This window comes from Mercenaria mercenaria, chromosome 6, assembly GCF_021730395.1.
Source record: "Mercenaria mercenaria strain notata chromosome 6, MADL_Memer_1, whole genome shotgun sequence".
Taxonomy (NCBI): Eukaryota; Metazoa; Mollusca; class Bivalvia; order Venerida; family Veneridae; genus Mercenaria; species Mercenaria mercenaria.
In genome coordinates, this window is record NC_069366.1 from 71,856,939 (window position 1) to 72,132,512 (window position 275,574).

Below are 275,574 nucleotides of genomic sequence, written 5' to 3' on the forward strand. Positions count from 1 at the left end.
AACATCACTTAAATACGCGGAAACACCACTTAAATACGATAAAATATTACCTAAATAAGCCATAACACTATCTAATTGCGTTGTACCAACACCTAGATACGCCCTTACTCCTCCTAAATAGGCATCAGCAAACCAAATACTAGTACGCCGTAATATTACCAAAAACGCCGTAACGTCACATGAATACGTCATAACATTACTTAACAATACTTAAATACGTCGTAACCTTTCTTGATTACGCCTTAAAATCACCAAATACGCCGTCACTATACGAAGATACGCATTATCATTAATTAAATACGCCATAACATCACCTGAATACGCTTTATAAGAAGTTTAAAGATACGCCGTAACATTACCTAAATACGAAGTAATATCACAAAAATGTGCCGCAAAATTACCTATCTACGTAGAGACTTACCCTAAGTTTTCTTAACGCAAGGAAAACAATCTAATTATATAGCGAAATTGTTGAGTGAACACCGTTTCTTTAATCCTAATCCTGCCCATGTTATATCAGTGCAAAGGAAAAGTAACCTATCTATGAAAAATGCCATGTATGATTACACAGTTATGCATCTAACAGTTTTGAAATTGATTTCTTCGATTTTCTCATATTTCTAGATATTTTTCCCATATTTTGACGCATATATATGGGTAGTTGAGATTGTTCTCTTTCCAGCAGTAGCCTTTTCAACATATTTCACCTTGTGAAATTCTGTGAGTTTTGATTTTTTTTTTAAAAAAATCGTCTGTTTGTTGACAAATTTCACCACAAAAATGTCCTACTTTCCCCAGGGCAATCAATTATTTGATCTCTACATAGTTTTGTATCCAGGTTGCTAATCCATGTGACAAGTATGCATGCTTTTTTCATGATAACAGGTAAAAAGTGGGTAGTTTGCATGAGGTACTAGGTCAATTGTCACCTAAGCCTATCATAAAGTCTTTGCGGAGTTGTCTCCATTTTTTCCAAATATTTCATCCGGGATCATTTTTTTCAGCTCAAATAACTCTTTTTCAGGAAATGATATTTTAATATTTTTTTCAGTCCTTGTATTCTGATGCAGTTAACTTCACATACATATAATATAGATAGCTCCTACTTGTTGTTTTTTTTTCAGTTACACTGCCTAATCTACGCCGTAATATCGCGCCAAAAGACATAACAATAGGGTTTTTGAAATAGCTACCTAGGTTACCTCTTTCTTTGGGATAGCCCTTATTAGAGATTGAACGTAAGGTGGTCGGCCTAATACTCCAGGGCACTCACCAACCTTCTACAATGAAATCACTTTATAATTTCAAGTTCCAGATACATAATTTGATTCCAAGTGAAAACATTGCAAAGTTAAGGTGTTTCGAAAGTTTCACAGTCGATAACGAAAGTTAGACAATCTAGTGCTTTTGTCATATAACTAAATCTAAAAAGGATGCAAAGACCGTTTTCAGGGATAAGTTTAATAAGTAAGGATAACACAATGAACGGGTTAACTAGTCAACATCTGCATTAAACTGACTGACCAATGATGCAAGTATACCTGATAACAAAAGTTTCGGCAATTTTTAGGGAAACTTGGCAGGAACAACCATAGCGGGCTAAAAGCATTGTAATCTCTAATGTTGAGAGGAAATATTGTAAACGTCTACTTGATTTTGCTTTTACTTGGGTAAATTATCATTTTTCTCTAGCAGTGGAATAAAACTGAAACCTCATGACTAAAACATATTTTATGATTATGCATTGTCATTGCTATTGCTCAGAAAAATATTTGTCATCTTATTATCTGATTTCCGTTTTCATGAATAACAATTTCAGTGAGTAAATCATCGTGTATTCGACTTTATTATTTACTTAAGGTGCAGCAACATAATCTTGTGGTCAAAGGTGTAACATATCAAGATGGAAGCTTGGAAATTCTTTAGATTGCTTATCTGCATTACGTTTTATTTTCACCGTCTGCAAGGCAAGTATATTTTTACAAATTGTTACGTTGAGATCATGCTTCGTTTTGTGATAAGTACTGAAGCAGCTGACAATGAACCGTGGTAAATTAGATGATAAATCACAAGAAGGCATTGATTGTTTTCATTCTGACATACTCATTGAATTTGTGATAGAAATGCATATAATGGTATATAAGCATTGATAAAGTTCGTCAAGTGACTAAATGAATAAATGAATGTAATAAGATATAGTTGAGCAATGTGCACTCAGCTTCTGTGCACGATGTTTCCATGAATTCCAGGTTTACCCTTTTTTATTTCAAAATTTAACATTTGAGAGATTTGAAAATTTGAAAACTTTTATGTATTTCACCTTATTGTTAAATCTATTGTTTTGTCAATTATAATGCAGGACATAGAATGCAGGATTCTGGTGTCGGACAAAAAGTAGTCGGGACGCCATTTGCTTCCTGGGGAAAAATAATGCCATTATTTATGAATTTAATACTGAAACATTTATCTTAGTACTCTAGCTATTCATTGAGCAGCATTTTTACCACTGAGTAAAATGTATTTATTTTACGCTTAATTGTCTTTGTCAGTAGATCTAGTGAACTTAATGCTGGAATGGATTAGTCATGTGTTTTCATAAGGAGCCTATAATTAATAAAAGGTATATCATATTAGGCCAAAAATCTATTACAAGTAATTATGAAAACACTTGGACATTGAAAACACATATCAGTTGTAAAATTTATTCCTTTATATGGAGAAAAACGATCATACTAACCTGGGACAATTGTACAGGTCAAAGCTTTTCATATATTTATTTTTGTTTATTTAAATAATTGAATATCCGTTAACAAAGACAATTTATGCGACATTTCTTTTTTTATCGTTATATTACGATTAAATAGCAATATTCTTACTTTTCGATCCACGGCACTGTACATCCGTCTCCAGTTACTTTTGCGTCTCTAATTAGGTTATAGAGCACTAATTATTTATCATCTGGATTTGTAATCAAATATTATGAGTGTAAAGAAAACTTCAAAATAAAGATATCAAAATTGCGAAATATTCCTACATTGACCCAATTGAAGTAATCTTCATTATCATGTTTCTTTGGCAATTAGCGTAGTTCTGTCGCAAATGTTATTTAGTTAATTAATAATAGATATAATTGCTTTCAGTTTTTCGCTTCTCTTTATGCAGCACTAGAGTCATCTTATTACATGGGCTGTTTTAAAGACGACATTTTCCGAAAAGCCATTTGGCCTCCGATAACAAATTTCAACAACGGCGATCGGTGTATTCGCACTTGCAGAGCTTCAGGACACACATTCGCCGCTACACAGGTATAATCATATAATAATACATTCTTCTATAAATATAAAATGCAGCTTTACTCACATCTTTACATTGCATTTCATTTTTGCATCAATATCAAATAAAGGGTTATGTTAAAACTTTACTTCAGTAGACTGTTCATCTGATTTGTTTCAGTTTTGCAGCGATATTAATAAACCCAGCTTAATTGCATAAAAAGCTAATACAATCATATGTTTTAAAATATGTGAAATACGTTCTTATATTCAAAAAATGTAAAAAAGATACAGTTTTATGCTCGAATTGTATCAAATGTAAAGAAATCTTATCATCTAATACAGTCAAACCTGTGTTAAATACCACCTATGAACAGAGACCACCTGGCTCTTAAGACCATATGTTTTGTTTCCCATTTTAATGTTTACAATGTATTTTAACTTGTGAATAAAGACCACTACCAAATAAAGACCACATTTTGGCTCTCCCGAGGGTGGTCTTTATAGACAGGTTAGACTGTACACGTATTTTTGCAGTAACAGTATAATGATAAAGAGATTAAAGCGTGCTACTTTTGCATTCTTTAGTCCCATTACTGTAAATGTGCCATGAGTATTGGTGGGAATCCTCAACAAGTCAGATGTCAATATAAATGTCCAGGATACCAAAATGAAATCTGCGGAGGCTCAAACAGTATGTCAGTGTATTACATAAGGTGTAAGTATTAAACTTTCTAATAAGTTACAGGAAGACAAAATATCACTTAAGTAACGCTATTTATGTTTAAATGAAATATGACATTGGAGTCTGACCAGACAGACATTGGCCAATCACAATAGCTTCGTGTTCAGGTGAGCTAAAAGGTTACAACATTTACTACTTCTTATTTTTAAATTTAACATAAGAAATCACCGAACAAAACATTCTTCTTCCTCCTCCGCCCAAATCTGGAAACTCCCACATCAATTCCTGAAATAAAGGGTATTTTATTATTTTTTTCAGGTTTCATATTCGACTTTAATAGTTTCATTTAAATTGTACCAAAAAGTACCCTTTTACATGTCCACAAGCTTTTTATAAGACTTGACCTTGTGACTTAGTTTTTGACTTAAACCAATTTCGATTAATGAGAATGGGCAAAAAAATGTGGCTTCTCATATGTGAACATCTTTTTTCTAAGATTTTACCAAACCACCAAGTGTCTGACCCAGTTTTGAACTTGGCTGAGATTTCAGACATACATTCTGACCAAGTTTCATTAAACTTGAACTAAAATGGAGCCTCTAGTAGGCTAAAATTTGAAAATGTACCGCCTACAATCATAGCTCATCATGAACACAAAGCTATAAAAAGAACTGAAAAAAAATCCCTTAAGCTGGGTAGCATGGTGTACTCACAACCTGGTGCACTCTCCTCAATGATAGGAGATTTAGCCTGGATAGGAGCTTGTTTAGCCTGGATAGCCTGGATATGAGCTTGTTTAGCCTGGATAGGAGCTTGAGCCTGGATAGCCTGGATAGGAGCTTGAACCTGGATTGTTTAATAGAAAAAAAGACTGTTAGGTGGCTCAACTTAACAAAGATTTCCAACATATATGTCATTTGATAGATAAACCAATAGGTTGTTTTTACTTCTATTTAAACAAAAAAAAAGTACTGAATGATATTTTGCCGAAAAACTGCTAGAAATCTATAAAACTAATCCTGGTTGGGAATCACGTGACATAGAGACCACATAACATGGTATCGCAACTATTGAATATCTGTCAGATACAAGTGTTGACATGATTATTTTGTCATTATCTTTTATTTTACAGAAAGTATTTTCTTGATGGTATGATAAACTGACAAAACTTCCAGTAGACACAACTGACATAATAAGCAACATTTTTAGGAGAATCCTCCATCAACATGAAGTAAAATACCATGTCTCATGTTTCCTTACCATGTCAATGATAGAATACACATTAAGCCTACAGAAATGTGATACTCTTTATATTTTGTATGGCTTTCACAAAATAAAGTTAGTTTTGTCTCAGACTCGTTTAAAGTTGATTCAATTCTTTTTAATTTCACTCAAAATAAGCCCAGATACCTTACTGGAAGACCGTGTCTTGGCTGCCTTTGCCTTGCCCCTTTCTCGGTTGACAGCTACACTTTTAAGGTGATCCAACCAAATATTGACCTGTTTAAATATAAATCAACATTTTAATTTATCAGGTAAGAACATGTATAAACATAGTTTCCTCAGTTGCTTAGATTCATTTTACTTAGAGCATGTCAAGATTATAAAGCAAGTGATGAAGATGAGAATGATAGCCGAGATTCACAACAGCCTTGTTATGACAAGCAGTTGAAACAGTAAACGACAAGAAACAAAATTGGTAATACATGTCTTTAGAATCAAGTGAAGCTAGTTTGAGAACAACAAGAGTGCTCTGTATCTCTCATCTGAGATCCGGTTTACAATCTAATATCTTCCTAGAAACAAACAGATTAAATGCTAACAATTTATGGGCTAAAGTGGTAGATGCAAACCTCTTCAATTAAAGTACACTCAGTACTAACTCAGTACTAAGTAATATGGCATCTGTAATTCCATCTGCATGTCTTTTCTGCAATACGTCAGAGTGGGGGGGGGGGGGGGGGAGGTCAGTTCAATTCCCTGTAATCAAAATAAATAACAAATTGATAGGACAACTTAATTGAGCTATGTCAAGAGGAAATCATATTGTGATGTCTAACATCAATGTACACAAATGTGTCAAAACCAGCAATTTTGCCAACTGAGGAGGTAAAATCATTTTTTGACATTTTATCATTTTCAGAAAATTTCAAAGCAATCGGCTAAAATTTGATTATGTTAATATAAGCATTTGACACTGATAAATTTCCTCTAAAACTATATAAAATAATTTGACGAAACGTCATTTACCTCCTCAGAAGGCAAAATAGCTGGTTTTAACACAAAAATGCAAGCATAAATATATTATTATACATTGTAGTATACTAGTATACAAGTATAAATTATCACAAGGTAGATTCTCTTTCGAGAAAGATCAGATGAGACACAATCATTCTTTCTTATATTAAACCACACATAGCATATGCCAAAACATCTGTTGCATTTGCATTGCTGGTCTAACGCCTACAATATGAAATTATTGAAGTGTTTGCACAATGAAGCAGGAGACAATGCTATTTAAGGTATCTGATAATACATCCTGTTTCTTAACCAGCCCAGCTAATAAAAACATGTGAAAAAATGTACATCATACTTTAAACAGTCTTTCAATGACTTGACTCGGTGGAAGGTAGTGACCGCCACAGTCCTCGTGGTTAGGGCAGCTTCCTGGTCTTCTTTCCTCATCAGGCAAGGGGAATGGCAGGTAGGTGAGTGGTGGCCCACCAGGAAACCACAGCATACACTGAAAAGCAGGCACCTTTCTAATAAAGTGAACTATAATGCAAATATACATGCAGTTAGCATAAACAGATTCCTCATAATTCTGTGTAATTTAATTTGAAAATGTTTGCACCACAGTACTATGCAACATACAGCCAGTTTTTCATGAAAACTTGCCAAGAGTGGCAAATGTTGGTTTCCAGTTTTTTTGATATATAAGATTTCAAAGTTTATTTTGCCAGTTAAAATAGTTAAATCGGATTACCTCTTCATTGTCATCTGGACGGCCTCGTCTACACAGTAGGTGGGTGCAGCCATCTTGATAGCAGCAAACTAGATGAAAGACATACTTTCTTGGACCATGACTCTGTAGATGTCTACTTTTCAAATTCCATAACAGGACAACCTCTTCTAGCAGCTCCCTATTTTCAACCTTTAGCCTCTCTTTTTCAGCTATTGTTCCTTTTTTCCATGTTTTAAAGACATGTCGGATTCTTTGATAGATGGAACTATCTGGTCCCTTGAAAAGCTGTGAAGTAGTTTTAGCACAAGGAGCATTTTTCACATAATTAATGTAGACATTAAGGGTTTTTGTCAACATTTCATTGTCTATCTCTCCAGTTGCTGGATTAATATTAAAACCATTAAGTGTAGATGGAATGAACAACCCACTTCTTGCACGTCCTTCCATTCCATTCTGTAGTTCCACACGACTCAAATTACTATTTCCACTGTCCCGACTAGTAACCAACTGCACACTTGTTGGTTTTTCAAGATGTCTTTTTGTCCAGAATAGTTGCGCTTCTTCGTGTCTAGGCCCTTCGTCCACACCTCAATCAACTCGAACACATTCTACCGATCCTTTCAAAGCATGAGAAACCGATACCCAGTCCACTGTCTCCAGGAAGCACAAGTCTGCATAATGATGTGCAGGATGTTTGGAATGTACAGGTTGTGCTTTAACTATTCCAGAACATACTTCATTGGTAGTTTCTGACCCTGTAAAGTTGTACGAAGTTGTCTGAAGGTTTGAGGGGCAATTGTTAGTGTAGTCCGTTTTTGTTGTCAATGGAGCTGATCCACTTACAACTGGTAATGGATGCTGACTCGAGGTCATAGCATCTAATCTGAACACAGAGCAGTCATCTCTATTAAGATTTGTTATCCTTCGTCCATCAGTGTACTGTAATATGTCAAGACCACGGTAAAAACTACAAGAGCAGTGGTGATCTGGATTATGTTTCACTTCAAACCACTTCTAGCTCTACGAGTTGTAATTGCTGCTGCACCTTTATAACGTTTGGCAGACATATGTCTTTGATTGCGCGCCACACAGCTGAACAACTGTTCCGTAGCTGAACTTTCTGTTGTAACTTTGCTCAAGGTGTTCTTGTATGCGTTCATATGTTACTTTTGGTTTTACTTTTTTCTGATTACCATCAAAAGTTAAAACCCCAGTTCTTCTCCACGCATCAGCTCCTACACTACAGTCTTTAACAAATGCTTCCATTCTATGTCCAATATCTGGGAAATCTCTTAGAATTTTGCTGCACTTTTTCCCTATTTTCCTCTTCTTCAACAGGTACTTTTCAGTGATACGTTTGTTTGCTATAGCTCTTGCTTTACGACGAAGTGATAGAGCTTTCTTCTCAATTACTCTTTTCCCAGTTACATCAAGTAGTAGATGAATATTTGCCATTTCGTTAGGTGTAACTTCATTCTCGCTGTCGGAGTAAATGATTTCAGTATTAATTGTTTCAGTTTCGTTTTGTTTCAATCTGTGGGCCAGAAGAAATGCTTGACGGCTCTGCTCAATCAGTTTTTCTTCACACTCATTCAGTCCAAGCGAAGGCAACATACCAGCAAAGTCAAGAAGAAGTTGATTTAATTGTTCACTGTCAAGAACAAGGTTGCACTCTAATGCTCTGGCAAAAGCAAACCAGTTTAATTCTAACTCTTGCAAAAGATTAATTAATTGATGTGGATTCATATAAGGTGCTTCTGAGCATACTTCTTTAAATAAATCATACTGGTGACTTGTGTTCATTTCATTACTTTCACCAACATTGGCAACACTTTCATCTGAGCACTCAATGTGTGGCTTTACTTCACAGCAATATGTAGGTGCATGTTCTTTTTCACAAAAAGGAAGGTCTATTTCTTCATCTGTGCTATCAATTTCAGACTTGAAAATATTCACTTGAAGGTTTGCTAACAGTTCAACCCCTGTCCGTATTTCTTTTGTTTCACGAAATGCTTTATCCATTCTCTGTTGCCTACTATTTAAATTACTCACACCATATATCATCTTCATCTTCTTTGACTCAAGGCTTCACTTTATAAACAAGTTAGTCTCTCCCTCTCATCATCTGACCTAGCCAACTTAATTAACTTTTCTTTACTTATTTTTGAAATTTGTACACCACCTCCTTCGAATTTTGCTGCTAACAATGCCTTGCATAATGTAACATTTGCACTATTACTGAACACAAAATTTGTTTCATTTTCTCCGAAACTCAACTTAATGTTTACAAGAGGCAACTGTAATACCAAACGTTTTGCCTTTGGAATTCTGTAATTTTTCATATCTGAATCCGGACTTAAAAGTCTAAATGCACTTTTAAGATCAACGAAGTAATCATATAACTGTATCTTGCATTTACACTTCATGCATGTTTTTATGTTTTTCTAAACAAATATCTTCTAATACTTTTACATAATCAAACAGATTCATATTTACTAAAACAGAAAATGAAACACCATTATTTTCGGTGATGTTGACAAGCCTTTTCTGCTCAATAAGTATTTTTAAGTCCCTGCATGTCATTACAAGAGTAGAGGGGCTTTAATGAAAATGCGTGCTAGCCAGAGTGCTGCCTGTTTCTGTTTCATCAGTGATGCAATTGGTAGACATTGGTTCTGTTTCAACCGTGATGTTCTTGGTGGACATGGTCTCTGTTTCGTCTGCGATGTTCTTGGTTGACATGAGCTCTGTTTCATCTGCGATGATCTTGGTTGACATGGGCTCTGTTTCATTTGCGATGCTTTTGGTTGACAAGGGCTCTGTTTTATCTGCGATGCTCTTGGTTGACATGGGCTCTGTTTCATCTGCGATGATCTTGGTTGACAAGGGCTCTGTTTCATCTGCGATGCTCTTGGTGGACATGGGATCTGTTTCTGTTTCTTCCGTGATGCTCTTGGTTGGCATGGGATCTGTTTCTGTTTCAACCGTGATACTCTTGGTAGAAATGGGCTCTGTTTCATCTGCGATGTTCTTGGTTGACTTGGGATTTGTTTCTGTTTCAACCATGATGCTCTTGGTAGAAATGTGTTCTGTTTCATTTGCGATGCTCTTGGGTGACATGGGGTCTGTTTCTGTTTCATCCATGATGCTCTTGGTTGACATGGGATCTGTTTCTGTTTCAACCGTGATGCTCTTGGTTGACATGGGATCTGTTTCTTTTTATCTATGATGCTCTTGGTTGACATGGGATCTGTTTCTGTTTCATCCATGATGCTCTTGGTTGGCATGGGATCTGTTTCTGTTTCAACCTTGATGCTCTTGGTAGAAATAGGTTCTGTTTCATCTGCAATGCTCTTGGTTGACATGGGATCTGTTTCTGTTTCATCCATGATGCTCTTGGTTGACATGGGATCTGTTTCTGTTTCAACCGTGATGCTCTTGGTAGAAATGGGCTCTGTTTCATCTGCGATGCTCTTGGTTGACATGGGATCTGTTTCTGTTTCAACCGTGGTGCTCTTGGTTGACATGGGATCTATTTCTGTTTCAAATTTGATGCTCCTGGTTGACATGGGATCTGTTTCTGTTTCATCCATGATGCTCTTGGTTGACATGGGATCTGTTTCTGTTTCATCCATGATGCTCTTGGTTGACATGGGATCTGTTTCTGTTTCATCCATGATGCTCTTTGTTGACATTGGATCTGTTTCTTTTTTATCTGCGATGCTGTTGGTGCACATGGGATCTGTTTCATCCATGATGCTGTTGGTGCACATTGGTTCTTTTGCTGTTTCATCTGTGAAGCTCTTGGTGGACCTGAGTTCTGTTTCATCCGTGATGCTCTTGTTGAAGAAAGAAGGTATTTTCTGTTTGTTCTTTTCACAACTATTTTGTTGTTTCTTTGTCTTTTTAATGCTTTTACTACAAGTAGTACTTTTCCCTGCTCTATTCTTAAAATACCACTGGCTTTTATAGTTGCTTCTCTCAAGCTCGTGAAGCTTTAACTGCTTTAAGTGTTTCTCTGAGTTAATTCTCTACACTTCCTTTCTTATTGTCAAACAGCTTTCATGATCTAAGACAGCTTCACATCTTGTTAAGTTCTTCTTTAATTTAATTGTTTCATGGTCTTGGAATTCAATTTCTTCTTTAATTGTTTAATTCTCATTTTTCTTAAGTCACTGTTTGTATGTGGAGCGTGAGTCTGAGATTTATTAGATTTGGTATTATTCTGTTCCGGAGATGTTTTTGCTATTTGAACACTTTTTGATTTTCCTTTCTTAAATTTATAGGTCAATGAGGCTTCTTCTCTTGCCCTTGAAAACTAATTGTGCCGGTCTTGTAATAATGACGGGTCCTTCCCTACCAGCTGACTTGCTACTTCATTCACGGCCAACTGCCATGGTGTGATACCCGGTTTTGGTTTAAATATCTGAGTCTTGTTAACGTCTGGTATCTGAAATAATAGGAACATAACCTCAATTTTAATGGCTGTATTACTCGTTGTTTGCATGTTACTATACATTACTAATGCTAAGTAGATATTATTGTAGTACACAAGTGCTAATAATGTATACTCTGCGTCAAAAGAAGTCCCCACCTGTTTGAGGTTACATAAAATTTTACATTATGTGTCTCCTTTGAAGAAACATGCATTTTTGTAAGTTGAATTTATTGTTTGTTCAATGTTATGTTGCCATTTAGAGCAATTTAACTCGGGAAAATGACGTTTTAAAATTTGATATTTTATGGCATTTACTCGGAAATCAAAATTTGCTGACATCAATCCCATGCATATGCTTCAGACAAATTACCAGGTATAGATTACTAATAAATCAGAGAAATTTCCAAATTATCAAACATATCACTATTTGTTATAGTACAGAAAGTTTTGTTTTCAATTTTGTCGCTCGATAACATATGTTACGTGGTTTGTAAAATCATGTTAATGTGAATTGAATAAAGACACGTTTCATGGAGAGAATTCATTAAACACATCAAGAATCGATCATTTTATTTAAAAATGTTTTTCACAATTATTTCTAGCGGACAGAATTTTCTATAACTTTGCATATTTATAGATTGATGTATGACAAGTTAAAATAAACAATAAAAAGAATAGGTGCCCGTGCTTCTTTTTTCAATATTCAAAGTTTAGTAAGGACACCAAATTGGTATTTTTTGTCTGAAGAAATAATACATACATGTCATAATAAAACTAGTACAAACAACTATTTACTTAAAAATACACTCTGATGTTACTGTTTTTGCATCACAATTAATGAATTCACTATTACTATGCATAAAATGTCAACATATAGATATATTAACTCAGAAAAATTACTCTTGACTGTTGTCTGAAACTGAGAAAAACACAAAGTATTTCCTAATGATATGAAAAATCTAGCGGACATAATTTTACCAAATTGTATATTATGTAAGCTAGAACTAGGACAAAAAATTCTAAACCAAAAAATATCAATCCGTGCTTGTTTTCAAGAAAAATTAAAAAATATTCAAAAATTAATATTTTTTCATTACCCCATCCACCTTAATATTATGAACATTTTTTACACGACGAATTGCACAATGTTATAAACAGTTTCATAACTAATTTTCTGACTTACATGCGGAATAAAGCTCCTTTAAGGTTTCATGCCTCTAGGTCAAATATTTTTTGAGAAACGTGCTACACAAGCTTTCACATGCCATTTACGTTTTATATTTGACTACGTCAAGGGTCATAAATCTGTTTTTACTGAGTGCAACCTCAAATAAAAGCGCTGGTGCACAACTTCGCATGCTGAATTTAATTCTTGCATGGTTTCATGACTTTTGGCGCATATACTTTTGAGGTACATGGGACACTAATGTTTAGACGCTTTATGTACATTTTGACTGTCAAGGGCTATAACTGTGGTCTTACTGCGTGAAATCCGGGATGGGGCACAAAAAGTATAACAACATTTTTAGCAAGTCACATCTGAGCTTGAAGGGGATAGATCTACGTTAAAATTTTCTGGAATTTTATGTGACTTGGAGTCGGCTGAATCATTACTGGACGAAATAATTTTACTTGGCTGTCCAGAATGTATTCGATTTGAGCACTTCCTATGACTACTCCTCCAATAAAACTCCATCACTTTTAAAAGTAAAATATACACTACCTATCTTGTCAGTATATATGATTTTTTTGCGCAAGTGCGCTGCATATCCGGCAATTAAGCACTTTCGGTGGCGAATCCTGAACTTTGTTTACAGTGGTTATCGCTTGCTGCGCGATTGAGATGCGCACAAAATATAGTGATGAACTCCTTTAAATATTACAAAAATGCTTTTATTCCAGAAGATCTACTTTTACGCTTATTTAATTGACCTATTTAGGGTGGGAACTTATAACAAACCAAAAAAATTTAGACATTTAACATTAACACTGTAACTTTACATTATGGACAAAGTGACTAAGACTATCAAAACCCGATCTAGACGTAGTGACCTAGATTTTGACCTTATTAGACACAGTTTTAAAACTGACATAGATTATCATCGAGAAAATTGTTCTGGCCAAGTTTGATCAGTCAGACTAAAACTATGACTACTAGAGTGTTCACACGATTTTTCTACGATTTGAAGTAATGACCTAGTTTTTCTTATCTCAAATCACCCAGTTTAAATGTTGATCTAGATATCATCGAGATAATGTCATTCTGACAAAGTTTGATTAAAATCGGATTAAAAATATGACTTCTAAAGTGTTCAAAATGTTTATTGATGACTTGACATAGTGACCTAGTTTTTACTTCTCATGTGACCCAGTTTCAAACTTGACCTAGATATTATCGAGATTAACATTCTCACCAAGTTTGATTAAGATCCGACCAAAAAGGTGACTTCAAGCGTGTTCGCAAGGTAGACTATAATTGAGCATTACGGACACACACACAAGTCAATTACTAGATGCCAGTGGCATAAAAAATAATCACTTCAAATTCTTCACGACCAATGCCCACATAAGTTATGTGGCTTGGCTTGGGCTCAAACTCACAAACAGGCATTGTCAGTTTAACACTGTACCGAAAGAGCTAACTCGGACTAGCTTTCGACTACAATGTAAACAAATAAAAGCTGTCAAAGGACATAAAGCTCGGTTTTTCTCAAATTCTCCCCCTTGATCTGAAACTCAGTTTAGTGTTATTAATTCTGATACACGCGATTTATTGTGATTAAGTAATTTTCTTTAATGTGTAAAGTATCATTTCGTGGCCCCGAGTATGTCGGGAATTGGCGCGCTTTAACGTAACGTAAACGTCAAAGTCACATCCTTGCAATGTTTAGTATGTAACGTCATTATTAAAAAGGTATCGAACCTGGAACAGCGTCGTTATTGCTATATGCCACTATATCTAAGATATTGGTGCCGTGACCAAAGAAAATCAACAGAAATGAAGCAGAAACTACTCCAGATACGAGAGGCACAGAAAGCCGTCATTACTGCCCAGCTGAAGAAGATTGAAGATGTAAAAAGTAGCGACGACGACATGGTGGAATTCGACACGATTCTTGAGGCAGTAGAGGCCAAGTTCAAGTCACTGGAGGGTACTAATGAAAAGATACTAGCGCAAACTGATGGCGAAGATTTACTAACTGAGATGACGGAGACCGATGATTACATGCTGAGCGTAAAAATTCATATCAGAAGTCTTCAAGCTTTTAAGAACAACCGCAAATCTTCCACACCATCTATCCAAGCCGCAACTACTGCCAGTATTGATGTCCAGCCTACCAGGTCCAGTATCCAACCTACAGGGTCCAGTTTCCATCCTTCAGAGTTCCGTGTTCAGTCTGCGGAGGGTATCCGGTCTACAGAGTTGTATCCCACTGACGTCTGCCCTGGAGAACTATTCAGCAACGCAAGCGCCCCGTCACAGAGTATAGCCACAGACAGAGTACAGAATACATGCCAACCTGTAAGTAATGCTTCTATTAATTCTACAAACTCGTCCATTTTCCATAGACTGCCGAAACTTACGCTCCCTACATTCAACGGGGATATTTTACGTTGGCAAACGTTCTGGGACTCATTCGAATCCACCGTACATCTGAATTATAACCTAACTGATGTGCAAAAGTTCAGCTACTGGCAATCTCAGCTTGAATCTGAAGCAGCCAATACTATTGAAGGTTTTACGCTGACCAATGCCAATTATGCTCGAGCGATAGATACACTGAAAGAAAGGTATGGTCGCCGACAAAAAAGTACCCACGCCACAATGCAAGCCCTTCTTCAGCTTCCAGCCCCGACAAATAGTATTCATAGCTTGCGCAGTTTCTACGATAAGATGGAATCGTATATTCGTAGTCTAGAGTCCAATGGTCAGTATCAGGACACGTACGGCAACTTACTAGTTCCCATAATATCAGATAAATTACCAGGAGAAGTACGACGTAACCTAGTCCGAGAGCACGGCGACGGTGACTGGCAGTTACTAGATCTACACAAGGCAATATCCAGGGAAATAAACATATTAGATGCAAGCGGTCCTATATTTCATCAGCCGGAAGTAGACATGTTTGGGTCAACAGCTTTGTTTTATACTGGTACAAAGACGAAACGAACTGCGCTAGATTCTTCCAACCCAATGATTCCCTCTAAAAGATCGCACAGAAACCCAGTAAAGTGTTCCTTCTGTCAGGAATCACACAGCTCCATAGATTGTACCAAGTACCCTGACGTCGCATCCAGACTAGCCGTCGTAAAAAAGAATCGACTATGCTTCAACTGCCTTGGTTCACACATGATGTCCAGAGGCAAGTCACGTCGTACATGTCAGAAGTGCCACAAGAAGCATCACACAAGTATTTGCCAGCCAGAAAATGTCCCGCAACCTAGTAGACCTACACAGACTCACAGTGATCCAAAGGCACCAGCTCAAGCGTCCTATCCCCATCCGGAAGTTACGATGCACGCATCATCAACCCAAAAATCCCTATCCGGAGTTTTACTGAAGACAGCCATCGCCCCTATATGTTTCAGAGAAAACCATTCTGTAGACGCTATTATCCTATTTGATGAAGGATCACATCGATCGTACATAATACAGTCGTTAACGCAAGAATTACAACTGCAAAGGTAGACAATTTGTTTGTCGGCATTTGGAGGGAGGTTTGACGGAGTTCAGCACCTTGATACCACTACGGTCTACCTGATAACTGATTCTAAGCGAAAGATCCCTATCAAAACTATTATTATCCCGACCATAGCAAATCCCATTACTAATCACCTGAAAGAGTCCAAGGTTAATTTACCATACTTACGTGGTCTTAAGTTAGCCCATCCAGTGACCAGTGATAGTTGTTTTAACATATCCCTACTCATCGGCGCTGATTTCTACTGTGATATTGTTGAAGATGAGGTACGACGTGGAGATGGTCCCACGGCAGTAAAGTCCAAGACTGGCTACCTATTATCCGGACGCTTACCTGATTCGACCTCCAGAGATTCTACCCAGCATACACTGAACGTTATCTCTTCCTGTGCAGATGAAGTCCACAGCCTAGAGAAATTCTGGAAGCTAGAGAGCATGGGGATCGCCGATAGTACCGATGACGAGAAGATCACAGACTACCTTCAGAAGTATCAGCAGAATGCCATTGAGTATAGTAATGGGAGATACACTGCCCAGTTACCATGGAAACAAGACCATCCTCCACTTCCCACAAACTACCAGATTACCAATCGCAGAACCGAGAACACTATCTGGCGACTAAGTGCAGAGCCAGCGATACTGCAGAAGTATGGCGAGATCATCGCAGAACAGGAAAGGAGAGGCTTTATGGAGAAAGTTGACGAAGATTCCCAGACAACAAGAGTGCACTACATACCCCATCACCCAGTGAAAAAGGATTCCTCTACCACCCCCATCAGAATTGTGTACGATTGCAGCTGCCGAAAATCCCGTGATGAGCCGTCCCTGAATGATTGCCTAGAATCAACTCCACCCATCCTGAACGATTTGACTTCCCTTCTAACCAGATTCCGATACAACAGATACGCATTTACCACAGACATTGAAAATGCATTTCTTCACGTGGGCCTGCACGAGAGTGACAGAGATGTTACGAGATTCCTATGGCTCCAGAACACTAACTATCCCTGCAGTCCCTTGATTACCTATCGCTTTAAAGTTGTGCTATTCGGCGCTACATTTTCGCCATTCATGCTGAATGTGACCCTCCTCAAGCATCTTCGTTTGAACCCCAACCTCAAAGCAGCTACCATAATAGAGCGAGACCTCTACGTAGACAACGTAGTATCCAGCTTTACAAATGAATTAGACCTCTTGAACTACCTCAGGGAATCCAGAACACTGATATACAACGCCGGCCTGAATCTACGTTCCTGGACCTCTAACAGCGACAATTTACGTCATACCGCAAGTACCGTCGGCGTACCCGATAGTGATGAGTTTACCAAGGTCCTAGGCTTACGTTGGAATCCCACTAGTGACATGCTGTCATTTCCTCCAAGAGTTATTTCCCAACTTGACAAAGTGATAAAGAGAGCAGTCTTGAAGAATACATCCAGAATTTATGATCCACTAGGCCTGCTTAGCCCTGTAACCATCAGAACCAAGATTCTACTACAAGATCTATGGAAGAAGAGTTATGACTGGGATGTCCCGTTACAAGAAGATATACAGCACATATGGCATACCCTTAGCCTCGATTTGAATTCCGCACAGACCATGACCTTCCCCAGATTACTACTGTCTACCGGAGTTGACAAGACCTCAGGGCAGTTACACGTGTTTGTAGACGCCAGTATGGCATCATATGCAGCCGCAGCGTACATTTGCAATAGCACCGACGCACGACTTGTCATGGCGAAGAATCGAGTGGCACCCCTCAAGAAACTCACACTACCACAACTAGAATTGATGGCTGCCTTGATTGGTGCAAGACTAGGTTCCCATCTACAGAAGTTGCAACATTACATATTGGTCCGACAGCCAGATCGTCCTACACTGGTTGAAGTCATCGAAACATAACAAGAGATTTATTACCAACCCAGTATACGAGATATCTAACTTAACCCCAGGGTCGTCATGGAGATATTGCCCAACAGATAGTAACCCAGCGGATCTACTTACCCGAGGCATCACTGCGGATAAGTTCCTGCGCAAGCAGTCTATGGAATACCGGTCCCTCCTGGTTATGTGACACTAGTACGTGGCCTATTTGGGGTTCTACACAGGCATTGATGCAAACGACCAGTAAAGAGCAGACGACATTAGTTGATAATTCTAACATACCCGCCAACCAGCAGACTACGTCTAGCCGCCACGACATTAGCATACCCCAGTTGATTGAAATGACCAGATTTAGAAAATACAGCAAGCTCCTTCGTGTTACGACCTACGTACGACGATTCGTACACAATTGTCGAACTACTCAACATAGAATGTTAGGTGTTCTGACTACACAAGAACTACAAGATGATGAGCAAATGTTATTGCGAGATTACCAGGAAACCGCTTATCCAGATGAAGTTACCTACCTGAAGTCCCCTACGTCCCGCATACCTCGTCCAACGCTTGTGAATCAACTACAGTTGTTTCAAGACGGTAATGGCCTACTTCGATGTGGCGGGAGGATCCAGAATGCCCCTGTTGCTGAATCAACGAATTGTCTTTACTTATTGCCTAAGAAACACCTACTTACCCGCCTAATTGTATTGCACGCCCATGAGAAATACCTGCATGCCAGAACGAACGCTAGAGTAACGAACATTCGTCAGAAGTATTGGATACCGGCCATTAGACAGTGTGTGAACGCCATAACCCGTAAGTGCTTGACATGCAGACGAGTCACCGGGAGACCCTACAGTGCCCCTGATCCACCGCCGTTGCCAAAGATACGAGTTGAAAATGCACCTCCATTCACAGTCACATGTGTTGACTTTACCGGAGCCATCCAAACTAAGAACAATACAGGAACTACATCAAAGGCATACATATGTCTCTTCACATGCGCAGCTACACGAGCCATTACTTTAGAAGTTGTCACCGACCTATCAGAATCTACATTTATGCAAGCGTTTAGAAGGTTTGTCAGCAGAAAGTCTCTTCCTAAAGTCATGATATCAGACAACGCTGCGCCATACCAGTCTGCTGCTACCAGTCTCAGAAAACTGTTCCAGTCTGCATCTGTTAGAACATCACTGAGTGAAATGGGTACAGAATGGCGATTTATACCTAAGAGAGCTCCCTGGTACAGAGGATTCTGGGAAAGACTTATTGGCCTGACGAAGGTGACCCTTAAGAAGATTATTGGACGAGCGTACGTTACCCTGGAAACCCTTCAAACAAATCACTACAGAGGCAAAGTGTATGATTAACAATCGACCGCTGACGCTCGTTCCATCCAGTCCAGATGATCCTAGACCACTGACCCCAGCACACCTCTTGTATGGCCGCCAGACGACATCATTACCATATTCCAACGACATTGATGCCAGTAACTGTGATGTAACGTCAGATCACACATCACTTACCAAGCGAGCCCGGATGCAGCAGACTCTAATAGACCACTTTCGGCGCAGACGGATGTGCGAGTACCTGACGGCTCTTCGTGAACACCACCTGAAGACAGGTTGTAACGCCCAAACGATAAATGTGGGTGACGTTGTACTAATCCATGACGACTCTCCGAGAATACGATAGAAACTTGGCCTGGTAGACGAGTTACTCACTGGTATGGACGGGTAACACGAGCAGTCAAACTTAGAACTACTACAGGTGTGACGTCACGACCAATCGTGAAGCTATACCCACTAGAAGTAGGAAGTGTACCCACCACAGACGACATCACTGACGATGTGTGAACTATAAAGTAATGAACTTTTATATGTGATAGCAATATTCATGAACTTTTAAGTATTAATTCTAATACACGCGATTTATTGTGATTAAGTAATTTTCTTTAATGTGTAAAGTATCATTTCGTGGCCCCGAGTATGTCGGAATTGGCGCGCTTTAACGTAACGTAAACGTCAACGTCACATCCTTGCAATGTTTTGTATGTAACGTCATTGTTAAAAAGGTATCAAACCTGGAACAGCGTCGTTATTGCTATATTCCACTATATCTAAGATAAGTGTATAACAAGCGTTGTCACCCTAGCCTCAGAAGTATGCCCAACTAGATGTGTGTCCATAGGACACAGGTGTCCCACTCCTGCCCCACTCCTGCCACTGTAACATAGTTTTATGACTCAGGTTAAATAGTTTTTAAGATGTTTGCAACACAAACTTAAGAATCTTATATGTATTTTTCACTTAGTTAGCCCTAACTCTGGCCTAGCTGAGTAAAATCCTAACGAAAACACTTCACAGGCTATAAAACAATCCTATAATGTTTTATGATTCTAAGTCAAGTAAATTTTATAATTCATGTTTCACAACCTTTCTTTAGTAAGTCTGGACAAGATGTCTGGTTTTGTGTAATGAAAAAACTTTTAAAAACAAAATAAGTCAGAGGTCATAAATCCGGACGCGAAACCCCAGGTGCACAAATGTACATGCTGACCAAAATCCCTGTAAACTTTGGTGACTCTAGGTCGAATACTTTTAGAACTAAGCAAAACACAACATTAAAATGACCAATTTTTACTAAGTCATAGGCCATAACTCCTACATTACTGAATAAATCCGGACGCGAAATCCCAGGTGCACAACTACACATGCTGACCAACATTCCGGTAAAGTTTTGTGACTTTAGGTCAAATAATTTTGGAGCTAGGCGCGACACAGCATTAAACTGAATGAATCCGGACGAAAAACCACAGGTGCACAACTACACATGTTGACCAACATTCCTGTAAAGTTTTGTGACTCTACGTCAAATACTTTCAGAGCTTGGCGCGACACAACACTAAAATGACCAATTTTTACAAAGTCAGGGGCCATAACTCCTACATGACTGAATGAATCCGGACGCGAAATCCAGGTGCACAACTACATATGCTGACTAACATTCCTGTAAAGTTTTGTGACTCTTGGTCAAATACTTTTGGAGCTAGACGCGACACAATATTTTCGGATGAACGGACGGACGGACGGATGGAAGGATGGACGGACGGACAAGAGCAAATCTATATGCCTCCACCACTCATGGGGGTGGGGGGGGGGGCACAAAAATGTTACAGGTTCCTGTAATTATTTTATCTTTTATACATACTAGTATTCTTAATTTCATTAATGGGCAATCATAAAGCAATTTTATAATTACATGTACTTACCGAACTCTTAACAGCTTCAACCTTTTCATTTTTGGTACATCAAAACAAACAAATATCCTCTATGATTTATTCAAAATGAGTTGTGTCATAATTAAATAAATTACAAATTAATGATTTTCAATGATTGTACAATAGTTTAAAAAGGGATTTCAAATCTAATACTTGGTTTCAATTTTGGCTCAAAATGTTACACTTTTGCCTCATTTAAATATTTTTGACTTCACCCATATGTGGAAGTTTTGATAGTTATTTCATAATGTTTTTACCATTGTTGCTAAAAGAACAGAATTTTAACATTAAATAGTTTGTGAAAAGTTGCACTTTCCATTTACCTGGATTAGGATTCTTGTGGACGTTATATAAACAGTTAATTACAGGTTTTAAAGTGACTTTTTATAATTTTTGAAAAATGGAAATACATTTTATCCACCTGATAATGTAGGTTCTTCACAATATTCCATTAGTTTCTATCCTTGGGTAAAATGACCTTGACCTTTGATCTTATGACCTTAAACTTCATTGACATGTATAGTGGTTGCAAACCAGGGAGTTTCTATTTTGCTCTTTGTCGCAAATTTATCATAGCTGCGTTCTACCTGACTTGATCAAAGGTCAAAAGTAAGTCTTAATATACTGTTTAGTCACTACAAATATACCTTTGAAGAGTAAAAATGCCTATTTGTTGGTAATTCAAGGGCCGTAACTCCAAAGAACCTGGACCGACTTGGCTAATTATCAAACTTGGCTGAGGTCATATGGTCAAACACATTTTGTTTAAGTTTAGTGAAGATTGGACAAGAAATGTTCGACTTAAGAGTACGGAGAAGAGAAAACAGACCGATTTTTTGGTAATTCAAGGGGCATAACTCCGAAGTGCCTTAACCGATTTGGCTACGTATCATACTTGACCAAGGTCTTATAGTCAAACACATTTTGTTCAAGTTTGGTAAAGATCTGACGAGAAATGTACGACAAGTGCGAACAAGATTTGTGACAGACAGACACACACACAGACAGGAGTAAATCAATATGTCTCCTACACCACTATGTATTGGTAGACATAATAATTTTGAGCGAAATGCAAATGCAGACTAAAGTTAACAAGTGTTGCAAGTTTCAAAGCAATAGCTTTGACAGTTTAGGAGAAATGCTGACCTAAACATAAGCAAATTCGATTAATAATCAGAATTGGTATCCCCTCCCGAAAGGGTTTGTGGTGAGGAATGGCAAAAAATATATCTGGCAAAAAGTTAAGGATGTTTATAAGAAGCAAATAATTCATTAGTCAAAATCAAATTAACAGAAATCAAATGTTGAATTAAAGAGTACAGAATAAATGTATAATACTTTGATCCTGACTAAAGAATTTATTTTGAATGGGATATGCTTACTGTAATAAGCTTAGCTTTTAAAATTAAATGCAGTTAATTGAAATGCGAGATGGGGAAATGGTACAACTTGCATGTTGATAAATATTCATGGAGGTTTGAAAAAAATTCTAAGATAAGGCATGAAAAAAATAGGGTGTGGGTGGGGGCTGTGACCAAGGCAAGTGGATGACCAGGTGTGGTTGAACAACTTCACATGTTAATAATAAATGTTCAGGGAAAAGAAATGAAAGAAATTTAATGAAATTCTGCCAAATGGTAAGTTTGTTATGTAAAAATATGTGGATTTTTAGACAATTAAAGGGCAATAACCCTGAAGTTACAAAAGAAATCTGTACGAAGTTGTGTGTGCACAGCCACATTATAGTGCTCTAAATTCTGTTTAAGTTTCATAGTTCTAGGTCAAATATATCAATGTTATGATGCAGAAATTGCCATATTTAAAGTACCCTATATAGTTATAACACTAGAAACTTCTAAGGACCATAACTCTAGTGTTACTTGGGCAATCTGACATTGATGGGCCCCATAGCCTCATGTATATGACATTTGTTTGAAAAAAATCTATAAAATAAGGATTTTTCTTCTTCTTTATTTTTAGAGGGGGAGGGGGGGGGGGGTGTGAAGGGGGTGTGATCAAGGTAAGGGGGTGACCAGGTGTGAAATGGAAAAGAATGAAGTAAAGTGCAAAATACAAATAGATCTGAATGAAATTGTTTGTACACAACCACATCTAAAATTTGTTTCAGTTTCATAGTTCTAGGTCAAATACATATGTATATCAAAAGTTATGATGTAGATATTGCTTAATTTATAGTACCCTATATGCAGTTAACACTAGAAACTTCTAAGGGCCATAACTCTGGTGTTACTAAGGCAATTTGACTGAAACTTGGCGGGCCGCAAAAACTCATATTGGCGAACATGAAAATGAAGTTTTATATAAATATTCCCAACCATTTCCTAGATATGGCTCCGGACGGACGGAGGGACGGACGGAAAGACGGACGGACGTACAACGACAAAACTATATCCCTCCAACTTTACTCGGGGGATGAAAAACCGTGATAAATTTTTCTTGCATACCAGACGGGGATTTCTGGTATTTTTACCACTGCTGGAAAAATCCATCTAACACCCGGGGTGTAAGATGACTCTCGTGTTGTAAATGTAGAAGATTTATGTAGTAATTTTTATTCTATTTAAAAAAACGGAATAAAAATTCAATACTTGACAGTTCCTATTGGTTCCTGATAGTAATATTTCTCGATTCAAATCATGTTATTATTTTGTCAAAAATTCAAAACGTTCCGCTGCAACTGATATTAACAAAACCGGAAGTAAACGTTGTTTTCTGTTTTGAAACGTCATGACGTCTTTCCTGTTTACGGACATTGGTTTCACGTGCTTTGTTTAAATACATTGCTATAAGAAATAATTCTTAAAAGAAAGCCGTTCGATTGCTTTTATTTTATTATAATTTCTTGAAATCGGTATACAAGAGAAAGATATGGAAATATCCGGCTCTCGGATAACTGTTTAGGCGGTAACACAGCAAAGAGTCTCGTTACTTCCTAAACAGTTACCCTCGAGGCCGGATATTCCCATCCGCACCTACAACCAGTGAAAGAACTTATAGTGCCCGATATAAATCTAGACAATATGACAATAAAATGAACATGCTAAATATCAGTGTTGTACATGCAGATTGCAGTCAATAGTTTTGAGACATTTAATTTGGCGTTCCATTTACCCAATTTATAAATAAGACTATTAAGAGTCCAAACTTTTGGAGGGCACTGTATTTATGAACAGTTAGGTAATGTTAGAAGATAGGTCAGTGTTAGGCTGAGGTAGTTTATCAGCCCCTTTCCAGGCAGGTATTTTATAAAACCCCTTCCAAGAATTTATACAACCTCGGCCCCCTCCCCCCTTGTTCTAGACAAACTCTTTGCTAGCACTGATCAGGTATAATCAACAATAGCTCTATTGTTAAGGTGAAAAAAGAATATTTTGTTGAATGTTTCAATTTGTGGGTTAGTTCAAAATTAATTACCTTTATTGGAATATGTCAATGTTGCATAAAATCTGAAAAAAAATATATCATTTTCCAGATCTATTTTGATATTAAATCTTAAATGAATTCTCTTACTTAAATATCATATACTTCACAAATCTTCCTCTTTGATTGTGTCTGACGGAAGAGGGGGAGGACTCTATGATAAGCAGTTTTTAAATTCTACAAGGACTGAACTGTTTTGATATCTGTCTTCTGGCCTGTTTCGTCGGGCCCTTAAGGGTGTTTCTCTTATTTCTCTGTCTTCTGAAAAAGGCATTGAATACATACGTGTTTGGTTCTAAAGGTTTGCTTTTTATATATTTATACACGAGCATTTTTGTGTTTTACATGCCATGCCTTTTTGTTTCCATTACGTATGTTAGAGATTCACCTGGGGGGATTACTTTTATTTACACTGTCCCGTGTCTTTGGAACATGGTGGGGGTTAAGAGTGAGGTTGGGGGCGCACCATAAACCGGTTTAAGCTCCCCAGTGGTGCCACTGACCGTTCCAAGTTCCTCTGTTTGTTCGTTTTGTCCTAATGTGTTGGCTTTGTATGTGCGCTTGTATTTGTGTGTGTGTGTGTGTTTGTGGTGTATTGGCTTTCTGTGTGTGCGCTTGTATGTGTGTGTGCGGGTGGTGTCTGCGTGCTGTAGGTTTCGATTTGGGGAGGCTGCGTTTTTGGTGCGTGGCATTCCCTGTTTGATATTTGTCTTTGTTTTTGTTTTTTTTTGTTGTTTTTTCAAACTGACTGAAACGTCTAGAAGTTGACGTCAAAATTACACAAAACGCTTGGCTTTGAAGAAGTCATTCACACAAAGTGGGGCTTTACTGGTTAATAATTAATGTTTGGACTGCCATCGCATGAAGATCATTTTCCGAATTTGACAACTTATGCCGGATTTCCACACTTGCCTCTGCCTGCCAGTCCAAGACCGACAGTTTTGCTACTGGACTGGCTTCCTTTGAGAGCCAGCTGCTCATTGAAACAAGTAGAAATTCCTGTAACCCCATTGACGATTTTATATTTAAAATAGTAATAAATAAATGTATGACTGACATAAAGTTTGCAGAACCAGCAGAGTTTCAAAGGAACTGGTCCTGTGGACCAGCTTAAATTTTAGGTGACTGTTGACCCTGTATAAAGAACCAAACAAACATACTAGTCATTGTAAACTTCCATGTCCTGGTTGTCTAACTTCCCAAAATATTTTGCCAACTTCCAGATGTCAAATGAAAAGTTTGATCATGTAAAGATGTGTATAAATAGTTTTTTACTTGGCAAAATGATAACATATCGTCAAAAAAGGTGAAAAATATGTTTTATGGCATTTTACCAGTGATTGAAATTTAGTGCGAACCGTCTCTATAATGACTCATAAAAAATACATTTGGCTCGTAAGTTTACCCAGATCACGAGCCGAAATTCTTTATAAAAGTTACGTTCGGCTCAAGCGTTTTACAAGATTACGAGCCAGGACGGCTGGTGATTAAAAATCCTAATTTCAATGGCTGTTTATATTCAACTGTAATAGAATATAAAATTAAGGTGACTGACTTATCATCTGTCTGGATTTATCATCAGTACCAGTATATGATATAAATAGATAATAGATTATTATTATTACTACAGTATTATTATTTTTATACATGCAGTCTTCGAGTATCCGATAGAAGTAGAAGAAGCAAGAGCTGTCAGTGGACAGCGTGCTCGACTATTCTCAGTACTTGCTTGATAGTATATATATATAATATAAGCTATTACTAAAACTTCAACATTACAATAAGGCCATACCAAATTGATATATCGTTCGTCGAACTACCGCATCAATAATTTCATTCCCGAGAAAAAAGTAATAAAAATCACCCGCCCGCACGTACATAAAAATCTCCAAAATTATTTTTTTCCGATTACGCGGCCCGGAATAATAACTGCAAAACAGGTTTTATCGCTGTTTTAATGCGTCAAAGTGATATTGATCGGATTTCATGCGTCCGTAATATATGTAGCTGATGACCCAAACTCAAAAAGTTAGGAATTATGGTGTCGTTCATCATTTCTTGTAAATCTGGAGTGTCTGTGCTAGTGCCACACATGGCCTTCGATGTGCCTGTAGGTATGTACTTTTGTTCAATACAGTGAAAAGAACGAAGCCCGACTTGTAAGACGTGCACGGGGATGCAGTTAAAAATATTTGGAAATATTGTTGAGATATAAAGTTTTCAAATCATTTGTTATCAGCTGTTTAGTTCAGCATCTAACATCAAGAGCCGAAAGCTGAGGCCGACTACTATCTTTAAAAAATATTTTTTCACAGATTCTGACCGACCTATCACATTGTCTCGGCTAAATCTTTTTGAACGTAACTTCTTAGAACAGCAGTCAGATATTCTATCAAAACGCATTTAGTCAATTTAAAATTGGTTTAGCTTATCAAATAAGTAGTGTGGATATGAAAATAATTTCTAACAGAATCTGTCCTTTTGTAACCCCAAATCTGCCTGTTTTTATAATAATTGGCTGTGAATTGATTGAACGAGAGAAACTAAAAAAAAAAAACAGACCTCCCCAACTCTAAATTTCTAGTTCAGTCAAAGCACAACAAACAGCACTTATAAGAGTGGCCATATTGGGATCATTCTTTGTCCGTCTGTTATCATTTTTGCCTGAAATGGATCTCTACCACAAAAACTTAAGCTAGCCTGATCTGTTAAGAAATTATTCCAAAGGGATTCAAACAATGTCGAAGCATCTGTTTGGTCTCACTGGTCAAGTGGTTTATTACTTCCCCTAACCTCTATGGGTTGGAGTTCCACTAGGGGCACACAGTTGTCATGTGTCAAAGCCATCTAACTGTGTTTCAGAAGAAATGATATTCCACACATGTGCCTGTTTTGTCCCAAATATTCCTCATCCTGTGCCGTTAAATAGGCACGCCTTAAGATTAATGTAGAAAAAAATCAAAATTAACAATAAGACACTGATCCCTTAGTAATTATAATTACAAAAGAAATGTGATTCAGTGAGTTTTGGCAAGAATTTATTTGCAAAATCATTCATGTAGTCTTTAAAACATATAGAAAAGCTGTATACGAGGGGCGTTCAATATGTAATGTTACTCTGTATGTAGTTCCGTAACCGCTTATCATTTTAGATGCGGTTTTCGGCATATTATAGAGCAATTTATTGGCAACACAATGCTTTATAAATTATAAAATTCGGTTGATTCAAAGTGAAAATATAATCATTTGAGTGAGGTATACTCGGGTATACTAGGAAATTTTATGTCCAAAATACTGAGACTGTAATATGCAATTCATTGATTCTACTATTCAACAACTAGAACTCTAAATCATTTTTCAGTATAAACTGGTAAAACAAATCATGATCTTCACAAAAACATATGAAAACTAAAATAAAAAAGTTTATATCAGTTTTAATTTGAGTGTGTATATTTTTACTCGAAAAATGATAAGGTGAGTACAATAAGCCTCTGCAATTTTGTCAGCGTTTAAAAAATTCTTGTATTTTAAGTTGATACTAGCATCTTAATTCTCGAATGCGAAACTAGTTCTTACAACTTTGATTAATCGCTCTCAACACCCATTCTAGATGGAATCAACCTCGAGTTTAGATTTTTTAGTTGTGTTGTAAAATTAGAAATGCAATAAATAGTTTAAAACAAAAGCAAACTCATCACAAATTGCTGTACCTCGTAGAAAAATGATAGAATTTTGTGATTTTACAAGTCATTCTATTTTCCTGATACTCTGGATGCCCAGTACAAACCTAAATTATAATTATGGTCCAGTATACCTGAGCACACCTCAATAAAATGATTATATTTTTACTTTGAACATGCCGATTTTTATAATTAATATAGCATTTTGTTTCCAATAAATTGCTTTATAATGTGCCGAAAACCGCATGTAAAAATGATAAGCGGTTACGGAACTACATACGGAGTAACATTACATATTGAACGCCCCTCGTACTGTGTTACCCACACTGTAAATGTTTGATTTCTGTGTTATTTCTTAAGAAATGTTAACTTCATCTATAATCATAACCAACTCCTCAAGGGTCTAAGCTGGGAAAAAAAATAAAAAACCCGCTCGCTCCATGTAAAATCATCCCGCCTCTGAAAAATATCAAAATTTAGAAAAAAAAATAAAATAAAAATTTCGGTCGCTCCTATTTTTTTTTTTTTTTTTTTTTTTTTTTTAAAATTTTCCGAAGAACTATTAATCAATTTGGTATGGTCTAAGCATATTCTAAGTCGAAAGGAGCCACAATTTAGTCGAAATGCTTGATAGAGTTGCCTCCTCCTATTACAGACTGTGTTCATGACGGTAAACAAGTATGCAAAATAAGAAAGCAATATCTCAATGGGCTTTGAAAATTTCGCAGTTTTTCCGTTTTCTCCGTCGATCTCCGCTATTTTAAAGCAATTCTGGACCATTTGAGAATCGTTTTTACCATTTTAAGGTAAAGACACAGACGACTGAACATTGTTGTTGCGTCTGCTTCATTGAGTTATGATTTGCAGTTGTTATTCGCCCTAACTAAGCAACTGTTTGATCATCCATATTAGTCGATGACGACATTATATGCATTATAAACAGTAATACTCTCTTACTTCAAACGTTGTTTTCTTCCGTCTCCCACGTCGGAATGACGCCATACTCTAAATACATGTCGCCCTGACGTGTTGCTGCATTTTTCGTATATATGGACAAAAAGTGTACTTCTGGCTGCGAACGTTAGCGATCGAATTCAAATCGCGACAGATCAAAAAGCGACTGCGCCGGTTATGCGTAGCTATGGTAATAAAAACGTTCGACGCGCTTCGCCTATCAGCAAAAATTTTACAAAATACATATGACCAAATTACAGAGAGATTCCGAATTACAACGATATATTTCACATTATTATTTACACAATAAGCAACATTTGACAGCAAAAGTCTATGTTATTTTTAACAGACCTCGTATCAGTGCAATAACAATAGTTTTATAGAGTAATATTCATTATTTATATGCTGTTCAATTTTCAAGTGACAAAATCCTTTCTTTCTATGATTTGGTGTCGTTTGATTTTTTTTTCTCTCAAAATTCAATGTTAAAACCTTTTTCTCCTCTCCTTACACAAATTTAATGTTGATCTTTTATTTTCGAGAACTTGATTCGCAGTCTCCTAAATCCGGTACAAATTTATTTATGGCATTTGAAACATTATTTCTTTTTTTCTGGTATATCTATCCCATCTGTGTTATGCGGCTTGTGTATAGGACGCATGTTAATTCACATTGCTTGTATGAATATACTCAATAATCCAAATGTGCCAGGGAATATACCAACACCTAATCCAAGTACGGGATGATTTTTACAGCCGCAATGTTCATAAAATCTATGATAAGTGAATTATCAAATATAAAAATAGAAGTAGGAATTGTGCACCAGAAAATACACTGCAGTCTGTTTCGTATAAAGCTAGAAGCATGCTTACAAATACACTGCAGTATACATGTACATTTAAACTTTTGTTTGACATTATTAATTTTAACTATTGACTTTTTTTTTTATCATGCTTGAAATAAATGTCCGCTTGTATTGATTTCTGATACATTCATATTACAAAAAATTAGGCCAATATTAAATATTTTGACACAAATCCATTAACTTTACGTCTGAAAATGAATGATAACAGACAAGATCCAGATAGAGTTTCTCACGAGAGTTAATAAAACGTTCAAGATACAGCCCGTTCCCGTGTACCGCCTGATAAAATCTCTTATAAAATTACCATTGAAGCCGGGACTCGATGGTCCTAATGGATCAGACACAATACAAGTACTGAGTGGACGTTCACGACAAAAAATGTAAGTATAGGACTCAGTCAAGCAATACCACCAAACACAGTTTTATCGACATGTTCCTTAAAACGGCACTGACTTCATGACGAACGTTATTGTTAATGCATAAGAACATGTTATGCCCTAGTATGTATTTTATGTAAAAAAGTGGAGGCAACAGTGATGCTCAATTTTAATGGCGCATGTAAGGAACCCAAACGTTACGCCGACATGACGTCATCGTATCCGTATTTCAACAATAAATACACTGGAGGTAACACGTCTCGTGGAATAATTACGGAGTGCATAAACGTTAAATGAAATATTTTTCTTGTCTTCTATTCTATCATTGCGTATGAAAGTAGGTGTTGAAATATTGTGCTATATCGTGTTGGGTCTGAAAAGACTTTAATTTAATGTAAAGCAACAGATCAACTAAAGTGACATTTTTTCTCTGTGCCGCTATGGCGCCAAATAATCGACATGGCGTCAATGTCTACAATATTCTCTTTAATACTTATGTTAATACATATAGTAACAAAAATGAATGTGATTTCCACAGGTTATTGTTTTCACGCACTGGTTATTGCTTTCACGCACTGGTTATTACCTATCGGCTCTGGCCGCAAAACTCGTAATCATTATCCGCTTAATGAACACGTGTGCGTGAAACTATAATGGCTACATAAAACGTCATCATATTCAGTGCGTTTTCAACATGGCGGTCGAGCGGACGTTGGAGGTGTTATTATGACATAATGGTCTGTCATTGGTCTTCATGTTAAACTGTTGTTTATCGCCGAATTACAGTGCTTGTTTCTGCACATATTAACATTGGAGCTAAAATTCCAAGTCGAAAAGGTGTTCGGGTATGTGTTGTAAGACAACATGGGACGCACCACACAATTTCAAAATTTCGATGAAGTTGCGGGTTTCCTCCCAGTGAAAATGTCATCACTGCTTTTCACAAATATAGTTCTACTGCTAAGAAATTGCACTTTTTCATGAAATGGCTCAGATTAGGCTAACTTTATGTGTTGTTCTTCATTTTAAGAATTGCGAACCATTTGACGAGTTTGATAGGAAAAAATTTTTTTTTTTACTGCTCTCGCTCCTTACGGTCAAGAAAGTCTGTATTTTTTTCTAAATGTGCAAGAATAAGTTTAGCGCTCTAACTCATATTTTTACCATATATTGTCGTATGTTGCGCAATTTTGAGACAAAAGTTCCCCCTAAACTATTTATTAAGTATTGCAACCAAACATATGTATTAAAAACATTCACACACGCTAGAGCCGGACCGGGAGGTAATATTCGGCCTGGAAAATGAATAATGGCCCGAGGGCTGTCGTGTTTTAACCTCTAAATAATATTATAGCCGCATGTTAATGAAACGCAATGCTTCTTCATATAAGAATGTAATTTACTTTATTTAAAAGAGATCTGAACAATAGATCTGACCACTGTCATTTTTTTATTTTTTCATCGTTAAGTTGTGGATGAAAAAAAAACAAACATGTTGTGCTTTTTATATGAGGAAACAAAAGACACAAGAACAAATAAGTAACAAACAATCATCAATAATTACCCAGGAAAAGAAGTTACTCACAGATAAACAATAGGTTTGATAAGTCATATCTACATGTATCAATCACAAACTATTGCAGAGAGTAGGACGCAGTACGGAGTTTTGGAACACTTTCAGGTTGATAATCTGTATAACACTTTATTCAAAGTGTGTACAATGTAAGTATCACTTTGTTTACAGTAAGTACATCCGTATCATATCTCGCAATGTTATAATATATCAATATAAATAAATAGTTAAAGAGAAATGTTGCTACTAATATCATATTTCTTTCCGCATTCGACAAAGTAACAAGGTTTTTTTTTTTCAAGGTAGGATCTGTTAAACGCTTAAACATGTAAGAAATAATTTATAACAAAAGAGTGCTTTAACATTATTTATGTACGATGGGCGCAGCCCAAGTGAAATTATTTGTACGACGTACTACCGCCCGAGTGTATAATTAGTGTTAAAACACGGTTTTGCTATGAACTATTTCAATCCTAATATTCCTTTCATCTAATTTAGAAGCACTCTTTCTTAGGTCGCAACAAAAACTTTTACGTCAGTCTAGCGTAAGCATGTTTTAACAGAGACAAACGTTTTATTTTGAAATACTACATTTCTGACATTTTATGCCCCCACTTTGGGGGGGGGGGGGGCGCATATACATTTGCTCTTGTCCGTCCTTCCGTCCGTCCGTCCGTGCGTCCTTCCGAGAATGTTGTGTCGCGCCTAGCTCCAAAAGTATTTGACATAGAGTCACAAAACTTTACAGGAATGTTGGTCAGCATGTGTAGTTGTGCACCTGGGGTTTTGCGTCCGGATTCATTCAGTCATGTAGAAGTTATGGCTCCTGACTTTGTAAAAATTGGTCATTTTAGTGTTGTGTCGCGTGTAGCTCCAAAAGTATTTGACCTAGAGTCACCAAAGTTTACAGGAATGTTGGTCAGCATGTGCAGTTGTGCACCTGGGGGTTCGCGTCCGGATTCATTCAGTATTGTAGGAGTTATAGCCCCTGACTTAGTTAAAAATTGGTCATTTTTATGTTGTGTCGTGCGTAGCTCCAAAAGTATTTGACCTAGAGTCACCAAAGTTTACAGGAATGTTGGTCAGCATGTGCAGTTGTGCACCTGGGGTTTCGTGTCCGGATTCATTCAGTATTGTAGGAGTTATGGTCCCTGACCTGGGAAAAAATGTCATTTTAATGTCATGTAGTGGGGGCATCTGTGTCCCATGGACAAATTTCTAGTTTAGTTTTTAATGTACTTGCTGTTGGATAATTGAAGTAACCCGTCTGCTACATTTTTTTTTCAGTCATTAATTCTTTTTGCCATGGGCCTACGTTGTAACGCCCGGCTGTAAGACTGTGTTCTGGGTCATCTGTGTATCTGGGAAATCTACCCTTAAGTTTTTATCTTTAGGTCATCAGAATATATAAAATATTACACTTCGGTCTTTACCTTATTTTTATTTGTTTTAGAAAATCTAGCTCGACTGCGATGAAAGCCTTAAGCTTATATGAACCACTTTCGATTCCGCTTTCTGGAAAAACCAGTACTTGTGTTATAAGCGAAGTCGTGGTCGTGACCCCAGTTGAGCTCGAACCCACAAACCCACAACCACTTGATTGAGTGGCCGACCTTAACCACTAGACTAACGCTCCCATTTAATTACACTTTAAAATAATTGAATAAATGTTATACTAGGCTAAAATATAAATATTTCATTCTGATATTTACAACGCACGGACCGCCTTACATAATAGTATTCACACGCATGCAAAGATATCAAGCATTATCTAGGGCCACACCAGGAACCGTCAATGACAAATATTAGAATCAATTTTAATAAAAACTTGCTATTTTTTTACTCCTTTCTTAAATACTACATTTTACAGACGTTTTTCACGTATATGCCGACGGATCGTATTTTCGTTTTAGCCTCTCTTATGGCAATTTATTTATCGAAACCCACGTTGAAAATCATTTGAAGCTCTATGGCTATACAAAATTTCAAATAGGCAGAGACTATAAGTATTAAAAGTAGTCAAAACTATAAAAACTTTTTAAAACAAGTCACTTTATTTTTAACCATCGTTTCGGCTACATTAGCCTTCTTCAGGGTTCAAAATAAACATAACAAAGGAAGTGACGTCAACGTCAAACGACGTCGATGACGACAACGTCAATATTAAACAAAGAGTTTGGCGTAAAAATCATAAACAGGATCATAGTGTGATACATAAAAACTGGTGAAAAAATGCAGTATAAGTGCAATGGTTAAGGAAAGGTACCAGTAAAAACTGATTATGGAATACATACACAGCAATAATATATACGTATATAACAAGTATTTCAGAAAAGCATTAATACAGAATTTTGAATTCATTCCTTGTGGAGACACAGTGCCCAAACGATACATCCAGGAAGTCTCATTTAAAAGACTTTTCCAAGGATTAGTTACTTTATCAATGGGCATAAAAGAGAAATCCTGGATGGTATGTCCTTGAGAATTAAAATGTTCAGAAACATTAGTAGTAGTTTCTGGATAATGATTGATATCAAATCTATGACTATTCATTCTTTGTGAACATTGCTGGTGTGTTTGTCCAACATACTGTTTAAAACATTTATTACATGTTATTGAGTAAATAACATCAGATGAACTGCATGACAGATCATGTCTAACATTATAACAAGATGAATTGGTGGAACTAGAAAATGAATTATCTTCATTAATATTTAAACAGTGTGTACAGCGACGTCTAAAACATTTACTTACACTACAATTTATGTCTTTCTTACTCAGCCTAGAATGAACTAAAACATCTTTGATATCCTTGGGTCTTTTGTAAGCAACAATAGGTCTATAGTCATATAATTATCTAACACTCTCTTAGAAGATTCCAATATTGGTTTATTATTTTACCAATATTAGGCAAAGATGGATTGTAGGTACATACAAAAGGAATGACTTTATCCGCATTTTTGTTACTGCACGAATTAAGAGCATCTTGCATTGATAGAGAGGAAAAAGCTGCAGATGCGGTCACATTATTCGAAGTCATTTCTCAGCCCTGGCAGAGACGGCATTTAGCAGAATATTCTTCTTATCTCTATACAGCACAACAGCCATTTGGTTACGTAGGATGTTACGAAAAGAGCACATTTGGAAAAAACATCATGACGACGGTGACGCGAGAAAACCATGGCACGTACTGTATTAACGTTTGCAAGACGTTAATGTACAGATATGCTGGTACACAGGTAAAATAGTGTTGATACTTAATTCAACTTAAAATATATAATTACAATATGAGTGGAAGTATTCTAAATATGATAAGATTAATGTGTATACTAGTAGGAAATACCAACCAAGTAAAAATTACATCATCTTCGAGTCAAAAAAAGCTGCAGATGCGGTCACATTATTCGAAGTCATTTCTGTGCCCTGGGCACACAAATATAGATTCAATATTTTCATTTGGAATGACTTCGGATAATGTGATCGCATTTACAAAACAGACCCTGAAACGTTGACAATATCTCGAAATAAGTTCGTCTCCAAATTGGTAAATGTATAGCTAAATGTAAATAAACTTCATTTGGAGAAGTCTCAAAGACTGCGTCTAAGGATGCAATTACAGGACAGTTTCTACTTTTTTCAGGGTACATTTTGTAAATGTGGTCACTCTATTCGAAGTCATTCTAAACGAACAGATTGTACGTTTGTATGCGCAGGACCGAGGAATGAATACTGTGGGGGCTTAAAAAGCATGTCAGTATATGATATACGGTGTAAGTACCAAGTATGAGATAAAATAATATGTTTAAATTACATAGACATTTGGACATCTGCAAAACGGTTTGGCTTTTGACCTACAGTGTGTTTTTAGTATATGGTATTATACGATTCAATATAATGTAGGTTAAAATTATGTGGATACTAGAAACACTTGTAATATGTTAATTAAGAAAAAAAATAAGTTCCCAAAGTGGTTTATCGTAGAATAACCCGAGTTCTGAGTTCTTATGTGTAAGAATATAGTCTATCACGAAGGCCCTAAGCCTGAGTGATATATTGTTTCGCATAAGAACGAAAAATTCGAGTTATTCTACGATAAATCACACTTGGGTTACTGCTACCTGATGATAGGAATAAACTAAACATTTTATCATTTTGTATCAACTTGACAAGTAAATCATATATGAAATGAAATCTATTAGAACTTTACTGTATGCAATATTTCATTACCTTATATATGCCAAATTGGCATTGCTAAACAAATTCGATTAGGTCAAACAATTAAATGTTCTCATTTTTTTAAAGTGTTCATCTGAGAAATTTTGCTGTCACGATATAGATTATATGCTGTTTAAATCAAATTCAACACTTTTTATCACTAAGATGAAAAATGGATTCCGACGATTCTAACTCACATGTACTATGTATTCTGACAATTATAACCAAATTCTGCAATTTATTTCAATAACTCAAACTCAGATGAACAATGTATTCTGACAAATCTAACTCTGGTCTATGATATATTCTGACAATTCCGTCTTAGGTGTACAATAGATTCTGACGATTCTAAACCAGGTGTAAAATGTCTTCTGACAATTCTGACTTAGTTCTATAATGTATTCTGACAATTCTAACTCAGTTTCATTATGTATTCTGACAATTCTGTCTCAGGTGTAGAATGTATTCTGGCAAATCCAACTCAGTTCTATAATGTATCCTGACAATTATGTCTCGGTTTACAATGTATTTTGTTAATTCTAACTCAGTTCTACAATGTAATCTGAAAATTCTATCTCAGGTGTACAATATAATCTATAAAATGTATGTTAACAATGGTTCTAACTCAGATGTCCAATGTATTTTAACAATTCGTACTCAGTTCTACAACGTATTCTGACAGTCTAATGAGTACATTGCATTCTGACGAATTTAACTCGGGTGTTAAATGCATTCTGATTTTTTTTTAACTCAGGTGTAAAATATATTTTGACAATATTTCTAACTCAAATGCACAATGTGGCCTGGCAATACTAGCCATGATGGACATCCATTTGGTGAACCTGAATGAACCTTTTCGCAGCTAGGAAAGTGCGTTGTTTCTCTCAAATTTGTTACATTGTCAAGTTAAACCATCCTCTGCTTCCTGTTTTTATATTAAAGTAGTAACGAAGGCTGTTACACCAAAGACAACTGAAACTCATAGTGTGGTTCCAAACACTACCTTGATAATATCGACTGACACGATAGAAGAGTTAACTGAACCAACCACTCGGAATGAAAGTAAGAAGAACTCCATCTATTTCTACTTGTATATAGAAAATTGTATTTGCTACAACTCAATAAATACTGTTATTACATACTCGTTTCTATTCCCCGTAAAGTTATACTGGTACCGGAAACGTCAATATTTTTCCATACACTGACGCCTGATTTTCATATCGGGTGCGTGACGTAATTCAGTGTGCTGTTGCACTATTTTTTTTCTATTTAGTTCAGTATTGTCAGTCCTATTCAGGCTATTGAACAAATTTATGATATTTGCATTATATTTATACGTGTAGATGTGTATGTAATAAAAAGGTTATTATCTTTGCATCGGGAAATATGCACTCGTTCTTCAGTGGAAGAAAATTGCGCTCCTAAAGTCGCGCAATATTTCCACTGAAGAACTCGTGCAAAGTTCCCGATACAAAGCTAATAACCTATAAATATCAGCATGTTCTTTAGCACACGATTGATTCTGCATTTGCGTCCAATGTAAAACATGAACAGCATACACATCTGTGCAGTCTGATCAAGATCTGTACTGTATGCTATTCGTCCAGTATTGTTCTGGTAAGCGCCAATTGAAGAGTAAATCGTGCTGTTCAAATTGAAAGATGGACAAGTTCATTATAAAAATTTAGCAGGTAAACTATAACTGTTACCTACACCTGTGTGTTAAAAACGTTTGATAATTTGATTAGTTTATCTGTAAGTGCATTTCCTTTTCTTGGATGCATTGTGCATAGTGATTCTATTTGTCCAGTCTTAAGAATGTACTGCATGTGAGAAATTGTGCCTGAGTATTCAAAGATGTCTGGATTAAACTTTGTGGCAGTTATAATACAATTAAAAAAAACCTCAGTTGTATGATGTATTCTGTCAATTCTGTTCAAGTGTACAATGGATTCTGACGATTTAGAATCAGGTGTAAAATGTATTCTGACAATTCTAACATAGTTCCATGATGTATTCTGACAATTCTAACTCATTTTATAATGTACTGGTATTCTAACAATTCTGTCTCAGGTGTAGAATGTATTCTGGCAATTCTAACTCAGATGCACAGTATGCAGACAAATATAATTATGTTCTATAATGTATTCTGTCCATTTTGTCTCAGGTGTATAATAAATTCTGACAATTCTGACTAAGGTGTACAGTGCATTCTGACAATTTCAACTCAGTTCTAAAATGTATTCAGACAATTCTGTCTCAGGTGTACAATATAATTTGACGATTCTAACTCAGGTGTAAATTGTATTCTTAAATAACTCTAACTCAGGTGTAAAATGTATTCTGACAATGGTTCTACCTCAGATGTTCAATGTATTTTGACAATTCTTACTCAGTTCTACAATGTATTCTGACAATTCCATGGCAGGTGTACAATGTATTCAATTCCGTCCAAGGAATACATTGTATTCTGACGATTTTAACGCAGGTGTTAAATGTATTATGATAAAAATTCTAACTCAGATGCACAATATATTCTAGCAATTCTAGCTTAGATGGACATCCATTTGGTGAACCTGAATGAACCTTTTCGCAGTTAGGAAAGTGCGTTTTTTCCCTCAGATTTGTTACATTGTCAAGTTAAACCATCCTCTGCTTCCTGTTTTTATATTAAAGTAGTAACGAAGGCTGTTACACCAAAGACAACTGAAACTCATAGTGTGGTTCAAAACACTACCTTGATAATATCGACTGACACGATAGAAGAGTTAACTGAACCAACCACTCGGAATGAAAGTAAGAAGAACTCCATCTATTTCTACTTGTATATAGAAAATTGTATTTGCTACAACTCAATAAATACTAATATCAGCATGTTCTTTAGCCCTACTCATGCGTGACGCGATTGATTCTGCAATTGTGACCAGTGTAAATATGAACAGCATACACATCTGTGCACTCTGATCAAGACCTGCACTGTATGCCATTCGTCCAGTGTTGTTCTGGTAAGCACCAATTGAAGAGTAAATCGTACTGTTCAAATTGGAAGATAGACAAGTTCATTATAAAAATTTAGCAGGTAAACTATAACTGGTACCTACATCTGCGTGTTGAATAAGTTTGATAATTTGATCAATTTATCTGTGAGTTAATTTCCTTTTCTTGGAAGAATTGTACATAGTGATTCTATTTGTCCCGTTTTAAGAATGTTCTGCATGTGAGAAATTGTGCCTGAGTATTCACAGATGTCTGGATTAAACTTTGTGGCAGTTATTATACAATTGAAAAAGAAACTCATTTCTACGATGTATTCTTGGCGATTCTGTGTCAGGTATACAATGGATTCTGACGATTCTAAATCAGGCGTTAAAAAAGTATTCTTACAATTCTAACTTAGTTCTATTATGTATTCTGACAATTCTAACTCAGTTTTATAATGTATTCTGACAATTCTGTCTCATGTGTAGAATGTATTCTGGCAATTCTGTCTCAGGTGCACAATGTATCCAGACAATTCTAATTATGTTCTATAATGTATTTTGACCATTTTGTCTCAGGTGTACAATGAATTCTGACAATTCTGACTCAGGTGTACAGTGTATTCTGACAATTCCAACTCAGATTTGTATTGTATTCTGAAATTTTGTTTCAGTGTACAATATATTCTGACAATTCTTACTCAGTTCTACAATGTATTCTGACAATTCTGTCTCGGGTGTACAATATAATCTGACGATTCTAACTCAGGTGTAAAATGTATTCTTAAATAACTCTAACTCAGGTGTAAAATGTATTTTAACAATGGTTCTAACTCAGATGTTCAATGTATTTTGACAATTCTTACTCAGTTATACAATGTATTCTGACAATTCCGTGTCAGGTGTACAATGTATTCAATTCCGTCCAAGGAATACATTGTATTCTGACGATTTTAACTAAGGTGTTAAATGTATTCTGATAAAAATTCTAACTCAGATGCACAATATATTCTAGCAATTCTAGCTTAGATGGACATCCATTTGGTGAACCTGAATGAACCTTTTCGCAGTTAGGAAAGTGCGTTTTTTCCTTCAAATTTGTTACATTGTCAAGTTAATCCATGCTCTGCTTCCTGTTTTTATATTAAAGTAGTAACGAAGGCTGTTACACCAAAGACAACTGAAACTCATACTGTGGTTCAAAACACTACCTTGATAATATCGACTGACTCGATAGAAGAGTTAACTGAACCAACCACTCGGAATGAAAGTAAGAAGAACTCCATCTATTTCTACTTGTATATAGAAAATTGTATTTGCTACAACTCAATAAATACTAATATCAGCATGTTCTTTAGCCCTACTCATGCTTGACGCGATTGATTCTGCAATTGCGTCCAGTGTAAATATGAACAGCATACACATCTGTGCACTCTGATCAAGATCTGCACTGTATGCCATTCGTCCAGTATTGTTCTGGTAAGCACCAATTGAAGAGTAAATCGTACTGTTCAAATTGAAAGATGGACAAGTTCATTATAAAAAATTAGCAGGTAAACTATAACTGGTACCTACATCTGCGTGTTGAATAAGTTTGATCAGTTTATCTGTGAGTTAATTTCCTTTTTTTTGGAAGCATTGTACATAGTGATTCTATTTGTCCCGTTTTAAGTATGTACTGCATGTGAGAAATTGTGCCTGAGTATTCACAGATGTCTTGATTAAACTTTGTTGCAGTTATTATACAATTGAAAAAGAAACTCATTTCTACGATGTATTCTTGGCGATTCTGTGTCAGGTATACAATGGATTCTGACGATTCTAAATCAGGCGTTAAAAAAAGTATTCTTACAATTCTAACTTAGTTCTATAATGTATTCTGACAATTCTAACTCAGTTTTATAATGTATTCTGACAATTCTGTCTCAGAGGTTAAACGTATCCAGACAATTCTAATTATATTCTATAATGTATTCTGACCATTTTGTCTCAGGTGTACAATGAATTCTGACAATTCTGACTCAGGTGTACAGTGTATTCTGACAATTCCAACTCATTTTTGTATTGTATTCTGAAATTTTGTTTCAGTGTACAATATATTCTGACAATTCTTACTCAATTCTACAATGTATTTTGACAATTCTGTCTCAGGTGTACAATATAATATGACGATTCTAACTCAAGTGTAAAATGTATTCTTAAATAACTCTAACTCAGGTGTAAAATGTATTTTAACAATGGTTCTAACTCAGATGTTCAATGTATTTTGACAGTTCTTACTCAGTTCTACAATGTATTCTAACAATTCCGTGTCAGGTGTACAATGTATTCAATTCTGTCTAAGAAATACAATGTATTCTGACGATTTTAACTCAGGTGTTAAATGTATTCTGAAAGAAAAATCTAACTCAGGTGTAAAATATATTTTGACATGACAATATTTCTAACTCAGATGCACAATATATTCTGGCAATTCTAGCCCGGATGGACATCCATTTGGTGAACCTGAATGAACCTTTTCGCAGTTAGGAAAGTGCGTTTTTGCCCTCAGATTTGTTACATAGTCAAGTTTATCCATGCTCTGCTTCTTGTTTTTATATTAAAGTAGTAACGAAGGCTGTTAAACAAAAGACAACTGAAACTCATACTGCGGTTCCAAACACTACCTTGATAATATCGACTGACACGAGAGAAGAGTTAACTGAACCAACCACTCGGAATGAAAGTAAGAAGAACTCCCTTTTCTTGGATGCATTGCAGTGCAGTGACTCTATTTGGCCCATTTTAAGAATGTACTGCATGTGAGAAGTATTGCCTGAGTATTCACAGATGCCTGAATTAAACTTTGTGGCAGTTATTATACAATTGAAAAAAGACACTTTTTCATTTTTTTGTCTCCATCCGTTATTAAAATTATTTCATACATTTAAAAGGCCTGCATTTGTTCTTACCAGATGCATTATTATATACCAGGACTTTAATAACACATTATCTAAAGTGCTGTAATTGAACAATTCTAATATGCATTTCTCTGTTAAAACACTCTTATGCCAGAATTGCGTCACGTTAACGTGCAGTGACGTCAAAGTTTTTTGCTGCGACTAAGAAAGAGAGCGCGTCTATATTTCATCTGCTATTTTAGATTAAGGGCATATTCGAATCGAAATAATTTACAGCAAAAGAGTGTTTTAACATTATTTATACACTCGGGCGGTAATACGTCGTACAAATAGTTTCACTCTGGCTGCGCCCTCGTGCAAATATTACGCCCGACGTATAACCGCCCATCGTGCATAAATAGTGATAAAGCACTTTTTTGCCATAGATGATTTGTAAAATAAAGAGATTGCTTTGATTCGAATCTTGAGCTCAAAATGATTAACAATAAGAACGAGGTAATTGTCATCGGACATCATACTCCTAAATTCCAATTTCTTTCCCGAGTATTCATCTTGAACCTCATCATTACAATTTAAACAAATACTTTAGAGCTTTTGCCACCACGTTACTTATCAAATCACAAATTTGAATTTTAATAAAATGATCCCCAGTACTCGTATACTAAGTTTGATTTAAACGTGCAGACTTTACTGAATACTTTGGCTTTCACAGTAACCTCTGCACTAGAGACTACTGATGTAATGTCAACAACTGAAACTAGAGTTGTCACTGGAATGACGAATTATGCCCCCACAATATGGCCTTTTCACAGAACTAAGCCAATATCAAAGCCGAATTTGCTTGACCTTTGACCTACTGATCACAAAATCAATAGAGGTCATCTGCTAGTCATGATCAACCTCCCTATGAAGTTTCATGATCCTCTGCCTAAGCGTTCTCAAGTTATTGTCCGTAAAAGGTTTTAATAACCTTTGACCTTTGGAACTCAAAATCAGTATGGGTCATCTGCTTGACATGACCAACCTCCAGATTAAGTTTCCTGATCCTAGTCCCAAGCATTCTCAAGTCATTGTCCGAAAACTGTTTAAATGTTCCGGGTCACTGTGACCTTGACCTGTAATCTACTGACCTCAGAGTCATAAAGGGGTGATCTGCTATTCATAGCCAACCTCCCTATCAATTTTCATCATCGTAGACCCAAGCGTTCTCAAGTTATCATCCTTAAACCGTTTAACTGTTCCAAGTCACTGTGACCTTGACGTTTGACCTACTGACCTCAAAATAGAACTTGACCTGTATTTTATGATGTTACACCTGTGTACAAAAAATTATGATCCTAGGCCCAAGCGTTCTAAAGTTATCATCCGGAAGCCATTTAATTGTTCCGAGTCCCTGTGACCTTGACCTTTGACCTACAGACCTCAAAGTCGAACTTGACCTGCATTTCAGGATGTTACATCTGTGTACCAAAATTTATAATCCTAGACCCAAGCGTTCTTAAGTTATCATCCGGAAACCATTTAACTGTTCCGAGACCTGTGACCTTGACCTTTGATTTACAGACCTCAAAGTCGAACTTGACCTGCATTTCATGATGTTACACCTGTGTACCAAAATTTATGATCCTAGGCACAAGCGTTCTCAAGTTATCGGCCGGAAATCGTTTAACTGTTCAGGGTCACTGTGACCTTGACCTTTGACCTACTGACCCCAAATTCAAACTTGGCCTGTATTTTCTGATGTTACACCTGTGTACCAAAAATTATTTAAATTGGTCAAGCCGTTCTTGAGTAATCATCCGGAAACCATGCAAAACCAACGGACCGACCGACCAACCGACCGACCGACCGACTGATCAACCAACCGACCGACCGCCAGGCTCACTGCTATAACCCCCCCACCCACCCCCAAACTTCGTTTTGTGGGGGTATAAAGAACAATGTTGTCACGGAACTGCTCTATCAATGTATATTTAAAGTTAGTCCTGTTTGAAAGTATCAGTATTTACACAAAACAGTTTGATAATGAAAACGGTCTGACGATATTGTTATCTGTGTCAAGGGGCCTTCGGCCAGTGGCCGAGTGGTTAAGGTCGAATCACTTGCCCCTCATCGATGTGGGTTTGAGCCTCACTCGGGGCGTTGAATTCTTCATGTGAGGAAGCCATCCAGCTGGCTTACGGAAGGTCGGTGGTTCTACCCAGGTGCCCGCTCATGATGAAATAATGCACGGAGGGGCACCTGAGGTCTTCCTCCACCATTTAAGCTGGAAAGTCGCCATATGATCTATCATGTGTCGGTGCGACGTTAAAACCAAAAACAAATCTGTGTCAAACCCCTGAGATCATGTTGAAAAGTATATTTTCTGGATAAGTTAGAGTAAAGCCAGTATCAGGAATACAGAAATGTAAACCAAACCTTAGATAAGTAATAGCCCTTGAATGAATTTGATTAAACTCACTAACAACGTAAGTACCTGCCATGATTCTGAATAAAAATATCACAATCGACCTCAGATCAACATGTATGTACACACCAACCTACTTTCAATTTGAAAATAAATTGCCTTTTCAAATGACTTTATAACTAAATGTTTAATCCTACTGATAAGTCTTCAGTAACATGTATTTAAGTTATATTAGAGTTGATGTTTCATTTCAGACAGGACACTTTGGATTCCAGCAGAAATTTACACGTCGATTCAAGCGGGTGTCATTCTTATTGTAGCTATTGTTGCAGGAGTCATCGTATTGATCCGGAGGTTTTGTTTTTCAGACATAATTATTTAATTTCCTTACTTTACATAGTCTACCGATAGATCACAGTATTGGTATTTTAACATATACAATATTTCATACATAGACATCTTAATCAGAATTAAGATATTAATTTACAGTCACTGTACCAAAGTGGGTTTTAGTTGAATAGATATAAACGCCAACATTAAATCGATCGCTCCTACTGGATGTGTAGGCATAGGAAATAGAGATCATATAATTGCACTTACTAATCCTACAGTGTTCGTATTCAAAGTGGATCTGTTTGACATTTGATACAAGCAAACTGTATTATCTGCACTATTATTACTCTGGTACTTCATTTTATTATTGGTTTTAAAGTATTTTTACATATGTAAGTGACAGATATAGGAACCATGTCTTGAGGGTAAATCAACAATGAATAAATCCTTAATGATTTGTTGGCAAAAAAGATTTATTGGTCTGAAACATTTCATTTCACTATTGTGTATTGCATAGGGAGTTAACATAATCTCTACTTAAAGTACTAGCCAAGGCAAGTTGTCATTCTTGTGGATCCACTTATTACAAGTAAACTTCTGTATTGATATAACAACTATCACAAATTACATTAGTGAAATCATTTGGGTTATTTCAGACTTGGAAATTATTCTATACTTATTTATGTATATATCATGAAATTTAGGGTCTATTCTAGATGTGTATGGACGCCAAGATTGCTTAGCATGATAATCATTAGTTTGTCATGTGCTTTTTTCAATATTGTCGTACAATCTAATTTATCATGTAGATAAAGCAGTTTGTTATGTATTTGCTAGTTTGTCCTGTAATTCGTTAGTTTGTGTACATTTATAGTTCGTTATGTGCTTTTTCCAATATCCAATATATTCAGTACAAATCCTAAGTGATGTAGACAAATAAATTTGTTATGTAAATTTACTAGTTTGTCTAGTAAATTCGCTAGTCTGTGATTTATATTTGATAATTCGTTATGTGTTTTTCCCCAATATATTCTATACAAATCATAATTTGTTATGTAGATGAAGCAGTTTGTTGTATACGTTTACTAGTTTGTGCTGTCCAGTTAATAGTTCGTCATGTTTTTTTCCAATATTTTCGGTACAAATCATAATTTTACTTGTACATAAAGCAGTTTGCTATGTACATTTACCAGTTTGTCCTGTACAAATCATAATTTGTTATGTAGATTTACCAGTTTGTTATATACATTTACTGGTTTGTGCAGTACATTCGGTAGTTTGTGCTGTACAATTACTAGTTCGTCATGTGCATTGTCCAATATATTCGATACAAATCATAATAATGTTATGTAGGTAAACGATTTTTATGTACATTTACTCGTTTTTGCAGTACATTCGCTAGTTTGTGGCGTGCAAATAACAGTTCACCATGTGCATTTTCCAAATATTCAGTACAGATCATAATTGTTATGCAGATAAACCAGTTTGTTTTGTACATTTACTAGTTTGCGCAGTACATTCGCTATTGCGTTCAATTGTACAGAACAAACTAGTAAATGCACAGCACAAACTATGAAACGTACTGCACAAACTACTAAATGTACATAATAAACTGATTTTTCTACACAACAAATTTTGATTTGTACTGAATATATTGGAAACTGCACATAGCAAACTATTAATTTTACACAACAAACTAGAAAATGCACAGCACAAACTAGCGAATGTACTGCAAACTAGTAAATGTACATAACAAAATGCTTTATCCACATAACAAATTATGATTTACATCGAATATATTGGAAAAAGCACATAACGAACTATTAATTGTACAGAACAAGCTAGCGAATATACTCGACAAACTAGTAAATTTACAAAACAAACTGCTTTATCTGCATAACAAATTTTGATTTGAACCGAATATTTAAGAAAAAGCACATAACGAACTATTAATTGTACAGCACAAACTAGCGAACGTACTGCACAAACTAGTAAATGTACATAACAAACAGCTCTTAAACGGTCTACATAACAAATTACGGTTTGCACAGACTATACTGGAAATTGCACAAAACTATTAACTGTACAGAACAAACTTGAAAATGCACAACACAAACTAAGAAATGTACTACACAAACTTATAGATGTGCTTAACAAACTTCTTTTATTATCTACATAACAAATTATGATTTGCACCGAATATATTCGAAAAAGCACATAACGATCCATTAATTGTACAGCACAAACTCGCGGATGTGCTAGACAAACTAGTAAATGTACATAACAAACAGCTTTATCTACGTAGCAAATTATGATTTGCACCGAAAATATTGGAAAATGCATATGACAAACTAATAATTATCATGTCAAGGCAGTATAGACGTTCCATAGATGTGAATGTACAATATACTGAGTAAGGTTAGATGGGGGTTAACAAACTTTAAATAATGTACATACATGTAACTATGATTATATTATATAGTTTTTCAAAGTCGAAAAATGTCACACAAGAAATTAAATAAATGAAATATTAGCAATATGGAAGATATGACTAAACTAATAATGAGGGGGTAACGGGTTTAGAGAAGGAATGCACCTTTTATTTTAAACGGCATAATCCACAATACCGTTTAAATTCCTCATTCTTACCTTTTAACGAAATATTCCAACATAACGGGAAATCTTCTCAAACGATAACTGGCATCGCAAATGTAAAAGACTCAGCTATTGAGTTATTATACTGAAACTTCAGGCACGTAGGAAGCATTTTTAGAGTGGAGGGGGGCACACATTTCGAAAATCAGTCAACCAGATCTAGAGACTGACCCAGATCAAAGAAACAATACTTTTATCTTGGTTCTTGTTTTGTTTTCTTAGATGGGCTAAAGCTGCATATTTGGCACGGTGTGTGGTAGGCCCATCAAAGACAGTTACAAAACTGCAGGTCACACCTAAAATTGGCTCGCAGTCAAACAAACTGATAAGATGATTACCAAAAGGTAATAACCCTCTCCCCCCCCCCCCCCCCCCCACCCACCCCACGCACACACAAACACACCTGTTCCTACGGCCATGAACTTCTTTATTTTGGACAAATGGATCAATAAATCTTAGTTTGCTTAGAGTGATTCGTGAAAACACATTTTGGTTACACATTAGCTGTATTTTGGATCATATTTTTAACATTATTATACTTTGTAAAGGTTATCATTTTCTAGAGACAATGTATTGTTACTTATTATTCTATTAATAAATTATAGAAAGAAGCGGTTACAACATGAGATTAGTCTCAAGAATAGCCTTTACAAAAGTTCAAAGAGTGACGGTCCTAACCGCACAGTGGGAAAAGATGATGACAACTTAAATACATCATTAGAGAGTGAACTCCCAAGTCGTGTTACAGCAAAGGCTAACAACGACAATATATTATTAAGTGAGCTGTTACAGAGTCAAATCCCAAGAAGTACCGCGGCACACGCTGACGAAAATTTAAGCGGAATTTTACAGAGTAACGTTTATGGTTTGAACGTGGGTAACGCTGACATCGATTACGTAACCGAACCGAGTGTTCACACTAACTCTGTAGCGGTTCATGATTTCGTAAACGAACCGGGTGTTCGCACTGTCTCGGTTACGGTTCATAATTACGTAGACACCAATTACGACGAACTAGTAAGTCAGCGTGTAGATGAACATAGCTACGTTCCACTGACAACGTAACCTACATCAAACGATGGCTTTCTTATGCTTACAGTTTATAAACTTCATTATCCAGATTGTTATCTAAGTTGTCATGACTACCACAGCACAGGCAAAGACTGGAGCTGCATTTAAGACACACAGGCCTATTTTCAAAATATGAAAATCAAGTTTTGAATCTTTTTAAAATACACGCAAATCTAAATACATTTAAAACAAATCTATGTATACTTTATTGTAAATAAACGTGACTATTAGTTATTAGCATCTGAAGTGTTGTTATCAAAAAGATATAGTGATAAGAAATATACATCACTCCATATGTAGCATAAATATAAAAGAGATATAATTCAACTGATTCTTTTACTATTTTCTTTCACTTTACATTAATTAAAAAGTTTATGGATTACTAAACAGAAGCCTAATGAAGATGAAAATAAAAAATAATAACAGTGTAGTACCTTGCCTTATAACAGAGATTTTCAACTTACACCGACGTGGACTGTTTAAAACGGACAGCGGAAAATTTACGCAGTGAGGAGTTTCTCAAAACACTTAAAAATATAATAGATAAGGGTAGATTTCTTGGAAGCACAGACCACCACAAATACCGCCTCAGAGTCAGGCAGTTGCAATGTAGGCCCACAACAAAAAGAAGCTGTAATGGGAAAATATTACAGGCTTCTAAAATCCAACAAGTAGATCTACATTTTAAACTTATGCAAAATATAGATAGAGTAGAAGGAATGGGTAAGAGGCAGAAAGTGGGTTGGGGAGGGGTTGACGGGAAAAGTAGAACAAGGATAAATATGCAAAGGGAAGCTTCCTTCCTTAAACACAGTTATACTACAACTTAAACCACTGTAGCGCAGACATTCATGTACCAAAGACAAACACACATAACCACAGAAACTCACTAATATAGATAAATAGACAAGTAAGATATAAAACCACTGTAGCGCACCGCCCAAGACACACAGACGCACAAGCACACATATAGCTCTACGCAGGAAAGAAAACAGAAATCGGGCACCGGCTTAGGATTCTGGATGCCACAATTAAGGTTGGCACGAAAACATACTCATAGTTAAGGAGTAGGGGCTGCAAAAACAAGGGAGCGCAATTGCAAGGGAAAAGGTTGGGGCGATAGGGGGGAGTGAGGAGAAAGAGGAAAGAAACGATAACAAAAAACAAGACAACATACGCAACACAAAATACAAGACAGCCAGGTCGACAAGTTGAAAATAGCGGCAAGTATAGTGAGTAGAGAAACTAACCTATATAAAGGAAACTGGGGGTAATACGCGTTTAGAGCATGCTAACAAGGTTCACAAGAAGGAAAGCACACGTGCGGTGTATATGTCTCTTACGTCTTAAGCAATTCATGCTTTCACTGTAAAAATCAAAGTCTATTATGAAATCCTATGCTTCTGAACAGTTTCTAAACTAATACAGACCCTACCGCAACTTATAATCACAATTTTCAATTATCAATTTTTGTTATTAGACCCGGTATACTGGCTTAACTTTTGTATGACGTCACATCGTCATGATGGGGATGTACCTCAGGCTGCATCTTACGGGGTATATATTTCTCAATTCATTCGGTTTGCTAGAGCGTGTAGTCATGTAAAGGATTTCAATGAACGCAATCAATACAAATAAACTTGTTCGACAAGGCTGCCGTAATTACAAATTACGTAAATAGTTTGCTTAATTTTACTATCGTAATTCTGATTTAGTTTTAAAATACAATAGCAATCTAAAGATACTTCTGCGAGAAGGTATTTCTAAACCCGTTTCTTATGGGGATGTGGTTTACAAACTTCGTAAGATCTTTGGTTATGGTAGTTTTCCTATTCCATTTAGTAAAATCTTTAATGTTTCATAAGAAGAGGTTACGACCAAACTGTTTTGAGACAAACCGAATGTTTAGTGTTCAACCCGTTTACAGTTGGACAATACGCTTCCCTCTTTGATTGTGTCTGACGGAAGAGGGGGAGGACTCTATGATAAGCAGTTTTTAAATTTTTTTCTTAGTTTATATTAATTTGTTTTAGCTCGATTGTGATGAAAGCTTTAAGCTTATTGTAACCAATCTCTAGTCCGCTACCGGGAAAAACCAGTACGGGTGCGCACCAAAAACCAGTTTAAGCTCCCCAGTGGTGTTTCTGACACTGACCGCTCCAAGGCGGTGTTCCACTGTGTTTCTTTATTTATTCGTTCTCTCTCTCTCTCTCTCCCCCCTCTCTCTCTCTCTCTCTCTCTCTCTCTCTCTCTCTCTCTCTCTCTCTCTCTCTCTCTCTCTCTCTCTCTCTCTGTGTGTGTGTTCTGAGTGCTTTGTCTCACTATTTCCCTCTGGTCAGATTGCTCTGTGTCTGTTCAAGTAGAGGATGAATTTGGCGCCTTTGAACGTGTTTATCTTGAAAAGGGCGCCATATAAATCTGGTACAATAATAATAATAATAATAACAATAATAATAATAATAATAATAATAATAACAATAATAATAATTACACGTGTATACATACATACATACAATATACAAGTGTGATTCATCACCAGCTTTCAAAAAAGTAAGCTAACGGAATGTTTTTCCTTTATGAGCAAGTATCTACGTCATGGTATTTGTTGATTCAGACGAATGTCGGATTCAACAAAACGATAATATGTTATACTATTACTTATGCATGACGAATTGTTTTAATCATTGAACTTTGGTGATACTCATGTGAAATTAATTTCCGTGTAAGTCTAAGTCATACTTTCTGAATTATTCGAGTTACAGTACAGAGGCCAAATGAAAAAGTATCAACACAGATTTATCATGACACGAGACGCATGCTTCAAGCCCTCTAGAATCGACTGACGGAAAAAACGCAGCTATTTAACATTTCAATTGAATGGACTCCATTATCTTGAAAGCAACACTGAGCCAGAGACCAGGCCTTACGAGTGCCACTGATGAATACTCTGAAAGCAACACTGAGCCGGAGACCAGGCCTTACGAGTGCCACTTATGAATACTCTGAAAGCAACACTGAGCCGGAGACCAAGCCTTACCATTAAGCCGGAGTCTATGCTTTACGAGTGCCACTGATGAATACTCTGCTTAATGGAAGGATTCAACCACTTAATAAAATTTACAGCAACATCCTTTTGAAGCTTAAAAAGCAGTATAGCATATATGGTCAACTCAATTTCATGGAATCAGTCCACAAGAGTTTTCCAAATTATGAAACTGAAACATACAAGGCCGGAAAAAATAACACTCAATTTAAGTTTGCCTTATTTTGTCATTAACAGTTACTTAGGAAATATAGTTTTTTGATTGATTACAAATCGAAGGAAATATGACTGTTTTTTTTTTCACTTGCATATCGAAAATTATTCAAACAATAGAAATCATGGTGAAGTTTTGGAATAATCTGAGTTTGGTATTATGTTTGATGTTTTATGAGGTGGTGCAATGTAAGTAATTCATTTTTAAAAATGCAATCGATTAAAACAATCTATATTAAAGTTTAACAGTGAGTATCTTTCAAACTATTTTATATTTAGACATTCACTTCAATGTGGAACATCATCATCAAATATCTCTAATTTTATTAAAAACATATATGAATTAATTGTGTAAGTTGAGACACATTCATATTTAAATGTCCTTTGGTAATATTCTATTGTGTGTATATATATATATAAACTTCCAATTGTTAAGTTGTACGGCAAACTCATACTGTATTAAGCTATTCAATGGGTTCTGTCCCCTAGAAATTTTTGAAAACAGGCATGAAATGGTGGCCTCTGGTTCATTTTAAGGTCTAAATTTGATAGGGGGCTAAGGTTCCCTGAAAATTTTTGAAATACAAATAAGAAATGGTGGCATCTGTTAAAAGTAGGCATGCAGAATGTGGTTTGTAAATCGTTGGCTTTCTTAAAATATTATTTTCAATACAGCTAAACAGCCATTTGGTTACGTAGGATGTTACGTAATGAGCACATTTGGAAAAAACATCACGACAGAGATGACGCGAGAAAACCATGGCACGTACTGTATTAACGTTTGCAAGACGTTAATGTACAGATATGCTGGTACACATGTGAATTAGTGCTGATAATTTAATGAAGAAATAGCTGTGTTATTGTATTTTAGTATAAATCAAGAGAGTTTACTAGATACCAATCTGAAAAGCATTGCAGAAGGCAGTGATTTTGAAAAATTACAAGTTAAAATTACATTCATCTTTGTATTTATATCATGGCTGCATCTGCTTTTCTCTGCAAAGGTTTTATACGTAATTAGAAAATTAAAAGTAGTTATAACTAAAACAGAATAATAAAATAAACAAAAAATATACTGAACTGTCCAACACTCGCTACCAATGTCTGTGAAGATGTGCAATGAAAAATACATAATGTTGTATTGTAATTATATATTTCATGCTTTTCGGAATAGAAATATGTTTAAACTAGAATACATAATAGTATAGTTGTTTGAATAAATTGAATCATAAAGCGGAAGTTCGACTCATAATTTTGTAAGCGTAACGCTTCAGTTAACAACTGTAATCAAGCTTGGTGGGGTATCAAAGATCAGTCTTGGGTAACAATAATTACAAGACAGCTAGGCCTACTTTTTTCAGGGTATATATTGTAAATGTGGCCATACTATCCGAAGTCATTCCAAACGAACAGATTGTACATTTGTATGCGCAGGACTGAGGAATGAATTCTGTGGGGGCTTAAAAAGCATGTCAGTATATGATATAAGTAGTAAGTATGCATTGTAACATAAAAGTAATAATATTTAATTTAACAGAGATATTTTGACTTCTACAAATAGTTTTGGCTACTGAACGACAGTGTGTTTAATTAGGAAATAATATATCTCATTCAATGATGAATAAAATAATTGTTTCGAATTCAAATAAGAAGGAATTATATCACGAGGGCGGAGCCCGAGAGATATAATAATACGAATCTGAACGAAAAACTCAATTCTACAATGTATTCTGACAATTCTGTCTCAGGTGTACAATATAATCTGACGATTCTAACTCAGGTGTAAAATGTATTCTTAAATAACTCTAACTCAGGTGTAAAATGTATTTTAACAATGGTTCTAACTCAGATGTTCAATGTATTTTAACAATTCTTACTCAGTTCTACAATGTATTCTGACAATTCCGTGTCAGGTGTACAATGTATTCAATTCTGTCTAAGGAATACAATGTGTTCTGACGATTTTAACTCAGGTGTTAAATGTATTCTGAAAAAAATTCTAACTCCGGTGTAAAATATATTTTGACAATATTTCTAACTCAGATACACAATGTATTCTGGCAATTCTAGCCCGGGTGGACATCCATTTGGTGAACCTGAATGAACCTTTTCGCAGCTAGGAAAGTGCGTTGTTTTCCCTCAAATTTGTTACATTGTCAACTTAAACCATGCTCTGCTTCCTGTTTTTATATTACAGTAGAAACGACAACTGTTACACCAAAGACAACTGCAACTCATATTGCGGTTCCAAACATTACCTTGATAATATCGACTGACACGATAGAAGAGTTAACTGAACCAACCACTCGGAATGAAAGTAAAAAGAACTCCATCTATTTCTACTTGTATAAAGAAAATTGTATTTGCTACAACTCAATAAATACTAATATCAGCATGTTCTTTAGCCCTACTCATGATTGACACGATTGATTCTGCATTTGCGACCAGTGTAAAACATAATCAGCCTACACAGATGGACAAGTTCATTATATTATATTATATTATATTATATTATATTATATTATATTATATTATATTATATTATATTATATTATAAAAATGTAGCTGGTAAGCTATACCTGGTACATACATCTGAGTGTTGAAAAAGTTTGATAATTTGGTCAGATTTTCGGTACGTGCATTTCCTTTTCTTGGATGCATTGCAGTGACTCTATTTGTCCCATTTTAAGAATGTACTGCATGTGAGAAGTATTGCCTGAGTATTCACAGATGCCTGAATTAAACTTTGTGGCAGTTATTATACAATTGAAAAAAAAGACACTTTTTCATTTTTTTTGTCTCCATCCATTATTAAAATGATTTCATGCATTTAAAAGGCCTGCATTTGTTCTTACCAGATGCATTATTACATACCAGGACTTTAATAACACATTATCTAAAGTGCTGTAATTGACCAATTCTAATGTGCATTTCTCTGTTAAAACACTCTTATGCTAGAATGGCGTCAGGTTAACGTGCAGTGACGTCAAAGTTTTTTGCTGCGACTAAGAAAGAGAGCGCGTCTATATTTCATCTGCTATTTAAGATTAAGGGCATAGTCGAATCGAAATAATTTACAGCAAAAGAGTGTTTTAACACTATTTATACACTCGGGCGGTAATACGTCGTACAAAGAGTTTCACTCGGGCTGCGCCCTCGTGCAATTATAACGCCCGACGTATAACCGCCCATCGTGCATAAATAGTGATAAAGCACTCTTTTGCTATAGATTATTTCTAAAATAAAGATTGCTTTGATTCGAATCTTGAGCTCAAAATGATTAACAATAAGAACGAGGTACTTGTCATCGGACATCATACGCCTATATTCCAATTTCTTTCCCGAGTATTCATCTTGAACCTCATCATTACAATTTAAACAAGTATTTTAGAGCTTTTGCCACCACGTTACTAATCAAATCACAAATTTGAATTTTAATAAAATGCTCCCCAGTACTCGTATACTAAGTTTGATTTAAACGTGCAGACTTTACTGAATACTTTGGTTTTCACAGTAACCTCCACACTAGAGACTACTGATGTAATGTCAACAACTGAAAAGAACAATGTTGTCACGGAACTGCTCTATCAATGTATATTTAAAGTTAGTCCTGTTTGAAAGTATCAGTATTTACACAAAACAGTTTGATAATGAAAACGGTCTGACGATATTGTTATCTGTGTCAAACCCCTAAGATCATGTTGAAGAGTATCTTTTCTGGATAAGTTAGAATAAAGCCAGTATCAGGAATACAGAAATGTAAACCAAACCTTAGATAAGTAATAGCCCTTGAATGAATTTGATTAAACTCACTAACAACGTAAGTACCTGCCATGATTCTGAATAAAAAATATAAGCTTGAAATTTGTAGAATTTTTCTGTCATGTTAAGATATTTCATAAATAAAAACACGTGACACTGCATTATGTTTACACTGTAATAGTAAATAAATATAAGTATAAAAGCCGTGAAAAATCGAACCAGTAGCTCTGTTGAGTGACACTCAGTATTTAAAGGGAAACTAGTTATTCTTCTCACATACCTTGTGTAACACCTGAAATGATCCATTCTGTTGGGTTTAAGGTATTAGGTCACTAATAGAGAACCTCCTTTTTGAAGAGTATTCAATTCCTACAATAAACCTACTTTTACTGCAATTCTTAGGGGGGCGTAGGTTCAAGCCCTACTGGGACCAAATTTTTTTTCCTTATTTTCCTTTTTTTCGAGTAAGTTTTTACTTCTTTCAAGACTTATTATTGATTTCTTGTACAAAAATGGAAAAAGATTAATCTTATAAGCGATTTCTTGGTGTTCAAAGTTAATTTACTACTAAAACAGAAGGGGTAGGGTTACACATCTTTAAAAATATTGAGTTAAACGCGGTGAAAGTTCTCTATTTTGCTTTCACTCTTAGTTTATTTATTGTGGAAGAAATTTAGGTAGGTTTTACGTCTGCACTAAGGTTATTTTCAAATGGAGTAAGCAAAATTCAAAACTGAAACACGGCATTCGACCTTATTTTTTCAATGTTGAAGTGTGAATTCTGTCCCATTAAATCTGTTTACTTGAGGCACCATAGAAAAAATGATATTGACATTTTTATTTTGTGTTTTATAATTGTTTACCAATAGTTTGATGTTTCTTTTATTAAAATTAATGATAAAATGAGTTCTCTGCAAACGTTTTGGATAGTGGCTATCACTTTGAAACTTGTCTCTACTTCAGCTTGAGGAGATTCCATAAGTTATACAAAATTTATAAAAAACGGCACGGTAAAAGTTGTTTAAAAATTGCAAAATAGTGCAAAACACGGTTACCTTTCAGAATATACCAAGCAAAGGCCATTTTGTAAACATTACTATTAGTGATCTAATACCTTAATGTCCTACCGACACAATTATTGATCATACGCCGATTCTCTAGGATTTATTGTTGAGAAAGACCTCAGGTGGCCCTCTGTGTATTATTTCATCACGAGCGGGCACCTGCATAGGTAGAACCATCGACCTTTCGTAAGCCAGCTGGATGGCATCCTCACATAAAGCATTCTACGACCCAAGTGAGGCTCAAACCCATACCGATGAGGGGCAAGTGATTTGAAGTCAGCAACCTTAACCACTCGGCCACGGGGGCTCCAACACCTGAAATGAAGTGATGAGAGTAATAAGTATAAGTTATAGGACTTGCTTCACAATCGACCTCAGATAAACACGTATGTACACACCAACCTACTTTCAAATTTTGAAAATAAATTGCCTTTTCAAATGACTTGATAACTAAATGTTTAATCCTACTGATAAGCCTTCACTAACATGTATTTAAGTTATATTAGTGTTGATGTTTCTTTTCAGACAGGACACTTTGTTTTCCAGCAGAAATTTACACGTCGATTCAAGCGGGTGTCATTGTTATTGTAGCTATTGTTGCAGGAGTCATCGTATTGATCCGGAGGTTTTGTTTTTCAGACATAATTATTTCATTTCCTTACTTTACATAGTCTACCGATAGATCACAATATTGGTATTTTAACTTATACAATTTTTCATACATAGACATCTTAATCAGAATTAAGATATTAATTTACAGTCACTGTACCAAAGTGGATTTTAGTTGAACAGATATAAACGCCAACATTAAATCGCTCCTACTGGATGTGTATGGAACGCCAAGATTGCCTTAGCATGATAATCATTAGTTTGTCATGTGCTTTTTTCCAATATTGTCGGTACAATTCATAATTTATTATGTAGATAAAGCAGTTTGTTATGTATATTTACTAGTTTGTCCAGTACATTCGTTAGTTTGTGCTGTACAATTTATAGTTCGTTATGTGCTTTTTCCAATATATTCAGTACAAATCCTAAGTGATGTAGAGAAATCAATTTGTTATGTAAAATTACTAGTTTGTCTAGTAAATTCGCTAGTCTGTGCTTTATATTTGATAATTCGTTATGTGTTTTTTTCCCAATATATTCTGTACAAATCATAATTTGTTATGTAGATGAAGCAGTTTGTTGTATACGTTTACTAGTTTGTGCTGTCCAATTAATAGTTCGTCATGTTTTTTTCCCAATATATTCGGTACAAATCATAATTTGACTTGTAGATAAAGCAGTTTGCTATGTACATTTACCAGTTTGTCCTGTACAAATCATAATTTGTTATGTAGATTTACCAGTTTGTTATATACATTTACTGGTTTGTGCAGTACATTCGGTAGTTTGTGCTGTACAATTACTAGTTCGTCATGTGCATTGTCCAATATATTCGATACAAATCATAATAATGTTATGTAGGTAAAAAAATTTTATGTACATTTACTCGTTTTTGAAGTACATTCGCTAGTTTGTGCCGTGCAAATAACAGTTCGCCATGTGCATTTTCCAAATATTCAGTACAGATCATAATTTGTTATGCAGATAAACCAGTTTGTTTTGTACATTTACTAGTTTGCGCAGTAAATTCGCTATTTCGTTCAATTGTACAGAACAAACTAGTAAATGCACAGCACAAACTATGAAACGTACTGCACAAACTAGTAAATGTACATAATAAACTGATTTTTCTACACAACAAATTTTGATTTGTACTGAATATATTGGAAACTGCACATAGCAAACTATTAATTTTACACAACAAACTAGAAAATGCACAGCACAAACTGCTTTATCCACATAACAAATTATGATTTACACCGAATATATTGGAAAAGCACAGAACAAACTAGCGAATATACTCGACAAACTAGTAAATATACAAAACAAACTGCTTTATCTGCATAACAAATTTTAATTTGAACCGAATATTTAAGAAAAAACACATAACGAACTATTAATTGTACAGCACAAACTAGCGAACGTACTGCACAAACTAGTAAATGTACATAACAAACTGCTCTTAAACGATCTACATAACAAATTATGGTTTGCACAGACTATATTGGAAATTGCACAAAACTATTAATTGTACAGAACAAACTTGAAAATGCACAACACAAACTAAGAAATGTACTACACAAACTAATAGATGTGCTTAACAAACTGCTTTTATTATCTACATAACAAATTATGATTTGCACCGAATATATTCGAAAAAGCACATAACGATCTATTAATTGTACAGCACAAACTCGCGAATGTGCTAGACAAACTAGTAAATGTACATAACAAACAGCTTTATCTACGTAGCAAATTATGTTTTGCACCGAAAATATTGGAAAATGCACATGACAAACTAATAATTATCATGTCAAGGCAGTATAGACGTTCCATAGATGTGAATGTACAATATACTGAGTAAGGTTAGAATAAGGGTTAACAAACTTTAAGTAATGTACATACATGTAACTATGATTATATTATATAGTTTTTCAACGTAGAAAAATGTCACACAAGAAATTAAATAAATGAAATATCAGCAATATGGAAGATATGACTAAACTAATAATGAGGGGGTAACGGGTTTAGGGAAGGAATGCACCTTTTAAACGGCATAATCCACAATACCGTTTAAATTCCTCATTCTTACCTTTTAACGAAATATTCCAACATAACGGGAAATCTTCTCAAACGATAACTGACATCGCAAATGTAAAAGACTCAGCTTATGAGTTATTATACTGAAACTTCAGGCACGTAGGAAGCATTTTTAGAGTGGAGGGGGCACACATTTCGAAAGTCAGTCAAACAGATCTAGAGACTGACCCAGATCAAAGAAACAATGCTTTTATTTTGGTTCTTGTTTTGTTTTCTTAGATGGGCTAAAGCTGCATATTTGGCACGGTGTGTGGTAGGCCCATTTCAGACAGTTACAAAACTGCAGGTCACACCTAAAATTGACTCGCAGTCAAAAAAATTGCTGAGATGATTACCAAAAGGTAATTACCCCCTCCTCCTCCCTCCCCCACGCACACACAAACACACCTGTTCCTACGGCCATGAACTTCTTTATTTTGGACAAATGGATCAATAAATCTTAGTTTGCTTATAGTGATTCGTGAAAACCCATTTTGGTTACACATTAGCTGTATTTTGAATCATATTTTTAACATTATTATACTTTGTAAAGGTTATCATTTTCTAGAGACAATGTATTGTTACTTATTATCCTTTTAATAAATTATAGAAAGAAGCGGTTACAACATGAGATTAGTCTCAAGAATAGCCTTTACAAAAGTTCAAAGAGTGACGGTCCTAACCACACAGTGCGAAACGATGATGACAACTTAAATACATCATTAGAGAGTGAACTCCCAAGTCGTGTTGCAGCAAAGGCTAACAAAGACAATATCTTATTATGTGAGCTGTTACAGAGTCAAATCCCAAGAAGTACCGCGGCACACGCTGACGAAAATTTAAGCGGAATTTTACAGAGTAACGTTCATGGTTTGAACGTGGGTAACGCTGACATCGATTACGTAACCGAACCGAGTGTTCACACTAACTCTGTAGCGGATCATCATTTCGTAAACGAACCGAGTGTTCGCACTGTCTCGGTTACGGTTCATGATTACGTAGACACCAATTACGACGAACTAGTAAGTCAGCGTGTAGACGAACATAGCTACGTTCCACTGACAACGTAACCTACATCAAACGATGGCTTTCTTATGCTTACAGTTTATAAACTTCATTATCCAGATTGTTATCTAAGTTGTCATGACTACCAGAGCACAGGCAAAGACTGGAGCTGCATTTAAGGCACACAGGCCTATTTTCAAAATATGAAAATCAAATTTTGAATCTTTTTAAAATACGCGCAAATTTAAATACATTTAAAACAAATCTATGTATACTTTATTGTAAATAAACGTGACTATTAGTTATTAGCATCTGAAGTGTTGTTATTAAAAAGATATAGTGATAAGAAATATACATCACTCCATATGTAGCATAGATATAAAAGGGATATAATTCAACTGATTTTTTTATTTTTTATCTTTTACTATACATTAATTAAAATGTTTATGGATTACTAAACAGAAGCCCAATGAAGACGAAAATAGAAAATAATAACATTGTAGTACCTTGCCCTATAACAAAGATTTTCAACTTACATCGACCATGGACTGTTTAAAACGGACAGCGGAAAATGTACGCAGTGAGGAGTTTCTCAAAACACTTAAAAATATAATAGATAAGGGTAGACTTCTCGGAAGCACAGAACACCACAAATACAGCCTTAGAGTCAGGCAGTTGCAATGTAGGCCCATAACAAAAAGAACCTGTAATGGGAAAATATTACAGACGGGTTGCTTCTAAAATCCAACAAGTAGATCTATATTTTAAACTTATGCAAAATATAGATAGAGTAGAAGGAATGGGTAGAGAGGCAGAAAGTGGGTTGGGGAGGGGTTGACGGGAAAAGTAGAACAAGGATAAATATGCAAAGGGAAGCTTCGTTCCTTAAACACAGTTATACTACAACTTAAACCACTGTAGCGCAGACATTCATGTACCAAAGACAAACACACATAACCACAGAAACTAACTAATATAGATAAATAGACAGGTAAGATATAACACCACTGTAGCGCACCGCCCAAGACACACAGACGCACAAGCGCACATATAGCTCTATGCAGGAAAGAAAACATAAATCGGGCACCGGCTTAGGATTCTGGCAGTCACAATTAAGGTTGGAACGAAAACATACTCATAGTTAAGCAGTAGGGGCTGCAAAAACAAGGGAGCGCAATTGCAAGGGAAAAGGTTGGGGGCGATAGTGGGGAGTGAGGAGAAAGAGGAAAGAAAGATAACAACAAACAAGGCAACATACGCAACACAAAATACAAGACAGCCAGGTCGACAAGTTGAAAATAGCGGCAAGTATAGTGAGTAGAGAAACTAACCTATATAAAGGAAACTGGGGGTAATACGCGTTTAGAGCATGCTAACAAGGTTCACAAGAAGGAAAGCACACGTGCGGTGTATATGTCTCTTACGTCTTAAGCAATTCATGTCTTCACTGTAAAAACCAAAGCCTATTATGAAATCCTATGCTTCTGAACAGTTTCTAAACTAATACAGACCCTACCGCAACTTATAATCACAATTTTCAACTAGAAAATGCTTTTGTAAAAAAGCGCATGTCTCCCCAAATGCAAAGTCCTATAGGCAAGAAGTCAATAGGGGTCAGGAGCGAAAGTCAAAGAGACACTGATGGTTGGCTGCAATAGGGATCATCTACTTGGCATGTTCAGTCATCCCGCTAAATTTCAACACTCTTGGCCTAGTGTTTCTCAAGTCACTGTTCAGGCTCCTGTGACCTTGACCTTTGATCAAGTGACCTCAAAATAAATAGGGGTCATCTACTCTGCATGTCCAATCATCCTATTAAGTTTCAGCATTGTAGGTCAAGTGGTTCTCAAGTTATTTCCAAAAAATGATTTTACAAGAACAGGCCGCTGTGACCTTGACCTTTAATTGACTGACTCCAAAATCAATAGGGATCATCTACTCTGCATGTTCAATCATCCTATGAAGTTTCAACATTCTGGGTCAAGTGGTTCTCAAGTTATTGATCGGAACTGGTTTTCCATGTTCAGGCCCCTGTGACCTTGACCTTTGACGGAGTGACCCCAAAAACAATAGGGGTCATTTACTCTGTATGAACAATCATCCTATGAAGTTTCAACATTCTGGATCGAGAGGTTCTCAAGTTATTGATTGGAAATGGTTTTCCATGTTCAGGCCCCTGTGGCCTTGACCTTTAACAGAGTGACCCCAAAATCGTTAGGGGTCATCTACTCTGCATGACCAATCATCCTATGAAGTTTCATCATTCTGGATCAAGTGGTTCTCATTTTACTGACCGGAAATGGTTTTCAATGTTCAGGCCCCTGTGGCCTTGACCTTTCACAGAGTGACCCCAAAATCGTTAGAGGTCATCTACTCTGCATGACCAATCATCCTGTAAAGTTTCAACATTCTAGGTCAAGTGGTTCTCAAGTTACTGACCGGAAATGGTTTTCAATGTTCAGGCCCCTGTGACCTTGTCCTTTGATGGAGTGACCCCAAAAACAATAGGGGTCATCTACTTTGCATGTACAATCATCCTATGGTGTTTCAACATTCTGGGTGAAGCAGTTCTCCAGTTATTGATCGGAAATGGTTTTCCATGTTCAGGCCCCTGTGACCTTGACCTTTGACGGAGTGACCCCAAAATCAATAGGAGTCATCTACTCTTCATGATCAATCATCCTGTGAAGTTTCGACATTCTGGGTCAAGTGGTTCCCTAGTTATTGATCGGAAATTGTTTTCAATGTTCAGGCCCCTGTGACCTTGACCTTTGACGGAGTGACCCAAAAATCAATAGGGGTCATCTACTCTTCATGATCAATCATCCTATGAAGTTTCAACATTCTGGGTCAAGTGGTTCTCTAGTTATTGATCGGAAATGGTTTTCAATTTTCAGGCTCCTGTGACCTTGACCTTTGACAGAGTGACCCCAAAATCAATAGGGGTCATCTACTCTTCATGACCAATCATCCTTTGAAGTTTCAACATTCTGGGTCAAGTGGTTCTCTAGTTATTGATCGGAAATGGTTTTCAATGTTCAGGCCCCTGTGACCTTGACCTTTGACAGAGTGACCCCAAAAACAATAGGGGTCGTCTACTCCAGCAGCCCTACAACCCTATAAAGTTTGAAGGTTCTAAGTCAAATGGATCTCCAGTTATAGCTCGGAAATGAAGTGTGACGTACGGACGGACGGACGGACGGACAGGGCAAAAACAATATGTCTCCTGGGGGAGACATAATTATCAATTTTTGTTAATAGACCCGGTATACTGGCTTAACTTTTGTATGACGTCACATCGTCATGATTGCATTTAGTAAAATTTTTAATGTTTCATAAGAAGAGGTTACGACCCAACTGTTCTGAGACAAACCGAATGTTTAGTGTTCTACCCGTTTACAGTTGGACAATACGCTTCCCTCTTTGATTGTGTCTGACGGAAGAGGGGGAGGACTCTATGATAAGCAGTTTTTAATTTTTTTTTTCTTAGTTTATATTAATTTGTTTTAGCTCGATTGTGATGAAAGCTTTAAGCTTATTGTAACCAATCTCTAGTCCGCTTCCAGGAAAAACCAGTACGGGTGCGCACCAAAAACCAGTTTAAGCTCCCCAGTGGTGTTTCTGACACTGACCGCTCCAAGGCGGTGTCCCACTGTGTTTCTTTGTTTATTCGTTCTCTCTCTCTAACTCTCCCCCCTCTCTCTCTGTCTCTCTGTCTCTCTCTCTCTCTCTCTCTCTCTCTCTCTCTCTCTGTGCGTGTGTTCTGAGTGCTTTGTCTCACTATTTCCCTCTGGTCAGATTGCTCTGTGTCTGTACTAGTAGAGGATGAATTTGGCGCCTTTGAACGTGTTTATCTTGAAAAGGGCGCCATATAAATCTGGTACAATAATAATAATAATAATAATAATAATAATAATTGTAATAATAATAATAACAGTAATAATAGTTACACGTGTATACATACATACAATATACAAGTGTGATTCAACACCAGCTTTAAAAAAAGTAAGCTAACGGAATGTTTTTCCTTTATGAGCAAGTATCTACGTCATGGTATTTGTTGATTCAGACGAATGTCGGATTCAACAAAGCGATAATATGTTATACTATTACTTATGCATGACGAATTGTTTTAATCATTGAACTTTGGTGATATTCATGTGAAATTAATTTCCGTGTAAGTCCAAGTCATACTTTCTGAATTATTCGAGTTACAGTACAGAGGCCAAATGAAAAAGTATCAACACAGATTTATCATGACACGAGACACATGCTTCAAGCCCTCTAGAATCGACTGACGGAAAAAAACGCAACTATTTAACATTTAAATTGAATGGACTCCATTATCTTGAAAGCAACACTGAGCCGGAGACCAGGCCTTACGAGTGCCACTGATGAATACTCTGAAAGCAACACTGAGCCGGAGACCAGGCCTTACGAGTGCCACTGATGAATACTCTGAAAGCAACACTGAGCCGGAGACCAGGCCTTACGAGTGCCACTTATGAATACTCTGAAAGCAACACTGAGCCGGAGACCAGGCCTTACGAGTGCCACTTATGAATACTCTGAAAGCAACATTGAGCCGGAGACCAAGCCTTACCACTGAGCCGGAGTCCATGCTTTACGAGTGCCACTGATGAATACTCTGCTTAATGGAAGGATTCAACCACTTAATAAAATCTACAGCAACATCCTTTTGAAAGCTTAAAAAGCAGTAAAGCATATATGGTCAACTCAATTTCATGGAATCAGTCCACAAGAGTTTTCCAAATTATGAAACTAAAACATACAAGTCCGGAAAAAATAAAGTTCTCAATTTAAGTTTGCCTTATTTTGTCATTAAAAGTTACTTAGGGAATATAGTTTTTTTATTGATTACAAATCGAAGGAAATATGACTGTGTTTGTTTTCACTTGCATATCGAAAATTATTCAAACAATAGAAATCATGGTGAAGTTTGGAATAATCTGAGTTTGGCATTATGTTTGATGTTTTATGAGGTGGTGCAATGTAAGTAATTCATTTTTAAAAATGCAATCGATTAAAACAATCTATATTAAAGTTAAACAGTGAGTATCTTTCAAAAATATTTTATATTTAGACATTCACTTCAATGTGGAACATCATCATCAAATATCTCTAATTTTATTAAATATATGAATTAATTGTGTAAGTTGAGACACATTCATATTTAAATGTCCTTTAGTAATATTCTATTGTGTGTATATTTATATATATATATAAACTTCCAGTTGTTAAGTTGTACGGCAAACTCATACTGTATTAAGCTATTCAATTGTTTCTGCCCCCTAGAAATTTTTGAAAACAGGCATGAAATGGTGGCCTCTGGTGCATTTTTAGGTCTAAATTTGAGGAAATAGAGAGGTAACTCCCATTTTGATAGGGGGCTAAGGGTCTCTCTCCCTGAAAATTTTTGAAATACAAGTAAGAAATGGTGGCATCTGTTAAAAGTAGGCATGCAGAATGTGGTTTGTAAATCGTTGGCTGTCTTAAAATATTATTTTCAATACAGCACAACAGCCATTTGGTTACGCAGAATGTTACGAAAAGAGCACATTTGGAAAAAACATCACGACAAAGATGACGCGAGAAAACCATGGCACGTACTGTATTAACGTTTGCAAGACGTTAATGTACAGATATGCTGGTACACATGTGAAATAGTGCTGATAATTTAATGAAGAAATAGCTGTGTTATTGTATTTTAGTATAAATCCAGAGAATTTACTAGATACCAATCTGAAAAGCATTGCAGAAAGCAGTGATTTTGAAAAATAACAAGTTAAAATTACATTCATCTTTGTATTTATATCATGGCTGCGTCTGCTTTTCTCTGCAAAGGCTTTATACGTAATTAGAAAATTAAAAGTAGTTATAACTAAAACAGAATAATAAAATAAACAAAAAATATACTGAACTGTCCAACACTCGCTACCAATGTCTGTGAAGATGTGCAATGAAAGATACATAATGTTGTATTGTAATTATATATTTCATGCTTTTCGGAATAGAAATATGTTTAAACTAAGAATACATAATATTATAGTTGTTTGAATAAATTGAATCATGAAGCGGAAGTTCGACTCATAATTTTGTAAGCGTAACGCTTCAGTTAACAACTGTAATCAAGCTTGGTGAGGTATCAAAGATCAGTCTTGGATAACAATAATTACAAGACAGCTAGGCCTACTTTTTTCAGGGTATACATTGTAAATGTGGCCATACTATCCGAAGTCATTCCAAACGAACAGATTGTACATTTGTATGCGCATGGCTGAGGAATGAATTCTGTGGGGGCTTAAAAAGCATGTCAGTATATGATATAAGTATGCATTGTAGCATAAAAGTAATAATATTTAATTTAACAGAGATATTTTGACTTCTACAAATAGTTTTGGCTACTGAATGACAGTGTGTTTAATTAAGAAATAATATATCTCATTCAGTGATTTGTTGCTGAATAAAATAATTGTTTCGAATTCAAATAAGAAGGAATTATATCACGAGGGCGGAGCCCGAGAGATATAATAATACGCATCTGAACGAAAAACAATGATTTTATTCAAGAGCAAATCATTAAATGAAATATACTTCTTCGATTTTAACATGTTAAAGTACATCCTTGACGACGTCTATTAGATATTTGCCTGTTTCCTTTGGTTTCTTTTCCAGCGCGCCGCTATGCCGTTTAATGCTATGACGTAATGACTGTGGCGTAAGAACAGTGAATTGTTGTAAAATAAATTGTTTTCAACTATCTCTGTTTGATAGGAAAAGGGAAATGGACGTGTTAGAATATATGATATTTATTTAAAAGTAGCTGAGTTACAGTTACATGCACATTAGAAACACACTCGTTATATGTTAATTCTGGAAACATGTGAATTGTATCATGTCTTTTTTGTCGTTGTAAAGAATAAATTAACGTGTTACAGCTGTATTATTTCACAGTTTAAGGTCTAGATCCACTACTATATAACTACCGCCATTAATTCAACTTATCTGCTGCTAAACAGAAATAATGTTATACTAATAAATCAGAAAGCAATAGGCACTGTAGTTTTGGTTGCGTTCTGTGCTTCCAAAAGATTTTCATATATATTTCAAAATTTATTACAGTAGAAACCCTACCGGAGGCAACTTCCACACCACCAACAACAACAACTGCCAGGAAAATATTGACTGTCACGATTAAAGAATTTACCGAACCGACTAGTCTTGATCTAAGTAAGATCAATTTACGTTGATCGTCAAGTAAAAAATCGAGATTTTGAACGTTCTGGAATAAATATGCATTTTAAATACAAAATTTTATCGACGATTTAATTATATTTTGGCAATATGTGGAAATTAGCGAAATTTTGATATTGCATGTTTTCTTAGAAACATCCTTGCAGCTTACAATTTAACAGACTAATATCGGTTGATAATGCAATATTTCTGAATCAACATAATGCACCTACAAATATAGAATTATGTCTAAGATCCCGTACACAAATTGTCGAAAACCAAACAATACGCCTTCAAAAAGTAGTTGAAATGTTATGTGGCAAGGAAAGAGTTTTTCCAAAATGATTCCAAGTGAAATTTTTATCAGGTTCTTTTAAGTCTGCTTCAATTACAGTAACGACGCTACCTGATACAACTGTTACACCGTCATCTACTCCAACAACTGTCACTATAATACCGACTGACACGATTAAAGATTTTACAGAACAGACTACTGGGGATCAAAGTAAGACAATGTCTCTTTGTCAAGATTCAAGATTCAAGATTCAAGATTTTTATTGGCTCAAACATTTTACAATGTCTATGGCCATACTACAATCGATGGCGGTTATATATACAAATTATGAGAAAAGTATGTTAGTACAAATGTGTGAGAGACATATATAAAATTGACATACAGTAATAGTTAATTCCATTCACACTGAGACTAAGAAACACATATTTTAACAGACAAACAAACACACTAGTATACTGCCTACTGTAATCATTTACAACGTTATTTACAATATTTTATACATAGTATCTATACTAATTAATTAATGATTCACGTTTGATAGTCGCTAAGTAGATAAACTTAGCTGTTTTGTTCACTAGCTGAACACGCGTTGTATTCATAAGACTTTTGAATTTATTAATATTAGGCCATGCACAATAATAATTAGGTAAACATTCGTATCTGAGTTCTCTTTACTTAGGACACACTAAAAGAAAGTGATATTCTGTTTCTATTTGATTCATATTACAATTACTGCATATTCTATTATTTCTTTCAATATTTCTATATCTTCCTTCTTCAATAAATAATTTATGTGCTGAACATCTTAACCTAGTAAAAGCTATTCTATGTTTCTCATTCAATATCGGACTAAGATACCTTTCTACACTAAAATCACATTTAAACATACAATACGTTTCTAATTTTGGAGAATTCCTAATTTCGCTAAACCACTGTTGTAAGTATTGATCATGAACTCTTTGAATAACTGCATTTAACTGTATATTTGTAATATCTTGACTATTCCATAAAAATGCAAAACCTAAACTTTCAAGAGGAGCTTTTACTTGAACTGACCACTTGTTTATATGATTTCCATGAGCATCCTTTATATCGAACAACCTGTACATCAATGAATATGGGTTTTTCAAAATTCTGTACCAAAACTTAAGTATGCTTATTTTTCTCAAAACAATCATGGGAACTCTTCCAAGTTCGCCATAGACTGCTAAGTTGGAAGTCTGTTGCCGAACACCTAAAACAGATTTCATAAACTTCAAATGAACTCGTTCAATGTCAGGAGCTTTATGAAAACCCCATACTTCTGAACCGTAATTTAAAATAGGTATAATCATTGAATCAAACAGTTTAATTTTTTCTGATATATCCATGTGCAAATTACCGAACAGTGCATTTAATGAAAATACCGCTTTCATAGCTTGTTTAGACAAACATTTCTGCGACAGAAAAAATTAACCATTTGCTGACAAAGTGACACCCAAGTATGTGAACTTGGTAACAATATTTAACTTATGTTGACAGTAGAACAAATCAACATTTTCTGGTCTATTGCCCTTTTTACATACCATGGCAACAGTTTTGTTTATATTGACATTTATACCCCATGTTGTACAATAATGATTCAAGTTATTTAGCATATTTTGCAAACCTTCCTTTGAATATGAAAATAAAACAGTGTCATCTGCAAAGAGCAGTAAAAATAATTGTATATTATCTAAGCTAAAAGCATCTATTGCATCATTCATCAAAAATGCATACATGTCATTTATAAAGAAAATGAAGAGAAGGTGAGACAATGGCTCTCCTTGTTTTACCCCTGAATTACTTTCAAAGAAATCTGATAGACTTCCTTTAATTCTTACACATGATTTAACAGTTTCGTATATAGATCGTAACATTTTTACAATTCTAAAAGATGTTCCATATCTAATCAATTTAAGCCAAATACCATTTCTATACACAACATCAAAGGCTTTACGAAAATCTACAAAAGCACAGTAGAGTTTCTTATTTTCATCATTTAAAACTTTATTTATAATTGAATTTAAAACAAAAACACAGTCTATCGTGCTTTTTCCTTTGCAAAAACCAAATTGAAATTCTGTCAATAGCTCATTTTCCTCTGCCCATTTTCTTAAGCGTGTATCTAATAATGTTGAAAATATCTTTGAAAATATACTAGTTAATGTTATGCCTCTGTAATTATTAACATCGCTCAAATCACCTTTTTTTGGAACAGGAACTATTATAACTTTAGTCCAACTTTTTGGGTAGATACCATTTATAAACATATGGTTAAACAACTTACATAAAATAGGTGATAAAATCGTATTACATTCTGTAAATATTTCTGCAATAAGCTTATCAATACCACCGTTTTTTCCACACACACTTTAATGAAGAAATAGCTTTTTCAACCTCCTTGTATCGAACTCTTTATCTAGATCTTCAACATTATTAGCAGTTAGATAATCATCATGTAAAAGCTCACTTTCTACATCATTATTCACGAATACATTTTCCTCTGCAAACAAGTTTTTGAAATAATTATGAAATTCTTCTTTAGTCAATGTACTTTGTGCAGTTTTTTTTGTTTTTAAATCTTCTTATTTCACTCCAGAATTTTTGCGGATTACTCCTCGCTAAATTATGCAAGTCACCTTTCTGTTTCACTTTAAATTTTGCTTTTGCTTTTCTTTTTACCAGTTTATACCTTTTCCGGGCTATTTTTAAAATCTCATAATTTTCTGCATTCTTACAGTGTCTATACCGTTTACTTGTCGCTTTAAACACAACTCTGGCGTTTTCACATTCAATCGTATACCATGGGCTTTTAAATCTACGATCAGACTTCTTACATTGACCATGTGTTTTTTTACCAAAAACACTATATGCTTTATTATAAAGACTATCAGCAATTTTGTTTATGCCAATATCAAACTCTGTCTCGGAGCCAATTACACTGTTTACTATATCATCAAACTCTGAAATCGTATTGCTAATAATGTCTTTAAATAATGGTACCTTTTCAGCCTTCCAAACAAGTTTCTCGTTTGTACTAATATTACTATCGTTCTCTTTACCTAAAAGACAGTTGATAGAAAAATTAACCTGAATTGTAGCATGAGTGGAACATGATTGAAAGTCATGTACAACAAAATCTGCAACAGACTTAAATAGATCATAACTACACAATGCATAATCAATCAAACTATTACCTCTGACGGTCATATTTGTAAAACTTCCAATACCAGCATCATCCCCTATTCGGCCATTAACAATTTTCAAACTACTACTCAAACATAAATCTATTAATTTTAGACCAGACGAGTTCATACAGTTATCCATGGTAAATCTATGCGGTAAATCAAAAGCCATATCTATACAATCATTTTGATCTAGTACATGTATATATCTATTAAAGTCCTCACTTGATTGTATAATATCAGAACGCTCACCACATCTTGCGTTTAAATCCCCGATTACTGAGACTTCGCCTAGTTCTGTATATTTACATAAACCTTGTTCAATTTTTTCAAAGTATCCAACTTCATGCATAGCATAATATACTGAGTTGCTAGGAGGGATATACAAAAAGCACACACAGATATCTTTTTCCATATTGAAAAAATCTTTACATAATTTGATCCATATAATACCATTTTCATCTATTTCAGTAGTACTAATACCAGGTTTAAGGTAACTTTTGTAAAAGAAACAAATTCCACCATGACCCCGTTTACAGTTAGGTGACATGCTTTCTTTTCTAGGAATTTCTATAGATTCGTACCCATCTAATGAAAAAGTATCCGTATTTCTCTGCCATGTCTCACAGAAAAACAAAATGTCAAAATTTACTACAAAGTTCACAAAATCTTCATCACATAAACAGTTCTTAAGGCCTTCAACATTCCAGGAGATTACACTCAGTTCATACTTTTCTCCTGCCCCCTAACTGTTACTGACACTTGTAGGAACTCCTTGGGTGCCCTCCGTTCCGGTGGCTGGTCTGAACGCATGATTGTCTACAAACAATTTATCCCTCACAAGTACTGCTCGCTTTCCTTCTGCTCGCGCCTTAATCAAATGCGGTATAAGTGCATTTCGCTTTTCAACGACCTCTTGCGGATACTGGTCTGAGACATTGTAAGGTGTGTGTTTTAGATTAATCGATTTCAAGCTATGTTTTATGAGAGTTTTAGAATCCGATTCGAACTTGACCACAATTGGGCGAACCTTACCCGGCACTGCTTGACCAATTCGATGAGCTCTTACAATCGAAAGTTTGTTTTTCGAATCTGAAATATTCAGCACATGCTCACAAAAGTCTATAATTTTGGCTCTACAATCATCTAATAATACACCTGAATAAGAGGGCGGAGCTGGAGTGGGGAGTGTAGTGGGACCAGACTCTGAACTTTCCGCTGTGGGACCAGATTCTGTATTCCTTGCAGAAGCATTCTCATCTTCCGTCGAACTCGTATGTGTAGAAGGGTTTATTGTTGTAGTAAAAGAAACCCGACCTTCTGGAATACCGAAAAAGAGAAAATTATCTCTCATTGACCTGCATTTTAGGTCGAGGACACTTTCCTGTAACGAGTCATTTGAACGAGATAATTCATAGTTCTGCATTTTCACTTCAGATAAATCTCTGTTTATTTTTTCAATGCTTAATTTGTTTTCATTCGTAAATGCTGATACAGTGTCATATTGGTCACCGATAAATCTCTGGCTAGATTCAATGTCACTGATCTTTTGACCCAGGCTATTTAACCGTGCCGTTATAGAATCAATACTAATCTGAATTGTTGTCAGTTGGCCTAATTTCGTGTCAACATTATCTAATCGCTGCAAAATTGATTGCAAAATCTCACTATTACCGTTATTCAACTGTTGTGTTTGTTGTGAAAATGTCGGGGGGCTTTGTGTAGCGTTTAAATATGGTGAACTGTAAGGATAAGCAACCTGTGCCCCGTATTGATTAATACCATTATAATTAAGGTTTGGATTCGTGAATGTTTGCTGCATCCCGACATTAGAATTTTGTATTGGTGTCTGTGGTACATTTGGTTGGTTTTGGTTGGGCGGTAGCCATCTTGCTCGGCTTTGTGTCCTTCCTTTTCACCTCTTTGTTATCGCTACCAGGAGATATCACATCTGTTTTACGTTTTCTCCCCATGAAACTAGTCACAAAAGCTAAGAAATGCTATAACACAACATTTGGTGCAAACCTGAATAAATACTTCCGTCTATATTACTCCAAATTTAACATTTTAGTTTATTTTTTCATCAGTTCAAAAATTTCAAACCACCATATTGACGCATGCGCAGACAGAGTGTAGAAATTTTATTTTTCTCAGTAACAATAAATCGTCTAGTATCTATCTCTTAGCGGTCTGTTTAACAAGGTATCTTTCAGCTGATGCATTTGATATACTTTAGTGTACTAGTATTCACATTTATACAATATAAAGAAACTGAAAACGATCACTCAATTTATTTTCTTCTTTAAAAAAGAAAAAAAAAAAAGAATTTAATGTTAAAACCAGTATTTTAAATTTTAGTAGTCGCCAAGAATAAAACTACTGCGACTGGCTAGGTCTTGTCATTGACTCCATTTCAATATCAAGTACAAAATTCAACTTATTTAAAATAAATTGAAATAAAGACTATTTGATAGTCCAAAACGTACGGTTCCCTTTCCCACGCAGTATTTCTATATTGAAACCTTTAACCTCGTTTTCAGTCATTAGTGCATTTAACGGAATATCATGCACTTCTCAAGTTTAGAATATAACCACAAGCATTAGGACTGACACTTTAAAAACATCATAATATACTAGGTAACGTTTGGACATTTTTAAAACACCAGCTTTAATCTCTGTTACAGCCAATAAGGAGACAGAAAAAGTTGATATACAGTCAGCAACTAGTTTACAAATTAGCGCGAAAGCAACAGTTGAAATCATCTATGTGTTTACCAATCATATCAGACAACAAACAAGTATATGTAAGATACATTTTAGCATTATCATCCTCCCGCGTTTACTCTTGTTCTCAAATTATACTATAAAAATGCACACGTGCTACATCGTTCTCTTTCTTACTAACAATTATTTACAAAATAATTATGAAATGAAGTGATCGTCGCGTTCATACATAACTACCAAACTGCCGAGATCATAGACTAAAGAAATAACAACATTTTTGTGTATAATCATTCAGTTAAACCGACTCTGCTATGTTTTGCTTGGTTGCATTATTTGCCAGCCCTAATTAAGTAACTAAATTATATTTATATTTGTTTCTTTTTTGTTACAGCAATAAGGGAACCAGAATCAACAAATACAGTTTTGTCAACAGCCATGAATACTATCACGTTAACAACAAAAACCACAAGTATTTCCACCTATTTTCAATATTTCTTATTTTCTTACTACTGCCATGCTGAATCAAAGAATAGGTCAGATAAAATGAATTTTGCTGTCAATAGATTTATCCGACATTATCTAAAATCTATATAAATCTGTTAATGAGACTCGAACTTTTCTGGTCCTTTGGAGTCACGCAGTTCATTCACCAGCGTTTGGCGTAAAACAATTGTTTGTTTCCTGTATCCCGACCTGCTCTAAAATTTTGGTCCGACCCTAAATGTTTCTATGGCCTTGGAGAATTTTTTTTTTAACAAAAAGTTGCAAAAATGCACTTTCTACGCTTTAAACATGGCCATTGATGTTAGAAATCAACTTACTGATACTCTAAAGGCATAAGCCCTTTATTTGTATTCATCTGGTTTTGACACAAAAATAATTTCCGAAAAGTCTCACTTAACTGAAAAAATGGGGCGAAAAATCCGACCTACCTACCCTTACTTTTAAGCATGTAACCGGAAACAAGAATGTTTTAGGCCTTAGGGTGTTTCATATTTTATTACCACTCAAGAATAGACTGAATCAAAACAGTCTGTAATTATTAAGTTTATTGACTGGTTGCGTTCTGTCCAAAAGGATATTCTTGATACACACGTCTTTTCTATAGACATACTTATCTTTTTAAGTGTGTCTATCTATACACATAAGTTATTTTCTAGACTTGCCTTTCTATAGGAAAGATAAGAATCATACGTTTGTGAAAGTGTTAAACGCATACACAGAAAAGATGAATGTTTTTAAATACATTGTATGTAGTATTGCAAATATAAAGATTTAGAAATATTGCTTTAAACATACCTTCTTGTTATAACGAAATTATGAAAAGTTATATACTTTTATATATATTTAATTTCAAGAATTGGCAAACAGCGGCTCTATTGCAATATACATCTCTGTTTCGGTTATCTCTATAGTGTTGATTGACGTCACCGCAATCGTCATCGTCTGTAGATGGAGGTGAGAAATTCAAAGAAAAAATATTTCAAACTCATTTTATTTGTCAGGCTTAAAGCAAAATTGTGTCAACAAAAGGTTGTTAGTTCCCCTACCGGTAGAACAATCTGGATCTTGCAACTACTCAAAAATTACTCCAAAAGCTAGGTTCATAAAAATTTGGTATGTAAATAGAGGACAGTATGTAGATGATCACGCACGTACACGACTTATGTTTGTGGGGCATAGGTCAATGTCACTATTGAAGGTCAAGTAAAAAGTTTCCGCTCCATAACATTTATATGCATTGATTGATTATATGGATTTGTGCTACACACAAATGTTTCCCATGATGAGACAATGTGTCAAAATATGATGTATGCTTGTCAGTTAAAGGTCAAGGTTACTGTAAAGGGTCAAGTAAAAATGTGCTTTCACTCCATAACTTTAAATTGCATTTAAGGATGTTTTGTTACAAAAAAAAATGAAACAATTATCTTGTCATGATCGCAAAGCATACCCTGTATTAATGTTTTGTGTTCAAATTATAATGCTTTTTAATAAGAATTTCCATTCTAGCTACCTCTTTGTAATAAAGTGACTGAAGAAATATTTAAAGCATAATAATCATTGCCTGTTATTAAAATAGTATTATGTCACGGTAGTACAATCTGCATATTTAGAGTATTCAACACAGAAAACAGGGATTTTCGGTATTAACAGCCATATTGGACGCTATTTTGAACTTTTCAAATGATTTTCGTCTTTGAATTTTCCATTTAATGTTTATTAGTTTATCACAAACAACAAAAACAATATATTCATGAAAATCCTTAGTATATATGTGAATGGCATGTTTTGTTTCCTTGGATAGACGAAAGTAGGGACCCATCGTGCACCATTTCAAAGCGTGCTAAATGAATTCCATTGAAACTGATTGAGAAATATGAGGACACCCATACACTCATTTCTCTCAAGTTTATGGTGACAATAGTTACTATTTCCACTGTTTTTATGGAGTTAACAAAGGTTAGGGCAGCCATTAACAAAGCATGTCTTCTTTCCTGTGCCCAAGCGATTCTCCAGGGAATTAATCATAGTTAGTGATAGGTCTAGTTTTCATTGTCCGTTTTATGAGCAGTAGACAGTGGCATGTCTATTGGCAAATGTAGTTCAGATATACAGATAGAAAGTGATGATGTGTCAATATTTGAATTTAAGGACTTTGTAATATGGTCATCTTTCAAAAGGTCACAATTAAGCCACTGACAACAATAATTAAAATACAGTTTGATATCTTGTGCGCCCAAGTCCTCGTCCGTTTTTACCAGCGGCCTGGAGGCCGCATGTATATTGAAGTGCAACAAGTAGTGTAGCACATGGGGACTGAGTGAATTCACGTGGCATTTTACCGATATGCGACTGGCTTATCGCATTAACGGAAACCCGTTTTTGCAATATACATTTAGCTGACATCACATATGATATATATAAAATGTTTGTGACCTGAATTCCTCATTCATTATTGCATATAATTTATTCAAACTTTCAGAAATGATCAGTATTGATATCTAGTTGTGCACAAGGGATTTTTAAAATGCTTTTGTAATTTCCTAGATTATGGTCCTGTGGTGGTTTGCTCTATATGTCAACGAAGTCAAGGTGAAGGCATGAATTACATTTGTGATAGCTCTAGTGAAATATTCCAATAGTCCAGGAATGTGACCAGTTGAACTAAAAGTTATGGGGAAATATAGTTATTTTTGCTCAAAACAATGACTTTTAGAATTAAGAAATACCAAAGAGCTATAAGAATAAATTTAGGTTAGATCAAAAATAGATTATCTCCTGTTGCAATTCTGTGTATTTTATACTTCTTTGAAAATACATATTTCATAGATCTACTTGTAAACCATGTAGAATGGAGTAATATTTCCTACATTAAAGCGTAATGCTATGATAAAAACAAGCACACTATTTGCCCATAAGTTACATTTTCGACTGAGTGGTCACACAAACATCCATAACAATTTCTGGTCTGTATAGCTTCTAGCCAAAGGAAATCTTTCTACTTGTCAAGTAGACTGTTATAAAAGTTAGAACTGATGGAAGATTGTTATGCATAAACCAATTTCCCCTAATAATAACATTTACATTATATCAATCTATAAACGTATTTAAATCATCCAGATACGTTTGTGTCCGTCAAGTATTTAATGAGAATATATCAGTTCAACTGATGGTCTAGTTTCTGCCAGTGGTTTAGAAACCGGATAAAGTTCTTTATGTATATAGATCTAGTACAATCAATGATCCTAAATCTTCAGTGACATACATGTATAACATACAGAAATTTTCTTTCTCTCCTTTTTCAGAAAAAGGCGATTACCTAAAGACAAATATGTTCATAGCGAAACCGTATCTAATCAGTGTGCTCTATACAGCATAGTAAGTTTAAAAGAGGACATAGATTTCGGTAATGTACAACGGGAAGAAACATCTGCAAATGGATACAGCAAAGTAAATATAAGGTCGACCAAGCGTGTTGAATCAAACGACAGTGTTGAGTTGCATCAAGAATCCAGCTTTTCAACTCTTCCAGGCTATTCGAATGTAAACCACGTATTCCAAAATACAGAATATGCTTCGCCAGATTACGCGAACACGTATATTGCAGATGATCTAGCTTACGGAGGATATTTGACAGGTACAAGTGACACTTGTGGAATGTATGACACAATACGAAGTAACACAAAGACAAAAAAATATTGTCAAAATGACAAATTGTTGTAAACCAGCGTATGACCATATACTATTTGGTAATCAGGACGAGAAAGATTAAGTACACACGCGAAACTATATTCCTTATTATTAAATACACGTTTCTATTCCCGTTAAGTTACACTAGTACCGGAAACGTCAATATTTTTCCATACACTGACGCCTGAATTTCATATCGGGTGCGTGACGTAATTCAGTGTTTGTTCTTGCACTATTTTTTTCTATTTAGTCCAGTATTGTCAATGCTATTCAGACTATTGAACAAATTTATAATATTTACGTTATATTTATACGTGTAGATGTGTATGTAATAAAAAGGTTATTATCTTTGCATCGGGAAATATGCACTCGTTCTTCAGCGGAAGAATATTGCGCTCCTAAAGTCGCGCAATATTTCCGCTGAGAACTCGTGCATATTTCCCGATACAAAGCTAATAACCTATAAATATTGTAAAACTCAACTAAGCACAACAAAACATTTGTATTAACTTACGAACAACTATCACAAAAGTGAAGCTGATAAATCAGACAGAATTCTTATTACTTCAGTTGATCAGGACGACTTATCTTTCATGACAGAGACAGAGACAGAGACAATAAATTAAAGGTCCATTACTAAGGGAAAGTGAGTTGGCAATTTTTTTCATAGCCAGTGCATAGACTTCTGCGAGACACTAAATAATGAAGATTGGCAGGTCAAAATTTACAGAAGGTCTTTGGAACTCAAAGAAATGTATGTGTATTATGTTGAAATTTCAATGAATCGACAGAATGACCCCCCAGGTCTTTTTAACTTTCTTCATACTTCATAGAAAAATAATTGTACATATACTGCGATTTATTTCGAATTTCTACATACCAACTTTCATTTTCCAATAAAATGAAATAGTTTCTGTGCTTTTTAAAAGAAATTAAAATGTTCACTTTCCTTAGTATTGGACCTTTAATAAAGTAAGAGTGGTATAGGACAATCGGATATAGAAATGTGAACGTATAGGCTACGAAAATGAATTTAATCTGATGGGCTTCAAAGACGAAAAAAATTTGTTCAAACATACAAACAGCTAAATTTCCGATAAACTGGAAGTTATGGCGTAATGCCATTTATCCGGATACCGAGCTCGGCATACAAAAATGAAAACTGTTTTAAGAATTAATGACAACCTGAGTGGGAGTAAATCTACATGTACATAACGATTACGCTAATATCTTTCTAAGATGAAATATCATACTTCAAATATGGAGACGGTATGACAGCTTACGACTGTGATAAGTTAAATTCTGCATTGTAGAAAAATTTTTACGAAAATGTCATCAAAATTGTGATTTTCCTATGAACTCCTATTACGAAAATGATGTGAGATCAAAATTCCTAAATAAAGTCTAAAACAATATCAAGCACACAACCCTATCTTTTTTCCTTGTCTAATTTTCGAAACATGTCTAAAAGTTTTGAAAAATCAGGGTTTCATTAAATTCTATACTTTGTAGATTAAACAAAAATATTCCGATGTGCTTTATAACATTCAAAATCTTCTGACATGAAGAAAAGAGCTTTAAAAGATACAAATCTATGTGGATATTATTTATATTTTCAGACATTTTGCATATAATAGATTTATAGAAAATAAATTTATTGCGTCTCAGTGATTTTCTCGTCATTAATGTAGCTGGATTCCCCTAGCAAAGTAGTTGATTTATTGTATTTCAGAGACTTTCTCGCCAGTCGTGGAGCTGGATTCCCCATGCAATGTAGTTTATTTATTGTGTCTCAGAGACTTTCTCGCCAATCATGGAGCTAGATTCCCCGTGCAATTTAGTTTCTTCATTGTGTCTCATAAATATTCCCGACAATCATGGAGATGCATTCTCCATGCAATTTAGTTTATTTATTGTGTCTCAGAGACCTTCTTGCAAATCATGGAGATGCATTCTCCATGCAGTTTGGTTTATTTATTGTGTCTCGGAGACTTTCCCGCCAATCATTGAGATGCATTCCCGTGCAATTTACTTTTCATTGTGTCTCACACTTTCTCGCCAATCATGGAGATTCATTTCCCATGCAATTTAGTTTATTTATTGTGTCTCAGAGACTTTCTCGCCAATCATGAGAGGCATTCTTTATGCAATTTAGTTTATTTATTGTGTCTCAGAGACATTCTCGCCAATCATGGAGATGCATTCCCCATGCAATTTAGTTTATTGTGTCTCAGAGACTTTCTCGCAAATCATGAGAGGCATTCTTTATGTAATTTAGTTTATTTATTGTGTCTCAGAGACATTCTCGCCAATCATGGAGATGCATTCCCCATGCAATTTAGTTTATTGTGTCTCAGAGACTTTCTCGCCAATCATTGTGCTAGATTCCCCATGCAATTTATTTTCTTTATTGTGTCTCAGAGACATTCTCGTCAATCATGAAGCTAGATTCCCTATGCAATTGAGTTTGTTTATTGTGTTTCAGAAACTTTCTCGCAAATCATGGAGATGGGTTCCCTATGACAAAGCTAGTAATTAAAGCATAAATCTGCTGTTCCAGTCACTTCTTGGGGATGTTTTAACAGAAGAGTATGTTAAGAGAGATATTCTCGTGCTCACGTACTGATAAAACTTTTTTTTTGCATGTGCGCGTTCCGTGGCAAAGTGTAAAAGTATTACGGCTCGAAAACGGATAATTCATAAGGTCCTGGAAATAACAGTCCACATGTTCCCGTACATTTTATGGAAATTCAATGGCGTTGAGAGACAGCAAAATCATTTATAAGTTTTTACATGTTTTATGTTAGAATAAATGTAGAGCAACTTCATTTTGTGTTACAACGTCCTTAGAATCTCTAGGGATACGTTGGTTCTCTCGCCGAACTGATCTTGAGTACCAATCCCTACATTGTAACAATCTAACGGTTTAAGTCCGATCCAAAACTCTAAGAATAATTGTTGCTTCGCCGTTTGGCTGATGCTAATATAAAAGTGCTTGTATTAATTGTAATTTACTGGCGATCAGGTGGTAATCTTAAATTGTAAGGTACGTGAAATCTAGAATTAAGAGCAATTGAGCAAAACACTAAATTGTTAGAGTAACAAAAATTGTTTATATTAAGTTTTCGCGTGGACAAGGGACTGCGCACTTACAATTGGGGTTTTCTCGAACTGCATATTTCGTTTAAATAACTGATGCATTGTTGTACCTCAAAATGGTAGCAACGCATTTTGGTAGTCACTACCAACATGCGTTACACTTAACGCAATTTGAGCCGCGCCATGAGAAAACCAACATAGTGGCTTTGCGACCAGCATGGATCCTGACCAGACTGCGCGGATGCGCAGGCTGGTCTGGATCCATGCTGGTCGCACACCCGCTATGTTGGTTTTCCCATGGCGTGGCTCATTTGGTAATTTACAAAAACGAAGGACCAAAATGCGTTGGATATGTACACATCCAACGCAAAACGGTATTAACACAAATGAAGAAAAAAAGCCTAAATCTGCAATAAATATTAAGAGAAAATCATTCGCATTTATATATTTTTATAAATAATAAGATACATGACATTGTACATGTATACCTTAATGCGGAGGAAACTTCATTTCTGAGTAAATAATCATCAGCGATATATGTTTTTACCCATCCAAACACATAGAACCCTCCATTTCCATGCGTTGTCTGCGGAGGACCCCAAAATACCACTCGCATGTATAAGCGTAAAAAAAAATGAATATAACGCCAGAGAATATAACTTTGGAAACTCCTTCAAATAAGCCAATGCTCACTTTTTTACCATTATTTTACGTTGTGTTTCAAAGATATCTGTGGTGGATTCTCGAAACACTTCACCTTTACAGAAGAAAAATGTTTTTGCCGGAAATATTCATCTAAGACCCCTCAAACACACACAAAATTCATTGTTGCATGTATTTTTAATCTAAAATTTGGTAAACATCCAATTCTAGTATGCGGGGATTATAACAATCTAATTCTAGACTTCTTTTAAGGCATGGTTACTGTTGTACTTGTTATTTTTGTATATTATGCATTTTAAAGATTTCTGTAATTTGAGACGTGTTTGTCGATGAGACATTGAAGCAATTCTAATATGTTTCATTATAAATTGAATGTATGAAATTTGATTGAAGGCTGTTGTATGATATTTATATTTGTATGCTTAGTAACCTTCAGAAAATAAAGTTGTTATCTTATCTTATCTTATCTTTTATGTATATGTGGGATTGTAGGGATAATGCATGTTTTTTCGTGTTATAACATCTGCAGAATCCTGAGGGATTGGTTGGTACCCAAGCCCGGTAGGGCGAGGGTACCAACGTATCCCGAGGGATTCTGCAGATGTTATAACATGAAACGAACATGCGTTAACGCTATTCTAGCATAAAACGCGTAAAAACTGATAAATGAATAGAATCTCACTCAACGTCATTAAATTTCCACGAAATGCGCGGGAATGTCTAAGTTGTTGTTTTACGTTGACGTCATTTTGTTTTGAATTATCCGTTTTGGGGCCGAATGACGTTTAGCTTTGCCACAGATCGCGCATATATAAAAAGGTGTTATAACAGCATAAAACTGCTGTTCTTGTCACTTTTCGGGGGTGTTTCAACAGGAGAGAAAACGTGTTTTAACAGAGCGATTCTCGCGCTCGCGTGCTGTTATAACACCTTTTTATATATGCGCGTTCCGTGGCAAAGCGTAAACGTCATTCGGCCCCAAAACGGATAACTCAAAACGAAATGACGTCAACGTAAAAAACAACTCAGACATTCCCGCGCATTTCGTGGAAAATTAATGACGTTGAGAGACATTCTAGCATAAAACTGCTGTTCTTGTCACTTTTCGGGGGTGTTTTAACAGGAGAGAAAACGTGTGTTAACAGAGATTCTCGCGCTCGCGTGCTGTTATAACACCTTTTTATATATGCGCGTTCCGTGACAAAGCGTAAACGTCATTCGGCCCCAAAACGGATAATTCAAAACGAAATGACGTCAACGTAAAAAACAACTCAGACATTCCCGCGCATTTCGTGGAAAATTAATGACGTTGAGAGACATTGTGTCCATTTATCAGTTTTTACGCGTTTTATGCTAGAATAGCGTTAGCGCATGTTCATTTCGTGTGATAACATTTGCATAATTCCTCGGGATACGTTGGTAACCGAGCTCGTTAGCCTAACGGGCTCGGGTACCAACCAATCCCTCGGGATTCTGCAGATGTTATAACACGGAAAAACATGCGTTATCCCTACGAAACAATTCAATGGTATTGCAAAGGAGGCGTCGTCTGAGGCCCCTTTCGCACAGACACCTATATTTTGGTTGTTTTATAAGAGAACTATATCTCGGGAAAGGGAACTTTTAACCCTCTCCCCGCCATTTTTCTAGGAGACTTTCCCTCCTTTTATCTCTCTTTAGTGCGTAATGTAAAAAGTAACACAGCCCTTGATGTAGAAAAAAACTGTATTCCATTCCGGCCATGATCTTTAACATATCGTATGTACCTTTACAACGCACTTTGTCGCTACAAAAACTCGGTCGAATTTTAGTAGTGACTACCAATACTGTTCGCTTATAGTTTCTCTAATTGCAATACGGTTTACAAGCGAACAGTATGGATTCTGACCAGACTGCACCGATGCGCAGGCTGGTCTGCATCCATGCTGGTCGCAAATGCCCTATATTGGTTTTCTTATTGCGCGGCTCATTTATTATAAAAAGAATCTCATTCGTTGAAATTATTCATTATCAGCATTCTGAACAGCTCTAGGTTTTCTCCATTTATACTATATTTTTTATATAGTAATCTGTATGATTTTGTGAATTTATCAATCAAAATACTAGATCTCTTAGAATGAATATACTGGTACTGATGATAAACCCGGACAGATGATAAAGTCGACCATCTTGGAAATATTTGATTGCAATCGGTTATTTATAAAATTGAATACACCATCTAATAGTTTCCATTTATAACATCAACTGGTGTAAATAAAAACAAAATTGGTAAATATTCTGTATAAATAAATGACTTACATTTATCTGTATAAAATATTTATCCAAAATTACTGGGGAAGAAGGTGGGTTTTTTTTGCGCATGCTCACTGCCGCCACATGAAGGCTTGACATTGGGTCACTTTCCATTACTTGATCAGGAATGACTGTTGCAGCTTTTTGGGGGGAAAGTTTCAATATAATTCTACGAAGAAAATTTTATAAATGACAAAGTGGTCGAATTTATCATCAGTCAACCTGCTTACAGTCCCCATTTTACTAACCCCTTTCAGGACCTCACTTCGTGTCAGTTTGCTAACTAAATATAAATTTGAATTATGTAAAGTTTTCAGCAAGTGTTTTGCTTTATTTTGATACCAACCATTGATTACAAATTGCAGAAATCATGAAAAAAGTTACAGGTAAAAAACCTCATTTTCTGTTCAGGTTTATCATCAGTACCAGTATAGATCTAAATGTCATGTAGGAAACCCAGACGGTCTTTATCGCACACTTGGTCCTTCCGTATTGTATCCGCTGTAAGCTTTTGCTGTAAAATTTAGAAAATTGAAGTAGAATAGTGATAGAAGTGGATAATACAAACCAAATTTGGTAAAAAGATAATTCTAACACGACTCATATTAAATAAAATAATAATTGCTATATAGTCTTTATAGATCATATAGCAAACTGTTTCTGCATCTTTGATAAAATATTACATTTTACCCCCTACGAGTGTTACATTTATAAGAGACTGTGCTCTACTTCTGTTCAATTACATACGAATTATGCAAGGGTCAAACAGTTGTAAATAAAATATGTAAAAAGATCCTTTGGAAGCAAAGAATGCAACCAAGAAGAATAATAGCAGAGTCAGTTTGATTGAGTCTGTTCGTGAGAGGTAATGAAATGAGCAACTCCTCTCACGCCCCCAGCATTTCTAAAACAATATTTAAATTATGATAAAATGTCGTAAGCTCAGTATTCATAAGTGACGTTATAAGAAACAAGAAAAAAAAAAGAAGAATATGTAAAAGGGAATGCCACGTACCAAAAACGCAGCCTCCACAAAACGAAACCCATTGCACGTAGAAATGCACACACACACACGCACACACGCACGCACGCACATACACAGAGAAAGAGAGAGAGAGAGAGAGAGAGAGAGAGAGAGAGAGAGGGAGAGAGAGAGAGAGAGAGAAAGAAGGTGGCCAATGTGTACATGCATGGGAGGAATGGGCTTGGGGGGTAATGCGGATTGTAGCACTCCTTAAATCACCTCATCACCACCCTCCTATATTCCAGCATTGTATAGTTTTGAAGTTGCACTCTGGGCACAAAGTAAAATGACAGATTTGAACCAAATCTGTGACCATGACCTTTGACCTTCTGACCAAGTTCATGCGCTGTGTATTTCATCTCATCGCCACCAACCCATATGCCAAGTTCGAAGTCAATGAATGTTTATCAAGTTGTGCCCTGGACACAAAATATGACGGAGAGATTTGACCTTGCTTTGAACTTGACCTTTGAGCTACAGACCTGGTTCATACACTTCGCACATCGTCTCATTGCCACCTACCTATATACTAAGATTGAAGTCAATATCTTGAATGGTTATTAAGTTATGCTCCTGACACAAAACATAAAGGACGTTTGAGCTCCATTCCATTTGTGTCCTTGACCTTTGACCTACCGACCTAGTTCATGTGATCCGCCCGTCGTCTCATCGCATCAACCTATATGCCAAGTTTAAAGTCAATACCTTGAATGGTTACTCAGCTATTCTAAAGACGAGAAATATGACGGACAGGCGGATAGACGCACGCATCATCACATCATATGTCCGTTTTCCCTAAACGGGCGTACAGATAGATAGGTAGATAGATAGATAGATTTAGATAGATTTACAAAAATGAATCGGTCCATTCTTCGTTTATTTCTGGTGTAGAAACATGCAGGTCGAACTATTTTTAAAGCTACGTGCCCCACGACTTACCACAATTATGGACATTTCAGTTTTTGTTTCAGGTGCAGATCAATTCATATTGCACAGTTGTTTTATGACATAACGTATACATTAGCCTGTTTAACAAACTATTTTTGTTGTAATTCTGCAATACTGTAATTGTGAATACCGTTACTAGCATTTTGTTTGCCTGTGTTCTATGCCTAAAAAGAGTTTATTGAATATTACAACAGCAGTCTTTAAAGACGTTGTTGTAGCCGTAAAACGTCTCGCTGTTATTATAAGAGTCTATATTCAATATCTGTATTATAAAATATTGCTTAAGTAGCTGCTAGGTGGGTGTTTAGAAGGACGTTAGGTCTGTTGCACATTATCATTATCTCATTTTCCTTTAACCAGACTGCTGGAATAGAGATCGAGTCCTTGTAATGATAAAGTATAAATTATGGAGACTGCTTCTACTACAAACCAACGTATGTCCATTGCTATGTTACTGCATCCGATACGTAATGAATTCAATGACTGAATTGGAATTTCGGGAAAGCTGCATTTCAAGACTAAATAATACATTACAAAGCCTTACCAGGTTTATCCTAACTTTGAAAATTATACTTCGTTGTCGTGCAACGCCTTCAAACGTACCGACGTCATGTCTGCAGGGACGTATCTGTACAACGTTTCTCCTGTAACTACAAACAACAACACATTACACGATCAAACAAACATGTTCGTTCACTGCAAAAATGGGAATTACTGATTGGTTGACAGTTTCACTGGAAATGGATATGGTCATTGATAAGAAAAAATATAAGACAGCAAAAATTGTTGCACACTACGTAAGTGATCGATGACTATTGATACCACCGGCGCATCAATTACGGTAGTTCTTTGATCATTTTAGCTAATGTCTTACGGGGAAACCATGGTCGGAATTAAGCTTGACGCGCACGAGAAACATGCATTAATCTAATTATTTAATAGCAACAAATGAAACGGTCTTGATAACAACTTCCTATCGATGAGGAAGATGAGTCCGTGTAAGATGTCCCTTTGTTTTGCTGAATTCTAATTAGTGCGTACACTTAGCTATCTAAAATCATGAAAATAAATGCTTCTTTAAACACCCTGGGTTGTCTTAAACTGACTTCACTGATTAGAACAGCCATATTTCAAATAAAGAATAATTCAGAATTTCTTACTATGAGCATACAACATAGATAGTTTTTTTGTACATGGACAGTGGCACAGTGGGAGAACTAGATAAACACGATATGTTATACACTCTTCAAAACAAAATATTGTAATGCCGAAAAATAGGATGGATGTTACAGGCACTAAAGTACTAGGCTTATTATGTACAAATGATAAGACACAGCTCCAGATTATCTTCTTCATTTTTTTTTTCAGTGGAAAACCACACAGTTTAACGTCAACAATCAACAGTTTTCACACGGATATCCGTAGAATATAACAATTAGAAAAAAAAAGATTTAAGTATTAAAAGATTCTAATATTCTCGTGGAAATCCAACATTAATTCATGTTTTACATATTCTTTTAACTGACCAATAAAACTGACCCTTATTGTAACTGTCATTAACTTTATAAACCAATCTAACCAAAGAAGGCGTTCATGGTAATAAAATTACAATGTCTAGTTTTGACAGCAATCAACACCTTACCAATCAGGAAGTCTTAAAGTTAAAAGTGCCCAGATAAGCATAATTACCTTATCATAAATACAGTTGAAAACCTTTTAGCACATTTTGGCCTATCAACGAATAAAATGTATAAATGTGTCAAAGTTGAGACAACAATAAAGTTTTGACATCTGTCATAAAACATATATAATTTCATTACACAACTTCATGTGATACAAAATACACATGTATATGTTTCTTTTATATTTAATTTTACTTACTGATCTTTAAGAAATATTATGATTTTTACAGTACAACAATATTAACTGTTTCGCTAGCTGAATATTTCAACTGGGAAAGAAAGAGAATAATAAATTGCTTGTAAAGAAACAAAACATTTGAAAAAATAGCCTATACCAGACAAATGAAAAATGACCGTTTTCCTACTAAGTTTAGAATGATGCCATATGTTATTAATAAATCCGATCAGAGTGGATCTGCGTGTTTGAACAGTAAACCGGAGGTACAATATTTTTAAGATGAGCTAGGGTCTTGCCTTTACTTTCCTAGTACATAAACATACACCCCCCCCCCCCCCCACACACACACCACCACCACCACCACCCACCCACACACACACACACACACACACATTGACCAAGGCGTTTTTTCCGTACATATCCTCTGTGTGTTAAAATCTATAATCATCACCTAAAATTGTTATAATGCCCTTATTCGAAGACATGGGGGTATATTGTTTTGCTCAATGTTAGTCCGTTGACCGTTAGAGTACTTGGTTCCCGAATGCTTGGTCTCACAACGGTCAAACTTTCAGGATGATTGCCATCGGACAGCAGACTACCCCTATCTTTTAAAATCTTTTTTAGGGGGAGACAGTAAGTTAAAGGGCAATGTCACAGTGTTCTTGTAACTGAAAATGTTTACGGTTCAATAACTAAAGAAACTTTTGGCCTACAGTCTGCAAACTTTACAGGATGATTGTCTGTATCAGCAGACTGAAAATAGTATAGTCTGTCATGGGGCCATACGTGTTTTACGAATAGCTCTTGTTTTTCAATTAATTTCGATATTTTTTGTTTCACAATTATAGATAAAACATATTTACAACATCAAGGGTGTTGGTTCTGGGTTCGCACTGATCAAATTGCGCGCATGAGTTTTATCTCGAGAAAGGCGGTGGCCCCGCTGCTCCCAATATGCAATCATTGACCACGCGAAAATCGGACAAAGTAAATATTGACGGGAAAAATTCGAATAGTTTTGCCACTTGGCCGCGCTTAAAGCTGGATAAATGACACGGATATGTCAAAAGTTCGTTAAACCCTCAGCGTGAAGTTGAAGACCACGCATACAAACTGTACATGTAATGTTTGTATTTCAATATAATTTTGTATATTTTTGGGAATAAAATATGTTTAAACCAAGCATACAAAACCCATGTTCAACCGACGCTAGAATACTTTTCTACAAAATAGGATCCTTACACACAAGCCTGCATGCAGCGGCTAGAGGTTGTACAGTGTGATCCGCCAATAAAGGGCAGCAGCAGACCTTGGACGGCACAGATGGCAGCTAACCATGATGTATGGAATAGGGATACGGTATCTCCACATCGCCGCTGTACCGACCAGGAGCCAAGCATTCAGATATGGAGGACGGACGTTTTGGCCACGGACGTTTTGTCCTAGGATCTTTTGGCCTAGGATGTTTTGGCCAAGAAAATTTTTGAAGTAGGATGTTTTGGCCAAAAAATTTTTTATTTCCATATTATGCAAAATATGATCTGGATGTTAATATGTTATCATAATTATGTTACATGTATAGTATATAGTTAAGAAAAATAATTGTGAATAAAATTTATTTTAATAACTCTTGGTTTGTTGTAAATGGCAAATATTTTCACATACACACACATATATACAATGTATACATATAATCTTCATTATTATGAAGGAGTGTAGTATTTAGAAGAAGATATATATGTATACATATAAAAAAGAATATAAAAATTAAAAATAAAATACCATTTATACATTCTTTAAAATAATCTCCAAACTAAATTTTGCATAATAGGTAACCACAATTTATTTTTGGCCAAAACGTCCGACCCCCAAAAAATGCCTGGCCAAAATATCCTAGGCCGAAAGATCCTAGACCAAAATGTCCGGGCCAAAACGTCCACTGGCTAAAACGTCCTACATTCTCAAATATAGAGTCCAGTTAAATGCGCCTCGGATTCAAGCCTGTGGTCTCTCGAGAAAGTTTGATTGTAGAGCCTAAACTCGATTATAGCACTTAGTAAACTGTTTTTATTAACAATAACTAACAATGTAAGTACTTGACAAAGTCAATTAGTACCAAGGGACGTAAATCGTACGCGCCTATTTCTGTGCATGGCATGTATATATTATGCCGCAGGTTGTCCAACTACATTTGCTAACATTGTGGTACTGTGTGGGTGAATTACACAAGGAGGCTTCTGGAAATGGCTCGTCGTCCACGAGCTTGAGACATTTTCTGATCTGATTCACGTGCGTATGTACATTACAAATGAAAAACAGAGACTGTCTGTTATGTTGCTTAAAGTTATGCCGCTACCGACATGTAAGAATGCCCACCTTTCATTTTTGAAAATATGAACAATTACAAACAATAGAGAACAAATCATATCTCTGTGTATAAACCTTAATGTGTGTTAGGTGATACACATGTATCAAATAAACACATCATAATATATACTGACACTGAAACACTGGAAGTCCTTTTTAACGAGTCTTTTTCCAAATAATTGCAGCTCTTGATACACATCAGCTAATTTAAATATATCTGGGAGGATTTTCAACATATGATTCAATATTTCATGATGAAATATTTTAGTGAAAGGTGGGCAGAATATACCTTTAATAAAGTATAATTAATATGCTATCATTTCTCTCTCGAATATAATTGTATAACAGTAGGTCTATCCCATCTCTAACATATTCTAAGTTTAATATGTCACTGTAACTGTGAAAACTCTTCATTTACTCTGAGTCTAAATGGTATACCCGCTATCCGCGTTGTACATATCCATAATGTCCAGTTCCAAATGGCAAGTATCAGCAGCAACTACGGCAAAGCTGTTTTAAGGCCTCTAAAGTAAGACTATTGTTCCTGCAGTCCCTTGGTAGTGTTAGAATGGTCAAATTCTTGAAAATTACTCTTCAGAAAATGCACGGGTTGCTTCTAATCAAAGTGCAGATCCGAGCATTATTTCAGGCTTAGCGCGGTTGAAAGAAGTTATCGGCCAACAACTCTGATAAAATCAGATAAAAAGAGATAAAATATATTTTGAGTCGGCAACACATTCTGAAAATAGCATAAGCTTTGACTGTGTAAAATAGCTGTGAATAAGAATTGATAATTTACAGCATAGTATGAGAAACATACTAATCCTACCAAATGTGATTTAAAACTGATAAAAAGATGAAGTGGTTACAAAATACCGGGATTAAGATAGGCGCCACAGTTTAAAACACTAAAAAGATCAGGGTGTCACTCAAATTAGAAGAGATATTACCTGGTCCCATGTTAACAAAACATTTTTCAGTCTCAGTCGAATTTGAGCAACAGATTTTACTAAGAATTCAAGATTAAGTTCCAATTCAGACTGACCATTAGTACAGAATATCAAAAGTTTTTGATCTTCCTAAAAGTTATATTCAAATTGGAGATGATCTTCATCAGATTGTACTGAATATAGTCAATTAAAACTACTTGTCCCCAGTTTATATGAAAATTTTCAACATGTTCATCAAGTTCGAACAAGTTTGGCATAGAATGTATATATGACACTGAAAAATGATAAAGTTGGTGAAAACAAAAGTTAGGTATTAGTAAAAAAGGAAGAAGAATTCAGATGCGTTCCAACAGTTTACAACATCCTGCACAATACTTTTGGTTATATCTATAAGAATATATTGCAAAAATCTGATGTCAGTATGTTTGTAGACCTTCAGAGTAGGTCTTACTCACTTTTTATGTATTTTTGAGATATTAATTCTTTTTCGCCTAACATGTGTGGGTTAGTCACTTTGTGAATAGTCATTAACTTAAAACATTTCACATCAAACATGCAGTTTAAAAATACATGATAATAAAACTCGTCTGAAACTGAAAATGTTTTGTGAATATGAGCCTTATTAGCATGTAGGCCAAATTTCACTGGGAAATTCAATATTCTCAACTGGAAGACAAAATAAGAATACAAAAATTGTATAATGATATTATTCGGCCTATGATAAATATTTTCACTTGAAACCTCTCATGGACTACTTTATTTTTTATGCACAAACGTCTCGGTCGTAATAACCGGACTCTCGCAAACTTATCTCTTGCCTTTTACCAAATTTTCTATCGCTTTTACTCGGATACACTGTAACGCGGATACACACAATCCGTAAAGACCTTTAAATGACCAAAAATGCGGATCCATCAAATATCAACCTTTGAAATGCACTTTTCACGCAAAATCATTTATGTGCGGTGATTTGCTTGATTACCGGATCTAATAATTTCAGTACTTTCTGGTGTTATTCGTTAGCAATTTCGTAAATCGCGCTGTCGGCTAGATCAAAGGGAAAAGGTTGGAAGATTCCATTGGTTGTAATGAGGGAATGCCTACTTTCTAACATCGACTTAAGTAAATCAAGACATTTAAAGACATAGGAAAGTAAATGGTACGATGAAAAATTAAATAATGCACTTTCTCAACTTTATTTCTTTGGTTTGTTACGATGACATAACCTAGAGATTTAGACCCCTATTATAAAAGTACACCTTGCCGAAAAATGGAATAGTCTAATATGTCAATCAACGGGAAAACCCGCCCTCGACCTGTGTAAAGAGCGTAAAGTAATCGTTGCTGGAAGTAAACAGCTATGTGATACAAATATTCGTTGGATTACAGACAAACTATCAACAATATTAATAACTTAGTACCAAATTGGATTAATCTGTTGTTTAAAGTTTGGATTAATATAGATTCCAGTCGAAATGGATGATTAAATGATGGGTAAAAACGCGAGTAAACACGGTAAGTATTCGGATTGTCCGGAGAGCTCCCTTGCACGGCCTTTGTCAAAATTGTCGGCCCCTGTGATATTTGTGTATTGTATTAACCCTGTGTATAGTACACATTATGTGTAGCTGGACATAGTACTCAACAGGGCATTTGTGTGTAGCTTAAATTTGCGTATATATTACTGTAGGCAATGCTTTTACTTATGTTTCTTGACAAATGATATCTGAAATACTTGGCCCATTTTGGGACATGCCTGAATGAAAGGGTGTTGTTGGCTTGATGCTGGTATTCCCCGCTCCCTCTCCCAAAATAGGGCCTGTGCGCATAAGAAACGGTTTATGGGGTGGAGGACTGGAGATGCCCCACAGACACGATCTCGTCTGTATAATTTGACCATCCTGTTTAAAAGTGGTGAGTACACTAGCCTCAGCCTGTTTAAAACAATTATAATAGAGTTAAAAGGTTGAAATATAATTTGTAAGTTTACATTTATCCATTGTTAAACAGATGGAATAGTAAAAATTAAGATGTATCTGAAAAACATCAAAAAGGAGAATTTTGTCTGTCTTGGTCAAATTAAACAGGAGGAATTTGCTGCTTATTTAAAATGTGAAAGTCCTGAGCACCTGGTATTTACCACAATTTCACATATTATAATGAATTATTAGACATCATAGACTGATCAGCTTCTAATCACTCGTGTCAGTCAGTTAAAGGCACTTGGCGAGAGAAAAAAGGACCAGAACCACTTTTCTTGCATACATACTGGACAGGGATTTTACGGGGTTTACATGGGTGCTAGGATACTCCCATGTTTCACCTGGGGGTGTAGATGCCTCTTGTGCATAAATTGCACATAAGTCATTTAAGTATATAGAAGAGTCATGCAGTAATTTATATTGTAGATTTGTTACATAAAATTGGGTAAAAATCAAATATCTTGAACATTCACTTTCTTAGTCTTACTAGTATATGTTTTTTTTAATTCAAAGAATCTTATTTTGGAAACTGCATACAGGCTGTATTACAGTATGATTAACCATTGCCCTGCTATATTTCTGAAATGGACTTGTCCGTCATTCAATTTGGGCACTACCACTAAGTATTCAGAGGGGTGTTCACTGAAAATTTACTGACTGAATAGCGAACAGCGCAGACCATGATCAGACTGCATGGATGTGCAAGCTGATCTTGGTCTGCACTGGTCGCAAAGGCAAAGACACTTGCCACCAGCAGGCTAAAGGTTAACTTTATATATAAATGCTGCCAGGGATAAAAGAAATCTAGAACTATATATAGACATGATTATTTGTCTTGGACATTGGTATTTCCTGTTTACAGGCTTTGATTTCCCTCATTTCCTTTAATTACGTAGCTGTATTAGAAAAAAAGTGCTTTAAAGTTTAAAGAAAGTCATAAATTTGGTTTTATTTTTACTATTATTTGTCGAGTCACTGGCTACGTAGGTGCAGATGGGAATATTGGGCTCTCCGTTGACCACTTATCCTCAAGTCTTGAGGCTCAAGACAGATATTCCTATCTGCCAAACTGTATTTACAGCCAGTGAAATAATCGTATAATACATACACCCCCAAAGAGAGTAAGAATGTGGAACAGTTTTGATATTGCAGAAAAAAATATGACAGATCACTGAAGTAGACTCCAGAGGCTCAGGCTGTCCCCATATTTAAAAAAAAACTTCCAAAGATTTCATAGACATTGGCTAGAATTGTCTTAAATCATCAGCACTTGCTTAGACTAAAGCATTATCTACATTTTTTAAACTTTTAAATTAGTGATTCCCTTAATTTAACTCCCGTAGATCTGGCGGCTACTTCAGTTTCTTGTTACTTTATACAAGCGTAGTATTTTAGTTATTAAACTGCATGAATTATTGTCATTTACTAACAGCATGGATAGTTATTTTATTTTAAATTCATGTAGCTGCAATTATTTTATTTCATGCTCCGCCCCCTGTTCTGCTTGATTCACAATCGTACACAGTTCACCGACCATGTGATACATCAAACCGTGAAGGTATGGTATTAACTATGTCAGCCGTGAGATATTGTTTAGACAAAAAATAATTTGTTTTTTAGGATAGATCTGTGACACAGTATATAATTATATCAGAATAGAATCATTAGGAAGTCCTTAAGCATTGGCTTGTAGTATCATTCTTTACGTAATTTTAACAGCATGTGTCTAGCTTTGACTAGTAGCTGATTATTTAGATTTGTTTTAATGTTGTTTTTTTCAAAAAAGCAGTAATTCATATACAGTGGCTGATACTACAGCTTATTTACTCTGCAATAATAATAATAATAAACACTTTCCAAAGAACTCGTAGCAGAGATAAGGGGAGTGCCCCTGCGAAATGCAGTTCTTGAAATCATGAACACTTCAAACCATTAAAGAACTGTTCATGAACTAACCTTCAACAGTTCTTGATTTGTGTTCATGAATTTTTGGACATGAACTGTCCTTAAAATGTGTTCATGAACAGTTCATGAACTACTAAAGAATCACACAGAGTTCTTGAATTGTCCATGATAAAAGGTTAAAGGAACAATCATGATGTTATTTTCTTGAATCTTTCATGCACTACTCATGACAGGTAGTTCATGAACTAATGAAGAATCATGTTCATGAATGGTTCACTGCTAGTTCGTGAAGATAAAATGGCGCAATAAAAACATATAGCACGAAGTTCATGAACTATTCATGTTCAACAAAATATCAAGAACTATTCATGAAGTGAATAGTTCATGAACTGTTCATGTACATTAGTTCTTGAAGTCATCTTTCACTTTTCATGCACTGTTCATGAACAGGGATTTTTTTTCCTTCTTTATAAAGTACCCCTAAAAGGACCTTTTCCCAATTGAGAAATACAATCTTTTTTCCCAATTATCATCCAAAAATTCCCCAAAATGACCAAATTAAGTTTGCATTTTGATGATTGCAGAAGGAAAACTTAGTTACATTGACATTCACCATGATTTAACCATTCAGACAGTTTGTTTGGTGATATTTACATGGAATTAAAGGAAGAAGCATTCTAAATGATGTTATTAATTAACTATAAAACTCCATTCATGAAATATGCATGTACTGTTCATGAACTGTTCATGAACAGTAACGTTTCATTTGCAGGGGTGAAGTTCTTCATTAATAGCATTGCTTATTAGACAAACATAAGTGTATTTCAAAAGGCAGTCTAAGTAACTTAATACTGGTAATCAGATGCAGTTTTTCATGGGGATACCCAAGCTTTTTTACTTTTCAAAATAAAGTCAAAGTAGAGTACTAACATATCTCGGGGAAAATACTTCTAACTTAATGTCCTATTGTCTGTTGATACATCCAGTAGATCAAAGAGTAGTCCTTTAAAGCAGACACCTAAAGCACATGCTGACTCATGGAAGGTTTAAGGTCAGTGGTTCTTCCCAGGTGCGCACCCATGCTGGAAATAATGCCCACAGAGGTCCTTTAATCCATCTTTCTTCATCATCAAAATGTGGCCATACATGACCTATAGTTGTGTCATTTTGGAGTTAAACCCAAGAAAGGTTATGTAAACATAGTGAATTATTATGTCAGGGTGAGAAAATGTGTGTCATGGCTGGGACTTGAACTGTAGGCCTCGGAGTACTGATGCTCTGCTGAGCTATCAGACCACTTACACATGGCAAAATTATGAAATTTGAACCAAGTGCCCCAAAAAATCAACCGTGGTATCAGGTCTTCCAAGAAACTGTTGAAAAAGACGTTAAACCCGAACACACACACACACACACACACACAAAGAAATTGTTTAGAAGTCCAGAACCATGCCACATGGCACAAACATTGACTGTGATGAAGTATTTAAGCTTTTTTGGCACTCATTTGATTTTAAAAAGAGATGATGAAGAAAAAAGGAAATTTGTCAAAAAGCTGTTTGTTAAGATATAAGGAAAAAAGTCACAGCAGTACTGATAATGGTCTTCTCTTGTCATTCCAGAGTGTTTCCTTGTGAATGCCCATCTAAACAAGGCTTGGGAAGAGCAAATTTGGAAGAAGACAACCAAGACTGGTTACAACCTTGCGAACTACAACATGAACCAGTCTATGTCTGTAAGTACAAAAAAAAAAGACAGAACCAGTTTTTAGTGAATTTAGCCCTTTTTACTGGCAAAGCTCTAATTCGGAGTCAAGCAGTGAGAAACTTAGAGCGTGCTGTCTTACGGACAGCTATTGTTATCTTAAAAATCTCTAAACAAAATATTTAACACAGTTTGTTGGAATATGCGACCATAATTATTGTATTCTCACCAAACAAATTTGAGAAGAGCAACATTTGAACATATTGGAATCACAAAGTCTAGTCTGTTTTTCTATCTTGATCTGGTCCACTTTTGCCTCTGCTAAAGGAAATGATAAAATTACCACAAATTTCCCTTAAATTTGATGTCTAGAAGTGAATTGATTGATCAGTAAGGGGAAAAACATAATCAAACTTACTACTTAGAATGAGCACACATGATTGTATTGTATAATTCTTTAGTCTGGCTAACAATTCTAAAGGGTTAGACACTCCCCACAAACAGCTGGGTGCAGTATAGATGGAGAAAAGAGAACAATGTTGCCTTATTATGGTAATAAAAATCTGATCAAAGCTATACGACATAAATCTATTTTCTTGGTGTATGTATTCAATTAATATCGGTAATAAATTCTGTAATTTATGAAGATTCTTATATTTGCAGTATACATTATTGATAAAATTTTGTATTTTCTGCTATAATCATCAAAGAAAACAGTGTTACTGATACGTGTAATGAAAGGCAGACAGTTTCAAACCGCAAACAAAATACTTTTGTAAAAAAAATTACAAAAGTTAAATAGTCGTGTCGTAATCTGAGATTAAGGAAGAGAATCAAAGTATTTTACCCATTCATGGTTTATTGTAGAAAAAATAACATGTTGGACACGCAAGTCGGGAATTTGTTTAGCCACAGTTTAAATAGTATTAAAATGTCTTTGATCTTTGATTCAGTGTTGTACCCTAGTCAGGTATGTAAGTTCTGTTATTGAAGTTAGACCGCAAATAAAATGAAAAAGGGGGGGTATGTAGATCGCACATTCGTGGAGCAGAAAAGATATTTTTTATAATACTTTTATTGATGAAAAGGAATATTTTAATACTGGGTTAAAAGTTTACTGGTACATTTAAGCATGTGTGATTTCGCTATTTGAAAGTTTGTAGACATGTTTTGTCCAGATATATAAAACCTCTATTGTTGCAAGGTGATCAAGTTTTCTTTTATGGTGTAAATCTTAATTCTCACCATTTTATTAATGGAATAAGATATAGGTGTCTCTAGTTTTGTTCAGAAAAATGTCTGTCTCACGTAACGGTTATTTCACACAAAAAGATTTAATAGCGCTGGAAATTAGAAAATGTAATCTTTAGTAAGTTGAAGGTTTATAATATTATGCAAATTTTTTTTTGTTTAATTGGAGGGGATTCAAAAATGGGAACAGGGCCTAGTTCGGCCCCAAAAATGACCAAAAAGATGGATCACTACTTCCTCACAAGAAAGGCATTTTTAGTCTTCTTCAATGAGAAACAAAAAAGTCTTCAAAAGATGGACAGATCATCAAATAGCATTGTAAAAAAGGTATTAAATGATAGTGATTCATGCTTACAAGATGTTGTAACATGTATTGATGTGTAATTGAGTGAGTCTAGTTGGTGAACAAGCAAGCAGATTAGTTATGTTTTATTTCATTTGAACAGTTGCTTAATCTCTTTGATGTCTGATCAATTCCATAGCTTTGATCTGTTATGTGCCAGGGCTTACTGTATTCTGTATTGTAGAGCCAAGAAAACAATCCGGGTTTGGTTTCAGTGCTTGACAAAGGTTTTTAAAGTGCTAGCAAATTATTCTTTGAATTTGGGGATAGATGGGTGCGTATTGCTGCAGATGTAGTAATTAATTATTGCAGAATGTGAAATGCATAAAAGTGTTTGAAGTTTTTCTTTTGCGTGATTTTGGTTCTTTAGATGTGACTCCAGTTATAAATATTTGTTTGACTTTGTGTGTTGTTTTTTTTTCTTCAGAAGTTTGTACATAGGATTACACTATACCTTGCATTCTTATGTTGCATGTTTAGTATTCAAAAACCTCTTTGAGCTTATGTAATTCCCCAGTGTTACCTTAGACTTCAAAGAGAGAGCTTACAAAAATTGCTCATAATCTGATTTTGTATTATCTTTGAACTCGTGGAACTCTAACACTGTATGTGTTGCTTTAGAAGCATATTGTGGTAACTTTATATAAAGAAACTTGGCATTTATGGCCCTAAGAATTTTTTACCCTCTATGACTGTCTGAATCGCTTGTTAGTAGATTGGAATCAGATATTTTCGAGTGTTAATTACTATGTGTTTGAAATGGTTCACAAGTGGGAGATCAAAGACACTGCCGCTTGCGCCCATTATTGTTCAACCTTGAAGAAAGAAATCTCATTAAGGGGATAAAAGATAACAATGCCTGAAAGGATGGGTCTCATATAAATTAAAAATATTGTTATCTTTGAAGGGGTATACTGTATTTGCAGGGTTTTAAGTATATAAATTGGTATATTAAGGAGATTATATGAAATATATCATTATAGACGATTTCCTTTCATGTTTGGCAGCATTTATATCATGTGATTGGATAATTAAAAGAATAACCATTTTTGTGTTGGTATGTCCAGAGGTCAAGTTTGGAATTTTTTTGGTGCTTTTAAATAGTTTATAGGAAAAATGATAGAAAAGCCTTGTGTCATATTTTCTACCTGATCTGTTTGAAACATGGTGAGATGATGAAAACTGGATCATAAGGGTCTCAACTACTTCACTATAGTCAAAAACAGAAAAACCTAGATGCTATATTTTCTATCTGATCAGAATGTTTGTCTTTATGAAATCTAGGTCAGGCTTAAAACTGAACCATCTGGTGTCAAAAAGTAGGTCATTTTATCTGATAGTCTGTTGTTAACTCTATAGATGGCAATTTTTTCTACCAGGTCTATATGAAACATGATAAAAGTGTTTTCTTTATGAAGTCAATGTCAAATTTGAAGGTCAAAAAGTAGGCACCAGGTCATAGAAAGACTCCAGTGGCCACAATTTCTACCTGACCTTTATGAGACCTATACTCAGAAATATGAAATCTAGGTAAGTTAATATGTGCCCAAGTTGTTTATCTGAGGTCAAAGACAGAGTCATTAGGTTGTCTTTTTAAATTTAAAGCCTTAATTACCTAGAGACCACATTAATTTTTCTATCTGATCTTTATGAAACTTTGTCATATTGTTTGTCTTTATGAAATCTACATGTAGGTAAACTTTGAAACCATGTTATCTGGTCAAGGTAAAAAGGTATGCCATTATGTCAAATAAATGTTACTTGTCACTCTGGAGATCAATTTTTCTACCTGATCTTTATGAAGCTTTGAATGGTTGTCTTTCTGAAAGCTACTAGGTCAAGTTTATAGGGAGTAAGAAGTTTAAATTAAGTCACAGTCATGAGCAATACTGTAGGGTCTTCATGGCCCTGTTGTTCAGGCTTGCAAGTACATAGAAGTCAGTACAGAAACTTTTTTAATACCACCTGAAGTTCTAACCCATTAAAATAAGAGATTAGGAGAGATTGTGAAAACTGTCTTTCAATGAAAATGACAGTTCAGGCTTTAAATGTGAAGTAGGTCTTGTTTGTAAAGGTTACCGTTTTTGCTGGTTTGCTGTTGCATATCATTATAGATGTTGACCTATTTCTTGTGAAATCTCTTGTAAACACAGTGTTTATATTTGCATTTTAAGTTCATCTGAGTGAAAAACGCTCCACACTGAAGGTGAAAGAAGCATTATTATTTCTACTATGATATGTTTAAAATTTGATTTAATGAAAATGATAACTTCAGATAAGGCTGTATACGGATGTTCTACGTTTGTAAGGTATCAAGCACTCATCCTGAAATTTTCAGGTTTAAATCCAGCTGGGGTCACAACATGCCACCCCAAGTAACACTAATACACCAAATACAAAATGACCCCCTCCCCCAAGTAACACTATTTAAACACCAGTATGTAGACTGAATGATTGATAGAAGCTTCAGGGTCTCTTCTCAGTCATTTGTATATGTTCCTCTTTGAACAGGATTGGGCTTTAGCTGAAAAGAAATATTTAGACAGAAGAGTCTTTGGTCATACTGAATGTAGGATTGTCTTGTTTAATCAGAAGCCAGGGAGCTATAAAACAAAGAGTATATTTTATTGATGTCAAGTAAATAATTACCTGCTAAAGTTGTTCCCACAATAAATTTGTCACATTTAAAGGCCTGGTGACAACCTGCATCTTAAGATGTGTAGAAATTATAGACCAGGGCTTGAATGACCATGTCAGATTTCACACCAATATGGTGGTCATTTGCTGGACACAACTATGGAAGGCATCATCAAAAGACAATTATCACCAAAGATCAAAGGGCTTGTAAATTGGAATTCTCACCTTCAACAAATCTTTGATGTTACAAGTAGCCATTCCTCCAGGTAAAGTACAGTTGTCTGTCTAGTATGGTGAAAATGTGTATCCTATTGGGACCAGATTTATTTTGTTTGAATCCTTGTAATAGGTAAGGCATTTCAGTTGCAAGTTTGATCCAGGCTGAATGCAAGCAAAACTGATGTTCTCTCTGATGACTAGACAGATGACAGTAGGTAAGGTCTGTGTGAGCCCTGATATTATGTTTGATCATCTGAGGAGTTGGTCAGTGGGTGTGACCCCTTGCTGAGAATATCCCCATCCCCAGAAAAAAGGAAAGTGAAAGCCTATCTCAGACTGATTTTATTATACAGTATTTTTTACCAGCATTCCTGGTTTAACATCAAAGTGTTTGTCAGATCTTGATGAAAGGGAATAATTATCATGTTATGATGTATTGTGGTATACAAGTCCAGCTTTGAACTTGGCTAGTATAGTTAAAACAGTGTAACACCTTGGGGCACTGACAGATGAATTATTAGTCACTTACACCTCAATTCATCAGCTGTTGGCATTTAATTAATGGCCTGGTCTTTGATTTTGCCTTTTGAAATGAAAAAAAAAATTTGTAATCAAGGCTATCTAATTTACCTGTCAATAAAGATTGCTATTCTTTATATATCTGTTTATACATTTACTGTATAAGACTCCAAGGTAAAAGATGAAGGTAAAGGTTAAAGACAAAAGTAAAAGACAATTTGAGGTGTTTTTTTTTTTTTTTACCAGTAAAATATATGTTTTGTTGTCAGCTTTATACTTAGTGGAACATGAGAATCAGAAATTATTCACAGGAATGTTCAGCTAAGGTATGTGACCAAAACTGTCAAAGTCTACCTCAGGCCATTAATGGTTGTCAAGGGGTAGTGCTATATTAGGTTTTCATGTATAACTTTTTAATGTATGACTTATGTTGAGAATTTACATAATATTTTTTCCTAGAAATGATAGCTAAGATATAATTAAAATAGCTGACTTTTAAGGTAATCATGTCTCCCACACCACTGCGGTGGGAGATATATTGATTAACTCCTGTCTGTCTGTGTGTTCGTGTGTGTGTGTCTGTCATAAATCTTGTCCGCACTTAAAGTTGAACATTTCATCCAGTCTTCATCAAACTTGAACAAATGTGTTTGCCAACAAGTCCTCGGCCAAGTTCGATAACTAGCCAAATCGACCCAGGCACATCAGAATTGTGGCCCTTGAATTACAGAAAATACTGATGCAATTAAGTGGTACAGGTCTTGGTGCATGGTTGACTCAGATACATAATGGAGAAGAAATGCCAATCTAAATGATAAGGCAATTGTGGGAGACATGCAGTTTTCTCAAAAGCAGCTCTAGTTATGCCCCCCTTTGAAGAAGGAGGGGTATCTGCAGATGTCAGTCGGTCGGTCGGGATGTAGACCAATCCGTTTCCGGGCCTAGGATCATGAAAGTTAAAAGGGAGGTTGGTCATCACCAGCAGATGACCCCTATTGATTTTGAGGTCTGTATGTCAAAGGTCAAGGTCACAGTGACACTGAATAGTAAAATGGTTTCCGGATGATAACTCAAGAACACTTGGGCCTAGGATCATGAAAGTTGATAGGGAGGTTGATAATGACCAGCAGATGACCCCTATTGATTTTGAGGTCAGTATGTTAAAGGTCAAGGTCACAGTGACCCTGAACAGTAAAACGGTTTCCGGATGATAACTCAAGAACGCTTAGGCCTAGGATTACGGAAGTTGATAGGGAGGTTGTTCATGACGAGCAGATGACTCCTATTGATTTTGAGATCAGTATGTCAAAGGTCAAGGTCACAGTGACCAGGAACAGTAAAATGGTTTCCAGGCAATAACTCAAGAACGCTTAGGCCTAATGTCAGGAAAATTCATAGTTAGGTTGGCCATGACCAGCAGATGACTCCTATTGATTTTGAGGTCATTATTATTATTATTATTATTATTATACCATATTTATATAGCGCCCTTTTCATGATCAATTTCACGTTCAAAGGCGCTTTACATAGTTCAAATGCAGCCACACAGGGCGCATAATTCATCCTCTACTAGTACAGACACAGAGCGATCTGACCAGAGGGACAGAGTAAGACAAAGCCCCCACGACAGAGAGATCAGAAATCAGATACAGGCTTGTCCGGCTAACTTAGCCTAGCTCTTTGCGAATAGACAACCTGGTTCTTTAACGTGCCCAGTGTATAGCACTGATACACGCAAGGATTGCCTGGATTTCTGACCAGTACACCTCTAGTTAGGTGGGAAACACTGAAAAGCGTTTCTGAAAATTCCCGAGTAGCTGCCGGGGATCGAACCACCGACCTCAGGATTGGTCATTAGGTCAAAGGTCAAGGTCACATTAGCCAGAAACAGTTAAACGGTTTCTGATCTTCTTGTCCAAAACCATAGGGCCTAGGGCTTTGATATTTGGTATGTAGCAAAATCTATTGGTCCTCTACCAAGATTGTTCAGATTATTTCCCTGGGGTCAAATATGGCCCCACTCTGGGGGTCACATGGTTTATACAGACTTATATAGGAAAAAACTTTAAAAAAACCTCTTGTCCAAAACCACAGGGCCTAGGGCTTTGATATTTTGTATATGACATCATCTAGTGGTCCTCTACTAAGATTATTCAAATTATTCCCCTAGGGTCAAATATGGCTTCGCCCTGGGGGTCACATCATGTACATAGACTTATATAGGGAAAAACATTGAAAATCTTCTTGTCCAAACCACAAAGACTATAGCTTTGATATTTTGTAATGTAGCATCATTTAGTGGTTCTCTATCAAGTTTGTTCAAATTATCCCTCTAGGGTCAAATATGGCCCCGCCCCAGGGGTCATATGGTTCATATAGACTTATATAGGGAAAAACTTAGAATCTTCATGTCCATAACTTACTTCATTCAATGGGCCTCCGTGGCCGAGTGGTTAAGGTCGCTGACCTCAAATCACTTGCCCCTCATCGATGTGGGTTCGAGCCTCACTTGGGGCGTTGAATTCTTCACGTGAGGAAGCCATCCAGCTGGCTTACGGAAGGTTGGTGGTTCTACCCAGGTGCCCGCTCGTGATGAAATAATGCACGGAGGGACACCTGGGGTCTTCCTCCACCATCAAAGCTGGAAAGTCGCCATATGACCTAAAATGTGTCGGTGCGACGTTAAACCCAAAACAACAATACTTCATTCAGATTTGGACCACATGCATAGGTTTGTATAGTTTTGAGTGGCAAGATGAACCTTGACCTGAGTTGACCTTGATCTTGACCTAGTGACCTACTTTCACATTTCTGTAGCTACAGCCTTCAAATTTGGACCACATGCATAGGTTTGTGTACAGAAAAAAACTTTGACCTTGTTATTGACCTAGTGACCTACTTTCACATTTTTGAAGGTACAGGCTTCAAATTTGGACCACATGCATAGTTTTTTGTTCCAAAATAAAATTTGACCTTGATTTTGACCTAGTGACCTACTTACACATTTCTAAAGCTACAGCCTTCAAATTTGAACCACAAGCATAGTTTTGTGTACTGAAATAAACTTTGATATTGAGATTGACCTAGTGACCTACTTTCACATTTCTGAAGGCACAGGCTTCAAATTTGGACCACTTGCATATAGTTTTGTGTTCCAAAATAAAATTTGACCTTGATTTTGACCTAGTGACCTACTTTCATATTTCTCAAGCCACAGCTTCCAATTTGGACCACATACACATTGATTTGTACTGAAATGAAATTTGACCTTGATTTTGACCTTGAGCTAGTCTTGAAATTTGGAACATTCAAAAATGGCTCAGTGAATGGTGCCATGATCACTCTGTAATCTCTTGTTAGGTTAATAGGTTAAAGGTCAAGGTCAGAATAAACCAGAATGGTAGATCTTTTGTTTACAGTGAGCTTATAATTTCTGTTCATTTTGCTATTACTGAATGCATCAAGGGGGGCATTTCGTGTTCGACGAGCTCTTGTTAAGTATTGATTTGGCAAAAACAAAACATGTCATGACTATCGGAGCTTTCTAAGGACATGATATTATAAAAATTATCACCACCCCAGATGGGCCCCCTTACAAAATAGCTATTTAAAGGCTTCTTGATTCTTTTTTAAATTTGGCTGCCAGTGAGCAGGGATACGATAAATATTTCTCATCATAAAATGATGTCATATCAGTTTTGCAACAAAACATTTAAGTGAACAATATTGGACTGTAACACTATTACGAGCCACCAATAGCATCAGTTGCAGTGGAATCTTTTCAGTAGTAAACTTTTAAGATATTTTTTTTGCTTCAAAGACATCCTTTTGATAAAGTACAGATTGTTGTTTATTAAGCATATGATGGATCTCATGTGCCCAGTAGGCCATTGATCCCTGATCTTATCACAGTCTAAGGTGAAACTCTGGCCAGAACAACAAAATTGATATAATGGGTCTATCAAAATAATGGCCATCTTTCACAATCAATAAAATAATTAATACAATACTGTCTCTGAGAGGCATATGAGTCACAAGAAAAAAATGGCATAATATTATACTGTGAAAGAAGCTGCATGAAGAAATGACCAAATAGTGTAGTTGGGTAGTGTCACTCTTAGTGTAAAACCAATACATGTAAACTTGTTTCCAGAACTGTATAAGAATGAATGGCAGCACAATCTTTTCATCCAATTAGTGCATCATGCTGAGAATGCACTTTCAGGTATGTAGGGTGTCGCACATCAAAACAGCCTGCCATTAAAACAGTAAGTTGGTAAAGATGCAGTTTTATATAAAAGGTAAATTATGAAATTTTAGAGGAATTAGATCCGATTGGGACAGTTGAGGGTTGTTTTAGCTGCAACAGCTATATCAAAATTGCTGAAGATGTTTCCAAGAAAAAGATCAGTTGAACCATTTTATTCTTCTGACTGGGATTGTATATATAGATACACAGAAATTATAAGCTAGGAGACAGTTTGTCAAATAAACAGTTTGCTTTATTGCGTGTAACATTAAGGTTAGCATAAAAAGGATGTGGCTGCCAGAATTCGTCTTTGAAGTGATATTATACTTTGATCTAGCATGCAGCATTATCTAGGTTTATGAGTGATTTGATAATCAAGATATGATACTGATATGATTGTATTTTGCCAGGATAATTAATTGATACAGATCAAGTAACAGGGAAACGGCTATAGGAAACTACTATGTTTGTTACTGTTTTTATGCTTGATAGAAAAAAGTGTTATCACAGCTATCTATTATACAGCCATGGATACAGCCGGGTGGTCTGAAGGCGGCTCATGCTAGACTGAGTTTTTCTGAGGATCCAACTGGCCGATAACTTGAGGAAGAATCTGAATGTAATACCCTCCCATAGGCAAACAGTATCACATACGTCAAGTCTCAGTTAAAATGTTCGACGTTTGGACTACTTTAGTCAGACCCTCAAGCCTGTTCAAATTTTGTATAATTATGTCCCTTTTTTCTAAAAAAATAAAGATAATCAGAGCCAAGAACGATCTGTCTGAACATATAAGAGTTTTGAATGGAAAATATTAAAAAAGGTTATCTAGTCAGAGCTAGACTTAATAATTGTGGACTACCTGAACATTTGGACAAGTGATGGTCATTAACTTTCATAGAGACTTTTAGACAAATGTCATAAGAGATAAAGATACGAGTTTAAAAGAAAAGTTGTCAGAAAATTTATTAGGTGAAAACAAAAAGCAAATTTATCTCTTGGTGATAGATGGGTTCCAGTTACAAGATTTATGATGTGATTATAATATGGATAGCATGCATAATGAATTTCTAGAGTTCCTAGAAATTTTTCCTCATATTTGCATCAAGTTTAATTTCTTGTATAAATAGAAACATAACTTGTCAATTTCCTTTGAACTGAAGCACACAAGTTAATTTCATTGTGGTGTAATTAAATGCCAATTAAAGATCAAAAGTATTCATACATATCTGTCAATATAGGGACTTAACATAGTATCAGATTGTGAATAATTTTCCTTATTTGATAGATAATTTAATTCTTTGAAGATAGATTCTTTGAAGATAGTGGAGTATATAGAGGAGAAAACCTACATGGAAACAGAGTTGTGATGAATCCTGCAGGGAGAAGTTGCACATGCAGAGATGCTATAATTGTTGGCTGGAGACCCTTCTGCTGCAGGGTCAATTCTGGTATAAGCTTAAGGGTCACAAGTTGGATTCCTGAGAGAGATGAATATTCTTTGTACTGATGATTTGACAGAAAATGTTTTATCTGAACCTATACTTTGATACGTGCTTGTTGGGAAGTTTTAGTAACTGTCGGAAAAGTGGCATTTAAAACCTCAATTACACAGTGCTAAGCTTTCAGTAAAGTTCTTAAAACAAGATAAGTCTGGGTAAGTAAATTGGCTTGCAATAAGTTAATGATCTCCCGATAAATATTCAGGAAATCCCGTTGTTGGTCACGAACAAAACTAGACACCAAATAACTCCATATTCATAAGATCGGCTGTCACAATTACTCCCACAAGACTAAATACACTTTGATGTTATATAATTATTCCAACATTAAACATTTTGCATTAAGTATCGGACAAGTTTTAATCTACTGAATGATATTAGGTCACCTTTTATGCAGATAATATTTCAAAAATTAAACATGCCGATGGATAAAACTTCAACATCAAAGTAAGTGTACTATATACCCTCATTATAAAGGCCCCCTCTCAAATAGCCAATATTAGCAGAAAAAAGTTATTCCAATATAAAGCTATATCCATATATAATAACAGTACAACAGCTGTATTTATCAGTAAATCCAGCTATATTTTACACAGCATAATTAATATTTAGGTACTCAGGTATTCACTTATTAAATAAATGAATTGATATTTGCATTAGTTTTTGCCAGCTTTATTTTTCGGGGAGTGGGGAGAGGGTTGGGTGAGGTGGGGGGAAATAGCTATATGTTTTTGCCTACTTATATACCTCAAAGTGGGTGGGGCATTTGTATTGGGTATTCAGCAAGGGCAGTCTGGCTCAGATGTGTAGCGAAATATTTCAGTTGTCCTCGGTGATTTCATTCTGGAGAGTAGACGTGTTACTGGTTTTTAGCTCAAGGTGAGCTTTTGTGATCGCTGTGTCCATTGTCGTCCGTCCGTCGTCAACAATTTGACTGTTTACACTCTTCAGGTCACAATTTTGGCCCAATCTTAATGAAACTTGGTCAGAATGTTACCCTCAATAAAATCTTGGATGAATTTGATACTGGGTTATCTGGGTTCAAAAACTAGGTCACCAGGTCAGACCAAAGGAAAAGCTTGTTAACACTCTAGAGGTCACAGTTTTGGCCCGATCTTAATGTAACTAGGTCAGAATGTTATCCTCAATAAAATCTTGGACAAGTTCAATATTGGGTCGTCTTGGGTGAAAAACTAGGTCACGAGGTCAAATCAAAGGAAAAGCTTGTTAACACTGTAGAGGTCACATTTATAACTGTACCTTCATGAAAATTGGTCAGAATGTTAACCTTGATGGTCTTTCTGCCCAGTTTGAATCTGGGTCCTGTAGGTTCAAAAACTAGGTCACCAGGTCAAATCAAAGGAAAAGCTAGTTAACCCTCTAGAGGTTACATTTATAACCATATCTTAATGAAACTTTGCCAGATTATTAATCTTGATGATCTTTAGGTCAGTTTCAAATCTGGGTCAGGTGGGATCAAAAACTAGGTCACTTGGTCAAATCAAAGGAAAAGCTTGTTAACACTGCTCTAGGCCACATTTATGACTTTATTTTCATGAAACTTAGTCAGAATGTTAATCTTGATAATCTTTAGGTAAGGTTCCAATCTGGGTCATGTGGGGTCAAAAACTAGGTCACTGGGTCAAATCAAAGGAAAACTTAGCACTTTAGAGGCCACATTTATGGCCATATCTTAATGAAACTTGGTCAGAATGTTAATCTTGATGATCTTTAGGTGAAGTTTAAATCTGGGTCAGATGGGGCCAAAAACTAGGGTCACCAGTTCAAATCAAAGGAAAAGCTAGTTAACACTGTATAAGCCACATTTATGACCGTATCTTAATGAAACTTGGCTGGAATGTTAATCCTGATGATGACTAGGTCAGTTGTAAATCTGGATCAGGTGGGGTCAAAAACTAGGTCAACAGGTCAAAAAGGAAAAACTTGTTAACACTCTAGAGGCCACATTTATGACTGTATCTTCATGAAACTTGGTCAGAATGTTTACCTTGATAATCTTTAGGTCAGAATTGAATCTGGGTCATGTGGGGTCAAAAACTAGCTCACAGGGTCAAATCAAAGGAAAAGCTTGTTAACACTCTAGAGGTCACATTAACCATATCTTAATGAAACTTGGTCAGAATGTTAATCTTGATGATCTTTAGGTCAATTGGTCAGGTGAGCGATACAGGGCCTTCATGGCCCTCTTGTTAACATTTCGTTTGGCAGCTGAAGTCGCCGAGGATAACTGAAATATTTCGCTCGTAGAGACTTGTACTGTGTTTTTCAAAGCAATTTATGGGGTCAGTTTAGTATTTATGGAAGGCTTTAAATGTTTTGAAGGTGCAATCATGCAGGTAGCAGCTGCAAGTGTATAAACTCCAATTTTGAAATGTTCTACAAGTTTGCCGAGTAGCTTCCTATAGTGTTACGCTCGCATAGTTCACCTTTTCAATTTATATGATACTGTGACTGGATTTTTTGTCATCATTCTTTTTTTCATTTGACTAACAAATAAAAAGTATATTTTTTATATAAAAAAAAGGGATTTTTTCTATTAAACAAAAAATATACACTGGACATGTGCCTATGAATTTAACTGAAGTAAAACACTGCTGAAAAATTGCATTGAACTCCTTCCAATATTGCACACACACACACATTTTTTACCACAGAGGTTTTGTTATTTCAATTTTGGCAATTAAATTAAAAGTAAATACCTGGGATTAAAGTTTTTGTTTTAGGTAAATCTCTGACATTGATCAGGCTTACAGAAAATTGTTAATGGTGCAGAAAAGGATTAACAGAATACACATTGATAACCTAGGTGATTTACCTCCCACCTAACATGCCTGTGACTGCAGCCAGTTACTGCCTAGGACTGTAACCAAACCTGCTTCTATCTGCTCCGAATGCATTCTGTTTTAGTACCACACACTTCTTGTTTAGATGACCCTGCAATCTCTGAACGTGCCTGTATATCTATAGAAGGGTTATAAGAGCAAAAATCTTGTATAAATACATGAATTATAATGGCAGATACTTCCTTGATGTGTTGATCTTCCGAAATTTTATCATTGTTCCAGGTTTCTCTTAGAATTGCAAAAATGCTGTATAGATAAAAGCCAAAAAACTAAGACAGAAAAACAGGAAGAATTTGGAAACATCAGGATGTTTTTCTGATGTAAAACATTTGGATTTCTTGGTTCCTTGATAACAAGGTGTGTAGAGATATTTCATGGCATTGCTTGTAAACTAATGATGATTTATCATTAGTTTGGAATGGGTATCATGTATTGGCCAGTTGGTGATAGACAAATATTATGCATCATTTTATGCCTAAATAGGTGTTGGGAGATTCTTTATTGATGTTTTATTTATGTTAATTTGATGAAGCATGTTTGGAAAGAAAGATTGAATTAATAACTTGAATAATTTTCTGTCTGCTGCATGGAAAAGACAGCACTGCAGTTATATAAGTTAATGGTGTTTATAACAAAGTCATGAAGCTAATTCAAGTCCTGTGGCTGTTTGTAAGAAAGTCTTTGTGGTTCTGAATTTAGGTTTAGTCTTAAAATTTTGAAACTTTAAAGTGGGTCTAGCTGATCTGATTGGAATTTTTTGTTACAGAGGTCTGACTTCTAGCCACTAGAAGTAATTTTAGACTCAAAGAGAGTATATATAATATGTAGAAGTAAAGGTGTTGTCAGAATTTTTTTATTATCTCCCCTTTTCTGTCTGTCTGAAACCTTTTGTAAAGTGGGGCATTTGTACATGGAGGGTATGACAAATCCGTATTTTGGTAGTAAATTTAGTACTGTTATATACACAATTTTCATGGAAGGAATTTATTTAATTTTTGGCGAAATTGTTTTTCTAAATAAATATTTTTGATAAAATATCTAAACATGCCTCACACCTGTTTGTAAAGAAATCAAAGTATCACTAATATAATCAGATTCAAGTAAATATTTACCTTGATAACTGATAAAGAGACTTTAAAATCATCTATATAAAAGAGATTTAACTGGAGGTTTTAGATAGCTCAGATGTTTGAGCATTTGAGAAATGTGTGGTTGTTATAATACACAAGCAGGAAGGAAGTTAGTGGATACCCAGGCTGCACAAATATGTAGACGCAAGTCAAACACTTTTAGATATCTCAAATTATCAAATACCCCTGTATAAACACTCTCTGTTCTGTTGCATTTTGCATACATGGGGCAAGTTTCCAAAACAATTGTGGTAACTTAAAGGGGTGGGGGACATTTATACAAGGTAATACGGTACTTGTGTGGATCGGGGTGTGGATTGGAGGAATGGTTCAGACCTGGAAAACTCTGTTTGGTTGAAAGTAAACTAACCTTTTCAGGAAAAATTCTAATAATGAGCCTATTCTAAATTAATTGTAAACTTAAAAATTGCTCTGACTTACAGATGATGAAAATATGTTTTTCTTCTGAAAGAATTTTACTTACTCTTTGTACAGTAGTATGCTTAAAATAATAATGTAGTATGGATTGAGGTACAGTTTGTAACTGGGGTAATTTTCAGTCACTCTACAGTCATTGATGAAACAGTATAATTTAATTTTCATTTTCAGCTCTGTCCATGTGTAATTTTTTTAATGCCTTTGATAACAAAAAATATCAAAGTCATGGAAAAAAATCTTGGAATTTTGGTGTGCTGATAACTTGGTATGAATCAGCATGTTATTTCTGCAGTTAATCAGTTTCAAGGCTTGTTCGAACCTGCAGAAGAGAGGGCAACCGTGATTCAGAATAAGTGGTATACCCATGGACTCAAGTTTTCTTAGCCAATGATGGAATTCCAAATACAGATATGTAGCCAAAGTTTGGACCAGTCATTTCTTATACATTTGGACACAATACAGTTTAGTGTGAATATCGAGGAAGAATAATGCAGCAGTGGCATAGTGGCTATCCATGAGCGTCATGAGGGGAAACTGCAGGGTCACAGGTTTCCCATCTTTGTCAGAGATTCAATAACAGATTAGTTCGCAATTTAGTTGAGACCAAATTCAAATAAGCTATTAATTGACCTAGATAGGATAAATCTTTATCAGAGTCGGGAAACTAGTGAAAATGTATTAAGGTTCCAGCGTGAACAACTACATACCTTGCATGCTTTATTTTATATACGATATTATTTATAACCTATTTTATAGATATATATTTTTGTCATTTTTTCGTTACCAATAATGTACAAAAGTGGGCGGGGAGAAATATCTATATTAACGTATATTTGCACTCAGATACCTCATTTTCCAGGTCATAAGACACTAAAATTATCATGATTTCTCTAAAATTAGCCCTATGATCTCTGCGGTGTGCTTGTAATTATTTGGTATCATAAAAATCATATCTTGAACAGGTTATTATAAGTTTTTTCATGCAGAGCTGTAAATCAAAACATGATAGGATCTTGTTATTACAGTGGGTAAATTTTATTGATTTTGATAGTTAAAAAAAAAATGTTTATATTAAAAAAAATTGTCTGTATTTGAGAGGATGGTGATAAGAGTTTTTGAAAAATCTTCTGTTTGAAGTTTTATTCAGAGAAATTGCATGAATTTAACTGAAAATAAATCTTTTAGACTTAGTAATATATCTCCTTGTATTGGGCTTATTCAGTGTAAAATCAGCATACTCTCACACTGTCTAAGCTTAACTAAGCATCAAATCATTGTGAAAGGGGCTGCTGCCAAAGTTTTGGGCAATATTGCCATTTGTTGTGATGGTTAAAAAAAGAAGGTAAAGTTTCTTATTTAATGTGGGTAGTTGACAAAAGTCCCCACCTGGATTAATGGATGGAACAACTTATTTCCGGTCGAGCCCACGGCAGGCGTCATATTTACCTCCCCAGCATCCAGTCTAGGCCGATACTGCTGGAAACAATACCAGTTTAACTTCAATTTTTAAGTAAATCACCCAGCACTGAACACTAGTCGGGATATCAGCCACGACTGGGAATGGAACCTGGACCGCTGGCGTTGTAGCCAAACCAGCTAACCACTGCGCCACTGACTCCCTTATGAAGGCTGTCCCATTAAATCTTAGACATTGGAAATTATGTGGAAAACAATTGACATCAATTTACAAGGTTTTCGTAGTCATTCAACTTGGCACCCAGAAATACACTCAGTAAATAACAATAAAATGTTTTTCATAATTATGATTCTACATGAAGTTAAATCAGAGCACATAGAGGTGACAGATGCATGTGGTAACATCATTACCACATGAACTGATATGCATTCTTTCTCAAAATACTCCCCTGCAAGCCCAAAATACTTTCGATAGCCATGGAACCAATTGCAAAAAGCACATGCAGTGTTTATATCATATCATTGGTACATCTGTGCCTCAGCATCTTGTCACTTTTAGATACTTCTCTCATGAGCCTCACTCAGAGCGTTGAATTCTCTATGTGAGGAAGCCTGGCAACTGGCTTATGGAAGGTCTGTGTTTCTACCCAGTTGCCAACCCTTGATGAAATAATGCACTGAGGAAACCTGCAGGCCTGTAACTCAGAAGAACCTTTCAATTAACCAATTTTTTAGCTCATCTGATTTTTTGAAAAACAAAATGAGTTATTGTCATCACTTGGTCAGCATCGGCATTGGCATTGCCTGGTTAAGTTTTATGTTTAGGCCATACCAAATTGATTAATAGTTCTTCGGAAAATTTTCAAAAAAAATAGGAGCGAGCGAGCGAAATTTTTATTTTATTTTTTTTTTCTCAATTTTGATTTTTTCAGAGGCGGGTAGATTTTACATGGAGCGAGCGGGCTTTTTTTATTTTTTTTCCCCAGCTTGGACCCTTGAGGAGGCGGTTATGATTATACATAAAGTTAACATTTCTTTAGAAATAACACAGAAATCAAACATTTACAGTGTGGGTAACACAGTATATAGCTTTTCTATATGTTTTAAAGACGACATGAATGATTTTGCAAATAAATTCTTGCCAAAACTCACTGAATCACTTTGTTGTTTTTTTTATTTTGTAAATATAATTTCTAAGGGATGTGTCTTATTTTTAATTTTGATTTTTCTACATTAATCTGAAGGCGTGCCTATTTAACGGCACAGGATGAGGAATATTTAAGACAAAACAGGCACATGTGTGGAATAACATTTCTTCTGAAACACAGTTAGATGGCTTTGACACATGAACAAATTTGTGCCCCAAGTGGAACTCCAAACCACAGAGGTGAGGGGAAGTAATAAACCACTTGACCAGTGAGACCAAACGGAGTTGGGCAGACAGATGCTTCGACATTGCTCAAATCCCTTTGGAATAATTTCTTAACAGATCAGGCTAGCTTAAGTGATGTTTGTTGTGCTTTGACTGAACTAGAAATTTAGAGTTGGGGAGGTCTGGGTTTTTTTTCAGTTTCTTTCGTTCAATCAATTTACAGCCAATTAACATATCCTGGCGTCATGTGTACAAACAGGCAAAATTGGGGTTACAAAAGGACAGATTTTGTTAGAAATTATTTTCATATCAACACTACTTATTTGAAAAGCTAAACAATTTTTAAATTGACTAAATGCGTTTTGATAGAATATCTGACTGCTGCACTAAAGAAGTTACGTTCTAAAAGATTTGGGCCGAGACAATGTGATAGGTCGGTCAGGATCTGTGAACAAATATTTTTTAAGATAGTAGTTGGCCTCAGCTTTGGGCTCTAGATCTAACATGCTGAACTAAACAACTGATAACAAATGGTTTGAAAACTTTATATCTGAACAATATTTCCAAATACTTTTAACTGCATCCCCGTGCACGTCTTACAAGTCGGGCTTCGTTCTTTTCACTGTATTGAACAAAAGTAGAATGTGCCTACTTCATTACCTACCGGCACATCGAAGGCCATGTGTGGCACTAGCACAGACACCCATGATTTAAAACAAATGACGAACAACACCATAATTCCTGACTTTGGACATCAGCTACATGTATTACGGACGCATGAAATCCGATCAATTTCACTTTGACGCATTAAAACAGCGATAAAACCTGTTTTGCTGTTATTATTCCGGACCGCGTAATCGGAAAAAAAATTTTTTTCGGAGATTTTTATGTACGTGCGGGCGGGTGATTTTTATCTTTTTTTCTCGGAAATAAAATTATTGATGCGGTAGTTCCGACGAACGACATATCAATTTGGTATGGCCTTAGGTCAGTTTTTCTTGTAAAATATCAAAGCTATTGCTGTAAAACTTGCAACACTGGTTCACCATCAATAGCTGACTTTGCACAGCAAGAAACATAACTCCATCCTGCTTTTTGCAAGAATTATGTCCCCTTTTGGACTTAGAAAATATCATAACAACTCACGGGTAGGACAATATTTCTGTTATACAGAGACATATTATACAGAGAAAAAAAAGTCAGATGAACGTCTGCACCTGCATGGCGGTGCTCTTGTTTTAATTTAAAATAATGCTGTTTGATTTTGAAACTTCCAACGATATTTTAGGAACTTTTGCTAATCAAAGATAATATAACCTGCAAATTATCTAACCTTTAGCCTGTTGACGGCAAGTGATTTTCCTTTGTTACCAATCAGCCTCTGTGCAGGCTGATCATGGTCTGCACTGTTTGCTATTCAATTGGTAAATTTTCAGTGATCACCCCTTTGAATAATAAGTTGTGCTGCCCAAATTGAATGATGGACCAGTCCATCAAAGGTTAAAAAAAACATTAATTTTCAAACAGCTGCTTTTCATGGATATTCAACATTATAATTCTTCAAAAGAGTTGCATTATGTGAAGTTACTTTATTCTCAAAACAGTTTATTATTGTTTGTAATGCATGAAAGTGAAAGTTATCAAAGGAAATCAAGTTTCAAACAGATTTTTTTTTCCTATCTGAGCTTTGAAAATGAATATTTGTTTCATATGATCAGATTATTGTTCTCTGTCTTTGTTTCTTTGTCTTGTCACAGATCTTTGAAAGATGAAGCTGTTATTAAATAATAAAGGCTATTTTAATGTTGTATTGCATTAGAAAAATGCTTCCCATTGGAGAAATTTATTATAATATGCAGCTGTGACAATGATATCTGAACTAACGATTCCTCTGATTACGCTGTGTCATTCTGTTTGTAATCAATTGAAATTATCTTTTCCATTTCAAAATTTATTGAATCAATTAGCACATTGCAAATCTGAGAAAGACAAACTATATACATCATGCTTTGGGTCCCTTGTGGCGGGTTGGGGTGATGAGGGTTCCACAGGAGCAGAGGGATTCTTGTCTGTGATGATTTAATACAGGACAAATTATGTCTGATGTCATTCCTCCTCCATGTCAGATTCAATCATACTTGTAGAGAACATAGTACTGCTTGGTATTTTAACTGGTCTGTGTAGGGACTTGTGAAGAACATACTGGTAGTTTTAAGGGGTCTGTGTTGGGACTTTTGGAGACCATACTGGTAGTTTTAACGGGTCTGTGCAGGGACTAATGTGGAGAACATACCAGTAATTTTAATGGGTCTGTGCGGGGACTTGTGGAGAACATACTAGTACTTTTAACTGGTCTGTGCAGGGAATGGTGGAGAAGATGGGGACTGACACTTTTAACTGGTCTGTGCAGGGACTTGTGGAGAACATGCTGAAAGTTTTAACTGGTCCAGAGTTCTGCCGAGGCTGCGTTTTGCGCCATTGGCGCGAAAAAAATATGAATGGCGCAGCAAATTTCGCGTCTGTGGGCCTTTGGCGCGCCAGAAAATCTGAAACTCGAACCCGATAACAATTGCTAGTTTGCCAGTCTTGCACGGTAGATAGACATACCTCCAGGGGAGATCACTGTGACGGATTTGAAAAAAATAATGTGTCGTGATAAATGCACCATGATTGTATCAAAATGGCGGCCGCACTGAAAGGAAAAGCGATTTTGCACAAATTTGTCAGTCCTCCTGCCTCTAAGAAAATAAACCAGACTTTAGTTACACTGGGGAAAGATACAAATAGAAATGATACATTGAACAAAAGCGACGATTCAACTACATATGTCGCTGAACATTAAACAACAACCCCAGAATCACAGAGTGATCCGACCCCCACCCAGTCAAGCAATTTGAGTAGAGCGAAAAAGTAAGAGTAAAACATCTGACAAACAGAGCTTTCAGAAGAAGTTATGGTTGAGTATACATGGTTAAGTTATAAGGAAAAGAGAATAAATGGCATGAACTTTGTGTATAATTTTACATTTTAAAAAAAAATACACTTCTTAAATGCATAAGAAATGTAAAGTCTTTTTAATGTAAAATTGGTTCTTTTTGAATGGCCCCAAAAGTTTCAGAATGGCCCCATGTTTTCAGGGTACATGGGCCATGGGCCCATCATGCTGAAATCCTCGGCAGAACTCTGCTGGTCTATGTAGGGACTTGTGGAGAACATACTGGAAGTTTTAACTGGTCTATATGGGGACTTGTGGATAACATACTGGTAGACTTTAACTGGTCTATGTAGGGACTTGTGGAGAACATAGATCTCACTGATATACTAGGGACCTGTGGAGAAAATACAGCTAATTATTAATCATTCTATTTAGGCTTTTATTGAGAACATAGATCCAACTGATCCATATGAGGTATTATGGGGAAAAAAAGGGTCTAAAAGATCCATGTGGAAACTTGAAGTTGTGGAGGACATAGGTCTAACTGATCCATGTGGGGACTTGTGGAAGACAAATGTCTAAAAGATCCATGTGGGAACTTGTGGAGGACGTAGGTTTAACTAATCCTTGTAGGGACTTGTGGAGGACATGACATAGGTTTAACTCATCCATGTAGGGACTTCTGGAAAACATATCTCTACATGTATGTATAGTTCTATTTGATTGGACTTGTGGAGAACAAAGGTCGAACTGGTCATTGTAGGGATAAGCAGAGGACATAGGTCTAACTGATTGATGTGGGGACTTGTGGAGGACATAGCTCTAATTGATCCATGTGGAGACTTGTGGAGGACATAGGTCAAACAGATTCTTGTGGTGCCTTTTGGAGGACATAGCTCTAACTGATCCATGTGGAAACTTGTGGAGAACACAGGTTAAACTGATCCATGTGGAGGACATAGGTCAAAACATAGGTCAGACTGATCCATGTGAAGACTTAATGTGGAAGACTTGGTTCTAATTGATCTTTGTGGGGATTTTTTTTTGTTTGTTGTTGTTTTTGTTTCTTTTAGCTCTGTGTCCGTCGCCATCTGTCTGTCATCAACAATTTGACTGTTAACACTCTAGAGGTTACAATTTTGGCCCAATCTTAATGAAACTTGGTCAGAATGTTACCCTCAATAAAATCTTGGAAATGTTCGATATTGGGTCATCTGGGGTCAAAAACTAGGTCACCAGGTCATATCAAAGGAAAAATTTGTAAACACTCCAGAGGTCAAAATTTTGGCCCAGTATTAATGAAACTATGTCAGAATGTTACCCTCATTAAAATCTTGAATGATTTCAATATTGGGTCATCTGGGGTCAAAAACTAGGTCACCAGGTTAAATCAAAGGAAAAGAGTATTAACACTCTAGAGGTCATATTTTGGTCAAATCTTAATGAAACTTGTTCAGAATGTTACCCTCAATAAAATCTTGGACGAATTCGATGCTGGGTCATCTGGGGTCAAAAACTAGGTCACCAGGTCAAATCAAAGGAAAAGCTTGTTAACACTCTAGAGGTCACATTTATGACTTTATCTTCATGAAACTTAGTCAGAATGTTAATCTTAATGATCTCAAGGTCCAGTTTGAATTCGGGTCATGTAGGATCAAAAACTAGGTCACGAGGTCAAATCAAAGGAAAAGCTAGTTAACACTGTAGAGGCCACATTTATGGCCTTATCTTAATGAAACATGGTCAGAATGTTTATCTTGATAATTTATAGGTCTGGTTGAAATCTGGGTCAGGTGGGATCAAAAACTAGGTCACTAGGTCAAATCAAAGGAAAACTTTAACACTGTAGAGGCCACATTTATGACTATCTTCATGAAGCTTAGTCAGAATGTTAATCTTGATGAGTTTTAGGTCAAGTTTGAATCTGGGACATGTAGGGTCAAAACCTAGGTCACAGGGTCAAATCAAAGGAAAAGCTAGTTAACACTGTAGAGGCCATATTTATGACCATATGTTAATGAAACTTTGTCAGAATGTTAGTCTTGATGATCTTTAGGTCAAGTTCAAATCTGGATCAGGTGGGGTCAGAAACTAGGCCACTAGGTCAAATCAAAGGAAAAGATAGTTAACACTTTAGAGGCCACATTTATGACCATATCTTAATGAAACTTTGTCAGAATGTTAATCTTGATGATCTTTAGGTCAGGTGAGCGATACAGGACCTTCATGACCCTCTTATTTGTTTTTGTTTTTGGTTTAACAATGTTTTTTCAAGGGTATTTCTGTTTGATATCAAATTGTCATGGAGAACATGCCTGGCCTGGGGATTGAACTCGCCACCCTGCGATCAGTAGGTCTGCACTCTCCCTATTGAGCGACTTATATAGAACAGGTCTGTTTGATTCATGTGAGGATAAACAAAATAAATGGTTTAATTGAAAAAGGAATTGTAATTGTTATTGCTGAGTTAGCTGTTAATGTGCAAGTCATTGTTTACATTATTTAACAATAACGTTTCATGGCTTGAAAAAAATTGTGATACAGTACACAGAATTTGCATAAAAAAAATTACAGCAACGAAATCTGTCATTTTTGGTAATGCATTCTAGATTACAATAATAGATTCAGGTCAGTAACAACTAGTACTGGGTTTTCAGTCAGTGATTGCCTGATTGAGAAAGTGACAACAGCTGTGGGGTTGGTGGAGATGGTCATTTGCATCCTGGATTGAAAAGGCTTAATTGGTCAATAATCTGAGCAGATGTTAATTAATCTCCTAGATAGAAGCCATTTTGGTTACTTTTAAGGCCAAAGCCACATCAGCTCATAGTCACAAATAATAAAACTGGAGAAAACATATTTTGTTTGTTTTGGGTTTGTGTCTTTTTCAGCAGTATTCATTGTGCAAAATGTTATACCTCAGGGGGCATTTTTTAGGGGTATATGGTACTTTGAGTTAATCGGTCAACCTTATAACCTCTTATAAGGAATGTAGTTACAGCTGTCTTAATCCAGAACAAACTGAAATACTGCTTTATTGAAAACAAAAAACTACAACAGCAAAAACATGAGGTATGAAAAAGGTTTTCAGGGCATATGAAAAAAAAACTTGTTTTTGTATGTGCATCTGTCATATTGAATGAGTGCATAATTACAGAGGAATTTCTTAATAAGACTGCATGGAGGCTTTCTGTTGGCTTTCTTGTTGTGAAGATTGATAAGCTTTGTGGTTTTCATTGCTTATCTGCCTGTGGTTAATTTGGTACAAAAGGAGAAAAAAACAGTAGTAGATGAATGAAATGGTTTCTGATATATTGTTTGGTATTAAGTTGCAACTGTTTGTGGTTATAAAATTGCAACTGTTTTAAGATTATTTATTTACAACATTGTTGATTTTCACTGAAATTAGTTCAAAACTAATCTATATTTGAAATGAAATACAAGATCTTTGGATAATACACTTAACTGAAAAATAGAGTTTTGTAAGAACAAGTCAGATGGATCTAGATCTGTATAACTTGGCATAAAGTCATTGCATTGCAATTTATATACCTTAGCTGTATTTTGAGATGGTGTTATAGAATATGGCATTGTCCGTTCTTTGAACATTTTCTGATTTTTGACTCTTAGTCAAAAAGTATGACAGCTATAGTTTTCAAACATAAATGACTTTGCTAAGCACCAATTGAGGATACCTATTAATTTTGGGGTCAAAGGTCAAGGTCATAGTGACCGGGAAATTTAATGGTTTATGGACATTAAGTGAATGAAGTATAACTGTAAGCTATGGCATTCAAACAGCATACAGTGAATAAATACCATTTGAGGAAGATCCCTATTTGAGTTTGGAGTCAGTAGCCCACAGGTCAAGGTCACAGGGATATCCTCTCACCCATTTTTAGCTCACCTGAGCCAAAGGCTCATCGTGTGCTTTTGTGACTGCTCAACGTCCATCATCCTTGGTGTGTAGTCAGTCGTCCGTCTGTCAACATTTCCTAAATAAATTTCTTCTTGAAAACCACTGGGCAGAATAACACCAAACTTTACAGGAATGATCCTTGAGTGGCCCTCTTTCAAAATTGTTCAAAGAATTGAATTCAAGGCAGAACTCTGGTTGCCGTGGCAACCGAAAGGAAAAACTTTAAATATCTTCTTATCCAAAACCACAGGGCCTAGGGCTTTGAGATATCTGGTATGTAGCATCATCTAGTGTACCTCGACCAAGACTGTTCAAATGATCCCCCTAGGGTCAGATGTGGACCTACCCCAGAGGTCACATGGTTTATATAGACTAGCTAGCTTGTATAGGGAAAACTTTGAAAATCTTCTTGTACAAAATCACATGGCCTAGGGCTTTGATATTTGGTATGTAGCATCATCTAGTGGTCCTCTACCAAGATTGTTCAAATTATCCCCCTAGGGTCAAATATGGCCCCGCCCCTGGGGTTCCAAGTTTTACGTTGACTTATAGAGGAAAAAAAGTTTAAAAATCTTCTTGTCTGAAATTGGCCTTTGAAATTTGGTTTGTAGCATTGTCTTATGGGCCTCTACCAAAATTGTTCAAATTGTACCCCTGGGGTGAAAAAAGGCCCTGCCCTGGGGGTCCCAAGTTTTACATATACTTACATAGGAAAACTTTAAAATTCTTCTTGTCTGAAATCACAAGATGTAGGCTTTTGATATTTGGTATGATGCATTGTCTAGTATAGTCCTCTACCAAAATCTTTCAAATTATGCCCCTGGGGTTAAAAGAGGCCCTACCGCGGGGTCACTTACCGGTAGTTATTATATGAATTATATACTAGGAAAAAATTCTTAAGAAATTATCTGATCCTATTTCCAAGACTGATTAATTATAATTACCTGATGATCCCAAGTAATATCATGTCACTTGACTTTCATTGACCATGAATGTGACCTACTGACTTTCTTGACATTTTAGCATCAGTTTGACATTTGAAACATGTAGCTCATATTACTAAGGTGAGCGATTCAGGGTTATCATGACCCTCTTGTTTTACTATCGGTTCAGGTTCATTCCCCCTTTTCCCCTCTTCCCCCTTCCCCTCTTTGTTCTTGTTCATGATGACAGTAAGTACTTATCTTGTGTATTGTGCTTAGTTCTTTAAGTTCTACAGATACATTGGGTTTAACTTACAGTTATTTAGTGACACTGAATGTAGCCTAGGGTAATATTGTGGAAAACAGCAAATACCAGTTGAACACTGAGATGGTTTAAGTAACCCATTTATAACATTTCGAAATGTGGTGAATTCCAAAGTTATGGCCCTTTAATAGTTTTCAGGTATGTCAGTATAGGCTCAAACTTTTATCACGTGATTCATGATAAGTAAAATTAATTATATAAGCATTCATAAATTTTCATTCATGATGTATAGATCTGATTTTGAAAGAGTCGTAATACCCCCTGTCACCCTTGTCAGATTAATTTAATACTTGCCATTGAATTTCGAAACAACAGTATATTTATTTGATAACAAACCACAAATGTTATTAATTTAAATGGAATGGATTAAATGTCCTCTCAAGGTGTTGCCAGTAAAAAGCAATTTGTTATCTAAAGTGTTTGTGTATTATGTTATTGACACTTATAGTAAATGATTTTTTAAGGTCAGCTGTCAGGATAAGATTGTTGATTTTTTTTACATTTTAGTGCTACTTTCCACAGAACTACAGAAAAAAATTGTTCTAGATCTAATTGTATGGGATGACTCTTTTAATAATGCTGTTGAGAAGCAGTGAGAATTGTTAAAATCGGTGTACTTTCAAAGATTTCGATGGGAAATGCCATGGAACAGCTTAGAGTGTCATCCACAACTCTTAGGAATTATGAAAATAGCTAGTTAACCCCAGTGCAAGGGCAGACATCTTTTTCCAGATGTAAACAATGTCATGATGTCCAGCTGTAAGAAACCAGGCCAAATACAATTAATTTTTTTATCAAAACATACAAGTTAGGGTCAGATTATCTTGGTTGTTTACATTCAGGGATTTTTTTTGATGTATGGATATTAACCATTGAAAATACTCTATACTTTCATTTTCATGTTCTAAATATAGGTTTCGGTACTCCATGAAAAATAAGCGATTACAAAGTAACTAAATGGAAATTAAATAAAACAGTTGCTATTTGCATAGTTTGAAACCGTATAAAATTTAATGCTGAAGGTAAATTTAAATCACAGTTATACCGTGTTCAGACTACGTTTTTAATCCTACATTAACTTGGGTTTATTTTTTAAACTTGTTTGCGTCCACACTATATGTGGTGTAAAAGTGAATTTTGCAAAGGTCGAGTGGTTTCTGTAATGTAGCATTAAAACTACCTCGAGAGGTGGATTTAATACTACATTAAAAAGTAATGCTATATTATTTTACAAATGTGAACGCAAATGTGGGTTATAACTGGTTTTACAATCCCAAATCCACAGATCTTACCTTTTGGAGGAAGAATACCATGTGTTTCTCTTTTGTATCAAACAATTGATACTGTGGCTGGCAAAAGTAATTGGACTGTTGTTGAAACAAAAACATTAAATTGCGATATGGAGTCATGCCGATGCTCAAAATGGACAATAGATGGAATGAACAGAAAAGCTTAGATGAACACGGAAGTTTAAATATTGATGACCCCTTCTTGTTTCTGTTAGCCTCAATTCTTTGTAACCTTTTTTGCTTATTGCAAGATATTTGTTAACTTCCAACATTGCATGTATACATTTAAACCACATTTCTTTGCCTAGTGTGGACGCAAACTAGATTATATTTTGATGGGTTTTGAATGTCAGATACCAATTATAGCCAATTAGTGCCTAATAAAAATAAAACCGTTCTGCTAGTGTGAACATGGTATTACTGTAGGGTGGTGTTGGTAATTAATGCCTGACTTTATTAATGGGCTTAATAGATCAACAAAGATGTAGTAAATATACCAGGATCTGGTGAAAAACACTATTTATATCAGGATTCGATAAATTTTTATGACCCTTGTCCCTTTCAAATGACCTTGCTTGGCTATGACATTTACACATAAAGGCAGGACATTCTGGAGGTCACAATGCTTGATCGGCTATATAACACGGCATGTTCTAGTGACACATGTCACATGTATGTCACATCACATGAGATATGTATGTGCATTTTACTCCATGCTATCCCTAGAAAGCAATAATTAGCATTTTACGGCAGAATTTTGGAACGTTTGCCTCTAGATCCAGACATATTTGTTGTTTAAGAGAGTGCAGAGTAGCGTTCTCATTCATCAGATCTTTCAACATCATGTTCCGAGACGACATGGTACCCAAGATGAACTAGCATAGGGTCTGCGAGAATGGCAGAGTAGATTACCCCTATTGATTTTGGGGTCACTCTGTTTAAGGTCAAGGTCACAGGGGCCTGAACATGGAAAACCATTTCCGATCAATAGCTAGAGAACCACTTGATCTAGAATGCTGAAACTTCATAGGATGATTGGACGTGCAGAGTAGATGACCCCAATTGATTTTGGGGCCACTCCGTCAAAGGTCAATGTCACAGGGACCAGAACATGGAAATCCATTTCTGTTCAGTAACTTGAGAACCATTTGACCTACAAACTTCATAGGGTGATAGGACTAACAGAGTAGATGACCCCAATTGTTTTTGGGGTCATTTTGTCAAAGGTCAAGGTCACAGGGGCCATCCATCTGTCACATTTCATTGACCCCTAATTATTTTTAGGGTTACTAGATCAAAGGTCTTGGTCACAGGGGCCTGAATATGGATAACGATTTCTGACCAATAACTTTAGAACCACTTGACTCAGAATGTTTATACTTCATAGGATGATTGGACATGTAGAGTAGATGACCCCTAAGATTTTTGGGTCATTTGATCAATGGTCAAGGTCACAGGGACCAGAACATGGAAACAGTTTCTGATCAATAACTTTAGAACCATTTGACCTAGAACCTTCAAACTTCATAGGATGTCTGGACATACAGAGTAGAACACCCTGGTTGTTTTTGTAGTCACTTGGGCAAAGGTCAAGGTCACAGGGGCTGAACATGGAAAACTGTTTCCCATCAATAACTTGAGAACCAAACCACTTGACCCAGAATGTTGAAACTTCATAGGATGATTGGACATGCAGTGTAGATGACCCCTATTTATTTTGGGGTCACTTGATCAAAGGTCACAGCTGGGGCCAGAACATTGAAAACCATTTCCAATCCATAACTTGAGAACCACCTAGTCCCAGAATGTTGAAACTTTGTGGGATGATTGGACATGCCGAGTAGATAATCCCTGTTGCAGTCAACCATCAGTGTCTCTAACTCCCTTTGACTTACACTCTTGTCTACTATTGACTTCATGCCTATTACTACTATGCATTAGGGGAGACATGCACTTTTCTACAGAAGCATCTAGTTTATACTGTATAATATAGAGATTTATAAGTAATTTCTATTTGGTAATGAATTACATGGTTATGTTAAATTTTAAGGAGGCCTTTGGAACTCTAAACACTGTACATGTCATACCCAAAGCTGAATTTTGTCCTCTACAGAAAGAATATTATAAAGCTCCAGGCAAAGTTATTTTTATCAAGTTGGCTTACTGAGAGATTTGCTCTGTAACATATAATCTGAACCCACCTTATGTATGATTTCTACCATATAAAAGGGCAATAGATCAAACTAAATATTTCATTGAGGAACAAAATTGAAGGTAATACAATGAGGTGCCTTTAAACTAATGACAGTAAAACTGCATTCCGAAACCACTTAAAAGAGCACAGGAGGTCAATTTCATGGTTACTAACCAAAAAACTCGTTAAATTGAAAGAAATTGTACCATTTCTACCATTAATGTCCCGTAAGTATTAAAATTGCAAATGAACATAAGCAAACCACTTTTCTGTTGCAGTTACACTAAATCATTTGATGTGAAAGTCAGGCTTGAAGCTATATAATGGGGGAGAACATTTTTATTTTGCATTAGGAAGTATATAATTATAATAATTATGGCCTCCATAAAGTTGTAGCTTATATGTTTTACTGATTTCCCCAGGTGTTTGTCCTTACAGACCCTTACTTTATATGGAATTATGATTACTTCCCTTTATGAATAGATAGAGTTCATGCCCTTGTATGCCAAGAAATGCAGATAAACCAAGTTATTGCTATTTTAAGGCTTAGAATTACGCTTTGTCAGAAACAAAAATCAAACAACACCAAACCATAGAAAGAAAGAGTTGTTTAACATGAAAATTGAACAGCATGTAAAACATGTATATTACTTTATGAAACAAGTGCCAGTATACTGATATAAATATTGAATTCAGAAAAGGACTGCCTAAAGGGGCCCCACTTCCAGACAGTCAAACACCTTTAAAACCTCACCATTTTCAAAGAACTGTTACACATGTTCGTTTTGATGCATTTGCAATAGCGTGCGAGTGGTGAAATTTCACATAACAAGGTGGAACACAGTTTTCAGCAATTGTTTATCTTTATTTCTGTACAAATGGCATTAATTTTCAAAGGGAGACAACTTTTTCTGAATATTTTAAGTACAAATGGCATTCATTTTCATAGGGAGACAACTTTTTCCGAATATTTTAAGTATCTGTCGAGAAAAAGTTGTCTCCCTTTGAAAATGAATGCCATTTGTTAAGAAATAAAGATAAACAATTGCTGAAAACTGTGTTCCACCTTGTTATGTGAAATTTCACCGCTCGCACGCTATTACAAATGCATTCAAACGAACATGTTTAACAGTTCTTTGAAAATGGTGAGTTTTTAAAGGCGTTTGACTGTCCGGAAGTGGGGCCCCTTTAGGCAGTCCTTTTCCGGAATTCAGTGTTTATATCAGTAGACTGACACTAAGTCTTGTTTCATAAAGTAATATACATGCTGTTCAATTTTCATGTTAATCAACTCTTTCTTTCTATGGTTGGTGTTGTTTGATTTTTGTTTCTCAAAGCGTAATTCTAAGCCATAAAACAAAATGAAGTTAATAGAAATAAGTCATGAGCTTGTTACCAGCAGATGGTCAGTGTAGATTCTCCCGATTTATTTCAGATAATCCTGAACTCATTGGCCACCTTAAAGCTGGAATTCAAAAAATTATTTTCTGAACTCAACAGTACAAACAAAAAGTAAATTGACTCTTAAAGTAACTTAAAATACTTTCTTAAAGAATGAAATTATCTTTAAAAATATGAACAATAACAAACTTTCTGCCAATTATCTTTTTTTCATCATCTGTTGTGCACTTCAAAAATGGAGTTATGTGTTTTGGTACCCAGTTGTTAGATGGGCAGAACTCGTTTATGTAATATGAAAGTGATGGTTTCTCTCAGTAGATAGTAATTACTCTATAATGGGTAATAATTACACTTAATGTGTACAGCGATTGTTAAGAGCCAGGGGAGCTACAATCTAGCTATAATATCAAGATATTCTCTTGCAGTGGTATGAATATTGTAAGCCAGTTATTGTCCATTAGAACATGCTTATTATTAGTGTCAGTGAATAATTTAGCTGGTGTTCTATAGTGAATGTTAAAGTTTCGTTACATCTTTGGTTATGTCTCGATAATGATAGATGTTGCGGACATACTAGTATTTGTTTCTGACATAAGGGAATATGGTAAATGGACAAATATATTAATGTGTAGTATTAAATTGTTCATTTATTGTTACTAATTGTTCAATTTTATTCAGTAAATTTAATAATTAAGTACATGTAGTGAAATGCCAAAGATTATAATGATTAAAGGGATTATATGAATAGTTGTAATTGTATATAAAATAATTTCATTTAACGTTTTTCTGTACAATTCTATGATCTGTTTTGACAAGTAACTGTTCAAAAAAACATATTGGATAAGCCAGTAGGTACCATAAGCAAGTCCAATATGTTTCGGATGGGTACCACGTCCAAATATATCCCATATTGTATGCACAGAAAATGTTTAGTAATCAGTATATCGTTCACTTAATATGTGCAAGCGTAGTATATATCCAATAGGGGCAATTTAATGTTGGTGATAGATTTTACTATTTAATTAACACGGAGATTTGCTTCAAAGTTGTTACAATTTGTTCAATACGGAATATGTTATATCAAGTAACAGAAGTATATTGAACGGTCCCATGGTAAAGCTAGAATCTGATGTGAATCGCTGGTTAGAAGAGAATAAAGTGTTAGAAGACTCTGTTTTGTGACCTCGTTTAACCATGTTGGTTAATTGTGTGACTGTAACATTTGATATAAGTGATAGGTTGGATGTAATTCGCTTATTTCTATCAGTTTGCAAACAGAGCATTTTCAAAACACACTTGAAACAGTAGTTATCTCCTAAAACTTACAAGTTCAAATTGTGAATTCTGAACTAAACGCTTATAAAATATAGGCTGTTAATTGTCAAAAATCAACACATGAAATACAAACAGGCCTTTTTTTCATCAATTTGGGAATGCCACCATCACTGGTGGAATTGGGAAAATGCTCTCGGAAATTGTCTTAATTGGAACAATTTGCAAATTACCAAACTATACATAAATGTGTTTTTGTGTGAAATATTAATGAATTGCATTTCAGTAATTGTTCAACAGTATTATGATTTACCTAAATATACATACAAATTAGCAAAACTATCTTAAAACAGCAAAAACCCTAAAAGGTATAATCATTTGGGAATTTTAAATTCAACTTTGGGAAAAAAAACATACTTTTTATCCCCCGCCGATGAAATCGGGAGGGGGGTATTGAAATGGCGTTGTCCGTCCGTCCGTCAGTCCGTCAGTCCGTCCGTCCGTCCGTCCGCAGCCATTTCTCAGTAACTACTTGGTAGAATTTCATGAAACTTGAAATAAACATGAACCAACATACTGCGATGATGCCCGTCAAGTTTTTTTTTTGATTGGTCAATTTCCCTCAGAGTTATTGCCCTTGATTTAATAAAAAATGTCCGTCTGCAGCTATTTCTCAGTAACTAACAGGTAGAATTTCATCAAATTTGAAGTAGACATGAACCAAGATACTGTGCTGATGCCCGTCAAGTTTTTTTTTTGATAGCTCAATTTCCGTCAGAGTTATTGCCCTTGATTTAATGAAAAATGTCCGTCTGCAGCCGTTTCTCAGTAACTAGCAGGTAGAATTTCATCAAACTTGAAACAGACATGAACCAAGATACTGCGACGATGCCCTTCAAGGTTTTTTTCGATTGGTCAATTTTCCATATAGTTATTGCCCTTTAATTGTTTAAAAATCCACAGATCTGTACATAACAAACCAACCAATTGGAAGAATTTCATTAAACTTCTTTCATTCTTTTCCATGAACATTTATTATAAACATGTGATGTTGTGTACCTACACCTGGTCACCACCTTACCTTGGTCCCCCCCCCCACCCACCATTTTTTTTTTTTTTTTTTTTTTTTTTTTCATTTTTCATTTTCTATCAATATTTATAATCAACATGTAAACTGTTGTGTCCTCACCCCCCCAGCCCCACCCAAACAAACCATTCATTTTCTTTTAATTTGATTTTGACTAATGAAATTATTTGCTTCTTGGTAACATTCTTAACTTTTTGCTGGATATATTTTTTTGCCGTTCCTCAACTCTGACCCTTTCGGCGGGGGATTCCAATTCATCGAATTTGCTTGTTTTGCATTGGGATTACCTCCTTTCACCGGAGGTAGATTTACAGAGGAAAAAAGCCCTGACAAATGATGCAAAAATTACCCAATCCATCCAAAAAGTAATATAGGTTGTTTGACCAGTTGACCAGTTTTTAGCTCAACAGTTTACTATTCAAAGAATAAGTAGAGCTATTGGACTCACCCGTGCATTGGCGTTCTGATCGTCCCGATTTGGTTAGGTTTTTGTTTTTAAGCCGTAGCTCCACAGATGGGAATGGGTTGAAACATCACACACTTATTCACAGTGATAAACTGACTAATAATACTTTGCACAGGTTCCATAACTCTATTTTTTATTGTGACCGGTCATTGTCTGGCGTCCGTCGTCGTCCGTCGTGCGTCAACATTTGCCTTGTGAACACTCTACAGGCCACATTTGTGACCCAATCTTTATGAAACTTGGTCAGAATGTTAGTCTTGATGATCTCTAGGCCAAGTTCAATCTAAGTCATGTGGATTCAAAAACTAGGTCAGTAGGTCAGATCAAAGAAAATGCTTGTGAACACTCTAGAGATCACATTTTTGACCCAATCTTTAGGAAACTTGGTCAGTATGTTAGTCTTGATGATTTCTAGGCCGAGTTTGAAACCGGGTCATGTGTGGTCAAAAATTAGGTCACCAGGTCAGATCAAAGGAAAAGCTTATGAACACTCAAGAGACCATATTTTTGACCCAATCTTTATGAAACTGGGTCAGATTGTTAGTCTTGATGATCTCTAGGTCAAGTTCGAAACTGGGTCATGTGGGTTCAAAAACTAGGTCAGTAGGTCAGATCAAAGGAAAAGCTTGTGAACACTCTAGAGACCACATTTTTTACCCAATCTTTATGAAACTTGGTCAGAATTTTAGTCTGGATGATCTGTAGATCAAGTTCGAAACTGGGTCATGTTGGTTCAAAAACTAGGTCAGTAGGTCAGATTAAAGAAAATGCTTGTGAACACCCTAGAGACCACATTTGTGACCCAATCTTTATGAAACTTGGTCAGAATGTTAGTCTTGATGATCTCTAGGTTAAGTTCTAAACTGGGTCAAATGGGTTCAAAAACTAGGTCAGTAGGTCAGATTAAAGGAAAACCTTGTGAACACTCTAGAGCTCACATTTTTGACCCAATCTTTATGAAACATGGTCAGAATGTAAGTCTTGATGATCTCTGGGTCAAGTTCGAAACTGGGTCATGTGGGGTCAAAAACTAGTTCAGTAGGTCAGATCAAAGGAAAAGCTTGTGAACACTCTAGAGACCACATTTTTGACCCAGTCTTTATGAAACATGATCAGAATGTTTGTCTTGTTGATCTCTAGGTCAAGTTTGAAACTGGGTCATGTGGGGTCAAAAACAGGTCAGTAGGTCAGATCAAAGAAAAACCTTGTGAAACCTCTAGAGACCACATTTTTGTACCCCCCGACAACAAAGTTGTAAGGGGGGGTATACTGGTTTCAGGTTGTCTGTCTGTCTGTCTGTCTGTCCGTCTGTCTGTCTGTCCGTCTGGTCGTCTGTCCGTCTGTCCGTAGACGCAATCTTGTGCACACCATCTCTCCTTATCCCCTTGACAGAATTTAATGAAACTTCACACAAGTGATCAGTACCAACAGTAGTTGTGCATGGGGCATGTAAGGTTCTTTAAGAAAAAAAATTTGCAGAGTTATGGGACTTTGTTTTTTTTGTTACAATACTATATACAGGGCTCCGGAAATTTTGGTAACTCAATCGGTCCGAAACGAAAATCCTGACATCGGCGCTACCCCACCCACCGCATTCCCAATAATACGTTTTGTAAAACGTGATAGAGTAAAGAAATAAGCATGTCATGCATTAAAACTGAGTTACCGGTCGCCGCGAGTTACCATACAATGAAGACAGTTATTCAGCGTTATGTGTGATCGTTACTTTGTTTAAATTTCGATGTTTTTCTGAGAAAATACTTGCAAGGAAAATTGCCGAGGCATTGACACCGTGTGCGTAACTAGTCTAAAAGCCATCACACGTGACTTTGGTACCGTATACACGGCAGATACTTAGTGCTGTTTCCTCATTCTTTGACGGAATTCTATAAAATAGAATGCGTCAAAGTGAATTACACGACACATATTCTCTGCTAAACAGCCTCAGTATTTTAAGAATACTCTGCCGCGGACCGAATGTGTACTTTATGTGAACGCTAAGATCGAACTATCCGCAAGTATATAGTACCAAAAGGTCATGCAAGTTGGCCACGGATATTTCATTTCACTTACGTTGTATTTCAGTAAGCAAAGTTCTGCATTTTATAAAGTTACATGTTCTCTTCTGATGTAAACAAAATTTCATTTTGTAACGTTTTTTAAAAGACCGAATTGATAAACAGCGCCACTCCGGTTTTCTTTAACATTTGTGTTTGGCAGTCCATTTTTTTCTTTTTCTTTTCGGGTTGCAAAGACGATTTTCTGCACTTGTGTCAACTGGAGCCCAAACGAATGAATCATGTAATTTTTTCAAATCAAGTAATTATAAAAATTAGTTTTATCGGTTTTCCGTATGATGTCTCATTAAATGCAGTGACCATTTGTTTTTTACCATGGTCAAACAATAGCCTTTTGAAACAGGGTTCGCACAGGCTTGAAAAGTACTTGAAAATGAAGGGCAGTCTTGAAAAGTCCTTGAAAACACAATTTGTCTTGAAAAGTGCTTGAAAATTGCCCAAAGACCTTGAAAAGTACTTGAATTTCTTATTTTCTCGTATGCTAGACAATTAAAATCTCCCCAAAAACCAAAAGTAAATCTTTTAGAATAAAATGGCAATTTTCGAACAATGGGCAGAGCTACGAAAACGCCGTAATAAAAAAAGGTCGAATGTGTTCGGGACGAAAGCAAAGTTTGGGTACGAATGTTTCGTACTTTCTGTTTAGCGTTGTCTCCCCTACATAAAATGGCGTCAATTCGTCATGGAGCATGAATCGCAATTCTTATCGTAATGGGAAAGTGTGTGACAGTCTTACGGTACCCCCACCACAAACAGTTACCATTCTGTTTGCATCATCGAGTGCTAGTATTTCAAACTAAGTATAAAAAAATAATGTACTTAAAGCAGAAATTATATGGACAATGCAAACCAGAAACATGCCTTAAACAAGTCCAATATAAACATTAGTAAAATATTTCAGACCATGTTTCCAGACAGTAAAATAGCGAAAAAGTTTGCTCTTGGTGAAAGAAAAACTGCCTATATCTGTGTATTTGGCCACTTTAAAAGCTTACTGATTGAAAAGATCAGGGGACCATTTGTCGCTCTGATTGATGAAACTTGAAATAAAAAGATGCAAGAAAAACAGATGGATCTTCATATTAGGTTTTGGGATGCAGAATCACAGCAGGTAGTAACACGGTATTATGGTTGAATAAGTCCTTGAAATCTATAAGACTAGTGCTTGAAAAGTCCTTGAAAAGTCCTTGAATTTGACTTGGCCTTGTCTGTATGAACCCTGTGAAATAAAACATCCGTCATATTCTAAATAAAAGAAGTGGCTCCCCGTCGAAATGATTTGGATCCAGTCAGAAACATTTGGAAACCAGTCAAAAATGTTTAATACATTGCAGTCGGCTGTCTGCAAACATTAAAGGATGTGCCGCGCGAGCGCTGATTGCGTCACGTGCTAATTACAGACCGATTATCAAAGTGACAATCAGACCGATTGACACGTTTATTGATTATCTGAGGGTGCGACCAACAATTTCCTGCTTGGCAGGTGGTCGTGTATTGAGATATCAAACCGAAATTTATGCTTTTCTCCATTTTTATGGGACCGATTTTTTTCGTTTTTCCACTTCACGAATCGGTCTGAAAAGTCAAAAATCGGTCCAAAACCGACAAACCGGCAAATTTCCGAAGCCCTGACTATATACATAGACACAATCTTGTGCGCACCATCTCTCCTCATCCCCTTGACACAATTTAATGAAACTTCACACAACTGATCAGTAACAACAGTAGTTGTGCATGGGGCATGTTAGGTTCTTTCAGAAAAAAAATTTGCAGAGTTATGGGACTTTGTTTTTTTGTTACTATACTATATACATAGACACAATCTTGTGCGCACCATCTCTCCTCATCCCCTTGACACAATTTAATGAAACTTCACACAACTGATCAGTAACAACAGTAGTTGTGCATGGGGCATGTTAGGTTCTTTCAGTGACAAAAATTGCAGAGTTATGGGACTTTGTTTCTTGTTAACATACTATGTACATACAGCCTGCATATGCAATCTTGTGCGTGCCTAATCTACCAAACCCTTGCACACAATTTAATGAAACTTCACACAAGTGATCAGTACCAACCCTAGTTGTGCATGGTGCATGTTACATTCTTTTAGATAAATATTCTGCATAGTTATGGGACTTTGTTTTTTGTTACTATACTGTATACATACAGTCCACATAATTATGCAGTCTTGTGTGTGTCAAATTCAATGTACTGTGTCAGTGCATGCAGGGGGTACATTCATCACCTTAAGTGATAGCTCTAGTTTACCCAATCTTTATGAAACTTGGTCAGAATGTTAGTCTTGATAATTTCTAGGTCAAGTTTGAAACTCGGTCATGTGGTGTCAAAAACTAGGTCAGTACGTCAGATCACTTATATCTGCTATCTCAGTATCCTTTAATGGGAATGGATTGAAACTTCACACACTTGTTCAATTTCATGATCTGACTTGATGTGCATAGGTTCCATAACTCTATACTTGGCATTTTTACAAAATTATGCCCCTTTTTCAACTTGGCAGTTTTTGGCAAGTTTTTGTATGGAAGCTCCAATGGTATCACAGTACCCACTTCTGGGAATGGATTAAAACTTCACACTCTTGTGCACTGTCATGGGCTGATATGCGTTGTGCAGGTTCTATAACCCTGTTTTGCAATTTTTTCAAAATTATGCCACTTTTTCGACTTTTATATTTATTCAATCAACAAGGCTGTTACATAGTCAAGTGTTACTGTCCTCCGACAGCCTGATAGATGAGTTTGATCAGACTGGTCATCAAACATTCCATGTAACAGGGGGGACTTTCACTGGCTTCTTTATCCTACTTTGTTACCTGCCAATTAATCACTTCAGAGATTTTACACTCATTTAACCATTACATTATATAGAAGAAAAGTCATTAATTAAGTCTATATCAGGTTTATATGTTTTCCTTTTCATTTTGTTTTTATTATACCTCTTCTTCTCAAAAAAGATATTGTTTGTATTCTGTTTGATGAGAAAGTTGAAAGAGTTTCAAGCTTTTGTTGTAAATGAGGAAATGCATTTCTAGGATTAGTAAGATAGGCACTCCTACCTGTGAATTGTTCTCTAACATTTCGGCTTGCATTAGTTTCACAGTTGTTTTGAAGTACCACCTTTTTCTAACTGTAATATATTGATACAAACATATTATATAAGTGTTTCATGGTGTCCTATCTTAAAAATTAAACATCACATTTGGATTTGAAAGTTTTAAAATAATGGTAAATTATTGTCTTTTTAGCTCACCTGAGCAATGCTCAGGTGAGTTTTTCTGATCGCTCGATGTCCGGCGTCTGTCGTCCGTCGTCTGTCGTCTGTCGTCTGTCGTCTGTCGTCTGTCAACATTTAGCTTGTGTATGCGATAGAGGCTGTATTTTTCAATTAATCTTCATGAATATTGGTCAGAATGATAACCTTGATGAAATCTAGGCCGAGTTCGAAAATGGGTCATCTCGGGTCAAAAACTAGGTCACTAGGTCAAATCAAAGAAAAACCTTGTGTATGCGATAGAGGCTGTATTTTTCATTTAATCTTCATGAATATTGGTCAGAATGATAACTTTGATGAAATCTAGGCCGAGTTCGAAAATGGGTCATCTCGGGTCAAAAACTAGGTCACTAGGTCAAATCAAAGAAAAACCTTGTGTATGCAATAGAGGCGGTATTTTTCAATTAATCTTCATGAATATTGGTCAGAATGATAACCTTGATGAAATCTAAGCGGAGTTCGAAAATGGGTCATCTCGGGTCAAAAACTAGGTCACTAGGTCAAATCAAAGAAAAACCTTGTGTATGCGATAGAGGCTGTATTTTTCAATTCTTCTTCATTAATATTGGTCAGAATGATAACCTTTATGAAATCTAGGCCGAATTCGAATATGGGTCATCTTGGGTCAAAAACTAGGTCACTAGGTCAAATCAAAGAAAAACTTTGTGTATGCGATAGAGGCTGTATTTTTCAATTGATCTTCATGAATTTTGGTCAGAATGATTGCCTTGATAAAATTTAGGCCGAGTTCGAAAATGGATCATCTCGGGTCAAAAACTAGGTCACTAGGTCAAATCAAAGAAAAACCTTGTGTATGCGATAGAGGCGGTATTTTTCAATTGATCTTCATGAATTTTGGTCAGAATGATTACCTTGATGAAATTTAGACCAAGTTCGAAAATGGGTCATCTGGGGTCAAAAACTAGGTCACTAGGTCAAATCAAAGAAAAACCTTGTGTATGCAATAGAGGCTGTATTTTTCAACTGATCTTCATGAAATTTAGCCAGAATGATTACCTTGATGAAATCTAGGCCGAGTTCGAAAATGGGTCATCTGGGGTAAAAAACTAGGTCACTAGGTCAAATCGAAAAAAAACATTGTGTATGCAATAGGGGATGTATTTTTAAATTGTCTTCATGAATTGGTCAGAATGATTGCCTTGATGAATCTGGGTAAATTTTAAATAGGGGTTTTTCGAGGTAAAAAACTAGGTCACGGTAAAATTTAAAAGAAAAATCTTGTGGTTATGCGTAGGGGACTGTTTTTTTTTAATTGTTTTTTTATAAAAATTTGGTCAGGTTGATTCCCAAAATGAAATCTGGGTCGAATTTAAATTGGGGTTATCTGAGGCCCAAAACTGGCCCATTTGGTAAAAATCAAAGAAAAAACTTCTGTATGGGGTTTTAAAAGGGCTGTTTTTTTCCGTTGTCTTCATGAATTTTGGTCAGAATGATTGCCTTGTAAAATCAAGGTCGGTTTGAAACAGGGGTTTCCATCTGGGTAAAAACCCCAGGCCCTGTCTAAAAAAATGCTTGTTTTATCAAAAGGAGCCCCAATTTTTTTTGGTCCAATTTAATAAAAAATTGGGTCAAAAAATTTTTTTCCATGAAATCACTGGGCCCAAAAAATGTTTTACACTTTTTATGGGTGTTTTTTGGGTGAGGACCTAGGGCCATCTTGGCCCTCTTGTTTTTTTCTTTTTTTATTATTTTGTTTGAGAAAATATCTATATACACATTTTACAAAAAAATTCTGTGATTTGGGAAAAAATTGGAATATTTTTACTTTTTTGGAAAGGCATTTTGATACAAAAATATAGTTTTATTTTCATATAATTATTGACTTTATTCTCTGGAGTTACCAGCCTGTCTGGAATTGAAAAAGTCTACACTAACAGAAGAAATAATTTTATGTCTTGGAGTATCTTATCTTTTGTTAGAGATTTGATATATTTCATGTATATTTTCAGGAGTTGTCAATCTGTCTGGAAGATAAACAAGATAATACAGTATCAAAAAAAACCAAAAAGGGCCCAATAATCTGGCTCCCCCAAAGGGTTTTAGTGTCCCCTTTGCGGGGGGCCCGGGAGTGTAAAGTGATCAGGGTTTTTTGACATTGAAAGACCCCCCGGGGCCCGGGCTTTGTGACCCACTTTTTTTGCAATTACACCCCAAGGCCTTGTTCGGTTTTATGGTCCCCTGTGTCTGGCATTATGGCCCCCCTTTAGGGTTTTAGGGTTCACCCTTTGTCGGGTATTATTTTTCCCCCTTTTGTCTGGGTTATGGTAACCCAGGGGTTCGCGTTGGGGTCCCCCTTTTGTTGGTATTAAAATAAACACCCTGTTTTGGGCATTATGATCCCCCATTGTCTGGCATTAGGGGATCACCCTGTGTCTGTAAAGCGGTCACCCTGTGTCTGGCTTTAATAAACCCTGTGTCGTCGTGGTTACCCGCTTTGTGGTTTGATCGCCCTTGTTTTCGTTGTGGTCCCCCCATGTCTGTCGTTGTAGTCCCCCTATTCTGCTTTGTGGTCCCCAAAAGTCTGTCTTTTTGCGGGTCCCCCCCCCCCCTGTGTCTGTCATTGGGGACCCCCTTTGTGTCTGTATTTTTATCCCCTGTGCCCCTGTTTTGGTCCCCCTGTTTTCGGGTGGACCCCCTGTGTATGTTGTTGTCCCTCTATTTGTAAATTATATTAAAACTTTAATAGGCTACTTTTTTTCTACTTATCCCCCTTTCTTAGCTCAGTAGGTAGAGCGTTTTTTTCTAGGGATCGCAGGGTCAGGGAGTTCGATCCTGGGGCGGGGCCCGTATGTTTTCCGTGACTATTTGAAAAACCAACATTTTTGGGGGGAAAAATTTTTCCTCCACCGGTTTCACTTTTGGGGAAAGTGGGGCATACTTGCGGAAAAACGGGTTTTGTATGGTACAGAACCCCGGGAAAACTGGTTTGGTGGACCCCCGCGTTACATGAGGGAAATACTGTTAAAAAACCGCGCAAAACCCAAAACAAACAATTTTTCCCTGATCTCCATAAAACTTGGGAGAATAAATTTCATTGTATATCTTATTATGCCCCCTTCGAAAAAGAAGGGGTTGATTTTTTGCAGCTGTCCGTCTTTTGGTATGTAACCAATCAGTTTCCGGATGATGACTCGGAACCTTGGGGCCCCAGGATCGTAAAAGTTAATAGAGAGGTTTTAATCATGAAAAGGCAGATAAACCCCTAGTGTTTTTAATAAAGGGGGTCAAAGGTAAAGGGGTCACAGGGGACCTTAAATTTTTTTAAAGCGGTTTCCGGATGATCACTTGAGAAAGTTTGGGCCCTAGGAATCATGAACTTAAAGGGAAAGGGTTGATCATTATCATCAATGACCCCTATAGATTTTGAGATTAGTAGGCCCACAGTCCCGTGACCCAAAAACAGTTAAACAGTTTCCGGGCGATAACTTGAAAAACGTTTGGGGCCCCTAGGGTCACAAAAATTTTAAATAAAAAGGTTATAAATGTCGCAGATGCCCCCTTGTTTTTGAGGTCATTGGGAAAGGGGTCAAGGTCACATTCCCCGGGAAAACTGTTAAAAACATTTTTCCCAAAATTGAAAACCCTTTGAAAGCTTAGTCTAGGACCCATGAAAGTTGTAAGGGGGTTGGTATGCCCAGCTTTACCCCTAAATTTTTTGGGGGGTCATTGGGGTCAAAGGTAAAATTTCCCATTCCCCCAAAGAAAGTAAAACTTTTTTGCCAGTTTACTAGAGAATGTTTTGGGCCCTAAGATCACTTTTGGATAAGGGGTTCACTTATGACTTGAAAATTTTCCCCCTAATTTTTTTTTTTAAAGGCAGTAGGTAAAATTTCCCAGTGCACAGGGTTTGGGAAAACCCTTTTTGTTCCCTTTTGTGCAGTTCTAAATGATAAAGGGGGGGACTTTTTCGTTTTTTTTACAAGCTCTTGTTAAAGTTTAGGTCAAATTAAAAACAGAGTCATCTGCGGTCAAAAAGTAGGTCACAATATATAAAAACTGGTCTTTGCCCTCCAAAAAATAAAGCTCTGTCATACTTTTGCATGAAATTTGTCCATAAATACGTCTGTCTGAGGCACCTTCATTTCTATCAATAACTTGAAAAACCCTTTTCCCTAAAACCCGCCCCAAACCCCCATAGGTTGATTGGGCTTATAGGTGAAAAACCCAAAAATTTTTTTTTGGGGTCAATGGAAAAAAGGTCCGGGTCACAGGGCCTGAAAATAAAAAAACCCCCTTTTTTACAAACAAAAAATTTGAGAACCACTTGACCCCAAAATGTTAAAACCCTTCATGGGAGGGACTCCATCCCTGGAAATGACCCCTATTAATTCTGGGGCCCCCAAAATAAAAGGTTAAAGGGTTTCACATGGGCCAAAAAAGGAAAACTTTTTTAAAGGGGGGGCCGGGAAAAGGGAAAAAACTTTTTTAAAAACCATCCCTGAAACCATTTGACCCAAAAAACAAGAAACTTCATGGGATGATTGGCTGCCAGTGTGTCATTATTGCATTTTTAGTCCCCTAAGCCAAATCACAGTGTCTCTTTGACATGCTCTTGTACCATGTTGACTTTTGCCTACTATAGTATGCTTTTGGTGGAACAAGTGCTTTTTACCACCTGACACAAAGTGGGTCAGGGTGAGGTATTGTGATCGCCCCCACCCCTCTGGTGTCCCTCCCCTCCGGCGTCCGTCCACCTTTTTCCTTTTTTAAAAAACATCCCCCTAAACCCAAAAGGCCCAAATTTTTATGAAAAATTTACAGGGATGTTCCCTTGGGGTGGGGGTTTTTTTAAAAATTGTTCAAAGAATTGAATTTTCCCTACAGAATTCTGGTTGCCCATGGCAACCAAAAGGGAAAAAAATTTAAAAATCTTTTTCTCAAAAACCAGAGCCCCAGAGCTTAGGTATTTGGGGTGAAACATTTTCCCATTTGGGCCTCTACAAAAATTGTCCAAATCATGACCCCCGGGGTCAAAATTTTCCCGCCCCCGGGGTCACTTGATTTTTCATGGGAAAAACTTTAAAAATTTTTCTTCTCAAAACCAGAAGACCTAGAGCTTAGTATTTGACAAGTAGCATTGCCTTGGACCTCTACTTTTAAATTTTTCCAAAACAAACCCCCGGGGGCAAAAATTTACCTCACCCCCCGGGGGCACTTGAAATTTTCATAGGAAAAAAACTTCAAAAAATTCTAAAAAAAAAAAACCCGGAAAGGCCCAAGGGTTAGATATTTGACAAGTAGCATTGCCTAGTGGACCTCTACAAAATTTTTTTTCAAATATGAACCCCCCGGGGCAAATTGACCCCGCCCCCGGGGGGTTTCTTGAATTTTTAAAAGGAAAATCTTAAAAAAAAATTTTTTTAAATAAACCCCCGAAGGCCCCCGATCTTAGATATTTTAAATTTTAGCTTTTCCTAGGAGACTTCTACAAAATTTATTTTAAATCCTGACCCCCGGGGGAAATTTTACCCGCCCCATGGGTTACTTGATTTTTACATAGAAAAATCCTAAAATAAAACCCCTAAAACCCAGAGCTTAGATAATTTTATTTTTAGCACTGCCCAGTGGGGCCTCCCACAAAATTTTTTTCCCAAAAACATGACCCCCCAAGGGGTTTAAAATTTACGCCAAACCCCAAAGGGGGCACTTGGGTTTTTTGTTTGGGGAAAAAAATTCAAAAAATTTTTAAAATTAACCCGAAGGGGGATAAGCTTAGTAATTTTACCTGTAGCATTGCCCCTTGGGGGCCCCTACCAAATTTTTTTCAAATCATGACCCCCGAGGTCAAAAATTTAACCCCCCCCCAGGGGTCACAAATTTTTTAAAAGGGAAAAACTTCAAAAAATTTTTAAAAAAAACCGAAGGCCTAATCTTAGATATTTGACCCTGTACATTGCCCAAAAACTTCCCACAAAAATTTGTTCAAATTCCCTGACCTCCGGGGATCAAAATTTACCCACCCAAAAGGGGTTTTTTTTTTTTAGGGTTTAGCGAAGAATTTTTTTCAAGAAAGCAATTAAATTCAGGTGAGCGATATAGGGCCATCATGGCCCTCTTGTCTACAAAAGCATCATCCAGTTAGTATTCATGGTCAAGGGCAGGGCCATTATTAAACTGTACATTACATGTCCTGCATTTAAATTCCAAATTTTTCAGGACTGTAGAACTAAAGAAATATTATTTTCTTTTTTGGGCTGAAGAAGACCTAAATACTTTTTTGTGGGAAAAGACTATTATTTGTGTACAAACATTAAAGTGTTAATGGGGGAAAAGGGCTTTAAGAGTGTTTTTTCCACACAACCTTTTACTTTTAAATAATTATGCTAATACATTCCCCTTTTAACTGGGCCCAAAAAATCTCAAGTTTCTTTTTTTTTAGTTTACATTGCGGGAAAGGGTAAAATTTAAATTTTTGGGAATTGTAGGTGACAACAACCCTTTCCCTTTTGGGGGGAAAGAATAAGCTTTTGTGTAGAAGATTTTTTTACAGTATGTAATTTATAAATTTCCTTTAATTATCCCAAAAATATTCGTTTTAAACTTTTAAAAGAGGTCATTTTGCTCGTAAATTGGGAAAATTCTGTTAGTCATTAGAATGTTAAAACATACTTGATGTTGAATAGAAAACTTTTAAAAATTCACTCAAGGCCCTTTTAAGGGAGTTATTCTGGTTTTGGGGCACAAATCAATGAAGATCCCCTTTTAAAAAGAAAAACATAGATTTCCCAAACAGGGCTTGTTGGAATTTTTTAAATGAATTTCATTATGTTTTCCCGGGGGACAGTGGGGGGTTGAAAGGTATTATTTTCCCCCCACATTCTAAGGGGGAAGTCAAGGCTTGCCCGGCATTATAAAACCCAAAAGGGTATTCCCCCAAAAAGGGACTTGTAACCGTCATATGACATGTTTTTTTCCGGGGGGCTAGTCATTTAAAAGGTGAGAGGCAAAATGGGGTTCCCGTCTGAACCCCTTGGAAACTGACTGGGTTTTTTTAGCACAATCCCTTTTTTTGACCTAAGGCAAGGGTGCTTCTGAGACAGGGTTTATAAAACCCGGCTAAATATGAAACTAGTATTTTCTTACTAAAAACTCCCCCGAAAAAATGCCCCCCCAATTTTTCCCCCCACCCCAAAAAAAAAAAAAGAGAGAAAAAAAAAAAAGGAAAAAAAAAAAAAGAAAAAAAAAAAACTTTTAAAAGTTTTTAAAAAGACCATATTGATTTTTCTATTGATTTCCCCTTTTAATGAATGAATTTTAACAGTTTTTCCCCCCTTTTTTAAAACAAAAAATTCGCTTTTGGAAAAAACAGTTTTGGGGGTTTGGGGGGCATGTAAAAAGTGGGGAAATGTTTTTAACCCGGGGAATTTAAGGGACTTAAGGCAATACCCCTTTTTTTTTACAGTAAATTTAATTAAAAATTTTATGATACAATATAGGGTGAAGGTTTTTTGAAAAAAAAAAACCCACTGTTTTCTTTTCTTTTGAATAAATAGAAAACATTACAGTTACAAATAAAATGAAAAAAAGTCAGATTTTGATCAACATATAAACTATTGGGATACAGCCCATTAATTCAATTTAAATTTTCCCTTTGATATAAATTTAAAATTAAACCCTTTTTGCTTAAAAAATTTTAAAAAAAATTTTTTATCTTTTGGGAAAAAAACATTATATGTTAAACTTTGAATTTACACATTAAAGGAAATTTTATGAATTTTTACTGGGGCTTTGGTTTGAAATATCCTTGTTTTGGGTTGGTTAAGGTTTATGTAAAGAAGACATTTTAAAATGTTTTTGACCTTTTTTTCTTTTTTTTTATTGGTTTTGGGGGTCCAAGGTTTTTTCCCTTTTAACACTGGCCTTTCCCCGTCCCTTTATTTTCCGAATTTGTACATAACATTTCCTTTTTAAAATTAAAATGCATGGGGCTCTAAAATTTTAGTTTAAAGATCACCTGAGCATCTGTTGAAAGTTTTCACTTTTTCTGTGTATCCTAAAAAGAATTTTTTAGGGGGGGGGGGGGGGGGGGAAAGGGGTCCTAATTTTTGTTCTGTCCCCTATCTGTCAGTCTTTTATGCACACAAGTTTTTTCCCCGGACAACCCAAAGCGATTTTCACCCAAAAATTTTTCAAAAATTGATCTTCCCCAGCCAAATTATGCATATCATAGGCATGTTTTGAAATTTTCAGTGGAGTTATGGCCCTTGAATAGTCAAATTCTATGATATCTGTGTTACTTTGTCTCTTATACTTCTGGTTGGAATTCTACCAAACTTCCTAGGAATGATCAGTGCCAAGCTTAGTTGTCTTACTGTATATCATTGGAATGTTATGGTTCAGTGGTTTTTACTGGCGTTGTGGGCCCCAAAATTTTTGGCATTTTACAGTATCTGTTTGTAAAGGGGGAAAAGAAAATGTGTTTAAAGACAAACAATCTCTATTTTTAAGGGAAACCCAAAAGTCCCTTTTTACATATAAAATTGCCCCCATTTCAGATATGTAAAAATTTTTTTGTGTTTATAAAATTGTGAAAGAATTTCCTTTAAAACCTTTCCCCCCTTTTAATTTTTATTTTTCTTTCTTTTTCATTTCAGTTTATAAATAAATTTGGGATATTTCCCAGTTATTATGAACAATCATAAGGGGGGGGGGGGAATTAGTTTTAAAACTGTTTTTTAGCTTCATAAATTTTTTTCCAAAACTGTCCCTTTGGGTTTCAGGCAAAGGGAGGTTTAATTTTTAAAAATTTAAAAATTTTTCGACTTGCAATTTTTAATGAATTTTTTATGTAAGTGTACAGTTTAAACACAAGGGCAGTTAAGTTCGCAAGTGTTTTTTGGCCCTTGACTTTATCAAAAATGCCGTATTTCTAAACATAATTTCACTCAAATGCCAATGTTTTTTTCACCAATCCTATATGAATTGAAATTTTAAAATGTTCTATAGGTTTTAAAATCCTGTGAAAATGGGCCACATTGGGGGTTTAACCGGGTTTGGTCCAGTCAGTTAAAGTCCCCCGCAAATTTAAATTTTGTTGTTTCATCAATGAATTTTCTGGCAGTCTTCCCCGGCCCAAAAGAAAAGTGCTTTAAACTGTTGGGAAAAAAGTTAAAATTAATTTTGCCCCTTTTGTGGGAAAAGGTTTTTAAAAAAATTTTGGGCTCTGAATTAATTCAAGACAGCAGCTCTTGATGTGTCACTGATAGAAGAGCACCCTCCCCTTTGATTGCCTTTTATCCACTTTTTTCCAAGGGTTTTATATCTGTTGAAACATTGTGAAAATGAACCTCTGTTTTATTGATGATTTTATAAGGCTCATCTCTGTGATATAACCATTCTGTTTGATCATAATGGATGAAATTACAATTTCATTTCTCAAATGAACAAGAATTGATGATATTAATATTTTTTCATGTGTTTTACCGTAAATGGTACAGTAAATGCTACAGTTAATTGATAATTGTTTAAATTTCTGACTGATTAAGTGTGGCCATCCACAGTGCTTGAAAAATTCACAGCTTTACACCTGTTTATCAGAAAATAATGGGTTCAGAATTCTTTAAGAAAATCTCTTAAGATTACTTGTTTCTTTAAAACATTGTACTTGTGAATTCTTTGGTACATTGCACATTTTGATCAAGTCTAATAATTAATACACTTTGTGTAAGTGGGCAACACCTTTGTGAAATATACAAAATTGATTGGTCAGAATGGTTATAAAACACGGGTGGTAAACGCGCAATCCAATTCCCGCCAGGAATACGCTAAAAATGGGTTGCGCAACGTCCGGTGCTGGTGTTGCGTGTAAAAATAGACGAAATTGAGGTATATGAAGTTATGATTTTGCTTAGTATGAGACAAGAATAAATTTTCTCGAAAAAAGCAAAATGCTATTCGACACAAATATGGTAATACATCATATGTGTAAAATATCTGGTTTGTAATTCATGATTCGGCTCCATTATCACAAAAACTAAGGCGTCACGAAGCGTTAAAACAGTATGAAATCAACAAAAATTGAAGTTTCTGACCTCATATGCCTAATCTGAGGACATCTTATGCTTTTTATGATAACTCAACTGTTATAAAGTAATGAATATCAAAACTATTTGCTTCAAATCCTGCTTACGGGGACATAATTGACAAAAAAATCATCGGGAATGGGGTTGCGCACCGGGAATGGAGTTGCTCGTATACATCATAATGTATATAATGTATCCATAAAACTCCATTCCCGGGGCGCAACCCCATTCCCGTTTATTTTTGCCAATCTTTCCCCCAAAAGCAACATTTCATTCAAGAGTATGTAATATTCATGACTGTTTTACAAGTGTTTGATCATTAGAAGCGTTACATTTCCAGAAAGAAGGCACAAGAGCTAGAAAGTTTGCATTTTTCATGATTCAATGCTTTTTTGACAGCTCGAGTCAGCAGAGTTTTCGTGATAACTGAGCTGATTCTTAAATTAATAAGTTGGTATTTCACACATATGATCTTTATTCATTTTTGTGTCGAATAGCATTTTGCTTTTTTTCAAAAGCACTCGTAAATGTGTCATTATTTACAAAAACAAAAACCCACCTACCTCGATTTTGTATATATTGATGCACAACACCAGCACCGGAAGTCGCGCAACCCATTTTTAATGTATTCCCAGTGGGAATTGGATTGCGCATTTACCACCCGTGTATAAAGTACCTTTGAACCAAAGGTGAAGAATAATTGTCAAGAATTGCCGTCTCTTTTATCGAGAACACACGAAGTCTTTTCATCTGGGGATCAAACTTCTGACCTCTAATTTGATTGTCTTATACCAGTTCCTTCAGAACATTCATGAAGGTTGGCCTTAATTTCAACTTAATGTTCATGCAAGATATTCAGTTACCTGGACCCTTTTTCAAGTGAATTAATTTTGTAATTTGGAATTTTCATGTAGCAGATCACCTTACATAATTTGATAAGGTAAGGCAGAAAGGTGATTTCTTTTTATATTATAGCCTCAAGCAAAAGCAAGAAATTGCTGTCTATGCTATCTATCTACACTGTATATATAGGCAGTGAAGGCAGATATCTTCTTTTTGCTTTAAACTATGGTACTGCAGTTAAGTAGCACCTATGATGATCAGTGAACCATAAAGTGCACATTTAACAGGATGTTAATGGTACCTTTAATGATTAAACTATATTCTGAGTGAACATAACTGGATACATCATTAAGTTTGATAATAGCATATTGTGTTTCTGAAAATTAAAATAATAAATTGATCTGTATAGCACAGTGCTTTGAAGTAGGTATTCCTGAGGGATCTTTCACTTTATACTGTATGCATAAAGAATTAATTAACAAGTATCTTGTCAGAACTCATCTGGGAAAAATATGAAATTAATTTCAAGAGAATAACTGGTGGTTCTGCATAATAAGTCATATCTCAGGTGGGCCTTTTACATTTAAGTGTCTGAATTCATTTGAAGAAATGGTACATGGTCTGATGATCAGTTTGGTTCTAATTTGCATTGAGAGAATCAGGTGCCATTGTGAGGTAGATGTAATACTGATGTGCTCACTCTGTGCTATTAGGTTCCGAGTGAGGACATAAAGTCTCAGAATGCAGCCGTGCCATTGGTCAATTTTAGGACTCGGAATTCTGTGGAAGATAACATAGTGGATGCATGCAGGTGTTTTGAGAATGGTACTCTAATCACTGTGGCCTAGTGGTTAAGGCGTCCGCCTCAGGATCGGGAGGTCGAAGGTTTGAGCCCCATGGGAAGCGTCCGTCCGGGGGATGTTTGTCATGTGAGACTCATTCCGAAATGCCCGGTTCATGAGCCGCGAGCTAGTTAATTGAATTGTTACCGATTTCTATCCACCTGGCGCCTGGCAAAGTGGTAGTTGGTAATTATTGGTATGCACAATAAAAAGGTGTCTCATAAGCCAAATTGGCTGGCCCTTTCAATAGGGGTGACACTATAATAAACAAGACCTTTACCTTTACCTTTTTATAAACATTGAACTCTGGTTAATCGGGGACAGAATGTGGGTGTACATGCATACAAGATAGATCCCAAAGATGAAAAAAAGTGTTCTGGAGTTTTTATGCAAGTTTACACCACTGATTGAAGTGAATATAATACTGACAGATTTTTGTTGAAAAATAAAGTACCAGTTCTGTATATAATTGATACAACACACTTTTCAACAAGCTGTCTCATTAATTGAGCATTATAAATTATAACCCTTATTTGAGGTGATGCATATGACAGATATTGTTTTCATAACAATTAATGTTGTAATCTGGATTGCCACCTATAGCAGTTAAATATTGTAGGTCTTGATTGACAAGTCCCCTTCATTGTATGTTACAAGGAGAACAAGGTTTGACCCAAGCAGGAAGATTATTCTCCATGCTGTTCCATATAATGATTTTAGTATCTCTATAATTATAACAGATCCATTTCTGTCAAAGATGGCATTAAATCTTGTGTCAGATATAAATAATGTTAATGTTTCTTTCTGAGAGTGTTAAATTTTCTACATTTCAGTGGAGTTACCGCCTGTGAAAAGAGAAAATGGCAGCAGTAAAGTGTTCACGTTTGACCAAGGTGATGAAAAAGAGAAAGGGGAGAAAGAACAAGAGACCAGACTCAACATTGAGGTAACTGTCTGGCTTAGCTTGCAGTAAAACAACTTTTTTAGTAAGGCAATGGATTTTAAATCCTTGGAGTCAGCTGCTTAAATGTATTTAACTTTTGTTGGAATTTAGATAATTTTTTAGCTTGATTATTCGAAGCATATGTAGAGCTATCCTACTCACCACGGCGTCTATGTCGGTGACACACCTTGGTTAAGTTTTTCTTACCAGACTTCACATTTTGACAAAGTCTTTTGAGATAAAGCTTTTTACAACTTTTAATACATGTGTATCGTCACGATGTCCAGTTTTAGGCAAGAGTACATAACTCCATCAAGGATTTTGGCTGAATTATGGCCCCTTTTAGCTTGCAAATCTTGGTTAAGTTTTAAGCGCAAGTTAATATTTTGTGTAAATTGTTTGACATAATTATGGCTTTGAAACTTTATCCCCCGTTTATTGTAACAGTCTCTATCAGTAGGCAAGAGTACATAACTCTGTCAACTATTTTGGCTGAATTATGGCCCTTTTTGGAGTTTGAAATTGGACAATTTTCATACAAGTCTAAGTGTTGTCAAAACTATTTGACTTGTGGCTTTGAAACTTTGAACACGCGTTTATCATCATGATTATCATCTGTACGCAAGAGTACATAACTCTGTAAACTCAATTGGCTGAATTATGGCCCTTTTTTCGACTTGGAAATTGGTTTAGTTTTCATACATGTCAGTGTTTTGTCAATCCTATTTGACGGGTTATTTTGAAACTTTGAACACTTGTTTATCATCATGATTTCCATCTGTAGGCAAGAGTACATAACTCTGTCAAATTTTTTGGCTGAATTATGGTCCTTTTTGGACTTGGAAATAAGTTAAATTTTTCATACCAGTCCATATTTTGTCTAGCCTGTTTATCATATGGCTTTGAAACTTTGACCACTTGTTTACCATCATAGTCTAAATATGTAGGCAAGGCTACATAACTAGGACAAGCTCAGTTATTGCCCTTTTTTGACATAGAAATTAGTTCAGTTTTGCATATGCCATTCAATATTTTGTCTAAACTGACATATAACTTTGAAACTTGGAACACTTGCTTACCATCATAGTCATACATTGCCTTATGGTGCGGGACTTATCCAGACCCACAAATACAGGTACATTGTTTGTCTTATCTATTTATTTTCTTTTGTCTGAAAGTCAGTGGTAATATTTTGACTCCATACTTCCATCAGTTCTTTGGAATAGTCCAGAGCGCTGTCAACAGACAGCTCTTGTTTTGTAGGTGTTTGTTTATGTGTACATGAAAACATTGTATTTGTGAGAAGGCAGTCTGTTTCTTATGAAGGTGCTTGTAAGATGTCAAAATAGATTTGGAAATTGCTACCAAACATTATATCATGGTTGTAATGAGTAGGAAGTTCATAAAAATCTATCCCAGATCCAGATGTTAATCTTATATTAATTATCTGTTCTGTTTTATTAGCTCACCTGAGCAATGCTCAGGTGAGTTTCTCTGATTGCTCGATGTCCGGCGTCTGTCTGGCGTCTGTCGTTTGTCAACATTTAGCTTGTGTATGCTATAGAGGCTGTATTTTTCAACTGATATTCATGAAATTTGGTCAGAATGATTACCTTGATGAAATCTAGGCTGAGTTCGCAATTGGGTCATCTGGGTCCAAAACTAGGTCACTAGGTCAAATCAAGGAAAAACCTTGTGTATGCGATAGAGGCTGTATTTTTCAATTGAACTTCATGAATTTTGGTCAGAATGATTACCTTGATGAAATCTAGGCCGAGTTTGAAAATGGGTCATCTGGGGTCAAAAACTAGGTCACTAGGTCAAATCAAGGTAAAACCTTGTGTATGCTTTAGAGGCTGTATTTTTCAACTGATCTTCATGAAATTTTGTCAGAATGATAACCTTGATGAAATCTAGGCTGAGTTCGAAAATGGGTCTTCTGGGGTCAAAAACTAGGTCACTAGGTCAAATCAAGGAAAAACCTTTTGTATGCGATAGAGGCTGTATTTTTCAATTGATCTTATGTATTTTGGTCAGAATGATTACCTTGATGAAATCTAGGCTGAATACGAAAATGGGTCATCTGGGGTCAAAAACTAGGTCACTAGGTCAAATCAAAGAAAAACGTTGTGTATGAGAAAGAGGTTGTATTTTTCAACAGATCTTCATGAAATGTAGTCAGAATGATTACATTGATAAAATGTAGGCAGAGTTTGAAAATGGGACATCTAGGGTCAAAAACTAGGTCACTAGGTCAAATCGAAGAAAAATATTGTGTATGCAATAGAGGCTGTATTTTTCAACTGATCTTCATGAAATTTGGTCTGAGTGATTGCCTTGATGAAATCTAGGTCGAGTTTGAATATGGTTTATTTGAGATCAAAAACTAGGTCACTAGGTCAAATTAAAGAAAAAACTTGTGTATGCGAAAGAGGCTGTGTTTTTCAGTTGGTTTTTATGAAATTTGGTCAGGATGTTTGCCTTGATGAAATCTACGTCGAGTTTGAATATGGGTCATCTTGGGTCAAAAACTAGGTCACTAGGTCAAATCAAAGAAAAAATTTGTGTATGTGATAGAGGCTGTATTTTTCAATTGATCTTCATGAATTTTGGTCAGAATGATTGCCTTTATGAAATTTAGGCCAAGTTCGAAAATGGGTTATCTAGGATCAAAAACTAGGTCACTAGGTCAAATTAAAGAAAAACCTTGTGTATGCGATAGAGACTGTATTTTCAATTGATCTTCATTAATTTTGGTCAGAATGATTGCCTTGATAAAATCTAGGTCCAGTTTGAACATGGGTCATCTAGGGTCAAAAACTAGGTCACTAGGTCAAATTAAAGAAAAAACTTGTGTATGCGATAGAGGCTGTGTTTTTCAGTTGATTTTTATGAAATTTGGTCAGGATGTTTGCCTTGATGAAATCTACGTCGAGTTTGAATATGGGTCATCTTGGGTCAAAAACTAGGTCACTAGGTCAAATCAAAGAAAAAATTTGTGTATGTGATAGAGGCTGTATTTTTCAATTGATCTTCATGAATTTTGGTCAGAATGATTGCCTTTATGAAATTTAGGCCAAGTTCGAAAATGGGTTATCTAGGATCAAAAACTAGGTCACTAGGTCAAATTAAAGAAAAACCTTGTGTATGCGATAGAGACTGTATTTTCAATTGATCTTCATTAATTTTGGTCAGAGTGATTGCCTTGATAAAATCTAGGTCCAGTTTGAACATGGGTCATCTAGGGTCAAAAACTAGGTCACTAGGTCAAATTAAAGAAAAAACTTGTGTATGCGATAGAGACTGTATTTTTCAGTTGATTTTTATGAAATTTGGTCAGGATGATTGCCTTAATGAAATCTAGGTCGACTTTGAATATGGGTCATCTGGGGTCAGAAACTAGGTCACTTGGTCAAATCAAAGAAAAAACTTGTGTATGTGATAGAGGCTGTATTTTTCAATTGATCTTCATGAATTTTGGTCAGAATGATTGTCTTGATAAAATCTAGGTCGAATTTGAACATGGGTCATCTAGGGTCAAAAACTAGGTCACTAGGTCATATCTAAGAAAACGCTTGTTTAATCTCAAGAGACCAATTTTTTGGTCCAATCTTAATGAAAATTGGTCAGAATGTTTGTTTCCATGAAATCACTAGGTCAAACATGTTTTACACTGTTATGGTGTGTTTCTTAGGTGAGCGGCCTAGGGCCATCTTGGCCCTCTTGTTAGGTTTAAAGTTGCACTAATACACAATTTTTTGTCATAAAGCGACTTTCCAGCTTTTGGTGCTGGAAGAAGTGACTCAACAGATGCTCCTGTGGGCATTCACCCAGGCTTGAGCTTACACCTGGGTACAACCTGGGTACACCACTGATCTTCCATAATCGAGCTGGGTGATTTCAGTTTTAAGAAACATTCTTCTTCCTAAGAGAAGACCAAGTGATTCAAGGTCAAAAGTACTTAACCACTCAGTCATGCAGGTCTCATGTAGTAATTTTATATTGGTCTAAAAACCAAAACATTTCCTGCCTTTTCCATAAGAGACCCTTAGAAGTGTTGACTAAAATGGAAACTTTGAGAGCTTTAATTAAAGGAAACTTCTTAACGGCTACTTGATCTGTTCAAACAAAGTGTCCTGTTTCAAAGGCTTATATCTTACACTTTATTATTCATTTATTCCTGGAAAGGTATCTTTGATACTGAAGTAATTGGCTATAATTATTTTAATATGGTATATCAAAAGATGGTAATTAAGTTAGTGTGTCTGACATGACATATAATGATATTGCAGTGATAACCTTTAGCATTTTTCTCAGCAAAATATGAATAAGATATTTTGCATGTTAGGGCCTATATATTTAGCATTGAAATGTGAATATTTTGTTGTTGCTTTGATTATATTTGTTAAGTAAGTTCGCGGATTGATTGCTTTGAAGAAATGTAGGCTTAAAATGTTTGTTAATACGAGTTGCCAAATGTGTTTGTTATGACAATTTCAGTGTCTGGTCAGATGAGTATTTTTGCGCAGTATTGATAAAGCAAATTATGCAGTAAGGACAGATATTTTTAGCTCACCTGTCACAAAGTGACAAGGTGAGCTTTTGTGATCGCGCGGTGTCCGTCGTCCGTCGTCCGTCCGTGCGTCCGTGCGTCCGTGCGTCCGTGCGTCCGTAAACTTTTGCTTGTGACCACTCTAGAGGTCACATTTTTCATGGGATCTTTATGAAAATTGGTCAGAATGTTCATCTTGATGATATCTAGGTCAAGTTCGAAACTGGGTCACGTGCCATCAAAAACTAGGTCAGTAGGTCTAAAAATAGAAAAACCTTGTGACCTCTCTAGAGGCCATATATTTCACAAGATCTTCATGAAAATTGCTCAGAATGTTCACCTTGATGATATCTAGGTCAAGTTCGAAACTGGGTCACGTGGGGTCAAAAACTAGGTCAGTAGGTCTAAAAATAGAAAAACCTTGTGACCTCTCTAGAGGCCATATTTTTCATGAGATCTTCATGAGTATTGGTCAGAATGTTTATCTTGATGATATCTAGGTCAAGTTCGAAACTGGGTCACGTAGGGTCAAAAACTAGGTCATTAGGTCTAAAAATAGAAAAACCTTGTGACCTCTCTAGAGGCCATATTTCTCAATGCATCTTCATGAAAATTGGTCAGAATGTTCATCTTGATGATATCTAGGTCAAGTTCGAAACTGGGTCACGTGGGGTTAAAAACTAGGTCAGTAGGTCTAAAATAGAAAAACCTTGTGACCTCTCTAGAGGCCATATTTTTCATGAGATCTTCATGAATATTGGTCAGAATGTTTATCTTGATGATATCTAGGTCAAGTTCGAAACTGGGTCACGTAGGGTCAAAAACTAGGTCATTAGGTCTAAAAATAGAAAAAACCTTGTGACCTCTCTAGAGGCCATATTTCTCAATGCATCTTCATGAAAATTGGTGAGAATGTTCAGCTTGATGATATCTAGGTCAAGTTCGAAACTGGGTCACGTGGGGTTAAAAACTAGGTCAGTAGATCTAAAAATAGAAAAACCTTGTGACCTCTCTAGAGGCCATATTTTTCATGAGATCTTCATGAATATTGGTCAGAATGTTCACCTTGATGATATCTAGGTCAAGTTCGAAACTGGGTCATGTGGGATCAAAAACTAGGTCAGTAGATCTAAAAATAGAAAAACCTTGTGACCTCTCTAGTGGCCATATTTCTCAATGGATCTTCATGAAAATTGATCAGAATGTTCATCTTGATGATATCTAGGTCAAGTTCGAAACTGGGTCATGTGCGGTCAAAAACTAGGTCAGTAGGTCTAAAAATAGGAAAACCTTGTGACCTCTCTAGAGGCGATATTTTTCAATGGATCTTCATGAAAATTGGTCAGAATGTTTACCTTGAATATATCTAGGTCAAGTTCGAAACTGGGTCACGTGGGGTTAAAAACTAGGTCAGTAGATCTAAAAATAGAAAAACCTTGTGACCTCTCTAGAGGCCATATTTTTCATGAGATCTTCATGAATATTGGTCAGAATGTTCATCTTGATGATATCTAGGTCAGATTCGAAACTGGGTCACGTGGGGTCAAAAACTAGGTCAGTAGGTCTAAAATAGAAAAAACCTTGTGACCTCTCTAGAGGCCATATTTCTCAATGGATCTTCATGAAAATTGGTGAGAATGTTCAGCTTGATGATATCTAGGTCAGGTTCATAACTGGGTCATGTGCGGTCAAAAACTAGGTCAGTAGGTCGAAAAATAGAAAACCTTGTGACCTCTCTAGAAGCCATATTTTTCACGAGATCTTCATGAAAATTGGTGAGAATGTTCACCTTGATGATATCTAGGTCAAGTTTAAAAGTGGGTCACGTGCCTTCAAAAACTAGGTCATTAGGTCAAATAATAGAAGAACCTTGTGACCTCTCTAGAGGCCATATTTTTCAATGGATCTTCATGAAAATTGGTCAGAATTTTTTATCTTGATGATATCTAGGTCACATGTGCTCAAAAGCTAGGTCAGTATGTCAAATAATAGAAATAACGATGTCATACTCAGTTGAACACTGGGTCATGTGGAGATAGGTGAGCGATTCAGGACCATCATGGTCCTCTTGTTTGTAAAGGCATTAATAAACAGGAAAAATCAACAACAACAAGTGTAGCGTTTGTTCATAGATAATTATTAACTTCCAACGTTTCGGCGTTAAGCCTTCATCAGGGAAGTAAAGGCATTGAAACATAATTATACCATCTAGCTGTCAGTTACTGCTAGGTGGCCAAATTTACCCCCAGTTGTCAAAAGCCGAGCACCTTCAGGATGATGCCAGTCTGCATGTTTAGCAAGAACTAAAGGAAACTTTAACAGATTTGCAATTAGTGTCGAGCCCTTCTGACTGGCAGACACTTGGATAATCTGGCATTTGGACCAATGGACACTGATTTGTGGTAATTTTGCTGTGCAAACATTTTATTAAAGATGAATCTTGTTTCCCATATTTTACTTTTAAAAATATTTCAGTCTCATGAAGATGAGCCAAGAGAAGTGAGGATCCATGCTGTTCACTTTCAAAGCCTATTACAATTAGAGAAACCGTTAGCGAACAGCATGGATCCTGACCAGACTGCACGGATGCGCAGGCTGGTCTGGATCCTTGCTGGTCGCATACCCACTATGTTGGTTTTCTCATGGCACGGCTAATATTATTCATTTTCTTTGGTGTAAGATAAAACAGAATGCATAATGTAAAGAGCTCCACTCTTGAAGGTAGAAGTTTGATCAGGAGGCTTTCTGCTTCAAGTAACAAATATCCCTTGATCAAACTAATCATATAGCACATCAAAGGCAAGGCAGTGTTGATAATTAAAAACCACCTGAAAGCTTTGTAATGTAGACTCAAAGACCTGGTAGTTCTTGCCGTTTTCTTTGAAAATCTAGCTTCTGACTGATGTTGATGTGTTAAATCAAGCTTTTGCCAAATCAGATGAGTACTCTTCAAGGGAAAGCATATTATGATTATATAAGGTAAATTACAAAATTGGCTTTGATACTGTATATGGATGGAAATGTCTTACAAAATTTCCAGGGAGCCATAAAATAACTGCAAAGCAAGTTTTTGTTGTTTGAAAACCATTTGTCATTGTAGAGGATAGAGGGTATGGTCCTTACAGTTGAACTAGTAGATAAAAACCGAGGTACCTGCATAGATATGGGAAAAAAATGAAACTGAGTTTTGAGAATAACCTCAAAGTCTTCCGTCTTATCGAAGGGATGTTTTTGATTGATCAGTGGCAGTGCTGTATTCTGAAACTTAGTATAAGTCTCCAACCTTGGTTGCCAGAAGTCAGTTTGATCCTTCATCTATGATACAAGAGGGAGAGTTACTTATTTCTTGCAGAGAACAAGCTGTCTGTACCAGGAATACAAGTTAATCATTTGCCAAAGACATTTGTGCTGTTACCATTTGCTTTACATGTGTATTTTGTACACTTGTTACCTTCTTTAGTTCTGAAAAATAATAAAAGCTTTTGTTTCATCTGAAGCAATATACAATACAGAAAATGGATTTTCTAGCATCTTCCATTAATCAGGGTATAGATCCAGTGGTGACATGTTTGTAAACACCTATCAATATTTTGCTCTCTCAATGTAATAAAAATGTATGTTTCTCAGCATTATTGTGTTTCCTCCTTTTTAATGCAGCCAGGATTTACTTTGATATTGTTTCTCTCTTCCACTGTATGTTAGCAATGTTTCTCTCTTCCATAGTGTAAGCAGTGATTCTCTCTTTCACTCCAAATATGTTAAATATGTTCACTCTTAAGTGTATAAGATGTTTTTGTCTTCCACTCTGATAAGTGTATAAGGAATGTTTCTGTCTTTCTCCTGTTAATTTAAAGATCAGCAGATCAAAGGTCAAGGTTATATTTGAGTGTTCCATTTTAAAACATACAAAATTCTCATTCGTATGGTAACCGTTATGACATACGCTTGTGGTTGGTATGTGAACCATATTAACTTTTAACAAACTACCTTAAGCTTAGGCAACACTTTGAGACATTATTTAACTCTAGATTGACCAGTACACATAGCAGAAAATGTTATGCATCATTTCTAATGAACCTTGCTACAGATTATGCTACAAAAGCACATATGCATCCATGTCTATGTCAGGAACTAAGATGATTGAAATATTAATGATATTTGGGAGCTTAATGGTCAATTTCATTTCAATTCCAGTCTCAATTTCAGGCACCTGATTGGCTGTTTCTGTGAACAACTTTGAAATTGACCTGAATGGCAAGGCTGCATTCAGAGACTGGTTTCCAAGCCTTTTTAGTTTGCTCGTTAATGGATTTTCACTTAAAAATTGTATGTTAATCTGGTTTTGAGGGAGAAATATCTCTTACATACAAGTTCACAAGGTTTATGAATTATGAATAACTTGACAGCTTATCTATAGAAGAAAGCTTGGCGTCTGAAATATTGCTTTAATCCATTCCTGTGATCAAAAACAAGTTGCAGTCCTTAGAAAGTGATCATGTTTGCTAATTATTTTCTGTTGGTTACACATTGATGGGTAACATTTCATCCTATAACCTGTTACATGCATTAGACTATTCAGATGAAGTCATGTAGAAGTTGGTAACGAGATTTTCAGAAAAGGTAACGTATCTTGAGACATCAGTGTTTACATCATTAGAGAAGAAATGTTCAGGATGAATTCTCCTGTTCAGTTTTATACTTGTTAAACATTGACTTTTTTGTGCTGTTTGTTATTTTTCTAGAGGTGTATACCAAAAAATCATGTTAAAAGCTCATTAGCCATTTTAGCTTGTTTAAACAAAATACTTTGTTACAATTTTGTTAAAGGGAAAACTGAAATAAAACAGAATATACAGTACAATTCAAATAAGTTACTCATCAGTAACAGTACATTTCAAAGAATTCATTAAATTTAATTCTCTTCTAATTTCAATAACCTTCGGTTTTCTTTTTCAGCAAACTTTAATTAAGAAAGTTTGTGTCAAGGCTTTGTTTGGCTTTTTACTGGCATACAGCAGTTCTTTCCCCTCTTGTCAGTGTTTAATACTGCATCTTGGAAATAGAATTAGCTAATTATGTTGTAAATGGACTGGTTTGTGGACGAGATATCAGAGAATGTGTTGTTTTGATGCTCAGAAGTATGATCTTACACCTGTTGGGGCTATAACTGACAGCAAAAAACATCAACAAATAGCAGTCAGTAGCAAATTAACTTTCTGTAGATGTAGAAATCCCAGGCAGGTGGAATGCTCTCAGTTATTTTTTTGTTGTTTTATGTTTTACAACAAATATATATATATATATATATATATATATATATATTTTCTTATTGAATTTATTAAGCGAGTTGAATAAAATATTAAAATGGGGGGCTCTTCCGAGCATTTTATCAATTTTATTCAACAAGTTTAATAAATTCAGTGTGGAAAGTCACATTATGTAATACATTTTTTTTTATCACATGTTAGCCTTTCCTTTCGAAACATCAAAAAATCTACTTTCTTTTACTGTATAAGCAAGTCAGTTTGACTGTCTCCTATACTATAAACGATGTCAATGTCAAAGCTTTATTACACTAGTGTGTTATCATTTTTAGCTCATCTGGTTTTTTGAAAAAAAATGAGTTATTGTCATCACTTGATTGGTGTCGGCGTCGGCGTTGCCTGGTTAAGTTTTATGTTTAGGTCAGCTTTTCTCCTAAACTATCAAAGCTATTGCTTTGAAACTTGCAACACTTGTTCACCATCAGTAGCTGACCCTGTACAGCAAGAAACATAACTCCATCCTGCTTTTTGCAAGAATTATGGCCCCTTTTGTACTTCGAAAATATCAGATTTCTTGGTTAAGTCAACTTTCCTCCTAAGCTATCAAAGCTATTGCTTTGAAACTTGCAACACTTGTTCACCATCATTAGCTGAGCCTGTACATCAAGAAACATAACTAAATCCTGCTGTTTTCAAGAATTATTGCCCCTTTTGGACTTAGAAAATCAGATTTCTTGGTTAAGTTTTATGTTTAGGTCAGCTTTTCTCATAAACTATCAAAGCTATTGCTTTAAAACTTGCAACACTTGTTCGCCATCATAAGCTGACCATGCACAGCAAGAAACATAACTCTGTCCTGCGTTTTGCAAGAATTATGGCCCCGTCTGCACTTAGAAAATATCAGATTTATTGGTTAAGTGTTTAGGTCAACTTTTCTCCTAAACTATCAAAGCTATTGCTTTAAAACTTGAAACACTTGTTCACCATCATAAGCTGACCCTGTACATCAAGAAACATAACTTCATCCTGCTTTTTTTAAGAATATTGCCCCTTTTGGACTAAGAAAATCAGATTTCTTGGTTAAGTTTTATGTTTTTTTGCTTTGAAACTTGCAACACTTGTTTGCCATCATAAGCTGACCCTGTACATCAAGAAACATAACTCCATCCTGCTTTTTGCAAGAATTATGGCCCTCTTTGGACTTAGAAAATCATGGGTAGGACAATTTTTCTATTATACAAAAAAATCAGATGAGCGTCAGCACCTGCAAGGCGGTGCTCTTAAATGTTATTTAATGGCATTATTACACTCCTGTGACGTCAAACATGTGATAAATATAAATATCATATGGCAGCGTGTGTGACATTGATATTGACAACCTGAGGGCTGAATGTCACTCAAGGCGAAAGCCGAGTGCTGACATTCTATTTCCAGGGTTGACAGTATCAATGTCACACACGCTGACATATGATATTTATTTTATTATACCGAACAAAATTTAGTACTAAAAAAAGGTTTTTAATTCATTTAATTTAACAGTTTCATCTTTAGCGCGGTAATTGCCTGTGTAGGCCTACACATTGAATAGTGACGTCACTACTATATGTGTACAAGGGAAGCAAACATTTGGCTAAAAATTGAAGCAGTTAATTGCCCTTTAATATATGACATTCAAAATATCAGCGCGGTCACCTGACCCGACAGTCACATTGGCTTGATCAAGTGTCAAAAAGGTTGAAAATGTTTTTGATAGTCAAAATATCTGTCAAAATATCTCTTTCTCAGGTAATGGGATTTTTAAATAATCATTGTAGACAAAAGAGAGGTATAATAATTTAAAATATTGGTTACTTTGAAAAATCAAATTTTAAAAATGCCTCAGGGGAATATCAGATCATTCGTAAGTGCTCATGCAAATCCATTATGTGACTGAAATCAGACTGACCATCTTTAAGGACAAATGTTGAAAGGACATACTTAGATGCCACTATCAACTCCCTCAGAATTCTTAGGAGAAACTTTTCATATCCCTTTATTGATTATTTTAATTATGTTGTAAATTATTACAGGTATATTATGATCTCATAAAGTAATAATTGACTCCTGTAATGAGGCAGTTTAAGATGTCCATGTCAGCATGCAAATGAAACAGATTAAGACAGATCATTAGATATTCTGGAGAAAATAGCTTTTTGACAGGTCTTGAGAGACAAATGTTTCTTCAGAGACTTGGAGATAATGCAGAAATCAGGCAATACAGAAATGGATAGAGTAAGTGTAGATTGTCAAGTGTTAAAAATGGTTCATTATCACACACACACTTCCTGGAATCTCTGTCTCCATCTTAAGTGGTTGTTTAGCTTAACTTAATATAAGGCTGTATCTGTCTGATCTTGAAGATTGGTCTTGAAAGTATAGATCTACTGATTAACCTCAGTTAGAGAGACACATATGAAGAGCAAGATTCCATAATGTGTCCTAGAGTTATACTGCCTCTGAAAATGGCAAAATTTTCTATTTTGGCCCTTTCAGCCATACAGAGGTTTCATTTACTGTAAATTATCATATAATTTCGTAGGCATAAAATTTCGTGGTTTTGGTCAAAACGGCAATTTCATGGGGATATGAATTCGTGGATTTCAACTTAAGAACATAAATTGAAATGGAATCTTACTTGTTCATTGGGATTGATTTTGTGGATTGACTCAACCATGAAATCCATGAAAATTAGTCCCCCACGAATATTAATGATTTCACAGTATGCTTTGATTTGATACAAACTTGCACAGAATGTTTATTCTGATGACCTTTATGCCAAGTTTGAAACTGGTCATGGCGGGTGAAAAACTAGGTCACCGGGTCAATTAAAGGAAAAGCTTGATAACACCCTAGAGGTCACATTTATGACCCTGTCTTCATGAAACTTGGTCAGAATATTTATCTTGATGATTCCTATGCCATTTTAGTTCAGAACCGGGTCATATGGGGTCAAAAACTAGGTCACCAGGTCAAATCAAGTTTCAGATCCATAATTGGAAATACAGTGAAACCTGTGAACAAAGATCATCTCTGGGAAGAAGCCAGAAAAAGTGGTATTCATTGACAGATAGAAGTGCTATTGTTGAATAGTGCTCTGTTTCCACAAGGCTGGTCTTTATTCAGAGGTACTCTTTTAACACAGGTTTGACTGTATATGATTTTTTGGTAAACAGCTGTTTAGAAGTTTTTATGTAAGAATAAAAATGTTCATGTGCATGAGTTCTAAACATTGCTCATAGCACATGCTGTTTCATACATGTATCTATTTTTCAGTGCTGGCCACAGAACTTCATTTGTCTTGGTTTGATTTCCATTATTTTCATAGAAATGAAATTCTAAAAGAACTTTGTGTTCCAGTGCTATTCGAAATAGGGCTTAGCTATTTGGCTTGTAGGATTCAACCGTGACATATGTTGATCTTCACCAAGCGATCCACATCCTTCTGTTAAACTATAACAATGAAACTTTGACTGCATAGAAAAACTTTTCAATGTTGGTTTACCAAGTTTATTCAAATCATGACTCCTGGGGTCACAAAGACAATCCCTGCAGTAAAGTTTATATGTTCTGGAACCACATGGCATAGACATTACATATATTGCATGTAGCATATTAAACAGGTGAGCGATATAGGGTCATCATGACCCTCTTGTTGAAATGTATTTCCAGTCTTCAAACTCAGCTTTTACTCAAAAGATGGAATGAAAATTTTTATTTAAGGATTTATAACATGGTGTAATAGCCATATTTCATATCTTGTAACTGGATGGTAATATTTAAATGAAATTTAGTCACTTTAAAGACATTCAAAATTGAAAACTTTTCACGGAGAGATTTTTTAAATTTTATCACTTTTGGGGGAGATAATAGGTTACTGAAGTTAACATTGATGCCTATGGGAAATGTATAATTTCTTTGCTTATGAAAATCTGAACTTGAGTTTCAAGAAAATTTGCGGTAGAAAGCTTCATTATATGATTCTGATACAAATATCAAAAAGAAATCTAAAATTCCCCATAGGGAAAAGGAGAAAATGATTTTTTTTCTAGTTTTCAGGGGAGATAACGCATGGAAACCAAAATTATCAGGGGAGGTAATCTTAAGGAAATTTTTGAGAACTGTCGCTATATAACTTGTCTATTTCTATCGTTTGACATTTTTAAAGCTTACATTATCAAGTTGGTGGTGAAATTGAGGCTTATTACACCATGTTATCCTTAAAAAAAAAATCAATATAGAATATGGTGCCTGAATCCTGTATGCATAATGCTCATGAATATCATATTTGACTAAAATTGTGATTTTTGGAGATGTTTTAGATTCTTCATAAATCACCCAGCCCTAGGGTTTGTTTCCTTGGCAATAATAATTTGATTTGCTGTCAAATGTTGGTACCAAATTGTTTGCTAGCAGTCAGTAATCCCAGCTTGAGATCAATATATGCTCTGGTATGTGAAGGGGGAAATGACAAAACTATTCAGCATGAAGCATGTTTCTAATAATTGAGAGAAAATTTGTGCTTTTATAGGCAGTAAATAAATAATAAGTTCCCAATCACTGAAACATAAATTTTCTGTAATGTGGTACTCAGGTAGATAGATTAGTTTTCTAGTGGAATCAGTGAATATAAATTTTAAAATGTTTAGATATTATATAAAAAAAAATATTCAGGAAGTATTCAGACGATTTTCAGAAGACAGAATTTATGTTCAGTCATAATTCAGACAACAAATTTTTATTTAGAATTATTGTTTCTGCGTATATCTAAAATATGTTTCAGAAATTTTCAGACAAAATTTAGAAAATAGTTTTCATGATGGAAGATCGCGAGAGGTTTAATTATGTATTTGGGAACATTAACAAATCGAAATCCATGCTTAATTTCAATTATATCTTTAAACATCTGTTAATACCTCTACAAGTTCAGAGCATTGCAATATATATATATATATATATATATTAACTGTATTTTTTTTTTTTCAGAATTTCTAGTTTTTACCTTTTTTTAACTTGAACAGCCTCAGGAGTTATCTCCCACGAAAAAAAAATTATAGGGTCTGATTTAATACAGACTAATGAAAACCTACCTTTAATATGAACTAAATGGCCCAGGTAATTTTCTTTGAACTGAATGCAATGATAGGCATCAAAAAAGAAACAAAACAGGGAAAAGTAAAGAGGGTGATTAATATCTTTATAAACATATCTTGCATTTTAATATGTCTGAGACGAAACGTTGCATAATATTTGGCAGAAGTTTACAACTTTCTGTCAAGTTTGATACATTCCAGATACAAATTACAGTTGCTCAATAATATGTTTTGAAATTTGGACATGGAAAGATAATGATAGGTATTTTTTTTTTGCAAAAAACAAAATAAAAGCAGGAATTTGGGGAGATCCAGTGGGAAAAGGAGGGGGTATCATTCTGTTAGCAGTTAAAACTAAATCCCTTCACTTTTTCATTCTCTAAAAAAAGAAAACTCACAAGAGTTCAATATGAAATTATTAATTTAGATTTATATTCGAGTAACTTTGATTTGTCTTTATATTTCCTCAGATAGTTAACTTGAAATGAAGGATTGGGGGAGAGGTAGGGAAAAGCCTGGTTATTGAAATGGAATATGTCTTTTTTAAGGGCAGGCAGGTGGATGAGGGTCAAACAGATTGTTTCCACAGTGTTAGTGAACCTATTCTCACCAAACTTGGTATGTAGGCTAAGCTGTTATCCAGGCAATGGATGGTATTGTAATTGTGTCAGTCTGGTCAAGGTCAAGGTCAAGATTACTTAATTTTGAGATTTAGAGAAACATGTATGTACATAGTTTCCACACAGCAAGTATAAAGTTGGGAGTGAGATATATTGGTGAATCTTGGTATGCAGTAGAGACGTTACAGCTGCGACCACATCAGGAATGTTGGTTTTAATCTAAGGTTATATTGCTCTTGTAAAGAATAGAAAAATGGTTCCACTCAATACCTAGTTGGCTCATTCCCCATTGACTTTAGTCCTCTGGGGATGGGGGGATATAATGTACAATAATAATTCAGAAATTGCTAGCATGAGGAACTTTTGTATCAGATATCAAATATTGAGAACCTGGTGTTGCTGCTCACAGTTTTCGATTATATATGACATTTTATATGAGTAAATTGAGAATAACCAATCAAAAATTTATACAATTTCTTCATATTTGTCATTCCTCTTACTACTTGTGACATTTTCTGCGTTTATTTTCGTAAATGTTACAAGGAAGAGAAATAATGAAGTTATTACCTAATTGCTTTATATTTTTGCTGCATTGGAGAAAAATAGTAAATTAATACCACATGCTAATTATTAATCATAATATTCAGATTTCCTCCGCAAACTTAATTTAATTTCTCTGTTAATTATATGGGACAAATTAGCAACAACTGCTGTTCTGAGTAATTATTCTAATAAACTATTAAAAAAATGGTATAGAGATTGGAATTTAATTCCTTGAAGTGTTTATTATTTGCAGCTTTAGGAATTATATGTACCAGACTGCAGTTTGAACAAAGCAAAAAAAAAATATATAGCTCTAAGGGCATTAACGGCAATAACATTTATGTGTTTATTTGTGTGGAAAACGAAGTAAATAGTCTGTATATTTTATTGGCTATAAATGTGTTGTCTGGCTGGAAATTCTAGTGTACGCAAAGTATTCTAGTGCAAATAAAACAAACAAACACCAAGATTTGCTTCCATAATTTCAATGACCTTTTTAGCTCACCTGAGCAAAAGGCTCATGGTGAGCTTTTGTGACCGCTCAATGTCTGTCGTCCGTCGTCGGTCATGCGTCGTGTGTCCGTCAACATTTTCGAAAAAAATCTTCTTCTTGAAAACCACTGGGCAGAATTGCACCAAACTTCACAGGAATGATCCTTGGGTGACCTTCTTTCAAAATTATTCAAAGAATTGAATTGCATGCAGAACGCAAATTCGGTTGCCAGTTAACCAACAGGAAAATTAAATCTCTTGTCCAAAACACAGTGCATAGGCTTTGATATTTGTGTGTAGCTCACTATGGTCCTCTACAAAGTTATTAAATTATCCCTAGTCAAATATGGTGGTCCTGGTTTATAACAAAAACTATTGAAAATCTTCTTGTACAAAACCAATGGTCTAGACTTTGAATTTGGTGTAGATATCAATCCCTAGTGTCCTCTACCAAAATTGGTCAAAATTTAACCCTAGTGATTCAAATATGCTGCCCGGGGTCAAATTTTAATAGACTTATAAAAAAAAACTGTTAAATCTTCTTGTACGAAACCACGAGAGCTAAGGCCTTTGATATTTGGTTTGTAAGCATAATCTCTATGGTCCAACCAAAATTGTTCAAAAGTCCTGGGGAAAAAATAGGCCCTCGATAGGGGTCCCAAGTTGTTAATTAGACTTAACAATAGGAAATAAATCTCTTTAAAACAATGTCTGACTTGATTGTTTAAACACACCACAGACCCTATGGCATTCTATTGAAAAGCTTATTTGAGTTTATTGATGGCATTGCCTAGTAGTCCTCTACAAAAATTAGTCAAATTATGTCCCTGGGATTAATAGAGACCCCACCCCGGGGTCATTTAGTTATTATATGAGTTATATAGGAAAAAATACTTTAATAATTATCTGATCCTATTTCCAAGACTGTTAAATTATAATTACGTGATGATCCCAAGTAATATGATGTCACTTGACTGTGACCTTGACCTGCTGACCTACTTTCTTGTATTTTAAGATACAGCCTTAAAATTTGGATGACATACACAGTTTTGCACACCGATTGTAAAACTGAATTTCATTGACCATGAATATGACCTTCTGACTTTCTTGATATTTTAGCATCAGTTTGACATTTGAAACATGTACATGTAGCTCATATTACTCAGGTGAGTGATCCAGGGTCATTATGACCCCCTTGTTTGTTTGTTGTTATTACATAGCCTGGTTTTTAACTTGACAGTCTTTATGATTTGTTAGTTTTTCAAATATTTAATTACTATATGCCAATTAAAATAATTTATTGAAATAGATCTAGTAAGACTGAAACTTTTAAGTATGATGTAAGTAAATCATTCTAAATAGTGGCTCTTTTCCAAAAAAATGCAAGAGGAAAATACTTATAGAAACTATAAACAGGGAAAAAAACATAATGAAAAATGGTTATGTCTGAATAATTTATTGCAAATGACACAGTTTTGTAAGTGAGCTCTTGATCAACAAGGCAACAGAAGTTATCAAAGAGAAAATACATTCTTTGATTTTATGAAGGATAAAATATGTAAAACACTTCTGTTTGAGGCCTCAGTTCCAATAGAAACTCTGTTATTTAGTATTATTATTATTATACCAGATTTATATATCGCCCTTTTCATGGTAAACATGTTCAAAGGCACTTTACATAATAGCAAACGTAGCCACACAGGGCACGAAATACATCCTCTACTAGTAAAGACACAGAGCGATCTGACCAGAGGAACAGAGTTAGATAAAGCCCCCAGAACAGATAAAGAGAAATCCTTTAAGATACAGGCCTGTCTGGCTAACTTAATTAGCCTAGCTCTTTGCGAATAGACAATCTGGGTCTTTAACATGCTGGGTGTAAAGCACCGATACACGCGAAGCCGTCTTTCCTGGGAAGAACCAGTACAGGCCTCTTGGTTAGATGGGAGACACTCTTGAAGAGCATCTCAGAAATTTCCAGTGCCTTTATACACTTGAATATGTTCACTACGTGCTTATTCATTAGAATTAAATTTTATTTAACTCTGAGTTTTCATGTCCTGGTTGACTTTTACTAACCAAGATTCTAAGAGTTAACTTTAGTTTATTAAGTATTAATGTGTTACATATACTTAACAAAGTGAATGATACAAATTTAATATCTACAATTATATTATATTTGTCACAGGTGCTCACTGACAAGTATATATTTAGCCATATAATTATGCAAATTTGTGAAATTGTTATTGCCTCCCTTTGTCTTGTGCAACCAAGATAGACTTAGGAAGCTTAGCTACAGTAACTTAAAATTTTGTCTTTCAGTTCACATTGTTGAAATAATACCCAATATCTATTAATAAACTCTAGAAGTGTCTGGAATGATATCCTGCCATCCAACTGAAAATAACAAAATTCCTCTGTAGAAATCACTGAAGATAGGTGACTTGTTAGGATTGTGAATAGAAGATAGCAGGTGTAAACAAAATAATTCTACAGCAAAAATTTGACAGATATTTTACAGTAGTAAGTAAACAAAACTGTTTTTTGCTATAAGCATTTATTAAAATTTCTTTTTACCAGAATTTTTTATATCAGATGGATTTTTATTCCTTTCATAAAACTCTGAAACAACAGGGATATTTATAAGAATTTCTGTGTTTTTTCAAAGGTGAAATAACAGCAAAATAAATTGACTGACAAGCAGTGAAGAGATTATTTACCTATACCCATAAATATTCATATTTGCCTCTCTATCTTGTTGTGCTGATAAGCCTTTAGTCTTGAGCATCAAAGAGAAACTTGGCTGGTTCATTTCCATAAATTGTTGTTTGATGTAGCCTATAGTTGGCATACCTTGGTGGCAAAAAATCTTGGAAAATATTCTCTGTTGCATTAAGATATTTTAGACAAGGCCAGTAATACTTAAATATTTGGTTTTCTGACCTCTCAGATGGTGAAGAAACTGTCAAAAATCTTTTGCATGTTTGACAAATTCAATAATCAGTAGAATTAATTAAAACTAATACTTGAATGATCACCATTTATCATATCGCATAGAGCAGATAATGTTTTGTGGAGTCCTAAGACTAATGGAAGCCTTTAACTAAATATGTAAGTTTTCCCTCATTTAACTGTTGATAATGTTCTGTCTGTATAAACCACAAAAGATTCCCAGTGAGAAATATTTTATTAAGTTAAAAGTGCATGTCCGTTTAGTAGGACAGTTTGTTAATTAGACTTTAATTAGAATTAAATTTGAACAACATGACTGTAGTCTTCCTTCAAAGAGAATAAATTTAAGACAAGTAATATTTTGCATAATATCTACATTAACTTGACAGCCAGGTTAACTTGCTACTGCTCTGTAATGAGGAAAACATCTACTATTTACAAAATTTTGTGAATTTACGTTCACTTTTTGTGGTACGTCACAATTATGTCACAAAGAACTGAGAGAGCAGTCTGAAGTTTGTATTCAAGGAAATCGTTTTAATTTTACTAAACATTCTCTGCTGCATGCGGACAAAATGCGCACACTGGTTTTACAGAACCAAGTATCGTTTTTATTTTAAGTTATAATTATACGACGTTATTTGAACTTGAAAAAAGTTCTTTACAAGGCATATAGTGTTCTAGCGCTGTTCTATAACAAAAGAGCAAATATTACAAGAACCAAATATGTATGCCCTAAACAGACAGAAGAAAATAATTGCAAGATTTATCATTGACAGGGTGGTAGCAGGTACTACAGAATGTTAGAATGTTAATTGATACTCTCCTGTGTGTGGAGATTTTCTGCCATGACTAATTTATCAGACAGTCTGTCCTTAATCAAAATCTGGTGTAATTAACTTTCTGTCTGTCTAATTAATCAAATTGAGTGCCCAAAACAGAGCAGGTAGAGTTGAAGTCTTTTCCTTATGTCTACATCTAGTGTCCAGTGGAAACGATATGTCTACATCTAGTGTCCAGTGAAAACGATATGTCTATATCTAGTGTCCAGTGGAAACGATAAGTCTATATCTTGTGCGGGGTAGAGATGTCTAATTACTTGTGTCCATTGGAAACAGTATGTCTATATCTTGTGCTGGGTAAAGATGTCTATATCTTGTGTCAATTGGAAATGATAGGTCTATATCTTGTGCCGGGTAGAGATGTCATTTACTTGTAGAAGTTTTCATTTACTTGCCAAAGTTGTTATTTACTTGTAGAAGTTGTCAGTAACTATATAAACTTGTGAAAGTTGTCATTTCTTTGTGGAAGTTTCCATTAATTTTACTGATAAAAGTTGTCGTTTACTTGTCATTTCTTGTAAAGTTGTTTTTTACTTAATGGAAGTTTTCATACACTTTTTTAAATTTTCATTTTCTTCTCGAGTTGTCAGTTACTTGTGAAAGTGCAAGTAACTTGTAGAAATTGTCATTTACTTGTGGAAAACAAATCAGTGCTGCTACAGAATCATTTAAGAATGGTTAATTTTACTGATGTTGAAAAACATTTTGCTGAGGTCAAGTAGATAAGGTGTTGGCTGCTCAGTTTCTAGTTGATGTCACACCATACCTACTCATGTATGTGATTTACACATAGTGGACACGAGAGTAATTTAAATATAAGCTGAAGAGCGTTTACCCACTAGTATGGAAGGGGAGTAATCATTTATTTGCAAGAAACTTATAATTAAAGTTTATGTCCCTTGAATAGATGTTTTAAATTCACAGAATTCTGTTTATTTTTCAGGAGTTTGAATGTGGTGTGCACTTTGGAGGTGGAGAGAATTCCAAACAAGAGTGGTCGTTTACGCTATATGACTTTGATGGTCATGGTAAAATAACCAAGGAGGTAAATATATCCATATACTGTATATCTGAATTAGAATATCTAGATGCATTATCTCATTTAAACATTTTGCAAAAGCCCCAGTAATGAATTTATTTTTCTTGTTTCTGTTAAAAAAACCAGTATTACAATGAAACATCTCTAACACTCTGTTAAGATCAGTCAAAACCCTGCATAAAAAGAAAATTTTTATCAACTACTTTCCACTTTTAGGGATTTGTTTTACTGTGTTAATTTGATGGGATGTAGCAAAAATACATTTGAAGTCTTTTTTGATCAACCTCTAATACATGTGGGAGGTTCTTAGTTACATGCAAACAAGTACAGTCCAATCCTCTGGTGATTACACCTCTGCTGAACAGGTACCTTTCTGTAGAGGCAGAGACCAGTTTCTTTAAGAAATTACTCTCTACAGAGCAACAACCTCTGGACAACAATGGAACTTCAGGTTTCCCACCGAGGATGCAGTCTGTACTGGTTAGAAAGTATTTACTGTAAAACCCTTCAGAAGTGAAAGTAGTGATCTTTGTTGACAGTTGGTCTCTCAGCACAAGTAAATTTATGCTGAAAAGTGTTACACAGGAGGAGAAAATAGTGACTAGTATGTCAAGAAGGTTTTATAGGAGTGGCTTTTATTCACAAGTGGTCTTTGACTCTCGTTTTAACTGTATTCTCAGGACTGTATGAGAAATTTTATTACTCACAGAACTTAAAAAGAACAATAAGATTTCCATCTGTCTGAATAAAAGAGGTCGATAAAATAAATTTATTGCTACTTGATTTCATGTTTATAATTTAAGACTTTTTTACAATTCTTGATAGAGCTTGTTTACGTAATTGAGAAGAGATAGTTCTATCTTAACTGATTGTAGAGTAGAAACAGACTGATTTATTTTGTTGTTTTTGTACAATTGTATGTAAAGACCTACTTTGATTAATTGCTAAAATACAGACTTGGAATTCTTGTAATGCAATGAAAATGATAAGCACTGTAAGAACTCTTCCTTGCCGAGATTTTAGTTTTCTGCAAGTTGTTGAGGCTCTTCAGCGTCAGATAAACATTACGTCACACAAACACCATTAAACTTGAGAAAGAACTTGTATTTTTTTAATTAGATTGTATTACATGTATTTCTTAAAATTTGTTTAGGGAAAAAGAGACATTTGTATATGTAACTTATAAACATTCAATACAGGAATATAAATACACAAGTGTGATAATTTTGAACTTTATATGAGAAGTTCTTAGTTACAGACGGCCACCAACGATGTCATAACGTTTTATAGACCATCAGTCTGCAAATACAAAAAAAATCTGAGTACAAAATAAATTTTGGTTATTTTCTTATTGAAAAGATTATTTTGTTTTTTATCCAATTCAAGATTTTTTTATCTGCAAGGAATGACTTCAGGTTGATTTGAAACTTCCTGTAAGGTTTTGGCACTACTGAATAAAAAAGCCAAGTTTTGTAACTGTTACTTGGTCATGTGAATAAGTTCGGACCACTAGATCTAGTCACTTTCATTGCACTCACTTTTTATATATTTTTGGGAGAAATTACATTTGCCTTAAATGTGTGAGCGAGTAGCATTAACAAATACATTGTATCTTTAATTCAAAGCTTCCTTACCATGTTAGGGGCCTTCATGGCCATGTTGTTAAGGTTTCTGACTTAGAACCACTTGCCAATCAATGCTTTTCAGTTTTGGTGTGAGGAACCTTCCAGGGTTGATGATTCTAACCAGGTGCCCACCATACATGTATGCCTCCAGTTATACTCAGTGGGACACCTGGAGCTTTCTTTTACCAAACTGGAAAGTTATCATTTGATATAATTATGTCAGTGTGATGTTAAACCAAAGAAAAAAGGAAAATATATTTACCATATTTGTTGCCATCTTCATCACAGTTATTATAAATGTATGATTTCATGTTTTACAGGACTTGGTTGGATTGCTTAAGGCATTGTATGATGCCATAGGATCTTCCATTAAGATTCCAAATAATGGCACAAAGACACTAAAACTCCGACTAAGTGTTGGTCAAGAGAGTATGACTGATGTTGACGTCAGCCAGGTTGCTTGTAATGCAGTGCCAAAAACTGAAAAAGACACTGACGAGAAAGAACCCAAAAATACTCCAAAGAAGAAAGACAATTCTAAACATAAAGAAAATTTAAAACAAAAAGACTCGCCCAAGTCAAAGGTGAAGGACATCTCGCGATTGAATAATCTTGTAGGCGTAGGGAGTCAGAGTATGCCAGCAAAGTGTAATAATAATGAGGTACAAGCACAGTCACAGAGTGCTGCAAAGTCAAGACTGACATCGCAACGACATAAAGAATTGGCAAGTCTTGTAAAGGAGAATATGGAACGCAATCATATAAAGCCAGTCAGGTATTGAAAAAGCATTTTTCTGCCTGTGGATTTTACCCAAGTTTTTATGCCCCCGAAGGGAGGCATATTAGTTTTCAACTGTCCGTACATTAGTTCGTTAGTCACAACATTAAATTTTGCATGAAGGCACTTTACTCGCGAACCACTGCACGAAGGACCTTCAAACTTCACGTGCTGATAGTACTCATTGAGTACACGACCTGTACTGACTTTGGGGTCACCAGGTCAAACGTCAAGGTCACAGGGGCCAACGTTAACTTTTTGCATGAAGGCACTTTACTCGGGAACCACTGCACTCAGGACCTTCAAACTTCACGTGCTGATAGTACTCATTGAGTACACGACCCCTACTAACTTTGGGATTACCAGGTCAAAGATCAAGGTCACAGGGGCCAACGTTAACTTTTTGCATGAAGGCACCTTCAAACTTCACATGCTGATAGTACTTATTGAGAACACGACCCCTACTGACTTTGGGGTCACCAGGTCAAAGGTCAAGGTCACAGGGGCCAATGTTAACTTTTTCCATGAAGGCACTTTACTTGTAAACCACTGCACCCAGGACCTTCAAACTTCACATGATAATAGTACTTATTGAGTACACAACCCCTATTAACTTTGGGGTCACCACGTAAAAGGTCAAGGTCACCAGGTCAAAGGTCAAGGCACTGCAGGGGCATTTGTCACCATTAGTGACAGCTGTTTTTAGAAAGATTGTTTTGATTTAGGTAAAAATGTATAAAGATACTGTTGTGATAGATATAGTTATTAGCTCACCTGTCACAAAGTGACAAGGTGAGCTTTTGTGATCGCGCGGTGTCTGTCGTCCGTGCGTGCGTGCGTGCGTAAACTTTTGCTTGTGACCACTCTAGAGGTCACATTTTTCATGGGATCTTTATGAAAGTTGGTCAGAATGTTCATCTTGATGATATCTAGGTCAAGTTCGAAATTGGGTCACGTGCCGTCAAAAACTAGGTCAGTAGGTCTAAAAATAGAAAAACCTTGTGACCTCTCTAGAGGCCATATATTTCACAAGATCTTCATGAAAATTTGTCAGAATGTTCACCTTGATAATATCTAGGCCAAGTTCGAAACTGGGTCACGTGCCTTCAAAAACTAGGTCAGTAGGTCTAAAAATAGAAAAACCTTGTGACCTCTCTAGAGGCCATATTTTTCACAAGCTCTTCATGCAAATTGGTCAGAACGTTCACCTTGATGACATCTAGGTCAAGTTTGAAACTGGGTCACATGCCGTCAAAAACTAGGTCAGTAGGTCAAATAATAGAAAAACCTTGTGACCTCTCTAGAGGCCATATTTTTCATGGGATCTGTATGAAAGTTGGTCTGAATGTTCATCTTTATGATATCTAGGTCAAGTTCGAAATTGGGTCAAGTGCGGTCCAAAACTAGGTCAGTAGGTCTAAAAATAGAAAAACATTATGACCTCTCTAGAAGCCATATATTTCATGAGATCTTCATGAAAATTGGTCAGAATGTTCACCTTCATGATATCTAGGTCAAGTTCGAAAGTGGGTCACGTGCCTTCAAAAACTAGGTCAGTAGGTCAAATAATAGAAAAACGTTGTGACCTCTCTAGAGGCCATATTTTTCATGGGATCTGTATGAAAATTGGTCTGAATGTTCATCTTGATGATATCTAGGTCAAGTTCGAAAATGGGTCATGTGCCATCAAAAACTAGGTTAGTAGGTCAGATAATAGAAAAACCTTGTGACCTCTACAAAGGCCATATGTATGAAAATTAAGGTTAAGTTCGAAACAGGGTCATGTGCGGTCAAAAACTAGGTCAGTAGGTCTAAAAATAGAAAAACCTTGTGACCTCCCTAGAGGCCATACTTGTGAATGGATCTCCATAAAAATTGGTCAGAATGTTTACCTTGATGATATCTAAGTCAAGTTTGAAACTGGGTCACGTGCCTTAAAAAACTAGGTCAGTAGGTCAAATTATAAAAAGACCTTGTGACCTCTCTAGAGGCCATACTTTTCATGGGATCTGTATGAAAGTTGGTCTGAATGTTCATCTTGATGATAGCTAGGTCAAGTTTGAAACTGGGCCAACTGCGGTCAAAAACTAGGTCAGTAGGTCTAAAATTATTAAAATCTTTTGACCTCTTTAGAGGCCATATTTTTCAATGGATCTTCATGAAAATTGATTTGAATGTTCACCTTGATGATATCTAGGTCAGTTTCGAAACTGGGTCATGTGCGGTCAAAAACTAGGCCAGTAGGTATAACAATAGATAAACTTTGTGACCTCTCTAGAGGCCATATTTTTCATGAGATCTTCATGAAAATTGGTGAAAATGTTCACCTTGATGATATCTAGGTAAAGTTCAAAACGGGGTCACGTACCTTCGAATACTAGGTCAATATGTCAAATAATAGAAAAACCTTGTGACCTCTCTAGAGACCATATTTTTCAATGGATCTTCATGAAAATTGGTCAGAATTTTTATCTTGATAATATCTAGATCAAGTTCAAAACTGGGTCACATGAGCTCAAAAACTAGGTCACTATGTCAAATAATAGAAAAAACGACATCATACTCAAAACCGGGTCATGTGGGAAGAGGTGAGCGATTCAGGACCATCATGGTCCTCTTGTTTTTAAAATCTGCACAGTAATAAAAGATTATGAAATTGGTACCTCTCAAGTACTTTGTAATGGATTTCATTTACATTGATATTTGAATCTTCTTCTTTGTTCTCAAGTGTAATCTTTTTTTAGTTGAATTATTGTAAAAGTTGTAAATAATATTGCTTTTAAAGTGAATTATTTAAAAAACTTTTTTTTGTTTGGCTATAAAAAAAGTTGATTTTTTCAGACGGCACCACAGTGATTGTCGAGACTGTCTGCAGGAACAGAAGCCCCAAAAGCGGCGCCAGAAGCCGTCAAGAACAACAAACTCGGCCAAAGACAATAACATGAAACAAACACTGACAAAATCTTCCTCTGCTGAAGCTGCTACTCAAAATAATGCGGAAGCAGACGACACACCAAAGGAAAGTCAGGATCGCAGAAACTATTATCTTGACCTAGCAGGTGTTGAAAATAACACCTCAAAATTTCAGGATACGCCAACTACAGCATTAGCTTCAGGAAACAGTTTAGAGTTAAACAATTCACGTTTGAATACCTCAAAATTTCACCCAGTTAAATCCAATTCAGCATTAACTGCAGGACGTTTTTGTGCTCCCAGACATTTTAGGTCAAGGTCACATGAAATGGCAGAGAAACAGTGTGATAATGTGAAACATCAGTCAGAACAATGTCAGGCAGGCACTGAACAATCAGCTTCTACCAAACCTGACCATTTAAGGTCAAGGTCATTTGACCCTCAAGACTCAAATGTAAGTAACATCAGAGCAATGAAAGGAAATCCTCATGTGTTATTGTCAAGTCAGAAGCAATCGAGATTTAGGCCAGTTAGTTTACCACCACACATACCGGAAACAGTATCACCGCATTATCATAGGAGGCATCGGCATCGTGAGAAGGACCATGACATGGCTATGCAGCAAGTTGCAGAATGGATCGAAAGAGAACATACGGTAGATTTTGAGGGTGAAAAAGTCGTGATTCAGCGGCATGAGCATCATCATGTACATGAACACCATCATCATCATCATTATCATCACTATTATGAAGCATGACTAAATTGGTGCTAAATTGTTTGCCCAAGAATTTGAAACTTATTTTCTTGACAAAAGATATTTAAGTTGATAGGATTTGATAAGGGACTTGGAATATGATCAGTGGTTGAGCTTTTTCTACGTTCTGCTTTAGGTTATCCCTTTGTAGTGGTATAATACATTTAATGAGGGCATTTTAGCGAGTTTACATTTTCCATTGTAGAGCAGCTCATAGTTTGAGACATCTTGTTGAAATAGAAATATGACATGTCCTATGTAGGGTAGAAAGAATTTTAAAAAGAAATGTTTTATTGTATGAAATCATGGTAAGAAATCATTCAAAAATATTGAAGCTGATTTTATAAATATACATCTGTTTGTGTGTGTTCAGTATATCAGTTTAAAACTTAATGTAAGGGTACTGATATTGTAGAACCATCTTAGAACTCCTCTATGTGTTTGGGTAGGCACAGTCTTAAAATTGGTCAGTAGCATGTTTGCATTCTGGGATGGTTCTCTAACTTATTATGTCATACAATCCTGGCTCCTAGACTGTGTTCCTCAAATGTTTATCCTTTCGTTAACTTATACCATGGTTAACTTAGCAGTCTATGCCACTTTCAAGTTGATGAAAGTGCTCAGAACAGTGAATTAAAACAGCAGAAAAATAAACATTTTTAGAACTATTTGTATCAGATAGACTCTTTGTCCAAGGTTATAAAGGGGAGTTTTGTCACCAGTCTTCATCTCCAGCCTCTGATTGGTTGATTCTGAGCTCACTCCTGATGTTGACCAATGAAAATATTGCATTCTCAGGCTAAGTGTTCAAACTCAAGTTTTAAAATTTTGGCCAATTACAATTCTTTCATGTGAGGAGACAGCCAGCTGTGTTATAAGGTCAGTGTTTCTACCAAGGTGCCAGCTAGTGCCAGATGTCAGGAGGGACACCTTGGGCCTTTTGCCTTCATCAGAAGCTGGAAACAAATCTGTTGATACTGACATTGTAATCTCTGGACAATCTTGATAATAGTGGAATGTGAAGTACATCTGGAGGCTTGGCCCTTGAAGCTGTAAATCTAGAGGCATGCCCCTTTAAAGCTGTAAATTTGAAGATATGCCCCTTTAAAGCTGTTACTCTTGAGACATGCCCCTTTAAATCTTGAGGTATGTCCTTCAAAGCTTTACTTCTTAAGACATGCCCCTTTAAAGCTTTAAATCTTAAGACATGCCCTTTAAAGCTATAAATTTTGGTGGCATGCCCCTTTAAAGCTGGAGGCATGCCCTTTAAAGCTTTACTTCTTAAGGCATGACCCTTTAAAGCTGTAAATCTTGAAGCATGCCCCTTTAAAGCTTTAAATCCGAAGGCCTGCCCGTTTAAATCATTTGGTGACAAATAAGACAAGAATCCTTGTGGACAATATGTCAATGGAATTGAAATCTTCATATATATTTTTTTCACTTGCATATCCATTTTTAAGTAATAGGCAGAAGTAACTCCCCCCCCCCCCCCCCCCCCCCCCCCCCCACCACCAACACGCACACACACCACATAAAACGTTTTGCGGAAGAAACAACAAAATCTCTTTAATTGATTTAAATTGTTATTCACCACTACTAATGATAATAACTGTGGTGTTTATTACAAAATACACAATTTATGTGCGCAATTACTTGATACATATGCATTTTCTTGTTTTGTTAGATTTTTGTAAGGAATGTGTAAATTATTGTATGTAAATTTTAACAAATCACTTGCCATTATGTTATTTGTGATACATGAGGGATTGTTTATGTTTTGTCTGTCAGATTTGAGTTTGTTTATTCATTGTTGTGCATGCTACCATCTGTTTTCGAAATGTTGTAAATGAAATGGAAAAAAAAAGATAACTTGTATAAATAATCAGTCGTAATATGATTGGTGTTATTTTCAAAGGGGAAAATATAGTGAAACCTAATGTCACTTGTTCCCCGCTTTGCTCAGTAGGGAGGCAGTTACTTGCAGACAATGGGTTTGTACTGCTACAGAATCCATAAACACTGGTTAGGTTAACTACCCGCTGTTATATACCTAAAATACTGTTGAAAAAGAGTGTTAAACCCAAAACAAACAATAAATGGTCACCCGAGATCACCTGGATCAAAGGATCATGGTGGTTTTATGTCCAGTTTTAACATTCACAGTGTATTTCAACCTGTAAATATAGATCACCTTCAAACAAAGACCGTTTTTTTGGGCTTGATCCAAATCCGTATATCTATATACAGGTCATTTAAAGTTTTCAGACTTGAAAAGGGAGATAATTCCATATATACTGACTAAATGAAACATAAGATGGATATATTCTAAATTGTGAAAGTGGGCAACATCCCTACTAGACTTTCAGTTAGTAAACAAATTGCAAAAGAATGCAAACTTTATTAAGTGAAAGCAACAAGTTACTTGAACTAAAGCTTTGGTATGATAACTCATGATGAATGGCTTGACCGATTTAAATAATTTTTGGTACACAGGTGTAACATTATAAAATACAGGTCAAGTTCGACTTTGAGTTCTGTAGGTCAAAGGTCAAGGTCACAGTGACTGGGAACAGTTAAATGGTTTCCGGATGATAACTTGAGAACGCTTGGGCCTAGGATCATAAATTTTAGTACACGGATGTAACATTATGAAATACAGATCAAGATCAACTTTGAGGTCAGTAGGTCAAAGATCAAGGTCACAGTGACTCGGAACAGTTAAACAGCTTCGGGGTGATAACTTGAGAACGCTTTGGTCTAGGATAATAAATTTTTGTACACAGGTGTAACATGATTGAATACAGGTCATGTTCAACTTTGAGGCTATTAGGTCAAAGGTCAAGGTCACAATAATACGAAACAGTTAAACAGTTTCCGGATGATAACTTGAGAATGCTTGGGCCTAGGATCATGAAAATTAAGAGGGAGGTTGATTAGGACCAGCAGATGACCTCTAATTATTTTGAGGTCAAAGGTCAAGGTCACAGTGACCCGGAACATTTAAACTGTTTTCGGACAATAACTTCAGAATGCTTGGGACTAGGATCACGAAACTTAATAGGGAGGTTGGTCATGACCAGCAGATGAACTGTAATGATTTCGAGTTCCAAAGGTCAAAGGTCAGAGTGACCCGGAACATTTAAACCTTTTTCGGACAATAACTTGAGAACGCTTGGGCCAAGTATCTTGAAACTTCATAGGAAGGTTGATCATGACCAGCAGATGACCTCTATTGATTTTGAGGTCAATAGGTCAAAGGTCAAGTAAGTTCAGCTTTGACATTGGCTTAGTTCTGTGACAAGGCCATATTGTGGGTGTATAATTCATCACTCCTGTGACAACTCTAGTTTGGATTTTAAAAAATGTTGATGTATTTTGAAGTACTAATAATTTACTAGATCTTTCATAGCTCATCTGATTTTTTGAAAAAAAATGATGAGTTATTGTCATCACTTGAGCGGTTGTCGGCGTCGGCGTTGCCTGGTTAAGTTTTATGTTTAGGTCAGCTTTTCTCCTAAACTATCAAAGCTATTGCTTTGAAACTTGGAATACTTGTTCACCATCATAAGCTGACCCTGTATAGCAAGAAACATAACTCCATCTTGCTTTTTGCAAGATTTATGGCCCCTTTTGTACTTAGAAAATATCAGATTTCTTGGTTAAGTTTTATGTTTAGGTCAACTTTTCTCCTAAACTATCAAAGCTATTGCTTTGAAACTCGGAATACTTGTGTACCATCATAAGCAGACCCTGTACATCAAGAAACATAATTCCATCTTGCTTTTTGCAAGAATTATTGCCCCTTTTGGACTTAGAAAATCAGTTTTCTTGGTTAAGTTTTATGTTTAGGTCGGCTTTTATCCTAAACTATTAAAGATTGCTTTAAAACTTGCAACACTTGTTCACCATCATAAGCTGACCCTGTATAGCAAGAAACATAACTCCATCCTGCTTTTTGCAAGATTTATGGCCCCTTTTGGACTTAGAAAATATCAGATTTCTTGGTTAAGTTTTATGTTTAGGTCAACTTTTTCTCTTAAACTATCAAAGCTATTGCTTTGAAACTTGAAACACTTGTTCACCATCATAAGCTGACCCTGTACAGCAAGCAACATAACTCCATCCTGCTTTTTGCAATAATTATTGCCCCTTTTGGACTTAGAAAATCATTTTCTTGGGTTATTATGTTTAAGGCAACTTTTCTCATAAACTATCAAAGCTGTTGCTTTAAAACTTGCAACAGTTTTTCACCATCATAAGTGGACACTGTACATCAAGAAACATAACACTATCCTGCTTTTTGCAAGAATGATGGCCCTTTTTAGACTTAGAAAATCATGGGTAGGACAATATTTCTATTATACAAAAAAAATCAGATGAGCGTCAGCACCCGCAAGGCGGTGCTCTTGTTTTTTAGATATTGTAATACATTTTCTTGGAAATGTTGAAAGTTTTATATGGACTAGTTACTGTTGTAGCTCTGATGCAATGGGGATAGTCAATTTTAATACCGGTATATCATAAAGACAATTTAAGAATTACAATTTGTGTAAAAGATATTGATTTATGTACAGGTTGATATGATACATTTGTGTGTGTTGTGTACAAGTTCTACCTCACTATGCCTACTGGGATTATTTATGTATATGTTGTCCATTCATTGTGTATATAGAAATATGTACCGTGTTTTGTTTTGTTTTATTTACTTTCACTTACAATCATTTTAGACTCAGCAAGTATTTTTTTAAAGAAATATTATATAGCGGAAGTGTATTTTATTTAATTTAAACACAGAGAAGATGATTTACAACCTGTGGAATAATTTCATGATAGTGTAGCCTTAGCTAGTTTATTTTGTACAGCATATAACTGATTTGAAATAATAAAAATGCTCTTCTGCTTTATATTATTTTGATTCTTCTGTGTTTGTCTTTAATTGTGAAATAATAGATCAAATATTTTAGCACTATTTCTTGGTCCCTATTAATGGATTAATGTGATGTCATCATGGTGATGTCACAGTTAGCTGATATTATATAGTGCCAATAAATCTGAAACTGAATTGAAAATAAGCATTAAAATCTGAAGTAGACATCTTTGGTAAGACTCTTTGATTTAAATGTTGCATAATTGCATTTTGATGAAGACATGCATGCATTTTAGTGAACAGAAAAGTGTTGCCCTAATGGAAGGTTGAAATATAATAAAAAATGTTTCAATTAAGGATGCAATATTTATTTTATTGAAATACTTCCTGTTTTTCTGGGGAACAGTCTTGTATGAGAACACAGATAGTTGCACGTAATATAAAGGTATACAACATTTGGAACATTTTTGTTCCAGGGTTTATGTGGTTTATGATATTAGTTTCATTGAAATCAGAGTGAAAAAGGGAAATGTTGTATGGTAATTATTGACATTTTTCATCAAAAAATTAATGTATCTCTTGTTCTTAAATCATTAGGTGAAACAATGTATTCAGACATGCAGGCTCTTTCACACTAGTAATGTCATCTAAGCACATCGACTGTGTGGCTGGGAAGGCATGATATTTTGTTCATTGGTTGTTTTTACTCACCTCAAATATTTGTCACTAATATGTGTATTATTGTTCAATGTTTATTTTTCTTTCAGTCAAACATGCATTTAAGGATATTGAACATCAATTATGTAAACTACTAAACTGCTCATTGTTGTGGATGGAGTAGAAACTTCAGTTGCATTATGCTGGATGTAAAATGTATATCTTGCATTTTAGAAAATAATAGAGGACATATAGGGGCCTATTTGGGTGAGGGGTTAAGGTCACTTGCCCCGCCTTGATGGCATTGTCATATGAGCAAGCCATCTGTCTGGCCTGTGGCAGACATTTGTTAGATCTGCTGTGGTGCCCATCCATACCTGAAGGGATTCCCAGCGGGAGGCCTGGGGTCTCCCTCCACCTTTTAATATGAAAAGTCACCTTACTTGACACAAATTAAAGAGTTATGAGAAAATAAGTATATACCAAAATGCTACATTAGCAAAATACAGCTTTGAATGACTTAGATGGTTTTATTTTTACTGAAAATCAATGAATGAGTGACTTTTACCCATTGGGGTATGTCTGTATTTCAAGCTTGTAAAATAGATCTTTTTAGAACTATAGGTCATTGTCATCATTTATAGTAAGAAAAGAAAATAGCAGAATGAAATGAACTTGGTGTGATGTCATCTCAAATTGTATTTTATTTTTCAAGTATCACAAGTAAGATGAGTTGCAGTTTTTGGAATATATCAGCAATTAAATTCATATTTCTAACACAATCCGATTCATTTTTCTATTATACAAAGAAGGCTGAAGACGGTGAATTATTAGACAACAATTCACTGTTTTGACATCACAAGTTCTACGTCATAGTGTCAAACAGCATAGCGGGGCGCTGGAAAAGAAACCAACTGAAAACGGACAAATATTTGATAAATGCCGTCAAGGATATACTTAAAAGTCCTTGGTAATGTGTTAGAATCGAATGATATATCTCATTTAGTGATTTGCTCTTGAATGAAATCATTGTTTGTCGTTCAGATGCGTATTATTATAACACTCGGGCTGCGCCCTCGTGATATAATTCCTTCGCATCTGAACTCCAAACAATGATTTATTCAGCGACAAATCACTAAATGAGATATATTATTTCTTAAATAATTTGCAAATTATTCTAGTTTAATTATTAGGAACTGTGCACAGGTTCTGGTATCAAACATTTTTAGCAGGGGTGGGTGCTGAAATTACAGTCTAAAATTTACACCCATATAGGATTTGGGATGGAATTGTAAAAAAACACGTCAGATTTAAGATGTTTGTAATTTTTAGCTTGACTATTCGAAGAATAGGGGAGCTATCCTACTCGCCCTAGCGCCGGCGTTAGCATGAGCGTCACAAAAATTTTGAAGTTTGTGTACCACCCCAAATATTTTCAAAGTCTATTGAGATATTGCTTTCATATTTTGCATACTTGTTTACCATCATGACCTCAGTCTGTAAAAAGTAGGAGGCAACTCTATCAAGCATTTTGACTGAATTATGGCCCCTTTTCGACTTAGAATAAATATTAAAGTTTGCGTACCACCCCAAACATTTTCAGAGTCCATTGAGATATTGCTTTCATATTTTGCATACTTGTTTACCATCATGACCACAGTCTGTAAAAAGGAGGCAACTCTATCAAGCAATTTAACTGAATTATTGCCTCTTTTCAACTTAGAATAAATGTTAAAGTTTGCATACCACCCCAAATATTTTCAAAGTCCAATGAGATATTGCTTTCATATTTTGCATACTTGTTTACCATCATGACCTCAGTCTGTAAAAAGGAGGAGGCTACCCTATCAAGCATTTTGACTGAATTATGGCCCCTTTTCGACTTAGAATAAACGTTAAAGTTTGCATACCACCCCAAATATTTGCAAAGTCCATTGAGATATTGCTTTCATATTTTGTATACTTGTTTACCATCATAACCCCAGTCTGTAAAAAGGAGGAGGTAACTCTATCAAGCATTTTGACTGAATTATGGCCCCTTTTCCACTTAGAATATGCTTATTGTAATGTTAAAGTTTTACTCATTGCTAATATTATACTATCAAGCACTGAGAATAGTCGAGCGCGCTGTCCACTGACAGCTCTTGTTCAACATTACCCTTGTATTGTTATATGATATTTAGAAAAAAAAATTCCATGACAGTTTGATATTGCCCTTGTAGTACAGTCTTAATTCTTGTTACAGTAAAAAAAAATTCATGAGCTAATTTAGTTTTTGTAGTTATAATTCTGTTAACATAATGTAACATATGTTCCTGATATCATGCGTTGTTGATAGTTTTATAAAGTACAATATAATATGATAAAAATTCAGACAAGTGTTACAAGGGTTGATCCAGAAGTAACGTCACAGTAGCTGTAAATGATGTGAAATGAAGAAAAAAATCCATACAAAAGTACTTCATCTATTCACTATACAGCAACTTTCAGATAAGTTTTGTATGGCTAGGCCTAAGGTTTTAAAGCAGAATCTTACAACCAGTCTCAATTTCAATGTATTTGATTAGTTGTTTCGAAGTTCTGTCTTCAGTTAATCAACAGCTGCATTTTTAGACTCATCTAACTTAGTGTTACTACTAGTATCTTGGATGGATGGTAAAACATTTTTGTAACATCAAAATGTCCATAAAGGTGAGGAAATAGATTTATGCGTAAAAAAAGCAAACTTTTCAGTTCACTGAACATTTTGGTGATGGCTGAAACTTTGCAGAATTGTTGACTTCAAGAAAATCTGTAGCATCTGCTAGATCTATATCTGAAATTAAAATTTGAATGATTAATTCAGGAATTGTGTATTGAGATGTAATTGTTTTATTCACTTTTAGGACCTGATAGAGTGACAATTATTATGTGTTTATTAGTAAGATGAGGGTATGAAACCTTTGGAGGGTACATTGTTTCTTTATGGTACTAAAACAGAGGTGTGATTATTGTATATTAAATACCAAAGATGGACATAAATGTAATAAATCATTAAAAACAAAACTTGTGTTGTTGATTTTATAGTTGATTTACATAAGAATGAACAACCGAAATTAGTGCTGCCTAAATACTATTGCATTATAAAACATGTTTATGACAACTCAGAAGAGCAGATCCTGTAGGAAGCAGGGATCTGCCATTACCAAGAAATTAGGAGAAGTCCTTAATATATTGTTCTTGCCCAGTCCGTTCGTCGTTCCATTTGTCTGTCACACTTCATTTCTGATCAGTAACTGGAGAACCGTTTGACCTAGAACCTTCAGACTTAATAGGGTGGCAGGGCGTATGGTGCAGACAACCCCTATTGTTTTTGTGGTCTCTCCATCAGAGGTCAAGGTCATAGTGCCTGAACATGTTTGTTTGTTTTTTTTGTTTTGGGTTTAACGCCATTTTTCAACAGTATTTCATCAATAACTTGAGAACCACTTGACCGAGAATGTTGAAACTTCATAGGGTGATTGTACATGCAGAGTAGACGACCCCTGTTGATTTTGGGATCACTTTGTTAAAGATCAAGGTCACATGGGCCTGAACACAGAAAACCACTTCCGATCAATAACTTGAGAACCACGACTCGGAATGTTGAAACTTCATAGGGGGCCTCCGTGGCCGAGTGGTTAAGGTCGCTGACTTCAAATCACTTGCCCCTCATCGATGTGGGTTCGAGCCTCACTCGGGGCGTTGAATTCTTCATGTGAGGAAGCCATCCAGCTGGCTTACGGAAGGTCGGTGGTTCTACCCAGGTGCCCGCTCGCGATGGAATAATGCACGGAGGGGCACCTGGGGTCTTCCTCCACCATCAAAGCTGGAAAGTCGCCATATGACCTAAAATTGTGTCGGTGCGACGTTAAACCCAACAAAATAAATAAATAAATGAAACTTCATAAGATGATTGGACATCCATGCAGAGTAGATGACCCCTATTGATTTTTGGGGTCACTCTGTTAAAGGTCAAGGTCACAGGGGCCTAAACATGGAAAACCATTTCCAATCAATAACTTGAGACCAACTGACCCAGAATATTGAAACTTGTAGGATGATTGGACATGCAGAGTAGATAACCCTTATTGATTTTGGGGTCACTCTATTAAAGGTCAAAGTCACAGGGGCCTGAACATTGAAATCCAATTCCGGTCAGTAACTTGAGAGCCATTTGACCTAGAACCTTGAAACTTCATAGGATGATAGGACTTACAGAGTAGATGACTCCTATTGTTTTTGTTGTCACTCCATGCCACAGGGGCCATCTGCCCATCACACTTCATTTTCGATCAATAACAACCATTTGACCTACAGCCTTCAAACTTCATTGGGTGATAGGGCTTACAGAGAAGATGATCCCTTCTATTTTTGTGGTTACTAGATCAAAGGTCAAGGTCAAGAGGCCTGAACATTGAAAATCGTTTCTGATCAATAATTTCAGAATCACTTGACCAAGAATGTTGAAACTTCATAGGATGATTTTACATGTAGAGTAGATGACCCATATTGCTTATTTTGGTCACTTGATCAAAAATCAAGGTCACAAGGACTAGAAGATGGAAAGGGGTTTCCGATAAATAACTTGAGAACCATTTGACCCGGAACCTACAAACTTCGTAGGATGATAGGGCTTAAAGAGTAGAGGACCCGTATCGTTTTTGGGATCATTTGAGCTAAGGTCAAGGTCACAGGGGCCTGAACATAGAAAACCCTTTCCAATCAGGAACTTGAGAACCACTTGACCCAGAATGTTTAAACATAGTGGGATGAGTGGACATGCAGAGTAGATGACCCCCACTGATTTTGGGGTCACTCAATCAAAGGTTAAGGTCACGGGGGCTGAACATTGAAAATTATTTCCTATTCATAACTTGAGAACCACTAGGCCCAGAATGTTGAAACTTGGTGAGATGATTGGACATGCCAAGTAGATGATTCCTGTTGCAGCTAACCATCAGTGTTTGACTTTCGCTCCTGTCCCCTATTGACTTCTTGCCTGTACGACTATGCAGTGGGGTAGACATGCGCTTTTCTACAAAAGCATCTTGTAGTTTAAAATTAGACTTTGGATTAGGTTAGAACTGGAGAATCCTTCGTCCTAGGAAACAAACTTCATTGCATGGTTTTCTGTGGTCAATAGATACCCACCATTGTTACTGAAATCGGCAGCTAAAAGGTCAAGGTCACTGACATTAATGCAGAAAATGCTTTCTTATCAATAGCTTGGAAATGCTTGAGCATAATTTTATTGCTATCAAACTTCAGAGCATAGTTGTATTCTGTCAGTAGAAGATCTGGAATGCTTTAGAAGCTAAAGATGAAGGTCACAGTGACCTTGAGTCTAAAATAGTTTTGGAGGTACGGCTGGAGAACGCTTGGCCTATGACCTTCAAACTTTATATTGTCCTTGTATATTGTAAGCAGATAATCCATGTTGTTTTATGGGTTCTTAGGTCAATGGTCAATGTCACAGTATTCTATAGACTGAAAATAACTCCTTCAGTTACCATCGACAAGGTGGAGATGTGTTTCTAAAACAGCGCTTTATTCTACAGAAGGTAGGTCGGTATTTTCAAGTTTTAAATCGGGCTATACGAAGCATAAATGCATAATTATTATATATTACAAAAGCAAGATACATTGTATAACCAAATTCCCTTTCCCTTTTGTGCACAAATTATACCTTTTAATTTGTTCAGGGTGAGTTGTTAAGTACAGGTGGGTGGTGAGTCTTGAGTTCCTGCATGTAGTTCTATTTCAACATCTTCTGTTATGAAAATACTGTTCGGAATTACATCAAATTTGGTTTTAAGCATCCTTTCCTGGATCGCTCTCAAGTTTGTTGTAATAGTTCCTCTTGATCCCTTGGTAGCCGACAGAGCTATAGAAATAGAAAGACCATTTGGACAACTCGTGAACAGCTTGATGGATCTTTACCAAACTTGGGTAAGTTGTAACCTAGTCCTCCCTCGAGTATCTTCAAATCATTCCGTTTGATCCTAGAGCTAAAACAGAAAAAACGTTTAACTTTTTTTCGTACAAACTTCTTGATGGATCTTTAGCAAAACTTAGTTTTATAATCCTTGTGTTGGCTTTTCTGAAGTTTTGTTTTAAAATGAGTGTTCGGATCCTTTTAAAAGGCCGTCAGAGCTAAAACAGAAAAAAAAAAACTTTGAATAACTTCAGCTTACGAAATACATGATCATTTTCCTCTCAATATATAAATTGGGAAAACTGTCGGAAACTGCTAGCCCGATTCCCAAACAATTTCACACAAACATTCCTTGAATGATCATCTATACCAAGATCGCTTTGTCAATAAAAACAAAAGAAAGAAAAAAAAGCATGACTGCCAGGTCTATATAAGTTTACAGTCAGATTTAAAAATCTTGCCAGACTGTCTTCGGTAAACCTGTGCCAAGATTAGTTCATGATTTCGATTTGTAAAAAAGCATGGACACATGTATAATTTAAATTTTAAAAATCGTTTCTTCAGAAATTGCTTGTCCGATTTCAAAAAACAAATATTCCTTTAGTGACCCTTTACAAATGTTCACATTATTCCAATTTGTCCCGAGTTGAAACAGAAATTTCCTCAAGGTCGTTTCTTCCTACATCTTCTAAGCATGTAGTCATCTAGACTTAAAAATGGCTGCAATATTTGTTTCTCTGATATGCATCGTCAAGCTTCTCTGAATCTGTGATGGCACTACCAATATGTCCAAACCATTACTGGTTGATTTGTGACACTCAGGTGAGCGATATATGGTCATCATGATAATGTTATTATTACACAATTTGAACAAAAGCACGCATATACATTATACAAATTATATAAAAAATATATAAGTGGTTTTGATTGATTGCGGTAGAGTAGGGTAGTCAAGTCTTGGATTTAGCCATTCCACCCTGTTCACATGTTTATCTTGTCAGGGCAAGTATTTGCTATTCATGCTACCTTGACTGCGAAATCTGCCGTCTTCTGGTGTGTGGGGTGGGGAGGCGGGGAGAGGGATCTGCCGTTTTCTGGGGTTCTTTTATCTTACTATATATCACAGTCGTATTGAACTTGTGGTATGCCCCGTGTATTTCCGCTAGTCGTCTATCTAAATGCGTCAAGAACATTTATCTTACTTGTTTACTCAAAATTGTTTACAATTAACGAATTGTTTCCGTATTTTTAAAACCATTGAAATAAAACAGAAGGATGTACCATCCTTTATAATCATCCATTACGCACCTTTGTCAATATAAATATTTATATAAATAAAACGGCTCAAAGGCTTCCACACAGAGAAGGACACGCTAAAAGGTAGGAACTTATTTTAGTTTGTTTTTAAAACAACATACTGACTGGCTTTATGAATTTCTTTTGAATGTGAAGTTTCAACAATTAACCAATCTTTTATTTTTTGAGAATATGTTAAACTTTATTACCGTAAGCCATACTTTTAGTAATTTGAGTTTAAATAAAATCAATTTAAACTTTTAGCCATTTTTCAACATCAGTCCATTTTTAAAGTCGTAGAAGACAAAGACAAAGCGAAGGGCATTCTTTATGAATTTATGAAGAACTGACTTTTTCACAAAATACAGACAACATAAACTCTAGTCTGGCGACTGGTTAGATAATCTTTTATAACATCACCTTAACGTCTATCTTTTTCCTATGTCAGAAAAGTGTACTTTTAGCTATGTTTTAACAAGAAAATGGACATGCATAAAACATGAACAAAACCAGACTTCTTAGAGATATGACTTTCAGAAATGGGGTTGGATCGTAAAATGAAAGAAATATAAGTGACTGGCTTGTTACATGTTGCTGAGAACATACACTTCAAAATTGCAAGTGAAATTTTAGAATTGCACTTCATGAAATTAAGTTACAGACTGTATATCTCAATCAACCGGCGTAACGTTCTATGACAAATAATAAACTACAAAATAACGTGGTTAAAACAATTATCTTTAATGTACCGTTCAAAAATTCACGTTTTTTTCTCAGCGATCCTGGAATTCGCGCTCTCCTTTCCTGAAAAAAAGTAAAAGGAAATCAACAGTAATCATTGCTGTCATTATTACAGTAAATAGACAAAGCGACAGATAAATGTTTCTTTTTTTTCTATTCATTTTGCATTAATTGGGCGAATTTAAAAGTTTCGACTGTAATCTCGTAGGTAGGTAATGCCAGTATTTGCATCTTTATTCATAAAATACAATGCATACTTAATTTCCTAAACTAAATGTAACAAATGTAAATAAGTTTTAGATGTAAAAATAATGTTTTTCACCCCACACCATAAAATGTAATTTTACTAACGTACCATGCAGTATGTAGTTCACTGTCACAATACACACTCATGATACCAAAAGCTGAACCAAATTCTTCGTCGTCTACAGTCAGTCTAATGAAAGGTTCTTTTACTTCTGACACATGAGTTTCAGATGTGTCTGACTTTGCAAGGTTGCTGAATCTTGGTAAACTAACAAGACCGTTTCCTCCAGTACCAACATCATTGCTGTTCTGTCCCAACTGTGTAGTGTCTTCAGTCTTCTGGACCATATCTTCTCCATTTAATGTACCACCCACATTGCATGTCTTTGACGATATGTCGTTAAATTCACTTCGTACCGTGTCACAAATCTTTATTCGATCCCGTTTCATATCTTCGTCGTTCTCTGATTCATGCTGCATCTCCATCCCTTCTTCATTCGTAAGATCTCGGGATTTCTCCAACTCTTGGATATTATCAGTGTCAATTTGATTCCATTCTTGTCCAACCTTTGCCATTTTAGACATCTGATCATTTCTCACTTGGCCCGCTTCTGACACTTCTTGTATACCACTGTCACTTTTTGGGTTCAAATGATCTCTTCGTGTTTCAATATATGCTTCATATTCATATGCTCTTTGATCTCCAGTCATCGGGAAGATACCACTGGTCAGCCGTCAAACTTTGATATCATTCATCCATTGACCATACATTTATTATCATCTACCTTCTTTTCAGAGGATGCGTCCTTCTTCAATTCCTCATCTCTGTCATCACCACCATCTCCACCAGCTCCACCATCATCATCGCTGTCTCCATCGTCCTCACTGCTATTGCTGTTTTCTTGTTTTGACTTTTTCGTCTTGAATCTTTCGGTTAAACTCTCTGTGTTCTTCCTTTTTGACTTCTTTACTTGACCAAACAACTTCCGTTTCCATTCTGTAATGTGGAACATAATCGTGTTCGCCGCAAGTACATACGCTTGGGTTGAACTTCCTCGTAACTACCACAATCTTTGGTGGTGTCGCTGGCTTCGGAGGCCCTGAAATTGAAATTATATTATTATTATTATTATAAGGCCTATTATCATTATTATTAATGATGATAATGATTACTATGATAACTTTATTAAGAAGATAACACATAAAGACATATAACAGTCAATTTTACCTTCTGTAAAACAAAACAACAAAAATACAAAAAAAAAACAACAACATTTCAGCATACACATAAATAAAAACCGATTATCTTATTATGATGAGAAAGGAGAGAAGATAAATTGTTGTAACATACTTTCAAACACAACATGCATTCACGTCAAACACTCCGTTTGAATAAAACAACAACAAAAAATTATTATTATAAATCCAGTCACATATCATGCATAGCCCAACTTTTCAATTATGTCACATGCGATGCGGCTGTATCATTACTTTGTTCTAAATTTTCAAATACATTTATCAAAGTTATTTTATTATAGTCACACGTCCATTTTATTTTAAAATCAAGTGTAAAATTTCTCCTTTTCTTTTGTGGCTGTTTATCAGACTTTGTCATTTTGTTGGTTTTTGGCATATCATTGTTTTCGATTTTTTCTTTAAATAAAGTTATTCGGGACAAATATAGTTTTCCATTTTCCAAGTCCGTTGGCTTCATTTTTAGTTATTCCAGTATTTTATGTAATTTCTACGACTTTCTACTATTTCATGTTTGAATTATTTTCTAGTTTGTCATGTATATTTCCATGATTATCCAGTAAATAGCCTTGATTTTCCACTATTTCATGCGACTGTCAATAACTTGCATGTAGATCTACATCACACACACACACAGAGAAAAAAAAACAAACAAAAACAACAACAACAAAAAAATCGTTTTTATACTTACATTACAAAGAAGTTATGTTGCTATGATAATTGGTTTAGTAGAGAATTTAAAATATTACGAGCTTTTATCGCAATAATTAAAAAAGTACACTTACTGTAATGTATATTGTAAAGCAGGTTTGGTTTATACCAACTATCTCTTGGGTCTGCCATTTTTTGTTCTGCGTAAAAATTCCGAAACTTTGTTCTGTGCTTTTGAATTCTGTTATACTGAATCGTTGCTAGCGCCGCTCTTCTGACGTTGACGTCATGACGTTACTTTACTGCTTACGTAAATGAGTAAATGAAAAAAACGTCGCGAGGTCAGACATGTCCTTCTTCACAAATTTGTGTGGACTGTATGAAAATTTACATTTCGTTTGTGGAGAAGTGTGATTAATAATCAATAAATTTACATGGAATTTTAAATTTCACATAGCTTTATGATACGTTTTTTCTATAGATAAAGCACAAACATTTGATATTTATCAAGAAATATGCACGAGGTCTGCAGCGGACATATTGTGCGACTTTAGAAGCGCAATATTTTTCCGCGAAAGAACGAATGCATATTCCTCGATGCATATCTAATAATCTTTTTATTACATACATATACTGCGCAAATATTTATTATATAAGTGATACAAATTTATTCTTTAGCTTGAGTAAAATTAAAATATCGTCATTAAAGAACTTTTAAACGCGACGACACGCATTAAACTGACGTCACAGATGACGCCACACACCCGATATGAAATCTGAACGTCAATATGGAAAAATATTGACGTCTCAGGTTCTGTTGCAACTTAACGGAGTTTGTAATTGAATACGTAATAATCTCAGTTATTCAACAATGCCAAATTTTCGAGTTTTCACTATACGTTTTGCTACAAAATAGCACCGATTTAAAATTTACGCGCCTTTACATTGAAATATTTACATTCGCCCTATTCTTTTCCATTGACATTTATGACTTTCATTTTGTATGAACTGCAAAAGTAAAGGCGTGAAAGTTACGTTAACGCTGCTTAGTGGTAACGGGCTGCTGTTTTTGACGACGTCCGCGTAAGGAGAAAGTTCCTCAGATGACGTTGCAGCTGTTCCGTCTGGTGAACAGAAATGCCGGGAAGCTGATTTTAATATTAAGCAACAAAATGTGTGAAATTGATAATAAAATATTGTTTACAAATGGAAAGCAAATATAATGTAAATATAAGAAATGAAACTCTTTTATTCGGTGTTCATACGAAATGTGCGACAGAATAGGATCGACAAATCCATGAATCGCGCAGAACGACAGAATAGGATCGGCAAATTATACATGAAATTGCGCGATTCATGGATTTGCCGATCTTATTCTGTCGTTCATTTCGCATGGACACCGGAAAAAAAATCATTTCTGAAATACCGCGGCATTACATTACAAAATTAATTCAGTATTTTCCCTCAACTGTCACCACAGGTCATTAACGTCAACGAATCACCAGAAATTTCACAATTAGCTTGTTGTTTAACCACATACATGTACACATGCACGTTATTTTGATAGGAATATTAATGATGAAATATAAAAAGAAATATAAATTACAAAAACTGTATAAAAAGGAAAAATTGTCTCATAATTGTGCAGAATTACATTTTCAAAGATTTGCTTATGCAGAAATCTGCTGTCTTCTGCTCAACAAAGCTATAAAAATTCTTTGTTATTTTAGATTTAACAGATACTTAAATAGACGGTTTAACAAGGGATTTGGACCAATGATAAAGATGTTGAGCTTCCTGATATGTTGTTTGTATTTGGTGATGAACACTGGGCAAGCAGGTAAATTTGCATAACTCGTAGGTACATTTAAATACATTGCACATCCTTCAAGCGTTTTTAATCATTCATTAAAAAGTACAGTTCTTCATGTTCAGCAGCGTGTATTCAATGTAAGTGTTATTTCTTGTTTTATCTTTTATTTCAAGAGGAATTTTGAAATTATCATCTACCGTCCGTCTGCCTGTCTGTCCCTCCTTCCCTCGTTTCCCGATCGATAACTGAAGAATCCTTCGTGGCAGGACTCTCAAACTTAGTAAACAGATTGTTCATGACTGGCAGATTTACCGTTTTGATTTTGAGTTCGGTTGTTCAAAGGTCAAGGTCGCGGCTACTTTGCGCTGAGAATCGGTTACCATCAGTAACTGAAGCACGTTCCGATCGATAACTGTAGAGCGCTTCAGCACAGGGGTCTCAAACTTTGTAGACAGGTTGGTCGTGACCTACAGAGGTTTGCTGCTCAATGGTCAACGATCCGGGGGGGGGGGGGGGGGGGGAAGGCGCATATGTTGCTTTAAGTGTCAGCTCTTGTTCCCATTGTAAAAAATTGGCAGAATCACAATTTCAGTTTTTTGAAATTTACACTTTTTTGCACTGAAACATGCATTCATGCTAACTAGGATAGGATACCCCGACAGTTCTATCACAACCCATCAACAAATAACGGCAAATCTTGTTTTAAAATTTTCTGTGTCAAAAATGGCTGGAATTTACGGTGGATAATAGCCCCATCAAATAGCAAGATATTTTTAAAATTCACAAAAAGGCCCTACAGATATCTTCAGAGTTCTTTAAATGACGTATAATATCAATGGTACTGTTATATAATTAACGAGAAATCAAGGGAAGACCTTTTTACGGAAAATGTGAAACAAAACGTACGGATAAGAAAATAATATGTCAAAAACACTATTGTCCGTTGTGATAAAAACACTGGGTGATAGTTTATACTAATATTTTCTCAGACTTTTCCTATCCTAGGTCAGACTCTACATCATGTACATTTTTTCAATAAAAACCCCGATGTTTCTTTTTATTTTAGGTGTAATTGATAACCCCGTGTCTCCAATGTGCCTCAGCTGCATTTGTAAAGTAAGTATTACAACTGAACACTATACTATTGCATCAATCTGAGGACATACGGAGAGGTGGCTAAATCCGTTTGTAGATGCCAGTTCTCATTTTCATATTTTTATCTATATACCTAAATAACAAAACGATACCGTAAAACTATCCTTTGGAGAACTGAGTTTATCAAAACTGCTGTGATTACCATGAAAACTATCAACAGTATCAAAATAAGTACTGTTTTGAAATCAAAATATTGTGAGTCTGCTTCAGTAACGAAATTGTAAACTACTGAAATCATAACTCTTATTTACATCAGAATATCGCGTGTGTTGCTATTGGCAATTAGCATGAAACACCGGCCTTCCATACTGTTAACAATTACTTTTTTTAGCGAAAATATTAAAGCAAATGACACCAACTTATATTTTACTCCTCTGGAATTATCGAACCCGTTGGCTAGGGGTCCGGTAACTGGGCATTTAGACAACCTGTATATGGCTGTCAATCGATATAACAATACTATGTGGTAATTGTTTTAAGGATACTTACTTAGTCATAATAAAGTTTTGATGCAAATATCTTCTAAATACTTACGAAGACAATCGCATTACTGGATTATTAACTTTCAAATTACATTATATAGGGCAGAGAACACCAATTGTTTTCCAATAGACTTCCATTATAACATTATGGCGTGTACGGCCTTCCATAAATCGAAACATGTATATTCAATCACATTTTTTTCAAGAACTATCTTAGTTCCACCAAAATATCGGACGAAAAACATATGAATTATGATACTTTATTTAAGTAATTTTCGTGTGAATGAGATGACCCCCTGTTTACAGGCCTAACTAAACTAAAGGAACCAGCGTGGGAGCCATCGCATAAGGTAGCAAGGTACACTTAGATGCGAAAATTTTGGGCACGGACGGTCTTACATGTAGCGCGTCGCAATATTGCACTTCCCCTATGAGCAAAATTTGGGTGGCTGTTTTATAAATTGCGTGCATGTTTTGTGCTTTTAATTAATGGCAAGATCGGGATTCTCATACAAGAATAAAGAAAGTTATCAAAGCGAAAGGTTTACATCATCCATGAAAAATAGCGTGCCAAAATCATCAATTTTGCACCTTTTGAACAGTCCACAATGATCCCGCTGCAAGAACACTGTCCAATTTTATTGCATTTCTTAATTTAATAGTCCTTACTGAACGTCAGGACATAAACGGAATGGGGGCCCATCCAGCTCGTTTTTTTTTCGGAAAATAACGAAAATGTTCCTGAGTATCAATCAACAAGCACAGAACCCTTCCGTGAATTGAATTTTTCCGCGAAATGGTGCCTCATTGATCATACAAAGCTACCAGCAGTTAGTTTTCCAACTGACATCAGAATTTTACATGTATCGACTGTATAAATTTTCTAAAGAATTAATAATCATTATCTCTCACCTTAATTTACAGACATCCAAAATCACGATGTTCTCTTTATAACAAATATTGACGGGGGCCAAAATTCGAAAGTGTACCCTGCTACCTAATGGCTGCCAGGTATTTGAACACTAATTTTTCACTTGGCATGGCAACAGAGGTCAAAATTGAAGCTAGTTTCTGTTTAAATTTCATTGTGGATGTATTTTTGACATTTTGGTAGGAAAAATGGGAGAGCAGATTGTATTTGGTGAAGTGAAGCTCAATTTTAGTATGAGTAGTACTTCCAGGTCACAGCAGTGTGATTTTGATGTCAGTTTACAGTAAGTAAATGTGACCAGAGAAATCTCTCTTAGAAGATACATGACCCCTACTTATCTCTTCATTTTATATCAGTTTTATCATAACTCTTTAAAATGAGGTAAGGATTTGTTCTCTGAAATGGGTCTAGCTATTGGTCCGAGAGCTCACGGACTTTTATTGCAACAATTGAGGCCAAAAGAAGTTTATACATTTTTGGAAACAATATTTTATATCCTCCATGAAAACCCATTTCTTAAGTGTCAAAGCCGTGCCTATCTGTATTTTGTTCACTTATGTTTGTGATAGGGGTGATAAAACTCACTTGTAAAAATTTAGGGGGTAGGGTAAAGTTTACGTCTACCAGTTTTTTCACTGTTTAATTACAGTAGCTATATGATTGTCAGTAAATGTATATATGTCAACCAATGTCAGGAAAAAGAAATTCATCAAAAAGGAATGAAGGGCAAACTTGATATTTAAGGTCAAAGGTCAAAGATATGTATAAATCACATAAATTGGCATATTTGAAATTTATCTTTATTCTTAAAAATTAGTTTGTTATCATAAGTCACTCAGCTTTATATATGTAATGTGTATATATCGGTCAAAGTCAGAAATGCAAATCTTACTGCAAAACGTCAAGGTCAACTCTAATTATTAAAGGTCAAATTTCATTATCATGCAAAATTAAGAAAAATGGTACATTTACTTTTTCTAACGTTTTCAATTTGTATTCACATTGTTAGTCACTGAAGTTAATTCGTTTTAATGTCTGTATGTCAAGTAAAGTCAGCAGTGCAAAGATAACCCCAAAACTGCCAAGGGTAAAGCTTATTTCAAAGGTCAAAGGTCAAATTTTTGTGAAAAATTGCACGAACAGTTTACTTTTTGTAATATAACAGCTATTTCTGATCATTATTTGTAATTGCTCTTAATTTATTTTAACGCATATTTGTCCGACAATATTAGTAATAAAGATATCGTCTAAAATCAGACAAGTTAAAATGTGATTTTAAGGGTCAAAGGTCATTTTCAAGCTAAAGAATGAAAAAATAGCCATTTAACTTTTCTTCTTGTTTATGATATTTTGTCGATATTAATCAACAATATCAGTTCATTTTAATGTATAAAAAGTAGGCAATATCTGGTATGCACATATTATTTCAAAACATTCAAGGTCAACCATAATTTCAAAGGTCAAAGGTCAAAAAAGTGAATAAAATGTGCAATAATATCACCTGTTTTAAAAGTTTTTATTGTTAAAAAGTATTTGTTTTGTCATTTTAGTAACTGATCGTCTTTTTCATTTTACTGTATATATGTCAGACGATGTCATGGAAGAGAAAATAAGTCAAGGTCGAACCTAGTATTAAAGGTCAGGGGTCATTTTTGTGTAAAAGATCAAATTGTAGCATACTTACCCATCACTTTGTTCAAAAGTAATAGCCCTTGTTAGAATTTTCTGTTAGCAATTTATTTTAATGTATACATGTCAAGCAAGGTCAGGAATGTAGGTTTTATCCAAATAAGGCAAAGCCAAACCTATTATCAAAGGTCAAAGGTCAAATCTGCGTGAAAATTAGCCAAATATCTAGTATTTTTGCAATGATTTTTCATTAATTTTTAGGGTATTTAAAAACTATTACCTCATTATTATTCATTTTAAAGTATATATAACAGATGATATCATTCCTGAAATAATAATGAAAAATTAGTCAAGGTCAAATCTGACATTAAAGGTCAAAGGAGAGGGCCTTCAAAAAACTCGCCATTATGAAAAAAAAACTGGCTGGAACAAGTTGGGGAGTAAATGCAAAGATCCTCTGCAAGTCTACACAGGCAACGTACGGTACATAGCAGAGTACGCATCAACCTCATTGGTACCTGCTTCTAAAACCAGTAAAGATAAACAGGGCAAGGTTAAATTCAGGTCTGAGGATAATCCCGGGGCAATGAAAACAACTCAAATAAACTAAATCAAAAAGAGACCCAACCCTGAACCATTAGAGACAAGACGAGAGTTCAAAGCTTTTGTCCATGCAGAGAAGGCAAAGAGACTACCATCCCACCCACTCCACTCAAAATTCGAGAGCAGAATCAAGAACAGACTGAAAAGACAGAGTCTTAACCACATCGTCAAAAAACTGCAAAAAAAAAGAAAAGCAGCAGCACTGGACACAGGGGCAGAGCCGCTGAGCCTAATGAATGGGTTCCCAGACAATGTGCTCCCAAAGTCAGATTGGAGGTGCCAAGAGTAGAAGAAAAGGGAAAGCAACATTACGCTTACCAACAGTCTCTTACGCTAAAAATGATTAATAACCGCTATCCAGCACACTCTGGGATCCACGAATATACCAATGGATCAGTGGAAAGGGCAGTTCAGAAAGCTTTGGGTGGTGCCTACATCAAATTTTCAGACAGCTCCTCCTTCCTACTCTCTCATACAGTCGGCAAGAGATGCTCCAACTACAGATCCAGATGCAAGCCCTCACATCGACAACACTCGATCAGTATGAGCGAGGGGGAAAGGGACACTATATTCCTAACAGACCCCAAATCAGCTCTTCAGGCTCTCTCAGCAGGTCCACCAGACAACTTAACCAGACAGCTGTTGAAAAACGTCAATCTCCTGCCTGAGAACAACAATGTAGCATTTCGATAGATTCCTGCACATGTGGGTGGGCATAGCTGGAAATGAAGCTGCTCACAAACTTGCAAAGACAGCAACCAGGCAAATACAGCCCCAACCTCCAACTTCATACAGAGAAGCTCAGACTCTGCGGAAGGACAGCTTTGCGTCAGACTGGAAGAACATAAATGGAGGTTACCTGCCAAATCAGGACTGTCTACACAAGCTAAATAGTCAATTAACTGTCTTCTGTCTACGCACTGAAGACTGTGGCCTGAGAAAACATATGAAGAAGCTGGGAGTTGCAGAGAAAGCTAAATGTCAGTGCGGATCAGAGAAACAGACACAGTTTCACATTCTTCAGAGCTGTTCCTATCAGGAAGAAGCACGCCAGGAAGTTTGTCCAATAGACATCCCATTTGTGATCAAGCTGTGTAGAGATATCAGCGACCAGCAGAATACGGCGCAGTTCATTGCCGCATCTAATCATAAAATATAAAACGGCCATAAGAAGATGGAAGGCAGTAAGGAAGTAAGTAAGTAAAGGCTAACATTAAAATAAATTAACTGCAAGTTACAACAAGATATGTTTGAACAAAGAAATAAAATAACAGTGCTTAACAGATGTCTTATGATATCTCCATTGTTGTTTTTGATCCATATATAAAATTATACATGTATGAAACATCAAGGAATAACCATAAGATATTAATAATGACAAAATACCTTTAAACAATGAAAAGTATTGCAAAAATGCTATTTTTGCGGTCTTTCACGCAAATTTCACCTTTTACCTTTGATATAAGCTTTACCAATCACTGTTTTTGAAATTAGATCTGCATTGCTGAGATTGATTTACAAATAAACATAAGACAGAATTATTTTCAATGAACAAAATGACAAGATAATTTGTAACGAAGAAAACATTAAAAATGCTGTACTTTGAATTTTAACATGAAAATGACATTTGTCCTTTAATGTCAGGTTTGACCTTGACTTATTTTTCATTATTATTTCAACAGTGATATTGTCAGTTGTATATACTTAAATTTAAAATGAATACTAATCAGTTTTACTAGTAGTGACAGAAATAACCTATACAATAAGAATCAAAGCCTTGAAATGTCTGACGGTTTCGGGTTTTTGGTAGGTTTAGTTTCTGTTTAAATGCCAGTCTATGAATGTACATGAATGAGAAACAAATACAAATTTAATGTGCCTCATATCTAAGATGAACTCTGCCTCACCCAGATTGTGATGTAACCATGGGCTGGAATACCTTATCATTAATAGATCTTATATAATCTAAATGGTCAGTGTGAGTGGATACAGGTTGAATAAGAACTGCTTGTTCATTGATAAGTCATCCGCACTGTTCATGAATGGGACTATTTTGTGCAACACATGAACATCTTTTGGATGTGATTCGGAATAAAATAAAGATGCTTTGATTGTCAGAAATGCATTTTAACTTTGGTAGCGGGATAAACCCGCAACCAAAATCAGTGCAAATTTCTTGTTATTTTGCGAATTCTTACACAAATTTGACCTTTGACCTTTGATAATAGGTTTGCCTTTCACTTATAATGATAAGACCTACATTGCTGACCTTGCTTGACATGTATACATTAAAGTAAACAATGAATTATAACAACAAGCTATCTTTGATCAAAGAAATGAGTAAGTATGGAAAAGGTTGTAATTTCTTATACAAAAGTGACCCCTGACCTCCAATACCAGGTTTGGCCTTGACTTATTTTCTCTTCCATGACAACGTCTGACATATATACAGTAAAATTAACAACGATCAGTTACTAAAATGACAAAACAAATACTTTTAAACAATAAAAAGTATTACAAACTGGTGATATTTTTGCAACATTTTACTCACTTTTTTGACCTTTGACCTTTGAAATTATGGTTGACCTTGAATGTTTTGAAATAATATGTGCATTCCAGACATTGCCTATTTTTTATACATTAAAATGAACTGATATTGTTGATTAATATCGACAAAATATCATTAACAGGAAGAAAAGTTAAAGAGCTATTTTTTCATTCATTTATTTGAAAATGACCTTTGACCCTTATTATCATACTTGAACTTGTCTGATTTAAGACGATATTGTTATTACTGACATTGTCGGGCATATATACATTAAAATAAATTACGAGCAATTACAAATAATGATCAGAAATAGCTGTTATATTTCAAACAGGAAACTATTCATGCAATTTTTCACTAAAAAATTGACCTTTGACCTTTGATATAAGCTTTAATCTTGGTAGTTTTGGGTTACATTTGCACTGCTGACTTTGCCTGACATACAGACATTAAAACGAATTAACTTCAGTGACTAACAATGTGAATACATATTAAAAAACGTTAGAAAAAGTAAATGTAAGATTTTTCACATTTTTGCATGAAAATGAACTTTGACCTTCAAATATCAGGCTTGACCTTGACGTTTTGCAGTAAGATGTGCATTTCTGACTTTGACTGATATATACACATTACCTATATAAATCTGATTGACTTATGATAACAAACTAATTTTTAAGAATAAAAATAAATTTCAAATATGCCAATTTTTGTGATTTGTACATAAATTTGACCTTTGACCTTAAATATCAAGTTTGCCCTTCATTCCTTTTTGATGAATTTCTTTTTGCTGTCATTGGTTGACATATATACATTTACTGACAATCATATAGCTACTGTAATGAAACAGTGAAAAAACTGGTAGACGTAAACTTTACCCTACCCCCTAAAATTTTTACAAGTGAGTTTTATCACCACTATCACAAACATAAGTGAACAAAATATAGATAGGCACGGCTTTGACACTTAAGAAATAGGTTTTCATGGAGGATATGAAATATTGTTTCCAAAAATGTATAAACTTCTTTTGGCCTCAATTGTTGCAATAAAAGTCCGTGAGCTCTCGGACCATATGTTTGGTAGCTCTTTATAAAAGGTCAGTTTTATATAGAATATATAGGAAAACTATTTAGCTAATTGTGACCTACATCGTTGTCATGGCGGGAGAAATTCATTTGATGAAACTTTTTTTCAATACACATAAAATGTAGCAAATTTTGTCAAAATGTATAATGAAATACAGTAAATGCACTAAAATATTCCATTTTGAAAAAAATAATCACTTCTTGGGTTTGTTTAAATGACTGACCAATCAGAACGCACAGATGCTACCTTATTCCCAGATATACACTTACCTCATTCCCAGTAAGTTCCCTGTACTTTTTTGAATTGGTGGTCTCTGACCATAAAGTTAATTATCTCGTTACAGCAAGATTTCGGTAACATATTTTAGTAACAATATAAATGCAAATATCATAAGTTTTATTGCATCTTTAAAGATAATTTGTAATAATATTAGGTTATTTAACATTGTTCTGTACAATACGGAGATATATTTGGACGAGAACCCAGCTGAGAAAACTATATCTATAGAAGAGATCACCCTGACGTCACACATCAACACCTGTTTATCTGGTGGTGGGCAAAACAAAATGTTTTTACATCGTTTGTGTATGCGATCGGAATCAAAAAGTTTTGAAATGCTTACGATTTTCATATTTTCTTATTCAAATATCTTTTGAAAATGAATAACCATTTTAAATGACATGATTTTAATAGCGACGTAGCGATGCTCTAAACTTTTAGAAAAAACACTGTAAGTTAAGCGTTCATAATTAATCCATTTTATATCAAAATGATAATTAAAAGTTATCAATGAATTGCTTGTTTTATACCCTTTCAATTGATCAAAAATTTATTGATATCATTGCGTTTTAAGAAAGCTTAAGCCGTTAGAAAAACATCACTGTTAACAAAAAAACATGGACGCTCGGCGTCTGCCCACCCGATCTTTGTCTTATCATTTCTAAAAATAGAATATACAACGGAATTGTATACAAACACGATCTCTCCTATTGGACGAGCCGCTAGGCGAGTCCAATATGGTTTTCTCAGCTGGGTACGAGTCCAAATATATCTCGTATTGTACAGTTCAATCTTAAATAACCTTTTTATTCTATATCTATTTTATTTTAGTTTAAATTAAAAATGTTTAACTGACTATTGTATTTCTGCCTTTTCTGTATTTTCCCAGCTTGGTATGAGTGCAAATATATATTATACAGAACAATGTTAGGCCCAAGACGCATAATCAAACTCTGTACATAGGAGGCAGTAAACAGCCTTTTCAGAGATTCTCGGCCTAGAGTCGCCTACCCAGCTTTCAAAACCTCACACAAAAGTCTGTAACCACACACCTGAAATAAAAACATTGCAATATTAACATGACTGTATGTCTTTCGTTACAAACCATCTGCAATACATCTCTAATATCTAGTTTTCTGTTTACAAGACCTGAATTTTGTGCTCTCCCGGTCGCGGAAACTGATGACGAAAAAAGCTAAATTTGCCAATTTTCAAATCGCTGCAGAAAATTCCCTGCAAATGATAGCCCCAACTGCTGCATGATTTCATACTCCGGTAACACTGTAAAATCTGAAAATAAGCTCAAATATATGTACCATCCGTACCGTTTTTTCACTATTCCAGTTTTCCTGAGGCCCCTGCTAAAATGAAAACTCCACTTTAAGCTAGCTCAGCGGAGGCATGTATTCGCATCTTCAAGTCATTACGTCATAATTTCAAGATCAAGGCTGCTCAACTAATTTTCTTTAAATAAGTGAAACCTAATTCTAGCTACTGAAACTTCAATTCTAGCAATTATTATAAAGGTGAACATGTCACACTTACTGAGCAGGTAATGGATACAAGGGTATCATCAAAGGCATCCGAATTTCAGTAGGGCGCCGCCATCTTGGACTCATGCATATTCATTACAAATAGCCTCTTTGCCAATGTGTGTTTACGCATCTTTAAGTCAATCTTTAGTGAAATACAACTACGTAATAACAGACCTACAAGAAACAATAATATAGTTTAAATCATATAACTCTTAAATCTAACTTGTCATAATGTAGAATCAAGATTAATTAAATGAATATACGTCTTCTAAAAATAGACTCCCGCCCAAAAATATCGTCTGCTATTATTCTTGGTTGCATTCTTTGCTTCCAAAGGATCTTTTTACAGATTTTTTTTCATATCAACTATATTATTTTGACGTTAAGTATTACCATCAAAACATACTGTACTTATAAAGTAATTCGAGATTTTTTCGCTTGTCTGTTAATGCTATTTGCACGCTACGCACCGTCACCGTATTACAACATTTCAATTACTTCCCTTGTTTTTATCCAGAACTGTATAATGCATTGTTTTCACTTTATTAAGCTATAAAATTTTTCGAACTTTGTAATTTTATGCCTTTTGATAAGTTGTTTTGTAAGATTCAAGCTGTGAACTTTTTGTACGCATTTTTTCAAACCCATTAGATTGTTGGTGCCGACTTATATATAAGCCCTTTTTCTCCTGGCTTAACTTTCACATGGCGGTCTATACTCTACGTGGCATTTATATGCTTCATTGTGTCTGAAAGGGCGGATGGACCGTAATTAAACTTAAATAACTGGACTGAGCTTAACTTTTATGCGGTCTATACTCTACGTGGCATCTTTATGCTTCATTGTGTCCGAATGGGCGATGGACCGTTATTAAACTTAAACACTGACTGACTGCTTAACTTTTATGGGGTCGATACTCATATACTACATAGCTAAAAATGCTATACTATGCCCGAAAGGGCGAATGGACACTTATTAAACTTAAATAGAAGATCTCGGGGTCGTGAGTTCGAGTCCTGGGCGAGGCGTATGTTCTCCGTGACGATTTGATAAAAGACATTGTGTCTGAAATCATTCGTCCTCCACCTCTGATTCATGTGGGGACGTTGGCAGTTACTTGCGGAGAACAGGTTTGTACTGGTACAGAATCCAGGAACACTGATTAGGTTAACAACCCGCCGTTACATAACTCAGTGAAATACTGTTGAAAAACGGCGTTAAACCCAAAACAAACAAAAAAGCTTAACTGACGGCTATATTTCGTTCTGGAGCCGGAAGTATCAATCTTGCGATGCAATTTGCGTTTGGCAGCACTTTTCTGTCCATGTATTGCTATGTGAAACTTTAAATTTACAAAGAGGCATTCCGAGCTGTGCTACTAGAGTGGATTCACGAAATTTTGATAGAACGATGGTCTTTATTATTTATTCTCCGTTGATAATATTTAGGTAGAATCGTTTATCTAAAGGTGTTTGATTATTATTATAAGTTAAATAAATGTTTGTGTGAAATAACTTTAAATATTTTTAAAAGATAAGAATGCACGTTAACAAGACACATTTTTTATAATTGTTTTACTAAACATCTGTAACAGGATGCTAAAACAGATCCCTTAAAAAGAATATTTGATATGCGCTAGAAGGAACCTTTTGGTAAGCTAAATCTTGTTTTAAAGTACAAATATGCACTTCAATCCGTAAATTGCCTCTTATTTGTAAATTTGACCCTGGCCAATTCGACACTAACAGCTGAAAACTGTTTACTGCCTCCATAGAGCGCCTACTTCACCCGATTTACATTCGGAACATTTTCACGTGTTTCGGGCTTTATCGTATGTTTAACATGGGACTGTTGAACAGTCCAAATACGGAAAAAATACAGGTTTATTTGTACGCACGTGCGTCCAATACGGTAATATATTGTACGGTCACGTGTTGCAAATAAACGTTCACGATTGGATAAATAAAATAGATATAGAATAAGTAACTTATAGCGCCCTCTTTGTAAATGCAGTTATACAACATTTAAAAATATCTTGATTGCCGGACCCCTAGCCAGTTCCAATGCCCTGAAAGTAACTAGTGGAACAAACACATTGACATACGATTTTTTTAAAGATATTCTTATAAATAACCAAAAATATTGTGCAGAAGGTAGTAAACAGTTGCAACGCTTTTGAAATAATGCAGAAAATTTACATTCTTTTTGCAGTTTTACCAATATCTAATTTTCACCCACTTTATCATTTTTCAGTGTAATATATATAATATATGCATTCTGTGCCAAACTTGGTGGAAATGAGCATGTTGAAACATTTAACCTAAACTGTGGGCGAGTAGCTTTAAACCGTTAGTAGGGGCATTTTTCATTTCCTGTCACGAACAGACTCTATCAAATCAAATATGTCATTATTTTTCTGGATTTGTTTAACTACTATAGGTTGCCACCACCGCCTGTGTTGACGTAGGCTGTAGCGTAGATCGTGGAGGATATGCATGCGGCTATTACCAAATCCGCTATGAATACTACATTGATTGTTACAAACCAGAGCCAGGTAATACCATTTCCTGTTATTTTAGTGCTCTCGAAAAACAACATTCTGGTTTTATAGCGTGTAATCAATCGAAATGTTCAATAATCTTAAAGCGACTAACCCAAACATAGTGGTGTGAGGTCTTAGAATATCAAACTTTTCCTATATTTACCCTTATGTCGCATATTTGATGTTATAACAATGTATTCTTCATCGAATTCTGTTGAAAATCGTTGTTTTTCTACTAAATCTAAAATAAAACATTCGTCAGGGTTTTCCAGTTTATAAAAAAACAGGATTCCGTTCAGCGAGCACCTTGCAAACATTACATGTCAGTGAGAAAAAATACAGTTATGTAGCGTAATGTAGCAAAATGATGCGTAATGTAGCAAAATGGGGCGTAATATATAAATAAATTTAATACTAGAGCTAAAATACGTGCAAAATGACATATTTCGTTGCTTATAAAAGATATTGTCTCATAAATTATGATAATTATTATTTTATATATGGTAAAACACATTATCTAGGTAGCATTCAAAGCTAAGTATGGCGTAATGATGGTCTGTACAGCTATCTAAGCATAATGCCGAACAGTAATAAGGCTAGTAGAGGCGTAATGTATGTATGAAATTTATACCAGAGCTAAAATACCTGCAGAGTGACATGGTGTATTGCATAACAATCATTTTCTCTCATAAATTGATGAAAAATATAATTTTTGTCTACGGTAAACTGCATTATATAGATAGCACTCATAGCGAAGTCCGGCGTATTGATGATGAATTTGATTTGATTTGATTTCCGTTTTACGGCGCACCAACACAGTATAGGTTATGTGGCGCCTAGTATTGATGATGAAAGCGTAGTATATATAGGCGTTATATTGATTGTAAATACAGACTTTGTTAAGATACAAACACTTTCAAAATGAATCTGATGAATAAACATTTTATTGGAAATGGAATAATGAGTAACGATTTTATGGAATACGAAATAATTAATTAACTTGCATATAAATCCTCATTTATTCCTTGGATTGGCACAGTTAATGTTTGATTCAGCCCTATCCGTATCAAGGTGTGCTGGGTATTGTCCGCAAGATTCAAGTATGAGATTTTCATAATCATAATCATTTCCAGGGATGGTTTTATGATTTGTTTTCATTTTAAGATATCTTAAATAATGCAGTGTTTTCTCTCGTTTAAAATCCCATGCAGTTTTTCAAATATAATCTAAAAACGTGCGACAACTTTTCATAGTAATCAAGATATCTTGGAAGTAGATGCGTAATGATGCAAAATGAGAAGAATCTTTGAGGGATTTCATAATGTGTTTTTCTTATTGTAGATTCTACAGTTATTTGATTTAATTTCTCATTAAATCCTATGATTCTAACAAATATTTTGTTACAATTTACTGCAAGAGCCTTATTAAAGATATCCATTGGGCATATTTCACTGAAATATTTTGTCTTTAGATATTTACTTCAAATGTATAAAATCCTCATCAGTTGTATTTAGCTTTACTAAATATATAAATTAAGTTTGTATATAGAGCTGCATTCCTAATTAAATGTCATGCAGTAACAGTTGATTGTTAAAAAACAGCCAGTTTTTTAGTGGTAGTACACATTAATACTGCATTTATCTATGCATGTATACAGTGTGTACTATTTCAAAGCTAATGCATAGTACTGTTAATAGGGGATGGAAATCCCCGAGACGGTAACGTCCGTATATAGATATTCGTCTTTGCTGTTTGCATATACTGAGGCAATTTTTTCGATGTTTTCCGGTTCCGGTTTATGTAAAATCCGCTGACTGGTTGTCTTTATGAACATCCGAGCACCCCGAATCAGTCATAGAAACTCGTAAACCGCGCTAACATGATTATTTTACTTCTTTTTCGTAATGAAAATTGTACATGCAACTGAAAAACACTTTTAAAACAGTAAGGAAGTGTAAAGACCGTCAACTTTCTGCGTGGAGTGCAAACAAACAAAACAAAATTCTAAAAGCTAGTGCGAGAACGCTGAATGACGTTACCGGCATGGCTTCCGTAAATTTTGCAAAGTATGATATTCGCTGTAAGAGGTATGATGACACTAAATGTAAACTAAGTTTAGAGCAAAGTTTCACTTTCTTGAGCGTTGAATATTTCTTTCTAAGCGGATATATAAAAGATAAATCCCCAATGCTAGGCGGTGCCTTAATTCATATTATACATACACTTGTTGATTTTATGTTTACATAAAGTATATGAAGTCAATGTTCACTTTCTTAATATGAAATTTGGATCTAATATACCTTTAAAGATCAGTTAATCAGCAGACTGCAAAATCGTAGTGATTTCATGTATTTTCATGATTCCATGTATATATCGTTTTGTTTGTTTGGGAAAGTCACCAAGTGTATATTATCTACATAAAGTGATAACTACCTTACATAATTCATGATTTGAAACTTATTTTGTAAATTGTGTAAGGATCCAAATATTTAATACTTTTAAACGTTGATTAGCTCAAACGCTAGGCATTCGGCGTGGCATTCTTTTCTGCACGATCCGCATGGAAATTGCACTTCTTTTTCCTCAACCCATAATCACAGATCACATTTATCTATATTGTTCAAATATGAATAGTTTATATATTCCAATAAAACAAATAGTCACAATGCACGATTTTTAGCAAATGCTAAGCTACGTAAATCTATTTAGAATAATGAATATATAACTAAATAAATCGTAAACAAGAAATATCATTAAAAATGATGGTCGGCGAATTGTAATAAGGAAAAAAGTTTATGAATTTTTCATCTAACATTCATCTTTCATATAACATTTTTCAAATTGCAAAACTAAATACCGCACTTTAACAATTTAAATGGTCTCTTTTAATTTTTCGCAAAGGTTTCGTAGGGTTGCAATTTTGTTTCGTTTATCCTTAGACGAGTAATTACAGCAGTAGTTTGATGAAGATTCATGAAGCGGTTCATGAGAAGAGGTCATTAAACGTGTTTATATTTTTAGCTAAATTGGTCCCTATCCCCATTTGTAGCAAAATAGCAGGAGACCTTACGATATTGTTACACATCGAGTTTGATAAAAATCCATTACATTTTAGTGGTTAATGCGAAGAAAGGCATATCTACTTTTAGCTATAGTGGTCCCTAATAGGGCCCAAGTTCCTATATAAATAAATTTGGAAGAGGACCTTATAATGATGCTCTAGACCAAGTATAACAAAGATCCACCAAGCTGTTCATGAGACGCTGTATAAAGGCATTTCTAGTTTTAGCTCTAGCAGCCCCTAAAAGGGGTCAAATGTCCCAGCTGAACAAAGTTGGCTGCGGGCCTAATAAAGATTCTACAAATCAAGTTGGATTAGAATACAATTAGAAAAAATCAATTAAAGGATTTTTTTATTTATTATTTCTATTTATTTCTAAAATAGGTCAACTGATCCCGCTTTAACAAATGCATATTAGCTATTCATGAATCTTTGGACAATGACGTCACACCTATAAAAAAGTGAAGGTGAAGCAAAACATACAATTGTAATTATTTCTGTTTCATAAGCAAAGTTTAACCGTAGTCATATCACATAGATAAACTTATGCAGCGTACCTTCATTTCAGAGTAATGCGATTCAGTCATTATATAGCATATATATAATAAAACAGATTTCAACTGAGTTCAATATTTGCATACCATACTAAAGAAAAATATTCATATATAATAAATCAGTTAAATAACTTATAACAAATATATCAAAGCAAACAAATACTCATTTTAATATGCAATCTGAATAAGTCACAAAAGCAAGAAACCTTTTCATATACAGACGACAATTGTAACAAGGAAAATCTTTTAAAAAGCACTTCTCTACATAAAAGACTCTTATCACACCCTTATTCATGTGATACGCAGACCGTATTCAGCTCTTTCTTTAATTTGATATATGTTGGTATATGAACAGGTTTTTATCATATTTATTAAACTTATTTATCATTTTGAGATATATCAATATTCTTGCTAAAATATACTAAGCCAAAGTTAGCTTTAAAACTGTGAACAGCATCGTTTAGGATAAACGCTTTGTCTACATTTCACTCAGCGTAGCACAATCAAGAGAGTGAAAGAAATTGACACTCTCGTCCAATCAGGCAGAGTGTTGCATAAATCTTCCATTTTGATAAATTATCTATAATGCGTTATCAAGTACTTTGATTTGCAAACTGAAGTCACGTGGCATAGGTAACGAAAACGAATTTAGACGGCGTCGCCGAAAAAGGCATTTATATTAATAATATTAACTCAGAAGCAACCAATTAAACACTTTTTTAAAATCTGTGTATTTTCTTTGGCCAGTGACATTGTTGGATTAAAGATACCTTTCATGTTGATCAGCGGCATGCGATCCTAATTGAAATTGAAATTTTCAGTGTTGTTTTAAGCAGACGCAAATTTTACGATTAAAGACGACACATGTGACATTACACGGTAGTTGACTAAAGAAGACACGCGTGATATACATGGTAGTAGTATGTTACTGTCCCCTCTCTTGATTAATAAACAATCATGGATTGCGATATAATTTTGATTTGATCAAATGTAATAACAATTTTGTTAATAAAAGTTGGAATCGCGGTATCATTTGAAAATATAAAGTTAGTAAATGCCATTTGACTCAATACTTACAATAAAATTGATATTGAATTTTTACTTGATCTCGAATGTCTTTGTATTCTTTCATAATATAATTATTACTGAAAAAAAAAATAAAGGAGAAGAATTTATCTAATTATAAGAAAAACAAATGTCTAAATGTAAGAAAAACGTTGACGTTCCCTTTATCGAGTTGATGCAAATTATTTTATGCATGAAAGAAAGAAATTGATCTAAAAAGGGTAATAATGGGCAGTCAGAAATAGTTTTGAATATATCTATGTCTGACTTTTACGCTATAAATGTATCATTTAGTGCTATATATAGAGGGTATTTGTTTGTTTTGAGTGAATATGGAATATATCTCACTGAGAAGCTACGCGAGTGAAAATGTGAAAATTTTCTCACTTCGAGGTGAGATATATTCTATATTCACGAAAAACAAACAAATTTTCTTTTTATTTTATGCTCAATTACGTTGAGATGTGCATTTTGCAACTATTTTAATCTCAGCGCGGGAAACAGACGCGCGTAAACAGACATGACGTCAGACGTGCTGAGACGTTATAAAGACGCATGCAACATAAAGTTCCATTTTGTTTTAGTTTTGACTGCATAACGGTATGAAATTCTCTTTAAGTAAAGTAATTTGAATCGAGAAATATACTATAAAGAACAAAGTGCGGCTACAATTTTCATCCTGTTTTAAGCAAATAATTTAAAATTCATACTCAATGTAATGAGGGGGCGGAGCTATATCTCTCACAGTGTGAAAATATAGATTTCATATTTTCAGTGTGGGTGATGAAATATGAATATATTTAACTGATAGAATACAGTATTTCATTAGTTAGCATAAAATAAAATCTGTTTCATCAATATCTAAGATATATATACATTATACAGCATTACGCCTCATTACGCCACATTTTGCCGTGCGCAGTTTTGGTTCGCTTGCCCACGTGATGATAGTGTCTAAAAATACTGTCGCTTCTCGTTCTATATTTATCAATGTTTACATTTATAAAGCGTTGCAACGGTTTATAAAAGTGCATGAGAAAAACTTCGAAAACTCGAATGTTCCCGTAATTCTGGAAACAAGAAACTTATCAATCATTAAGTTTCATGTAAATATATAAAACCTTGGCGGCATTTTGCCTTTTATTTTGAAATTTATTTTAAAAAAATCACAAATCACAATGTGTGGGTTAGTCGCTTTAAATGTCAGCAGTTTCTTTTCGTTTGCTCAAAGACATGATCATGAGTGTAACATTTGAAAAAAAGCTCTGCGAAGTTTCCGTGATATAGACAAATAATAACGAAAAGTGTGCAAACTTAATAAAAACGAGCAATGTATTAAACGTCAAATCCATATATGAAAACCTATGTCATATGTATAGGAATTGCTACAAAACAAGAACAGCGGTAGTCTACAGCTGATGGACAATGCGTCGGCTGCTAAGCCAGGAGGTTGAAGTTTAATCTCGCTAGTGTCAGGGCCGTTTCTCCTTATGTGACGCCAGTGTTATTTTTGTTCCAGAAAGGGACTCGAGTTTTACGCTCAAGCTAAAATAAGTTAGAACAAATTGAAGGTATATACAAGACCAAATTTTCTTATTTGAAAATATGAACAATTACTACATGTACATGTGTATGTAAACATGAACTTAAGATGGCATTGTATATTTTAAACAACTTATTAATTTTGTAGATAGTGGATGCCAGGGGCTTACGGAAGAACAATGTTGGATGAAATGTTCGCGAGATAAAAACTGTGCTGAAAGGTGTATCCAAGCTTACATGCTACGATACAGGAACAAGAATGGCGCGGGCTCTGACTGTGAAAGTTATACCCGGCTCCATGCCGGTGGTCCATTTGGTGCAGCCAAGTGGAGTACGTATTGGTATAACCGAACGACATCATACTGGAACCGTGCGCGAGTGTATGGATGCTTGTCAGATTCTTAGATGCTCGTGTGCTGAAGAAATATTTCCTTTATTTCAAACGATTTTTTTTCTGTAACGAAATGTGACTGTATATAATATATAAATGTTTTATGTATAAATTATGATTTTGTAAATTTATGATAAATTATAAATGTTTGATGAAGGACTGGTTTTATTCATTTGCTTTCTTACAGGAGCACATGATGAAGTATGTAAAGTCCTATCATTTTCAATACCAAAAAGCAGCCATGAAATCTGAATAAACATATAAAGCTCATTCAGGGCGCGTGATATATTTCGGAAAGAACAGTCCAGTATTGGCAACAAAAGCTTTGTAGGAAAGTAGGCCCTATGTGAAGGCGGGAAGACTGGTCTGTTGTTACTATAGTCAGATCTGTGCGCACGTGTAGGCGCACGTGCAGAAGAAGTCTTTCTGAAACAAATACGTACTTCGCTAGCAACGAAATCAAGTAGGTTTATAAATTGTAAAAATTGGTAAAAAAGCAACAATAGCAAACCGATCCTGTACCGATTTCATTCATTTAGATTACAATCATAAAAGCCATTTACAGCAATGCCTAATGGAGATACGTGTTTGCACTTTTACATTGGTATTGTATATATATATAAATGTAAAAGTTTGTGCACATATATATATAATATTATATATATAAAAGTTTGTGCCGGAGCAAGTAAATTATAAAGAATAAATAAATAACATTACATGACGCAATATATAGAGGATATTACATGAGTGCCTTTTCATATTGAATTTATTAAACGAGTTGAATGAAATAATAAAATACGAGGCTCTGTCGAGCATTTTATCAATTTTATTCAACGGGTTTCATAAATTCAATGTGGAAAGTCACAAAATTAATGTAATATTCTTTTTATCACATGTAGGCTTTTCCAGCCGAGACATAAAAAATTCTACTTTCTTTAACTATTATAAACAAGTTAATTTGACCCACGTCTCCGATACTTTAAACGACTTCGACGTCAAAGCTTTATTACACTTTAGTGTATTATCAAGTTTATGTAACGGCTTTATTTCACTCCCGCGACGTCAAACATGTGATAATATTTACATTCGCCCTATTCTTTTCCATTGAAAATTACGACGTTCATTTCGTATGAACAGCAAATGGAAGGGCGCGAAAGTTACGTCAACGCTGCTTAGTGATAACTGGCCGCTGCTTTGACGACGTCCGCGTATAGTCAGGGAGAACGTTCCTTAAATGACGTCGCAGTTGTTCCGTCTGGTGAACAGAATGACCGGGAAGCTTATTTTAATGTGAAATGCAACAAAATGTGTGCAACTTATAATTCAATCTTATTCACAAATGGAAAGGAAATACATGTATAATGTAAATATAAGAAATGAAACTTTTTTTTTGTATAATAGCTAGCGCGATTCATGCATTTGCCGATCCTATTCCGTCGTTCAATTCGCATGAACACCGAAAAAACAAATTCATTTCTTAAATGTATTATTTGCCCTGATGTGTAAATAAACGAAACCGGTTGGCAAATATTAAGTAACCCATGTAAAGTTATTTAGTTTTGGTTTAAAGCATTTTATAAAATAATTTTCTTTCGCTAACCTAGCTGAAGTACTATCTAATTTCATTTTAAAAAATGGGAACATTTGAAACTTTGGATATTTATTACTGCAAACATCTATATGGTTACTTAGTGGAATTTATCTAGTTGAGGGGTCTCTAATTTGTTGTGCGTGAATAGTTCTTCTTGTTCTTAATTTATCGGCAGTTTGGCCAAGAATTCCAGACAGTTCCCCCCAAGACTGTCCCCCCCCCCCCCCTGACAATTCCCTCTCTGACAATTCCCCCCAGACTGGGGGGGAATTGTCACCTTAATCTTTTTGTCTTATTTTTTCTTTATATTGATGTAAAAATACATTTTTTTAACAATTTTGTTCTAAGGTGATCTTTGTCATCATATCTAAGAACAGTAAATTGACATTGTTTGTATTTCTTGTTATTAACAGTTGATTGGATAAGTATATCCTTTAATCTGTAAATCTGTTTTATTTAATAAGACATTGCGAAAGTACCCTTAAATCAGCTTTGATTTAATCAAAGGGCTATATATCATCTAATTATGATCATCGCGTAAAATTATACTAATTATCAGCTTATTATTGGATAACTTTGATGTCCTTTAATCTTTTAGGCATAATTGAAATTAACAATCCAAGAATATCCCTACATTTTTTGTGATGTTTTTGATCTATTTAAAAAAGAACTTTGATATTGACAATGAAGTTAAATTATACTAATTATCAATTTGTTAATAAAAAAAGTTGTAACAATCAAGTTCATATTTCCCTATATAAGATAAGAAAATTTATTTACTTTCAGTCATACATGTTTAATAACCTTGCGTGCTGAAATTTTAGATAGTGATTGATTTCTGTTTAATTGGATATAATTTCTGGATATTGTACTTTGTGATCTTTAATTAATATGTCATGTCACAGACAACAGATTTGTGTATTAATTGTAAAAACATAGTGCGTCCTAGTTAGCATGGAGTACAGTGTGATGTATATTTGAGATGGCAACACAGATTATGCAAAACCGGTAAGTTACTTTTTATATGCAAAAAATGTTAATGTCTTTATACTAACTAAATAAAGTTATATATTATTTAATATGATAATTTAATATGCGTTAATATATTAAAGGTGCTGAATAGGGTGACATACCCTCGTGGTCAGTGTTTGGTCTAACAGTGCGCACGAACAATGACGTTGAGGGCTGGCACAACCGGCTGAACAGTGCTTGTGCTGGCCACACACTTTCCTTCTATCGACTAGTGCCAGCCCTTAGGAGTGAAGCTGGATGTGTCGGGTATGAGGTGGCGCATGGTCGTCAAGGTGTTTCTACCCGTAGGATAAGACCAGTGTCAAAGACAATTGAGAACAAAATTCAAAATGTATGGGAGGAGTATTCAGCCAAAAACATTGAAACTGGTGATTTGCTGAAGGAATGTGGAAAGATATATGGACCGCAAGTTGAGTGATGAATACGAAAAATCTGTTCAAAATAGTGCATTATGAAATGTTGAGACAGTTGAATAGTTTCAGGGTGCCACATTTGTGTTTGTTGTGTCATGTAAGATAGTGTGTTTTATATTTGTGTTTGTGTCATGTCATGTACATATTGATAAACTTTATTTTTATCTTCAGGGTGCCACATTTGTGTTTGTTGTGTCATGTAACATATTTGATTTTTAAATTAGAGTCATGTCATGTAAATATTGATAATTTTTTTTAGAATTTGTTTTAATTGTCATGTCATGTAAATATTGATAACTTTTTTTTAGAAATGTTGAGACAGTTGAATAGTTTCAGGGTGCCACATTTGTGTTTGTTGTGTCATGTAAGATAGTGTGTTTTATATTTGTGTTTGTGTCATGTCATGTACATATTGATAAACCTTATTTTTATCTTCAGGGTGCCACATTTGTTGTTTATTGTTAACTTTTTTTTAGAATTTGTTTTAACTGTCATGTCATGTAAATATTGATAACTTTTTTTTAGAATTTGTTTTAATCATCTGTCATGTCTATGTTGTCTTTTTAATAAAAGTAGTAAAAGTAGTGAAAATATAATCATAATAGATCTAATTTGTTTTCAATATAATTTTTTTAACATAAAATTTTACAACTCTTCAATCATATCTTTCTGATTTTTAGCAAAAGTAGTGAAAATATAATCATAATAGACCTAATTTGTTTTCAATATATTCTTTTTTAACATACAATTTTACAACTCCTCAGTCATATCTTTCTGTTTTTAGTAAAAGTAGTGAAAATATAATAATAGATCTAATTTGTTTTCAATATATATTCTTTTTTAACTTTTTTTTTACATTTATCATGATGTTTTCTTATGAATGGTAAAAAAGTAAATATAAAAGTATGACCTTACATCTGATTTGTTATTAATATGAACAATTTTTATTATGTCTATATTTTTTACATAACCTGAACTATAAAAGAAAAGTAAAAATAAAGTTATGACATATATCTGATTTGTTATCAATATGAATATATTTTCAGTATTTAATAAAATTTACAACCCTTTAATCATATTTTAATATGGGGGGGGGGGGAACTGTCACCCTTACATAACATTGTGGGGGGAATTGTCAGGGAGTGAACTGTCTTGGGGGGGAATTGTCTTGAGGGGGAATTGTCTTGTGGGGGAATAGTCTGACAACCGTGGCGAATATAAAATTCTCCACATCCGTTGCAGGTGATTACATAAAGTACATTTTTTACATCACAAGACATATTTTCATTTACATTAAATGTTTTGCCGTTAAAGTTATAGCAATTGCTTTCTTTTATATGTTTGCATAAACTACAGTTTGGTCTTTTGCATTTTATCAAGCTTTTGTCAATAGTTTTTTAAGGTTTGGTGGTTGCCGTTTGCTTTTGATTTGTTTTGAATTTGCGAGTACCTATATTATTATAGGTAAATTATTTCTGATAATTGTATATAGTTCAGAGTTTTTATGGTTGAATGTAGATACGTAAAGTATTGTGTCTTTATGTGGTTTTATTTGTGTTTGAAGGAATTTTAAGTGCTTTGTTGATTCCATTTTGAATGAAAGTTTCAGGGTAATTTCTGTTATGAAGCGATGACATAAGTTCTTTTATTAAGCGTATATTCCTAATGTAAGTATCTGAAACAATTGTGCAAATACGTCTGCTATTATTCTTCTTGGTTGCATTCTTTGCTTCCAAAGGATCTTTTTACATATTTTATTGCTAAGTTACATGGTATGCTCAATTTTGTATGTTTAGGGTGGCATGATTTTAAAATTAAGGTATTGTTTTGTATCTGTTGTTTTAATTAAAGAAAATGTATGTTGAAAGATGGCAACCACTTTTCTTAACCAGAATATCCAAAACAGATAAATTAATCTTGTTTCCCCTATTTCTATTGTAAATTATATGTCTGGGTGTAAATTACTTAACAGGATGTGGAATGCCCAAGTAGATTTTTTGATTTAGTCCAAATGACAAAGCAGTCATCTAGAAACCGTTTCCAGTTCCTTTTGATATATGTAGCAAATGCTATGTCTGTTGCATGTTCCAAGATTGTGTAAAGCTTTTCTTCCAGATAACCTAATACTAATGTTGCATATGTAGGTGCAAATTTAGTTCCCATGGCTGTTCCCCTGATCTGGTTATAAAACGTTCTATTAAATGAAAAATTGTTATTTTCCAAAATTGTTTTGATGCCGTTTAAGATGAATTCCTTTGTAAATCTTTTATGAATATAATCAGGATGTTTTTCTAGCCAAAAATGTTATTTATTCTATTCACTGCGCGAATTGCCAACAATTTTACATCGGTCAAACAAAGAATGAACTGTGCAGGCGAATGACACTACACAGACAACAAACTAACACCGAAGAACTACGTATGCTGAAAGTGAATAAACACATCCATCAATGCTCTTGTGGGAAGTTTGATATATTCCCTCTCTATAAGAACCTGACAAACAGTGACAGTTTCAGAGAAGAGAAAGAACTGCATTTCATTATCTTAAAACCGGAACTTAATAGCGTTTGACTGTGATAGGAATTACATTTCTTTATTTGTTAAGTCCGCACGCTCGGCGGACTTTTAAAACTGAATTGTTGATTATAATAAGCTGTGTGTTTGTATGTAAGTTTATTTATAGTCGCCACCGGTTACCCATATGGGCGACTCCTCCAGAAGACTGTTAGTAATGTTAGTAGGAGGATAGTGCAAGATACAGAAGACGCTCCAATTCCAGAAGCTTCCCTGGTTCTTAAACGTGCCAGGTGTAAAGCACCCATCACGGGACTCTTGTATTTTCGGTTTATATATGCTTACTCATTTACCTTAAAATTGAGAATACTAATGGTCAAAGTTGTTAAAAAATTAATGTTGTCAACTGCGTGCAATTTTGATGCAACAATTGCTCCGCTTTTTTTAATTTTTAGCTCAATTCCACCCCCCCCCCCCCCACACACACACACACAACCCCTGAAATACAGTTGTATCTTTAAATTTTATTATCTCCCTTTAACTTTTGATGACACAAAACCATTGCGAACTTCTGGAGAAACAAACTAAGGACGTACCGATCATTTGGCATAAACACAAAAAAACAGTGCTCCACTGAGTTACAGACATGGGACGTTGTGCCAAAACGCACGTCAAAGACGTAACGTCACTTCCGTTTTTGATGAGATTTTTATATTTGATTTTATATTACTTTTGTCATAAATAACTAGTGGGTTATTTGAGTAATTCTTTCTTTTTACAGTGTCTTTAACTCAGTGGAGCACTATTCTTTGGTGTTTATGTCATAGGGTCGGTAGGTCCTTAGTTTGTTTTCCATAAGTTCTCAATTGTTTTGCGGTACAGATCCGTGCCGTGCAGCTTTTCCAGTCCCATCACCGCAAAGTCGTCCTTATTGTGGCCGTTAGTGTTGAAATGGACGGCCGCTGGGTCGTCATATTTCGTCCTAATCCTGGTTAAGTTCAGTAAGTGTCTCTGGTACAAAGTGACGCCCGTTTCCCCTACATATATGTATGACTGGCAACGTTTGCAGTACATCGCTTACAATACGTTTGAACTCTTACAGTTAATCTTGTTGCGCACGTTATATGTAGTTCCGTTTGTGTCCATGAATGAATCGGCTTTTATGATGTATGGGCACACAGCACAACGGTTTGCACCACGCGGGCCACATGAGTTATTTTCCTTAAAAAAAACTGTCTATTGTGTTTCTTGCGTATAAGTATGTCTTGCAGATTGCAGTCCCTCTTAAAGGCTATCACGAGTGCCTCTGGTAAAACCTTTTTCATCTTATCAGAGATGTGGAACATGGGTAAATGTTTCCATAAAATCCGAAGTGAATAATGCTCCAACCAAGACAGTGCCTCATTTAATATTTCATTGAAAAAGCTTCTCATAGCTAAAAGCTAGATGTGTGGCCATAGGGCACAGGTGTCCCCGACTCCTGTAACTGTACATGGTTTCATAAATCAAGGTATAGTATTATTTAAGATGTTTGCAGCACAAACTTAAGAACTTTATGTGTATTTTTCACTTAGTAAGGGGCCAAAACTCTGGCCTAGCCGAGTAAAATCCCTAAGAGAACACCTGATGCAAAACTTCATAGGCTATAAAAAATTCTCTAATATTTTATGACTCTAGGTCAAGTACATTTTGACATACATGCAGCAGAAACTTTTATTTTTTGACTAAGTCAAGGAAAGAGAAAAAAACCCCAAAAAACTCAGGTGTACAAATTTACATGCTGGATAATATTCCTACATGATTTCATGACTCTAGGAGAATTTTTTAAGATATATGCAACACAAGCACTTTATGTGTATTGTTCACTAAGTCAATGACCATAACTCCAATCTGGCTGAGTGAAATCCCAAAAGAGAAAACCAGGTGCGCAACTTCACATGCTATATAACAATTCCCTAACGTTTTATGACTCTAAGTCAAATACTTTTTGAGATACAAGTGACACAAACTTGTATCACATTTATGCATATTTTTGACAATCAACGGTCATAAATCTAGTCTGACTGATAAAAATCCAAAGCAAAATCCAATTTGCACAACTTCACATGCTGAATAATATTCCTATGATGTTTTATGGCCCTATGTAATATACATTTTTAGATATGTGCGACACAACTTTTATGCCTTTTTATGCATAAAAACTATTAGTAATTTTGTACGGGGAGTCCAGGTTTGAAACCCACGATTTTGCGATTGTTAAGCCAATGCACTAGCCACTGAGATATAGAAAAAAATATGCATCCAGTGGAGGCGACCCCTTTAAATAAATGTTTGTTTGTAAGCTTATTTATAGTCGTCACCGGTAACCCATATGGGCGACTCCTGCAGAAGACTGTTAGTAATGTTAGTAGGAGGATAGTGCAAGACACAGAAGACGCTCCAATTCCAGAAGCTTCCCTGGTTCTTCAGCGTGCCAGGTGTAAAGCATCCATACACCGGACTCTTATCACATTGTTAGTAATATTTAGTTGGAGAAGCGGGGGCTCGAACTCACGACCCCTGATTTCGTAGTCAAACAGTGTTGCCTCGGCTCTGATAAATAACTGATGACAGTAAACGAGCTTTAAAGACGCTTTATCCAGCATTATCCCGTTGTGCCACAGTAACATTATTGCAATTTTACTAATGTACAGTGACACAGTTTGCAGATGACACAAGTGACGAATCCTTTTTTTTCTTGAAACCATACTTCGCACAATAAACAATTGTAGTTAGAAAAACTTGGTTCAGTCATGAAAGGCCTCACACATGTACACTGTATTTACCCAAACCCAGTCCGTAGTTCTTCTAGTGTCATGCAAAAGCATTCATATTTCAAATTAGTAGTGGTAGAATTTGAATAATTTTGAAATAAATAAGAATAGTCTGCCTTTGGGTACAAAAAAGGACGTAGCTCTATTTGACAATAATTCTAAGGTGACCTACCTGTGCAGTGGCAATGGGGATCTCCGTATTCATCTACCTGAGTTTGAAAATATTTCATGCAGCTTGGGCAACATACTTTTACACTGAAATTGCCAGATGTTAACACGTCATAGCGGTCCTTAGGGCAGTCAGCACACTGGTTGCCAGTTAGACAGTTCGCTGCAAAAAAAGCATGCGTCTAAATAGTGTGAAATCATTTATTTTTTGTGGGCATAACCACAACGGTTCTTTTTGGGGATGTAAATTCATGGAAATGAGTAGAAATTGTCCTCCTTCGTTTGGATTTAATTTTGTTGATTGACACAACCACGAAATCCACGAAAATTAATCCCCTACTCCTCCAAACAGGATATAAGTTTCATTCTTTCTCTGCATTCTCTGTCTACAGAAACATTTTCAAAATGAATGTCAGTTTGGTCCCAATGTTACGGTGCCCCTAAAGTGACATGTTACGCACTTTTTTTCCACTTAGGTAATGTGAGACTTTTTTTATTTCGTTCAAACGAAATAACTATTTCGTTTAAACGAAATCATTTCGTTTTAACGAAATAACTATTTCGTTTAAACGAAATCATAAACGAATTAGTTATTTCGTTTAAGGCTGAACACCACTAAATCCAGCTGTTCTTTATTCCATATAAAATCCACTCACTTCATAACGGTTTTTCGACATTTTCTAGCATATCAGATTTTCAGAGACTTATATTCCCATAAAGAACTAGATCGCTACTTTAGAAAAACAAAAAGAAAAGGGGGTGTTAACTTTTATATAAGAAAACTACAGTTCGTTAAATACAACCCGCTGAATTTACTACTTTTCGCTTCTTTCAATTTCTCTTTTCGTGACATTAAAATCTTACGCCGCCATTTTTATCTAGCATGCGATAGGAACATGCCGATTTCATTAGAATGCAAAGTGATACATACTGACACTGTAGGGTAAAAGTAAGCACGTTGCTGCCGAGAAAATGCACTAGGAAATAGTTATTTCGTTAAAACGAAATGATTTCGTTTAAACGAAATAAAAAAAGTATCACATTACCTAAGTGGAAAAAAAGTGCGTAACATGTCACTTTATGGGCACCGTACAATGTCTCATTCCTTACTCAAGATTTTTTTTTTGCATATTTTAGTAAAAGTACCTTATTTCTAACAGAAGTCCTTGATTAAAAGACGAATATGTTTAACAATCACCTTGACCCAAACAAACCAAAATGCAACTAACATTGGTCACTGTGCAAGATACCTAACTACCAAGTTTAATGTAAAGTTTAATGTCTCATTCTAAACTGATGTTACTAACCAATTTTCTGTTTTTAGTAACACTGTCCTAAACTTTGACCAAAACATCCCAAAATGCAACAACTAAATTTTGGTCTGCATGAAAGCTACCTTTAGTTCCATGTTTGAAGCAAAAATTGATGGAAAATCATTTTTCTATATTTAGTACCAATGACCTTGACTCGAGTGTTTCAACATGCAATCAAACCTTTGGTCTCTACGGAAGCTACCTACTTGCCAGGTTTGGTCTACTTGACTTATTGCTAAATGAAGTTATTGTGAAAATAGTAGGTTTTGCTACCATTATTAATGATAATGACATTGATACAAGCAACCCAAAGCACAACTTAAACCGTGACCTCCATGCAAGCCTTTCTAAATTTGGTCGCCGTAATTACCGTATTCCTTAATGAAGTTATTCAGCAGAAACAATTTTGTATTTTAGTAACAGTGACCTTGACCCAACGCAAATACTACCCAAAAACAGCCACATATATACCACAGGATGGCCAACCCACGTGACATTTCGGTACAGAACACTAGGAAAAATCGTGTTGAGACTGTGCGGCAAGTGTATTTAATTGAGGTTAGCACTCGTTTTCCTACCTTCAACGCTTTTTGTTTGATCAAAATCCGCCCAGTAATAAGGGTGGCATTTCCTTATAGCAATTAATATTTCTACCATGTTTTATTTAAATACGCCAAACCAGTCTTAGGTATGGGTCCAGAAGGACAACGCCAAAACCATATCCCCAGCCGAGGGCGATGAATATAATAAATAAATATTACATTTAAATCTATATAAATCATTTTAAGATATATGCCTAAAGAACATCAAACTCTTCTTCATATTTAGTTAATTACAGACTAAAATGTAATAAACTGCACAGTGGGTCCATGCGCGGATCCAGGGGGAGGGGGGAAGGGATCCCCCCACCCCTTGGAAAATCTTAAAAAAAAGGAAAAAAGAGAAGAAAGAAAGAAATGAGTTTTCGATAAGGCAACATTAGGTCCGCACTCAAAGTGTATATGGCTTCTGCTACATACGACCCCGACATAATTCATATTTATCAGAGCTCCAGATAAGCTTTTGGTGTAATTGGGTATTTACCCATCACTTTTTGTCTGAATTGGGTATTGGAAATTTGAATTGGGTAAAAATGATATCATTATCCAGCCTTTTCAGAAGTAATTGGGTATTTGCTAAAACCAATTGGGTATTTTACCAATCTCGCACTAACAATTGAGTATTTTTTTGCTTACAGTATACATGGTATATATAATTAAACAGGACTGACTAAGTATTTTAATGGCGCCCTTCAATGTTTAATACAAAAATGTATTTAAAATTGTAATGAATGTTTCATACTGTTGTTTTCTTTTTCACTTTTAATGCAGTCTGAGATCAGTTCATACACAATATCCCGAACGATGTGGTCACCGCAATATGCATTCTCCCAAAAGATGTCATCCAGTATTGGTGACACTACATCGTCACAAACAGATAACTGTCATTGTTGAACAGCAAAATATCCCACTAATTTGTTTGTTTGTGCTGCAACAATGTTTTTTCCTGCAGCCTCTTTTACATTTTATCGGCGTAAAATTGTTTACAAAGCATCCAAATAACACCGATCTGCCGACTGAATGGCCCTGTTATTTTTCCGATAAATTGCAACCTGTTCTGCAGTAACGCATAACCAGTCAGTCAAATCTAGCGTTAAAGTCTCGTACCCGTTCTAGTTATAAGGAAAATGCGATACGCAAGCTATTTTTTACGAATTAGGTATTAGGAATTTTAATTGCGTTTCAGTACGCACACTGTATGAATTCAATTGGGTTTTCTGCAATTTTAATTGCGTAAATACGCAAATACGCAGCTTATCTGGAGCTCTGTATTTATGTTAATTATCTCAAAGAAACAAAGAATTTTACCTTTAAGAAAACTTAATTTTATTATTTTTCCCAAATCTAACAGGTGAGCTCATAAAAATGTGAAAAATAAGGAGTATATTGTATATAAAATTATAGCGGAAAAGGTGTTCTTAAATGCTCCTAAAATGCCCCAGAATGCAGGAAATGAAGCGCTGAATTTCAAAATTTTCCGGGAGAGTGTTGAACCTGTCTCAGCATTCACCTGTATTAAGCAGCCACCTGCTATAGGCGGCAAGGCTGTTAACTTCCCAAATCGTCTTTTTTATGTTCCAGTTTCAACTTGTCTTAAGTAGCCATCAGATTAGGCTATGTCGCTTCCTTGGCTGACTGCTTAAAACAGGGTGAAACAAATTCTTTTTTGTCAGCAATAGGTCAGGCGGTAAATGGAATATCCACATTTGTCTAAATGACATGTACCTATTTCATTCTCCGATTTTTGTAGGTATAAAAATCCCCACAAATGATTAAAAACTCCCCGAAGAAACTTATCATCAACATCAATATAGTCATCATCATCATCATCATCATCGTCATCCATAGTAATGAGAGTTTACACCTTTTTCTACATATATGCTATGTATTCGGGGGAAACAATTGGCTTATATGTGGAAGCACTTACGACAAAAAAGAGTTCGGCTCCGTTTCGTTTCATTTTCAGTGCATAAATATGTGAAATGTCCTACAAATAATATTGCATTTTATAAAGCTTAACCGACTTTTCCGTACATAGGCCCTCCTAACCAAAACGTACTCTTTTTGTTTCCTGATATATAGATCTATATTTTTTAGTCTTCGTCCGTTCCGCTTTCTGTTTTACAATTGTCAACGTGGGCGGAAGTATACAAAACGTACTAAGAACGCATTGTTGTGAACACAAGATAAAATCACTTACATTCGTTGATCATGTGTGTTGTAGTGTTACTGTAACCGACTGTGATGCCAACAACAACACTAGCCAAAAGGAAAGGAAACAATTTATCCAGTAACATGTCGTCTGCTCAGTATAATGACAGTGTGAGATTTCACAACATGCGGGAACCCAAGCAAAGTATCAGGTTGCGACGTGTTTAAGTATATATTATTGCATGCTATTTATCGCCGACTCCGGTAGGTAGGAGTCGGCGATAAGGCATGCAATAACATACTCGTTGCTACTTGCTGTGGTGACAGGTTATTTTGATAAGCAAAAACTGCAGCTTACAGCTTTGGCCACGTGTGTTCATTCACGTCTGAATTGTGATATTGGTATCACTTTCAAAGATATCACTGTGTACTGTCTGTGAAGTAGTTTCCTGGTCATATTAAGATGAAAAGTAAACTATTGATTTACTGCGGAAAAAGCTATTTCATCGAAAAAGTTACGTAAAACAGCAACATCTGACAAAATTATAATTGGATCCTGTGTCTACATTTAAAGATTGTTAATCAGATTTTAGTGAAGTAACGGATTTGTTAAAAAAACTTTAACATCTGATAATGTCCACTTTTTCTTTTATCTTCTCAATGCCCAACCAAGTCAGCATAAGTAAAAATTTTAGAAACATATTTAGCCAAGGGAATGATAAAAAATTGTTAGTTGTGTATTATGTTTGTCAAATATTTGCATTGACGGTTACATATTAAACCGAAATTCATTAGAAATGCCAGTTTGAAACATTATTATTAACACTCCGCCCCCTTGCCTATCTTGTTTGCAACAGTTAAATTCCGAAACTACACGCAGTTTCAAAATTTACCTTTTCGATACGTACTTTCATTTCGTTCGGATACATGCGCAACATTACGGAAACCTGTTTACCTCCGTATTGTTTTAGGTTGATGCACGGCGCGCAACACGACACGTGACACGACTCGCGACAATGCGACACGACGCGCGACATTAATGTCGCGATGTTGTGTCGTATTATTGCCCGTCATATCGTGTGTCGAATGTCAGGTCACATTGTCGTACTACATGTTGTGTGTATAACGTTTGCTCTTCTAGGCCGACGTACGACATGCGATACGATTCTCGATAAAAACGAAACGACTAGTGACATGAGGCACCACAATGCAACAAGACGCTTTACACATGATACGGCGGGTGACAATACTACACGACATCGCGACGTTAATCCCACGCGTTTTATCACATTGCGTGCTTCGTGTTGCATTGTCGTGCGTCGTGTCACATTGAAGGTCGATGCACGACATGCGATAATGCGATATGACCCACAATATCAATGTCGCGATGTCTTATCTTATCGTTGTCTGCCGAGCATCTTGTCGCATTGTTGTGCGTCGTGTCGTGCGTCATTTCGTATTGTCGCGCGTCGTACTACATAGCATGTGTCGATCTAACACGACGCGCGATAATGCGACACAACGCCTGACACATGACACGATGAACGACAATAGGACACGACATCGCGACATGAATGTCTTGCGTCGTGTCTTGTGTCGTGTCGCATTGTTGTGCATCGTATCGCGTGTTCTGTCGTATTGTGTGGTGTCGTGCCATGCGTACACCTAAAACACGACTGACGAAACACGACATTAGCTGTTATAACATCTTCGGAATCCCTCGGGAATCGTTGGTACTCTGACCCTACCGGGCTCGGGCACCAACCAATCTCTCGGGATTTTGCAGATGTTATAACACGAAAAAAAGCGTTATTTCTACAGTCAAACACATGATTACACAATACGTTTTCGAATCACTTTCACTTATAACTACGGCAACTACAATTCATTCCTAAAATGCCTTAAAATCAAAGATCTACAGTGTGCATCCGTATATAAATAAGTTTTGGGGCAACGTTAATTGTATAGCTAACGTAAATAAAATCATTTTTGAAACCATAGCATAGCAAACGTGGTAATATCTAATTCAGATTCAGTCAGTAAGCACTTACCCTACACTGGGCGACCTGTGGAGAGTCCACTTTTTCTTTTTTACTATGTGCAGTTACAATTTGCTGTGATTATTAGTCCCCTACTGGTTGAAAACCAGTTTCGGGGACTATAGGATTGCACTTTTCCGTCCGTCGTTCCGTCCGTCCGCAATTTGGTGTCCAGTCCTTAACTCTATCATTCATTGGGGGATTTTAATATTACTTGGCACTAATGTTCCCCATGAAACGACGTGTCATGTGCACAACTCGGATCCCTATCTCAAACGTCAAGGTCAAACTTGGAGGTCAAAGGACAACAGTTGTTTTTTCTGTCCAGTTTGTAACTCAGCAATCCATGAAGGGATTTTAATATTACCTGGTACAAATGTTTCCCATTATAAGACGATGTGTCGAGCATAACTTTCAGATCCCTAACTTAAAGGTCAAGGTCCCACTTGGCGGTCAAAAATTAACATGGCATGAACATGTTCGGTTTCGTGTCATGTCCAGAACTCTGCCATCCATTAAGGGATTACAATTAAGTAAAGTAAAGTGTTTGTTTATTATAGTGTCACCCCTACTGAAAGGGCCAGACAATTTGGCGTATGAGACACCTACATACATTGAAAAGCATTACTTTCCGATTCCTATTTTTTAATGCCAGACACCAGGCAGGTAGGCAATCGGTAACCATTATTCAACTAGCTGGCGGATCACCAACCGGTCTCTCTTCAGTAACAAGACCCACCTCTGACAGGGCTCGAACCTTCGACCTCCCGATTGCGTGTCCGGTGCCTTATCCATTAGGCCACCACAGCTCGGTAATATTACTTTGCAAAATGTTCCCCATAATCAGACGACGTGTCATGCACAACACCCAGACCCCTAGCTCAAAGGTCAAGGTCACACGTGGAGGTCAAACTTTAATAGTTTTTTTCCTGTCCGGTCCATAACTCTGTCATCCGTCAAGGGATTTTAATATTATTTGATACAAATGTTCCCATATGACACGATATGTCATGCACAAGACTCAGATCCCTTGCTCAAAGGTCAATGTCATTCTTTGAGATCAAATTTCAGTAGGAATTTTTTCCCTGTCCAATCCATAACTCTGTCATCCATCAAGGGATTTCAATACTTTTTGGCACACATGTTCCCCACAATAAGATTACTTGTATTGCGCAAAGTCAAGTCCCTAGCTCAAAGGGCAATGTCACATTTGGATGTCAAATATCAGTAGGGTTTTATTTTTCTGTCAGATCCATTACTCTGTCATCCATGAAGGGATCTTAATGTTACTTAGCATTGATGAGACAACTTGTCATGTAAATTTAAAATGTACAGTCTTGCCACCTTTGACAGATGCTAGTTTACGCATTGTGAAGTTCTCTTCCTAAAATATTAAAGACGTTCAGAAATTAAAACAAGAGGGCCAACATGGCCCTAGGTCGCTCACCTAAACACACCATAACAGTGTTAACATGTTTGACATAGTGATTTCATGGAAACAAATAATCTGACCAATTTTCATTAAGATTGGACCAAAAATGTAGTCTCTTGAAGTGTAAACAAGTATTTTCTTCAATTTAACATAATGACCTAGTTTTTAAGCCAAGGTAACCTACATTCAAACTTGGCCTAGATTTGATCAAGGCAATCATTCTGACTAATTTTCATGAATCTCAATTGAAAAATACAGCCTCTATCGCATACAACACCTTTTTCTTTGATTTGTCCTAGCGACCTAGTTTTTGATCCCAGATGACCCGTATTCAAAATTGACCTTAATTTCATCAAGGCTATCATTCTGACCAAATTTCATGAAGATCAATTGAAAAATACAGTCTCTATCGCATACACAAGGGGTTTTTTTATTTGACCTAGTGACCTAGTTTTTAACCACAGATGACCCATATTCTAACTTGACCTAGATTTCATTAAGGCAATCATTCTGACTAAATTGTATGTATATCCAGTGTAAAATGCAGCCCCTATTGCGTACACAAGGTTTTTCTTTAATTTGACCTAGTTTTTGATCCTAGATGACCCATATTCAAATTCAAGCTAGATTTCATCCAGATAAACATTCTGATCAAAGTTCATGAAGATCCGGCGTAAAATGCAGCCCCTATTGCATACACAAGGTTTTTCTTTGATTTGACCTTGTGTCCTAGTTTTTGACCCCAGATGACCCATATTCGTCACTGGCCTAGATTTTATCAAGGCAATCATTCTGACCAAATTTCATGAAGATCAATTGAAAAATACAGCATCTATTGCATACACAAAGTTTTTCTTTGATTTGACCTAGTGACCTAGTTTTCGACCCCAGATGACCCATTTTCAAACTCAGCCTAGATTTTATCCAGGTTATCATTCTGACAAAATTTCATGAAGATCAATTGAAAAATACAGCCTCTATCGCATACACAAGGTTTTTCTTTGATTTGACCTAGTGAATTAGTTTTTGACCCCAGATGACCCATTTTCGAACTTGGCCTAGATTTCATCAAGGTAATCATTCTGATCAAAATTCATGAACCTCAATTGAAAAATACAGCTTCTATCGCATACACAAGGTTTTTCTTTGATTTGACCTAGTGACCTAGTTTTTGACCCCAGATGACCCATTTTCGAACTCGGCCTAGATTTCAGCAAGGTAATCATTCTGACCAAAATACATAAGATCAATTGAAAAATACAGCCTCTATCGCATACACAAGGTTTTTCCTTGATTTGACCTAGTGACCTAGTTTTTGACCCCAGATGACCCATTTTCGAACTCGGCCTAGATTTCATCAAGGTTATCATTCTGACCAAAATTCATGAAGATGACTTGAAAAATACAGTCTCTATCGCATACACAAGGTTTTTCCTTGATTTGACCTAGTGACTAGTTTTTGACCCTAGATGACCCATTTTCGAACTCAGCCTAGATTTCATCAAGGTAATCATTCTGACAAAATTTCATGAAGATCAGTTGAAAAATACAGCCTCTAACGCATACACAAGGTTTTTCCTTGATTTGACCTAGTGACCTAGTTTTTGATCCCAGATGACCCATTTTCAAACTCGGCCTAGATTTTATCAAGGTAATCATTCTGACCAAACTTCATGAAGATCAGCTGAAAAATACAGCCTCTATCGCATACACAAGCTAAATGATGACGGACGACAGACGACAGACAGACGCCGGACGCCGGATATCGAGCGATCAGAAAAACTCACCTGAGCAGGTGAGCTAAAAATAAATAAATACACAGCCAAGGAGTACTTAAAAAGGAATATGAGAGGTTTAACAACAATGAGTATTTTTATCACTAACCTAGCTTTGAATTCTTATTCGTATGTAAAATTCTTCTTGTGCAGTCATAAAGTGCTCAAGGTGAGCTATTGTTACCACCCTGTGCCCGTCGCATGTCATCGTCCGTCGTGCGTCATCAACAATTTGACAGTTAACACTCTAGAGGACACAATTTTTGCCCAATCTTAATAAAATTTGAGACGAATTTGCTACTGGGTTGTCTGGGGTCAAAAACTAGGTCACTAGGTCAATTATTAGGAAACCTTTGTTGACACACGAGAGGCCACAGTTTCTATCTAATCTTCATTAAGCCTTGTCAGAATTTTTGTCTTTATAAAATCTAGGTCCAGTTTGAAACTGGGTTACCTGAGTCTTAAACTAGGTCACTAGGTGAAATCATAGAAAAACCTTGTTAACATTCTAGTGGCATCATTTTCTACTTGATCTTTATACACAATTGTCAGATTGTCTTTGTGAGGTCTAGTTTAACTTTAAAGCTGGATTACCTGAGAATCTAAACTGGGTCACATGGTCAAATCATACAAAAATCTTAATAGCACTACAAAGGCCACATTTTCTATTTGATCATTACAAATCTTTGTCAGAATGTTTAACTCTATGAAATCTAGTTCAATTTGAAACTGGGTCAGCTGAGGTCTCAAACTATGCCACTAGGTCAAACCATAGAAAAAACTTGAGGCCGGGGAAGAACTATAAAAAGGGTTCAGGTAGAGAAATAGACTTACAAAGTCTGTTGAGATCAAATAATCTGTAATAGTATTAGTTTCTTCGCACTGACACTGATATTTTCTCAGAAAAAAAAACAACATTTTCTCTCTAGGCTCATCTCAACAGAGACATTGTAAATTTTTTCACAAAGTGGTATCAGAGAGGATTGATTTTATGGCAAGTGCTTTACATTTTATGACTCTAACGACTGATGCCAGTCTAGCAGAGAAATGGTCACTCTTTTTGTGTGCAGTGAGCAAGCAACATCAGAGGTTTATATCAAAATTTCAAAGAAATTAGAGCACAGATCTTTTTGAAATTTTGCACAAGTCTTCTTTAGCACCATTGTTATAAGTTTTGAAAAAAATATGTTGAATGATTATCTAGTTGTGTACTTTTCAGAAAAAAAGTGTGTGTTGTCTGCTACAATATTTGAATTTACCTCTCAGATGATTGGCAGCTTCTCCATTGGCTGAGAGCTAATCATGAAACAGCAGTTGTATGAGTCACACTCTCTACGTATCATTTGACATAAGGCGGGAAATTTTCACATGTTTATGAACATGTATTAGTGATATATTGTCCCAAAAATTATGGCTTTCAGGAATGGAAATAAAACAGCTATCTTCTCATTTATTGATAACAATACACAGCAATGCACTAAGTCTTGTCATTTTTCTTTGTAGAAAAATTTAAACATTAAAACATAATTTTTTTAATGGAACCAATTAGTAAATTTAGCCTATTCCACCATCACTTGCACAGCATTTTGTTTACCTTCCATTTGTCAGTTGAATAAAGGGGCATTCTTTTCTGCTGTGTATCAAGTTATTTCTGTATATAGGGAGTTAATACATTTACCTGAGTATTAAAGAACACAATGCAACGTTTTTGCAGTTACTTGGTGATGTAGATGGGACTTAAATTGTTACAGCAAAGAAAGAAAAGAATATGAGGCAATAACTATATTGTGCATGTAGAAAACATTTTTTGGAAAAAAAAAATCACATAAATCCAGTGTTTCATTCTGGTACAAGAAAAACAAAACTGAAAAACATGAATTAGATGCTTTTAGATATCAAGCAGACAAATTTTGTGTTTACATGATCAGATTACAGTCGTCTGCTGACTCTCTCATAGGTAGTAAAGCTCCTCCCCTAATGCATATATGCTTAATTGCCTGCCGGCCGGTAATTCACTAAATCAAACCCCGGCTTTTGGCACTGGCCTCCAGATCGTACGTCAATAAAAGAAGAAAAAAGTAAGTATCATGAACTTAATGCTATATTTCTTAAGAATGCTTTGAAACGAAATTACTGACAGACTACAGTTATGTTATGGAAACACATGAGAATTAGTTGTTTTTACTAATTTTTACAGTGAACATCGAAAAGTGTTTGAAACGCTTTACTCGAGGTAAACTGCTTTAATTATAAATATCTATATTTGACGCACATTAAACACAAAATCCTCCGTGGCGGTATTAATAACGACAGCGGAAAAGTTTTTATTGCCGCAGCGGCCAAGGTCCGATTCCCAACGCGGGCATTTATTTTTCTTCTAGATTTGACATTTTTAAGGCAGTTAAGAAACAAAATATCATATTCTAACGCTCATAATATGACCAAACTTCAATTTTAAAGAAAGATCATTTTTTGCTAAAATCTGGAGGTCAGTACGTGTCTTTAACACATTTAATATAGGTCCCGGTATCAAATTTTACTGAAGTCCTTGTTAGTTTGTCAATTTAATACTGAATAAAAAAGGCCAGCTATTTCATGTGTCTATATCTATCCTTTTAATTTGAGCAAGGAACTTGAGCTTTGAAATAAAAGTGCACTGCTATCTCCTCTTGCCCTGGAGCGCATCTTTGTTGGGGTGAAAAGTTATATTAGACCCATGTTACTCAAAATCAAGCCAGCTAGATGTCATCCTCGCATTTAAACTGGTATTTTGAACTACCAGCTGAAAGTTATTTGAAGCAAGCGGCTGATGAATTACGGTAAATATACAGCTAATGCCAACTCCCAGCAGCGAGTATCTCCCCTAGCGCTACATTCTTCACAGCCGCCACGAATACCATATGACCATCATCCATGAACATCACATTACCGTTGAAACGGAATTCATATATCATTTTCAACTTTTTTTATTTTATCACCCACATTGGCCTCATACTCAAAACAATTCCAGTAACTAAAATCTAATATCAAATGTTGAAAAAAAAAAACAACAAAAACGATTCGTCAAAATCTTGATGGCTGTAAGGGGAGACCACTGCTTAGCAGACTGTAGCTGTAGTCAGGATTACCTGCCCCAAAGAGCTATAAAAATAAATAGATCGGCAACATGAAAGGCATATAGAGCAAATCTCGCCAACATCCCGTTACAACTGAATGAGATCTCGTTTACCGGAAGTGACGCGTTCTCCACGCGCCATTTTGTATGCGAAAGCAATTATTCATCGGTAAATTAGTTATCACCGTATGACCACGCTTCTTTTGATGGTAAGAAACGTGTACTCTGTGTCTTAAGACTATTTCACATTAAACTAATGTTCTTTTAGAAGCTAACATGTATTTTAAATGTAGTTTTAAAGGTACAAATTGTTACTCCATGCTCGCCGATGTTTGTTTTTACTAAGATAATGCCGATTCACACTCTGACACGAGGTCACGCGAGATAACAGCCAGTTGCCATTCTGTTTATTTTATACTTCTTTGCCTGTCCCTTAATAAACTGCTATGCCGAGAACCAGGCTAACTGTAGCTGATTATAGTTGCGGCGCTGGGTATTAATGCATTCGACGTATCAGTATGTCTTATTGCATGGTCAAATGTTTTCCATCCCTGTAAAAGCAACAAATAATGTTTGTCATATACATCCTAATACTGCGGAAGTAACTATCCCCGGTTTTGTCCCAGCAATAAACATGTTCTGTATACTGTAACATATATTTTGAGCATATGAATATCCATATCATTTTTAATCAAAGAACTTATGATTTATACATAGTATGTATTTATTAATTATTTGTTTTAAGTAATCAATTTTCCATGAACCGCATGCCGAAAGGAATAAGATGTTTTCTGCTTGGATTTGAATCCTGGATACTGCATTGATGAGATGTTTCTGGTCAAGGCACTTTTCTAACGATTGCCAGGTAGTTTGCCAGAGGTCGGTATGTGTATTGTTCCTGTAAAACGCTTTACAGAGCTTCTGTTAATTTTTGCACAAAGTGACAGTAATTAAAATTTAAGCTAGTGACACCGTCAGATTATCGTTATAGAAAAGGATATAAAAAATAAAAGGTAAGGGTAGATTTTTCGGAAGCACAGAGCACCCCAGCCATAGAGATATGCAAAGTTTCTCAATGAAAGTAGACAAAAACGCATGTACAAACGAATTTTTATCTTGTGTAAATAACCTCTTATGATATAATACATGTCTTATATTACCACCATTGTGTATATAGGAATAAGGTCAGTAATGCATCCTTCTGGGTCTTATTCATGATGGAATGAATGATATTTCAGAATCCAAGTGAAAAATAATGCAAACGAGTGAAACTTTTACCAAAATATACAATAAAAGGACCATAGGGCCAAAATTTAGCCCAGTAAATTGGTAGGGGGTGGCTTCTATTAAATGTCTATATTTCTCTAAAATCTTGAAATTTCACAATGAAACTTGGCAATATGTTTGGTATTACATCTTTCTTGAAAATAGGCATGAAAATTGTGTGATATTTGATAAGAAACATTTCTTATAGAGCTGAAATAAGACTTTCTCGAAACACATCGCAATTAGTCTTAATAGTCATAGATCGGTTGTATATGATATAAAAGGGTGTTTCCAATGCAAAATAATAGTGAAATTTGAAAAAATTTGAATTTTGACCATATTTTGAGTAGATGCGCCTATTCCGCAGCGATTTCTGGGATTAAAAAGCCAATATTTTGTCTCCAGAATGTCAGAAAATGCACAGAATGCATCCTTCTGGGTCTTATTCATGATGGAATGAATGATACTTCAGAATCCAAGTGAAAAATAATGCAAACGAGTGAAACTTTTACCAAAATATACAATAAAAGGACCATAGGGCCAAAATTTAGCCCAGTAAATTGGTAGGGGGTGGCTTCTATTAAATGTCTATATTTCTCTAAAATCTTGAAATTTAACAATGAAACTTGGCAATATGTTTGGTATTACATCTTTCTTGAAAATAGGCATGAAAATTGTGTGATATTTGATAAGAAACATTTTTTATAGAGCTGAAATAAGACTTTCTCGAAACACATCGCAATTAGTCTTTATAGTCATAGATCGGTTGTATATGATATAAAAGGGTGTTTCCAATGCAAAATAATAGTGAAATTTGAAAAAATTTGAATTTTGACCATATTTTGAGTAGATGCGCCTATTCCGCAGCGATTTCTGGGATTAAAAAGCCAATATTTTGTCTCCAGAATGTCAGAAAATGCACAAAATGCATCCTTCTGGGTCTTACTCATGATGGAATGAATGATATTTCAGAATCCAAGTGAAAAATAATGCAAACGAGTGAAACTTTTACCAAAATATACAATAAAAGGACCATAGGGCCAACATTTAGCCCAGTAAATTGGTAGGGGGTGGCTTCTTTTAAATGTCTATATTTCTCTTAAATCTTGAAATTTCACAATGAAACTTGGCAATATGTTTGGTATCACATCTTTCTTGAAAATAGGCATGAAAATTGTGTGATATTTGATAAGAAACATTTTTATAAAGCTGAAATAAGACTTTCTCGAAACACATCGCAATTAGTCTTAATAGTCATAGATCGGTTGTATATGATATAAAAGGGTGTTTCCAATGCAAAATAATAGTAAAATTTGAAAAAAATGTGAATTTTGACCATATTTTGAGTAGATGCGCCTATTCCGCAGCGATTTCTGGGATTAAAAAGCCAATATTTTGTCTCCAGAATGTCAGAAAATGCACAAAATGCATCCTTCTGGGTCTTATTCATGGTGGAATGAATGATATTTCAGAATCCAAGTGAAAAATAATGCATACGAGTGAAACTTTTACCAAAATATACAATAAAAGGACCATAGGGCCAAAATTTAGCCCAGTAAATTGGTAGGGGGTGGCTTCTATTAAATGTCTATATTTCTCTAAAATCTTGAAATTTCACAATGAAACTTGGCAATATGTTTGGTATTACATCTTTCTTGAAAATAGGCATGAAAATTGTGTTTTTTGATAAGAAACATTTCTTATAGGAATAAGGTCAGTAATTCGGTCGAAAATGTGCTTCCGTGGTGTAGTCGAAAGATGTCCATAATAAATAGATCCTAATTTTCCCATTGTTTGCGCAAATTCGTGTAGAACGAGTGCTTTAATCACCATTTTTCACTACTAGAATATATTCTGCATGAAATGAGACGGTTTTCATCTTGATACACCCCACATGGCAAGTTTTGCAGATCGAAACCGGAAGTAGGTGTTTATTGCGCGGATGAGAGCAAATATGCGCCATTTTTAGGGTAGCAGACCACAACTGACTGGCATTTCACTAGGAACTACATAACCCCCTATTTTCATTTCATTTTTTCGTTAATTTGTGATAGAACTTCCATGAAAAATAGGTGTAGGAAAAAGTGATGTTCTCTAAAGATACGTAAAGACGAACTGAAGTTGTCGTTTTTTATATGAAACAAAGAAGGATTTGAATTACTGACCTTTAACCAATAGTTCTATGTATATACGTCTTCCACTATTTTAGCACGTGACTTTACAATTCGGTACGGTACGGTACGGAAATTAGATACTCAAGGGGAGATTACTGTTAACTGCTTCCGGCTGTCAAAAAAAAAGAAGGGAAAAATGAAAAAATGAAAAATTGAAATAAATACTTTTTTTTCAAACAACAAAGATGAAATATGGAGAAAATCAAGCAGCGATTTAGCAAAAGCACTGCGCTAGAAAATGTCCTGAGCGACAGGCACATCGACGCGCAGGAACAGGAACTGGCTGATGATACAGATGCTTTTACGAGCTCGAGTGAACTCGAAGTTGACATCTCACTCAGACTTAAGCTCTCAGAATCTACAAACAGTGTGAACCAGAAAAGTATCCATTGTTGATTTATTGATCCTGTAATAATCACATAGACAAACGCAAAATTAGGCACAGACACTTAGACTTAGAGGTCATGTCCCCCCTCTCAATAATCCCCTCAGCCCCTGCCAAATACTGATCAAGCTTGGTTAGTGTTGCATAGTAAAATTTACCACACAGACACAGACAATATCATCAATGGTTATAATAAAAATACTCGCCTGGAAAGTCGTCTGCTGCGATGGTCGAGAGGTCTAAGGCACTGGTTAATAACACGGCAGTGGCTACGATTACGGTACCGTAATCCTAGCCTCTGGTTCTAGGATTACGGGAGTTCCGTATTCCTAGACAACCCTATGAGAATAGGCTAGGATTACGGAAGTATTTTAAGAGGCATCAAATTTATGTTAGGACATGCATAAATGACATTGTAAACTTACTCATTTCACTAAATAAATTTTCGTGCTGTCGATCGGCCGTTTTGGGTTAGTATAATCTGGAACAACTGATATAATCTTAATGGCGGTGCGCGGAAATATTATAGAAGTATCTATGTTTCGTATATACCTGCATTTTTAGCTCGACTATTCATAGAATAGTAGAGCTATTGGACTCGCCCATGCGTCCGCGTCCGCATCGGCGTCCGCATCGGCGTCTGCGTCCCGATTTGGTTAAGTTTTTGTATGTAAGCTGGTATCTCAGCAACCACTTGTGGGAATGGATTGAAACTTCACACACTTATTCACTGTGATAAACTGACTTACATTGCACAGGTTCCATAACTCTATTTTGCTTTTTTACAAAATTATGCCCCTTTTTTGACTTAGAACTTTTTGGTTAAGGTTTTGTATGTAAGCAGGTATCTCAGTAACCACTTGTGGGAATGGATTGAAACTTCACACACTTATTCACTGTGATAAACTGTCTTACATTGCACAGGTTCCATAACTCTATTTTGCTTTTTTACAAAATTATGCCCCTTTTTCGACTTAGAATTTTTTGGTTAAGGTTTTGTATGTAAGCTGGTATCTCAGTACTCACTAATTGGAATGGATTGAAACTTCACACACTTGTTCACTGTCATGATCTGACATACACAAAGCAGGTTCCATAACTCTGTTTTGCTTTTTTACAAAATTATGCCCCTTTTTCGACTTAGAATTTTTTGGTTAAGGTTTTGTATGTAAGCTGGTATCTCAGTATCCACTAACGGGAAAGGATTGAAACTTCACACACTTGTTCACTGTCATGATATGACATGCAGTGCAAAGGGTCAATAACTCATCTTTGCAATTTACAAAAGTATGCCCCTTTTTAAACTTAGGAGTTTTGGGTTAAATTCTTATACCGTATTTTCCCGTATTAACGCCCCCGGGGGCGTTACATTTTCCAAAGAGGGGGCGTTTATTTGAGGTAAAAAAATAAAAAATGAAAATTTTTACAAAACTTAAAAACATCGTTCAAACTAGCTGTAAAGTGTTTCTGTGTTGTTTAATCCCCCCAAAACGTAATTATTTGGCATCCAATTTAATGCAGTGTGTCTTTTATGCATTTAAATACGGTACCTCGTGTATTTCATGTCTGGCTTTTTGACACGCTCGCGACACTACACATTACGTCATGACCCAAACAGCTGTGTACTCCGATAACATTTTCCTTAGTACATGCGGGTAGCTAATTGCGCAATACACAATGTCAATGGTTTGACACGCTGCTGTGCCTGCTTTTAAATTAAAAGTTCTTAAAACTGCCGAAGAAAAGGGTATATCGTAAACACATTGCTGCAAGTTTGTTTAAAGTCGACAGGAAGCGTGTGCGCGAGTGGTGTAAAAACAAATCAAAAATGTATTTACCGTTTAATTTTCTGTTACGTACCGTACTTAGTACAAATGTTTTGGACTTACGGTACATGGACTGTTTAAAAGTGTGTTTAATTTTTAATACATTGGACTTTAGTACTGTAAATTACTTATTATGTGGACTTATAAAAATGAGGTAGGTGATTTTTTCCCCGTTCTTGTTGACTTTTTTTCCCTCCAAAATGGGTGGGGGGCGTTAATTAGAGGGGGGGCCTTAATTCGGGAAAATACGGTATGTAAGCTGGTATCTCAGTACCCACTAATGGGAATGGATTGAAACTTCACACACTTGTCCACTGTCATGAGCTGATAAGCACTATGCAGGTTCCATAACCCTATTTTACTTTTTTACTAAATTATGCCCCTTTTTCGACTTTCTTATTCATTCAAGCGACAAGGCTGTTAAATAGTCGAGCGTTGCTGTCCTCCGACAGCTCTTGTTTTTCATCAAGTCAACACAAATGGTATTTAATAACATACAATATGGTTATAAAACATAAAATTCAAAGTATAGATTTTTCTTTTTTTTTTAATCTAACTTTGATTTGACACTCATATTTCTAATATATTTCCGCGCGCCGCCATTAAGATTATACTAACCCAAAACGGCAGATAGAAAACACGAAATAATAAGGCAGGCATGAAAAATTAAGTGAAATAAGTAAGTTTACAACATCATTTATGCGTGTCCTAACATATACTTTATGCCTCTTAAAATACTTCCGTAATCCTAGCCTATCCTCATAGGGTTGTCTAGGAATACGGTACCGTAATCGTAGCCACTGCCTAATAACACTGCACATTTTTTGTCAGGGCTGTGCCGCCGTGGGTTTGGTCGCCGCTGTGGGTGATCTCTTTTTTTTCAAACATTATTTTTACCTTGAGATAATATCATTAAAAAGAATACGAAAATATTAGAAATTTATATTAAATTTGAAAAAAGGAAGATCGCCCACAGTGGTGACCAAACCCACGGCGACCCGCGGCCCTAACAAAAATTCTTGCAGAATAAGATTGCATTTGTCCATTCTAAATAAATGGCAGTTATCTTACCACTTGCATCTGGAATCAACATTGAATAGAAGAGAATTATGGGTAGGGTGCTTACTGCTTTAGGTGTACTAGTATTGTAACGTTTTAGTGCCACACAAATCCCGTCGGTGAAAAGCTAGCTCATCACCAAAGGTGATTTATCGCTCTTATATACTGTCATCTTACTCCAATGACAACTGACAGGTTTGCAAATTTGCATATTAATGGAATTACTTCCCTTTATGCATTCAGTAATCTTTACAGTATATATAGTATATATATATATATATATATATATATAATATTATACTATATTAGGCAGAAAATATTAGCATGTTGATCAGTGTAAAGGTTTAGTGTGACATATACATGCATACATTAACTATATTAAGTATATATGGAAAACCTTATTAAGCATATATGGAAAACCTTTCGATTACTCGTTTAAGGTAGGGATAATTGCAGTATCTCAAAGGACTGCTTGGTGGGCCCGTAGAGGTTGTTGTATAATTACAGCAGATTAAGCCAGATTTACTGTAGACATATTAATTATCAAACAATACTAAAGGTTGGACAACCTACAGGAAGGTTGTGGATTCAATTGCTGTCTTATGTCAGATAATGTCCCCGCATGTGTCAAAAATCAAAACATCCTGTTTTCGGCCTCTATCAAATTTAAATTTTCTTCTATTTCCATCAGCAGGAAACTAGGTATTTCCCACATAAAAAGAATGTTCACAGGTTTCTCTTTCAGTCTCCACTGAACCCCCTTTTCCCCTCCGTGTTTATTAGGTTATTTTGCCACTCTTCTAAAGCGTATTTAGATTTGTAGATTACCTCCCGTGAATACTCTTCAACAAGAAGAACACAATACAGTGCTCCAGGTTTATTATTTTTTCGGTATGTTTAGGTTAAGTTTTGTGTTTTTGAGTGTGACTTTGTGCTGTATCTTATACAGCCAAAGTATTCTAGGCAGCAGTAGACCCTTTAGATATGCTACAATGCTCTCGATAGCTAATCAGGTAGGCAAACTCGAAAGAAAATTCAAGAAGGTCATCAATAGAAATAGGAAACCCACAGACATGCCCTCCACAATAGTCCTTTTATGTTAACTCCTCCTTGCACTATCCCATGATATCGAGAGCAATCGAGGGCCCATTCAAGCTGAAGCTTACTTGGAAGGTAACTCATCCGTTTTCCCCTGTGGTAACTATCAACTCCCTGTCACCTGGAGTTGCAAAGGCCTCCAGTGTGACATGTGTATGGTATGGTACCATGCAGATTGCCAAAACGTTTCCGACTTCCTTTACGACATCCTCGGAGACTCATCAGCTGGGGTAGCAGTCTGGAAGTGCTCACTTTGTGAGAATATAAATGTCTCAAATGGTTCTGTCCCCAGTCTGGACTCATTCGAAACATCGAATCCCTTCGCCAACCTTGATAACTCAAACATGAGTGATATGTCTTTCTCGATGGCTCACACATCCACTCCAAAGCGTCACCTCCCTACCCAACAAACAAAAGCCAAGCCCCAAAAAGGTAAGAAAAATAATATAAGAAGGTCACTTAAAGTCCAAGTAATTAATTGTAGGTCAGTTGTAGACAAAAAACTTGAATTTAGTAATTTAGTAAATTCCACAAAGCCTGATATTGTGATAGGTACCGAGTCCTGGCTTAAACCTAAGCATCGCACTAGTGAGGTATTTGACTCAGACCTAGGTTACTCTATCTTCCGTCGCGACCGAATCAAGCAGGCAGGCGGAGGGGTCTTCAATGCAATTAGAAACTGTATCACAGCCCAAGAAATGCCCGAACTTCAGTCCGAGTGTGAGGACCTTTGGGTAAAGTTAGACCTGGTAGGTAATAAGTCTCTAGTTATTGGTGCTTATTACAAGCCACATGAATAAGACATTAACAGTTTCGCAGAATTTACTAAATCCCTTGAAAAGGTTAATAAAAAGTTTTCAAATGTCTGGGTGGCCGGGGATCTAAATCTCCCAAAAATGGACTGGGACACCAGCAGTCCATCCCCTGAATGTAAGCACCCCACCTTCTACCGTCAGGTTATTGAAACATTTAATGATTCAAACCTAACCCAAATGGTCAACTTACCAACTAGAGGAAATAATATTCTAGACTTATTCCTTACTACAAACCCAACTCTTGTAAATCAGGTCAACATCATACCGGGCATCAGTGATCATAATATAGTAGAAACAAAAGTCAATACATCCGCAAGGATATGTTACCAGAAGCCTCGAAAAATTTCCTTGTATAAAAAAGCAAACTGGCAGGAAATAAAACAGTCATTAATTGACTACCACCAGGTTATGACCAATGAAGGTAAATACTCCGCACTAAACACAGAAGAGTTATGGGGAAATTTCTCAAATACCCTAAACAACCTTGCAGAAAAATGGATTCCATCCAAACAGTCAACTATAAGAGATCACCTTCCATGGGTCTATCAGGACATAAGAAACAAATCAGAAGGAGGAATAGAGCTTTTAAAAGGGTTAAGAAAACTAGCTCATCTTCTGATCAAAAGAAGTTTCAAGACTTAAAGCATCTAGTGCGGAAAAAGGTCAATAAGGCTTATAGCCAGTATCTTGAGCACATCCTAAACTTGAACAACACTGATGCCTCACTCCCAAATAAACCAAATACTAAGAAACTGTACTCGCTCATTAAACACTCGAGACAGGAATCTTCCTCTATCACCCACCTTAGGTATGAAGATAAACTCCATCTGTATGATCAGGCTAAGGCAACAGTACTGAACAAACAGTTTCAGTCTGTTTTTAGCCCCAAATCACTACTAAACCTCACCTCGCTCAGCAAAATGAAACTAACTCCAGATGGTAATTCAGTCCCTACTATGCCAGATATTAGGATAGGCACAAATGGTATTGAGAACCTTCTCAGCAACCTGAACCCTCATAAGGCCAGTGGTCCTGACAATACTTAAAACACTCTCTGTAGAACTATCTCCCATCCTTGAGGTCATATTCCAGAAATCCCTGGAGGGAGGATCACTTCCATCCCAGTGGAAATCCCCATATGTTGCCCCCATATTTAGCTCACATGTCACTTTGTGACAAGGTGAGCTTTTGTGATCGCGCAGCATCCGTTGTCCGTCTGTCCTTGCGTGCGTAAACTTTTGCTTGTGACCACTCTATAGAGGTCACATTTTTCATGGGATTTTTATGAAAGTTGGTCAGAATGTTCATCTTGATGATATCTAGGTCAAGTTTGAAACTGGATCACGTGCGGTCCAAAACTAGGTCAGTAGGTCTAAAAATAGAAAAACCTTGTGACCTCTGTAGAGGCCATACTTTTCAATGGATCTTCATGAAAGTTGGTCAGAATGTTTATCTTGTGATATCTAGGATCTTGAAACTGTCGGGCATGTTGCCTTTCCAAATTGTCGTAGGTCAAATAATAAAAAAACCTTGTGACCTCTCTAGAGGCCATATTTTTCATGGGATCTGTATGAAAGTTGGTCTGAATGTTCATCTTGATGATCTAGGTCAGGTTCAAAACTGGGTCAACTGCGTTCAAAAACTAGGTCAGTAGGTCTAAAAATAGAAAAACCTTGTGACCTCTCTAGAAGCCATACTTGTGAATGGATCTTCATGAAAATTGGTCAGAATGTTCACCTTGATGATATCTAGGTCAAGTTCGAAACTGGGTCACGTGCCTTCAATAACTAGGTCAGTAGGTCAAATAATACAAAAACCTTGTGACCTCTCTAGAGGCCATATTTTTCATGGGATCTGTATGAAAATTGGTTTGAATGTTCATCTTGATGATATGTAGGTCAGGTTCGAAACTGGGTCAACTGTGGTCAAAAACTAGGTCAGTAGGTTTAAAAATAGAAAAACCTTGTGACCTCTCTAGAGGCTGACTTTTGAATGGATCTTCATGAAAATTGGTGAGAATGTTCAGCTTGATGATATCTAGGTCAAGTTCGAAACTGGGTCACGTGTCATCAATAACTAGGTCAGTAGGTCAAATAACAAAAAACCTTGTGACCTCTCTAGAGGCCATATTTTTCAATGGATCTTCATGAAAATTGGTCAGAATTTTTATCTTGATGATATCTAGGTCAGGTTCAAAACTGGGTCACATGAGCTCAAAAACTAGGTCACTGTGTCAAATAATAGAAAAAACAACATCATACTCAGTTCAAAACTGGGTCATGTGGGGACAGGTGAGCGATTCAGGATCATCATGGTCCTCTTGTTAAAAAAGGTGATAGGTCAAATCCAGTAAATTATAGGCCAATTTCATTAACATGTGTCCTATGCAAAGTTCTTGAACACATTGTTTCCTCATCTATTGTTAAGCACTTCACCAACCATGGTATTCTGTATGACCTACAGCATGGATTTAGGGAAAAAAGGTCATGCGTTACTCAGTTAGTTATGTTAGTAAATGATCTGGTCACTTCAGTCTACAAAAAGAAACAAGTAGATCTTATACTTCTAGATTTTAGTAAGGCTTTCGAGGTTAGCCATGAGAAAGTCCTTTTAAAAATGCACGAATATGGAGTCAGAGGTAACACACTAAGATGGGTCAAAGGCTTCTTAGATAATAGGATCCATTTAGTAGTCCTAAATGGCACTACCTCTGATGCCATCCCAGTATCATCAGGTGTCCCGCAGGGGTCTGTACTTGGTCCCCTGCTCTTCCTAGCTTACATAAATGACCTCCCACAAAACGTCAGTTCCAAAATCCGTCTGTTTTCAGATGACACAGCAATATATCTAACTTTGTCTACTGCAGACCAATCTGTCACTCTCCAAAATGACCTAAAACTTCTACAAAAGTGGGAGTTGGAGTGGGATATGGAGTTCAACCCCTCCAAGTGTCAAGTGATCCACGCCACTAGAAGGAAACATCCTATCCCTACCCAGTATTACCTACATGGAGTCCAACTTAAATCGGTCAGCTCAGCTAAATACCTAGGCGTGGATATCTCAGATGACCTATCATGGGACAATCATATAAACAGGTCAACCAAGAATACTAACCAAACCCTAGGGTTCGTACAAAGAAACATTAAGGTAAATCCCAACCCATTAAGACCATTGCTTACCAGACTCTAGTCCGACCCCAGCTCGAATATGCCTCCGAGGTATGGTCGCCCCACACCCAAACTCAAATTGACCAAATTGAAAGTGTCCAAAGGAGAGCCGCCCATTGGATCAAGACTGACTACGGCCGTACTTCCAGTGTAACAGATATGCTACACTCCCTAAACCTTCGTCGACTGGATTTAAGGCGTATAGATTCTAGGTTATCACTCTTCTATAAGATTCATCATGATCTGGTTGCAATCCCAATCGTAGATTACCTTACCCCAATGACCCGATGTGTCCGCTATGGCCATTCCCTAAGTTATAGGTTAATTACTGCAACCACTGACTATTACAAGTTTTCTTATTTTCCGAGAACAGTGTACCATTGGAACCAACTTCCCCCCAGTGTTGCCAACCTCCCTACCCTAGAGCAGTTCAAGGCTGCAGTTTGCAGCCTTGAACATGCCTCGCCCTAGTTATCCTGCAAACTCAAGTTTTAACCTTTTTATATCACCAAAGTTTTTTTTTTTTAGTTTCTTCCACTCTAAATTTTTATCACTATATTCTTTCTCTTTTTGATTTTGATGCGCAAAACGTCTACGTTCCCGCAAGGGGTTGGACGTCAGTGGAAGATAGATAGGTAGATGACTGTAGGTCTTCAACCACTATTAAATTTGAAAAGTTGCAGTATAACTATAACGCTAATTATATTTTGTGAATTGTAACACATGCACACACTAAAAAACTTCCCAGACAGTGTCATAAATTCTAATTGACGGTATTGCATAATTCAGTCTATTTCAACAATTTTAGATATTTTTGTCTTTGATGGATACTTTTTTTTTATCATGTTTTAACAGTTTCATACAAATGTATTTGCAAGTTTACAACCTTTATTCCAGGTAATTGCGAGACAGAAGATGTAGAAACCAGAGAAATGTATGTACCAGACCTTGATACTGAAAATCCAATGAATGGACAAACTGTGTTCGAAATTATCTCCACAGATACAATCAAAGATGGACACTCTAACTTTGTGGTAAATATGTAATCTTTTATCTAAATATCTTAAACCAAAATCATGTTTTCCTTTATTTCATTAGAACTTGAGGGAAAAAGCAGAATATTGATTTTTTGTAAAAAAAAGTCTTATGGTCTTTAGAACTAAATGTTAGATATTGATACTTACAGAAGGAAATGCATTTTTGGTATTACAGAGTTTAATAGTGTAAAATTACTTAAGAACTTTGATATCCCATATGTATATATTTGAACATATTGCATAGTCTTACTCTTAATGAAAGCTTAGTAGGCAAGACGACTAAAGTGAGAGAAAAAAATATTGTTACTTGCAGAGCATTTTGTTTGAGGCTGAGTTTAAAACCTTAGCCTAGAAACTGAAAACGTCCACATATTTAGGTCATGTCTCCTGTGAATTTGTGATTAGCTCTGGTTCATGAATATTTGCCAAAATAAGAATATTGTTCAGCTCACAGTAACATAATTTGTGGTAAAGTTGTATGTATTGTGAAATCATTAATATTCGTGGAAACTAATTTTCATATATTAAATGGAAATTCCATCAAACATCTAAAATTCCTATTCATTCTATCTTCAGAAGTTGACATCTACTAATTCATATCTCCAAGAATGTGATGTAGTGGTTTGGGCCAAAACTATGAAATTTCATATTCGAGAAATTAAGTGATTTCACAGTATCTTGATTTTTACAGATATACCGGATTTTGCTCACCAAGTCTTCCATTGTGGATCGTAACCCCGTTGTTATTGAGAGACGTTACTCAGATTTCCAGCAACTTCATCTAGATCTGTCTAAACATTTTAAGGAGCATATGGAAGCTATATCATTTCCAAAGAAAAGATTGTTTGGTAATTTTACTCCTAAGACTATAGCCAAAAGAAGTCGAGCTTTCGAACAATATCTTACCCACTTGTATTCCATAGATGAGATACGATTTTCACATACATTTTTAGAATTCTTTTATTTAACCGATCTGAAAGAAGCTTACAATTGTTTGTTGGACGTTGAGTATGAAAAAGCGATCGCATGTTTTCAAAAGGTGCTACTTATTCAAGAAAAAATCTTAGGGTTTTTAAACCTGACAATAGGTAAAACTCTTTGTGCACTTGTCTCCTGTTGTCAAACAGTGGAAGACAATATGATGGGATTGAAGTACGGGAGACAAGCGTTGAAATGTTACACAAATCACGAGGATAACAAGTATTACCTACCTTTGCTTCAGAGCTGCGTACATTTAAGTTGGAAGACAGGAGAAGATAAAGAGAAGTTAGAAGAAATATTAAATCAAAAGAGGCGAGACTCGAAGGATCTCCCTTCTCTCTTGTCTGTGGTTCACAGTTCTGTGATTTTATAAGAAACACTTTAGTCTACTATCAGTTGGCAAATACTGCAAAGATCAAAGGTACCTTAAATCTTGAGGTGTTAATTTTTGCTAAGACAGCATTTTGATTATTTAGCAAAATAATTTTAGCACTTGGAAAAGGGGACGGTGACTCAAGATTAAATCATTTTTAAGGAGAAATTAAACTGAATAACCAAACTGAATCTAAAATTTGGTCATATGATGATATTTGATATTACAGTAGGAAAGTTGAATGTGTAAAGCAGTCCAACACAAAAGGAAGACACAATTTATATGAGCCGCACCATGAGAAACCCAACATAGTGGGTTTGCGACCAGCATGGATCCAGATCAGCCTGCGCATCCACTAACGGTTTCTCTAATTGCAATAGGGTTTGAAAGCGAACAGCATGGATCCTGACCAGACTGCGCAGATGTGCAGGCTGGTCTGGATCCATGCTGGTCGCAAACCCACTATGTTGGTTTTCTCATGGCGCAGCTCATATTTTGATAAATCAGAAAGTAGGGGGTGGGGGGTAAATTTCAAACAATATGAATATGATATGTATATGTTCCTGTGTACATTAAAAAGAACGACTTTATTTAGCTCTACTGAAAATTGTCCAGATTGTTGTACCAAATTGCCCACTATTTTATTCTTTTTTAACTTCAGATTTGGAGTGATATGTTAACTTTAGACATGTATTGCTATATTGCATGAAAGTTGCAATGTTCTGAATTTAGACATCTCAGATGTATATTGATTCAGTGAAATCCACAATGAAAATTCTATACCTCTGCATGCTTGTAAAAAAAAAAAAAATCTCAACCGCTTACTTTTAGAAACGGCCTTCAAGCTTGATTAACCTTTAGCCTGCTGGTGGCAAGTGATTCTACCTGACCAAAATCAGCCTGCATGTCCGTGCAGTCTGATCATGGTCTGCACTGTTCACTATTCAAACAGTTAATTTTTTCAGTGAACACCCATTTGAATAATAAGTGTTACTGTTACGCGCATATAGCCAATCTGCGCATTTGGTAAATCGCGCAGCGCAAATAACTAATTTGTTATCTGCGCAACGATTTGTAAATCGGGCAACCTTATATATTTCTTATATGCGCAGGGCAACTGTCTTGAGCGTTTGGTAAATGAGTCTGCGCTTTTAACATATGGATGATATCTCCCGATAAAATTGAATATCATTAGAGTGTTAGACTTGTAGGCCTACATAAAATTGTAAAACTGACGGTGATCAGGCACGCGTAAAGGTGCGAATTTGTAAAGAAAAAGAAAAACATTTTTAAAGTAAATGAGCGTATTTATGCGGTAATTTCTCACGTCCCTGGTAGTTTATGGCCTATAAATTTCTGTTGACGACGGTATTAAGAGTCATTTGTCATAGGTGTTAAAAAACGTTAAAATGATACAAAATATCCCAAGTATATTTAATAACACAAGTATTTTTTTATTTATTTTTATACTTTTTTAACTTTTAAACGCCGTAGCCTGTGCGGGATGTCGGTCCTGCGCTAATAGAAAATCTGGAAATTACTCTGATAATATGCATATCTGCCATAAACCATGCTAACTTTTACATTGTTTAACAATTACAGACTGATATTGCAAATCTTGGTTTAAAAATGTGTCATAAATTTATTTCAACATCATTAAATTCATGGGAGTCGGTCACCTGGTTTCAATACCTGCAATATGATACAATATGCAATAAAACTCAAACATGCGTGAAGGTGTGATTTCCTTCGGATAGCCACATCGTCCTCTCTATTCTTTTTATAACTAAAGTATTTTACTTCATTCGATCACACGCAGTCATTTTATACCGAATATAGAACATAAAGGAGACTTACATAACAGACTGAATTGCCACACACTTACCACATTTCACCATATCGCTTTTCTTTTCATCATATTGAAAAATCGCAATTCTTTTTACCGACGTGAGCATATCTCTTGACATGACCAAGATTAAAAATAAAACAAAAATAAACAGAATTAAAAGACGAACTTACAGATCTTTTATACTTATATAATTGTTAAATGTTTTATAGTGAGATAAATAGAATGAATAACTAATAAAATTCCTCAAAATGTGAACGAAATTTTACATTTTGTAGGTGTGCAAGATGTGTGTCCTGCGCTAATAGAAGTCTGAAATTACTCCAATAACTTGAATATCTTTTATAAACCATTTTAACTTTTACTTCGTTTTTCGATTACAATCTAAAAATGTAGCTTTTGAAAATCTGAATATAATGTTTCATCCGTAGCCTGCGCGGGATGTTGTTCCTGTGCTAATAGCAATTTCTGAACTGACGTTGATATTTGCAACATATTTCAATTCTAAAAGATACTATTTTTGTAATTTCATAAAAATGTTTTCGGAGTAGAAAAAAAATAGAAAGAAGTTTGATTTCCGTCAAAACGAGAACGAAATATTACATTTGTTATCTGTGCAAGATGTGTTTGCCCTGCGCTAATAAAAAATCTGGAAATAATCCTGATAACTATGATATCTTTCATAAACCATGCTAACTTTATCATTGTTTTATGATTACAGGCTGAAATTGTAGCTTTTGCCAAATGAATATTTTGTTACATCTGTATCCTGTGCGGGATGTCGGTCCTGCGCTAATAGCAAATCCTGAAATGATGTCGATATTTCAAACATATTTCAATTCTAAAAGATACCATTTATGTAACTTCTTAAAAAATGTTTTCAGAGTAGAAAATAATTGAAAAGAAAAGGGGTTTACGTCATAACGAGAACGAAATATTACATTCGTTATCTGCGCAAGAGTTTAAGTTAACATAGTTTATGAGAAACATTCAAGTTATCAGAGTAATTTCCAGATTTATTATTAGCGCAGACACACATCTTGCGCGGATAAAAAATGTAATATTTCGTTCTCGTTATGACAGAAATCACCCTTTTTCTATTCTTTTTTCTACAGTATTCATTTGAAAGTTACATAAATAGTATGTTTTATGAATGAAATATGTCTGAAATACAGTGTAATTTCAAACTTTGCTATTAGCGCAGGACCGATCTGCCACGCAAGTTACAGGTGTAACATTATAGATCCATTTAGATTTGTAAAAAAAACCCTATAGTTTTAGTCTGTAATCGTAAATCAAAGTAAAAGTTAATATGATTTATAAAAGATATTCAAGTTATCAGAGTAATTTCCAGATTTATTATTAGCGCAGACACACATCTTGCGAAGATAAAAAATGTAATATTTCGTTCTCGTTATGACAGAAATCACTCTTTTTCTATTCATTTTTCTACAGTATTCATTTGAAAGTTACATAAATAGTATGTTTTATGAATGAAATATGTCTGAAATACAGTGTAATTTCAAACTTTGCTATTAGCGCAGGACCGACCTGCCAAGCAAGTTACAGGTGTAACATTATAGATCCATTTTGATTTGTAAAAAAACCCTATAGTTTTAGTCTGTAATCGTAAATCAAAGTAAAAGTTAATATGATTTATAAAAGATATTCAAGTTATCAGAGTAATTTCCAGATTTATTATTAGCGCAGACACACATCTTGCGCGGATAAAAAATGTAATATTTTGTTCTCGTTATGACAGAAATCACTCTTTTTCTATTCATTTTTCTACAGTATTCATTTGAAAGTTACATAAATAGTATGTTTTATGAATGAAATATGTTTGAAATACAGTGTAATTTCAAACTTTGCTATTAGCGCAGGACCGACCTGCCAAGCAAGTTACAGGGGTAACATTATAGATCCATTTTGATTTGTAAAAAAACCCTATAGTTTTAGTCTGTAATCGTTAATCAAAGTAAAAGTTAATATGAGTTATAAAATATATTCAAGTTATCAGAGTAATTTCCAGATTTATTATTAGCGCAGACACACATCTTGCGCGGATAAAAAATGTAATATTTCGTTCTCGTTATGACAGAAATCACTCTTTTTCTATTCATTTTTCTACAGTATTCATTTGAAAGTTACATAAATAGTATGTTTTATGAATGAAATATATCTGAAATACAATGTAATATCAAACTTTGCTATTAGCGTAGGACCGACCTCCCATTTAAGTTACAGGTGTAACATTGTAGATCCATTTAGATTTGTAAAAACAACTCTATAGTTTTAGTCTGTAATCAAAGACCTACTCTTTATTCAATCGATTTTGTACTATAATTGTACTATAATAATAATAATAATAATGATAATAATAATAATAATGTAGATAAGATCTGTAAGAATTTTCTTTTAATTCTGTGACTTTTTTATTTCATCTTTTATCTTAGACATGTTGAGAGATATGCTCCCGTTGGTAGAAAGAATATTACTGGGAAATTTCAAGATATTTCAATATAATAAAAACGATATTTTGCTAAGTGTGTGCTCGAGAGAAGTAGAAAATTATAAAAATAGCCCAAAACATACCAGGGAACGACGTGTGCAAGCTGGAGGAAATCACACCTTCACGCATGTTTGGGTTTTATTGCATCTTGTATAAGATTGGAGGTATTGAAACCTGGTGACCGACTGCCGTGAATTTACTGATGTAGAAACAAATTTATGACACCTAATTTAAGTACCGAGATATTCAGAATTTGACATCTATATTTATTAATAAATTGACCAACTGCATGATTTATCAAACACGAAATGCAAATTTCTGATATATAAAGTTACATTTGTTATTTGCGCTGCGCATTTGGTAAATCGGGCAGGTTAAATCTATCCTGCGCAACGATTGGTAAATCATTGCGCATATAACCAACGTACAAAAATTTGTTATATGCGCTGCGTGTTTGGTAAATAGCGCAGATTGGTTATTTGCGCTCAACATTACTGCCCAAATTGATTGATGGACCAGTCCATTTTAGAAATTTAGCAGGGTAAAGGTTAATTTTTATTATCAAACATATTGTGAGACATTGTATCTTAGCTATCTATATTATCAGAGATCTGTAAAGTATAACAGATCTGAAGCTCTCCTATAGAAACAGAGCAAAATCTCTCAAACTTTGTGATAACCAGATGAGATCTTTATTGTTGAAGAAGCTGCTTTATTCACATTTTACTTAGTTATTGATATAATTTGTTGTTCGATATAAATTGATATTACCGGTAAATCATAATTGATATAATATAATTTGATTTCAGGGTGATAGGAATTGGATATAATGATCAGGGTGATAAGTTTTTAGCTCAACTGTTTGGAGTATATGGAGAGCTATCCTACTCACCCCGACGTCAGTGTCTTTTTTGCGTCCCCACGTTGGTTAAAGATTTTTACTTTCTCTTTTTTCTCGTTATCTCTGTAATTACTTGACGGATTTGCCTTAAACCTAAAATAGTTATTCCTTATGATCACCCACATCATATGGCAAAAGGGCCATAATTCTCACCCCAATATTCATGAACTATCCCCCTTTTTACTTAGAATTTCAGGTTTTGATGCACTTTCACTCTATCTCAGTTATTCCTGAATGGATTTGATTCAAACTGAAAGTAGTTGTTCCACATCATATGACACAATGCCTATAACCCTGGTACCATTATTTAATGAATTATCCTTCCTTTTAATTAGAATCGGGTTAAAGTTTTGATGCACTTTCACTATATCTCAGTCTAAATGGATTTGATTAAACTTAAAATAGTTGTTCATCATCATCACTCACATCATATGACACAAGGGTCATAACTCTTGCACCAGTGTTTCATGAATTATCCACCAAACTTAAAATATTGTTCCACCTTATCACCCTCATCATATTACACAAGGTGCATAACTCTGCCACCAATATTTTATGAATTATGCTCCCTTTTTGCTTAGAAGTGTACTTATATAGTGTTTTGATTCAATTGATCTTTACCTCTCTTATTACTTAATATTTTTGACACAGACTCAAGCTATTGTGCAATATCTTCATCCACCATTGGAGCCATAAACACTCCTGTGACAGCCCCAATTTCCTCAGATGTGCCTAGTTTCACTATCCAGCATCAAACTAGTCGAGCACGCTGTCTCCTCTGACAGCTCTTGTTTAATATAATTGTCAGGATGATAGGCATTTTATATAATGATCAGGATGGTAGATATTTGATATAATAATCAGGCTGACATGTTTTTGATATAATGATCAGGGTGATACGCATTTGATATAATGATCAGGATGAAAGGCATTTGATATAATGATCAGGATGATAGGCAAGACTTAATGATAAAGGTGACAGCTATTTGATAAAATGATTAGGGTGACATGTTTATGATAAATCCAGATGACAGAATTGTGATTTCAAGAAAAAAAAATGGTCAGTTATGATTTTGGTTTTTAGCTCACCTGAGCTAAAGGCTCATGGTGAGCTTTTGTGACTGCTCAATGTCTGTCGTGCATCGTGCGTCCGTCAACATTTTCTTAAAAAATCTTCTTCTTAAAAACCACTGGGCAGAATTGCACCAAACTTCACAGGAATGATCCTTAGGTGGTCCCCTTTCAAAATTGTTCAAAGACTTAAATTCCTTGCAGAACTCTTGTTGCCATGGCAACCGAAAGGAAAAACTTTAAAAATCTTCTTGTCCAAAACCACAAGGCGTAGAGCCTTGATTTTTGGCATGTGACATCATCTTATGGTCCTCTATCAAGATTGTTCAAATTATGTCCCTGGGGTGAAAAGAGGCCCCGCCCCGGGGTCACAAGTTTTACATAGACTTATATAGGAAAACACTTTAAAAATCTTATCTAAAACCACATGACCTAGGCCTTTGATATTTTGTATGTAGCATTGCCTTGTGGTCCTCTACCAAAATTGTTCAAATTATGCCCCTGTGGTGAAAAGAGACCCTGCCCCGGTGGGTCTCAAGTTTTACATAGACTTATATAGGAAAAACACTTTAAAAAATCTTCTTGCCAGAAACTGCAATGCCTAGACTTTTGATATTTGGTTTGTTGCCTTTCCTAGTGTTTCTCTACCAGACTTGTTCAGATTATGTCCCTGGGGTGAAAAGAGGCCCTGCTCTTGGGGTACCAAGGTTAACATAGACTTATATAGGGAAAAAAAATAAAGATCTTCTTGTCTGAAAGTTCAAGGCCTAGGCCTTTGATATTTGGTATGTAGCATTGCCTGGTGGGTCTCTAACAAGTTTGTTCAAATAATGCCCCTTGGGTGAAAAGTGGCCCCGCCCTGGGGTTCACTTGTTATAATTACAGGAAAAAATACTTCAAAAATTATCAGATCATATTTCCTAGACTGTTTAATTATAATTACCTGATGACCCCAAGCGATTAGGGATCACTTGACTGTGACCTTGACCTGCTGACTTACTTTCTTGTTTTTTTTAAGATACAGCCTTGAAATTTGGATGATGTGTACAGTTTTGCACACTGATCTAAAAAACTGACTTTCAGTTACCATGAATGTGACCTACTGACCTACCTTCTTAATATTTTAGCATCAGTTTGCCATTTGAAACATGTGACTCGTATTACTCAGGTGAGCGATCCAGGGTCATCATGACCCTCTTGTTTGTTATTTCTTTGTTAATATTAAAGGTAGGTTTGGCCTTTTCCAGATAGCATTTTTCTTACTCACCTGTTTTTCAGTGAATAAATCTAAACCTCTCCAGAATAACAGCCTGTCTTGTGTAGAGAAATATCAATCTTCTACAAAGGCTGACCTGTGATTTATTGGCAGAGCCGAGCTTGATTAATTACAATTATACATACTAATTATTGGGATTTGTGGCATTTTACAATTTTTAGCTCGACTATTCATAGAATAGTAGAGCTATTGGACTCGCCCATGCGTCGGCGTCCGCGTCGGCATCCGCGTCGGCGTCCGCGTCCCGATTTGGTTAAGTTTTTGTATGTAAGCTGGTATCTCAGCAACCACTTGTGGGAATGGTTTGAAACTTCACACACTTATTCATTGTGATAAACTGACTTACATTGCACAGGTTCCATAACTCTGTTTTGCTTTTTTACCAAAATTATGCCCCTTTTTTGACTTAGAAATTTTTGGTTAAGGTTTTGTATGTAAGCTGGTATTCATAACCATTGTGGGAATGGATTGAAACTTCACACACTTATTTACTGTGATAAACTGACTTACATTGCACAGGTTCCATAACTCTATTTGCTTTTTTTACAAAATTATGCCCTTTTTCGACTTAGAATTTTTTGGTTAAGGTTTTGTATGTAAGCTGGTATCTCAGTACTCACTAATGGAATTGTTTGAAACTCACCACACTTGTTCACTGTCATGATCTACATGCCCAAAGCAGGTCCCATAACTTTATTTTGCTTTTTTAAAAATTATGCTCCTTTTCACATAGAATTTTGGTTAAGTTTTTGTTGTAAGCTGGTATTCAGTATCCACTAATGGGAAAGGATTGAAACTTCACACACTAGTTCACTGTCATGAGCTGATAAGCACTATGCAGGTTCCATAACCCTATTTTACTTTTTTACTAAATTATGCCCCTTTTTCGACTTTCTTATTATTTCAAGCGACAAGGCTGTTAAATAGTCGAGCGTTGCTGTCCTCCGACAGCTCTTGTTTGCATGGTAAATGGTGGGAGACATGCATTTTTAGCTCACCAGAGCATGAAGTGCTCAAGGTTAGCTTTTGCGATCACCCTGTGTCCGTCTGTCGTCAACAATTTTATTGTTAACACTAGAGTCACAATTTTGGCCTAATCGTAATGAAACTTTGTTGGACTGTTACCCTCAATAAAATCTTGGACGAGTTCAATATTGGGTCATCTTGGGTCAAAAACTAGGTCACCAGGTCAAATCAAAGGAAAAGCTTGTTAACACTCTAGAGGTCACAATTTTGGTCTAATCATAATGAAACTTAGTCAGAATGTTTCCCTCAATAAAATCTTGGACGAGTTCGATATTGGGTCCTCTGGGTTAAAAAACTAGGTCACCAGGTCAAATTAAAGGAAAAACTTGACACTCTAGAGGCCACATTTATGACTGTATCTTCATGAAACTTAGTCAGAATGTTAATCTTGATGACCATTAGGTCAAGTTTGAATCTGGGTCATGAGGGGTCAAAAACTAGGTCACTAGGTCAAATCAAAGGAAAAGCTAGTTAACACTTTAGAGGACACATTTATGACCATATCTTAATGAAACTTGGTCAGAATGTTAATCTTGATGATCTTTAGGTCAATAGATCAGGTGAGCAATACAGGACCTTCATGGCCCTCTTGTTTGTGAAAATCAACGTCTAGTTTTTCATTAGGTCACCTGAGCCTAAGGTGAGCTTTAATTTGTGATCGCCCTTTGTCCGTCATCAGTCGTCGTCAACAGTTTGATTGTTAACACTCTAGCGGTCAAAATTTTGGCCCAATCTTAATGAAACTTGGTCAGAATGTTACCCTTAATAAAATCTTAGACGAGTTCGTTATTGGGTCACCAGGTCAAATCAAAGGAAAAGCTTGTTAACACTCTATAGAGGTCACAATTTTGGTCCAATCTTGATTAAACTTGGTAGGTAAAATCTTGGACAAATTCGATATTTGGTCATCTGGGGTCAAAACTAGGTCACAAGGTCAAATCTAAGGAAAAACTTGTTAACACTCTAGAGACCACATTTATGACTGTGTCTGCATGAAACTTGGCCAGAATGTTAATCTTGATGATCATATCCTAATGAAACTTGGTCAGAATATAAATCTTAATGATCTTAAGGTCAAGTTTCAATCTGGGTCTGGTGGGGTAAAAAACTTGGTCGCCAGGTCAAATCAAAGGTAAAGCTTGTTAACAATCTAGAGGCCACAATTATGACTGTATCTTCTTGAAACTTGGTCAAAATGTAAATTTTTGAAATCTTTAGGTCAGGGTCGCATCTGGGTGATGTGGGGTCAAAAACTAGGTCATTAGGTCAAATCAAAGGAAAAGCTAGTTATCAGGGGTTAGAATTAGGTCAGGTGAGCGATACAGGGCCATCAGGGCCCTCTTGTTGATATGTAGAAGGTATTTGTTTGTTTTCAGTGACTGTTTAATATATCTCACTGAGAAGTTAGATAACTGAAAATATGAAAATTATCTCGTTTTGTGGTGAGTAATATTCCATATTCTATATTTTATGCTTATATATATTGGATTATGCATTTTTCAACACATTTTAATGTCAAATAGATGTGTGTAAATGATAGTGACTCAGCTAAAAAGGCATGTCAGGATTTTGTAGGTATTGAGATGTTTCCAAGATGCACACAACATAAAGTTCCATTTCATTCTATTCTTTGCAACATAACATTATGAAATTCTCAGTACCTAAATTTATTAGAATCAAGAAATGCGCCATAAAGAACAAAGTGCAACTACAATTTGCATCATGTTTTACATGAAATTTGAAATCTAACGGACAATATACAAATATATCATCAGAGCTGTATCATAGTGTGGCTGATATCAGTTATGTCTCATGGATAATTTAGTATTTTGCTGAAAAGTATGAGAGAAATAATTAGGCATTATTTAGAAATATTATAAATAAAATGTAGATTTCTTATTTATAACATATCTTTCTGATATTCAGTGCAATAAACTCCCTCTGTAGCCTTTGGATCATTTGTTTTCGAAGAACTTATATGCATGCATAATACACATATTTTAATCTTCTAATCTTCCGAAGTCTCCTGTCTACCTCTAGAGTTTGTCAGATCAATTATAATCATATAACTGTATATCTGGGCTTTTTAAAAAAAAAATAGGTACAAGAAATGAGCCATTTGATATAGAATAGAAAGCAGGTGTTCTTCACTTGAAATAGATTTAGGTACCATTAGATACTGTAAGATTAAATTAGCACACACACTGAATAAAGCCCCATAGGGGTGTTTGAGTTAAAATCGTGTTTACACATGCAGGAACACCCAAAAAAAATCAGTCCTTAAAATTCCAAAATAAGAATGTTTTTATATCATTTTTAATGCCCCTGGGCATATCCCCGTACCGCCAATATTCGATCAGTTAACTGAATTCGTCGTGCGCATATTTTTATACAAAGAAATATCGCAAGGCAAACGATTAAATTGTAAAAAGTAACCATTTTTACAATAAATTTAAGACATAAAGTTAGTACTCACCAAACCAATGTTTTTGTATCGGCAAAAGTTTATCTGGTGGCCATTTTGTTTAAACTCCAGGGTCACGACCTATATTCGATCAAGGGAAGCTACTCCAATAATCAGTCTGTTATAATTACACTGCACACATAAAAAGCGCTGCACACAAATTTAAACTGTTAGTAACTGGTAAACAAGTGTAACTTTTGAAAAAATGTAATTTGAACACTATTTTAACAGTCTTAAACATATTTACAGTTTCTTTTTTTGCTTTAAGTTTACTGTTCATTTTCTATGTTTTCACAGTTGGGGCACAGAAATGGAACCCCACACCTCAAAACTCTTACAGGGGTGCAGAAAGCAAGGTGGACCCACCCATTACACCTGTCACAACACCCCCACTTTACAATAATGATGAAGGGAAATTTAGTTGTGTCAGGGGAGAACTTCTTGCAAATTATGCATTTTTCCTCATCACCTATTTCTTCTTCACTCACACTGTCAATTGTAAAAGCAGCATGCTGAGACTTCCTGCCCCTTTTTACAGGAAGACCGGATGTACTGACCACAGGAGATTTCACAGTTTTTCTCTTACTGTTGCTACATTTTTTCTGTTTATCATTATGGTCCTTGATTTTGTCAATCATTTCTTCTTCTGTGATAGGTTTTCCACCAATAACTTTGCTGAGTGTCTTTCTTTCTTTTTTAGCACTTTGAACATTTTCAAGGATTTTGCCACCTTTACGCAATAAAAAGTTTTCAGCTGATTTTGGCACATTGGAGTTTCCTGAACTTTCTGTGGGTGGAGGATTCTGGGATTTGAAGGTCGTGGCTGGTGCTACTACTGAATCACTGACAACTGCTGAATTGAATGGATGGATTCCGCATCTCTTGAAAGCAGCAACAATATTTGGCACAGTGAGGGTAGATGAATATACCTTGCAGGCTAGTTGACAGACATCATATCTGGTTATCAATCGCCCGCCTGACTCTCTCATGTACTTCTGGCAAGCAGAATTCCAGGCAACCTCGAAAGGGCCAAAACAGCTCACGTCAAGGGGCTGGAGGATGTGTGAACAGTGAGGCGGCAACACAAACAGTATGATTTTCTCTGACTTGGCCCATTCTATCAGTCCAAGAGAGCAGTGTGACTTGTGACCATCATACAGGACTAGCACATAGTCATTATCACGTGAAGGAAGGTATTTCAGCAAATGGTCTTTCATGTACTGACAGAACATTTCAGTATTTGACCATCCAGTTGGTGAGACTGTGCCCTTTGATCCTGGAGTAGAGCCTTCCATCAATCCATCAATCATGAGTGCACCTGGGAAAATATAAAAGGGCGGAACCTGTTGTCCAATCCCGTTGACACACCCAATGACAGTAGTTGTCTTGGACTTGCCTGAAGTTACAGCCTGTGTCTTGTTAAATTTTCCAGCGACAACCTTTGGTGGCTTATGTTCAGTATTCAGTCCTTTTTCATCCACATTGAAGATTCTGTTCGGTTTATCTTCAAGATCATATTTCACTAAAATTCTTTTAAGTTCTGTGAAATAATTGTCAACTGCATCTCTAGTTGCACTCTTTGCTCTGGCAATCTCTAAAGCTCTAGGCTTTTTCAATTTAAGTTCTGGCCAGCGTCCCAAGAAATTGTAAAGCCACTTGTCAGACACAGGTCTATCATCCTTTGTTCTCAAGCCAAGTTCAGTGGCATAATCTGTGGCTAAATTCATGGTTTCCTGGCGGGTATAACCATATCCCACTTCAGCCATAGTGTTAAGATGTTGAGCCAGAAGAGACTCCTGCTCCTGACTAAAGAGTGGTAACACCCCTGACTTTACAGTGTCCACACTGATCCGTCCAGCAATCCTATCTGCAAGTGTTGCAAAAGGTACACCATATGTTACTGAAGCCTTTCTTATAGACAGTCCTTATTTTTCACAGCAATGAAGGCTCTAGTAAGGTCATCTGTGTCATATGACCTGTAAGGACCTCTAGCAGATACAGGAGGCTGAAAAAAAAGACATATTCAGGATAGGTGTACTTAACTGCATCCACTTATTATCCAGTTAAATTCCAATTAGGAAAATAAATGATAAGCATAGTCATATATGTGGACGTAACTTTTTTCGGTAAGTATATGTTGCGGGACATAAGCGATGACACTTCTGCCCTGGAAAATATGCATTCTTAGCAGACGGAATGTAAACACATATATTTTCTAAGTTTATATAGTTAATAAAGGGTGATTATAAATTGCATATTTTGGGAATAGTAAAATCCAGCCATTTTGATTTTTTTTATTTAAATAATGCTTTTTTACCTTTCTTATCTCCATTTTCGTCAAAGACACTTTTTTGACAGTTGTAGTTGTCCGTGTAAACAAATGGTGCGCGCGCAACCGGTGTAAAGTCCAAATAAGGAAAAATATAAAACATTTCCGGGGCCGATCGAATTTAAGTTGTGATCGAATTTTGGCAGTACGAGGATATAGAGATTGAACTGTCTGTCTGTTTGTCAGTACATACAAGATTTTGCCTTTTTGCCTACAGCTCACATTTATGACCCAATTTAGTTCACACTCAACAATCCTTGTGGCAAGACCTACGAACTGACCTGTTTATAAATGACCTTGATCCTTATATGACCTTTATCTTCAAACTTAAATCCTTTTTTGGTCCTACATCCGAATATAAGTGACCAAATTTATTCATATTAACACTCAACAAACCTAGTGGCAAGGCCTACATACTGACCTGTATGTAGATGACCTTGACCATCATATGATCTTCATCTTTAAACTTAACACCTAAAAAAACCATTATCTTTGGTCATGTACTTTGGAGCATGATTTTGCATTTTGAAAACGCAGCTTCATGTTCATATTTAGTGATTTTGCTGTCCCTACACACAACTTTTTACCTATGAATACAAAATGATGAACAATGGGTTCCTCAATGTGTGAATGTCTAGGCTTAAGCAGTTCAATTTCTTGAAATTATAGGTATCTGTTTTTAAACTTCTGAAACAAAAATTTAATTTATGATAAATGAATATGACAATTTAATTCATTTTACAAAGCATCTGTATTCTTACAATTCTCCACTGCTTCTTATATCTATTAAGTCTTGCTGTGATATAATTGAGTAAAAATAATTATAATTTTAATATTATCTCTGCACATTTATTGCTTTTGTTATATGTATATATATATTGTTTTAAATGTATATTTGGTATATTAATTGATCTGAATAAATTTTAAAGGAATGAAATCTGAAGTTTTATTCATAAATGAGCCGCACCATGAGAAAACCAACATAGTGCGTTTGTGACCAGCATGGATCCAGACCAGCCTGCACAGTCTGGTCAGGATCCATGCTGTTCGCTAACGGTTTCTCTAATTGCAATAGGCTTTGAAAGCGAACAGCATGGATCCTGAACAGCATGCGTGTCCGCGCAGGCTGGTCTGGATCCATGCTGGTTGCAAACGTACTATGTTGGTTTTTTCATGGTGCAGCTCAAATACATTTTTGTTGCAGGAAAATGTTAACTACTATATACATTACCTGCTTTGATATTGACTTTTGACATATGTTTATGAAGCTATTTAACTAATACTGGTCGCAAAGGTGGAACGCTTTATTAAAGCAGTCTGCTTTCTATGTATGTCACTATACTACAGGCACCGAAAACACAGTGAGAGCTCTTGCTATTCGGATATATGCAGTATATGAATTGAAATTAGTTATTTTTAGCTCACCTTAGCAATGCTCAGGTGAGTTTTTGTGATCGCTCGATGTCCGGCGTCTGTCTGTCTGTCGTCTGTCTGTCTGTCAACATTTAGCTTGTGTATGCGATAGAGGCTGTATTTTTCAATTTATCTTCATAAAATTTTGTCAGAATGATTGCCTTGATGAAATCTAGGCCAAGTTCGAAAATCGGTCATCTGGGGTTAAAAACTAGGTCACTAGGTCAATTCAAAGAAAAACATTGTGTATGCGATAGAGGCTTTATTTTTCAATGGGCGATATCGGTCAGTTAATTCCCCTGATGAAACAGGTGCGCGTATAGGTGGCACTACATGCGAATAGGTCCTAGACTAAAGTTTGTATACTTACATCGTTATACAGTCCTTGTCACTTCAAAATATTAGCAGATTTGGAAAGTATCCGAAAATGTCATCAAAGTTCAGCTTTTTATCACTTGAGCAAAATTTTGAGTAGTTTTTCAATATTCAATGCCCTCCTTGGAAAATCCTTTTATCATTTTGCAAGTATTCAGACTATATTCTTTAAATAAAGGATCAGTATAGACAGTATATATTCCTAAAGTTACAACTTAATCGGAAAGATCTGCATACACCTCAGAGGTCTTGAATAATATAGAAAATATAAGAATGTTTACTGTAAAACGTTAAAATATATGCCCTTGTGATAAGATGTCCCTACAAATTTCCATCAGCCCAGTTAATTATTACATCTGTTTTCTCATATATTTTATGAAAATATCATCCTGAGGCATAAATGATCTCTATTGACAAATTAACATATATCTCGTGTTAATTTTAACTTTATGGTGCTGCATCTTTAATTTTCAGTCAATTCAAATTCACAGCAACTTGCCCACATAAAGTGAAATACAAACTTCCAATAAAAGGGCCATTGGTTCAATCTCAAATTTTTGTTGGGCCTAAAGCATCGCCTCTTGAGATAACACCCCAACAATTAGTTGAAATGTTTTTAATCAACAAAAAAAAAAACAAACCTGACACGTTTGTTTCTTAACTATAGATAACAAGGTAGAAATATCACAAGAATGTCAAAATATGAATTTTTACATATTATAAAAACACCCGGAGGATTTTCAATATACAGACCACAAATTTGTAGAGCCTTGGAAATGAAAAATAACAACAAATGTGAGACCTAGTAGACATGTCAAATCAGTGTTAAAAGTATTAAGAAAACTTATTATAAACATTAACATCAGATTGTCAAATATGTAACACCCACGTGGGAGGAGGAAGTGTTAAGTCTGCTTCAATGACATATTCTTTAACCCCCTAAGAGTTAACAGGACACATGGCATGCACATTTTTATGATAACAATCAGTATGCAGCCAGGGGATAGGACATTTAATGCAAACGTAATACATCCAGTAAAATCATTGTCTATGTGAAACAAAGTATCCATACAAGGGTAAATTTAGCAATATTTTTCAACTAGCTAAATTAGCTAACCCCGCTTTGCTCACAAATTAAATAGAAATGTGACTCGCTTAAAAATAAATGCTAGGACACTATTTCAGTTATATATTACTGGCCAGTATTTTGAAGTGAGGCTATAAATTTCTTGTTAAAAACAGAAGAAACATGTAGCTATCTAAATAGATGATATTGATAAATTACATGATTCTGTCTTTTTAAATAACTGAATCACGTTTTGACACTATGATAAAAGCCGAGAGTACACCGCATGATAGGACCTATTCGCCCGTAGCGACACCTGCTAAATCGTTTGGGAAGATAACTCGCCGAATGCTGCTATTGATCTTCATGAATTTTAGTCAGAATGATAACCATGATGAAATCTAGGTCAAGTTCCAAAATAGGTCATCTTGGATTTAAAACTAGGTCACTAGCTCAAATCAAAGAAAAACCTTGTGTATGTGATAGAGGCTGTATTTTTAGCTCACCTGTCACATAGTGACAAGGTGAGCTTTTGTGATCACCCTTCGTCCGTCGTCCGTGCGTGCGTCAACAATTCCTTGTTCAATTGATCTTCATGAAAATTTGTCAGAATGGTTGCCTTGATGAAATCTAGGTCGAGTTTGAATATGGGTCATTTGGGATTAAAAACTAGGTCACTAGGTCAAATTAAAGAAAAACATTGTGTATGCAATAGAAGCTGTATTTTTCAATTGATCTTCATAAAATTTGGTCAGAATGATTGTTTTGATGAAATGTAGGTCAGATTTGAATATGGGTCATATGGGGTAAAGAACTAGGTCACTAGGTCAGCAGAAAGAAAAACCTTGTGTATGCGATAGAGGTTGTATTTTTCAGTTGATCATTATGAAATTTTGTCAGAATGATTGCCTTGATGAAATCTTGCTCAAGTTCGAATATGGGTCATTTGGGATAAAAAAACTAGGTCACTAGGTCAAATCAAAGAAAAACATTATGTATGCAATAGAAACTCTATTTGTACCCCCCGACAACAAAGTTGTAAGGGGGGGTATACTGGTTTCAGGTTGTCTGTCTGTCTGTCTGTCCGTCTGGTCGTCTGTCCGTAGACGCAATCTTGTGCGCACCATCTCTCCTTATCCCCTTGACAGAATTTAATGAAACTTCACACAAGTGATCAGTACCAACAGTAGTTGTGCATGGGGCATGTTAGGTTCTTTTAGAAAAAAAAATGCACAGTTATGGGACTTCGTTTTTTTTTTTACTATACTATATACATAGACACAATCTTGTGCGCACCATCTCTCCTCATTCCCTGGACACAATTTAATGAAACTTCACACAAGTGATCAGTACCAACAGTAGTTGTGCATGGGGCATGTTAGGTTCTTTTAGAAAAAAATTTTGCAGAGTTATGGGACTTTGTTTTTTGTTACTATACTATATACATAGACACAATCTTGTGCGCAGCATCTCTCCTCATCCCCTTGACACAATTTAATGAAACTTCACACAAGTGATCAGTAACAACAGTAGTTGTGCATGGGGCATGTTAGGTTCTTTCAGAAATTTTTTTTCCAGAGTTATGGGACTTTGTTTTTTTGTTACTATACTATAGACATAGACACAATCTTGTTGGCACCATCTCTCCTCATCCCCTTGACACAATTTAATGAAACTTCACACAACTGATCAGTAACAACAGTAGTTGTGCATGGGGCATGTTAGGTTCTTTCAGCGACAAAAATTGCAGAGTTATGGGACTTTGTTTCTTGTTAACATACTATGTACATACAGTCTGCATATGCAATCTTGTGCATGCCTAATCTACCAAACCCTTGCACACAATTTAATGAAACTTCACACAAGTGATCAGTACCAACCCTAGTTGTGCATGGGGCATGTTACATTCTTTTAGATAAATATTCTGCATAGTTATGGGACTTTGTTTTTTATTACTATACTGTGTACATACAGTCTATATACATACAGTCCACATAATTATGCAGTCTTGTGTGTGTCAAATTGCAATGTACTGTGTCAGTGCATGCGGGGGGTACATTCATCACCTTTAGTGATAGCTCTAGTTTTCAATTGATCTTCATAGAATTTAGTCAGAATGATTGCCTTGATGAAATCTAGGTCGAGTTAAGATATTGGTCATCTAGGGTTACAAAGTAGATCACTAGGTCAAATCAAATAAAAACCTTGTGTATGCGATAGATGCTGTATTTTTCAATTAATCTTCATGAAATTTGGTCAGAATGATTGCCTTGATGAAATCTACTTCGCGTTTGAATGCAGATCATCTGAGGTCAAAAACGAGATCACTAGGTCATATCAAAGAAAATACTTATTTAAACTCGAGACCACGTTTTTGGTCCAATCCTAATGAAAATTGGCCAGAATATTTGTTTCCATGAAATCAAAAGTTTTTGGTGAGCGACCTACTGCCATCTTGGCCCTCTTGTTTAATAATTCCTCAATCTACATATGTGGTGATTATCGCCCTACATCTGGTCAGAACATAGTTTTAACTGTTGCCCTCTCATAGATCATTGCAGAGATGCAACAAAAATCTCCAATCTCTAACAGTTCTGTGTGAGAGATTTAGAAGCACTCGATTTGTTATGAATAAAAATGAAAACGTCAAATTATGAGCAATATTTATTATGAAAAAATTTCTAGTCAATCTTTGCTACGATCTGGGTCACAAGCCCCTTATTTTGAAACCATAGGCTTATGTCTTTTGGAAACATAAAAAGCAACCAAGCAACATAATACCGGTAGCACATTTGGTTTGAGTCTGTTTATAAAAGGTTATGAAATTACAACACCCTGTAGCACCGGCTTAAGCGGAATTCTATAGTAAAATAAATGCTATAGCAACACTGACTCCAAATACAGGTAGCCATTATACAGCCTCCACACAACATTTAAAGACTGCTGTTGTGATAGTAAATAAAATCTGTTAAAAGTTCCTGCAAGCATAGATCGCAACCAAGCAACATAGTAGACCTGAGTGCGGATTAGGTCTGGCTTATTATGCTACCACTTCGCAGTGCATGATTTAGATTTCAATTTGTCTGTCCACCGGTCCGTCTGTCCGTAAGAGAAGCTTTTGTTGCATATACATTTTTGTATCGCCAAAAGTATTTTACCTACCGTCATTACACTCTACTGAAATGTTTTTTAACATTAAAAATTGTGCAGCCTCCTTGTGAACGTTGTCTTCGTGTGACGTAAACAATGTTGCTTTGAACACTCACCGTAATTCTGGCCGAATCATATTGCGCTTGCCAGAATGTTTGGCTTATCGAAATGTCGGACAAGTTTTAAAGTGGATCAAAAATAGGCCATTAGATCTCTGGATGGTTAATAAAGTTTTTCTATGATTTTACAAAGTGACCTAGTTGTTAACGCAACACTAAACTGATATAGCCCTCACGAAGGCAAATTTTCATATAGTTCAGCGCATTCTCATAGACAAAGCAAAACAAACAGATAAGGACAACACAGTGAGGCAATTCGGAGGGATGGCTAGCGGCAAAAACCTGTTGTGAGCTCTAGCCAGTATATAGTGGTTTTCCTTTACCTCACTTATAGAAAAAGGAGAGGTGGAGCGTTAACGTAGAGGTTCGGGGGTGGAAGTAACACCACAACCCCCCCCCCCCCCCCCCCCCCCCCAAAAAAAAAAAAAAAAAAAAACCAAGAGAATATACATAACATATAACAATAAACGGGCAAAAAGCAAGTTAAAAATGGGGCATCGCCTTGGAACCGTATGTAACCTACATAAAAGAAGCTTTGGCTTTATATTTTTCGGGGGATGTCAGCATTACACTTATCCTATTTTCAATCAGTTAGCAAACCAAGACAGTGTAAATAAAGTAACTCCCCACTACCAGCTTGTATAAAATAAAAAAAAGACATATAATGTAATGTCAATCTCGGGTAAATGTACAACAATGTATTCAACAACTTGTTTGAAGTCAGAGCATCAAGAGCCAAACTTGCTTAAATGGCACGTAAAAGCAAGTTGCAAGACAAAATTCCACTACCCCGTCCGTTTTTGTAGGATGTAGGAGAAAAGCATTAGTCTTACTCGCCGTACTATCAAATTAGAAAGGACAGCAACTAAATGCAGAGGGGTCATAAGATTGTTAAGAATGTATATTATGATGTGATCTGGTGACCTAGTTTTATATCCGAATTAGCCCTATTTTAAAGTTGTTCCACAATTTATAAATGAGAAATGTTCTGACTAAGTTTCATGTAGAAAATATGGCATCCAGACTGTTAAGTAAAGTGGACCAGAAAAACAACACTCAGTCCAAGTGCGGGAGACTTTTTAAAGTTGTCACACGGTACTTAAAATGCTGCTGTGATAGTTAATAAAATCCATAAGATTTAAAAGCGTAGAATGCAACCAAGTAACATAATAGCAGACAGTAAACCAGATCGGCAAGCAGGTTTGTTGACTCAAGTTTGCACATACAATAACTACAAGGTCTTTGGAAATAATTCGATACTAATACATTTACTTATGGACGGAATTTGCAATTGACCTCGTATGGTTATTACTAAAACATGACAAAGTTTTCAAGAAATACTTTGTAAGTTTTAAATGTTGTTTGCTTTTGTTAAGGGCGTTGGACTTAAGCAGAATGGGATGGGGAACCATGGCTGGAATATCATATTGCTGATTTGATCAGTCATATAGATTCTTTACGTTTTCAATAAAAATGTTCAAACAGACAGATGTTTGTCCAACATTTCTGTTCAGACATGTGGCTTAGAGAGAAAATTTAGAAAGGCAAAGTATTAGTCCAGTAAAATCGTGTAAAAAAACTTCAGAAAATGGGAAAAGCATAAAACTTGGTACATAACTACTTTAGGGCAAAACACAAAAAATGAGCATGAGACCCACTCCAAAAAAATCCAATATGGCCGAAAAATCCAAGATGGCCGCCATGCATGTATATATTTTAAGAAATACCTAATATTATCTATAAAACGTGCATAGACACTTACAGTCATCACTAAAATTAGCTTAAATCACCTGTCTGAATAAATTAAAACATATTATATAAACAAAAATACTGCATTTCCATCAAAAAAGTAAAAAAGTTGTCTCCCTTGGATAAAATGTGCTAATAAGCAGAAGAAAAGTCAGAATGCATTTATGCGAGTCAAAATTAAGTATACAATGGAAACTGGCATATCGAAATATTTCAGATGGCAAGAGTCCTATGTAGAACTTTTCAACAATTGTAAATTATTAAAATAACAGTCGCACTTTGATAGCTCGAACCCGTCGGGGCCGACAAAATGTGCTCGAGATATCGGTAGTTTGAGTGATCGAACAATATGTTATGAATGAATTTGGTCGGGACCTGACGATGGGTTCGAGAGAAGGATGGTGTTTAAATTATCTAAGTTCGAGCAAAGTAAGTCTGACTGTAGTGTGTATAAGTGAATAAATGACGTGTTTCACTTTGACATTAGTTTTCGCGACTCAGAATTTGTTAGTGTTGCTGTGTTCATTTAAATCTTTTAACACTTAGAGAACTAATGCCACTTAGTATAACTATTTAATATATTAACTATGTTAGTGCAATAGACCATGTGAATATCTCTGGCCTTTCAGACCATCATGATTTCTTTGGGGAAAAAGTGACTGCCGTTTGATCAATGTAATCAATTTTACATTTGCATGTTCCTGTAATATTCTGTTTTTGTCAAATTGTAGCACATTGTGCCATAATTATAGTTTTATAGTTTAATGTCATTAGCATATAATGTACAGACACTTATGCCCTGATCACTCTCAGACGAAGACCATGAAGATCACACTGCGTCCTGAAAATTTCGATCAACGCTGTGGGGAAGGGGTCAAACACGAAAAATGTGCAGTTCTCAAGTTCATACTGCGCCCTTACAACGTCCTTGCCAGGTTCTCACTGCGTCTAACACTTTCACACTAATTTTCTTACCACACGCATCTTCACGTTCTTACTACGTGCTTAGTACGACCTGTCAGATTGCACCTCTCGCTTACAAGGCGCTTACCATGCTTGTATCACGTTCTCACTGCGTTCATCGGCTACTTATAAATACTACGCCTCACGCCTCTTTTTCATTCCTTCTGCAAGTTATATTATGTCCGCATCTACACTCAACAACAATCAAATACAATGTACAACAAGGCCACCGATGAAGTCAGAGGAGTCTTATAGAGAGGCCGTTGTGGCAAAAGCAAAGGCAGCGTGCATGGGTATATGAGGGTCCAGAAGTCCACAACAAACTGCCAGTGCTGTTGAGTCCTTGATTATACGGTAATTCCTTATGAAGTGCGTTCATACCCATTGCTGATTGAAAATGAAGTGATGGGGAATTGGATCCAGTATTCATACTCCTTTCTCAGAATTTGAAACAGACACGATGAGAACCTGCTGCAAACTTGACATAGACATGTTAAGCACCAAAAGAACGTATTGGCAACCTAATGCAGTGTTCTACAATGTGGCACAGACGTACCATGGCCATAGCACACAAGCGTGGAGAGGTCATAGTGAGAACTCCACTGACGTAGCAAGAATGCAATGACAGCCTAGTGACAGCGCAATGAGAACGCCATGAAGTCTTTTCCGTCCGCACCACGCTTGTACTACATAGACATGTTAAGCACAGCAAGAACGTATTGATAACCTAATGCAGTGTTCTAAAATGTGGCACAGACGTACCATGGTCATAGCACATAAGCGTGGAGAGGTCGTAGTGAGAACTCCACTGACGTAGTAAGAACGCAATGACAACCTAGTGACAGCGCCATGAGAACGCCATGCAGTCTTTCCCGTTCGCTACACGCTTGTACTACGTCTTACAAGGTTTTAGTTACATCGTTACTACGTCCTTATTAAGTTCTTGCTGCCTCCTGATTCGACCTCGTCCTCACTACGTTTGTTTTGAGCATGTCCAAAGTTCGACCACGTCCAACACGCCCATTGAGACCATATCATGTCCTTATCGGTGTCTACTGTGTTCCTTCTACATTGTACAAGTCCTTATTGCGTCCTGGCAGTTTTTAGGACGTAGTGGAAACGTAGCTGAGTGTGATAGGGGTATTAATTAGGAGAGAATCCATCATTTCTACCAAAAAATGTGCTTTAATATCTATTTCTGGACATTTTTGCTGAAATTAAAATATATTAGATAAGGACATCTTGCATGTGAGTACTTTTACTAGTTTCAAGACGACAAATATTATTATTTACCATTTGTAAGGCTATGTCACTACCAAGTAAGCGGTCCAATGTAAGAATGACGCTGTCTTGTCAAACAAAACTAACCAGTTCTACTCGTGATTACCGGTCAATCAAGCTTTTAAATGCATTTCCTACACCTTCCTACAAACAAAATGTTCATATAATATTTCTGTGGTTTAGATGAAATGGGACTCTTTAACTGTGATGCATGGATCCATATCAAGGATAGCTTTATTTTTCAATATATTGCTGAACTACGTTGTGTTTTGACGTCTGAGCTGTTAGCCGTCACTGATACTCTACTAGCCACTATCACTGATAAAATTTTGTTTTCTTTAGATTACTGTCCCTACTAAACACTTAAGCAGTAAAACATTTGTCTCTTTTATTGATTCATAACAAAAATTGTATTGGAGACCTCTGTTTAGACAATATGCTACAATGATAATTTGATCTGAGTGAGGCTTTGTCTTCACAGGTTAATTTGTGACAAGACATGGGTTTTCTGTGCGCGAGGCAATAAAAATCTGTTTTGGAAATTTTGATCACTTTTTTTTATTTCTCAGCATCATTTTCAGATCTTGTTTTTTCTTCTTTAGTTGGGCCTAACTTAGATTAAATACCAACGAGTCTTTCGATTTTCCTCTTTACAACAAACATGTCAAGTAGCTGATCAACCATCTGTTCACACAAAGAGTAGGGCTGTATGTGCATTCCTGCATCGTCTGCTACACCTCTTGAACATGCTAAAAATGTTGCTTATCAGGCTGGGCACATATTGGGTCAGGTATTCTATCCCGTTTCCAACATCCCAAGTCAAGATAAATAATGCTGACCAGAAGTATCTTTTTATAAATTGGAACCTTTCTAGTAGTTTTTGCCTCAAGCACCAGTCTCTGACATGTACCTTATTTCAAATTCCGTCTAACTTTGCTGAGTAATACATTTCACAGAATAGTTCCTAAGTGTTGTCGATGAAAGCATCTTTAATATTTTCAGCCTTACTCTTCTTTGTTACACAGTTAGCATTAAGTTATTGAAGAATCCATCATTTGCGAATGATGGACGGACATACAGACAGATGAAGCCCACCCGCTTAGCTCAGTAGATAAGAGCATTGGTCTACGGATTGCGGGGTCGCGAGTTCGATCCTCGGGCGGGGCGCATGTTCTACGTGACTATTTGATAAACGACATTGTGTCTGAAATCGTTAGTCCTCCACCTCTGATTCATGTGGGGAAGTTGGCAGTTATTTGCGGTGAACAGGTTTGTACTGGTACAGAATCCAGGAACACTGGTTAGGTTAACTGCCCGCCGTTACATAACTGAAATACTGTTGAAAAACGGCGTTAAACCCAAAACAAACAAAACAGACAGATTAAAAGATTACAAAAGGAGAAAATAAAATAAGAAGCACGTTTTTAATTTTTCCTCCTATCTATGTACAATTTTTCATCCTATCTATGTACAATTTTTCAAGAAACAATCTCTCTTAGTTTTAAAGAAATGCAGGATTACGCTTTTTGTCATATTTGTGGACTATCTGTTGCCATAGCAACAACATATGATGTCATAGGAACAAATTAAAATGACGCTGGCATTCTCCACATTGCCATCTCTCATGAAAAAATTCTGTTGTAGTTTTAAAGTTATTGCAGTATCCCACTTCGCTTGGCTGGCGTATAAACAGGCATATGGGGGCAACCCTTAAACCCCATCTGCTAAACACTGGTGGGGGAATAACAACAATGTTTTAATATGCTGTCGTGGAGGGAATACAAGTAATATATTAATATAAATTGCATATAGTAAAATACAAAACCCTTTAAAATACGAAAAAAAAATGTTTTCGCTAAGATAATATTAAACTGAATTTTAAAGGCTTGATTTTAGCTGTTACCATGGAAACAGAAAGAAATTAACAACATCTAAATTGTTATTTTTTGCTTTTGATTCAATTCAAGATATATATTATCATATACATTTATATTTTGGTGCATTTTGGGGATGAATGTAAATATAATAACCTTTCATTAGAATCTTGTACGATAAATATTGAGTTTTGGCGGCCATTTTGGAAAATGGCAGCCGTATCGGCCATCTTGACAGATATCAAATGGGTCCCATGAAAAAAATGTTTTTTATGCCTTAAGAAAAGGCTGTGCCAAATTTGGTGCTTTTCCCATTTTCTGAAGTATTTTGGCATTTTCTGTTACGAATTGATCGGACTATATGAGTATATATCAAATTAACTATGTGATAGTGATATATATCTCAAAACTCACTGGTCGAAATTAAAGCACACTGTATAGTATCCTCATTTTGTGACAGCTCAAGCTGAATAATGAAAATTGTTAACAGATGTAAAAAGAGGTTTTAAAGCTATAGCTCTTACGGTTTTTGCGAAATAGTGAACCTAAACAAATCTTTTAACAAACGCCGACGCCTACCCCGACTATCAAGTGACGACAATACCTTGTTTTGTTTTTCAAAAACCAGACGAGCTAGAAATACAAAAGACTCTTAACCAGTCTGGTAGCATCAGTACTTCAGTCGCTTTTAGAGAGTCAAATTAATTTAATATATTGTGAGAATATAATCAAACGAACAAATATAAAGTTTTATCGTACTGAATATTGCTATTGCTGTTGCTATTAACTTTTTAGAGAAAATTCCTACTTGTCATAATGCTTAGGCTTAGAACTTACGTATATCCTATATATAATGTTAATCTATTTTTACTTTCTATTGTCCTCTTTAGAAAGCCTCTTACATGTGTGTATCGCCTATATACATGTAATACTTTTAAATAAATTCATGTGTACTCTCCTTGTCGCGTATGCTGTAATACATAATGTTGTCTGCCCTTAATGAACCGATATTGGAAACTAGACGTATAATGTTTGCCGTCTTTTAGATAACACTTTGACCTTTTTACAGTTATGAAAGGGTCCTATAAATGTCCAAAGTTTCAGAATATATTTAGAAAATATGGTGAAGAAATATGAAAGGGTTGTATGCTTGTTTTTACTATTGTAGATAGATTTGAACACAGGCTTTCACCATGGGAGTCTATCGGAAACTATTTACGACTGTATCATAGCTCGGTGTTTTTTCTTAATAAATTTGGTGCAGTAATTCGTATACACTGAGTACAGGGTGCGGTAACTAAAAATGTGCAGGTATTTAATACCCGCACGCTAGTTACCGCACTGTTGGGTAGGAAAGTATTCCAGCATGTCTGGAACAGTAGACAGCGAAGTGTATTTTATTGATTTTCTGCTCTAGCATTGGTTTATATTACCTGGGCTTTACACATTTGTAAAGCAAGGCTTTTAAGTACTCACTGAACTGTTGTATATGGCAATGTGGAACGCCTACAACTACCATATATGGATGGATATGATACAAAACAGAAAGAACATTAAAACTCTCGGGTAAACAATTTATACTCGGGGGCTATGCCCCCTCGTACAAATCGTTTACCCTCGAGTTTCTTTGCTCTTTCTATTACATAGAAATAGTCCTTGAAGGTATATTTTAATGAAACCTCGCACAGTTATAAACAGTGATAAGTAATAGAAAGAGCATTGAAACTCGAGGGTAAACGATTTATACGAGGGGGCGTAGCCCCCGAGTATAAATCGTTTACCCGAGAGTTTTAATGTTCATTCTGTTTTGTATCATAGTCATCCGTATAGGTAGTTGTAGGCGTTTCGCATTGCCATATACAGCAGTTCAGTGAGTACTTAAGATCCTTGTTTTACAAATGTGTAATGCCCAGGTAAAATAAACCAGTGCTAGAG

At 35.6% G+C, this 275,574-nt stretch overlaps 7 protein-coding genes across 13 annotated transcripts; 5 read left to right on the forward strand and 2 right to left on the reverse strand.

The window, feature by feature from the left end:
- Positions 1-1,832: 1,832 nt before the first annotated feature.
- Positions 1,833-60,758, forward strand: LOC128557835 (uncharacterized). 5 transcript variants are annotated; one of them, XM_053546297.1, is made up of 11 exons: positions 1,833-1,967; positions 3,163-3,305; positions 3,861-3,990; positions 35,210-35,352; positions 35,754-35,883; positions 37,271-37,390; positions 39,005-39,124; positions 40,457-40,576; positions 41,912-42,031; positions 44,868-44,967; positions 48,207-48,912. In XM_053546297.1, the coding sequence occupies exons 1-11, from the start codon at positions 1,904-1,906 to the stop codon at positions 48,664-48,666; spliced, it is 1,650 nt and encodes a 549-aa protein (XP_053402272.1). In that variant the 5' UTR covers positions 1,833-1,903; the 3' UTR covers positions 48,667-48,912. The 5 variants fall into 5 exon arrangements, with proteins under 5 accessions (XP_053402272.1, XP_053402273.1, XP_053402275.1 ...); XM_053546298.1 differs by having other exon boundaries at positions 37,274-37,390; XM_053546300.1 differs by lacking the exons at positions 35,754-35,883; positions 37,271-37,390; positions 39,005-39,124; ... (2 more) ...; positions 44,868-44,967; positions 48,207-48,912 and adding exons at positions 53,290-53,419; positions 54,126-54,245; positions 55,443-55,520; positions 57,280-57,379; positions 60,053-60,758.
- Positions 60,759-66,051: 5,293 nt separating this feature from the next.
- On the forward strand, positions 66,052-75,501 carry LOC123550054 (hepatitis A virus cellular receptor 1-like). The gene is made up of 6 exons (XM_045338494.2): positions 66,052-66,118; positions 67,591-67,698; positions 68,096-68,206; positions 73,887-74,006; positions 74,318-74,395; positions 75,285-75,501. Exons 1-6 carry the CDS (start codon positions 66,052-66,054, stop codon positions 75,386-75,388), a joined length of 588 nt encoding a protein of 195 aa, XP_045194429.2. The 3' UTR covers positions 75,389-75,501.
- Positions 75,502-92,649: 17,148 nt separating this feature from the next.
- Positions 92,650-177,703, forward strand: LOC123548638 (protein naked cuticle homolog 2-like). Its single transcript, XM_053546890.1, has 8 exons — positions 92,650-92,841; positions 94,834-94,866; positions 96,836-96,948; positions 138,008-138,094; positions 148,586-148,711; positions 170,046-170,147; positions 172,087-172,541; positions 175,386-177,703. The coding sequence occupies exons 1-8, from the start codon at positions 92,814-92,816 to the stop codon at positions 176,212-176,214; spliced, it is 1,773 nt and encodes a 590-aa protein (XP_053402865.1). The 5' UTR covers positions 92,650-92,813; the 3' UTR covers positions 176,215-177,703.
- An 11,233-nt stretch (positions 177,704-188,936) lies between these two features.
- Positions 188,937-213,246, forward strand: LOC123548637 (lysozyme-like). Its single transcript, XM_045336083.2, has 5 exons — positions 188,937-189,071; positions 193,610-193,719; positions 194,759-194,808; positions 206,374-206,488; positions 212,847-213,246. Exons 2-5 carry the CDS (start codon positions 193,656-193,658, stop codon positions 213,101-213,103), a joined length of 486 nt encoding a protein of 161 aa, XP_045192018.2. The 5' UTR covers positions 188,937-189,071; positions 193,610-193,655; the 3' UTR covers positions 213,104-213,246.
- Positions 189,710-192,298, reverse strand: LOC123548636 (uncharacterized). Of its 3 annotated transcripts, XM_045336081.2 has the most exons (3): positions 192,014-192,298; positions 190,084-191,074; positions 189,710-189,791 (listed from the first exon to the last, which is right to left on the reverse strand). In XM_045336081.2, exons 2-3 carry the CDS (start codon positions 190,683-190,685, stop codon positions 189,761-189,763), a joined length of 633 nt encoding a protein of 210 aa, XP_045192016.2. In that variant the 5' UTR covers positions 190,686-191,074; positions 192,014-192,298; the 3' UTR covers positions 189,710-189,760. The 3 variants fall into 3 exon arrangements, with proteins under 3 accessions (XP_045192016.2, XP_053402277.1, XP_053402278.1); XM_053546302.1 differs by having other exon boundaries at positions 189,710-191,074; XM_053546303.1 differs by lacking the exon at positions 192,014-192,298 and adding an exon at positions 191,326-191,784 and having other exon boundaries at positions 189,710-191,074.
- A 24,328-nt stretch (positions 213,247-237,574) lies between the features above and the next one.
- LOC123548635 (sorting nexin-20-like) lies at positions 237,575-249,960 on the forward strand. Its single transcript, XM_045336080.2, has 3 exons — positions 237,575-237,865; positions 246,731-246,867; positions 247,562-249,960. Exons 1-3 carry the CDS (start codon positions 237,676-237,678, stop codon positions 248,222-248,224), a joined length of 990 nt encoding a protein of 329 aa, XP_045192015.2. The 5' UTR covers positions 237,575-237,675; the 3' UTR covers positions 248,225-249,960.
- A 9,629-nt stretch (positions 249,961-259,589) lies between these two features.
- Positions 259,590-261,086, reverse strand: LOC123550419 (uncharacterized). Its single transcript, XM_045338849.2, has one exon. It carries the CDS (start codon positions 261,084-261,086, stop codon positions 259,590-259,592), a length of 1,497 nt encoding a protein of 498 aa, XP_045194784.2.
- Between the last annotated feature and the right edge of the window lie 14,488 nt (positions 261,087-275,574).

Excerpts from the sequence above, each read along its gene's own strand:
- LOC128557835 (XM_053546297.1), top strand. The coding sequence starts at position 1,904 with ATGGAAGCTTGGAAATTCTTTAGATTGCTTATCTGCATTACGTTTTAT. Across the intron at positions 3,306-3,860 it reads ACACATTCGCCGCTACACAG|TCCCATTACTGTAAATGTGC; the intron begins GTATAATCATAT and ends TGCATTCTTTAG. Across the intron at positions 35,884-37,270 it reads GTCAGTATATGATATACGGT|TAGTAACGAAGGCTGTTACA; the intron begins GTAAGTACCAAG and ends TTTATATTAAAG.
- LOC123550054 (XM_045338494.2), top strand. The coding sequence starts at position 66,052 with ATGACGCGAGAAAACCATGGCACGTACTGTATTAACGTTTGCAAGACG. Across the intron at positions 66,119-67,590 it reads GTTAATGTACAGATATGCTG|TAGAAACCCTACCGGAGGCA; the intron begins GTACACATGTGA and ends AATTTATTACAG. Across the intron at positions 74,396-75,284 it reads GTTAACAACAAAAACCACAA|AATTGGCAAACAGCGGCTCT; the intron begins GTATTTCCACCT and ends TTTAATTTCAAG.
- LOC123548638 (XM_053546890.1), top strand. The coding sequence starts at position 92,814 with ATGATGGGTAAAAACGCGAGTAAACACG. Across the intron at positions 94,867-96,835 it reads TGATACATCAAACCGTGAAG|AGTGTTTCCTTGTGAATGCC; the intron begins GTATGGTATTAA and ends TTGTCATTCCAG. Across the intron at positions 96,949-138,007 it reads ACATGAACCAGTCTATGTCT|GAGTTGTCAATCTGTCTGGA; the intron begins GTAAGTACAAAA and ends GTATATTTTCAG.
- LOC123548636 (XM_053546302.1), bottom strand. The coding sequence starts at position 190,685 with ATGACTGGAGATCAAAGAGCATATGAATATGAAGCATATATTGAAACA.
- LOC123548637 (XM_045336083.2), top strand. The coding sequence starts at position 193,656 with ATGATAAAGATGTTGAGCTTCCTGATATGTTGTTTGTATTTGGTGATG. Across the intron at positions 193,720-194,758 it reads GATGAACACTGGGCAAGCAG|GTGTAATTGATAACCCCGTG; the intron begins GTAAATTTGCAT and ends TTTTTATTTTAG. Across the intron at positions 206,489-212,846 it reads TTGTTACAAACCAGAGCCAG|ATAGTGGATGCCAGGGGCTT; the intron begins GTAATACCATTT and ends TTAATTTTGTAG.
- LOC123548635 (XM_045336080.2), top strand. The coding sequence starts at position 237,676 with ATGGAGAAAATCAAGCAGCGATTTAGCAAAAGCACTGCGCTAGAAAAT. Across the intron at positions 237,866-246,730 it reads AAACAGTGTGAACCAGAAAA|GTAATTGCGAGACAGAAGAT; the intron begins GTATCCATTGTT and ends CCTTTATTCCAG. Across the intron at positions 246,868-247,561 it reads ATGGACACTCTAACTTTGTG|ATATACCGGATTTTGCTCAC; the intron begins GTAAATATGTAA and ends TGATTTTTACAG.
- LOC123550419 (XM_045338849.2), bottom strand. The coding sequence starts at position 261,086 with ATGGCTGAAGTGGGATATGGTTATACCCGCCAGGAAACCATGAATTTA.